The sequence below is a fragment of the Uranotaenia lowii genome, chromosome 2 (genome assembly GCF_029784155.1).
Source record: "Uranotaenia lowii strain MFRU-FL chromosome 2, ASM2978415v1, whole genome shotgun sequence".
NCBI lineage: Eukaryota > Metazoa > Arthropoda > Insecta > Diptera > Culicidae > Uranotaenia > Uranotaenia lowii.
The window spans coordinates 1180819-1399542 of NC_073692.1; the positions used below are offsets into that span (position 1 = coordinate 1180819).

The 218724-nt window shown below is 35.1% G+C and overlaps 9 protein-coding genes and 1 pseudogene across 14 annotated transcripts; 3 read left to right on the plus strand and 7 right to left on the minus strand.

Annotated features, from left to right (window-relative positions):
- Nucleotides 1-26200: 26200 nt before the first annotated feature.
- Nucleotides 26201-29215, minus strand: LOC129748334 (glycine dehydrogenase (decarboxylating), mitochondrial-like). The gene has a single exon (XM_055742898.1). The coding sequence runs from the start codon at nucleotides 29213-29215 to the stop codon at nucleotides 26201-26203; it is 3015 nt and encodes a 1004-aa protein (XP_055598873.1).
- A 952-nt stretch (nucleotides 29216-30167) lies between these two features.
- Nucleotides 30168-47537, minus strand: LOC129748959 (uncharacterized). Its single transcript, XM_055743775.1, has 6 exons — nucleotides 47006-47537; nucleotides 39940-40080; nucleotides 38746-39453; nucleotides 38573-38683; nucleotides 30559-30810; nucleotides 30168-30489 (listed from the first exon to the last, which is right to left on the minus strand). Exons 1-6 carry the CDS (start codon nucleotides 47455-47457, stop codon nucleotides 30393-30395), a joined length of 1761 nt encoding a protein of 586 aa, XP_055599750.1. The 5' UTR covers nucleotides 47458-47537; the 3' UTR covers nucleotides 30168-30392.
- A 20827-nt stretch (nucleotides 47538-68364) lies between these two features.
- Nucleotides 68365-69984, plus strand: LOC129748365 (uncharacterized). The gene has a single exon (XM_055742965.1). It carries the CDS (start codon nucleotides 68365-68367, stop codon nucleotides 69982-69984), a length of 1620 nt encoding a protein of 539 aa, XP_055598940.1.
- Nucleotides 69985-81379: 11395 nt separating this feature from the next.
- On the minus strand, nucleotides 81380-115772 carry LOC129748801 (uncharacterized). Its single transcript, XM_055743554.1, has 3 exons — nucleotides 115108-115772; nucleotides 92738-93011; nucleotides 81380-84151 (listed from the first exon to the last, which is right to left on the minus strand). Exons 2-3 carry the CDS (start codon nucleotides 93007-93009, stop codon nucleotides 82051-82053), a joined length of 2373 nt encoding a protein of 790 aa, XP_055599529.1. The 5' UTR covers nucleotides 93010-93011; nucleotides 115108-115772; the 3' UTR covers nucleotides 81380-82050.
- Nucleotides 115773-122692: 6920 nt separating this feature from the next.
- LOC129750197 (U1 spliceosomal RNA) lies at nucleotides 122693-122819 on the minus strand (annotated as a pseudogene).
- A 1197-nt stretch (nucleotides 122820-124016) lies between these two features.
- Nucleotides 124017-128256, plus strand: LOC129745963 (ketohexokinase-like). Of its 5 annotated transcripts, none has more exons than XM_055739367.1 (5): nucleotides 124017-124263; nucleotides 126642-126760; nucleotides 126825-127149; nucleotides 127207-127439; nucleotides 127505-128256. In XM_055739367.1, the coding sequence occupies exons 2-5, from the start codon at nucleotides 126669-126671 to the stop codon at nucleotides 127758-127760; spliced, it is 906 nt and encodes a 301-aa protein (XP_055595342.1). In that variant the 5' UTR covers nucleotides 124017-124263; nucleotides 126642-126668; the 3' UTR covers nucleotides 127761-128256. The 5 variants fall into 5 exon arrangements, with proteins under 5 accessions (XP_055595342.1, XP_055595340.1, XP_055595338.1 ...); XM_055739365.1 differs by lacking the exons at nucleotides 126642-126760; nucleotides 126825-127149; nucleotides 127207-127439; nucleotides 127505-128256 and adding exons at nucleotides 124699-124741; nucleotides 124882-125082; nucleotides 125216-125542; nucleotides 125605-126279 and having other exon boundaries at nucleotides 124017-124583; XM_055739363.1 differs by lacking the exons at nucleotides 126642-126760; nucleotides 126825-127149; nucleotides 127207-127439; nucleotides 127505-128256 and adding exons at nucleotides 124699-124741; nucleotides 124882-125082; nucleotides 125216-125542; nucleotides 125605-126279.
- LOC129745962 (acyl-CoA:lysophosphatidylglycerol acyltransferase 1-like) lies at nucleotides 127818-164735 on the minus strand. The gene is made up of 8 exons (XM_055739361.1): nucleotides 164329-164735; nucleotides 139499-140284; nucleotides 139146-139357; nucleotides 130250-130464; nucleotides 130044-130180; nucleotides 129684-129976; nucleotides 129439-129620; nucleotides 127818-129251 (listed from the first exon to the last, which is right to left on the minus strand). Exons 2-8 carry the CDS (start codon nucleotides 139519-139521, stop codon nucleotides 128988-128990), a joined length of 1326 nt encoding a protein of 441 aa, XP_055595336.1. The 5' UTR covers nucleotides 139522-140284; nucleotides 164329-164735; the 3' UTR covers nucleotides 127818-128987.
- Nucleotides 164736-167577: 2842 nt separating this feature from the next.
- On the plus strand, nucleotides 167578-170859 carry LOC129744872 (26S proteasome non-ATPase regulatory subunit 2). Its single transcript, XM_055737612.1, has 4 exons — nucleotides 167578-167801; nucleotides 167925-170247; nucleotides 170306-170424; nucleotides 170499-170859. The coding sequence occupies exons 1-4, from the start codon at nucleotides 167721-167723 to the stop codon at nucleotides 170679-170681; spliced, it is 2706 nt and encodes a 901-aa protein (XP_055593587.1). The 5' UTR covers nucleotides 167578-167720; the 3' UTR covers nucleotides 170682-170859.
- LOC129744873 (DNA-binding protein SMUBP-2) lies at nucleotides 170779-171454 on the minus strand. The gene is made up of 2 exons (XM_055737613.1): nucleotides 171406-171454; nucleotides 170779-171353 (listed from the first exon to the last, which is right to left on the minus strand). Exon 2 carries the CDS (start codon nucleotides 171341-171343, stop codon nucleotides 170864-170866), a length of 480 nt encoding a protein of 159 aa, XP_055593588.1. The 5' UTR covers nucleotides 171344-171353; nucleotides 171406-171454; the 3' UTR covers nucleotides 170779-170863.
- Nucleotides 171455-171985: 531 nt separating this feature from the next.
- On the minus strand, nucleotides 171986-174881 carry LOC129745363 (Golgi resident protein GCP60). Of its 2 annotated transcripts, none has more exons than XM_055738390.1 (7): nucleotides 174733-174881; nucleotides 174362-174659; nucleotides 174241-174287; nucleotides 173497-174175; nucleotides 173100-173200; nucleotides 172857-173028; nucleotides 171986-172792 (listed from the first exon to the last, which is right to left on the minus strand). In XM_055738390.1, exons 2-7 carry the CDS (start codon nucleotides 174516-174518, stop codon nucleotides 172545-172547), a joined length of 1404 nt encoding a protein of 467 aa, XP_055594365.1. In that variant the 5' UTR covers nucleotides 174519-174659; nucleotides 174733-174881; the 3' UTR covers nucleotides 171986-172544. The 2 variants fall into 2 exon arrangements, with proteins under 2 accessions (XP_055594365.1, XP_055594364.1); XM_055738389.1 differs by having other exon boundaries at nucleotides 173100-173221.
- Between the last annotated feature and the right edge of the window lie 43843 nt (nucleotides 174882-218724).

Genomic DNA, 218724 nt, shown 5'->3' on the forward strand with positions numbered 1-218724 from the left:
TTTTTGTCATTTTTGTCATTTTTGTCATTTTTGTCATTTCTGTCATTTTTGTCATTTTTGTCATTTTTGTCATTTTTGTCATTTTTGTCATTTTTGTCATTTTTGTCATTTTTGTCATTTTTGTCATTTTTGTCATTTTCGTCATTTTTGTCATTTTTGTCATTTTTGTCGTTTTTGTCGTTTTTGTCATTTTTGTCGTTTTTGTCGTTTTTGTCGTTTTTGTCATTTTTGTCATTTTTGTCGTTTTTGTCGTTTTTGTCGTTTTTAACGTTTTTGTCGTTTTTGTCGTTTTTGTCATTTTTGTCGTTTTTGTCGTTTTTGTCGTTTTTGTCGTTTTTGTCGTTTTTGTCGTTTTTGTCGTTTTTGTCGTTTTTGTCGTTTTTGTCGGTTTTGTCGTTTTTGTCGTTTTTGTCATTTTTGTCGTTTTTGTCGTTTTTGTCATTTTTGTCTTTTTTTTCGTTTTTGTCGTTTATGTCGTTTTGTCGTTTTCGTCGTTTTTGTCGTTTTTGTCGTTTTTGTGGTTTTGTCGTTTTTGTCATTTTTGTCGTTTTTGTAGTTTTTGTCGTTTTTGTCGTTTTTGTCGTTTTTGTCGTTTTTGTTGTTTTTGTCTTTTTTGTCATTTTTGTCGTTTTTTTTTCATTTTTGTCATTTTTGTCATTTTTGTCATTTTTGTCATTTTTGTCATTTTTGTCATTTTTGTCATTTTTGTCATTTTTGTCATTTTTGTCATTTTTGTCATTTTTGTCATTTTTGTCATTTTTGTCATTTTTGTCATTTTTGTCATTTTTGTCATTTTTGTCATTTTTGTCATTTTTGTCATTTTTGTCATTTTTGTCATTTTTGTCATTTTTGTCATTTTGTCAATTTTTGTCATTTTTGTCATTTTTGTCATTTTTGTCATTTTTGTCATTTTTGTCGTTTTTGTCGTTTTGGTCGTTTTTGTCGTTTTTGTTGTTTTTGTCTTTTTTGTCATTTTTGTCGTTTTTTTTCATTTTTGTCATTTTTGTCATTTTTGTCATTTTTGTCATTTTTGTCATTTTTGTCATTTTTGTCATTTTTGTCATTTTTGTCATTTTTGTCATTTTTGTCATTTTTGTCATTTTTGTCATTTTTGTCATTTTTGTCATTTTTGTCATTTTTGTCATTTTTGTCATTTTTGTCATTTTTGTCATTTTTGTCATTTTTGTCATTTTTGTCATTTTTGTCATTTTTGTCATTTTTGTCATTTTTGTCATTTTTGTCATTTTTGTCATTTTTGTCATTTTTGTCATTTTTGTCATTTTTGTCATTTTTGTCATTTTTGTCATTTTTGTCATTTTTGTCATTTTTGTCATTTTTGTCATTTTTGTCATTTTTGTCATTTTTGTCATTTTTGTCATTTTTGTCATTTTTGTCATTTTTGTCATTTTTGTCATTTTTGTCATTTTTGTCATTTTTGTCATTTTTGTCATTTTTGTCATTTTTGTCATTTTTGTCATTTTTGTCATTTTTGTCATTTTTGTCATTTTTGTCATTTTTGTCATTTTTGTCATTTTTGTCATTTTTGTCATTTTTGTCATTTTTGTCATTTTTGTCATTTTTGTCATTTTTGTCATTTTTGTCATTTTTGTCATTTTTGTCATTTTTGTCATTTTTGTCATTTTTGTCATTTTTGTCATTTTTGTCATTTTTGTCATTTTTGTCATTTTTGTCATTTTTGTCATTTTTGTCATTTTTGTCATTTTTGTCATTTTTGTCATTTTTGTCATTTTTGTCATTTTTGTCATTTTTGTCATTTTTGTCATTTTTGTCATTTTTGTCATTTTTGTCATTTTTGTCATTTTTGTCATTTTTGTCATTTTTGTCATTTTTGTCATTTTTGTCATTTTTGTCATTTTTGTCATTTTTGTCATTTTTGTCATTTTTGTCATTTTTGTCATTTTTGTCATTTTTGTCATTTTTGTCATTTTTGTCATTTTTGTCATTTTTGTCATTTTTGTCATTTTTGTCATTTTTGTCATTTTTGTCATTTTTGTCATTTTTGTCATTTTTGTCATTTTTGTCATTTTTGTCATTTTTGTCATTTTTGTCATTTTTGTCATTTTTGTCATTTTTGTCATTTTTGTCATTTTTGTCATTTTTGTCATTTTTGTCATTTTTGTCATTTTTGTCATTTTTGTCATTTTTGTCATTTTTGTCATTTTTGTCATTTTTGTCATTTTTGTCATTTTTGTCATTTTTGTCATTTTTGTCATTTTTGTCATTTTTGTCATTTTTGTCATTTTTGTCATTTTTGTCATTTTTGTCATTTTTGTCATTTTTGTCATTTTTGTCATTTTTGTCATTTTTGTCATTTTTGTCATTTTTGTCATTTTTGTCATTTTTGTCATTTTTGTCATTTTTGTCATTTTTGTCATTTTTGTCATTTTAGTCATTTTTGTCATTTTAGTCATTTTAGTCATTTTTGTCATTTTTGTCATTTTTGTCATTTTTGTCATTTTTGTCATTTTTGTCATTTTTGTCATTTTTGTCATTTTTGTCATTTTTGTCATTTTTGTCATTTTTGTCATTTTTGTCATTTTTGTCATTTTTGTCATTTTTGTCATTTTTGTCATTTTTGTCATTTTTGTCATTTTTGTCATTTTTGTCATTTTTGTCATTTTTGTCATTTTTGTCATTTTTGTCATTTTTGTCATTTTTGTCATTTTTGTCATTTTTGTCATTTTTGTCATTTTTGTCATTTTTGTCATTTTTGTCATTTTTGTCATTTTTGTCATTTTTGTCATTTTTGTCATTTTTGTCATTTTTGTCATTTTTGTCATTTTTGTCATTTTTGTCATTTTTGTCATTTTTGTCATTTTTGTCATTTTTGTCATTTTTGTCATTTTTGTCATTTTTGTCATTTTTGTCATTTTTGTCATTTTTGTCATTTTTGTCATTTTTGTCATTTTTGTCATTTTTGTCATTTTTGTCATTTTTGTCATTTTTGTCATTTTTGTCATTTTTGTCATTTTTGTCATTTTTGTCATTTTTGTCATTTTTGTCATTTTTGTCATTTTTGTCATTTTCGTCATTTTTGTCAATTTTGTCGTGTTTGTCGGTTTTGTCGTTTATGTCGTTTTTGTCGTTTTTGTCGTTTTTGTCGTTTTTGTCGTTTTTGTCGTTTTTGTCGTTTTTGTCGTTTTTGTCATTTTTGTCGTTTTTGTCGTTTTTGTCGTTTTTGTCATTTTTGTCATTTTTGTCATTTTTGTCATTTTTTTTTATCGTTTTTGTCGTTTTTGTCGTTTTTGTCGTTTTTGTCGTTTTTGTCGTTTTTGTCATTTTTGTCGTTTTTGTCGTTTTTGTCGTTTTTGTCGTTTTTGTCGTTTTTGTCGTTTTAGTCGTTTTAGTCGTTTTTGTCGTTTTTGTCGTTTTTGTCGTTTTTGTCGTTTTTGTCGTTTTTGTCGTTTTTGTCGTTTTTGTCGTTTTTGTCGTTTTTGTCATTTTTGTCATTTTTGTCGTTTTTGTCGTTTTTGTCATTTTTGTCATTTCTGTCATTTTTGTCATTTTTGTCATTTTTGTCATTTTTGTCATTTTTGTCATTTTTGTCATTTTTGTCATTTTTGTCATTTTTGTCATTTTTGTCATTTTTGTCATTTTTGTCGTGTTTGTAATTTTTGTCGTTTTTGTCGTTTTTGTCATTTTTGTCATTTTCGTCATTTTCGTTATTTTTGTCATTTTCGTCATTTTCGTCATTTTCGTCATTTTCGTCATTTTTGTCATTTTTGTCGTGTTTGTAATTTTTGTCGTGTTTGTAACATTTGTCGTTTTTGTCGTTTTTGTCGTTTTTGTCATTTTTGTCGTTTTTGTCGTTTTTGTCATTTTTGTCGTTTTTGTCGTTTTTGTCATTTTTGTCGTTTTTGTCGTTTTTGTCGTTTTTGTCGTTTTTGTCATTTTTGTCATTTTTGTCATTTTTGTCATTTTTGTCATTTTTGTCATTTTTGTCATTTTTGTCATTTTTGTCATTTTTGTCATTTTTGTCATTTTTGTCATTTTCGTCATTTTTGTCATTTTTGTCATTTTTGTCGTGTTAGTAATTTTTGTCGTGTTTGTAATTTTTGTCGTTTTTGTCATTTTTGTCATTTTCGTCATTTTCGTCATTTTCGTCATTTTTGTCATTTTTGTCGTGTTTGTAATTTTTGTCGTGTTTGTAACATTTGTCGTTTTTGTCGTTTTTGTCGTTTTTGTCGTTTTTGTCGTTTTTGTCGTTTTTGTCGTTTTTGTCGTTTTTGTCGTTTTTGTCGTTTTTGTCGTTTTTGTCGTTTTTGTCGTTTTGGTCATTTTTGTCGTTTTTGTCGTTTTTGTCGTTTATGTCGTTTTTGTCGTTTTTGTCATTTTTGTCATTTTTGTAATTTTTGTCATTTTTGTCATTTTCGTCATTTTTGTCGTTTTTGTCGTTTTTGTCGTTTTTGTCGTTTTTGTCTTTTTTGTCGTTTTTGTCGTTTTTGTCGTTTTTGTCATTTTTGTCGTTTTTATCGTTTTTGTCGTTTTTGTCGTTTTTGTCGTTTTTGTCATTTTTGTCGTTTTTATCGTTTTTGTCGTTTTTGTCGTTTTTGTCGTTTTTGTCATTTTTGTCGTTTTTGTCGTTTTTGTCGTTTTTGTCGTTTTAGTCGTTTTTGTCATTTTTGTCATTTTCGTCATTTTTGTCATTTTTGTCATTTTTGTCATTTTTGTCATTTTTGTCATTTTTGTCATTTTTGTCATTTTTGTCATTTTTGTCATTTTTGTCATTTTTGTCATTTTTGTCATTTTTGTCATTTTTGTCATTTTTGTCATTTTTGTCATTTTTGTCATTTTTGTCATTTTTGTCATTTTTGTCATTTTTGTCATTTTTGTCATTTTCGTCATTTTCGTCATTTTTGTCATTTTTTCATTTTCGTCATTTTCGTCATTTTCGTCATTTTTGTCATTTTTGTCATTTTCGTCATTTTCGTCATTTTTGTCATTTTTGTCGTGTTTGTAAAATTTGTCGTTTTTGTCGTTTTTGTCGTTTTTGTCATTTTTGTCGTTTTTGTCATTTTTGTCATTTTCGTCATTTTTGTCATTTTCGTCATTTTCGTCATTTTTGTCATTTTTGTCATTTTCGTCATTTTCGTCATTTTCGTCATTTTTGTCATTTTTGTCATTTTCGTCATTTTCGTCATTTTCGTCATTTTTGTCATTTTTGTCATTTTTGTCATTTTCGTCATTTTCGTCATTTTTGTCATTTTTGTCATTTTCGTCATTTTCGTCATTTTTGTCATTTTTGTCGTGTTTGTAATTTTAGTCGTGTTTGTAACATTTGTCGTTTTTGTCGTTTTTGTCGTTTTTGTCATTTTTGTCGTTTTTGTCGTTTTTGTCGTTTTTGTCATTTTTGTCATTTTTGTCATTTTTGTCATTTTTGTCATTTTTGTCATTTTCGTCATTTTCGTCATTTTTGTCATTTTTGTCATTTTCGTCATTTTCGTCATTTTTGTCATTTTTGTCGTGTTTGTAATTTTTGTCGTGTTTGTAATGTTTGTCGTTTTTGTCGTTTTTGTCATTTTTGTCATTTTCGTCATTTTCGTCATTTTTGTCATTTTTGTCATTTTCGTCATTTTCGTCATTTTTGTCATTTTTGTCGTGTTCGTAATTTTTGTCGTGTTTGTAACATTTGTCGTTTTTGTCGTTTTTGTCGTTTTTGTCGATTTTGTCATTTTTGTCGTTTTTATCGTTTTTGTCGTTTTTGTCGTTTTTGTCGTTTTTGTCATTTTTGTCAATTTCGTCATTTTCGTCATTTTTGTCATTTTTGTCATTTTCGTCATTTTTGTCATTTTTGTCGTGTTTGTAATTTTTGTCGTGTTTGTAATTTTTGTCGTTTTTATCGTTTTTGTCATTTTTGTCATTTTCGTCATTTTCGTCATTTTTGTCATTTTTGTCATTTTCGTCATTTTCGTCATTTTTGTCATTTTTGTCGTGTTTGTAATTTTAGTCGTGTTTGTAACATTTGTCGTTTTTGTCGTTTTTGTCGTTTTTGTCATTTTTGTCGTTTTTGTCGTTTTTGTCGTTTTTGTCGTTTTTGTCATTTTTGTCATTTTTGTCATTTTTGTCATTTTTGTCATTTTTGTCATTTTTGTCATTTTCGTCATTTTCGTCATTTTTGTCATTTTTGTCATTTTCGTCATTTTCGTCATTTTTGTCATTTTTGTCGTGTTTGTAATTTTTGTCGAGTTTGTAATTTTTGTCGTTTTTGTCGTTTTTGTCATTTTTGTCATTTTCGTCATTTTCGTCATTTTTGTCATTTTTGTCATTTTCGTCATTTTCGTCATTTTTGTCATTTTTGTCGTGTTCGTAATTTTTGTCGTGTTTGTAACATTTGTCGTTTTTGTCGTTTTTGTCGTTTTTGTCGTTTTTGTCGTTTTTATCGTTTTTGTCGTTTTTGTCGTTTTTGTCGTCTTTGTCGTCTTTGTCATTTTTGTCATTTTTGTCATTTTTGTCGTTTTTGTCGTTTTTGTCGTTTTTGTCGTTTTAGTCGTTTTTGTCATTTTTGTCATTTTCGTCATTTTCGTCATTTTTGTCATTTTTGTCATTTTTGTCATTTTTGTCATTTTTGTCATTTTTGTCATTTTTGTCATTTTTGTCATTTTTGTCATTTTTGTCATTTTTGTCATTTTTGTCATTTTTGTCATTTTTGTCATTTTTGTCATTTTTGTCATTTTTGTCATTTTTGTCATTTTTGTCATTTTTGTCATTTTTGTCATTTTTGTCATTTTTGTCATTTTTGTCATTTTTGTCATTTTTGTCATTTTTGTCATTTTTGTCATTTTTGTCATTTTTGTCATTTTTGTCATTTTTGTCATTTTTGTCATTTTTGTCATTTTTGTCATTTTTGTCATTTTTGTCATTTTTGTCATTTTTGTCATTTTTGTCATTTTTGTCATTTTTGTCATTTTTGTCATTTTTGTCATTTTTGTCATTTTCGTCATTTTCGTCATTTTTGTCATTTTTGTCATTTTCGTCATTTTCGTCATTTTTGTCATTTTTGTCATTTTTGTCATTTTCGTCATTTTCGTCATTTTCGTCATTTTTGTCATTTTTGTCGTGTTTGTATTATTTGCCGTTTTTGTCGTTTTTGTCGTTTTTGTCATTTTTGTCGTTTTTGTCATTTTTGTCATTTTCGTCATTTTTGTCGTTTTTGTTGTTTTTGTCGTTTTTGTCGTTTTTGTCGTTTTTGTCGTTTTTGTCATTTTTGTCGTTTTTGTCATTTTTGTCATTTTCGTCATTTTCGTCATTTTTGTCATTTTTGTCATTTTTGTCATTTTTGTCATTTTTGTCATTTTTGTCATTTTTGTCATTTTTGTCATTTTTGTCATTTTTGTCATTTTTGTCATTTTTGTCATTTTTGTCATTTTTGTCATTTTTGTCATTTTTGTCATTTTCGTCATTTTTGTCATTTTTGTCGTTTTTGTCGTTTTTGTCATTTTTGTCGTTTTTGTCGTTTTTGTCGTTTTTGTCATTTTTGTCATTTTTGTCGTTTTTGTCGTTTTTGTCGTTTTTGTCGTTTTTGTCGTTTTTGTCGTTTTTGTCATTTTTGTCGTTTTTGTCGTTTTTGTCGTTTTTGTCGTTTTTGTCGTTTTTGTCGTTTTTGTCGTTTTTGTCGTTTTTGTCGTTTTTGTCGTTTTTGTCGGTTTTGTCGTTTTTGTCGTTTTTGTCATTTTTGTCGTTTTTGTCGTTTTTGTCATTTTTGTCTTTTTTTTCGTTTTTGTCGTTTATGTCGTTTTGTCGTTTTCGTCGTTTTTGTCGTTTTTGTCGTTTTTGTGGTTTTGTCGTTTTTGTCATTTTTGTCGTTTTTGTAGTTTTTGTCGTTTTTGTCGTTTTGGTCGTTTTTGTCGTTTTTGTCGTTTTTGTTGTTTTTGTCCTTTTTGTCATTTTTGTCGTTTTTTTTTCATTTTTGTCATTTTTGTCATTTTTGTCATTTTTGTCATTTTTGTCATTTTTGTCATTTTTGTCATTTTTGTCATTTTTGTCATTTTTGTCATTTTTGTCATTTTTGTCATTTTTGTCATTTTTGTCATTTTTGTCATTTTTGTCATTTTTGTCATTTTTGTCATTTTTGTCATTTTGTTCATTTTTGTCATTTTTGTCATTTTTGTCATTTTTGTCATTTTTGTCGTTTTTGTCGTTTTGGTCGTTTTTGTCGTTTTTGTTGTTTTTGTCTTTTTTGTCATTTTTGTCGTTTTTTTTCATTTTTGTCATTTTTGTCATTTTTGTCATTTTTGTCATTTTTGTCATTTTTGTCATTTTTGTCATTTTTGTCATTTTTGTCATTTTTGTCATTTTTGTCATTTTTGTCATTTTTGTCATTTTTGTCATTTTTGTCATTTTTGTCATTTTTGTCATTTTTGTCATTTTTGTCATTTTTGTCATTTTTGTCATTTTTGTCATTTTTGTCATTTTTGTCATTTTTGTCATTTTTGTCATTTTTGTCATTTTTGTCATTTTTGTCATTTTTGTCATTTTTGTCATTTTTGTCATTTTTGTCATTTTTGTCATTTTTGTCATTTTTGTCATTTTTGTCATTTTTGTCATTTTTGTCATTTTTGTCATTTTTGTCATTTTTGTCATTTTTGTCATTTTTGTCATTTTTGTCATTTTTGTCATTTTTGTCATTTTTGTCATTTTTGTCATTTTTGTCATTTTTGTCATTTTTGTCATTTTTGTCATTTTTGTCATTTTTGTCATTTTTGTCATTTTTGTCATTTTTGTCATTTTTGTCATTTTTGTCATTTTTGTCATTTTTGTCATTTTTGTCATTTTTGTCATTTTTGTCATTTTTGTCATTTTTGTCATTTTTGTCATTTTTGTCATTTTTGTCATTTTTGTCATTTTTGTCATTTTTGTCATTTTTGTCATTTTTGTCATTTTTGTCATTTTTGTCATTTTTGTCATTTTTGTCATTTTTGTCATTTTTGTCATTTTTGTCATTTTTGTCATTTTTGTCATTTTTGTCATTTTTGTCATTTTTGTCATTTTTGTCATTTTTGTCATTTTTGTCATTTTTGTCATTTTTGTCATTTTTGTCATTTTTGTCATTTTTGTCATTTTTGTCATTTTTGTCATTTTTGTCATTTTTGTCATTTTTGTCATTTTTGTCATTTTTGTCATTTTTGTCATTTTTGTCATTTTTGTCATTTTTGTCATTTTTGTCATTTTTGTCATTTTTGTCATTTTTGTCATTTTTGTCATTTTTGTCATTTTTGTCATTTTTGTCATTTTTGTCATTTTTGTCATTTTTGTCATTTTTGTCATTTTTGTCATTTTTGTCATTTTTGTCATTTTTGTCATTTTTGTCATTTTTGTCATTTTTGTCATTTTTGTCATTTTTGTCATTTTTGTCATTTTTGTCATTTTTGTCATTTTTGTCATTTTTGTCATTTTTGTCATTTTTGTCATTTTTGTCATTTTTGTCATTTTTGTCATTTTTGTCATTTTTGTCATTTTTGTCATTTTTGTCATTTTTGTCATTTTTGTCATTTTTGTCATTTTTGTCATTTTTGTCATTTTTGTCATTTTTGTCATTTTTGTCATTTTTGTCATTTTTGTCATTTTTGTCATTTTTGTCATTTTTGTCATTTTTGTCATTTTTGTCATTTTTGTCATTTTCGTCATTTTTGTCAATTTTGTCGTGTTTGTCGGTTTTGTCGTTTATGTCGTTTTTGTCGTTTTTGTCGTTTTTGTCGTTTTTGTCGTTTTTGTCGTTTTTGTCGTTTTTGTCGTTTTTGTCATTTTTGTCGTTTTTGTCGTTTTTGTCGTTTTTGTCATTTTTGTCATTTTTGTCATTTTTGTCATTTTTTTTCATTTTTGTCATTTTTGTCATTTTTTTCATTTTTGTCATTTTTGTCATGAGCGTCTCGACGTTGAAGTTGCCATTTACCGAAAACGTTTTTAACGTTTTTATCGTTTTTGTCGATTTTGTCGTTTTTGTCATTTTTGTCGTTTTTGTCATTTTTGTCATTTTTGTCATTTTTGTCATTTTTGTCATTTTTGTCATTTTTGTCATTTTCGTCATTTTCGTCATTTTTGTCATTTTTGTCATTTTCGTCATTTTCGTCATTTTTGTCATTTTTGTCGTGTTTGTAATTTTTGTCGAGTTTGTAATTTTTGTCGTTTTTGTCGTTTTTGTCATTTTTGTCATTTTCGTCATTTTCGTCATTTTTGTCATTTTTGTCGTGTTCGTAATTTTTGTCGTGTTTGTAACATTTGTCGTTTTTGTCGTTTTTGTCGTTTTTGTCGTTTTTGTCGTTTTTATCGTTTTTGTCGTTTTTGTCGTTTTTGTCGTCTTTGTCGTCTTTGTCGTTTTTGTCGTTTTTGTCGTTTTTGTCATTTTTGTCGTTTTTGTCGTTTTTGTCGTTTTTGTCGTTTTTGTCGTTTTTGTCGTTTTTGTCGTTTTTGTCGTTTTTGTCGTTTTTGTCGTTTTTGTCGTTTTTGTCGTTTTTGTCGTTTTTGTCGTTTTTGTCGTTTTTGTCATTTTTGTCGTTTTTGTCGTTTTTGTCATTTTTGTCTTTTTTTTCGTTTTTGTCGTTTATGTCGTTTTGTCGTTTTCGTCGTTTTTGTCGTTTTTGTCGTTTTTGTGGTTTTGTCGTTTTTGTCATTTTTGTCGTTTTTGTAGTTTTTGTCGTTTTTGTCGTTTTGGTCGTTTTTGTCGTTTTTGTCGTTTTTGTTGTTTTTGTCCTTTTTGTCATTTTTGTCGTTTTTTTTTCATTTTTGTCATTTTTGTCATTTTTGTCATTTTTGTCGTTTTTGTCGTTTTTGTCGTTTTTGTCGGTTTTGTCGTTTTTGTCGTTTTTGTCATTTTTGTCGTTTTTGTCGTTTTTGTCGTTTTTGTCGTTTTTGTCGTTTTTGTCGTTTTTGTCGTTTTTGTCGTTTTTGTCGTTTTTGTCGTTTTTGTCGTTTTTGTCGTTTTTGTCGGTTTTGTCGTTTTTGTCGTTTTTGTCATTTTTGTCGTTTTTGTCGTTTTTGTCATTTTTGTCTTTTTTTTCGTTTTTGTCGTTTATGTCGTTTTGTCGTTTTCGTCGTTTTTGTCGTTTTTGTCGTTTTTGTGGTTTTGTCGTTTTTGTCATTTTTGTCGTTTTTGTAGTTTTTGTCGTTTTTGTCGTTTTGGTCGTTTTTGTCGTTTTTGTCGTTTTTGTCGTTTTTGTCATTTTTGTCATTTTCGTCATTTTCGTCATTTTTGTCATTTTTGTCGTGTTCGTAATTTTTGTCGTGTTTGTAACATTTGTCGTTTTTGTCGTTTTTGTCGTTTTTGTCGTTTTTGTCGTTTTTGTCATTTTTGTCATTTTTGTCGTTTTTGTCGTTTTTGTCGTTTTTGTCGTTTTTGTCGTTTTTGTCGTTTTTGTCATTTTTGTCGTTTTTGTCGTTTTTGTCGTTTTTGTCGTTTTTGTCGTTTTTGTCGTTTTTGTCGTTTTTGTCGTTTTTGTCGTTTTTGTCGTTTTTGTCGGTTTTGTCGTTTTTGTCGTTTTTGTCATTTTTGTCGTTTTTGTCGTTTTTGTCATTTTTGTCTTTTTTTTCGTTTTTGTCGTTTATGTCGTTTTGTCGTTTTCGTCGTTTTTGTCGTTTTTGTCGTTTTTGTGGTTTTGTCGTTTTTGTCATTTTTGTCGTTTTTGTAGTTTTTGTCGTTTTTGTCGTTTTGGTCGTTTTTGTCGTTTTTGTCGTTTTTGTTGTTTTTGTCCTTTTTGTCATTTTTGTCGTTTTTTTTTCATTTTTGTCATTTTTGTCATTTTTGTCATTTTTGTCATTTTTGTCATTTTTGTCATTTTTGTCATTTTTGTCATTTTTGTCATTTTTGTCATTTTTGTCATTTTTGTCATTTTTGTCATTTTTGTCATTTTTGTCATTTTTGTCATTTTTGTCATTTTTGTCATTTTTGTCATTTTGTCAATTTTTGTCATTTTTGTCATTTTTGTCATTTTTGTCATTTTTGTCATTTTTGTCGTTTTTGTCGTTTTGGTCGTTTTTGTCGTTTTTGTTGTTTTTGTCTTTTTTGTCATTTTTGTCGTTTTTTTTCATTTTTGTCATTTTTGTCATTTTTGTCATTTTTGTCATTTTTGTCATTTTTGTCATTTTTGTCATTTTTGTCATTTTTGTCATTTTTGTCATTTTTGTCATTTTTGTCATTTTTGTCATTTTTGTCATTTTTGTCATTTTTGTCATTTTTGTCATTTTTGTCATTTTTGTCATTTTTGTCATTTTTGTCATTTTTGTCATTTTTGTCATTTTTGTCATTTTTGTCATTTTTGTCATTTTTGTCATTTTTGTCATTTTTGTCATTTTTGTCATTTTTGTCATTTTTGTCATTTTTGTCATTTTTGTCATTTTTGTCATTTTTGTCATTTTTGTCATTTTTGTCATTTTTGTCATTTTTGTCATTTTTGTCATTTTTGTCATTTTTGTCATTTTTGTCATTTTTGTCATTTTTGTCATTTTTGTCATTTTTGTCATTTTTTGTCATTTTTGTCATTTTTGTCATTTTTGTCATTTTTGTCATTTTTGTCATTTTTGTCATTTTTGTCATTTTTGTCATTTTTGTCATTTTTGTCATTTTTGTCATTTTTGTCATTTTTGTCATTTTTGTCATTTTTGTCATTTTTTTTTTGTCATTTTTGTCATTTTTGTCATTTTCGTCATTTTCGTCATTTTTGTCATTTTTTCATTTTCGTCATTTTCGTCATTTTCGTCATTTTTGTCATTTTTGTCATTTTCGTCATTTTCGTCATTTTTGTCATTTTTGTCGTGTTTGTAAAATTTGTCGTTTTTGTCGTTTTTGTCGTTTTTGTCATTTTTGTCGTTTTTGTCATTTTTGTCATTTTCGTCATTTTTGTCATTTTCGTCATTTTCGTCATTTTTGTCATTTTTGTCATTTTCGTCATTTTCGTCATTTTCGTCATTTTTGTCATTTTTGTCATTTTCGTCATTTTCGTCATTTTCGTCATTTTTGTCATTTTTGTCATTTTTGTCATTTTCGTCATTTTCGTCATTTTTGTCATTTTTGTCATTTTCGTCATTTTCGTCATTTTTGTCATTTTTGTCGTGTTTGTAATTTTAGTCGTGTTTGTAACATTTGTCGTTTTTGTCGTTTTTGTCGTTTTTGTCATTTTTGTCGTTTTTGTCGTTTTTGTCGTTTTTGTCATTTTTGTCATTTTTGTCATTTTTGTCATTTTTGTCATTTTTGTCATTTTCGTCATTTTCGTCATTTTTGTCATTTTTGTCATTTTCGTCATTTTCGTCATTTTTGTCATTTTTGTCGTGTTTGTAATTTTTGTCGTGTTTGTAATGTTTGTCGTTTTTGTCGTTTTTGTCATTTTTGTCATTTTCGTCATTTTCGTCATTTTTGTCATTTTTGTCATTTTCGTCATTTTCGTCATTTTTGTCATTTTTGTCGTGTTCGTAATTTTTGTCGTGTTTGTAACATTTGTCGTTTTTGTCGTTTTTGTCGTTTTTGTCGATTTTGTCATTTTTGTCGTTTTTATCGTTTTTGTCGTTTTTGTCGTTTTTGTCGTTTTTGTCATTTTTGTCAATTTCGTCATTTTCGTCATTTTTGTCATTTTTGTCATTTTCGTCATTTTTGTCATTTTTGTCGTGTTTGTAATTTTTGTCGTGTTTGTAATTTTTGTCGTTTTTATCGTTTTTGTCATTTTTGTCATTTTCGTCATTTTCGTCATTTTTGTCATTTTTGTCATTTTCGTCATTTTCGTCATTTTTGTCATTTTTGTCGTGTTTGTAATTTTAGTCGTGTTTGTAACATTTGTCGTTTTTGTCGTTTTTGTCGTTTTTGTCATTTTTGTCGTTTTTGTCGTTTTTGTCGTTTTTGTCGTTTTTGTCATTTTTGTCATTTTTGTCATTTTTGTCATTTTTGTCATTTTTGTCATTTTTGTCATTTTCGTCATTTTCGTCATTTTTGTCATTTTTGTCATTTTCGTCATTTTCGTCATTTTTGTCATTTTTGTCGTGTTTGTAATTTTTGTCGAGTTTGTAATTTTTGTCGTTTTTGTCGTTTTTGTCATTTTTGTCATTTTCGTCATTTTCGTCATTTTTGTCATTTTTGTCATTTTCGTCATTTTCGTCATTTTTGTCATTTTTGTCGTGTTCGTAATTTTTGTCGTGTTTGTAACATTTGTCGTTTTTGTCGTTTTTGTCGTTTTTGTCGTTTTTGTCGTTTTTATCGTTTTTGTCGTTTTTGTCGTTTTTGTCGTCTTTGTCGTCTTTGTCATTTTTGTCATTTTTGTCATTTTTGTCGTTTTTGTCGTTTTTGTCGTTTTTGTCGTTTTAGTCGTTTTTGTCATTTTTGTCATTTTCGTCATTTTCGTCATTTTTGTCATTTTTGTCATTTTTGTCATTTTTGTCATTTTTGTCATTTTTGTCATTTTTGTCATTTTTGTCATTTTTGTCATTTTTGTCATTTTTGTCATTTTTGTCATTTTTGTCATTTTTGTCATTTTTGTCATTTTTGTCATTTTTGTCATTTTTGTCATTTTTGTCATTTTTGTCATTTTTGTCATTTTTGTCATTTTTGTCATTTTTGTCATTTTTGTCATTTTTGTCATTTTTGTCATTTTTGTCATTTTTGTCATTTTTGTCATTTTTGTCATTTTTGTCATTTTTGTCATTTTTGTCATTTTTGTCATTTTTGTCATTTTTGTCATTTTTGTCATTTTTGTCATTTTTGTCATTTTTGTCATTTTTGTCATTTTTGTCATTTTTGTCATTTTCGTCATTTTCGTCATTTTTGTCATTTTTGTCATTTTCGTCATTTTCGTCATTTTTGTCATTTTTGTCATTTTTGTCATTTTCGTCATTTTCGTCATTTTCGTCATTTTTGTCATTTTTGTCGTGTTTGTATTATTTGCCGTTTTTGTCGTTTTTGTCGTTTTTGTCATTTTTGTCGTTTTTGTCATTTTTGTCATTTTCGTCATTTTTGTCGTTTTTGTTGTTTTTGTCGTTTTTGTCGTTTTTGTCGTTTTTGTCGTTTTTGTCATTTTTGTCGTTTTTGTCATTTTTGTCATTTTCGTCATTTTCGTCATTTTTGTCATTTTTGTCATTTTTGTCATTTTTGTCATTTTTGTCATTTTTGTCATTTTTGTCATTTTTGTCATTTTTGTCATTTTTGTCATTTTTGTCATTTTTGTCATTTTTGTCATTTTTGTCATTTTTGTCATTTTTGTCATTTTCGTCATTTTTGTCATTTTTGTCGTTTTTGTCGTTTTTGTCATTTTTGTCGTTTTTGTCGTTTTTGTCGTTTTTGTCATTTTTGTCATTTTTGTCGTTTTTGTCGTTTTTGTCGTTTTTGTCGTTTTTGTCGTTTTTGTCGTTTTTGTCATTTTTGTCGTTTTTGTCGTTTTTGTCGTTTTTGTCGTTTTTGTCGTTTTTGTCGTTTTTGTCGTTTTTGTCGTTTTTGTCGTTTTTGTCGTTTTTGTCGGTTTTGTCGTTTTTGTCGTTTTTGTCATTTTTGTCGTTTTTGTCGTTTTTGTCATTTTTGTCTTTTTTTTCGTTTTTGTCGTTTATGTCGTTTTGTCGTTTTCGTCGTTTTTGTCGTTTTTGTCGTTTTTGTGGTTTTGTCGTTTTTGTCATTTTTGTCGTTTTTGTAGTTTTTGTCGTTTTTGTCGTTTTGGTCGTTTTTGTCGTTTTTGTCGTTTTTGTTGTTTTTGTCCTTTTTGTCATTTTTGTCGTTTTTTTTTCATTTTTGTCATTTTTGTCATTTTTGTCATTTTTGTCATTTTTGTCATTTTTGTCATTTTTGTCATTTTTGTCATTTTTGTCATTTTTGTCATTTTTGTCATTTTTGTCATTTTTGTCATTTTTGTCATTTTTGTCATTTTTGTCATTTTTGTCATTTTTGTCATTTTTGTCATTTTGTCAATTTTTGTCATTTTTGTCATTTTTGTCATTTTTGTCATTTTTGTCATTTTTGTCGTTTTTGTCGTTTTGGTCGTTTTTGTCGTTTTTGTTGTTTTTGTCTTTTTTGTCATTTTTGTCGTTTTTTTTCATTTTTGTCATTTTTGTCATTTTTGTCATTTTTGTCATTTTTGTCATTTTTGTCATTTTTGTCATTTTTGTCATTTTTGTCATTTTTGTCATTTTTGTCATTTTTGTCATTTTTGTCATTTTTGTCATTTTTGTCATTTTTGTCATTTTTGTCATTTTTGTCATTTTTGTCATTTTTGTCATTTTTGTCATTTTTGTCATTTTTGTCATTTTTGTCATTTTTGTCATTTTTGTCATTTTTGTCATTTTTGTCATTTTTGTCATTTTTGTCATTTTTGTCATTTTTGTCATTTTTGTCATTTTTGTCATTTTTGTCATTTTTGTCATTTTTGTCATTTTTGTCATTTTTGTCATTTTTGTCATTTTTGTCATTTTTGTCATTTTTGTCATTTTTGTCATTTTTGTCATTTTTGTCATTTTTGTCATTTTTGTCATTTTTGTCATTTTTGTCATTTTTGTCATTTTTGTCATTTTTGTCATTTTTGTCATTTTTGTCATTTTTGTCATTTTTGTCATTTTTGTCATTTTTGTCATTTTTGTCATTTTTGTCATTTTTGTCATTTTTGTCATTTTTGTCATTTTTGTCATTTTTGTCATTTTTGTCATTTTTGTCATTTTTGTCATTTTTGTCATTTTTGTCATTTTTGTCATTTTTGTCATTTTTGTCATTTTTGTCATTTTTGTCATTTTTGTCATTTTTGTCATTTTTGTCATTTTTGTCATTTTTGTCATTTTTGTCATTTTTGTCATTTTTGTCATTTTTGTCATTTTTGTCATTTTTGTCATTTTTGTCATTTTTGTCATTTTTGTCATTTTTGTCATTTTTGTCATTTTTGTCATTTTTGTCATTTTTGTCATTTTTGTCATTTTTGTCATTTTTGTCATTTTTGTCATTTTTGTCATTTTTGTCATTTTTGTCATTTTTGTCATTTTTGTCATTTTTGTCATTTTTGTCATTTTTGTCATTTTTGTCATTTTTGTCATTTTTGTCATTTTTGTCATTTTTGTCATTTTTGTCATTTTTGTCATTTTTGTCATTTTTGTCATTTTTGTCATTTTTGTCATTTTTGTCATTTTTGTCATTTTTGTCATTTTTGTCATTTTTGTCATTTTTGTCATTTTTGTCATTTTTGTCATTTTTGTCATTTTTGTCATTTTTGTCATTTTTGTCATTTTTGTCATTTTTGTCATTTTTGTCATTTTTGTCATTTTTGTCATTTTTGTCATTTTTGTCATTTTTGTCATTTTTGTCATTTTTGTCATTTTTGTCATTTTTGTCATTTTTGTCATTTTTGTCATTTTTGTCATTTTTGTCATTTTTGTCATTTTTGTCATTTTTGTCATTTTTGTCATTTTTGTCATTTTTGTCATTTTTGTCATTTTTGTCATTTTTGTCATTTTTGTCATTTTCGTCATTTTTGTCAATTTTGTCGTGTTTGTCGGTTTTGTCGTTTATGTCGTTTTTGTCGTTTTTGTCGTTTTTGTCGTTTTTGTCGTTTTTGTCGTTTTTGTCGTTTTTGTCGTTTTTGTCATTTTTGTCGTTTTTGTCGTTTTTGTCGTTTTTGTCATTTTTGTCATTTTTGTCATTTTTGTCATTTTTTTTCATTTTTGTCATTTTTGTCATTTTTTTCATTTTTGTCATTTTTGTCATGAGCGTCTCGACGTTGAAGTTGCCATTTACCGAAAACGTTTTTAACGTTTTTATCGTTTTTGTCGATTTTGTCGTTTTTGTCATTTTTGTCGTTTTTGTCGTTCTTGTATTTTTTTCGTTTTTGTCTTTTTTGTCGTTTTTGTAGTTTTTTTCGTTCTTGTCGTTTTTGTCGTTTTTGTCGTTTTTGTCGTTTTTGTCGTTTATGTCGTTTTTGTCTTTTTTGTCGTTTTTGTCGTTTTGTCGTTTTCGTCGTTTTTGTCGTTTTGTCGTTTTTGTGGTTTTGTCGTTTTTGTCATTTTTGGCGTTTTTGCCGTTTTTGTCGTTTTTGTAGTTTTTGTCGTTTTTGTCGTTTTGGTCGTTTTTGTCGTTTTTGTTGTTTTTGTCATTTTTGTCATTTTTGTCATTTTTGTCGTTTTTGTCTTTTTTTGTCATTTTTTGTCATTTTTGTCATTTTTGTCATTTTTGTCATTTTTGTCATTTTTGTCATTTTTGTCATTTTTGTCATTTTTGTCATTTTTGTCATTTTTGTCATTTTTGTCATTTTTGTCATTTTTGTCATTTTTGTCATTTTTGTCATTTTTGTCATTTTTGTCATTTTTGTCATTTTTGTCATTTTTGTCATTTTTGTCATTTTTGTCATTTTTTTTCATTTTTGTCATTTTTGTCATTTCTTTCATTTTTGTCATTTTTGTCATGAGCGTCTCGACGTTGAAGTTGCCATTTACCGAAAATCACAATCAAAGCACTCTTTTATTTACGCTTTTTCGTCCTGGCACGCAGCACGGCGAAGCTATTTGTTTTTAATAAAAACAACTTTATTTGCGTTTCTATGGTTACATTTTGGACCACAACACTTGACTCCGTGATGGCGTCGCGTTACGTCGCAATCGTTCATAAACAACTGTATCGTTAAAATGAAACGAACTAGCACTAAAAGTCTCCACCTATAGATAAACCACATAGAACTTAAGGAGCTCAGCGTGCTGCAGCTGGCTCAAATTGGTGTAAATATGTCAAATTCCAGAAAGAATTGTTCATGATGTTTCGTACGCTAATCATTCACAGGGAGTTTATTCATTCATAAACTCGATGTTGTACGTGAAAACTACTTTTCTTTTCAAAAATCAACTTCTTCAACTTGTTGTTCTAAAATTTTGTAGCCCAAGTTAATTTTTCGAGGTTTTATTTATTTTTTAAGAGGTCATCTTCCTTCTGTACGAAACTCTCGTGATGAATAATGAAAAAATGTAAATAGTCGGAAATTAATAAAGTCTACTGTATCTACTTTAATCAATTTAAGCTATACTTGATAAGGGATAAAGCTCTGAGGATGATTGACATGGCCACCCGGCAGCTGAGGTGGACCCCGTGTATTTTCCAGCGACTGCAACATAATTGAACCAAACACCGAGCATTAAACAAAATTTTTATAATTTATGGATGCTGGTTGTTTTCCGATTTGGTTTAAGTGCCACTGCCCCTGAACAGAGGGTTCAACGAGAGATGAGCGGATTTGATGGATCAGCCTAAACATCGTCATTTCAACGCTCGTTGCTTGGTTTAGCTGGGATAGAGACCGGTCAGGCGGGTCACATTCCATCGGTTTGTTCCGCATGTAAGTAGGTATCGACCCTAAGCGTACCGGCTAATTTGACTAGCTCGTCACGATGATGAATGAGCCTCTAATGGCAAAATTAATAAGATAATTCAATACCTCACTTACTTAGTTCGTGGTGGACGGTTCGCCATTTTCGGAAATGAAAAACTGCTCTTCTCTTCATTTGAATGAGGCAAACCTAAGCCCAGAGCAACATTGAGGAAGTGAACATCGTTAGGATCAAAAGGCAGCTTTCCACTCGGTGCCGGTGATGTACGCATACTGCTAAATGTCATGTAATTTTTGACATGATCAACTACATACTGAAAGCTCACAAATAATAAGGAAACCAAATAAGAATCAATTAACATATTTCGGACAATTTGGCAAAGATACGTGACTGGCGACAAATTAATAAGCGTTGAATAACGAAAGTTTTCGTCGAATAGGTGTAAATGTTCACATGAATGGCAAGTTGAAAACCAGAAACATCTTTTATCATATTTCAAAAGATTCAAACGATTGGGAGCTACGAACCCGATCGTAAATATATAGCTGCAAATTTCTTGCTTATAGCCCTTCGTATGATTTTCTATTTAAAATGACACGTGTGGACACTCACATATGGTCGAAATCAAGCTCAACCTGCCATGCCAGGTGCCTTTCAATAGTCGGCAATCGTCTGCTGCCCAGAGTTGTATCATCGATTGGTTATTGCACCGCAGCGATGCTAGCAGCATAAGTGAATGTCACTTTCCCAAAACGGCAAAAACGACGAAATAAAAACAAAGCTGGCAATAGTTGGAACAAGTGCCATTTAAACGACAATCTGGTCTAGCTAGCCCCAGCCAAATGGCTCGATAGCCAAACGGGGCCCTATCGGAAAGCTAGGAAACAGGCCCGGCAATCAATTCACCTAAAGGTGTATTTTTTAGAATTAATCAAATTCATGAATGTAGTACATGAAGCTCCTAACAAATTTCGCGTATGATTTCAAGATTTTGTCCAGTTTTATGTAAGATTTGACGTTTTCTAAGAGAATAGTAAAACCAATAAAAGCCTAGGTATTGCACAATTAGCCCGCTTAAGCTTTCTTCCATGGGCCATGAATGGATGGATGCTGTTTTGGATTGAACCGGATGAATCACTGCGTATCACTCTCAAAAGATCGTCACCCGCCATCATTCGCGCATGAATGGCTTAGAAACCAGGTGACCTATGTGCCCTCTGTCATTATTATTTGTTTTTCTTCTGTGAAGAGTCCAAAATTTCTGCCGAGCAAAAAATTATAATCATACAGTTTAACTCTAGCATTTAAATCGTATAACTTTTAAGGTGACTCGAAACTCCAAACGCCACCGCCAAGCCACCTTAAGTCATTCGGTCCCTGAGCCACTCATTTGAGATAAAACCTATATTAAGCGAAAAGGCACGCAGGTGGCATTCGAGTCATTAAATGATTGTCATCTCTTGACGCGATAGACAACTGAACTTATGGCTGCAGCAGCTAGAGTTGGATGAGTTTTTATGAGTGGTTTTAATACAAAAGTGCGTTTTTCTCCGAACAAATAGCTATTAGGGATCAAACGCATGCATGCTTTCTCTCAGTGCCGTGGAGTGACGTCTTGAAGCGCAGCGTTGATGATTATGAGTTTGAATCGTGCTAAATTACACGCAAACTTCAGTTATGTCACCATCATGAGCAGTTAAATTACGGCCGATTATTAAACTATTTTGTTTAATAATAAACGGTAATTGGGGTGGAAACACAATGACCCTTTTATAATTGTCGTTGAAGGAGACACTCGTTTGCCTAATATTAAAAATAAGTGAGGAATACAAAAAAATTTGAAAAAATGTTACTGTAGGATTTTCAATTACTGTTGTTAACTATAATTGAGTTAACTCCTATAAACATTTTGTTTATCTGGCCGGATTCAGTGGAAGCTCCGGCCGAACAAAAAAAAAAAAAAAGATAACAAAACTCCGAGATCTGGAAACATTCAGAACATCATAAAAAAAATGATAGAAAAGCACTTGAAGTAAAAACGACAAAAACGACAAAAACGACAAAAACGACAAAAACGACAAAAACGACAAAAACGACAAAAACGACAAAAACGACAAAAACGACAAAAACGACAAAAACGACAAAAACGACAAAAACGACAAAAACGACAAAAACGACAAAAACGACAAAAACGACAAAACGACAAAAACGACAAAACGACAAAAACGACAAAAATGAAAAAAATTGACAAAAACGGCAAAATTGACAAAAACGACAAAAACGACAAAAACGACAAAAACGACAAAAACGACAAAAACGACAAAAACGACAAAAACGACAAAAACGACAAAAACGACAAAAACGACAAAAACGACAAAAACGACAAAAACGACAAAAACGACAAAAATGACAAAAACGACAATAACGACAAAAACGACAAAAACGACTAAAACGACAAAAATGACAAAAACAACAAAAACGACAAAAATGATAAAATTGGCAAAAATGGCAAAAATGACAAAAATGACAAAAATGACAAAAATGACAAAAATGACAAAAATGACAAAAATGACAAAAATGACAAAAATGACAAAAATGACAAAAATGACAAAAATGACAAAAATGACAAAAATGACAAAAATGACAAAAATGACAAAAATGACAAAAATGACAAAAATGACAAAAATGACAAAAATGACAAAAATGACAAAAATGACAAAAATGACAAAAATGACAAAAATGACAAAAATGACAAAAATGACAAAAATGACAAAAATGACAAAAATGACAAAAATGACAAAAATGACAAAAATGACAAAAATGACAAAAATGACAAAAATGACAAAAATGACAAAAATGACAAAAATGACAAAAATGACAAAAATGACAAAAATGACAAAAATGACAAAAATGACAAAAATGACAAAAATGACAAAAATGACAAAAATGACAAAAATGACAAAAATGACAAAAATGACAAAAATGACAAAAATGACAAAAATGACAAAAATGACAAAAATGACAAAAATGACAAAAATGACAAAAATGACAAAAATGACAAAAATGACAAAAATGACAAAAATGGCAAAAATGACAAAAATGACAAAAATGACAAAAATGACAAAAATGACAAAAATGACAAAAATGACAAAAATGACAAAAATGACAAAAATGACAAAAATGACAAAAATGACAAAAATGACAAAAATGACAAAAATGACAAAAATGACAAAAATGACAAAAATGACAAAAATGACAAAAATGACAAAAATGACAAAAATGACAAAAATGACAAAAATGACAAAAATGACAAAAATGACAAAAATGACAAAAATGACAAAAATGACAAAAATGACAAAAATGACAAAAATGACAAAAATGACAAAAATGACAAAAATGACAAAAATGACAAAAATGACAAAAATGACAAAAATGACAAAAATGACAAAAATGACAAAAATGACAAAAATGACAAAAATGACAAAAATGACAAAAATGACAAAAATGACAAAAATGACAAAAATGACAAAAATGACAAAAATGACAAAAATGACAAAAATGACAAAAATGAAAAAAATGGCAAAAATGACAAAAACGACAAAAACGACAAAAACGACAAAAACGACAAAAACGACAAAAACGACAAAAACGACAAAAATGACAAATATGACAAAAATGTTAGAACGATACATGAACCCATAGATGTTCTAGAAGTATTTTCGTGAGACGAAAAAAAATTGTGATATTTTTGAAGTTAAAAGAGACTTGATCTTCACTAAAGAAAACTTGATCCTTTGTTCAAGGAACCCTAACCCTTGGCAAAAATCAAGCAAAATCCAAAGATAAAAGGTCCGTTGACTATTTTTGGACATATTGTTTTTCATTTCACAGTTTATAGATGTTAGACAAGAAATATTCAAAAATTTTGGTATCTACCCAATTTTCATTGCATACTTAAAGGCGCTTCATTCTAATTTTAAGATGAAAACAGTGTTTTGAATCCTTTTTATCAGGTAATTACAGGATAAATATAATTTTTTGGACAAATATTTATTATTTCGTGCTTAGCAATAATAACGATCATATTCAATCATCTCGTGACACAGTGAGGAGCAGGCCTTGACTAGTAGGCAACAGACGTGTATTGTTTTCGTTCCGTCGCTGAAAATTTTGGTTTCTAATATTCCGTAATTGTAATTGTTTCTAAACCGAATGGACAGATGTGCTTGCGTGATAGTAAGTGATAGTTTAGAGAAATATTGCCTCTCGGTTGAATAAATGGGATCATCGTTACCCCAAAGTGCAGGAACTAAATAACACACCATGAAGAGCAGACTGAAGCAAATTATCCTTCAATTAACAAGGATCACATGAATCGTCTTTTGCTGTGTGAGTTTGTTCCATTACGTTTTCTTTTATTCAAAATTTAAGTAAGATTTTTTTCTTGAAAGCATCTGGAACACTCCAGAATTTCTGCTTCATTTTAGTGCCCTAGCTTCTAGTCGATTTCATGAATGTTTACAATTTTTGATACTCATTTGTTTTTTATTTCATGTGCTCAACAGAAGTTCTATGATTTTTTTTAACTTTACTGTTATATGAAGTAACTGGTCAAGAAGGTTAACGTAGATTGAAACGCATATAAAAATGTTTGTGTAGATTAGTTGTAAAATTTCTATTCCATCAGAAGTTGTCAATTGTTTTTTGTTAGCGCGGGCTGCGTGAACGTGATTGTGGTTACGATTTGGATTGCTGTGATTGTAAGGAAATTTATGTGTGATTAGAGGAAATGCTGTTGAGAGTTTTAAAATGTGAATTTCAAATATTTAAAATTGTTTATATGATTATTTAAATGATTTAAATAAATTTAATATGAAAAATATTCCAAAAGAATAAATATTAGGTCCATGATTGTCAGGAGATTTGAAAGATTTTTTTTTTTTGTGAACACAATTTTCACTAGTTTCAGCATAATTATGAGAAACCTATGAAATATTTACCTTTGAAAACAATACTCAATAACAACAATAATTGCTTTTTAACACTAGAATTCGTGAATACGGTCACTATGATACTTCAATATTTTTTTTTTGAAAGTTTGGCAAGTTAGAATTTAGAAAATATAAAGGTAAGTTTTGCAGGTTTCTGTGATTTTGAAGTATTTAATAAATTTTATGTTACATATTTGTCTTTTTCAATGTTTTAGGATTAATTTATTTATCAGAACATAACACATACACCTAAATATACATTTTTATATATTTTTACTTTTTTCGTTCTTTTCCCCTATGAAACTGGTACGAAAACACGGAGGGTACGACCACGCGTTAATGTGAAGTCAATTCAATAGGTTTCGAATGATACGAAATTTTAATACGAAAAAAAGAAGGAATTTGAAAGGACCGGAAGTGGCAAACAAAGAAACAGCATCGATCCCATCATTTCAAGTTATCCTCAGCTGGTACAAAAATTTGGTGAGCTCTTTCCATTTATTTGTGTATTTATGTTATTTTGAAAATCTTCTGTTCATCAATCCTATCTGCCAAGTAGGATTTCCTATAAACATAAATAACCCTTCCTTTCCCTGAAACAGCATCTTTAAATGTAGGGTCGTATGAGTTCTCTGCACCTGAAAAGTTTATTTAGCTGTTTCAGACCATCCCTACATGATTACATTGACTTGACACGGTGTACATAACGGTACCATACTAATCCTCAATAGCAACACTTGAAATGAGTATTGAATCCAGGTACTCATTTTGGCATCTTGTGTTGGGCTTGACTATTAGTTGTAGCTTGTGTATCAGCCAATTCAAGATGTGTGTAGTCACCCAATGCTATGCTATGCTATGCTATGCTTAGCAATAATAACGATCATAATCACGATGAAACATCTTTTTTTCGGGAAATTAACACCACGGTCATTCTTCCCAACTGGAACAATATATCTTTTTGGACTCTGGGGATCAATTGAATCAATTACATAAATTTAAGAAAACTTTTGCAAAACAAAATTGAGAGTTGACTATTACTTTGAAAATATGGCATTACTCTAACGGTTGAAATATTGGAAGAAATATTTTTGTTGCTTATTTTTTCATGTGATAAACATTTTAAAGTGATAAAAAAATGTCTTCAAGTCACATTTTGTTGAATTTTCTAAACAAAGTTCAATAACTCAAAAATAAAAAAAAAAATAAATTTTATAAATTTGCTCAGATAACAGCTTTATTGTTTTGTTTTATAAGGCACATTATACATTTGATCTTTGTAAGACATTCCGGTTTTGAGATATACCGAAGAAATCAGGTACCCCCTGGATCAAGTATCTTCATTCTCCCCTACAAATTTTATTCTTTGTCGGAGCGAATAAATCCCATGTGGTGATAAAAGAATCATGGACTACTTAGTTTAGTGATCCGATATTATTCATACGGTAAGTGTTTAACATTAATGTGATACTCACTGAAGGTTTAAAAAAAACAGAATATTGCAAAAATATCATCAATCCTTTTTATTTATCCATTTCAAAAGTCTTACGTAACTACAATTCTACTTATGACCAAGGTTGCCGAAAAAATCGGTTTGTTTGCTGGAACAAATTCTGATTTTCTGTGACTTCACTCAAATATTATGTGATGGTTTTCTGTGATGCTTTTCTCACAGATTTCATTAAAATGTCATGAAAAAATGGGTCTTTCTTACATTTCAGTCGAGGAAAATCATTTAGTATTGCCGATGTTATCATATTCTACTGATTCAAAGATAGAAATTTGAATTTCCAATTGAAATTTCGAGCGAAATTTGAAAAATCTGTGAACTCTGCGACTATTTTCGAAATTCAAGTTCGGTGAGACGGATTCTTTATCAAAGAAATTCTTGCTCAAAATTCTATGAAATCACAGATTTTTCTGTGATTTCTGCAACCTCATTCATAATTTTCAACCATCGGTGGACAGGTACACACTAGGTTCCTATCTCCATACTGGTCATCGATCCGGCCAACGGTGGGCCAAACTTTCGTTTCGGGCCGAACGAACGGTGCAGGAAATGCCCCTAGCTCCCTGGGATATGGCCGATTCCACTCCGAGGAGATGGTTTGCTTCTGCGTGTGTGGTGCCATCTTCAGTGGGTTGATGTGAGCATCCATTCGTCCTTCCTGAATGCACCGGATTTCCTCTCTTATCGAGATCATCGAGTTGCAAAATCGATCCAATTCGTCTTTGTCTTCTGACTCGGTTGGTTCTACCATAAGCGTACCCGTTACAGGCCAAGACATGGTGGGTGCATGGAATCCGTAATCCATTAGTCGTTTTGCGATGTCGACTGCCTCGACGTTCGCCGTTTTCTTGAAGTCTCTTACGTCTATGATGAACTCGTGTGCTACCAAGCCGGAGTGTGTATCGACGTAGAGAGTTTTGTAGTGATCCTGCAATCGCTTGGACATATAATTTGCATTTAAGATGGCAACTTGTGTGGCACGCCGCAGTCCTCGCCCACCCATAAGTTTAATATAAGCCCACGAAATCGGAAGTATTGACGAACTGCCATAGGGAGCTGCACTGACCACGCCAAAGCTTCGATTGGCCCGTCCCTCGAATGGATCAACTACCGGATGTGTTGGCAAAAATTCAACAAGATGTGACTTGACACCTATGGGACCCATTCCAGGACCTCCTCCTCCATGTGGTATGCAGAAAGTTTTGTGCAAATTCAAATGCGAAACATCACTGCCAAAGTCACCCGGACGGCAGAGACCAACCTGAGCGTTCATGTTGGCTCCGTCCAGATAAACCTGGCCACCGTGCTTGTGGACCGCATCGCAAACATCCACGACGTTGCTCTCGAAGATACCATTGGTGGAGGGATACGTTAGCATCAGACAGGACAATTTTTTGGAGTGTTGTTCAAGTTTTTCATTGAGATGTGCGACATCTATTGTTCCGCTACTGTTATGCACTTTGATGGCTTCGACTTTCATACCAGCCATTTGGGCTGATGCAGGATTAGTTCCATGAGCACTGATAGGAATCAGGCATATGTTTCGATGGTGTTCGTCACGTGATTCGTGATAACTTCGGATGGCCCGAAGTCCTGCGTACTCACCCTGGGCGCCACTATTCGGCTGAAAAGATATTGCGTCATAACCCGTTATTTCACACAGATCCTTCTCTAGCTCTTGGAATAGCTCTGCGTACCCTCGGGCCTGTTGTTTGGGTGCGAATGGGTGAATTTCGGTAAAATTTCTGAAAGAACATGGAATCATCTCCGTAGTTGAGTTAAGCTTCATAGTGCACGACCCAAGCGGTATCATCGAATGGACTAAAGAAATGTCCTTGTTTTCCAATTGTTTCATGTAGCGTACCATGGAAGACTCACTGTGATGACTGTTAAACACTGGATGAGCTAGGAAGGGAGAAGTTCGTTTGAATTTGGTTTTGTGGATCGACGCCTCTGTAATGGTGGATTCTTCTATCGTTTGTTCAATACCAGAACAGTTGAAAATCCATAGCAAATCAGCAATGTCCGATGCCTTAACCGTTTCGTCCATTGAAATACCAATTGAATCATCTTCTAAATATCGAAGATTGATTTGCTTCAACCCGGCGCGTGATTTTATTTCCGGTATACTCATGCATCGTGGGATCACGTGAAGGGTATCGAAGAATGTTTTGTTCAATTGATCGTGACCAGCTTGTTTCAGTCCAGAATTCAAAGTAAGGGCACACCTATGAATATGATTGGCAATATCCTTCAAACCTTCCGGACCATGGTAAACTGCATACATGGCTGCCATATTGGCCAACAGAGCTTGGGCGGTGCAAATGTTACTTGTAGCTTTGTCGCGCCGGATATGTTGTTCTCTGGTTTGAAGAGCCAATCTGTAAGCTGGCTGTCCATCAGCATCTCTAGTCAAGCCCACCATTCTTCCCGGAATCATACGTGTTAACTTCTGGGTACATGCGAAAAATCCAGCGTGGGGCCCTCCATACCCAAGCGGTACACCAAATCTTTGAGCGGAACCAACAGCAATATCTGCTCCAAATTCCGACGGTGGCTTCAAAATCGTAAGTGCCAGAAGATCCGTAGCAACTGCCACCAACGTTCCATACTTTTTACACTCTTCCGAAATTGCTGAAAAATCCTCAACGCATCCAAGCGTATTCGGGTACTGTAGTAAAACACCGGCTACTTCAGAATCTGACAGATCGATGTCCCTTATCGATCCAACTACAACCGTTACACCGAAAGCTTCCAATCGAGTACGAACACAAGCAATGGTTTGTGGATGCAGTTCACTAGAAACAAATACTTTCTTCCGCTTGGTATACCGATGACACAGACTCAACGCTTCAGCAGCGGCCGTTCCCTCATCTAGCAAAGATGCATTCGCAATATCCAAACCCGTCAGATCCGAAACCATAGTTTGAAAGTTCAGCAAAGATTCCAGACGACCTTGACTGATCTCCGGTTGATACGGCGTGTACTGCGTAGTCCAACCCGGGTTTTCAAAAATATTACGCAAAATTGTATGCGGCACCAGACAGTTGTAGTACCCCATACCAATGTACGAACGCCACACTTGATTTTCTTCCGCGATCTCACGAATCCGGTCAATCAGCTCATGTTCACTCAGTGGGTTTTCAATGTTCAAAAACCGTCTAAATTTGATTGCTTCCGGGATTACCTTTTCCGACAGTTCGTCCAACGACTGGAAGCCAATGAAGTTGAGCATGCTGGTGACATCCGATTTGCGTGGCCCAATGTGCCGTGAAGCAAAGTTGGGCTTGTTCGGGAACAGCTCGTCTACCGTCGCTAGACATTGTTCCAGCCGGAGGTTGTACTGCAGATGAGTCCTCGTTGATATTATGGGGAACGGATTGATTTTTCTCGGCCTGGCAAACGGCCGTTGCAGCACTTTACGGAATAACGTACACTGCATTTTGCACGCTTAACTTAATATTTAGAATATTTAAGAGGTTTTCACAACTTTCACTTTTCGATGCTTTTCAACATATTTTTGGACTTTAAATGTTTAATGAGCGAAGACGAACTAGTCTAAAAACTGGCGACAGGTCGTGTTATTTGCCAGGCAAAACTAATAAATTTACCCAACCTGGGCTTCACCAAGATCGGTAACGTTGAATGGAGTGAATAGGTATTGATTTCGCACAGCATAGCGTAGCATGGGGTAGCACCATACAGCTTGCATTGATACACGAGGTACAACTAATAATCGGAACTAAAACCAGATGCCAAATGAGTATTTGGGTTTTTGAACCATCTCACACCATCTGGGAATATTAAATAACAGCACTTCTTCTAGTAATGATGATGCACACATCCGCCCTTTCTTTGTTATCACCTCAAAATTTATATTTTACTTTTCAACTATAAAAAACTAAATAATGTATTCTTCAAAACATTTACTGTGACATCAAAGCTTTAGCTTTTCTTTTTTTTTAATGCATTCAATACTATTTGGTATGCGCCTACTTAGTTCATAAGTTTAGTAAGTATTCATTTCAAAGATTTAAAAAATATGTTTAATTTTATTCAGTCACAAACATCCGTCTTCTTCTAAAATGTTTGATTGAATTTTGCTGAATTCTATTATAATGTATTAACAACGTTAAAAAATAATTTCAACTTTGATGAGTGATAACTGTTGTTCGGGTTGTAACAAGGTCGTTTGAAAAGCTATAAATGGTTAAACTGGTTAAACTAACAAGTTTGATTAAATCTCCAAATATGTTAAAAAACATCGGCTTTCCTAAAACGAAATCTATTTTGATTTTTTTGTATTTCATTTGTATTTCTTTTGAAAAACAGTCATAAAAAAGTGATAAGAATACAATTTATCGTTTTTATTCATTTTTTATTCCGGCCAAAATAATTCCCGTTCAAGTGATAGAAGCAGATTTTACATTTTGACACTTCTCTTCTAAGGTGTGATTTCGTTCGTAAGAAATTATTACACAACATTGTTTCTGGGTTACAACATTCAAAGCTTACAACAATAGCCTCAACAAAACACATATGATTGCCACACATTACTGATGTGTTCAACAATAACAGTCGATTAAATAATGCAGTCATTGAACAATTTTATCACCGAATCAAGTACCTTCGCACACAAAACTTGCACAGTTATTTTCTCTAATTGCTCGGAACATCTCCTCCAAGCCGCTCTGCCTGGCGCGTTCCTCGGGTGTTCTGCAAAAATGAAAAAGAAAAAAAACAGATTGCAGGAAATCACTTGCAGACAAATGATGAATAGCTTACTCGTTCGCGATTTTCCACAGCATTTTGTACAGTATGTCAGCATCGTGATTCATCCCGAGACGGGTCATCTCGCAGAAGGATTTCTCCTCGCAGCTTCCGCCGGCAGCACCGGACCACGGGGTCATCGATGTCAGAGCGTGCAGAAACCCGTGAAATGCGTTGGTTCCGTCTTCGGAGCGCTGCCGGTTCGGGATCGTGAATGCCGCGCTCGATGTGCTGATAGGCGTCGGGGTCTGCATCTGCACCGGTGGTCTGAGGGTTGAATGATATGAAATCAAGTTTTTTTTTAATAACAAAAAATCCTTACTTATATCAACGTGAATTTGAAACCGACTTGCTTGATTTTGGGTACATTATTGTATTCAAATTTAAATATTTTTGTCAAAAGTCGGCCTCTTTTTGATAATTTTCCATCTCAGCAACCTACATTTTATGCGTTGTGCAACTTTCGGCTGCAAAAAATCGTTTCGAAGCATCGTTTTTTTCCTTCTAATTAGCCTACTGTATGCAGAAGCAGGATTTTGAATAACAGTTTTTTTTCCTCGCGATGCGCTCTGACGACACCGACACGGCGGGAAAATCCGGACCTCGGAAAACGTCATTCCAGCTAACGAAATCTGCGCATCATCAAACAGGTGCGGACCCCATTATGAGGTGCAGTAATCGAATTCGTTACGCGTTGAGTTCATTTTCAATCGGCCTGCACCAACCAAGAAGCATGAGGCAGAAGGCAAAGGAGCGTTTAAAAAGGAGAAAAATTGTGCGCAATGGACGCACCACACCACGCCAAGTCAGATCCAACGAAGACGACAACGGTCCGGTTTACATGGAAAAAGTTTGATAATTTGACGGTTATTTTTTGGCCAGTCGCACACGCGGTCAGTCCGCCAGGAAGCAAAAGCAAGAGTAACATCAGCAAAAGCATGTGCCCCAAAAATAACTCCGGCAGCCAGTGCAGTGCAGCAACATAAAAGTGAAATTACCGCGGCCGGCGCGTGAGAGGAGAAGAGTTAAGCCACACCGACACCGGTACCCATCTAGGTCTTACTCTACGAGCAGCGCAGCAAGTGCTTACGTAACCTTTCGCAATTTTCCTCACGCCGGTCGTGGCGCGGCCGAATTGTTCGCTGGAATTGTTGGCCTCCGGCGGGAGTTCGGCAGCACAGTTTAAGAAAAAAAGGAAAAAAAAACCTTTTTCCACACACCACCCTGATGTGATGGACCACTTTTGAGCACGCGTATGCGTTTCGAATGAACAGGTTATGTTTCATGGTAGCAAAAATTGTTTTCATGATTTCGAATCAATACAAAAAAAGTGATTTAATTCATTTTTACAGGTTTAAGCCTTATAAGTAAACCGTAAGCCATGTAAAAATTCACTATAACTTCCGTTAGTATTCAATATTAGAACAAATTCAACAATCTTACAACGTTCGAGTAATCTTGATGTACGTTCTCAGTAGGCAATGACTTTTGCGCATCGCACGCGTTTTTCTTTGCTCGTGACAATTTACTCACAACAAATATTTTTGCAGTTGAAATTCAAGTGAAACACAGTAAACAAAATATAGCTAAAGGAGTAAAATCACAGAAGGAGCCATCGACATTAAAGGGATTGTAAGAATTTTCTAGTGAAATCTGTCGAAAGTTGTATATATGGATGGAAAAAGGGATCAAGGAGTGTATTCGAATTAGGAGTGTATCGAAAATTAACTATAAACACATTTGGGCCTTCTACTTACTAACGCGTGAACGCGCACAACTGTGCTCACCTGTACGTAGCATCTTGATCTGTCAAGAGTGAACCAGCTCTTTGTTTACGTTTGAAACATTCGTTTCTCCCAAAATGTCACGAATTAAAAAAGAAGTTAAAGTTCGTGTGTTGGACACTTGGATGCGAGAGAAGGGAATCTCGATGAATGAAGTGGTGAAACGTTTCGGCATTCATCCGGCGAGCGTAAAATCCGTCATCCACAAGTTCGGGGAACATTATGCGTTCGATGATTTGCCAGGTAGAGACAGAAAACCAGAACCATCTGACCCAAATCTAGACCGTAAGGTAATCAACCTCATCAACCGAAATCGATCGATCGATACAAGAAGCAGAGAGTGTCCAAACAAACGGCTGAACAAAAAACACGAGCCAAAACCAGAGGCCGGAAGCTGTATCATCGGATTTTGCAGAAGCCAGATGCGTGCATTCTCATGCACAATGAAACTTATGTAAAAGAGGATTCCAGTACTCTTCCGGGACCACAATTCTACACTGCAGCTATTGGAGTCAATTGAGGTGGAAAAATTTGGCCAGAAAGTGCTTGTGTGGCAGGCAATCTGCTCCTGCGGATTGAAGTCGGCGAGTTTCTTCGCAAAAGGAACAAAAAATGCCGATATCTACCAAAAGGAGTGTTTGCAGAAAAGGTTGCTGCCATTATATAAGAAACATACGACTCCACCATTGTTCTGGCCGGATTTGGCGTCAGCCCACTACGCTAAATCCACTCTTAGATGGTTTGAGAACAACGATGTAGATTTCGTTGAGAAAGATATTAACTTGCCCCCAGCTTTGCCCCATAGAACGACATTGGGCTATCGTCAAGTGAGTTTTCATGAAGGATGGTAAGGCCAACAGGACCATGACGATTTCCAAGAAAACTTGGAATGCTGCGGCCAAGAAGTGTGATCAATCAGCTGTACAAAACCTAATGGAACGCGTCGAGTCGAAAGTCCGAGAATATTACCAGTGATTACTTTTTTACTTGTATTTCTTCATAAACTGTAAGAATAAGCTTTTTAAAACACTTCCGAACTGTTTCTTTGTTTTAATCATCAATAAATTCAATACAATGAAAAAAATGTGTTTATAACTTATTTTCGATACACTCTTTAAAATGCAACACTTTGTTTTGTGAAACACTTTTGAATGCATGGATGGAATTTAATGAAATTTTCAGTGAAGCTACCTAGTAAAGTAAGCATCTATATATGCGCTATCTATAAGGTATACTTTGAAATACTTATTTTCAAAATCAAGGCTAAATTTGATGACGTGTTCTGTTTTCTGGAGCTTGACCTCTAAAATTACTCGAAATTTTGAATTTCATCAGAGTTATGACAAATTTATCAAATTGCCATAATGGAATGCGTAATTTCACGATTCCAGATCCAACCAAAATAGGATATCAACGTTGTGGGACCTTTTGGAGGTCGTTATGAATTACTGGTTGATTTGCAACGTTCACAAATCGTCAACCCCTTCAAGAACTAACTAGGCGCTCTCCTTGAATATCTCCGGAACATGCAGGCTAGACTAGTCAATGAAAAGTTTCTGGCTGGAAATCTGCCAAGTGCGGGCTAAAACGTTTGTTGAGCTGTTCATTTGGGTTTTTCTTTTTTTTTTATTCAAAATAACTCACCGCTAGCGGTCTAAATATTTCGCGCACGATTTGACCACCGTATTTTTGCCGGGAGTTTATGGTGATCTATTTTTTCTATAACATTTTAGCACGAAAAATTCATGAATAAAAAATAAAAAATAAAATTAAAAATACTATTTGATTATTCATTTTTAAGATTTTTTTTTACATAAATAGTTTTTCGTGTTGAATAGAAAATTTTGGAAAAACTTCCTAAAATCTTTCAAATGATGATTACGATTTTTATGAAGAATTCTTTAGTAACAAAATAGGAAACTTACTTTCATGACGATTGAAATTTGAAAATTTGCATCAAAATATGGTAAACTTAGCTTAAGATTGCCAGAAGTTTTCCTGCACATATCCGGGTTGAGCAAATCCGGGCTATTTTATTTAAAACCTGGCAAAATAAGAGCATTCTATTTCCAGATTTTCAAACCAAAATCTGGGCAATATCCGGGAAAATTTGACGAAAATCCAGAAATTATTAAAAAATTATTCATTTCATAAATTAAAAAAAAAATCAAGAAAAAAACATTTGATTCATCATTTTTCCATCGAATAACATAACCAGTTCTATTAAGTTCTGGTAAAACCGGGTGAGCTGGCCATAATTTTTGCATATTTGATTTGAACTAACGTTTTTTTTAAGAAGGCCTGAAATTTCGAAAAAAAATATCAAAAAATAAATAAAATTTTCAAATTAAAAAGTATAAGATTAAAATTATAAGGTTCAAATCGGATTTATGCAAAGTCGATTCCGGTTAAACATTTTAGTTTAAAATTGTTTCTTTAAAAACTGGAATATTAATAATGTTGAACAATACGCCAAAAAATACGAAATTCCCTGCAATTTCTTTAACAAAATATAGACATGTTCACCCACAATTCAGCCTCTGTGCCAATGGCGGCATCATTGGTATAAGGCATCATTGTTACAAGAAGATAACGCGACCGGTGCTGATTCGATTTGCTCCCACCGGCATTAACCTCCCAAGTTAACCGAATTGCGTATGTCTGAAAGAAACAAAATAAAAACGGATTCACGTCCCTCCATATCGCATCACAAGACGAAGAAGGATAGAAATATGTAAATACCGGCCAACACCAGGCAGCCAGCGAACCGAGCACTGTGCGTGTGTAGCAAAAGCAACAACAAAAATGTTCCTTCAATTCAATCCGCCGGCAAACAAACACCGGCTAAGCTGCGCATGTGTAGCAAAAGCAACAACAAACATATTTCTTCCACCGGCCAAGCTGCCCAGCAGCCTTGCCAGATCTACGGATTTCTCCGTAGTTCTACGGATTTTCAGCATTTCTACGGAGCTACGGATCGATGATCGAAATCTACGGATTTTCAGCATTTCCTACGGATTTTACACGGATTATCGAAAAAATTCAAGGGATTCTGCGGATAACTGAAAATTCTACCTGACGACCAAAAAAAAAAAGGTCATCAAGTTTTATTTTGCCTAAATCAGTACATTTTCGGATTTTCCTAAAATCTACGGACTTGAGCGGTTTTCAATCTGGCAACGCTGTTGCCCGGCTTTGGCAGCTGTGTATATGTAGCGTGTGTATGTAATAGCAGGCAGTAAGCAAAGCACAGTTCTCATTCAATGGATTTCCCGTTCCTTCACTCCCGTTCCCTTTCCCGTTTCCATCGCAAGACAAAGGAGGCCTTGAAAGGAGGCCAAACGCCGGGAAGCCGCCGTTGTGCGTTTTTTTTTTTGTGATTGATCGGTAACAGAAACCCTATGACAAATATCCCTCTTCCTGCATGAAGCTCGAATAGTACACTGGTTAAAATGTCGGACTGGCAAGACGATATAATTGGTAACTTGAGTTCGATTCTCACTACGGTGCTGTGGTTTTAATTTTTATTTTCTTGTTTCTGGGATGAATTATCCAATAGGAAAGAAATCCCATAAAATGTTTTTCTTGTTTCGCTTGAATGTAGTGGTCATCATTTTGGTTGGGAGCCGAGTCCTTATGCCAGTTACGGTTTTTCAAACATACCGTCTTCGGCATAGTGCACATTTCAGCGCATTATCGGTACAGATATATGCTAAATAGGCATTGGATTTTCGCAACCTCTTCTATGGGTGTTTCTTTATAATCAATTTCATTTTATTAAAAATCAATTCCTTTGGATGTTTTCTAAATAAGTTTTTCACAAGACAAAACTTGCAAAATGAACTCAAATTCTACCTAATTTTTGTCATCGCCATTTTTCATTTTTTTTTTTGTGCAAACCAGCTCATTTTGGTTGAATTTTAAAATCGAACTAACAATCAGAATGCGACCTTTTGCAATTTGAATTACTTACCGAAATAGTCATATTGATATTTTTTTTTTGATTGTGGAACTCATTTACGAGCTGAATCTGAATTTTTAGCATGAATTAAAAATTTGGATTTTGAATCTGTTTCAGAATTTCAAAACGCTTTCTGAAATAAACATTAGAACAATTTCGGAATTTAGAAATATGAGCCAAGAATTGAAATCAGTTTCAGAGCCCTCAATCATGAATCCATAATTATTATTCGGATGTTTTGGGTTTTAATTATTATTCTTTATTTCGATATAATAAAAAAAAAAAAATAAAAAATAAAAAAAAAATAAAAAATCCGACCTGCAACTCTGAATTAAAAATAAAAATTTTGAATGATGAATCAACATTTACATTTTGAATCTGAATATGAAACAAAAACTCAGAATAATTTCTAGGAAGGAATCTAGGAATTCTAGGATAAAAATCCCAGAAAAAGAAAAAAATCAGAATTATTTATAAAATATTAACTAAAAGTAAAAAATTCTTTTGAGTTACGAAAATCATGAATCAAATTTTGAAGGAAATGTAAAACCAAATTTAAAAGACGATTTTAGACACAGCTTTTTCTTTTCATTTTTAATGATGATTCGAACCGAAAATCAAGAATCCTAAACTGGATACATAATCCGAAATGAGAAAACACAAATATAATTTCGATTTTGATTATATGGAACCAGAATCTCTGAAATGAGTATACAGAAATGAATTATGAATCAAGATTGTTACTATCGAATAACCTTACTCCATCATCAAAATGTGATGAGAATACCAAATTTTGAGTGTAGGATAGAATTTCTCGCTTGCTTTTGATGGACCCTCATGGAGGGCGCCCTCCTCCCCCTTCCTACGGCCATGTAGTCTCTACAAGCAGCTTCGAGTCATCAGTACGAGAAATTTCAATAAAAAAAAGTTTTATAATCATAGTTAGACGGAATTTTCTGCGTTCTGTGTTTGTCTGCATTTTCGATAGATCGTATAGCCTTCTTCAAAGCGTTTTTTGTCAAATACATCTTTGAAACTAGGTGGTCATTTTTTTCCTCTTTTTACAAATAGAAGATCTCCCTTGTTAAAATTGTTAAAGGTCGATGTATTAGTTATCGATCCTCCAGCATCGATTTTTTAAATGGTTCGATCTTACGACCGTTCATTCCCATCAATTTTCAAGATATTTTTTTTAAGATTGAACAATCCTAGATCGAACCGGGGTAGATTGATCCATGGTTTGAGAGAAATGTCAGAAAAAAATGAAAAATGAAAACGACATTTAGCACGGTGTATGATGAAACTAAACAAATCTTTTAAATATTCCCCTTCAATTCATTTATATAGAAACATTGGAGCTACCATACATCAAACTTGGTTAAATTGACATCCCAGGCAGAATATGAGGAAGATGTGCAAATCCGGCCTTGCCAGAAAAATTTCAAATATGAATAAAATTACCGTAAGAAGAAATTATGAGAAAAGAATTAACAATGAAAATGTGATGATCACATAGATAAAGCATTACCTACAGAAATGCAAGCATTGATTTGATGAAGAAATGAATTTCAGAAAAAAATGAATGTCGAACTTTTAATATATAGGTATGTAGGTAACTATAGCTTGCAAACACCAATTAAACAACATTCAATTTCCACAAAATATGATGCCAATACTGCCTGGACATTCTTAACAAATTTGCAGGTCATACGAATCCGGAAAATAAACATAGAACAAGACACTTCTAGCAAACTTTAGATTATTATTTTTTATGCCTTTCAAATTAAAAAAAACTGTTTCCTTCTTTTGACAATCTTCAGTATAATTTTAGTCATTTTCGATTGGCATAAGAAAACTTAAAATACATCGCTTCCAATTTCAGCTGATTACGATTGAAAATGTTCACCAAGTCTTCCTCTGTCATGTGTGAAATCACCTTTCCAGTACCTACACCCTCAGTGTCCGGTACCCTCTCTCATCACTCATCAGTTTGTAGCACACCGTGCAAGGGTACGCTCTGCTGAGCCGAATTAGTTCAGTGTTTAGCTGCTGTAATCTGCCAAGATTGATGTTTTATAGCCCTATTTATTATGAAATCGCTCGAAATTTCTCGCTCGCCTCCGATTGGATCAGAAAGTGTACCCCAGCACATCATTCGGAAAGAAAATTTGTTACGAAGGGTGAATTAATTTGCCAACCGACATCGGCTTCGGATAACATTTTGTGCTACACGGAGTTGCGAGGACGAGGCTTTGATATATTATCACTTCAATCACATACTTACATGGTCATGTTGGGGTTCACATAAACAACTTGTGGAGTTAGGGCCGATATGATGAGTCCTATCGGAATGGCGGCCGTCAGCACGTGGACCAACTTCTTCCACGGCGAAACTCTGTGGGTGGATTAAAGTTCCATTAACGAAAAACACCTTTTTTAAATTAACTTTTTCTATACTTTTTAAGAGAGTTTTCGCCTTTTCCACCCATCTTGAGCTTAGATTCATGACCCGTTGAGCCGAAAAAGTAATCGAAGGGACCTGACGATATCACGCCATTAGTGCCTTCGCCGGGTGCCGACGATCCTCCTCCACCACTGAATGGGGTTTCCGTCCCTGATGATCCGGATGATGAGGCAGGAATTCCATCGAATGAGTAAGGATGCCCTTGGAATGAGTGTCCCTGGCCTTTTGAAAAGGTAGTCGACGGCTGACCGAAAGCTAGTTTATTTTCCACATCTGGAACCGATTCCAGATTGCGATCGTCTTGCAGGGTGATGGAACCGTGTTCCTCTTCTTCCGGTACCCATTTCCACTTTCCCTTGGGTTTCGGAGGCGAATGGCTGAAGGGAGTGTCCGATTCATGGGGGTGTCTATCGTTTGGCAACCAAAGTAACTTCCCGTTTTTGTGCTGCTCAAATTTTGAAGGCCAATCGTGATTTGCGACCGGTCTTTCGGCACTTTTAGTCTCATGTTCGAACGATGACGTTGGGAAATGGGGCTGATGAGTCGCAAACCATTTGGAATCGCCGTTAACCGCATTGGCCGGAAAAGGTGCATCCACCTGATGATGGCCATGATTTGGCAACCGGGGCTGAGAATCATCCTGACTGTAGAAATGGACCTCGGGGGAGGGTACAAATTGCTTTTTTTGCTGTTTATCGAAGCTGAAAATAGGAGAATCGTTAGGTTTGATTCAGTATAAGTACAGTAATTGCCAGATTTTGTCACCACTGTGATGTAATAATGGAGCCGGGGGAACCGGGGCAATTGCCCCTCATTTCTTCCTCTTAATCCGGCCTTGAGCATCATGTATTATGGGGTCAATCTAATTTCACATTTCATTCCCCAGATGGCAGATATCACATCGTCAAAAAATCTCAATGGACGAGGAACCAAGCAAATTCCATTCTCTGGCAATAACTTATAACCATTGCGGGACCCAATTATTCGAGGCGGTATGTTGATTGGTGATCCAACAACAAGAAGCCAGCCAAGATGCCAGCATGATCATTGATCAATCAACATATTGGCGTCTCGTAGACATTCCACATTCCTTTCCCCCAAAAAAGGTCGAATGCAAATCATGCCAGTCATCGTGTGTTAAGGTAGGTAGGTATTACGTTTGTATGTAACAACTCTAACCCACTTACCTTCTTTCGTTGGTTTCGTTCTTCCGCACGCGTGGTTGCTGAAATACATTGGTGTTCAATTGACGCTTCTTGTATCCACCGGATAAGTGATTCCGAGTAGTGCCGCCCCGCTGATCGACATCCTGTCCGTTGCCACCCTCCCTGGCGAAAAAAGGAAAAGGAAAGAAGAAGGTATGTACGTGAAAAAAGAGGTGCCGAACGCAAACCAACCATTAACGCATAATTTAAAAACCGATAAAAGTGCACCGGCATCAAAACAAAATAAAAGCCCACCGTGGAATGTTTAGCGCATTTTTTGTTTTATTTTTATCGACGGGCCCCAGATTCGGAATCGGTCGGCGGATCATCGTCGTCATGTAATTGAATTTGACTTTTAATTGCCATCTGCGATAAGAGTGAAAGTGTACCGTAACACGTTTTTCCACCCATAACGCTGAGCAAAGCCAAGCTAAGCCACAATGCAATGCGGTGGTAGACATCGTCAGGCCTATCAGAAGCCTAAGTCCGTTCATGACCACTGCCTGCTGGCTGAGTGGCCGGTGGAATTCCACGACTGTGATCGGACCGTGTGCGCAAACCAGTCCATATCGCTATGCATGCAGAGCGCAGCCACACACACGCAAAAGGATTTGGCCACACTCGGCAATTGGACCACACGGGCGGGCGGCGGGGTCGTTATTAAGCACTGCAGTTTGACCAGCAGCAGCGAGCTTCCGCAATCGGAATTGACCACTCTGACAGCAGTTTTTGTGGTTTAGTTTTTATTTTCCCTTCAATTTTTGTGACCACTTTTTACAAACGGAATTGAAACGCATCGATAAATCGATGTTACTCTTTAGGTAAAACACAAACCGGACAACTCATTTTGTTGCTCGGTCCCGGTGAAATGTTTCTACCTACACATGAAATAGGAATGGTCCTACCTAACAAGTTCCAAGTTCCAAACAAAATACGCACTTTGAGTTGCGTGATAATGGTGCGGAATGTCAATGCACAAAATTTAATTAAGGAACTATCAGAAAAAGGTGGACCCGAAGAAAATCGAAATCAAAAACCATCAAACAGAAATGTGTTTCACATAACTTTTTAAAATATAGGAATCAATCTCTAAACAACCTTGAAAATAAATGTAAATAATTAAATGACAAAAATGACTAAAATGACAAAAATGACAAAAATGACAAAAATGACAAAAATGACAAAAATGACAAAAATGACAAAAATGACAAAAATGACAAAAATGACAAAAATGACAAAAATGACAAAAATGACAAAAATGACAAAAATGACAAAAATGACGAAAATGACAAAAATGACGAAAATGACAAAAATGACAAAAATGACAAAAATGACAAAAATGACAAAAATGACAAAAATGACAAAAATGACAAAAATGACAAAAATGACAAAAATGACAAAAATGACAAAAATGACAAAAATGACAAAAATGACAAAAATGACAAAAATGACAAAAATGACAAAAATGACAAAAATGACAAAAATGACAAAAATGACAAAAATGACAAAAATGACAAAAATGACAAAAATGACAAAAATGACAAAAATGACAAAAATGACAAAAATGACAAAAATGACAAAAATGACAAAAATGACAAAAATGACAAAAATGACAAAAATGACAAAAATGACAAAAATGACAAAAATGACAAAAATGACAAAAATGACAAAAATGACAAAAATGACAAAAATGACAAAAATGACAAAAATGAAAAAAATGAAAAAAATGACAAAAATGACAAAAATGACAAAAATGACAAAAATGACAAAAATGACAAAAATGACAAAAATGACAAAAATGAAAAAAATGACAAAAATAACCAAAGTGAAAAAAATGACAAAAATAACAAAAATGACAAAAATGACAAAAATGACAAAAATGACAAAAATGACAAAAATGACAAAAATGACAAAAATGACAAAAACGACAAAAATGACAAAAATGACAAAAATGACAAAAATGACAAAAATGACAAAAATGACAAAAATGACAAAAATGACAAAAATGACAAAAATGACAAAAATGACAAAAATGACAAAAATGACAAAAATGACAAAAATGACAAAAATGACAAAAATGACAAAAATGACAAAAATGACAAAAATGACAAAATTGACAAAATTGACAAAAATGACAAATATGACAAAAATGACAAAAATGACAAAAATGACAAAAATGACAAAAATGACAAAAATGACAAAAATGACAAAAATGACAAAAATGACAAAAATGACAAAAATGACAAAAATTAAAAAAATGACAAAAATGACAAAAATGACAAAAATGACAAAAATGACAAAAATGACAAAAATGACAAAAATGACAAAAATGACAAAAATGACAAAAATGACAAAAATGACAAAAATGACAAAAATGACAAAAATGACAAAAATGACAAAAATGACAAAAATGACAAAAATGACAAAAATGACAAAAATGACAAAAATGACAAAAATGACAAAAATGACAAAAATGACAAAAATGACAAAAATGACAAAAATGACAAAAATTACAAAAATGACAAAAATGACAACAATGACAAAAATGATAGAAATGACAAAAATGACAAAAATGACAAAAATGACAAAAATGACAAAAATGACAAAAATGACAAAAATTAAAAAAATGACAAAAATGACAAAAATGACAAAAATGACAAAAATGACAAAAATGACAAAAATGACAAAAATGACAAAAATGACAAAAATGACAAAAATGACAAAAATGACAAAAATGACAAAAATGACAAAAATGACAAAAATGACAAAAATGACAAAAATGACAAAAATGACAAAAATGACAAAAATGACAAAAATGACAAAAATGACAAAAATGACAAAAATGACAAAAATGACAAAAATGACAAAAATGACAAAAATGACAAAAATGACAAAAATGACAAAAATGACAAAAATGACAAAAATGACAAAAATGACAAAAATGACAAAAATGACAAAAATGACAAAAATGACGAAAATGACAAAAATGACAAAAATGACAAAAATGACAAAAATGACAAAAATGACAAAAATGACAAAAATGACAAAAATGACAAAAATGACAAAAATGACAAAATGACAAAAATGACAAAAATGACAAAAATGACAAAAATGACAGAAATGACAAAAATGACAAAAATGACAAAAATGACAAAAATGACAAAAATGACAAAAATGACAAAAATGACAAAAATGACAAAAATGACAAAAATGACAAAAATGACAAAAATGACAAAAATGACAAAATTGACAAAAATGACAAAAATGACAACAATGATAACAATGACAAAAATAACAAAAATGACATAAATGACAAAAATGACAAAAATGACAAAAATGACAAAAATTACAAAAATGACAAAAATGACAAAAATGACAGAAATGACAGAAATGACAAAAATGACAAAAATGACAAAAATGACAAAAATGACAAAAATGACAAAAATGACAAAAATGACAAAAATGACAAAAATGACAAAAATGACAAAAATGACAAAAATGACAAAAATGACAAAAATGACAAAAATGACAAAAATGACAAAAATGACAAAAATGACAAAAATGACAAAAATGACAAAAATGACAAAAATGACAAAAATGACAAAAATGACAAAAATGACAAAAATGACAAAAATGACAAAAATGACAAAAATGGCAAAAATGACAAAAATGACAAAAAATGACAAAAATGACAAAAATGACAAAAATTACAAAATTTATAAAAATAAATAATAAATAATAGGGATAATTATTCTGGAATTTCAGAGATCTACGCTGAGTTTTTTGCTTATTTAAATTTAAAATTCTGGTATAAAGGGTGAACACGAAATTATTGCGACACATTCAACAGGGCATAACTTTTTTACCATTGAGTAAAAATCAACCTAATTTTGCACATTTTCTCATTGATGTGTATTGCTTGCATGCTATAAAACTCGAAGTCGTGTTTTTCGATTCAACGAAAATGGAGGTGAACCAATGCAAGCTCTACGAGAAGCAGTGTTGCCACATTCAAATCTGTACCGCTCATCGAAAAAATCTTTTTCATCTGTATCGAAAACTCAAAAATCTGTACCAAAATCTGTACCGAAAAAAAAAACAAAGTTGTGCATTCAATGTGTTGATATGTAAAGATTTTGTTTACTTATTTTTAATCTTTAAAAAGATAGATACTTCATTGCACACATTACAGTTTTTAAGTTAAATTCTTTTTGTGAAACACATTATATCATTTTTATTTTCTGTCTTTCAAAAACTGACATATAAAAATATTTTGAAAATCCGAAAATGAAAATGCGCTCAACCACTGCTGACGAGTGAGGGATTATAATCAGATATTTAATTATTTGTAGCATCTTGTTCCATCTTGTACTTCCCAGAAAGGAACTCCTATCATCAGAATAAAAAAGGCGAACTTTTAACTTATTTTCTATAAAGTTTTCAATAAACTGGATGAAAGCGAATGTGTAATTTTTTTTCAGTTTTTAATAGTCAAAAATCTGTACAAATCTGAACCAAATTTTGAAAATCTGTCATCTGTACGTACATATTCTGTACCAAAAATGAGCTCAAAAATCTGTACCTGTCTAGATAAATCTGTACATGTGGCAACCATGATGAGAAGATACTGACAAAATATTGCTGCTATATGATGGACGACGAAACGTATATAAAAGCCGATTTTCAGCAAATTCCGGGGTTGGAGTTTTTCACTGGCAAGAGCAAGTTCGATGTGGACCACAAATTAAAGAAGAAGAAAATGTCGAAGTTCGCCTCCAAATATCTCGTTTGGCAGGCCATCTGTTCTTGCGGACTGAGGAGAGAGCCTTTCGTGACAAAGGGCACAGTAAACGGTGAGATCTACAAATCTGAGTGCCTCGAGAAGCGCCTTTTTTCGTTCTTGTAGCAGCACGACGAAGCTCCGTTATTTTGACCAGATTTGGCATCATGCCACTATTCTTAAATTGTGCTGGAGTGGTATGAGGCCAATTCTGTCCATTTTGTTTCAAAGGACATGAACCTGTCAAACCATCCGGAACTGTGCCCGGAGGAGCAGTACTGGACAATAATATAGCGGGAACATCGGAAGAGCAAGAAGACATGCAAAGACGAAGAAGAACATTTTAAGAAAATGGAAAAAAAAACTGAAAAACTGGTACCGGATGACACTGTAAAGACTTTGATGGAGGACATCGAGCGAAAATGCGTTCAATTTTGCACTCAAGGCTCCATCGACTAATTTTTCTTTTGATTTTTTAAGTAAATGTATGTATAAAACTACCCTGAAACTTTGGTTTGATTCTAAACATTATGAGGAAATTGGCATGACATTTTCGGTGTCGCAATAATTTCGTCTTCGCCCGTTTTGCCTTGAATTGCCTAATGATCTTCAACCGTAGTTTCCGATCATGGAATTCACTTGGTTTGAAATACTTGGTTTGAATATTGTGAACATTCTTAACAGTGTTTTCATACTTTTTCGCCACTCAAGCATAGTAATTTTCGGAATACACAATGCTTTTATCAGCTCTCGACGTCAAAATGATGGATTTGGAAGAAAACTGTGCACATTTATTTTTGGCTTCTTCTCCTGCATCTTGAATATCTTGGAAATGCGATAGTTTAAATTAAAAAAAAACAATAGTAATTTTTGCAGGCAACACAACGCTGTCAAAATGTTGTATGTCCGTTTACAACGGACTTAGCTATAACCAAATGAAAGTGTCCCATCTCTAAATGAACTAAGCTTCGATCGAAAAAACTCCTTATCCCATATGAACCTTATTTTGTGATTTTATATGGTGGACAACTGTAGTGAGTCTTTGAGGGATGAATCATCCTAAAAGGATGGAAAAAAATGTAGTCAGTCTTTTGGATGGTGACCAATAATTCTCACGATAACAAACTTTTGTTCAATAGAAAAGAAAATGTCCAAATTGCTAGGGGAAAGGTTTCCTAAATGGGCCTATCGGGTTAAATGACCCTACGGCTGTTTGATGAAATGGCTGACTAGACAGCTTATCTGACCAATGCATTTTGAGGGTGATACTCTTAGAACATAAGGCAAGAAAGAATTTTATGAATTTACAAACTCAATAAAATTTAAAAAATCATACAAGGTTTTGATACATTTTGATGTAATATTTCGACTTTTAAAAATTATACGTAAAGAAGCTTAAAACAAAAACTAGGATGGTTTTGGTTTCTCACTCAAATGAACTTTAGAAATTAAACATATTTCAGCTTTTGTGGAGGTTTAATAATGATTATATAGTGGAATAATAGAGTGTTTTTGTATGCCCCCATCATGTTTGTAAAATGCCTCCATCTTAAAATAACAGGTTAAATAGAATAAATAAATGATTTTTATCATTGAACCTTCAAATCTAAGCTCTGAATAACATCTTAAGAGAGAATTGAAGCTCTAAAAACAGATTTGATAAAGTTTTTCTCATGGATGAACTGCCTCCATAGTATGGCAACCCCAAATTTTGTTTTATTCCAGAATATTATAATATACATAGATTTTTATAAAACTTCAGCTTTGTCGTACGGAAATTATTACTTTCTAGCAGTTTCAATGAAATTATACGGAAATATTGCCCAAGAAACAGAAATTTTGTTCAAAACATAAATAGACGCATTTAGCCCGCATGGTTTGAGATTCGCCATTTTAGACAACACTGATAATAAAATCGTTTTCTTGGAAACAGAAGAAAATTTTAACATAAAAATTACTCCAATGTATAGAAAACAGATGCCTGCACACGTGTATATAGTTTTTGTACACATATTTGATGTGATATTTGATTAAATCAGTGTTCTGCTTAATAGGCGCATATAGCCCGCTCCTCCCCTACTTATCCCTAATCATTTAATGAGCTACAACTTGTGTTGTCTGCTACAACCGACGCTCCCGAAACGAGTATTTTTCATCCAACGGACTGACAAATATGAATGGCTCTATATATCATAACCGGCCGAGGCTCATTCCTAATGTGTGTATGCACTTCATAAACATGGTTTGTTAACTATCAAATGGACATACTCTTTAGCCGGCGATCCGGAAGAGGAATCCTCCGTCGTGGATGAAGCAGATGAAGACGATGACGATGTTGCAGCAGTTGCCGTAATCGATAATGGCGCATCTCGATAGGTAGGACTGTGCTGCTTATGATGGTGGTGTTGATGGTGTTGATGATGATGGTTTGGCGACTCGGCCTGGGAACTGGTCGAGTCGGTTGTCACCATCATCGGTACTGGGGGTTGTTTACCGGGTTCATTGGTCCCAGGCACAGTTGCCGACGGTCGGTTGTCATTCCCAGCCAGATTGGCGTTACTGTTGGGCAGCGTACTTTTCAGGGGCTCCGGTGCCAACTCGTTACTCTCCTCATTACTGTCTTCATGCACTTCAATCGAAAAAGTTAGATCACATCGCAAAAGAACACTCAACACTATCACTATTAACAACTTTGGGCACTTCATTTTATTATCAGTCATCGATCACCAACTAATTCAGTACATTCTTCTGATGTTCTAACAACCCAACAAACCCAAACAAATTCCGTCCTTCAGTTTGAACCGTCACAATTCGATTAAAAGCGATGTCCTCGGAATGTAAAGGTTTTATATTTTAAATCTACAGTCAAGCAATGTGTAGTTTAGTCTTTATGTCAACAACCCTTCAATATGCACCAGCTGTTCCACTGCAAAAAAGCTCATCATCGAATGCACAAAAACAATAGGGAGATGCTTGTTCGTTTCAAACCAACAATGGCGCCTGAGCTTTATGTAAACATGATGTCACCAACAACCGTCATCGGTTATGTTCATGCATTATTTCAAGTGTAACATCTGCTGGAGGCTTTCCTATGATGATCTGGGCTATGCTCAAGTGATTCGCGAGCTGTGCTCCAAATTGGATTTTTTTTGGCATTGAACCTAGATTTTAAGATTGCAGTTTTTGTTTTTCAATTACCTTCTACGAGAAATGCCCTCACTGCGATCGAATTAAGTATGGCTGTCATTAGCTGCTTAGTGATTGTTAAGTGATTTTATATGATCAGCTGAGGTTGGGTTGATACAATTCTCCTTTTTAAACTTAAGTTAATCCACAAAACTATCCGGTGGAGTGGAGTGACTTGAATGCACGGGATTGATTGAACCCTTCGGGAACATTTTAAAACAAAACTCGAGGGCTGAGAGATATTTCGACATTCAAAAAGTTTACATTTGAATTATTACATTCCTAAAATTAATATTTTAATATTGCTTCTACTCCTTATTAAAATACAGTACTCGATCGTTAATCGGATAATTTACAATTTACAGTTATTTTATAAAATGGTTTAATTGTTTTCATCAGTCAAGTTAGAATATTTAGACTTATTCCTATGTAACGCGCTTATAATTTGAATTTGAAAGTATGTCTTATGAAAAAAAATTTATATTTATTATGATTTTGATATTTCATAAACACTTAACGAAAGTCATGAAAAGTTGAACATTCTGATGTTGAATTCAAAATCATATTTTTTTATTTATCATATATTTGATATTCAAATGAATGAACTTTCCTGTAGTTTTCCACTTTTGCTAACGCATAAAGCAGCCCTCAGACTGCACCTCACACAAATTTAAAAGATCGATCTTGCAGAGATCGATCATTTTGCATGGATTTTTTGGATGGATCAATCCAAATCAGCTTCTGCTAAATCGATCTTGGGAATCGAACTTTTCCAGAAGATCGAACAATCCTATTCAGAATAACGGTTAAAAGTCCTGTTTTTTCCGGGATTTTCATCCCTTAGGGTGATTCTGCCCTCAAACGTCCTGATCACGCCGATCAATGCACTATAAGCTTAATGTACAATAACTTCATATAAAAGCCGTATGATGCAAAAGTCTGAAATCGTTGAAAGGTTGTATATCACCAAATAGCTTTTCGTCGACAGGACACAACTTTTGCTGATTCGGAAACGTACATCTAAAGTTGGCTGATTCTGTTTTGATTTCGGAACCTACTGCAACCGATGTTTCTGAAACTGATTCGTTCATCCCACATTCTGTAGTTTGCTACAGGACACTTCACAATTTTGTACACCTTTGCGGTTATTTTAAACTGGATACGATACTGGTTTTTCCTTATTTAAACTTTGTTCTTCCTCAGCTAGAACCTAGAATAGAACGACGAGTCAAAGCGAAAATTTTTGACGTCCGCGCGAGCCAACGCCTACTCGAACTCCTCCCAAAAAAAATCATTGGGTATTTTAAAAACATTTACTAAATTAAAATTATTGTCAGACAATAGGTCAACTTTCTAATTCACTTGAGTCTTCCAATGATTATGTTTCTTTGAAACAATACATTAATTCTGAGGAACCGCTTTGAGGGATTTTGCAGTTTTGGCTGAAAACATTGATTCATTGTCTGTCGTCCTAGAACAAATGGGGCACTGTTTTAATGAAATTTGATGGGTTCAATATTTCAAACAAGACTATTTATCCGGAAAGAGGAAAAGACGGTCAAGCTGTCAATTGCATAAAGGCTTTTAACAAGATTGGTTTTTTTTTCTACGCAATCGAGTTATTAAAAAAATATTAATAAAATGCTTTTAAATCCCATTTTTGCATAATTTATGGCATGGCGATTTTTTAACGACACAGGTCATATCGTTTCAGAGTTCCAGGAGGTGACGGTTTCGACGAAAGGCACGTTTCCGTATTATTTCTTCAATCGGCAACGATCTTTCGCGCAATGTTACGGAAATGTGGATGTTCCAAATGTAATTTGTGATGGTGAAGTGAGATACAAATCTGGAATCACATTGTAACAAGTAGCACTTAAAGCGGAGTTAAGGGGCGTTTTCAATCATTTCTTCCGCCGTTGCTCTTTGAAATATTGATGGTGAACCCATTCGTATGAAAATCCATCCTTTGAGCGGCTTAAACGCACGACTAAAACCGTCGACATAATAAGCCATCATGTGAACCACCCCAAACTAATTAACAATTTGCAACCTATTTGTTGTAGCAGGTACCCAATCATCTGATCTGATGAGGAAAAGGCGAATTAACTATTTTCCGCCGAACTTTGAAAGAAAACTGGCGTGGATATCGTGGTGCAGATGTAGAGTGGTGAATAAGAAAAGTATAAGCCTAATAAGCTTTCGTGTGAACAAAACCAGCAACCCAATCTCTCAATCAACTAATTGGGCTCACATTGTTGTGGACGAATCCCGGCACGGAAAAAGAGGTTAAATGTAAGTCAACATTCACCAATATTTTTTTCTGGTCTCAATATCTATCACACAGTCTTGTTGCATTCCAGTTGAAATCGTCTCTTGCGTGTAGCATCGATTTTCCACACCCAAACTAAACCATGCTGGGGGGCGAATTTATGTTTCGATTTCGGTTTCAATGGAGAGGTATTCCCCCCTGCCTCTTCCATCGATCATTCGCCGGTGCACGAGACGAGGGTCGAAGACATCTTGGCGACCCTGTTTCCTCAATGAATCGACAACGACGACGATGACGATGACGACTATTATGGCACCGCGCTATGATCTAATAGCTAACAGTACTGAGACGTCGCGGCGGCGTGCGCGCGAACGCTATTACGACAATTTAATAATTTCCTCTAGCGCGCGCGTTCCTCTTTCTCTGTGGAGCGCTCGATAGCTGCGCCAATTCGATTCCCTCCGTGCCAACCCCGCGTCTTCTTGATCCATTCGATTGTCAGTCTACCTACCTACTAGCAGAAAGAGGAAAAACATCTGGCTTAGGCATTTCATAATATTCGCTCAAGTTCACCACCTATCGGTAGGTTAGGTAGGTGAGCATATGGTCTGGTCATTGTCGTCATCATTCCACGGATTACAACCACCCAGACTGACGACGGAATCGTGACGACGATTGAATAACGGGCTGTGATCCCTTCGAAAGGGTTTCAAGAATCACAGTTCAGAATCCAAGAATCAACACTGTGAAATCCTCAACTCAGAGTGTGAATTGAACGTTTTAAAACATTCTTGGAATCTGGATTGATATAAAATCTGATGAACCAAATTCAGCTGGTCACCCGAAAGCTTCTGGCGTGAGTAAAATATTCAACACTAAACGGTCTGTCTTATTGTTGGTTGATTCGTTTCTGATCTCTGGCCAGTTTTTGAATCAAAGTCTCTTAAACCCCAGGCTAACTTTGCAATGTTCCGGCCCTTTCCTGTCAACTTCTAGCCTGAAAAGTTCCCGCGGCACTAGTCAAATCTTTCTAGCCACCCAATCGTCAGCAAGGAGGTTGGGCCCGCTTAGAAGACTGACCCACCAGATACTTACTACCAAAACCTACCGGCTTCATGGTCTGGTCAGAAAGTGAAAGTTTTTTTCCACACTAGTGCTGATCGATCCGGAAAGGGGACACACGGTAAGTACCTTAGACCGCATGCAAGAAGCCAGCGTCTATGTCTAGCTAACTTGTGTAGGCTATAGGAACTTCGGACGCTGGAGGCTTAGTCTGTCACTTAACTTTACCTCAATGAATGGAAATGAATGAGTTCGTTCGTTCGATCATTCGTGTGTACTGTACGAGGGGCCACTTTACTGCCACAGACACACAATTTGCACACATTCCTCCATGCGAAAACGGCTTAGTTTGTTAGGTTGATGGAAACTGAAAGAGCAAAGCGCATGGGACGGGGGGGTGTCTTGCCTCGAGTATATTTGTCTGGCCCCGAAGATCTCCTCATCACATCTCAGGCTGTTGGTGGTGGCCTGGCCATGGTCTACATCGAGTTGCATCGAGATGCAATGATGCGATATTGCGGAGAAATGTAAAGTAGCAAAACTGGTTGCAATATTATGCGCATAGTTCCGCCAGGAAGTGCTTCGAGCATTGCGAAACCGAAGCCTCTTGTGAACCTGATACACTGGCAAATATCCGTAAGACGTATAGGTAAACCTATGCAGATGATGAAAGATGACATTGTTTTCTAGTTTCCAACTCTATTATCAATGGTTTTACTTTCTTGTTTGAAGAATGGAATATAAATTCAATACTTACACATTCCTAATGAACAAAAAGCTTGTAAGTGAACCAATTCAAAGCTCACTTTAAGATTAATTTTTAGGAATGAATCATCCAACAGGATGAAAATCCCATAAACAAAATTTTGTTTATATTCGTGATTTCTGGAAATTAAAATAAGAATTTAAAATGAAATTTACAGAATTGAGAATCTTCAACAACTAAGAAGCGTAATTTTGAATTCTTACTTTGAATTCAGTATCTTTTCTAAAAATCTGCATGAGGAATGTTCACATAATAAAATTTTTCACACAAGGTTAAACATTTTCAAGTTTATCCAATCTGGCAACATTTTAACTCAAATCCGACACGAGCAGTTCAATGGGAGCTTTAATCGTAGCTTCAAACCATACTTCAAAGCAAGTCGGCGAAAGCAAGCAGTTGATTGCATACCAAAAGGCGGTATTGTATATGGTGGCAAACGCTTAAGACACATTCCACGGTGACGTGAAATCGCTTTTCCAGACTTTTCTGCACTATTATCATTCTAGAAGTCAACAAATTTACTTGAAAATGAAAAAAATTATAGCAAACGGTCGCAAATTGAATTTCCTTCAATATAAATATAATTTTTCTATTAAAAAATTTAAGTTGTTTTTGTTGTGATTGATTACTTTTGTGACGTGAATTCACGCTAGAATTAACCATTTTGGACTTCAGTACATACAACTTTGATTTCCTGTTCTCTCTGTGAAAATAGAATATCGGTGTCTTCGAATGAGTTGTAGAAAAAACAACTGCCTACAATTAGATGTTCATAACTTCTCGATTGAACAACAACGAACGAAGTTGTGACGTGAATTCACTCGATTTAAACAGAACAGGGTAATTGACTGAATTCACGTCACGAAATATAAAGTTATATTGAACCATTCTTCAGAGCCTTCAAATTTTATGTGAACTTCCAAAAACGGTATTTTGTTGTTCCGACTTTTGCAACCGCAAATTTTCTGTATCTTCACCTAACTTTTTCCTTATTTTGATTGGCACTTGAATAGCAACATATTGAGGGATCATACGTTAAAATTACTACTGTTTCTCACAGTCTTCATTTAATGATTCACTAAAAAAAAAATTACTTGTTTTTTCAATCTTTTTGTATTTTTATTTGAAGTAATTAACTCATTAAAAAATCAACTAAATTATGTTCGATTTGTAATAATCCGACCATTTGGAGGGTCAAAACAGCTTTCTGAGCATATTTTCCATAAAAAATTTTACAAAAAATCAAATTTCGTGACGTGAATTCACTCAACTCAGCTAGATTACAATCGATTTCTATAAAATTTAGTGTTTCGGAATCGTCTTATCATTTTCAAAGAAGATCTCATTATTTATGTAAAAAGATGTAAAAGTTTTCTCTTAAAATCAAAAAGTTCCCTTTTTTGTGACGTGAATTCACTCATATGCGGCTATTTTCATTCTTTTTTCAAAACAAACACATTGAATATAAACGAGTTCTTTTTTCTATAAAATGAAACAGTGTTTTTTTAGCTTCAAAACGTATTAAAAAATTTCGAAAACAAATTCATCCATATATTGTAATAAATTATTTTGTAAAAGTTGTCAAAATAACGACTTTTTCCAACAAAAAAATGATTTTCAAAATCATATAAAACATGTGTAAAAAATTTGTTTTCTCTTTTTTCCGTTGGTTTTATGTGATTTGAATTATCAAAGCTATTGACAAGTTTAAGATTTTTTGATACACGAACAGATAAAAATCATTTTTGAGCGGTACAAGCGCGTGGAATGTGTCTTAAGTTAGGGTAGCTTCAGTTTGTGCAGATTTATTGCATACTCAAAGGCGCCCTTGTTTACAGCTGCAAACGCTTGACGAAAATCAAAACAAAGTTACTGTGGAAGATATGCGATAGAAAAGTTTGTTTTAACGTTTATATAGTTTAGAATGTTTTTTTTACGTGTAGAAAACTTGATATTCACCGGTTACGGAAGAAAGAAAGATTTAAAATATTCTATTCTGGTCAATAAAAAGGAGGGAATTGTGGTTTAGAAAAAGTACGGATCAGTACGACTTTTTAGGTGAAGAAAACCGTTAAATCAGCGGCGTACGAAGAGTAGGGTGAATGTTTTCGGATACTCGTAGCAGCTTTTAAAGTTCCAACAAAACTAAATCGAATGGACTACTTCATCATACTTTTTCAATAAGGTAAGTTTTTGTTTTATGTAATTTTTTGTGTTTATATATTAAACTAGCTGACCCGGTAAACTTCATTTTATCTTTCAAATAATAAATCGTTATCTTCATCTACACGTCCTCAATTTCTCTTTTAACTCGTTAATCAATTTTTATGAAAGTCGTATCAAAATTGTTCGATTTGTGATCCATTTCAAGTAGATTTTGTGTCGGGACCTTCTCATGCAAAAAAGTGAGATTCTCGAAACTATTATACAAACCATCTCTGACTAGAAAAACCCTCGGATACCAAATTTCAATTATTCGAACGGTCTGTTTAAACGTGATGGTTTTACAAAGAAAACGCCTTCATTTTTATAAATATATAAGATTGCGTTTTTAGCATACACATTCAAGTTGCCGCTCCTTTTCGCAAAACAATAAACCGCTGAGTATTTTAAAAAAAACAAGTAAAATAGTTTATTGAAATCAGACAATATTTAAAACAACATTCACCAAATCCACGTTATTGGAAAAATTATGAAATTTTGAAAATTTACAGTTTCTGTTGTATTTCCTTAATGTTGCAATTTACAAATTCAAACAAAGGCTGCTCAATTTACAGAATCTGTTCTTGTTATAAAGTTCACCACTTTTTTCGACTTAAAAATTTTGATAAAATATCTTATTACGAAATCATATTTAGTTTAGCGTTTATGGAGCGGTTCAATTGCGACATGTTTGTTTCGATGTTTTTTTTTTTAATATCTGCCATATGATGTCATATCTGGCATCTGTCTAAATATATTCAGACGTTTTCTGAAAATTTCTACCGCACATTGTTGCAATCATAAAAACGAGTCCAGACACATAAAATTTCGTACAGAAATTCATTCAAAATGATACATCGAAGCAATCATCAAAACTAAAATGTATCGAGGCAATTCATGATTTGAACATCAAGCACATGGAGTGAACATTTTATTAGTTCTATGTTAGTCTTAATACAAACCAGATCGAAATAAAGTAATCTCTAAGGCGTAACATTTTTGGCGACGAGGATTCGAACGAATCTATCAAGATAGTCCTTCGAAAAAGGAGGAGAATCCAACCACGGTCAAACCGGTTCAAGTCAACGCCAAGCAGCCAGTTCCAGCCAAGGCCAAGCCGACATCCAGCTGGCAATCCTACAGTGGCTCGAACGTCTGACAAACCAGGAACAGAGTCCGGAACAAATCCTGGAATCCCTTTCGTTAAACATTTCTGAATTCGTTTACGATCAGGAAAACGGATTGACGTTCCAGCGGTGGTTTTCCCGGTATCAAGATCTGTTCGAGAACGACGCACGGCAGTTGGACGATGCAGCGAAGGTCTGATTGCTGCTCCGCAAGTTGAACACTCTATCCCACAGCCGCTATCTCAACTATATTCTGCCTGCACTTCCCAAGGACATCGATTTCCGAGAAACGGTATAAACCTTGAAGAAAATTTTCGGCAGTCAGGTTTCCAAGTTCCGAAAGCGTTTCCAGTGTCTCCAGATTGTCAAAAACAATATGGATGACATCATCGATTACGGCGGAAAGGTGCCAGAATTGTAACCACACCGGCCACAAGGAAGGTAACTGTTCTTGTAATCACAAAAGCACCGCCAACATCACAAGCACAGTCCAACACAACGATGGCAAGAAGCGTTCCAGAAGGAAGAAGCGTTCCAGCGCCGAAACCAGAGGGGTGTTCATTATCAACCAAGTTGAAAATCGTGCAAGCCGCAGGAAATTTGCTTCAGTTCTTGTCAACGGACAGCCAGTGTCACTCCAGATTGATTCTGCCAGTGATATTTCCATCATTTCCTCAAAAGTGTGCCCAAACCCAGCAGGCAAGGTGTTTCGTGACATCGGTTTCCGGTTTGAACCTGATCGGCATTGAATGGCTAGACCTTTTCGATCCATGGTCTATTCCGTTTAAATCGATCTGCAATCAAATCGCAATATTTTCACCGGAAAGAATCGACAAGGAAATCAAACAGATGTTGGTCCAGCACAAGCAACTGTTCAGTGGCAGTCTTGGTCATTTCAATCGCTCTAAAGTTCATCTTTACCTGAAACCAAACCCCAAACCGGTATTCTGTCCTCGACGACCAGTTCTATTCAATTCAATTCCGCTAGTCGACACCGAACTAACCCGTCTGCAGAATCTGAGAATCATCTCACCCATAGAATTCTCGGAGTGGGCAGCGCCGATTTTAGTAGTGAAGAAACCGGACAGCAGAGTACGAATCTGTGCTGACTATTCGACGGGCCTCTACGACGCATTAGAAGCCAACCATTATCCACTGCCAGTACCAGAAGAAATTCAATACATTTCTACGAACGAGTTTGGTTGTGCTGATATGTTGTCTCGACTCATTGACCGCAGCATCCGTCCGGAAGAGGATTACGTCATCGCAGCGATAGCCTTGGAAGAAGACATGGTAAGCATCCTACAAACAACCATTGATGCAGTTCCAGTATCGTTCAAAGCACTCCGTGACGCCTTAAGCAAATGCAACACACTCAAACAGGTGATCCGACACATCAACGAAGGTTGGCCAGCTTCATCACAACTCTTCTGCGAGCCGGTCAAACCGTTCTTCCAACGTCGTGAATCTCTAAGTGTGATCAACGGATGTGTGATGTTCCAGGTAAGAGTGGTCGTTCCGCATACTTACCCCAAACGATTACTCAACCAATTTCATCAAGGACATCCTGATGTGGTCCGAATGAAAGCTGTAGCCCGCAGTTTCGTCTACTGGCCGGGAATCGATGGCGAAATCGAAGACTTCGTTAAACGGTGTACCCATTGCGCCATCGCAGCCAAAGCTCCAACAAAGGTGAAATTGGAATCATGGCCCATTCCGGAGAAGCCCTGGTGTCGAATCCATATCGACTATGCAGGACCAGTTGACGGTGTCTACTTTTTCGTAGCGGTGGATTCCAGTTCCAAGTGGCCAGAGGTGATTGCAACCAATTCGACAACGGCGAGCTCAACCATCAAGCTTCTTAAGCAGATGTTCGCTACATTTAGAATCCCTGAAACGATTGTCAGCGACAACGGAATGCAATTTAAGAGTTTTGAGTTCCAAACATTCTGCCAGCAGTCCGGCATCGAGCACATCCGGACGGCGTCATTCCATCCACAATCAAATGGGTTGGCAGAACGTTTTTTGGACTCTCTCAAGCGTAGCCTGAAGAAGATTCGATCGGGAGGAGAAACTCTCGAGGATGCACTTCGAACGTTCCTGACTGGTTATCGCTCAACACCAACTGAAGATGGACAGTCACCAGCACAGAGGATGATGGGAAGACCGATGCGAACCGTATCATCACTTCTACTTCCTCCGAAGCCAACTCGTGTGCCAATCTCCAAACAGTTCAAGCCCGGTGACACAGTTTACGCGCAAGTACATCACAAGAACTCTTGGTCTTGGAAAGCCGGGGTGGTCATCAAGCGGATTGGCAATGTGAATTACAACGTTCAGCTTCAGGAATCCCAACGTCTCATCAGGTCCCATGCCAATCAGCTCCGCACACGTCCTTCCGAAGAGGTGGAATCCAAAACCGAAGCTCCGTTATCAATTTTCCTGGATGGTTTTAGTCTTGAAATTTCGCAGCCTCCACAAACTGTACCTAAAGCCGATGAATCAGTGCCGGAACCGGAAGATGGTGCAGAACCCCACTTCAATTCATCTCTCCTAACAGACGATGAATCGCTCAAGTCGGATGAAGGTGAAGCCGAAGTTCCGGAAGAGGTTCCTGCGTCTCCTGCGGCTACCATCCAAGCTCGAAGGGCACTGGATGTTTTAGCGGGGGAGAAATGATACATCGAAGCAATCATCAAAACCTAAAATGTATCGAGGCAATCCATGATTTGAACATCAAGCACATGGAGTGAAAATTTTATTAGTTCTATGTTAGTCTTAATACAAACCAGATTGAAATAAAGTAATCTCTAAGACGTAACACAAAACAAAAACCAATTTTGAATCAGATTTTTCATTTGATACCGTTTCAAGTTTTGTTTAGATGTTCCTATTTCGGACATATCACGCTTCAAAGATTTTTAAAAATTCGGTTTAGATATTCAAGATATTATTTTTTTCAACCAATTTGTTGAAGATCGTAAAGCATTTAGTCATTGGAAATAATAAATAAATACATAGTAATATTTTACATTGATTCTCACAAATCTGTCGAAGCGACGCATTTACCCTTCTTATAGACTTCCCCGTAAATCAACAACTTCTTATTATTCCATTCGGATTTACTGTAAGAGACAGAAATTTTAGATTGTGTTCGTGCGGTTTAAACGCTGGACTTGTTTCGTTCCTTTGTTAGTCATTCATTATTTTTCTTATATCATAACGATATCCAAATCGGCCTTGTTTCGCTGTCAAATTTCCGAGGGAAACTGATGTAACCTGTGTAGGATTATGATTTGCTTAACACTTCGTAATCCTGTTTAAAATTAACCTTAATGTTGAAATCAATTTTCCAACCGCAAAACCGCATCAACTTAGCGAAAGAAATGTTCCGTAGAAAGTGAATTATCAAACACAATAGACGAACATCAACAACCATCTGCTGTGGTGTTGAAATAAGTGGAAAAAACCTCCTGACAATATAATTTGTACCTGTACCTATGTAAGAGCAATGGAAGTTAAGTTCCAACAGCAGCCGCTCTCCGCTCGATGTTGGAATGGAAGGCTGGTTCTTAATGGGTAATTCAACTCAATTTGTTTCTTTCAATTGTCACATTTTCCGATTGCGCTCACGTGTTCGCGCCATATTCTTGTACTTATGTAGGTACCAAGGCATGCGCGCGCAGCACTCAACACCGCAGGTTGATAGACGGTGTGCATTTTCATCGGTCCTTCTCCATTCATCAACAAAACAACTTGACTACAAAATACCTTACCTGCCTCTCTACGCCCACTTGGATTCAGCAGGTTTTCATTATTGCACCGGGCGACAATCATCAACCACCCATCACCCACCAACAAATGCTGCTTAATAATCATCACCGTCGAAGTAGGCTTCTGTCTACCTACTTTATTGTGAATTGTGAATAAGACCTAGAGGACTAAAGATACGCGAATTTTCCTCCGCGAAAATGCCGATCCTAGCAACCATAAAGTCAATGACTTGGTTGTTTTGGCAAAAGCGATTGACAGTAAGTTGTACAATTTTTTCTCTATCTCTCTATTCTGCTCATAATTATGATTCGTAGACAGTCACAGATTCATCGTTAATCTACTCGTCGCTTGCAATTAGAAAATAAAGTGCATCATGCAACACAGTGCACAATAAGTGTTGATGCACTCTGGACAGCGAAAGGTATTTATATGGAAAGAAAGTTAAATTCGAACAACAACAACAACACCAATAACGAAAAAAAAACAATGAATTCAATTTTCAGATCAATCTGTCGCGATATGAACCTTTCGCAGCGCCACAATCGATAGAAGTCATGAAAACCACCCCAAGAGACGCCGAAGAACTGACCATCAGCAGTCATCCTTACTCAGCAGTTTCGATTTTTGTGACCTCGTTATCCAGCTCTCGAGGTCACGTCGTGGAGAGAACCCGTTAAAGTGAATCTCTAATTCAACTAACTAGCAGAAAAATACCTACATAGGTAATCCAATTATCTTGGTCCCTCCTAAAAGCCATGTTTTTTTCTTGTCGTATGTCGGTACGCATGATTAAGAATTTCGGCAGTGCCAATTTGCCAAACCATCGACAAAATTTTGGTTCGGATAAAAAAATGTGCTGAGCCTCGTCTTTCCCCTGTCTCATCATTTGTCTTGGAGCATGTCATTCGATGCTTTTAATACAGAGTGTTTGGATTTAATACTATAGTCCATACAAGGGCCTAGAATAAGTTTTACTTTTACTAAATGTTCATAAAATTCGGACAATCGATGAAAGTGCATTTATAAAATTTGTTAGGCTCACGTACGTGGAAGAAGAAAACAATCTGTTGTGTGTTTCATGCTTCTCAACAACAGAAGTATTGTAATCATTGATCACTAATCGTATTTTAACAGCCAGAACTTATGTCTGAATCCCAAAGAATAATAAAAGTGAGTTATTTTCTTCTTGTCTTTGTTCAAGTTTTTGATCATTTTAACACAAAAACGTTAAAATGGTCAAATGATCAGTGGTTGGAGCAGAGAACTCAGAGACATCTAGAACACAGGAACAATCTTCAGCGGCTTGAAATGATTTATTTTGTAGACAGAAATCACAAAACCTTAGAATGAAAGTATTTGAAGAATTGATATAGTAAATGAAAGGATTTTGAAATTATAAGTTTCATGTGTCTTCGTTGAACTGTTTTGGATTTCAGTATTCATCTACCAAGGATAGAGCGCCTTTACGTGCTCTTGAGAATAAAAAAAGAATTGAAAGAAACTCATATTTCCATATGAGTACAACATAAAACCTTCGAGGTCTGTTAAGAGTTCGAAATGCTTTTTTTCATAAATTTCATTTTTATATTATAGGAATTAGCCCTTATATTACCATGGAAATCCGCTCTAAATAATCAGCTTTCAATTTCCAACGTAACTGTATTTCAATTAAATTTTTAACATGAGAACATAATATAAAATGTAATGCTTCTCTGGAACGTAGTGCCTTGAGACTCTCCAAAAACAAAACTCTCTATGAGAGGGATCTTACAGGACACCTAAAAATCCTAAAGATATTTAAAATAAACTCACTTATTGTAAAGAACGATGACTGGATGGAACCCGTTTTCAATCTAGACATATCATACAATGTAACTATCAATGATAGGGACGTGTGGGAGTCAGGTGGACCTGCGGTTACTTCCGAATCAATAAAATTCTTTACTGATGGGTCAAAAATGGATAATAGAACTGGAGCAGGGGTGTTCGGACCTAGACTCTGGATTTCAATTCCTATGGGAAACTGGCCAACAGTGTTCCAAGCAAGTTCAAGCCATTTTAGAATGCACTTTGACCTGTTTGAAAAGAGGATACGGGTACACAATTATGTATTTATTCTCTGATAGTCAGGCCGCTCTTCGAGCACTAAGTACTTTCGTATGTTACTCCAAGCTAGTATGGGAGTGTATTGTTGCACTAAGAAACCTGGCCATACGGAACAGAGTATTTTTATTCTGGGTTCCAGGCCACTGCGGTATCCTAGGGAACGAAGAAGCAGACCAGCTAGCTAGGGAAGGATTTCAGGGCCTGTTAATTGGACCTGAACCTTTCTGTGGAGTATCGAGGAGGGCCTTGAATATGGAACACAAGAACTGCGAAAGCACCACTATTGTTTCCAACTGGAAAACAGCAGAGGGAGCAACTCAGGCTGCGCCCTCCTTAATAGGAGAGAGCGTGCTCTTGAGGCAAAGTTAATAAGCGCACAAGACATATGGTTGCATATCAGCCCTAAGAAGGTTATATCATACATCTTTGATATCATACCCGATTGGGATAAAATGCTTAGTCAGCAATCAACTGTCACTTCAACCCATAGTGCAGGTGAGCCTGATAGCATACAGTAACGCGGGGTAATTACCACAATAGATCAACTACTGGTCGCAGTGGGTTCTCCCCTACAAGGAAGAAGAGAATGCTTTTCTCGTGCATATAAGATATGATTCGAAGAAATATTTAATTATTTGAAGAAGAATGGTAAGACATGATTCGATAAATATGTTGAGGAGTTTTAAAAATTTATAGAATACCCAAGTAACCAAAAGTTCCACAAAATAGGCTCTTAGAAGCTTACTCAGCTTTGTTTGACAATTATTTTTTATTTACATAGTATTCCGTCTTACGACATAACTTGACGAACATAATTCCTAAAATTCACTCGGTTCATAGCAACCGTTCTCCAATTTCTCGGGCACCCCACGTTCGCCAGATCACGCTCCACTTGGTCTAACCACCTCGCTCGTTGCGCCCCCGCTCGTCTTGTTCCTACCGGATTCGTAGCGAACACCTGTTTTGCAGGACAGTCGTCCGGCATTCTCGCAACATGTCCCGCCCAGCGTATCCGGCCAGCCTTCACCACCTTCTGGATACTGGGTTCGCCGTAGAGGCGCGCGAGCTCGTGGTTCATCCTTCGCCTCCACACTCCGTTCTCCTGTACGCCGCCAAAGATGGTTCTTAACACTCGTCGCTCGAATACAAATGTTTGACAAATGAATAGCATTCTACTCAGCCTTAAATTTAAGTTCTTATAGATACTTTCAAAGTCCATAGGTCAAGCTGAGTAGAAGGCTATTCAGCCTCCACATGAAACCTCGAAATAAGGTTATTAAAAAGAATCATGCTTTTTTGCTTTGGATTTTATACCTATTTATGTTAATTTGATGTTGCTTTAACTGTGAATGAGTTTTATAGTTACTTGAAAAATTTGCATGCTTGAAAATTTGAACCTTAACCACTGCAACGAGGTAAGAACTGAACACGCTACCTCTGTACCAAGGTCAATTCTTAGATTGCTGTTATTTTAAACATCAATATGAACTAAACTTGGAATCATCGACTTTTCAAAACAGGCGATATGGAAAAAAGTAAATATTCGTATCTATTCACCAAAGGATGTATTAACTTTTTTCAAAACTAACTAGGAGGGATTGAAATTGAACGTGAGTGTTTTTATGTTTAAAGTTATTTTTTGTGATTAATTCATTTCTATCTGTTTCTTATTTTAGTTTCAAAAATGGAAAGCGCTTCATTGTTCATCCAGGGTTTTCATCAGACCTGTGCGGACAACTATAGAAATGGGATAGAGAAATTTCAAACCCAGCTTATCCTATTGAAGAAAAAATGATAATAAATGCGAGAAACTACCGTCGATACAAGCCCGTAATTGCGTCGCTCTAGGTGCAGGAAGAAAAATAGGATTGTAAACGTAAAGATGTGTTTTGTTGTTCCGGATTGTTAGATATGAATCTTGTTAAAATTGAAAAACAATGTGAAATACATATAAGATTTATGTCATTTTCTCATTTTGATTAAAACAGTTGATTTGTTTGTGGGTTTAATTCGTTGTTCGAATATTCGAAGTTCTGATGCTCTATTATTCACTCTTGTGAAAAATCTTAACGCTAACGATTGCATTGAAGTTCTATAGAAGATCCTAATGGAACCAAAAAGTTCGTAACAAGTTCTGTATTGAACCAAAAAATTCTTAAGAAGTTCGTAACGAAGCACGATAAGCCAAATTGAATTCTGAATTTTTAAAGTTACTTGGAACGCACAAAAATGTTCTATGCTACTTGTTTAGACTTTTTATTTTCGTTCAAAAGTCCAAATCAAGCCCTTATGTTCATTTCTCTCGAGTACCTTTTATTCGGCCAAATGTGAACTTTTAACGCACAGGATTAAGTATCTAAAGCATGGATCACTACAAATCTGGACGCATTAAAACGGGTCTATCTCGGAGCTATGTAAACGAAATAAAAATGTTTTGTACTTGAAATGTACACCCAAAATTCAGTCTCTGTGCCAATGGCGTGTAGTCAATTTCATAGCATCATTGGTACAAGAAGATAACGCGACCGGCACTGATTCGATTTGCGCCCACCGGCATTAACCTCCCAGCGCAACCGAATTGCGTATGTCTGAATGAAACAAAATAAAAACGTTTTCGCGTCCCTCCCCATCGCATCACAAGCCGAAGAAGGATGGAAATAAATACCGGCCAACACCAGGCAGCCAGCGAACCGAGCACTGTGCGTGTGAATGTAGCAAAAGCAACAACAAAAACATCCTTCTAATTCAATCAACCGGCAAACACGGCTAAGCTGTGCGTGTGTATGTAGCAAAAGCAACAACAAAAACATTCCTTCAATTCACAGGCAAACAACACCGTCCAAGCTGCCCGGCTTTAGCAGCTGTGTATATGTAGCGTGTGTATGTAATAGCAGGCAGTAAGCAAAGCACAGTTCTCATTCAATGGGTTTCCCGTTCCCTTTCCCGTTTCCATCTTAAGGCAAAGGAATGCATTGAAAGGAGGCCGAACGCCGGGAAGCCGCTGTTGTACGTTTTTTGTGATTGATCGGTAACAGAAAGCCTATGACAAATATACCTCGTCCTGCATGAAGCTCGAATAGTACACTGGTTAGAATGTCGGACTGGCAAGACGATACAATTGGTGATGTGAGTTCGATTCTCACAACAGCGCTGTGGTTTTTTTTATTTTCTTGTTTCTGGGATGAATTATCCAATAGGAAGGAAATCCCATAAAATGTTTTTCTTGTTTCGCTTGAATGTAGTGGTCATCATTTTGGTTGGGAGCCGAGTCCTTATGCCAGTTACGGTTTTTCAAACATACCGTCTTCGGCACAGTGCACATTTCAGAGCATTATCGGCACAGAGATTTGCTAAAAAGGCATTGGATTTTTGCAACCTCTTCTATGGGTGTAGGGTTTTTATTGCACTTTAAAGGAAAAATAATAAAAAAATTATTCCGATGTTGTTTTGATGAATTTTCGAATCACTCATTATAGTTTGAACACCCTATTCGCTGACCTCCGCGGCCATTTTGTTCCATAATCTCTTCATCTCTGTTGCTTCCCGAGTCGTCCTACCATTCTTCTTCATCTTCTGCTTGACAATTGCCCAAAATTTTTCGATAGGGCGGAATTGAGGGCAGTTGGGTGGGTTGATGTCCTTTTCGACAAAATCCACCCGTTGGCCTAATACCACTGTAGAACCTCCTAGCTGTAGTGGAAGCTTGCCAAATCTGGCGAAAACTTAACTAGTCCTTTGTGAGATCTAATGTACGAAAAAAAAAGTTTTTCAGGAATTCCTCCTTGTAAATTTCGGAGTCCATGGTCTTGTTTTTCACAAAAACCGGAATTTTTCGTCCGCAGCAGCAAATACCTTGCCAGATCAAACACTTTCTTGCACACTTATCAGCAAAAACGAATTTGAAGTTGCCGGGGACATAACCATGACCAGTGCAGTGCACCACTGCAGTGGCTTTACATAATTTTTGGCCAGAAAGCTGCCCAAAATCCATCTTCACGTACGTTTCGTCATCCATGAGGATGCATCCGTCGAACTTCGTTGGAATCTTCTTGTATAACTTGCGGGCACGTCCTTTGGCTACTAAATTCTGCTTCAATGTCCGGTTTGGTTGCTTACTGGTCCGATAGGATCGTATTCCTTCGCGTAGACGAATTCTGCTGACGGTGCACCGGTCGGCGTTGAATTTCTTGGCAATGTCATAGTCCGACTACCCTGTGTTTTCCTTGATCGTTCTCAACACCTTCAAATGCAGTTTCTGATTCTTAGGTCCACTATAACGCTTGGTATCAACCTGCCGATCTATAGTACGCATCTCACGGAAACGTTTGAGAACGCTACACACGGTTGATTTGACAACTGCGTGTTTAAACTTACGGGAAACTTCATCTGCATTTCACTCGGGCACATGCAACATCATTGTAGAGATGAGATGAAGGATATACAGAAAATAAATCAAGTTTAATTAAAATATAATAGAATAATACTTGTATTTGGCAACACTGAAGATATATAAAATAAAATAAATTTCTATGACAACCTTTGTTATTTTGGCTACCTTAGACAAAACAAACGAAACAAAGTCAGTCATTGATCTATCTTTATGAGCGACAGACGTGTCTGAGCGAATCTCTTAATTTAGATTCGTGAGAATCGTTAAATCACGACAATGGCGTGGTTGGTAGAATAAGGACAGAGAGCGCAGATTGTCGAGGCTTCTGCTACGAAAAATTTGTTTCTGGTGCGGCATCCGATAGAAAAAAAGGATAGGCATTGTATCTGATTCGGCCCAAGGAAAAAGACGAATTGGCTCAGGAAGCGCGGATTTTTATGGCAGCTTCTGCTGATTGATTTGATTTGGCCTTCCGGTGGAAAAAGATGAATTGGCTTAGGAAGCGCAGATTTTCAAGGCTGTGGTTATGGATTGATTTTTTTTTTCTCAGAAACAGAAGTATTAATTTTTATGTCGTTCTTGCAGTGTTTTTTTATTTTGTTTTTCTGTTTTGTCATTGGTGAATTTTTTTTAGTTTCTTCAGTTTTTTGTGTGTGTAATTTAATCAGAATGATTAAAATTGACACACACACAAAAAACTGAAAAAATTTTAAAAAAAATCACCAATGACAAAACAGAAAAAAGTTTTAACAATCACACTGCAAGAACGAACAAAAATGTCACGAACTTAAGAAATTAATTAACTTACAAATATGACAAATATTTAAAAATAACATATATTGCATGAGTAACAAAATGGACAAGAAAATACGAAATTGTTCACAATGAACAAAAATACAAATTCAACTAAAACGATAAAGGATGAAATAAAAATAACGAAATAAGTAACAAAGACAACAGATATTGAACAAAGTGATGTAAACCCAAAAAAAAAATACACAAACTGAAAAATGGAAAACAAAATTTAAAAAAAAAATTGTACAAAAAATTTAAAAAAGACTAGCTAAAAAAAATAAACAAAAAAAAATTTCAAACAAAATTGAATAAATTTAAAAAAAAAGGAGAAAATAAAATCAAAAAAAAAATACAAAACATAAAAAATTACAAAAACTACAAAAACCACAAAAATGCTAAAAATGACAAAAAATGTTAAAATTTAGAAAAATTAAAAAAAAACGCAAAAATTTCTAAAAAATGACAAAAATGACAAAATTAACAAAAATTGTCAAACAATGATCAAATTGTCAATGAAACAAATGACAAAACTGACATAATTGAAAAATATGACAAAATTTTTAGAATTCACCATACTGACATAATTAACGAAATCTACATTATTGAAAAATTTGGGAAATTGACAAAACAGACATAATTGACATAATTGACAAAATTGACAAAATTGACAAAATTGACAAAATTGACAAAATTGAAAAAATTGGCAAAATTGACAAAATTGAAAAAATTGGCAACACTTACATGATTGACAAAACTGAAAAAAATGAGAAATAATGGAAAAATTGACAAAATTTAAGAAAAAATGACAAAATTGATAAAACATGTCAAAATTGTCAAAATTGACAAAATAAACAAAAATCACAAAAATTACTAAATTGACAAAATTTACAAAAATGTCAAAAATTACAAAAATGAAATTAAAAGGAAAAAATGACAAAAATTACTAAATGACAGCATTCATAAATTTAACAAGAAACTCAAATGTAACTAATGTTTAAAAATGGCTTAATTTACTAGAATATCAATTTGACATATTGCTTAGTAGTCATAGTTAATGTATGTATTGAAAAAATTGAAAAAAATATTTCCTTTTTTCTAACTATGAAACTTTTTCTTCTTATACGTATGCCATTCTTCCCTTAAAAAATTTAAAATCGACCAAATTTTGAGTTTCAGTAAATTTAAAAAAATTGAAATGTTCAAAAGTGCCTCATTCGATAGCCAACTAAAACTGTTATTGTTATAGAATGTTTTTATATTTGATATAAAAAAAATCAGGAAAGTCGACGAGTCATGAAATAGCTTGAACGATGATGTTAATCCACCACAATTTATTCGCTCTACCACCTCGCTGAAGACGACGACGAGAGACAGCTGTGGAAAATGGGAAGCCATAGTAGCAAAAATAAACCTTGCGCGAACAGAAGAGACCCTCTTGGTTTGGTTTGGGACTCTCGGGCAGGAAAAACGCAAAAACAATGACAGGGAGCGCCGCCGCGCCTTTTCTAAGGGCATGTTCATGTTCATGTTCATGTTCAGCCACCAAACCAATCTATCTATTCATAATTTTTGTCTTATCCACACCGTCATCGTCGCCCGCCACGCGATTCATTCATTGTTGTTGTTTTGCTGATCCGGCGACGGCGTCGAGCCTCCGATCTTCCGATGGGCTCCCCGGTCTTCGTCGTCGCTGTCTGTCAGTACCTACGGAGTTGCGGTTGTTAGGATTGAGCATTCAAAACGAATGGAAGGCGACATTGGCCATCTCAGGCAGCACACCCCGTGGAAAACTATATTAGTAGGTTAGATTGGTCGTATTGGCTCAGTCGTTGGGGAGATGTGGACAGGCGAATAATCCTGCCAAGGTTGAGATATTTTTTATTTCGGAATAGTCACGAGTTGTGCGCTTCGGTCGTCGGGATATTGTGAAAGTGAATTTGAGGAAAAATGAAGAAAATGGAAACGATCCTCCCATTGTGGCTTCTGATTATGGGATTCGTATCGGCAGAAACGATTCATTTCACGAACTCCCTTAAGCATTTGCAAACGACGAAGAATTTTACCACGTACGAGGTAGAGGTTCCTGGATCACGTCCTATTACCATAATCGAAGCGAATCCGGAAGACCCTCCGGAGTTGACTTCGAGACCCCCAGCTGTTGTTGGTCGATATCGGAACAATGCCGCGGTTAGTGTTGAAGATTTGAAAGGATCGCGGAACAAGAATGATGGGGGTGACAATGTGGCTGCAATGGCGGGAGGATCTTTGAAGAAAACTCTCTACTCGCCTGATTTGTTGAACAAATTTCTTCGCGAGTATTCCGAGAAGCTAAAGAATGCTGATTCCAGCACTCGACAGAAGCTAAATGAAATTACGTTGATAAATACGAAAAAACCGTTGACAAACGACAGTGATAAGAAGGTTGAAGACGAACAGGGAAAGGAAGATGAGTTTAACTTTTCCGATGTCGATGAACGGAACAATGGTAATGGAAAGTGGTACGGTGACAATCGCAAAGATCATCCCTGGAATTCCAAGCAAGGGTGGGTTACGATGGAAGCTGTTCCGTGGTCTGCTAGTAAAGTATCAAAATGGCAAAGCAACAATTCGAACAAAAAGGGTGATCAAAATCGGGTTCAAAGCAATTATCACGGAACTCACTGGAACGACAATGACACCGCAGATATGTATGCGCGACCTAAACCATTGCTGGGATCAATTGCTTCTCAATCCAACAGTTATTATGGCCACAGTGAAGACGATGATTACAGTGATACTCCTTATTCTTCCGGAGGGCGTCCAACTTACTCGGATGAAAAACTCTTCAAGCCCTCGCTCGAATCATTTTACAATCGAAGGTATCAGCCAGCAGAAGATTACGATCGTAAATCATACCAACCCCCAACCTCGGAATCTCACGCCGGAGACACGTGGTACGATCACGGTTTCAAAAAGCTGTACGATAATCAACATCACAGGCCTGATATCATAACCGACGGCCGAATGCCACAATTTCCTGCCTACGCACCACCCGTGCTGCGGCCATCCCGTTTTCCCAGCGATCGTAATCACCCACAGTCCTATCCGGAAAACGGAAACGGAGAATGGATCCTCATCTCCACCACCAAAGGTTACCAATACCCCAGAAGGCACGGCCAGCGAGCGATCACATTTTCGCCCAATGCCGTTGCCCACAAATCGGTCAAACTAACGGTGTTACCGATGAAAAATACCCAAGACATGACCACATCTCACAACGGTCTCATCGAGGTCGCATCATCGACCCAAACCGTGGAACAGTCCTACAAAGATCAGCAGAAGAAAACCAAACTTCAACCGGCCACCACTCAGGCACCACCGATCCGGAAACGACGAGTACTTCCCCAAATCTCGCTGATGCGTCAGGATGTTCCGGACAGTTCGGCAGTGCTGGCAGCGGTCGGTGCCGGTATGGTTCCGGCGGCCCTGGCCGTTCTCGCTCCCATGGTGCTGGGCCGACGACGAAGGGAAGCTGACACGGGGGCCGAATTCCGACCACCCCTCGCTGCACCAACCCGCTTACAGTAGTAGTTAATCAGTTCTGTTTTAACCAAAAGGTGGTGCGCGACCATCTGTTGTACAAATTATAAAATAACGCGTACTGTAGCCAAGCGTGCTTATTATTTGCCGTTTGCTTTAAGCCAATTTTAAATAATACCTACCGGATTAGGTCGAGTGACGTCGAACTTGAATGCAACTTGTCGGCTGTCGAAACTGATTGCTGCTAACGGTGTCGCAATTTAGGCGCGAAACGAACGGGAAGATCAAGCCTGTTTTTATGAGTAAAAATATTAGATTGAGTAACTATGAAATTGTTGGTGGTGCAAAAAAGTTATTGACAGTTGTATTTGAAGCTCAGTCGAAAACAAAAATATTTTATTGAACTTGTTACCTAACTTAACAAGTTAAATCTTCGTTAAACAATTTTTTTGAATTCGATTTTGATATTCCACCTACGATACAAAAATATAGGAGGGCGCTTTGAAATGCCTGCACAGGTCATATGCCAGTCTTTACCAACTGAATGCCTTAGAAAGCCAATCATGTTAGTTTTTGGCAAACTAGACTAACATTTTTTGGAAATATGATGCCCAGCAGTTTTCTTTATCATGGATTCCTTAGTTTTATTTCCATTTTCCTCAACCAGTTTTATGTTTGAAAGCGATGATAAAGTTGCGTTTTTCTCTGATTTTCGTTGACTTGATTGAGAACGCTTCCGAACGCAACGTCGGACAGAGGTGACAGTTTAGTAATATATAGGACACGCTGTAGCTTTAGCTATGGATGATAGGGTGATGAATTGCCTGGAATGGAACCTCAAGATTTCGATTTCACCCGAGCCAGTTGTAGAATCTAGCGGAATGTTAGTGGGTTAGAGCACGTGGTAGGAAATCGATGTCGGCGAAAATGTGATTATCTTATGGGTAATGGTATGGCCATTTGCTTTCAAAGCACCATATTCAGTTAAATTTTTTTTTAGTTTGAAAGATTTTTGGATCAGCTGTGAAGATAGTGTCTGGTCGTAGACAAAATACAAAATTTTAATCTTTTTAGTAGTTCAGTAGTACTTTCCTCTAAACAATATACCAACTATGACATCCAAGCCAAGTGCAACTCACCTCTGACGATCCAGAAAAAAAGAGTCACAATGGATCACAGAAAAAAGTTTTTTTTAAAGAGGTGTCGCACCAACCTGTATACTTACTCAGGTGGCGATGGAAATCCCGTGCTAAATGTTAGTAAAAGTTTTTTTTTTGTAAACATTTTAACCATGCCAATTCGTGACGCCAGTGTCAAACAAACAACCATCATCGCTGTACCAGCGAAAACTAGAGAAAAAAAATCATTGCCAACTGCTGTTTACGATTCTCGCCTAGGATACATAAACATCCTGGCAAGTGACGTACGCTTTGTTAACCTGTTTACTTTTTAAATAACGAGTTCTGTAATAGTGTGCGTGTTTGTTCATCACCTTCTTTGTACCACATTGGTGTCGCACCAGCACACAGAGCTGTCAAACATCATGATCAAAGTAGCAGAGAAAACACAGAAAATCAACAAAACATAGCACTTTGTTGCACTGTGGGAAATCCCGCAGACAATAATTGGAAAAAAAAATTCAAATAATTTATTTAAGAAAGGCTCAAATTCCAGAATTCTCTCATTCTTTAGATATTGAAAAATGGAGAAAAATTGCAAAAAAATATATATGTTTGAAAAAAAAAATAACTTTTTTTTTTTTTTTATATGAAAGTTTAATGGCATTGCGGTGAACTTGATACTATGAAAATTCTTGATAGAAGAATTAAAGATTGAAATTAAATGACGGATAGACAAAGCAGATGCTTAATAGAAGAAAATTGAAAGATGTTGAAAATGAGCCAAGAGCATATTTTATGGAAAGCTTCAAAGGTGCGTTCTAGACCCTTTGTCCCACATCAATTGAATGGCTGAGAGAAGTAATAGCGAGAGGCGCAATTACGTTCACCCATACATCCAACCCGATGGATTGGTAAAGCACGTGCTTCCCAATCGGACAAAAAGTCTAGACCGCACGTGGGAAGCACGTGCTTTACCAATCCATCGGGTTGGATGTATGGGTGAACGTAATTGCGCCTCTCGCTATTACTTCTCTCAGCCATTCAATTGATGTGGGACAAAGGGTCTAGAACGCACCTTTGAAGCTTTCCATAAAATATGCTCTTGGCTCATTTTCAACATCTTTCAATTTTCTTCTATTAAGCATCTGCTTTGTCTATCCGTCATTTAATTTCAATCTTTAATTCTTCTATCAAGAATTTTCATAGTATCAAGTTCACCGCAATGCCATTAAACTTTCATAAAAATAATAATCAACGGTGACTATTCGTTAAAAAGAATAAAATCATTTGGCTTTGGGGGGTTTATATAAGGGGTAAATATTTCGAAATACAGTTCAAAAAATTAAATAGTTGGCAAAAGTAGGGACGTTTACGGTACTTGCGTGAAAACAATAAGTAGCGCTGCCGATAAAAACGGAATCCGAAACAACCAATAACACATCGCTTGAACTGGTTCAGCAAAAGGGAAGCTTCACCAGAGCCATGCGGTCTAGACTTTTTGTCCGATTGGGAAGCACGTGCTTTACCAATCCATCGGGTTGGATGTATGGGTGAACGTAATTGCGCCTCTCGCTATTACTTCTCTCAGCCATTCAATTGATGTGGGACAAAGGGTCTAGAACGCACCTTTGAAGCTTTCCATAAAATATGCTCTTGGCTCATTTTCAACATCTTTCAATTTTCTTCTATTAAGCATCTGCTTTGTCTATCCGTCATTTAATTTCAATCTTTAATTCTTCTATCAAGAATTTTCATAGTATCAAGTTCACCGCAATGCCATTAAACTTTCATAAAAATAATAATCAACGGTGACTATTCGTTAAAAAGAAAAAAAAAATAATAACTTAAAAAGCACATTTTCGGTTACTTATAACGAAAAACTTCTACGTTCAATATATTGTTGTAAACATTAATCTCTGTAAAAATACAGTGTTCAGGCTTCAGTGATTAAGCGATGTAAGAGAATTTATCTTAAGATAAAGCATGGGGAATGAAGAAAATAAAAAATGAAATAATCTAAGTTTTCAGACGAAATCATTTAGGTCCGGATGATTTTATTCAAGTTTTACGTGGATATTTTATCAAGAGTTTCTAGAGATTTAGAGCTTTTTTGGTATGGTTAGTATTTTGAACCTACCCTCCATGAAAGGTAAATATAAAACGAGCTTCGACTTTTCAGGTCACCCTATTTAGAAACTAGGCAGCCTGATGGGCTACCTTTATAATTCAAACTTTTTAAATTTTTTTTTTAAATAAGAGCTGGCTAGAAGTGTTTATGAAATGAAAAGGCAGCCACTAAAAGGATAAAGGCCTGAGTTCCGCACAAATACATGTAGAATTTTTCCCCTCCCCCTTTCTTTAAAAAAAAAGCCAATTCCCAAATGTGGTCGTGAAATTTTGACTTATGGTCTTACGATTATAACAAAAAGAAAATGCTGTCGAATTGTTGAAAACATTTTGAAATTATGTTTGCCGCTTGCTTGTATGAAAATCTCAGGAGTTATCTCAGGAATTGTATTACTTTCATAACAAACAAGAATGAGTCCAAAGGATAGGCTTTCAGATTTTATAAGGTCCATATTGAAATCCCTTTTATTCAACAAAATTAAAATTATCTGATCGAGCGTTTCTATATGCGTGCTCGTCTGAGTGAAGCAAGTACGAGTCGTGCCAAAAACGATGTGATTATATACTAAGCTTTCCAGAAATTTTCCTGTAAGTTTTTTTGAAAAACCTGGCAAAATCCAGGCATTAAATTTCAAATATTCAAATACAAGAAACCGGGTAATATCCGGTCAAATCTTGAAAAAATTTATCCATTATTCAAGGAAAATCGAACACAAACACATAAAGGATCTAAATGAAACTTGGTGTTTCCTTGAAGAGATTCCTTATTTCTAAACTCTAAACTACATCTTTCGAGGATATGATGGCTAGCATCTTACACATACTAAAACCACCTAAAACCACCAACCCACAGAAAGTAAACTATGTATGCCGTGATAAGAAGACTTGAAGGCTATCCTCTACGCCACGTGCTGCGGCTAACTCAAGAAAAAGATTGGACAAAATCAATTGAAACTTTTTCGTCGAAGCACATTTAGGTAATTGTGTCCTAATTTTCTAATTAGTTTTTGATAAAAATAATTCCTAAAAATTCGTTTTTGGACCAGAAATTCAAAACTAATCAACTCAATTTCATTTTTTGGGTAAATTTAGTAAATAATGTGAATAAATCCAGGAAAAACCGGACATCCAGGCCGATACGGAGATATTTTCCTTAAATATCCGTACACGCTCGGATAAAACCGAGGAATGCTAATTCTATAAAATTGATTGATAAAAAAATAAATATTATTAAATAATAGTATTTAAAAAAAGACCATTATTTTAAAAAGCTAAATGGCAGTTTTATTACTTGGATTTTTTTTTATATTATATAAATAATCTTTTTCATTCCATTGAAGTAATTCACACGTTTTTTTTATTTAAATTTTGAATCGTATTTTAGATTGTTTTTTTTTTTTGTTTGATTTGCCAAATAAAGTGTTTAAATCCGGGCAAAAACCGGGCATTTTTCAATGAAATCCGGGCAACCAGGCCGAGCCGGACTGTTCTTAAATTTAGTGTTAAATATCCGGGCAAACCCGGATAAAAACGGGCGATCTGGAAACCTTGCCATAACCTCATGTCGCTTCAATACCGTCATCTGTTAAAAATAAAAATATTTTATATAAATAAGACAGATGGCACATTTGTACCTCTCTAGAGGAAAACTACGAAGGAGGTACTTAAATGGATCCATTCGAGTCAAAAGTTTAGGAGATTCTTCGTCGAAGCACTTAGCAAAAACTTATGAGAGCTATGGTTAACCTTTAAACACAGACAAACAGACAGAACACTCCGAAGAAAATTTGCATGATTTTTCGCAAAGCGATTACATTGCCATCTAACGTCGACATTGCCTACCAACCTAATTGATTTTTATAAAATGATCAAGGATGCCCATGATATTGTGATGCATTCGAAAAACGTACATAAAGAAATTTTGAATTTTGCTGAACTTTTCGCTTCAATTTTCAATTTCTTACTGAAGAATATTTAGTTTTGAATGTAAGCAAATATCATGATTCTCTGAGGAACAGCTATTCTAATTCTTTCTGTTTCCCGACTAAGTGCAAAGTGATTATTATAAATATTCACAACATGATGATAGAGAGGTAGTTTAAAGGAGATTTGGTAAAAGGTGAAAAAGCTGCAAACCGGAGAAAAAAAGATAAAATTCGTCAAGCCGGGAAACAGGAAAAAAAACCAGGATTCTAAAATCGTATTAGGTTTCAAATTTTGTGTTCTATTTTCGAGAGTTCATTACAAGTTTATTTCAATATATTATTCTTATTCCAGGGCAAGATATTTGGAAATTTTCGTAAAAATCCGCCGATCAAAGCATTTGTCTATTTTGGAACATTAACTGGGAAATTTCCGATAGTCTTATTTCCAAATGCATCATCCATTGACAATTGACGGAGTTCGCGGTTGAATTATCGTATCCCCACTCAGAAGCTCTTTTAAGGGCAGAAACTCGATAAGGAATAGTAAAATTATTCACACCATCCAGCACATAGTGCTATTTATGTTATGTTATAGCATACCCCATGAAAAGTTGCACTGAAGCCCAGAACTTTTGACAATATATAAATATATAGAAAAAACTGTGTTCTTCTTATGCTGGAGCTAAAGCTTAGTTCTTTTAGAAATGGGACACTTTCATTTGCTAATAGCTCGTTAACTAGTTATTGGATTTTAAAAATTTTAACAACATTTTGTTGCCTGTAAAAAGTACTATTTGACCAATTTTTTCCAAAATTTAAAATTTATGCGTTTTTGAGATATGTACGATGCAAGAGAAAAAGAAAAAAATAATTTTGCACAGTTTCCTTTAAAATTCGTCATTATCAAATTGATAGCTGACAAAACCGTTGATTATTCAAAGAATTACTGAGTTTTTGTGGTGGATAAGTATGCAAACACTGTCAATAATGTCCACAAAGTTCAAATCAAGCAATGGAGTGAAGCAGATGATCGGCAACAACGGTTAAGGATCATCAAGGAATGCAAGTCTCATACCAGCATTTTTAATTTTCAATAAACGAAAAACCAAGGGTAGATCGCTGATATGTCCAAAACAATTTTCTCCGATAAGCTGAAAGTGTTGCCTAGTGATGACTCATTAAAATCCAACCTCAAACAACCATTTTTTGATAGTTCCAAAGCTCTTAAGCTGTAAAACCGGTACCGAAAAAAAAACGTTCAAAAATGTGGTCAAAAATAATCAAATTTGTTCATTTCGAAACAACTGTATCCACTAAAATGCTTCCAGTTTCCAGTTTCCAGAGAAGTATTGGACCAAAAAGTATCAGAAATTGAAGAAGGAAGGTGAAGCCACCTAAAATATAGATTTTACGAAGTGTAAGTTGGAGAAACTGATCAATACCATGACTAAACAAAGTGTGCGCCGGCCAATGAGAGATACCAAGAATAAAGTAGAAATTTCTTTAACAAAAAACGGTAAATATTTTTTTTCAAATTTTTTCATGAAAGATCATAACATTGCCTTCTTTTTCTTCATAGAAAGTATTTCGTTCAAACGAATGGTTTTTGAGATACAGGCATTCGTAACTGTCCCATTTCTAAAAGAACTAAGCTTTAGTGGCTATATTCTACTGGGTCAAACATATCTGTTGAATCTGATCTAAAGGTTTCTCGGAGTCATACTAAGAATTTATTCGCGTGACAGGAGGAGGGCGAAAGTATCTGTTTCCACATGACGGCAGTTTGATTTTTTTTTTCAACGGGAAAATATGTCCTTGTTATCAGCTGGTAATTTTTGAGAATTTATTGAAAATCAACACTGGATCTTCATTTCATGTACTGATAGGCGGGCACTTCGGTTGGAATCGTTCTGGGCTCAGGTTGTTTGGGAAGTTATCTCTTTTTACGTTTCTTTTTCTTCTAATGGCATCGCAGAACACGGCATATCAAATCTCCAGATTGTTCCTGATAAAATATCAAAACTCATCAAAATCTCATGAATGAATTAATAGATTATCCTACTTACGTTTTGTGGTCAGAGAATTGTGCAGGATCGAGCATTATCTAAAACTTCAAATTACGCTCTTTCCGAATGGATTTATTGTGTAATACAATTTTTTGTTGTCACGGAAAGAATAAACAAAAACAACCGGCTACCATGATGCAAATTGATTACTTTTAAAGAGGTAAACTAGCGGTATCTGGTGTCGACATTGCCTAGCTCTCTGGCTAGGGATTTTCAGTTTTGCGAAGAATGAAAATGGAGTGTCCCGTCTGTTTGTCTGTGCTTTAAAGATATGATTGCCAAAAATTGAACACCATCTAAGCACTAATCACACTGACAGGACAATTATAAAATTTGACCATTTTCTGGCTAATTTTTTTGTCAAATTTTGCAGGTTCGCAATACCGACGGTAGGTGGCAAACGTACTATTTTTCCGATACAAATGCTCTGTAGGAAAAATGTACCTGTTCAACCCGATTTTATTGTAGGAATTCCCTATTTTTTGAAAGTTGGGTATCAGTTTCTAACTGGGATAGCATTTCTTCAAATCGGTCGATGAGCACATTGGAATCGATATTGCGGACTGCTAGAAAAATTATCCAATAATCCAAATCGAGTGTCCAGTCAGTATCGTCAGTGATCTAAATGTTGCCATTAGCCTTTTTTCGATGATGTTAAAATATTTTTGGAATTGGAGAAGTAGGCTTATGCCAAACCGCCATCACGCGTTTTTTTCGGCTCCGCAAATTTTAAACAAATTCATAGAAAAATAACAAGTTTTATCAAGCAAATTTAGTGAGAGTGTTAAAAGTTCGCCAAAAAACCGTTTATGTGAAAAATACGAGTTGGAACAAGCAACTTATGAAGAACTTCGTGGTACAGGGAAAGTTAAGAAAAAAGTAAAACCTGGAAAAGGAATTTTGTGAAGGCAATTGTGAATTGAGTTCAGTGAACAAAGTAATTAATATCACTACGGTGATGCTAGAATCAACTAAATTCTGAAATCAGCTGGAAGCAACATATGGTATCAATTAAACAACATAGATATTTGTATCTGCCACAATTTTTTTTTTGTTTCGATTATAGTCGTTTTACCATCTTTATGGCATTCGCGACTTTATCAACGTTGCAGTTGGCGGATCGTTATTGAAAAACTTATCCGGTACAACTGTTTTCGATGTTTACTCTTGGGCTCGAACTCACGGACATCGGCTTAGGAGACAACAGACTTGCCAACTGAGCTATATCTGCGTCAAGCTTTGGTAGTTTCTGGTGAGATTCGTTCTTCCTTTTATCTTTTTAACAACCATATGAAGCGTTTGGCAAGGAACTCCAGATTTCATTCCTCCCCTTGATGCTGTATCTTTTGTGGTTTCATCATAAGGTTGGCCTGGCCGTAGTTGTATCTGGAATGCATTCAATATATAACAGAAACAACGTTGAAAAAATAACGAAGAACGCAAGTTTTTCATTTTCCAGGATGTCCTGTCCGGCGATGAACAACTTCCACCTTATTATAATTCATATGTATAAGAATTCATAGTATTCAATAGAAAATAAAATTTCCTTATTTCAATTAGCTTAGCTTAGCTTAGCTTGATTAACTACTCACATCCACCTTAAATCGTAAAACCCGAAGTGCATGGTTGTAGAAAATGTATGCATTGCTTGTTCCAAAAACATATTATGATAACAATCACTTCACGATCGCTGGCGTGGCTCAGTAGAAAAAGTTCCACATTGCCAATGGTTGCTACTCCGTGATTGACCGAGGCCATCAATTTTGATCAGAGGTCAAATTAATGGTGCTTGGGATTAGCAGCTCATTCACATTGCACAAAACTGATGCTCTCTCTTTTAACGTCAATAACGGCGCCGGCCACGTCCTAGTAGTCAATAGATAGATTGGAAGAAAGAGAAAAGGATGAAAGATCTATTTTGTGCTTTAGGGCCGAGGTTACCTCTGCATCCTAGCAAAACAATTTTGGTTGGGAGAGGGGTTGAAGGAATTGATTGGGAGACACTTTTGACTAGTGTTACGGTGAACCTTAAAAATTATTTTCCTAACTCCTATTAGTTCCTATTGAAAGCTTTCAGTTCATTAAAAGGCTTGTATATGTTAAGTTTAATGGTGACGAAAATTAACTATGAAGGGACTCTTAAAAATTCTTGTTTCTTATTGCTTCTTATTTCTATTGAAAATTTTGATGCATAGTGTTAATATTTAAAAAAGACTTGAAGTATGGTTGAAACTCCACAAAGTTTGTATCTGGATCATAGGGCATTAACAGCTATAATGATATAAAAAAACAACAACCAAAAAAATTATGCAAAATGAAATGTTTGCGTTTATTCCGAAAAAATCCGTTTAAAAAAAACGCGTTAACGAAGACCACAGTATTCAAATATATTAACCGTGCTATCAATATTTCAATTAACATGAAGTACTCACCCTGCACAATTGCTAATTCTTCCATTATTATATTCATTACAAACATCCAACTTTTAGTTTCTTTTTTGTCTGTTATTCTGTATGTCTGATGACTATTCATAGCTTTCACTGTATATGGTACTAAATAAATATTTGAAACTTTTTCTTTGAATACTTAAAAAAAAAATCAAATCTGCGATTTTAAAATTGCATGGGAAATTGACCACACCATCAATCCTGGCGCATGATTCCCGAAAAGCATTAAAAACACCTTTTCCGTTACTTCGGGAGAGCTGTTCAGCTACACAAACCTCACAAACCTTATCCCATTACATTATTACAGTTTTTTACGAACTTCATAAAATTCATTTTCCAACTACTTATCATTCAACAACTCCTTTAACTAATATTACAGTTAAATGATCAAACTGCCATGATAGACACAAAAAAAAATTTAGATCATTTTAAATTTGAAAATCAATAACCCAAACACAATTGATTATGTTCATCACCGAAAATGTGCCTTTTTTGTTTAAAATGCAGCTATAGCTTTGTATTATATTTCGCCCACAACTCTTTTTTGTTTAGTAAGCGATAAGCATCTCAAGCTTTTAGAGACAAAAAAATTAAATTTCCTAATTTCAATTGTTAAGAAAGTAAATAATAACCTAATTGTGGGACAACACATAACAACAAATCTGACGCAAAATACCCTCAACTTCCGGTAAAATCCTTATTAACTGCAATGGAAAATATTTAAATTTTTTACCCCTAAATTTATGCTATGAACAACAGATTACATTCTTTCTGATGCGAAAACAGTTCAACTTCTGAATGCACAAAACAGAAACATATTTGCTGAGCAGCATTTTCGTCCAAAAATTGAAATATGAATGATTTTTTTTCGATAAGACTCAATCTTCGTCGATCCACTCCTCTCTGGAGGGCTTCAGAAACTGCTGTCAACTGCTGTAACATGTCAATATTTAAAAAAACAGATTCTTTGTTTCGATGTTGATTCAAATATCGCGGAAAACATCATCTAATAATAGTGCATATACTGCCCCAAGGAAGGTTCTCATTATTCCCCTACTGTGACTGATTTTCACCTTTCGGCATAAGGATTTAAAAAGGATTTTTGAACGTTTTTATCCACTTTTTCATGTTTCAGCCAGTTAAGAGATAAGCGTTGTGTGTCTAATCACGAAACAATGATGAAACTCACATATAATAGCTGTTTTCTAAGACTTAGTGAGCGTCTTCCTTAAGGTGGCCGCTAAGCCCTTAAAAATGAATTAATGAAAGCACTATTCCAGATTTCCTGATATAAATACAAAATTTGAAGTGATTACATTTTGAAAGCTTAAACTTTCTAAAAAGTGCCAATATATTCAGGTATTTCACTTAGCCTGCTTAAAAAATCGTTAAAACTTGGGAAATTGTATCCAAAGCACCAATGGTGTAGAATTTTCAAGATAAAAAACTATCAAAAACCTTGTTTGATTGAATTAGTCCATTTTTTTATAAAAGGATAATTATAAAATGATAGGGATCATGATTATTTCAAACCATTTCAGTTGCAGCGCTTGATCAAACCTTCGACTTTGATGCCTATTGCAGAGTGTAGTTTCAGACTGAATGTTTTATTTACTCCGTCCTGTTTAATTTATTTATTTATCGATTTTAACTAGACTTAAGTTTAAAACGAATAGAATATCCCTACCCGTGATCTGATTGTTTATTTATACTTAAAATAAAGTTTTAATAAAAGCCAATATGAATTTTGTTTTTTATTTGTTTTATTTCTTCTTTGTCACATATCCAAAGCAAAAACACCAAATAGTCCCTCTCGCTTGGCGTCACTGCTCAGCACGCACCGCACGAGCGAGAGACTTGATCCCGTTTTTTTTTTCTTTTTCGTTCATTTCCCTAAAACAAGGTGCAAAAACTTTATTTATTTTCGTGGTGGGTGTGTAGAAGTAATTCTTCAAAGGGAAGGGTGCATCGAGCTGAAGGGGAAAATGCATAATCACACTCACTGCTGTTGTGGTTGTTTTTTTTTTCGAACCAACTACAGCGACGCTTAGAGACTTAGACCCACAAGAGTATCAAACAGTTTGATTTTTGTTTATTAATTAAGGTGCGTAAGATTATGTGTAGGTATTTGCTAATAAATACTCAGCTGCTGGATCAGGATCGAACTCCGCAAACGATACGAGATCAGGAGAAAATTCTCATTTAGGATTAGAGAGAAAGTTGTCGAAGATTTTTTTTTATCCGAAACAATCGTTTTGCTGAGATATGAATTTGGACCTACGGTGGGTAAAATGTTGGTTTTTTGTCTTTTGTTCATTTACCTTCAACGGAATTTAGCGAGAATTGAATCCTGAAAGTCATATCTGGAACGAAGTGATCCCTCAAAAAAGATAAACCAAAAAAAAAATTAAAACACTGGAACAGAAACTCATTGGTGGACAACAGTACGGTTAAAATGGTCCTCTACACGGGTTTGGACACCGTGCAGATATTTCTGGAACTGCGAGGTCACTCGCTGCAGCAGATCAATACCCATGACCAGCTTCAGTTCGACAGTATTACGCACCAGCTCGGACCAACTCACTGGACGTTCGGTGGTTGTTGTTGTTGTTGTGGTTGGATTGGAATCATTTTTTTCGGAATCCGAAGTTGAACTCTCATTCGAATCTGGACCAACGGTGGTTGGCGAAGCAGAGGTCTCGGAGATGTCGTACTTCAAATAGTCATCGTGGTCGATTTCGTTGGCCGAATCATTTTCCTCACTAACAACACTAATGATCTCACGTTTCCGACGACGAGGACCATGCTCAGGCACCGGTGCCGAAGTGATGATATCGAGCATCGAGTTGTCCGGGTATCCGCCTCCAATAACCGAACTATCCGGGTATACCCCAACAACGTACTGTGCGTGATGTTCTGGACTGTGTTCGGCAGTGTAAGCTGCTGGATTCGGCAGAAGTTCATGTTCGTTTTCCGATATATCTTCCATCATCATACTGGCGGAATCATTCGGTTCAGCACTGGTCAGTGGAGTAGCAGTCGTGGTTGAAGTTGTAAAAACAGTACTTTCCGGAGTTACATAGGATGTAGAGCTTGACTTGGGGAAGAAACTTGGTGGCGTATTGTAGAAGAACTCGTTATGCGACTTCGCTTGGACGTTTCTGTTGACTGCGGTGTACATCTCAGGGTTTCCTCCGTACACTGGTCGATTCCTGTAGTTGATCTGGGGATATTTGTTAGCCGAGTAACTTTGAGCGTGGTAATACTGATGACCTGTGCGAACCGGTTGGCTAATTCGTCGACGGATGTTGTTACGATAGTACGATCGATCGGGCATTCCTGCAATCAGTTTACCGAACACTTCTTCCTCGTTTTGACCATCGGGGCCAGCGTAGTCCTCAAAGTTTGAGTAGTATATGTCGTCCTTCCTGTTCGTTTCATCCGATCGTCTGAGGGCCGCCGTCAGTGGGGTTCCTAGGAAGTAAGAGGCCAATCCAGCCGTTATAACCAACCCAACCAATCCCATTCCAACGGTTGGCATCACTTCTCGCGACAGGTAGTTCATGATTTGAGAACCTGTTCCTGGCTTGTTCTTTGCCGGTGGTTTCTTTTCGTTCGGCTTGATCAATCCACTATCCTTGTCTTCCTTCTTCTTCTTGATGGCAGTCTTCTTCTTAGTAGCACCTGCAGCTCCTGCAACTGGTTTACGCGTCGGCTTCTTCTTTGGTGCTTTCGAGGGAGACCGATCTTGTGGCAGATCAAACATGGCGTCTTTAGGCTCCATGATCAGGAAGGTGGAAGTTTCAATCGCTCCGTCTTCGGGTGTCAGTTCTTCCGAGTTCACGGTCGATTGCTCCACGTCAGTGGAAGGAACCTCCGTAGTGGTGGTCGTGCTAGTCGTTGTTGTTGTCGCAACAGTTGTCAGAGGGAACGGCTTCTTTGCTTTCTTGGGGAAAAGATCAACCTTTTGTTCCTCGGGCTTCGGTTTACTAGCATCCTGAGAGGGAGCAACCTTGATACGAGTCATCAGTTTGTTGATCTTCTCCTTCTTTTCATCGGAAACGACTGGTGTCGGCCGGGTTGTAGCACGTTTCCGTGCAGTTGTAATTGGTTTACGAGCCTGGGTCGTTGCAGGACGTCTCGTGGTGGTAGTCGTGAAAGCACGCTTGGTGGTCGTTTCCAATTCTTTTTTCGGTTCGGTCGAAGTCATCATGTTGCTTCCACTCAACAGGACCCATGTCGATAGACCTTCCGTTGGTGTGGTCGTATGCGGTACACGAACCTGAACCCGTTCCGTGGCTTTGTTTAGCTCCTTGTGCAGCTCTTCCTCGGAAATGGGCTCGGCTACGCCCGTATGTGTCAGGTTTTCCTCGAACGCTGTGGGCCGTTCGTTGGCTTTGCCCTCATTTCCGTGTCCAATTCCCCGATGCAGTCCTGCACTGGTCAAAATCTTGGTACTCGTCGATACCACATATCCAGAGGTACCGATTTTAGTCTTCAGGACATTATCCGGTCGCTTGAACAGTGGGCTGCAATTAAATACACAGTTAAATACGATAATTTTTAGTTTTTCTTAAACAATAAGGCAAGCGAACCATGAGAACAACGGCTTTAAAAGTTTTTTAAGTACCATTCAAACGAAGTGTTTTGAAAATTATTGCTTTTTGTCATTTTTTTTTCTTTGATGTAGATTAAGTTGTATTGTAATTTTTGTTTTTTTCTTGTCATTTTTGACGTTTTTGTCATTTTTTTCCATTGTTTCCGTTGTTTCCATTCCTGTCATTTTTGTCATTTTTGTCATTTTTGTCATTTTTGTCATTTTTGTCATTTTTGTCATTTTTGTCATTTTTGTCATTTTTGTCATTTTTGTCATTTTTGTCATTTTTGTCATTTTTGTCATTTTTGTCATTTTTGTCATTTTTGTCATTTTTGTCATTTTTGTCATTTTTGTCATTTTTGCCAATTTTGTCATTTTTGTCATTTTCATATTATTTATCATTTTTGTCATTTTCATAATTTTTGTCATTTTTGCCAATTTTGTCATTTTTGACATTTTGGTCATTTTTGCCGTTTTTTCCGTTTTTGTCATTTTCTTAATTTTCGTAATTTTCGTCATCTTTATAATTTTTGTCATTTTTGTCATTTCTGTCATTTTTGTCATTTTTGTCATTTCTGTCTTTTTGCCATTTTTTTGTCATTTTTTGTCATTTTTTGTCATTTTTGTCATTTTTGTCATTTTTGTCATTTTTGTCATTTTTGTCATTTTTGTCATTTTTGTCATTTTTGTCATTTTTGTCATTTTTGTCATTTTTGTCATTTTTGTCATTTTTGTCATTTTTGTCATTTTTGTCATTTTTGTCATTTTTGTCATTTTTGTCATTTTTGTCATTTTTGTCATTTTTGTCATTTTTGTCATTTTTGTTATTTTTGTCATTTTTGTCATTTTTGTCATTTTTGTCATTTTTGTCATTTTTGTCATTTTTGTCATTTTTGTCATTTTTGTCATTTTTGTCATTTTTGTCATTTTTGTCATTTTTGTCATTTTTGCCATTTTTGTCATTTTTGTCATTTTCGTCATTTTTGTCATTTTTGTCATTTTTGTCATTTTTGTCATTTTTGTCATTTTTGTCATTTTTGTCATTTTTGTCATTTTTGTCATTTTTGTCATTTTTGTCATTTTTGTCATTTTTGTCATTTTTGTCATTTTTGTCATTTTTGTCATTTTTGTCATTTTTGTCATTTTTGTCATTTTTGTCATTTTTGTCATTTTTGTCATTTTTGTCATTTTTGTCATTTTTGTCATTTTTGTCATTTTTGTCATTTTTGTCATTTTTGTCATTTTTGTCATTTTTGTCATTTTTGTCATTTTTGTCATTTTTGTCATTTTTGTCATTTTTGTCATTTTTGTTATTTTTGGCATTTTTGTTATTTTTGTTATTTTTATATTTTCTGTCATTTTTGTCATTTTTGACATTTTTATTATTTTTGCCTATTTTATCATTTTTGTCAAGTTTGACATTTTTATTTTATCTTTTTTCATCATCGGTTCACTTGTATTATTTCGTTCGTTTTGGTCATTTTTTGCAAAGTTAGTCATTTTGGTAAATTCAGTAATTATTTTCAAATTAGTCTATTTTGGATGGTTATTTTGGTCATTTCGGTTGGCACTTTAATCCAATGTTGAAAATTTCGAACTTTTACGGTTTCTCATGGTTCACAGTGAAGCTTCAAAAAGGTTGTAAAAAATCCTCAAAGACATTGTCAGTAGGTTTCTGTAGCATTAGGTCTTCCTTCGATGGATAGAATGATAGGCAGAATCACCAGGATCATGCAAATAAATAGAGAAGGGAAACATTTGGTAAAAAGGGAATTTGATAGAACAGCAGCACGACACATACTGCGCAGGAGAGGGAAGCGAACATGCAAACTACAACGGTACCTGTGGAAAGAATGGAAATGTTAAATGGGTTTGAAAATGTTTATTTCTAAGTAGGTATCTAAGACTCTCGCGATTGAGACAGGAAATAACAGCCCCTTCGATGGACAGTTAGTAGTTGGAAGCAGATTGATTTATTTCTTTGTTAAAATACTTTACATGCTACAGCTATTTTGTTATTTTATTCTAATACAGCTTAATTTATCGATAATAAGAGAGTAGGAAGATTCTAAGCGATCTTAGTAACCATTGTCTTAACTATAGGTTCTACATGTAGTGAAATCTTTAGAGTTACTTCATATGAATGGCCTCCTATGTTGTGTGTTTTGTTTTTGTTTTTTTATTAATATATATCATTTTAGATGATTGTGTGTGTGGTTTTGTTCATGCGTGTGCGAGTATAAATGTTCGATGAAAGTGTAAGGCCTACTTGATTGGATGAATAAACATGACAATAGGGAGCAGACAGATTCTGTTTGAACAATATTTCATAGATCATCTAACTTTCTATTTTACCACCGCTTTCAAAGTATACCCTTGAGCAGTGTTCATCCCATTTTCCATAATGATTAAAATTATTATTGTAAAAGTTTACCCCGCTTTCGGTCAATAACCGCGCAATAAGTCAGTCAGTTAGTCGGGCGGCTGGCTGTCGGCAAGATCTAGACCTACCCAACTAATTAAAAAGTCTTCACCCGAACAATGGGTAAATAGTGTTAATTCCCACCATATCTTTTTCTGTAGATCCCGGTTGGGTTTACTTTTTATGCAGTGGAACCCGATCTTTAGGCTGCAATTTTCATCTCCGACCATGCGCGGCACGATCAAGTCAAGTAGAGGGAAATTTTCGCGCTTCTTGTGCATTAATAAATAACTCCATATCTGATCTCTATTGTCTATGTTGGCTTAATTCTTTTATGCACGACCATTCTGTATCTCAGCTAAGAGTGTGAGAGAGCTAGAAAATGAGAGAGAGCATTTATATAAAGTAAAAGGAAGTTATGATGATTGGTCCAGATTTGATACGGAATATCTTTCTTTCCTGTGCAGTTTTCTTCTATTCAAACAATGAACTTACGATCTTACTACGATAAAACAACAAATTTTACAGATGAAGAGTTAATAAAGCGCATGCATTTGATGGGACTAATGATTATTAAAAGATAGCACTGCAGCTGAGCTACACTAAGTAGGCGTTGGAAAAGAACAAGAGGTTATTCATTCATTCATTCCGCATTTTCGATGGTACGCTAAAATAAATATGTCTACTTTCTACTACAATTACTACTGCTACCGGAGAAAATCTACCGGGGTCATCATCAGTTCCTGAGTATGTCATTTTACTTCTTATAATTATTTTTTCTTCAGTTCACTTCCATCGTTTCCGTCTGCATTTTTTTTTGTTAGTTTGGATTTTTCTAATCATCTTGCACGCCTAAATTATCATTGGAGTGAGTGCTTCTGCCTGGTCTTGTCGTTTTGCTACTTAAAGACTTGTGGGTCTGTTCATCATAATTGTCTCGTTTTGGGGGTTTTCTATGCGTTAAGCTCATCTTGATTGGCACTTGAAGGTATGTAAAAATAGTTTGGCGAAAGTTTTTCTTCTCATTGCTCGTGGCTGTTTTTTTTGCTGTGCTTCCTCTTGAACAATTAGCCGACTTTTTGGAATGGAATACTTTGCGGTCATTAAACGGTCAGCAGCTGCCGGCCTCTTCAATGGGCTTATCCATAAATCACACGGAAGTCATTATCCATCCGAATTTGGGTGACATGGGCTGTTTTTGGGGTTAATTTTCTGCTTACGAAAATTTGCCCATAACGGAAATGGTTTCAAATCACAATGTTAACTCCATGGAATTTTTGTTCCGCATGGTGATCAAAATAATATATAATTTTTTAATTTATCTGGGCTCACAAGACTGAAAATGATCAAATTAGAAACTTTTTCCTTTATCATTTCTAAGAGCAAGTTCACTGGTTTTGGGAAAAAATGGTAGAAATTTTGTCACTTTTAGCATATTTTGAAAATTTCTCCATGCAAAAACATTTTCAAGATCTGTGGCCTTCAAGTTTTTTAACAACACGTGTTGTAGTTTCGCATGCTGTGATGCAAAAATAGCAATATTTCTATCACAAACGGCTGAAATAGAAACAGTGCTGTAAAAAATACAACGCACAAAGATCTTGAAAACATTTTTGCATGGTAGAATTTTCAAAATGTCAAAATTTCTACCACTTTTTTCCAACACTAGTGAACTTGCTCTAAAGAAGTTGTCAATATTTATGAAGCAACAGAAAAGCATGCTTTGACTTGTTGACGACGGTCGCGTTGAATTTTGAATGCAGTTTGCAGAGAACTTGAAAATGTTTTCCAGAACATAAACAAATTTTCACGAGACACAACGTGAAAATTTGTTTATGTTCTGGAAAACATTTTCAAGTTCTCTGCAAACTGCATTCAAAATTCGTTCAAAAAGTGTTTGTCATAAGATGGAAAAAAATTGAAGTTTAATCAGTCGACGCAATATTCTTCTCTACTCTCTACATACTACATTTGGTTTTTTTTCAGTTTTGTCAAATAGAAAAATGGAGATGAAATTTTTCCGGAGGATCAATTCTATGAGACGTCCTCACTACACTTCCGGCTGGCAATGGTATTTGGTAAGATAATGTCATGTTAACATTTATCCTGAAATACGAAAACTTCGAGCAACAGTTCAGTTTACCAAAAGTGCATTTTGAAATAATGGCAGTTTTGAAGTGATTTTGTGATGGAATTTTGTGATAATAAGCAGGCCTTAAAACCAAAACCGAAACTTTTAAAATCAATTGTTTAAAGATTGTTTGTAAAAAAGCAAAAAGCATGTTGGTGGAAGCAAAAAACAATTACCGCCGCTGAGGGATTTCATGTTCTGTTGGCCTGCGTGTTTTCTTTAAAATCTAACGGGTGTTAAATAAAAAATGAGAATGTTTTCAATACCTTTCAGTAACTCAAATAAAGGGCGTAAAACTTTCTTTCTCCAAGAAAATTGCTCTTTGGGCTCCCTAGAAACAGGCGTATTTGGTTTTGCTAGTTTGAATTTAGTCAAAGCAAAGATGGCGTCGAAACAGCACGTGCTCCGCGAACGCATTGTACGGTTCTACGAAACGCATTTTCAGCAAGGAAAAAAGTTCACGGTGGCACATTTTAAGGAAGAAAATGTAACTGTCAGTACGGTATATCGTATCCTGGGTTCCCTGAACGTAGAGCGGAAGGTCGGAAGTGGTCATCCGGTGACGATAATATCGAAGCAGAGGAAGACATCGTTAAAGAAGCTGTTTGACAACAAGGACGCAACCAGCCTGCGTGACGCCGGTCGGAAATATGGCTGCTCCCACGTATTGATCCATCGTACCCTCAAGATGGAAGGAATCGTCTGCAGGAAAAAGACGAGGTCGCCGGAGTACACGGAGGAGCAGATTGAGACGGTTAAATCACAAGTCGTCTTCCCATTACGCCAAGAAGACGCTGGCGTACCTTGAGGAGAAAAAGATACCGTTCGTGCCGAAAGATCGTAACCCAACAAACTTGCCCCAGTGCCTCACTCAGTGCCCTAGTGTCTAAAAACAATTGGAGGGCCAATGACACGAAGTAACTGACTACAAGAATCCGGAATTGTATCCGGAAAATGGCCGTAAGTGCCGTACAACGTTCTTGTGAGAGCATCGCGACAAAGTTGCGTCGAACATCAGACCACGGCCCTTACTCAACATTCACTGACATTTTTTTGTAGAAAATACATAATGTTATTAATAAAAAATACTGAAATCGATGAAAAAAAATAACAATTTTTTTATATGTGACTGAAGAAATTCTCATTTTTTATTTAAGACCCGTTACTAAAAGAAACAAAAACAGGACAAGTGTCCTTCGATAGAGATGGAATTGTCACAATCATTGTCTGATAAGTTAACATTTATATATTATACGTGCCATGTAGGATTTCCTATATTCACCCTTCCAATTCCCATCTCTAACAGTTTTACTTTAGTTTTCAGCTCCCAATGAGTTCTTGAAAAAAAGACAGTTGACATATATGTGCATTGACTGTAGATTTTCTTTTGGGCATCTCGAGTCGGTTTTGATTATTAGTTGTATCTCGTGTAGCTGCCAATACAAGATGTGGGAAATTTTAACTTCATTTGTGCTCACATGTGTAGTTTTATATCTGTACTAAATCAAGTCCGGAAGCTATCGGAGTGGTCCAAAATTTGTAAATTTGGGGACATCTCGGATGACATTTGAGCCCAGGTCAGGAGCCAAGTTCAATTTGCTGCGCCTGCTGACGTCAGTTTGTCTGAAATTTATGATTCAAGTCTTGGGAATTTTCTGGAATAGTGTTGGAAAATATAATTTAATCCCGAAATTTTAACAAAAAACTGATTTTCTGACTCCGCAATTCAAATATTGATAACTGTCGGATCAATAAGTGTTTATTATAGTGAAACTTGATTATAAGAAAATTCCTAAACACAAGCAACATATGTACTGCTTTGTAGATAATGTTCCTGATCAATAACAGCGCACTGAGCGCATCGTATTGGTATTATAAACATGGTTAAGCTTTTACTGTCCGGAAACGGTCCAGCTCATCAAAGCACTTCCGAAACGCGAACGAAGCGTGTAATTTATATTAGCGATAAGTATCTACTTAATTTATGGTCCATGTATTTAGAGGTTGGTTCAAGCAAATTATGATTTTTTTTATGTTTTTGTCAGAATTTATTTCTGATGCTTCCATTAATGTCTTTCAGCTTTTATTTGATTTAAAATTATTCTAAAATTCACCCATCATATTGTGTCTTTTAAATATGAAAAAAACTCATACTTAAATATTTTCGACATGCGTTAAAAACACGTTAAAATATGTACCATTAAATTAAACAAAAAAAACTGGCCTTCGATTACTTGTTTTTCATTTTAACGAGGAACTCTTTGAACTAAATCCCCCTCGAACAATTCTACCGACTTTGCTGAGTTTTCTTGTGAGCTCGGTATGGATTAAGGTTACTGTGACTTGGCTTACCCTTCGCCAGACTTCGATAATCCTCGTGGAACCCAAGGTTGGACCACATGTTACTGAAATCGAACCAACCGGGATTGTTCTGATGATTCTGGTGGTAGGTCGTCACCGGTGGCCGCTTGACTGGCCTCCGATATCGATGGACAACTACGGGCCGCTTGACCACCACCGGTTGTTTTTTAACAACGAGCGTACTGTAGTTCTTGATAGTGGGAACATACTTAGAATAAGCGTACATCCCAAGACCTAAACTACCGAAGGCCAACGCAAGCACCGGGATTGCTGCCAGTCCAATGAAAATGATCTTCAACGGAGTCATCGCCGTAAAAGCTGCCATCATGCCGATCATGGCATTGGCAGCATCCGGTAACATAGCACTGAGCCCATCAGCACTGTGACTACTGAGTGGCTTGTGCTTGTTGGATGCGCCACCTGGTTTCGATTGCCCCGCCGGACCTGCTATATTGTTCATCAGATTCCCCAATGGGGAAGTGAAGAACGAAGCAATTGGACCGGGAGCAACAGGCGGAATTATAGGCGGTATGGACAAAGGTTCAGCTGGAGCTGCAAAGAGTACACCATCGTTGGCGACAATGGGTGCATCTGCTGCTGAAACTGGCAACACTGGTGGTACCACTGGAGGAACCACCGGAGGAGGAACGGCACTGTTTTTGGTAATTGTATCTGCATCGATTCGATTGATCGTTACCACAACGTCATTACAGGCCTCTTTTCCGTTCACTGTTACTCTTACCGAACAAAGTGGATCAGAATCATCAATAGGAACGTCCTTCAGGGCCCCACTCGGATCCGAGTACGGGTCCTGAGGTTGATCTTCCTCGTACTGATCTGCCTGTGGATTCCATCCGGATGGCTCTAAATTGTCAACTTCACTCCAATAGACAGCATCCGGACGATCTGGATCGTTCTGTTTCTCTGGCTTTTTAACTTGGGTTTTATCTTTCTTATGAACCACTAATTTTGGGGGCTCTGGCTCCTGCTGATAACCATCGTCATAAAGTGGTTCGTCCATTTCGTAAGGATCTTTATCTAGCTCATTCGTCCCGTAAGTTTCCTCGACAGGATCATCAATCTCGTAGGCATCCTTCACTGGCTCAACGGGAGGATAATTGTCACTCAAAATTGGCTGCTGACCACCAAAATTCTCACTGTAAACCGGCTTAGTAGAAACTATAATCACCGGAATAGGAGTGGCTGTAGGTAATGTATAAAAGGTGGACGACCCCAATCCATCTCCTAAACTCGGTCTAAAAATACCACTCTGTTCGCCCAAATCCACATTGAATGCATCCTGAGTTTTGTCCGACCACTTGGTTATAATTTTGTGTATGATCGGTTTCTTTCGCACATTTACATACGGATATTGTTGGCTCAAAACGTCGCCCCCCAATGTTGTGTCCCACTTGGCACTGGCCATCAGCTCCGGTACCGAAGATACTGACCGCAAAGTATTTGGCTCTTCAGCGAGGGAAGAAAAAAAATCAAAACTATTGTCGTTTCCCTGTCTAAAGTTTGCCAAGCTCTTAATGATAAAGTTTTCTATAATATTTTCACTGAAAGAAGGCGAATTTGTCTCTTCGAGTGGTTTTATGTACCTGCTATTGTGATCCTGTGATTTAAGACCTTCAGCGGATGGAGCTGGAGTCGTCACTTGCGTCACCGGCACCGGAACCGACGATGATGATGAGGATGGGACATTCGTCCCACTTGCCGGTTGTTCCTTTTCCGTCGGTATCGCATTAGTAGTCGAGATCAGTTCTTCCGTCACCTCTAGGGGGTTGCGCTGGTAGATCGGTTCCACATTTGGGCGACCCAAACTTGGACCTACCAGCAAGCAGCTCAAAAGCAAAATCACGCCGCGGTTCATTGCTGAAAAAAGGAGAAACGGTAAAACATATTTGAGAGATATTTTTGGTTGAATTTATCGTGATCAGAATAAATAAATAAGTCAAATCCAAAGTTCACATATTCTGTGTAAGGTATCTTTTTCAGATGCCTTTGGTCAACTTGATAAATTCTGGAAATTGTTTCTATTCTTCACTAGCTAAATTCCTCACTTTAACATCTACGAATTTAAATAAAGCGCGTTTGTCGGAAAATTCCATGCCTACTGTTGCATTCGTATGATGTTCAATTGTTTTCGATTTATAAGAAAATGGCTCTCATTTAAAGGATTTTGTGAAAAATAGTAAATGTGACTGTGCAAAAAGAAGGCAATTTGTTTTGCCATCGATTCAAGATCGATCACTGATTAAATATATATAACAGTACTAAGAGCTTTCTCGTTCCACTTGATTGGGTCCGGCATTTAGAAGGCAGCATCTCCAGTCAAGATGCTAAATCGTTTCTGACCCATTTATCAAGCCCGGTTATGCCTGATGAGTGGCTGGTTATTCACACCTCTCGTGTGCGCTCGCATGAATGACGCCGCTTGGCTGCCCACGAAGTGGTGTACATTCATACCTCGTACGATCGTAAACAAACCGTAAATGCTGCAACAGGTCAATCCACATGCTTAGGTACCTATCCATTGTTACTACAGTTGGCCTCTAGGGTCCTACAAGTGTCGGAACTAATTGGGCTTTCTTCTCAGATTAACTTGCCTCATCAGAAGATATACAAATCTCATGAAGAAATGCTTTTTTTACTACTGTCGAAGTAGGTAAGGGAAAAGCCCGCCAGCTGATGGCGAAGTGACCTACATCGGTTCATCTGAACTCGGATCACCATCTCCCAGATGGGGCCACTTAGCCCAGCATAAGTACCAACTAATAAACCCAAACGGTGAGTCACGTTTTTTTTTCCATACCCATAAGAAACAGTTCGAATACCGTCATTTCATCTCACAGACAATTTCAGTTGAAGAAATTATGCTGCGGAATTTATCGATGGAATTTGGATTTCTGATTTCAACAACTTTTAATCGTGAACTTATCGTGAACATGGCGGTGGCACCAATTTTTAAAATGCAAATGCAAGCATAAAGCAAGTCAAGATAATACCAATAATACCTTCTTACTAATAAAGTTGCTGAGATGCTTCTGCAACAATTTTAAGCCTATAAGGGATAAGTAGGCTTTCGTTTTGTTGTTGGAACAATACTTGTGATGGTTTTGACCCTTTAATTTCAATGTTTGGAGAAGCAGGCGCTGACTCAAATAAAAGGCACGTGTTTAGTTTTTCTTGAAAAGTTTGTGAACTTTCCAATTAATCAGTGCGTTTGGGTGAAAAATTTTCAATGCCAAAGTTGATCAAACTGGTGAGAAGACTGCTGCTGATTGGGAATTCAAAGATTCTAAAGTTACAAAAAAAAACTCCATTAAGAAATCGGACTCAAATAAGGTGAATAACTCTGTTCAAAATCGCCTGGCTTTTTTCTTAATTTTGTGTCAAATATCCGGGCAAGTGCGGGTAATACCGGGCAATCTGGCACGATTATCTTAGCATCACCATAACAAACTAAAGCGTTTTTTGAGCACGTTCTAGCGATGTTAAAATTTTCGATTGAAGAAAATATTGTTGCTTTCAAAAGATGAATCCTAGCAAAATACCTTGAATGTAAAACTTAAGGAAAAAGTCAAATTCTGGATAAAATAGAGCAGGACTAACGAGCGAAAAAAAGAATACTATCAGTCAAACAATGAATGAATGGATGAGTTAAAATGAGCAAATTTGGTAGATGATCAAAAACGGCTGTTTAGTAATATAAAAAAATTCTTCAATTTCGGATTTAAAATTACTCTGACTTGATTGAGCTGTGGTCCTATTCTATTGTCCGACACTGTACATATGGTGATTTTTTTTTATTACCTGACGGGTTTGCGCCGGGGGTCTTCAGATTTTCCCCAAAATTGAAAATTTGGTTCATTTTTGCGACTTAAAAACACATGTATTTTTTCAGATTTCTAACATTTTTATTTTTTGAGTTAACTTCGGTTAAATTTTTTTGTAAATAAAAAATAACCATTTTTCAAAGCTACAAAACTCTGTTATTTTGCTACGGAAATTATAAAATAGCACATCAAAATGCATTGAAATTTTATCAGCTTTCCAAATAAAATAGTTAAAAAAAATTAAATAATTACCTTCAACATGAAAAGTTGTAAATAAACTTTAAATGGCGTCTTAAAGTACCGTCTGCACCACCGAATATTTTGCAAAAAAATACTATTGTATAGCTCGATTCATGATGCAACTTTCATCTGAAGACACCAAAGTGGGCCATTAACACCTTGAAGAGCTATGAAAGAAATAATGACAATAAATCTCTTTTTTTGCGACGAGAACAAACAATGGTCGAACAACTGCACTCACGTATGGAGGTAGCGCGCACTTCTAACAACATGGAAACAAAAGAACTTACCAAAGCAGGTCAAATACACTACTTTTTCGTGCTTTGTAGAGTGTTTGCGGCATAACTGGCTTTAAATTTTAACCAAAATTCTTAGTATCGTATTGTTAATGTGATATAACAAATAATGGGAATGTTGCTTTTACAACCTGGTTATATGGTATATAACTTATTTACTTTTCGATCAAAGATCATTGTGAAGCATAATCAATGCCAATAGTAGAAGGTTCAGTCCCTGTGGGATATCTCCATGGCCAACTGGCAGCTGCTTTGGGACAGCTCAGAAAGAGAAAGATGGATCCGTCGTTTGATCCCAAATATCAACCTGAAGCCGTTGAGACGACAAAGAGAGTTGCCGGTAGTTTCAAGCGAAACCCTAACCTCTCTCTCCGAGATGCCGCAAATAAGCTGGGTGTATCGTCTACAACCGTGCATCGAACCAAAAAATCTATCGACTATCGACTTACAAGAAGGTAGTGACTCCAAATCGCGATGATAAACAAAATACGACGGCCAAAGCGCGATCCCGGAGGCTGTACACGACGATGCTGACGAAGTTTGACTGCGTGGGAATGGATGACGAAACCTACGTCAAAGCCGACTACAAGCAGCTTCCGGGACAGGAGTTTTATAGCAAAAGGAAGGGGAAAGGTAGCAGATATTTTCAAGCACATGCAACTGTCAAAGTTCGCGAAGAAATATCTGGTTTGGCAAGCCATCTGTACCTGTGGCTTGAAAAGCAGCATTTTCATGGCTTTCGGGACTGTTGACCAAGAAATTTACGTGAAAGAATATTTGAATAAACGTCTGCTGCCTTTCCTGAAGAAACACGGTTGTTCCGTACTGTTTTGGCCGGATTTGGCATCTTGCCATTACGGTAAAAAGACCATGGAGTGGTACGCCGCCAACAACGTGCAGGTGGTTCCCAAGGACAAGAACCCTCCCAACACGCCAGAGCTCCGCCCAATTAAGAAATACTGGGCTATTGTCAAGCGGAACCTAAAGAAGACTAAAAAAACTCCCGAATACGAAAATATTTTAACAGAACAGTACCTGTTAAAACGATTAGAAACAGGGTAAAAAAACGTTTAGAAAATGATATCTGAAACCATAAAAAACATTGCACTTATCTTGGCGTTAAGTTATGTTACTGTTTAAAACTGTTAAAACTTCTATATGGAGACACTGTTCTGAGAACAGTTGCGATTACGTACCAAAACCACTAAAGAATAACGTATTTTTTGCATCGAACTGTTTTCGTTACAGTTTTTTTTAGTTCTCTTGTATATGAACATTTACAGTAATAGTTATAATACGATCCGATATTACGTTCTTCCAACGTAATGCGTACCCTGAACCGTAAGGGAATGCAGCACGCACACACAAGAGCAAGTTTCCTTTATTTGTGAAAACACTCATTTTTTAATTTTATATATCTTCATTTTATTCAATCCTATGATGTCTATAACAAAAGTTCCTCCACCAGAAGGTATTATTCCGGAAAAAAGGGCGGGACGCTGGCTTAGCCGCTACTCACTGCTGTATCCAAAAGAGTTCGGGAGATTGCTCCTTCCAGCGTGACCTTGCTCCACCAGCTCCTGTTTCTGAAAAAAAGAAAACCTTCGTTTATTTGATTCGAATATTAATCTAATGTTAATCGAATTTACCTGTTACGAACATCGCTAGTGCTCTTCTTCCGGTGTGTCCTGATAATATGTCCGTCCGTCGGACCACAATCGGTGAGAACTTGTTGCTGCTGGTATGCGGGAGTTGGACTTGGGGAACACGAAAATTTGTTTTTTGTTTTATTCTTTTTCTCGGTCAGTTGACAGCACTTGGCAGTGATGCGACTAGACAGATTTTTCAAAAATTGAACCATTATGAAATTAAAGAAGATTTATAGCTAGATAGAAAATAAAGATATAGAGCTCAGAGCAATGCGGTTTTTTTCTTCTCTCAGACAAATTTCGAGGACATAGAATTTAAATCACTGATTATTGAAAACTAATAAAAACGAAAGTAGAAATGATATTTCTCAAAAGTCGATAAGCAGCGTAGTACGCTGAGCGTACACAGATCCAGAAATTTTTAATTTTATCATTTTATTGCTTAACGATGAATAAAATAATACATGAAACGAGCGAAACCGATGTTTTACTTTAGTCGGTGAAAGGATTGAACAATAAATTTGTAAATGTAGTATGATTAATGAACAAAAGACAATTTGGTTAATGAATGCGATATGTTAAACTCAACTTAATGCTCATTGTAGACTGCGTGAGTATAATCAAGAATAGAATTTCAAAATATTATGTATATAGGCATCCTTAAGAAAAACTTTGAATTTTACCTAACATTACAAAATCATCAACTATTGCGCTGCTTGTTACCAACTTAATAATCTTAAATTAATTTAAGTCAATCCTTAATTAATTTTGATTAGTTTTATATACACTGCAGGGGCGCTTTTTTTTGTCGAAATGAGCTGGAGCGCAGCGTGTTTGCTCAGCTGTACTGCACACTTCATTACTTTAAACTATAGAGTCTAGAATTTTAGTCTCTTTAGGCAGATCAGTGCTAATTTTATCATTTAGCGACACACTCACCGCTTTTGTTATACTTTGAACATATAACTGCGACTGCCAAACATTGAACGGAATCCAACTTTCAATACAACAGACAATAGAAGTTATTTTCATAAATAAGTGCTGAGTTTTTCTAAACGTTGCATCTGGCACCTCTGATCCGGTAATTTTGACGTAAGTTTGGCAGAAGACACGGACGCTACGCGTTATGGTTCGAGAACAATTTAACGATAATTGATAAATTTGAAGTAAATCGTAATACCATTCATTAACCTTTTCAAATACCTTCACCTTCTAACATATACGATTATTTATCGTTCCTTACGTTGTCGACGAAAAGTTCAAAATAAGAGCTACGTTTACAAATACAATCACTATTTCTAGAGCCGTAAATGTATCGTATTGACTGTTTGAGATATAGTTTTTTGCTATGCGGGCTGCTAAGGGCGAGCTGCAGTTCAAGACAAACTGGCTTTCTGCGGCGAAGAAGATGGACAAGGTGGCTGTACAAAATCTGATGGCAGGGGTTAAGCGTAAGGCCCGGCAATTCGGATTTGGAAAAGCGGAAGCCTAACTGAATATTTTTCCTGAATTTTATACTAATTAAACTTGAAAAAGAAATTTAATTTGATTTTTTAAATAAACGATTTCACCGATTTACACGCGTTTTCCCTTGACCAAATTTTGACCGTATCACCCTTTATAGTCGATACTTTTGATCCGCCATGCAGTTGGCGGAAATCCATTGATAAATCTATTTGGTACAACCATGTTCGCTCAAAAGGCAAGTTTTCTGCCAATTGCCAAGTCCTTCACAAAAAATGTGGGTATATTTAACTTCTATGGGAAATTCCAGTAACGAGATATGGCTAATTATATATTCTAGAAAATAAGTGTTTTCATTCTCAAATATATATTGGCAACAATGTTGAGCTTTCAAAACAGCACTACTTTTATGAACCAAATTTTTATCAAATTTCAAGTGAGTTAAACTTTGCTAATTGTTGCATTTTACTACACTTAGGTAGCTTTCATAAAATTCGTGAATATTTTGGGAAAGAAAACATCAAATATTTACTTAATTTTTTTGTCATAGATTTCAATATCGCTTCCAACCATCTAAACTCTTGAAAGTATTAGAAGTACATACAAAACATTACAAACAAAAACAGGAAATTTCTCTAGTGTTTCCATTTTTTTTTCATTTTTAAAAAAGTAACTGACTCCTGATTCCAAATTTGCAAGATACTTCGGCTGACTTGAATCCACAATCCATTGTATATCAGTCTTCCGTTCGTTTGTTATCCTGTCTGAAGAAATTTACTTTCCGATCCGATCACAACACGGGGTCACTGCGACCCCAACACATTTTCACACCAAAAACACAGATTTCTAATACTAAGGACCATTTTCGAAACTCACAACCTCCCATTTCCCGGAGAAGCTTGTGAGATTACACTTCAGTTGCGCAAAAAAAAAGAAACAAACCACTTGCTCAAAGTAAATTGGATGAACCAATCCTCCCACAATAAGCCCGTTCAGATCACTTCCCCTGATTTAGTGTTTCACTTGACAACCGGCTACTCGTGGAACATTTTTCATCATAAAATCACTTTTTAAACATTCAATTTAGTAAAATTTTCACATACCCGAAAAAAAAACACGTGCGATGCCATTCAGACAACGCCTACTCCTCTTTCTTAAACAAATTTCATTTATCCATATTTTATTACTATCTATGCACTAGCTGAATTATATTTGGAATTAGTGGAACCGAAATTCAGAGATCACAACCGTTAATAGTGCTTAGGATCAGAAGAATGCCAGTGCTCTAAACTTTTTCAAAAACCACGCGTGACAGTTCTGAAGTTTCGAATATATTTTTCGTTTAAAATTCGGAGAAAAGGTGCGTAAATAATTATTTAATCAACTGTTTAAAGGTGCCAGTGCAAATCTTACTTTCCTATAAGAAGTGTCTTCTAAAAACTGATCATCCCATCAATTGAAAATTTCATCCTTGACTAAGAAATATTGTAGATTTTTACAGAATTTCAAGAATTTTCATATATTTTGTTATGGCTTTTTCCTGCTTAGGAGGAAGGGTGATTCTGGAAAAGAAAAATTAAACAGCTTCTTAATTTTGAACATTCGTTAAATTACAAATCAATATCTCAAAAATTGAATAATGATTCGTAGATCGATAGTTTAACTTTTTAATAACACCAATCGAACAAACTCTAATGATTGTGAAAAAACACCAAGGCCAATTTTTAAAAACATATGAAAATATGAATAAATAACTCGATAAGGTCTCGAATTGAAATTTCCTATCAGTGAACAGAAATTTTCGAAAACTGTTGCCTTTCAGTAAATCGACAATCATGATTTTCCGGCCATTAAGACCAAAACATTCCTCCGTTAAAACTGAAAACAATTAACGAAGCTACATTCCGGAGATTTCCACTCGACTACGATGAGTTATCCACAGTTCCACCAATCAAACAAATCAATTACAACCGTTAAATGCCGTATTGATGCAAAGTTTTCAGCGTCGTTTTCGGAAAACCATTCGATAGCAGCGGTCACTTAAACACGCGCTACAAATCACTCGTAGCATAATAATCCGCGTCTCGCCAGCCGGAGTAATTAAAAGGCAAGAGCGTTCACCTTTCAACTGCTTTCCATTTTTAACATTTTCACGTAATGTTTGTGGAGTGTAATTTCTACATATTCGATCATATAATATCTCCCGTTGAAGGCACCACTCGTAGCTATCAAAAAGTCTCGAAATTCCACCCGCCAAACCAAGCCATTTCGGAAATAAAAGCGAACGTTCTTCGGATTAACGAAAGTTGTTCCCCCTGAATCTAGAAAGGCAGCAAAAAAAGAAATTTTACTTTCAAAAGATTGCTTCGCTGAGTCCTGTTCCGCATAAATATGTCACCTAATGTGAATCACACACGCCCTTTTTTTTGTCTTCCTTTACCTGGCGCTTCTGGCGGATTGGGCCGGAATCGCGAGCAGATTTGCGGTCATCCACCTACAACTCGTGGTGGTAGAGCAGAGCGGAAAAAATGAATAAACAAACAAACATCGCGAGGCACCAGGAGATACAAGAAAAACGGAACCTACGACAGACGACAAACACGTTGTTGTTGGAGCGAGCAGCAAGACCAGTTTCTTCTGGAGTGTGTGCCACTTTTGGCAACCTGTTTTTTTTATGTTTTACCCCCATTCCCCATTTGGCTGGCTGCTCAAGTTCTGTGTTGTGTGTACGTCCAACCAACGATAATAACTCATTTCACCGGGCCGCGAAACAAAGTAAGTACCAATCCAGGTTTAGGTACAGAAATACGAAATCGGTGCGCCAAAATGGTCAGCGAGAGAAATGGGAAATGAGGTTCGTCGCTTGTGCGACTCGCAAATTCTTTGCGCAAACTTGAGTAGTAGGAACACTTAACGTTACTTATGGACATCGACGAGCTTTCATTAAAGTGAGGACACTTCAAATGGCTTCAAGTTAAAGCCACGCCATATCATTCTGCGTTAAATAGATCACGCTTCTTTGGTTTTCAAGATCTGCCCTTAGACGTATGTGAGAGACTTCCGTTTCAAAGATCACCACAACAATGATATTTTCGAATAAAACTTTCCACATTGATAAAATGGAGAAAGATTCCTCGATATCGTAGAGCGCCAAACGGATAATCGCAGCATCGATTATAACAATTACCCACTGCTATTTGCACATACGAGCCGAACCAAAGGCTAATGAAACGGTATAACCATAACACTTAAGTAGGTATCCACAACAGCTTCTAGGGCATTGCCGGTTCAAGTTCCGTAATAAAGTTTGTGAATGGCGGTCGAGTCAGGTGAAGTACGGGAATAATTCATTCGTTCGGTTTAGCCCCCCATTTGCGCACATCCAATTTTGGTTCCCTACTTAGCTACATATTTGATCGGGCTGTTGTGTCACATAAATACCATTGGGTAATGATTCACTTTATTCCTGTATGCCCCATTGGGGGGTCTTGTTTAGAGAAAGTTTTAAATTCCCGTTCCGAAAGCAGCATTGCCTTAAAATTTGCCATACGGGGATGGCAGAGCTCGATGAAATCTGCGCTCTTCATTCTAGGAACCGTTCATCAATCACTTGGCCGTGAAACAAAACAGCAGGAATTTTTAATCAGATATTAAGGCGAGCGTGGGCCGATTTTTTTAAGGGAACATTATTTTTAAATGGCTAGTAATGAGTTAAATCTTGTAGGGTATCTTAAATGAACCTACGTAGATATATGCAAAATAAGTAAACCTAGGGATGAATCATCTAAATCAGTGGTTTTCAAAGCGGTTCCTATCGCCCCCTTGGGGGCGTTGTAATGAAATTTGGGGGTCGTTGGAAAGGCTCAGAAGGGCGGTGGGATCATTTTTAAATTCACGTTTAACAAATTACGAAACAACTTAAAGCAAAAATATTGGATAGCAATGCCTGAAAATCTTTAAAATGTTTTGTCCTAAAAAATGACAACAAAGTCTTTCAAATAGAATCTGTGTTAAAAGGCGTCACAAACTTGATCATAGAGATTTGGAATGAAAAAGAAGAATGCTGCTAACAATCCAATGGAACTTCTTCCTTTGGATTTGATTTGTTGATCTTTAATTTAATCGATAAAAAAGTGGAATTCGGCAATTTTTCATGATTAAACATCAAAAGTTATTCTATTTCACTAAATTGTCGGAATCAAGTTGTTAGAGCCTATGTTAAATTTTAAGACCCGTGAAAGAAACAGAATTCAATTCGTCTTTAATTGTCATAAATAATAGTTTGAATTTTATTTTATCAAGAAATATAACGTTTTATGCTATTTCACCGAATTAACGGTAAATAGGGAAGATGAGGGCATGACGAGCACCCAGGGCATAATAAGCACTCCTTTTTTCTACAAAAGTACGTATTTTCTTAAACAAATTTTGATGAGGATTTGTTTCGTACTACCTATAGTATTAATTTTTCACCAAAACAGAAATATCCTTTTCAATATTAAATAATAACCAGCTAGGTTCTCAAGTGACGAAAATATTATAATTTTTAAGCACCACCAAATAAGCTTTCGTGACCTTTAAATCATCTTGATCTGAAATGTATGCACTGCAACATAATTTACACATTGTTTCTCAATTTTCACCATCACAAAATTTTTGATTTTTCACTTTAATCAATTTTAAAACGCGTTTTTATTTAAATTTGTTGACCTGGGGTGAACAGAGCACTTTTAATCAGGGCACGATGAGCGTTTTCTGCCGTATAATCTAACAGCGAATCCAACTCGATGAAGTCAGCTGAATAATAGAGCTACAGCTTGACTTGTTTCATCTGTTGATTTGGCCTAATGGTAAGGTGTCGGAGAGGCAATCAGTAGACTCGAGTTAGATTCCTGTTCGAGAGGTTTTTTTCACATACCATTCATGATTGATTTTTTTGATTGTTACATTATACGGCTAGTAGCATCTTCCGTCAAACAAAACACCAAAAACATAATGTATGAGCATGTGTTAATTCTTTGAATTCTACAAACAGACCTAGATTATTTTGTTATAGCTTTGTTTGATGAATCTACGCCTCACCGTTTAGTGCAAAATGCATCGATCATGAATGATAAATGAAAAAAAAATCACCTTGACCAGGAATCAAACTCGAGTCTGCTGATTACCTCTCCGACACCTTACCAATAGGCCAAATCGTCAGATGAAACAAGTTTAGCTGTAGCTCTATTATTCAGTTGACTTCATCGAGTCGAATTCGCTGCTAGATTCCCCGGCAGAAAACGCTCATCGTGCCCCGATTAATGGTGCCTATACTGCCCCTACAGTGACTGGTTTTTCTGCTTTCGGCAAATAAATTTAAAATGCATTTTTAAACGTTTTTATCTACTTTTTCAAGTTTCATCTAATTAGGCAATAGACTATTTAAGTGTCTGAATACGAAACAATGATGTAATTCACATCTTATAGCTGTTCCTATGGTTAAATAAGCGTTTTCCTTAAGGTGGCCATTATGCCCTTATCTTCCCTATAAATATTTTGTGAATAAAAAAAGGCAAATTTAATTGGTAAAGAATTCTGTTTACTAAAATTTAGATACGTGGTTTGTTATTAGATATTTTCATTGTTTTAAAGTTTAAGTATTTGCTCTGCAAAATCTATATTTTTTAAATTTCAGTCTTGGGGGCTACAATTGGTGGTTATGCGTTTGCTTTTCGATCTTCTCAAGTCGATTATAACAGTTTTAAATGTGCTAAATTAAAATTTCAAAAACTTATAAACTTGTGATTATGCAACGAAGCCAATTAGCGTTCTTCTAACGGTTTTTCATAAATTCTCTCAGTGGGCTTTTTTTTTTAATTATTCTTCATTTGAAACGGATTAAACAATTAAGTTTTCAGGAGTCAAACTCGCTTTGTTTTTTTATAATCGTTTCATTAGCTCAGCACTTTTTTAGAAGAAAAAAGAAGATAGGAAGGGAATCTTTATACATAAAAATGAATTTCTGTCTGTCTGTTTTCCCTATGGACTCGGAAACTACTGAACCGCATTTTCGTAGGTGATGAAAAGATTTAGAGAAACATGAGGTATCAAAGAACGAAAGAACATAAGCCGTAAATATCATGAATTTTTCGAAAAAAACAACGGTTCACCGGCAAGACTTGAACCTGAAATTTCCGCTTCAGTTCACCACGGTGAACGTGATGAAATCGGCTAACACGAGCAATCGAGCTCCACCGTTCCACTGTTGGACCTTCTATCGAAACACCATGTATATCCCGCATGTAATCTTTCCCACTATTGTGTAACCAGTTGGTTACAAATCGTTTGATTTTTGTTTTAATTTTGTAGTTTTGTTGGTTTAGCTCTAGAAAATTCATGTTCCCTGTCCAGTCTCACAACAAGATAGCACCACAGTAGGCTACATTTTACTGCTGGTTGCTGTCAACTAACAGATGAGGAAAGGAAGAATGTTTGGAAAATGAATTAAAAAAAAACGAAAAGGAGCTTGCTTCCGTATTTCGAGCTCTCTTCTGTACCAGGCGTGTTTGTGAACGTCCACGGAATTCACCCGAATACCGGTGTGTCTTCGGCACGGGTCGGCCCGCAGACTCTTTGTGGTCTCGCGCCTAAAACGTAAAGGATCAGTATCTACGTCCTCAGGTTCTGCGGATCCCTAATTATTAAGGAAGACTTCACTTCTCGGCCTGTCCGGATACGGGGCACTCTCGTGGGCAGGCCGATCAAACACCAACGAAGGAAGACGCCTACAACAACTGAGTCCAGCAACGCCCACTGGCGCCGACATTTTCAGGACCCCATCGATACGCCAATACATCGACGGCCCTCCTGCTTCCGGAACTGGATTTCCGGAACGACGTCGTGCGCAACAGCAACTGCAGCAAACCCACGGTTAGTGAGCTCTGTTACACGCCACATTACAGACAGAACATTGTTTTGTACACACAGTCAACACGCCACATAAAAACATCAATAAAAAAAACATAGAAACATGAAATTTCCGATTTGTTGTATTTTATCCGTAAAGTCCTTGTTTACCCAGTAGTCAGCCGGCCCTGAGGTTCCGTACTCTTAGAGTATCTTGCCTTGGCTGGTCTAGCCGCTGCTTATCGATCCGTAACAATTTCAAGATTGTTTCTCTATCACCACCCACCGACTCGGGATGATCACATGCGGGATATACATGGTGTTTCAATTATGGTCTGAGGCTCCTACAGTCCTACCTCTTTCCAGTGTGGAGATAGAAAAAAGGGACCATACATTTTTCGGCAAAATTCGAGAACTAATCAAGTAAATGGAACCAAATTTGACATGGGTCGTTATTTGGGTACGAGAAATGTTTCTATGATTATTTGGGACTCCACCCTATTCGATTGGGGACATACAAAGGGGGGGGGGAGGTTTCCATACAATTTGATACATAATTCGATAATTAATCATGCAAATGAATCCAAATTTCAGATAGGAAGGCATAAGGCAACGAAACTAGTTTCTACGCTGTTTAAAACCCCTCTGTCCTTTCACTGAGGGGATAAGAAGGGGGAACGGTACGAGAAATGTTTTTTTATGTTTCGAGACCCCTCCATCTCTTCAACTGGAAGAGGGGAAGAAGGACAGGGATTTTTTATGCAATTTTTTTTGGATCACTCGAGAACTTATTATCCAAACAAAATAGCAACGGGTATTTGAGTAATTTTTTTCTCCTATGATTATTTAATGCTTCTTCCTCCTTTCATTGATTCGATAGAAATGGGGAAGGGGAGCTCCCATGCAATTTTTTTTTCAATGAATCGAGTGCTAATCAAGCAGATGGTAACAAATTGGAAAAAAAAATTTAATACACGATATATTTCTAAGATGGTTTGGTACCCCTCGCGGATAGGAAAGAGAAGAAAGGTGCCATACTTTTGTTTTGATTTTAATTTAATGATTCATGGCATTTCGGTGAAGTATACATTCTGATAGGAAGAATATCAAATGAAAGTAATGAAAATAATAGACGGATAAATTAGATTAGGAAGCATGAAAGGTGTTGAAAATGAGCCAAGAGCGGGTTTTGAGAAAAATTCTTGCCGTACAAGACCATTTGTCCAGCATCGTATCATTGTCTATTTAGAAAAAGCAAAGTCGATAGGCTGACTGCATTGATCTATACAATGATACTTAGATGGATCCAAGCACGTGTTTTTCGTACCCCGATCGGAGTAGGTACGAGGAATTTCTACAGAATGACCCGTACTTTTGAAAATACTCACATCTGCCTTATTTCAAATCAAATCGAATCAACTAACCAAGCAACATTCTTTGGAAGCTTGGCTACTCTCCTTAGACCTCCATACAGTTTTTCATTAAGTGGAACATTGATTTGACGATGCTCGCTACCAAAACTTTTTACAGGGTTTTCTTCACCAAGCCAAAACTTTGACAACTGAGACACTGCACTGCCATCAATTGCTCAAGAAGAGCCAGCAGAAGCTCAAAATTTGTATCGGTTTTTTTCATGGAAAATTCCAAACTTGTGTCCCTGGAAGAACCCCTGTGTGGTTTTTTGAGTGTAACTTCAATACCAATACTTCTAACCATTAAGCACTGGATCCTCCGTGACGTACTGAAAGCGAGCACTTTGATCCAGAACTCACAGCTTCAACAGGCTTGGAGCTAGACGAATTCCGCAAAAAAATCGATTAAAAAGGGTTTTTTTCGCTTTTGGGGCTTTGAGGTCAAGAATACTCGCCTGCCAAACTTACAACAGGCTTATACCTAAAGGACCACCCAGTGTTGAACATTTTGTAGGAAAAACTCTCAAGCTTCAAGATGAGGTACAGGAGATGACCCAAAAATGGCACTGAAATAAGTCTGGACTAGAGATGTACCGAATAGTGGTATTCGGCGAACGGCCGAATACCGAATATTGACCTTTTCAACTATTCGGCCAAACGAATATTTGGCCGAATATTCGGTCGAATATTCTATTGAGTTTTTAATGGAAAAAATTTAAGCAATTATTTCAATGCTTTCTATTTCTTCCATGTTAATGCCCCTCATGCTTTTTAGTCGATTATTTTCAACCAGATAAGATATTTTTTAAGTAGGGGTCTTTCTGATTTTTGAAATGTCACCAATAACTGAAAAGATATCAGATGACTAGTCGCTTCTAGGGCGTTTATCATCAAAGAGATTGCGTTCCTGTAAAATCAGGGATAAAACATGTCGAAACAGGTGCCAAGCTATTTGAAATTGCTTCTCTGATATTGAATTAGATGAAGGTCGAGTTTGAGCAAGATATCTTCAAAATAGTTGTTGAAAAGATAGGTAGATCAGCATTCCATACTTTCAACCCCACGGTCAGGCATTCAGGATCATTTTTGAAAAAAAAATTAAAAGGGAAAAATTTATGTTGTTATTGAACACAATATCCAAAAAAATTTAAAGAGGAAATTGAGTTTTTTATTTGATTCAGCAAATAATCTGAATAAACCCGAGCAAATCTTGGAAGTTTTAAACAAAGTCTGGACATCCCGGCCAGATTTGACTTGTCTGGTTTCCTTACTGGATTTGTGGGTAAGCCTGAATATATCCAGAAAATCTGGAAAAAACTATAATCAAAGAATAAAGCAATACCGTTCAGCATTTTCCTGTACAATCTACAGAGAAAAATACGCGGGAACACCTTAGATGTTTTGCTGAAACCATAAGTTTTTAATGATTGTGTAGCTTTTACAACATTTCTTTTGGATATTTTGTAAATTATCCAATATTATTTGAAAAATTTATACGAGTCTGTGGTAGATATTCGGCCTATTCGGCGTATTCGGCCGAATACTTAGCTCAACTATTCGGTGAGCCGAATACTCGGCTTAACGTTTACGAAAAAAGTAACTGCGTGGATCGTGGGAGACTAGTTCGAGCCCAAGAAAGGTAGAGAAAAGGGTATAACATTGCGCTTAACCTCAATCGACAGAGCTGTGTAACGCAAAAATAGTTATGGAATTTCGAACGATATGTATGGGATTTGAAACAAAATTAAAATTTATGGAAAATTGAGGGGTCTCATTGTTCAAATAAGTATACAGTCGCATTCTTTGAAATAACATATGTGTGGTAATCAGTAAAATTTATGTTCAAATGCTTTCAATATTCTGACTACGAGACAGTTTTTCTTTGGAAATTTAGCAGTATTTTTGCAAAATATTCGAATTTCAAAAAGCATGTTTTCAAATTTACTTGTAAAAATATGCTCAAAAATTATGTTTTTCAAACGCATAAGGGCTTAATGAATTGAAAATACTTTGGTTAACATTTTTATATTTTTTGCAGAATTTTAAAATCAGTAGTTTTTCTAGAAAGCTAATATTTAAAAATAAATCTATACCTTTCTTTGGAATTTCTATAACTGATTTTTGGTTGGCCTACTAATACATATGCAAGCAACGGAGTACTATACCTATGGAATCTAGCTATCCTGGTTCAAGCTAACTTTGATTTTTTTTTTGTTTCAGGTTGTTGCCGATGTTTCATGTAATGTTTATAATAACGAGCCTATAGTTTACATAGAGATTTTTTGATTTTCTGTCAGTGTCATTCCAATCGAGCAAAACCAAGTACACTGAACCAAATCGGGCTATAAAATGTATAGGCTCATTACAATAATTGTTATAATTTCATTGCCTGATAAATACTAATGAAAAATTCTATAAAAAACATTACGAAATCCAATACTTTCTACAAGTTCGTCGATATCCGACAGTATCCAGTAAAACATACTAGAAAATCCAATGAATCGTATATACTTGTAGCACTTTTTGAAACGTATAGGAAAATACAGTAGCTTTGTTCGTTATTTAGTTTTCGGTACTTGTTTAGACTTGGAAAGTAAGCCTAGCTGCTGGTAAACTTAAATGCCCAAAAATTAAACGGCTGATGTGTTTTTGAGCCCATTAGTTTGTACATCTGGTTGGTGCGGAATCAAAAAATCATTTGGCAGCGAAGAATCGAACAACAAAGGGTAAAAAAATAAACTCCATTATTTTTTTGGTCAAGTAAGTAAACACAAATTCAAAATTAAATAAAGTTAAATTTTTTAATGTTTTTTCAGCTTTCATCTGATTTAAACGGAAGCATCGTTAATTGAAATTTGCTCGTCTGGTCAGAGTAACTTGCGGGCGCAAGATTTTGATCAGGCGAATATGCTCAAAAGGTTCACCATACAACAACAGAAAGGAGAATAATTAAGCTACAACTTCAGAATGTACGTAGTACGTGATACTTCATTCAACTCCCGGCGAGATTTGGTTCTTCGGATGATATCCTTTCTGTAGAAGAGTGGAGTAACCCGGACCAGAAGAACTTCCAGACCTATACCTTCGCGATTATGGAAAGTCTTAGATAGGTTAGTTTTGAAACATACATACATCTTCAACGAGTAATGATTTTATAATTAATGTTGATTTCAGATGATCACATAAAAACGGAGTACGAGTTGGCGAGGGGAAACACTACAGAATCCTCATCAATAGAACGGCTGAGAACAATAACCGAATCCGGAAAATGCTCCAATCTCCATGGTACAATTGATTTCAACGGAAAATTTTCTTGAATTTCAAAGGCCAGAGATGGATGTATTTTTTAAGACGGGATAAATCCAGTAACAATAAATTTTCAATAATTGATCTCAATAATGTATTTTATTTACGCTCTAGTGAAAAAAAAACTTCAAATTTAAGAACAAATTGAACTAGGACATATTTTATTGAATCTTTACACTATTCATTTTACTTCTTTTCATAATAAATTATATTATCTTGGCGCACTTTAAAATTCATTGAAATTTCCTATAAAATTAATCAACCCTATCTCAACCGTATATTAGTAAAAAGTATTGGATTTTCTTTTAGTGCAAAAACACTAAAATTCCCAATAAACCTTATAGCCCGATTTCGTTCAGTGTAGTCTCAAAGGCGTTGCAAGCTCATTATTTTGAAAGGGATCAGATGGCGCCTCTTAGTTTATTATAGATTCTTTAGTTTAAAGGTAGTTCGATTTGATAGATTAGTTGATAAGCATTATTTAAAAGTATGGGAACTTTATTGTCACCTTGTATGATGCACCAAAGAAAAAAAAACTTTAAAATTTTAATTCAACTTAAAGACCCTTGTTAGAAATACCCATTTCGGTTTTAAAAGGTAAATGACGTAGAATCTGTATCTGATATTAAAAAAATGCCCGATAATACAGCTTTCGGTATTACCAGCATTACCAGTACTACCGTCCCTGACAGTTCAAGACCCTTTCCTTCAATGAAAAGAGGGGCATTCATGCAAGTGATTAAGATAAAAATGACCCCAAAAGGCAAGGTGATGAATTTCAAAGTAGGTTAAGTTCGTTTGCAGATTCCAGTATCGTATTGCCTAAACAGAGACAGCAATCCAAGTCCAACAATTCGCCATAAAAACAGAACATTGGGTCTTCACCAACAATTTTCTCCTTAGGATTTATCTACCCATCATATACATACATATAAATCCTAACAATTATTAACGACCGTACGTGTGCCATGTGTCACACCATATAATTTATCGGATGGAGGTATTTCTTTATTTGCCTTTCTACTTGATGAAGAGTTATGGTTGTGAATTTTCGAGAGTAATTCACCGAAGGCATGCTTGCGGCACACCAGGTGACAAAACATTGTATAGCTTAAGTACCTATGTATTTAAGTGCCGCAAAGCCTTTGGCGCCAAACAGCGGAGAAAATATGGGAAGCAAACTGTTGCTAGCGTTAAGTTTCCGGCTAGGCTAGGACAAAACGATCTGACAGGGGCCGCTGGATTTCGAGCGTGTAAAAGCTCAACCGCAAATTAGAGGGAGGGCAACGACGCGGCAAGCGGCAATCGTTTTCCACACCCAAATAGAAAGATGAATTCTTACCTCCGAAGCTCCAACCTGGTTGGTATTTTCATTCATGGGAGCCAATTTCCACCGCTGTTGCAACTGCTGCTCATCAACAATTATTGCAAGAGCGACAATGCTGTGTTTTCAAAATTTCGATTGTTAGTTCAATGTTTTTCGAGGTTAAACTTTACATACAATACGAAGGGGTGACGACGATAAGGAGAGAGTCATCCATTTGGGGAAAGTTTGCACGAAATCGGTTCCACGACGAGAGAGATTCACCCGGAAGGCAGCGTGCAATTATTATTCAGCTTTTTGACGGCGGCGGGCAGATTTTCAGGTTTAATTCTGTCAGTTCATGGTTAATTTCATGATAAGTTTTTGTTGTAGCGTCCGGCATTCCTCAGGGGTCTCATCTAGGACCTTTTCGTTTCATACTGTTCGGTATTTTGTACCCTAGTAACCGAGATTTGAGAAGGTAGAAACATTTCAAGTGAGATATAGCTCCCTATAGCTCCGAATCACTATCATGGTCGAAGGAACTACAGGTACAGTGCTGAAAAATCGAGTTTTGCAACATAAATTTTTCCAATACCGGGAAATAACCTCGAGAAACAATTTATTACACTTGCAAGTAACGGATTGTAGATTTCTTCGAAATCAAAAAAGTTTCGAAAAGAAGCACTTTTTGATACTGTTTTGAAAACTTTATCGAAATGTAAAAGTATTTTTTTGTCATTTCAAAAACATACTTCGTAACGAACAACAAACAAAACAACCTTAATTTGAAATGCATGCCATTTCGTCAAATATTAACAGATTTCAACCATTCTAAAAAATTTTCAAATTTTTGCCAATAGCACCTAACATTACCAGGTTTCAAATTTCCCATGCAAATTTGTGGCACTCTAGTGTTCATGTTAATGTGAATACCACCAAAATAATAACAAAATTGAGCTTTCCTCGACTAATTTTTTGAGGAATAAAATTGACATCAATCAGGATAATTAGGTATTGTGCAAATTTGGTAATCTGTTCATTTTTCAATTTTGCAAAATTTCTTTGAACTTTTGTTTGGAAATTTTGTTAAGTTTAATATTTCGCATCAATCATAGTAATCCATGCTTTCGTTTGTATCTTGATTATTATTTGTATTCGTTAGATAAAAATACTCATACTTTACTTCTTCTACTGACGGACCGAAATAGCTAAAAGTGGAACTTTTTTAGTAGCGCCTCTGTCTTTCATCTTATCTCTTAAGTGTCTTCAGAATATTTGCTCCTTAGAACATGCTTTATAACCTGAAAGCATCAAATCCAGACAACCATTTGGTGGGTATTTCGAATTTGCAACACAAATAGACGTGCAAATATACGTGTAAACATATCGTATATAATGCAGCAAAACCAGTATATTCGTATCATTTTGGGGGCCATATAGGTACATTAGCACACATATTCTTGATTTGGATTGTATTGTCGGAATAAAATCATGCAATGTATTTAAATACGATAAAGAATATGCATGGGCCGCACATTGTAGGTGCAGATATACGCAAATGAGTTTAAATAACATTCTAAACGATATAATCTGTAAAATAAAATAGCCAAAGTTCACTATAAGAAATAGAAAATTCAAACTTTTTTATTTCAATAGATAGAGCTTTATTTTATACTACAAAGTTGTAAAAAAAGTAAAAATATGAAACTTTTTAGAACACATTAAAACTCTATCTCTTTTCAGAGCAGAGTTATGAAGGTTTTATTTTGAAAGTTATTCAAAAGTTAGTTTTTTATACTTAATTATAGTTATATGAGGATTTAAATGAATAAGTTTCTCCTGAACATATGTTGGGGCATTCAAAATACACATTTTGCACAAGATTTCAACATTCTACGACGTTTTATAGCCAACTTATTGCAATTTTAAGTTTTATTTTTTCTCAACTTCACGAGCGTTTATTGTAAAAACGTGCAGGTGGATTTTTAAAAATAATAAATTATATTAAAGCTTGAACTAAGTGCAACAAATTGGTGTTGGCGCGATTTGTCTTCAGTGGATTCAAGTGGATTTTATTGTAACGTCTACACATTTTTTTCAACAAAGTATCTTTTTTCCGCTTAAAAACTATCATCAATTCAATATGAATGTTTTGCTTTATCTCAGGTCAAATCTTACAGTTTTTTTACATATAAAAGAACCATTGCATTTAAATTTCAGACGAATGATGACCAACGTATTTTGGCGCAAACGATGAAGAACTGTCGCAGGTCGCAGGTCGGTGGTCGCAGCAAGCCGTGCTCAAGAACGGGCGAGTTTTTCCGGCATCGCGTTTTTCTCGATTGTTTTTTTTATGATACAAAAAACGGTGAAATTATTTTTTCATTCATATTTGTCCGAAAAAGCAGTTGATAATTTTTCGAATCGGATATGAGTGTCATAAGTGAAATCACTAATCAGTGAAGTGCATACATAAGTTCTAGTTCCAATTATTTGAAAAAAAAACCTTCCATTTGGTTCATTGTGCAATGTTGATTATTTCGAACCAATCACGGAGTGCAATCATTATGCCATTGGCCAGGTGGGGCCGTAGGTGGACCATTGTTGATAGCAAGCTCAAGCTCAAGCTAAAAAGTGAAGATCTGTCGAATTTAGTTTAAAGTCAACTGCAATGTTTCAAAATTATATAAATTCGGCAAGAAATATGTGTCGAAAGACGTTGAAGTATTTGAATTTTCCCTAGCTTTTTAGATTTTTTTTCATTGCAGATATCAGTACAAATAAAACCGAGAAAAATTAAACCGGAAAACCCGGGATAAATATTTGAATTTTAAAACAAAAAACCGCTATCAACCCTGATTTACACTTGACGGTAACGAAAAAGAATCTGTCAGAATGTTTAAAAATTAATAGAAAAATAACTTTCAGTGTTCCCTTCAGTTTATCTCAATCCAAGAAATTAAGGATATCATGTTTCTGCACTGCCAAGATCGCTCGTAAATCATCGATATCAATACCAGCTGCGGTTTGAACTAATTAAATTTGAAACGGCTAGCGGCGTGACCTGATTTCCTTCCAAACACGCTGCAGCAGCGTCCCGTGATTAGGTTTAGAGAGAGAGGAAAAAGTAACAACCGCGGGATTCCGACAATTATCACGACATCCTCCAATATAGGGTGAATGATTAGCGCCTTTCGTGCAGCAACCTGTTTTGAGTAACCCAGTCTCGACAACATCCCATCACACCGGTAGCTAGCAGTAGGTGCGCCACCATCCCGAGACCCTTCCCCCCTGCGAGTGAATGAACCAAATGAAAGCTTGCTTCTGAATCCGACCACAACCCACTGCATTGATGGGCAGTTGAAGTCGAATTCCTTCACGCGTCTGAATCATCCAGCTGTCGTCACTCGAATGGTAATCAATTCGATGCCATCGTTTTCTCAAACAATTTAAGCAGATGAAGATTTTTGTTCTCAAACAAGTGGAAAATTCAAATCTGAAAATTCTGCTTTTGAACCAACCTATCAGAAATGCACGTCCGCCGACCAGGTGATTCTAGTTCAATTCTTACCGTTATTTTTTTCTTCCTTCTGTGTCGCCGTTCCGCACTTTACGGAATGCTTCTGCGCTATCACGGCTATCTTCTGCTGCTGGTCGAAAGGCAGCAACTGGCCACTTTAACGGTCCAGTCCAATCCAAACCACCACTTGGAAACTCGCTAAACTGCTCTCTTCCTTCAACACTTGATGACGTTGTGCTTTCCAGAGATTCCCGTTTCGATTCAGTTCGAATGCCAACCGAAGACCTCGAAACGATTCGTCCGGGCGGATGTCAACGCCAATTTTTCACTCTTCTGCACTTTTCTCGAACAACAAAAGCGATGTTGGGTCAAGGGCCAAAGGCCGATGGCCTTTCTTCGTCTTAGCTTAGCCCAGTTGGTGTAGAATCAAAGTATTCAAGTTTCCTTGAAGGGAATAAAATTCCACTTTCACATGGATTAGTCTCACGATCTCCTTCTGGATCAAACTTATCCGATTTCGCGTCAAATATAACGGTCAATTATCACGCGTCAACCGGAAGCGCTTAACCAAACCTTTATCCTCGAGCTCCGACCTTTATCAATGCGCGCACTGAATTAGTCGAAAAAATGAACCGCTAAGATCGCTTCCCTTGGGTCCGTATCCGGATTTGCGTCCGTTCGCTTCGAATTTCGTCTTCCGACTGACTGACTCAGGCCAGCCAGCCAGCCGTTGGGACCCGCGCGTTGGAAAAAAAAAAAGTGTTTCGCGCCTTGCCGTTATTGCCGCCTCCGATAATAGCGGTCTCTCGGTCGGTCTTCGGGTTCCACACCGTCATCAGCATCTGGGAAGAAAGGGGTATCTTGGTAAAGGCGAATGTTTGAGTATGCATTACAATTTACTTTTTTCTTCTCATTTCAGTTTTACCACCAAGAGCTGAACGATACGATACCAGCTTTTCCCATAGCCTTCACCTGGGGAGATTCTACTCTCTCTCTCGAATCTGCGACGACCCAGTACCGCTTTATGGGGCTTTGGCATTCTTTCCGGGTTTAAATTGATAATTTAAAAACCCAGCGGTCATTGCCAATTTTAAGATGAACAATGGAAGCCTGTGAAGTGTCAAGAGATCATATAAAGTTGGAAAAATAATCATACATAACTAATTGGATTGAAATTCTGCATGAAATGATAGCAACTTGATCAGCTTCAAAAAACAAACTTAACTGGACGAACTGCTGGTTGCAGATGAAAAGACAGCTCAAATCTAAGATATTTTAACAAAAAAAAAGGAGTGAAAAATGACAAAAATGAAAAGATGACAAAAATGATAGAGATTATAAAAATGAAAAAAAAAATGGCAACTATGACCAGAACGTCAAAAACTAGAAAAATTTAAACAAGTAGATACAAAAATTTTGAAAAAGACAAACCACAGCTCAAATCTACGTTTTGTCGACAAAACAAATAGTAAAAAATGACAAAACATTTCTATAATAATCCAAATGACAAAAATATCGAAAATGGCAAAAATGACAAAAACGACAAAAATGACAAAAATAACCAAAATGACAAAAATTACAAAAATTAAAAAATAACAAAAATTACAAAAATTACAAAAATTACAAAAATTACAAAAATTACAAAAATTACAAAAATGACAAAATTTACAAAAATGACAAAAATGACAAAAATGAAAAAAATGACAAAAATGACAAAAATGACAAAAATGACAAAAATGACAAAAATGACAAAAATGACAAAAATGATAAAAGTGCCAAAAATGACAAAAATCACAAAAATGACAAAAATGACAAAAATGACAAAAATGACAAAAATGACAAAAATGACAAAAATGACAAAAATGACAAAAATGACAAAAATGACAAAAATGACAAAAACGACAAAAATGACAAAAATGACAAAAATGACAAAAATGACAAAAATGACAAAAATGATAAAAATGACAAAAATTACAAAAATGACAAAAATTACAAAATTAACAAAAAAGACAAAAAAGACAAAAATGACAAAAATGACAAAAATGACAAAAATGACAAAAATGAAAAAATTACAAAAATGATAAAAATGACAAAAATTACAAAAATGACAAAAATGACAAAATTGACAAAATTGACAAAATTAACAAAAATGACAAAAATGACAAAAATGACAAAAATAAATGACACAAATGACAAAAATGACAAAAATGGCAATAATGACAAAAATGACAAAAATGACAAAAATTACAAAAATGACAAAAATGACAAAAATGACAAAAATGACAAAAATCACAAAAATGACAATAATTACAAAAATGACAAAAATGACAAAATTGACAAAATTAACAAAAAAGACAAAAATGACAAAAATGACAAAAATGACAAAAATGACAAAAATGACAAAAATGACAAAAATGACAAAAATGACAAAAATGACAAAAAATGACAAAAATGACAAAAATGACAAAAATGACAAAAATGACAAAAATGACAAAAATGACAAAAATGACAAAAAATGACAAAAATGACAAAAATGACAAAAATGACAAAAATGACAAAAATGACAAAAATGACAAAAATGACAAAAATGACAAAAATGACAAAAATGACAAAAATGACAAAAATGACAAAAATGACAAAAATGACAAAAATGACAAAAATGACAAAAATGACAAAAATGACAAAAATGACAAAAATGGCAAAAATGACAAAAAGCTATTCTTCAGCGGAGTGCAAAATTTTGATCTAAGAAATGTTATCCGAGATCGCTATTGGCATTCGCTCGGAAACTTTATTTTTAAACACCAGCATAATTCGACCTTCCTTATTTTTTTAATCACATTCAAACGCTAATTTTCAAACTCATGCTCTCATCTCAATTGTAAGACTGGCTGTTAGCCAATCGGCAGATTTACGATGAACCCCTAACAATCCCTAGGGTCGGCAAGCTTACACAAAACTAAGTTGCAGGGAAATTCGGGAGAGCTAAAGAAAACTCCTCAGATAAAGTTCGGTACCGTTTAATGATGCAGTTTTGATCACCCACCACTTTCTTAACTTAGCTAGCTAACCTTATTCCGTGTACTGATTCCTTCCTTGACGTCGAGCTCGGGTTCGGTGAGGTCGGCTTGGAAGCTGGCTGGCTCTAGCGGGTCGTGTTGCTGAACCCGGTCCCACCTTGGGTGCTGAACCGGGCACTGATGGTCCTTGGACGGTAAGCAAGCGGCGTGGATGCTGAGTACCTGACCCCACCTTGGGTGCTGAATCAGGTACGAGGGTAAGTAGCACCGGCGGTGGTCGGTCGATGTTATCGGTGGCCCACTAGGTCCTTCGACGATGAACGGAGCGCGTGGCGACGTCGTACCTGGCCCCACCTTGGGTGCTGAACCAGGTACGGAATTGAGTAACACCGACGGCGGTCGGTTGAGGTGGTAGAGCGCTGTGGCGCTCTCAGGGCTCGGTTGATTAAAAATCAATCCGAAACAGCGGGGTCCTGGTAAGGTTCAGGATCAGATAAAAAGGGTATTTTTGGGCAGGAGCAAAATGGCGTATGGTTACCTGGAGTTCCAATCAATTTCGGCTTACGACTGGACTTTCCTTTTGTAATTTTATGCTGATGGTAATTGTTGTTTTTAATAACTGACGAAACAAATCACCACAGTTATATTTAAAATATTGATCTTCCAGAATAATTTTGGGATCGGTTTGGTTTGTTCGCGAACTGAAATCAGAGTCAATGGTCGCTTTCTTTTTGACCAGCTTTGACCCCATTGCCGTTCATTGCCCCCGTCCCGCGCTCATTTTCGCTTCGCCCTATCGCTCGTATCGCCTCTTCGCTTGAAGACTACGGCTCACATCTCTGCACTGCGCTCTGGTGGTGGGTTGTTGAACGACCATCTTTCGCCCGGTCGTTCGCCTGGTTAGCGTGGCTTGGTGAACTGCTTCACCAAGGAGAACCCCTTAACCCCCACGAACAACACTGCAACATTTATTCAATTGACAACTACAACAAGATCACCGCGGCCTCCTTCGACTGACTAGCAACGCTTACACAATGGCGACTGCTTTTCAATCAGAGGCACCTCCGTAATTGAATTATTAAACCATTTACACTGAATGTGCAAAAACTCCAGCCACGACACATTTTCTGCAGCTTTCTAGACCCAGAGCTATTTTCAGACCACATAACTTCCGCTTTTCCGGTGGAGCATGTGAGATTAAGCCGTGGTAACGATTCATCGATCGACAACAGCTTTTTAGCAAACTTTTTTAAGTTTTTGGAACAAAACAAATTTATCAGAGGTTCTGTACAGATCACACTAGACACTACTCGTTGAACATTCAAATAAATAAAAACCTTCACAGACACTTGCGATATCACATCAGTTAAACGCCTACTCTTCTTCAAGAAATTATTTGGAGTGAAAAACTACACACGCATAAACGGCATAAACAGTATTGATTAGAGCAAGTTGCACTGGTGTTGGCGAAAAGTGGAAGAAATTTCGACACTTTTAGCACAATTTGAAAATTCCGCCATGCAAAAACGTTTTCAAGATCTGTCGCCTTCAAGTTTTTTTACAACACGTGTTGTATTTCCGCATGATGTGAGGCAAACGGAAGGTGAAATACGGAATATCTCGTATTTGGTGCTCGATAATTTACCAAAATACAATCCTAATTGAATTATCTTGGCTTACCTAAGTATAGCTTGATTGACAACTCATACTCACCTTTACAATTCAATTAAACTATATATTTGGAAATAGAGTGTTATTGCTTTCTGTGTAATACTCCATTTAAACTACTTTTTACAGTTTTCAGTTTCTTCTCTTAATTTGGTTGAGTTTTTTTTTTGTTGAAATAAAATACGTAACAATAATTGTACATTCAACCAGACACTGATTGTCATCTTACAGCGCCTCAAGCCATCGATCGAGCTTCTGAATAACTTATGTTCGTTGCTAGCGATCTTATCGATCTCTAATCGATTTTTATTGAATCCAAAACTTTTCAAGTGCCTGAATTGAACTTGGGTTCGATGCCCTTAGGTGCATACAAATAGTTTTAAAAAGGCTGGACTGTGGTGAAAAATAACTGGATTAAATTGTTGTGATTAGAGTAGAGAACTTGTAATATTACAGACTGATAATTTTTTTATAACTAAAAATATATATATTTTTAGTTTTTGATGATTCCATTCCATTGAAAGTTTTCGAAAAAAAAGCAACTCAATGTTATACTAATTGGACAATTTCACATTTTATTGAAGGGTGTTTCGCCAAACTAGATGGTATAATTTGCAGATATTTCAATGTAAAATCTTCGTTACGTGCGAAAAATCGTTAACTGAAGTCGTTATGTTAAACCGTACTCTTTACAATTTTTCGACGTTCGAGCTGTCTTCAAATAATTAGATGATGTCGTTTATTTGCGGAATTGCAATCGTAGCCCAATTAGCCCAAAGACACTCTAAATTTAAAGGCCTCACAGCTTCAATCATGCCTTGGCGTTGCTCTTTATTTGGTAGTATCCAAAAATCCTAATTTTCCACTCAGTGGCGTTAAAAAAGTCATCGGTCAGTCATGAGGGGAAAACAAGAGACACTTCACCTCTGGCAAAAATGATAATTATCCGAAACTATTCTTATTTTCTCCGGAAAGTTCTCATCTTCGCCAAACGGAAGTTGCTTGATTGTTTTCCATCTTTACCGGTTGCAAAACAACCCCGTCTTCTTTTAAACCACATCTCGCCAAAGACTTCTTCCGTGCATCGATCGAGCCCCGGCGGAAAAGGTGTCACATAAAACAATATGATGGCTACAACTCACACAGCAAGGAGAAAGAAAAGAGAAGCTTAATCCACATCAACAGCATGGGTCGCGCAATTATCATTCTATCCACTCCATCATCCATGGGAAGAAGCGTTTTATGAGGACTCTGGCTGGGGTGACTTGAATGCTTTCGTTTGGATTCATAGCCAGAAACCCGTTTGTTTTTCCACATGCAATATCAACTTGAGAGCGCAACTGGACTGATATGAAAATAGCAGCAGCTTGATTGATACTCGCCTTCTGTTTGTTATGCGATTTTTATCGCTTTTAACGATATTTTGTACTGCACCCAAGTTCGATTACCAAATTTCAATCTAATAACTCAGAATTGTGGAAAATAAATGAATGTTTTCCTTGAACCAACGCCAGAATCTTCACGAATATTAAAAAGGCCAGCAATTTTTTTTCTCCCGCCTTCAGACTGCTACAGAATAAAGAAATCATTAGGATCTTGAATAATGAAATAGAAAAGATTTCAATTTATATCATTTGCTCCAGCCCAACACCCATCCAATATAAAGGTTATAATGTGAACAGTATATTGCATAAGAAAAGGCGATTAATTAACCCACCAATGGCAAAGAACATCGCATATAGCCTGTTTAAACGCCGCGATTTATATAATCAATTGAGATTACAATATTACAAAGACTTATAACTTATGTATATACCAACATTTATATACCACAACACTCATTCAATTTTTATTTCAATATACTGTAATAAAGTTATCATTGAATGATAACAAATTGATGAAGACATAGTTTTTAACATTGTGAAAGAGTTTTTAAATGTTTTTTATTCTGATTAAAATTTTAAAAAATCGAGCAATAAATGTACATTTTTTTGCATTTTTCGATGCTGTAAAAAACTTTACCTCGTATGACAGATTGGCTTAATGATATCATCTACAAACTTTATATTGAGCTGTTTTTGACATTTCTTACGCACACTTGCTGAACGTGTACAGATGAGTCGGGACAATTAACCTCAAAAACTCTCGGTACAAAAAACGGGCAGCCGGTCGATACACATGGTCGTTTTTGAGGTTGATTGTCCCAAAACTGAAAAGTGTTGGTGAAACAACCTGCATAATATTACGAACACTACCAGCGGCAAATAGGACTATTGCTTTCATTATTATATTGGTATAGACCAACTCTGTTGGAGTAAAAATATTTTTCGCACAATCACCAATTTTTATTAAATAAATATTTTTTAATTCACTTACCAGTCTGGGGCAGAAGGCAACAAAATGAAAAACAGAACTAAACCTCATAAATCTCGTTTCTATATGCATGGGATGTGATTATTTTGCATTATGTGTTTGTTAACATTCAAATATCATCCATCCTAAGATTTATTTTCATAATTTAAGCTAATAGAATATTTGTAGCATTTTTTTACCCCTAAATGTATGCAGTAAATTTACACTTTTTCCTTAAAAACATTTTTGATAGAAAAATGTAAAATTTAATTCGAACAAAACAAAAAAATTACTGCAATTGGTGCTTTATGAGTTATGATATCACAAATGTATCAAAAACTATAAGTTTTCAAACGTTTTCATTTGATTTATCATTAATAACAGAGTTTGTTGCAACTTACCCCTTTTTCTTAGTAGGGTGAAAATCGCATGTTTTTGAAAATTTGAAAATAACTGGTAAAACCAATAATTTTTCAGACTACATTAATTTGGTGTCCCATCAACCTTAAAACTTTTTATGTACAAGAGGAATGATTATCTGTAGGCATTAAGATTTTAGAAGCCATTGAAGTTGAAAAATGTTGCATGTTGCCCCAGTTGACGGTACGAGTTATCCACATGAGGGATAATCGCAGGGGTCAACCTAACCGAAGTGCAATAGAAAGGCCTCTCCCTGGGGGAACCGCCTTAATAATCACGGTAACCCCTATGCCAGTTAAGTATCTCACAGATGATATGAATCGATTAGACAAAAACCAAATATTTGTGAAAGCATGTTTGAAATTTTAAAATCTTAAGAATTAAAGATAATTTTCTTTTCATGCATTTTTATCTAAAGAAAACTTCAACTTCAAAGTGTCTTGTAGAAATAAGCTGCACATACTCCTTTGGCTCACTTATTAAGATATTAATTCTTTCAGGCTAAAATTCAGGTTAGGTTTAAATTTTTCTGCATTCCAGGGCATGATAAAAAGAAAAACTGGCATATACATATTATCGTTTTTCCATTATTTTGGATCTTTTCAACAAATGAAAGATACAAACCTTCAATGACAATCGAATAAAACGCGCGTTAAATAAAAAAAAACGTTACAAGTGATTGCCAAAGAAAAGGCTATTCAAGGTATGTTTGCGCTTTCAGTTATATGTATCATCACACAAACTAAACGTTTTATCAGTTGCCCATCCCGAGTATTCACCACGAGAGTGTCGTTTATCCCTACCATCTTGTCAATGAAATTTCGAGCTGAGCAAAAAGTTGCAGATATTTTGTGGTTTAGCGCATTTCATTTAAATCTTTAGAAGACCTTCGTAGAACTGGGTTTGGTTACAGCTTTTTTTTTTTTGTAAGAACAACTAACACCTTCTTTAAGCCAACTCATGTAGGTTGAATGAGAGGAATGGCCAATTTTTATTAGGAATGGGACTTATTAAGCAAACAGTAGCGATATTTATTGTAGGAAACTTTTGGGAATATGCATACATTTTTCTCTGAAATACAAAAAACGTCAATATTTAAAAAAAAACTATTTTTATTAAGCTTTCTATTCCTTCAGATCCAATACACATGATAAAAGTTTTCTTTTTTCTTATATTCTCAAAAGTTGAAATTTGTTCTTATTTGATTTAATTAGGGTTTTTTAATATGAATAATTTTTCCCCAGCAACAAACGGCTTTAAATTAATTTTAATCTAGTTTTCAAGCAAACTTGATCAACCAAGGTTGGATGAATCGCCCGAAAGGATCAAAACCCCGAAATAAAATGGAATTGAAAATATTTTTTCTCGTCGTGCGTTGCTACAGCATTAAAAAACTCCACAATTTATTTCAACGAGTTTAGCGTGTACCAAGTTTAACTGACAGCTGCTGCAGGCTGCCGTTCCCCTTTTTGTTTTGTTCGCTCAGTTCGTAAATCTCCGTCAGCTGCGCTGCATGCAACTCGAACTGGTGCCAGGCGCCACCATCAACATATCCACGCAAAGGTAGCACGAATGCTCTTCTCTTATCAATATAGTCAACATCTGCTAGCTGAAGAGGATATTTCCGGATTGGACTAAACTAAAATAAGTGCTTCAAAGTCCTCTATTTCTGCCAACAATCGATTTGTGTTGTCCAAACATAAGAAGAGGCGTGACCTTGGTTGGAGCGAAGCGAAACCCAAGTAAGGTAAGAATTCCTAATGGTATTTTCAACACAAGACCTTGAACTTTCGTTTCCGATTAGCTGAACTTAGACTAAATTATTTATTTTGTGGGTCTCCTTATCAGTTGGAAATGAAGAAATATTTTATTCCGTGATTCAAATAAGGCACTATAGATTATTGGATTCATTTCACGAATCATATCCAAGTCAAAGGTCGATGAAATGGTCATCAATCGAATGGTGCGGGCTGCCAATCGTGGACTGTGTACAACAATATCGAACCTTAATTAAATTATGTCATACGCGTAACTAGTCGTAATTGTTGGCTAGATATGTATATGTAGGTATGTCGTAAAACTCGAGTGTGACTAGCACGCTTTATGCATTTGTGTTTCTTTTTGTTGATTGAGACAAATTTCGGTTTATTCCTTCCCCAAAAACAACACGCTTTCACTTTAGTTGTTCGTACGACATGTCTGGCCGCCGACAGCTTATGAGGCATGTAAGTAAAAATGAGAAATTCCATCCGTTGAACTCAGGTAAAAGCGGCAAAGGTTAATCCAGAAAACCATTTCTTGTGCATTGAGCACATAAAAAGGCTAATCAAAATAAAGTTGGTTCATTTTTTTAACCCGCTTTTAGGACTCCCAAGCATCGTACATTCCAGATTGGCTCGAGTGCCATCGCACACCGGTATCAATGATCCTTCGGTTGTATTCCAGTTTTATCCTGTTCTGGGACTTTTGCATCATCCTCATCTATTTTGCACTGCAGCTACTGCGGTCTCTTTATCAGCAGGTCAAACTGCCAAAACGAAAATCAGTAGCAGGGGAAATTGTGGCGGTAAGTATGATTGTTTTATCAGATAATGACCCAGCTTATATCCAGTGTCGATGAACCAGATAAGCCAACCGTTATTGAAATATTGCTAGATTTTGATGGTGGCAAAAATATATTCATACTCGCTTACTTTTAGATATTCGGAACGAGCCGCGGTTTGGGCCGTGAAATTGCCATTCAATTAGCAGAACTTGGTGCCAAAGTGGCCTGTGTAGATGTCAATTCAACGGACAACGATGCACTGGTCAAGGCCATTAATTCCAGCGGCTACGTAGCCCATGCCTTCGAGTGTGACGTGACAAACAAAAACGATGTCATTCGGACGACCAGTGCCATCGAGAAGAAATTCGGTCACATATCGATGCTATTCCACTGTTGTGGAGTACCTAGCCCCCGATCACTCGTAACGGATCCCCCTCCAATCCAGACTACTCTCAATCTGAGTGTCATATCACACTTTTGGGTCAGTACCATTTTCTGTTCAATGCTCTTCTTGGTTTCAACGTTTCCATTTAATACTTCCAGCTACTTGAAGCCATCCTGCCAAAAATGAAGCGAAATAATCATGGCCATATTGTATTCCTCACGTCTGTTGCCGGCCTGAGCGGTGTGAAACATCAGACTCCTCTGGCGGTGGCCCAGTTCGCCGTCCAGGGTTTGTTCGAATCAGTTCTGGACGAGCTACGCATCGAAAAGTTTCAACATACCATCCAAACTTCACTCGTGCATTTGTATCCGTTCGTGATAACGGATAAATCTCGTAACGATATAAGGATGCGCATACCGTCAGCGTTTGGAACCATACCGGCCGAGGAAGCCGCAAAGCGCATCATAGACGGTGTTCGTCGGAACGAGTTGGAGATCAGCATCCCCAAGTATCTACTGGTGCTGGGTCATCTTCTGAAGCTATTGCCGCGACGGGCGACTCTTCTTCTAAGAGAGCTGTTCGATACGGGTGTGGATTTTTAATGCCGAGCGCTCGAATTCCAAAATGCCATACGAAACCTAGTGTTCAGATAAGTTTTTGTGTTTTCGTTGATTTTTTACACTGTCGAAACCGTCTCGAGGTTGAGAGTTTCCGTATTTACGACTACTTTTTATCAATACAATACTAACCAAAAGACCTAGAAATAGAAGAGAGTGTTATTGTTTGTTATGCTCATTTATGCCAAATAAAGTAAATCTAAAATACGTTTTTAAGCACCGTATCATTTTATTTGTTCCGAAATTTAGAGAATATCTCGTTGAAAAAAAATAAAAGAAACTTAATTCAGTAGCCCTTAGTTAAATTGATTCAACACTCTTCGCAATCAGACGTTGAGATCAAAGTTAAATTTATTAGACCGATTCTGAAAAATCGTCAGGCGTCCCTTAGGACAGTATCTTGAAACAATATGCTTTCCAATCGATCTGGGACAGATTTTCTTGAAATGCATGGATTTTACAAATATTGATGCCTTATCTGTCTTCAGATATTTTCATTAGGTTCACACAACTTTCAAGTTTCTGACGTTTCTGTACATATTTCTATGCGATAAAAGATTTTTTTCTTTTTCATTCAGATTTTAAATTTGTTGGCCCAAAAAATCATGTTCACAAAGCGGATTCTATGTGTAGGTCTATGCAATCTCGACATCATACAGCTGTGTGAATCATATCCAAAAGAAGATTCCGACCAACGGTAAATGCTCAATATAACGATGTTAACCAACATTTATTTTCATCACATGCTGAATTAATTGTAGCTCCAGTCGAAGCATCTGGCAAAGGGGAGGCAATGCTTCGAATAACTGTACCGTGTTGGCGTTGCTGGGGGCCCCTTGTGAGCTGTTGGCAACATTTGCCGATGGTGAACATTTTCAATACGCTTTGGACGATTTACGCACCCGCAATATAGGAATCGAACATTGTGTTCGTCATCCCGGTTGCGAAGTTCCACTTTCTACTGTGTGGCTTAGTCTTGAAACAGGTTCTCGAACGATTGTTCACTCGAATCCAAACCTTCCGGAGCTGACCCTGGGCGATTTTCAGCGCTGTGACTTGACAAATTACTCGTGGATTCATTTTGAGGTAAGAAGAATATTTTAAAATTGAATCATAGAAACACACTATCAACCATTCTTTCAGGGACGCAGAAGTGCTTCAGTTATCGCTGAAATGATCAAACACGTTAAACATTTCAATGAAACTATCGATGCCACGATTATCGTATCCGTCGATTTGGAAAAACCACGTGATTCAAACCTTCTGTTGATACCGAATGCAGATTATGTATTCCTCGGGAAAGATTTCGCTCAGCACTTGGGCTACACTTCGTCGAAGGATGCTGTTTATGGAATAAAACAATCAAACCCAGGAAGGTACGTCTGAGTCATAGAAAATAAGAATATTAATTCAAAACTGTAAACAAAATTTCTCTTACAAGGTATACCGTGATCTGTCCCTGGGGTGGATCTGATATAAATGCATTGGACGTGGATGGAACATCTTATACATGTAGTGTGTTTCCACCCGAGAAAATTAAAGATAGTCTAGGAGCTGGTGACACGTTCTGTGCTGGATGTATATTCAAGCTTAATCAAGGATCAGCTATACCGGAAGCAATCCAATTTGGATCAAGATTAGCAGGTTCTAAGCTAGCGGAGTTAGGATTCGATCATCTTAAAGTAAATATTGGTTAAATAAGCTAAAATTATCCCGGCTTTCTCTATGATATTTCAGAAATAAGAAAACTCATCTGGGCTTCAAAACATTAGCGCGTTTTATGACTTTATTTCTATTTGTTATCAAGACGCGCAAACTTGAATTTTCAGAAAATGCTACACCTAGGAAGTTACTTCAGAATATAAATAAGATTTTTGTGCTACATTTACACCACAGTTGTGCGAATTTAAAATCCTTCCATTTTGCAGTTTGGAAAACAAATTATTCGCAAAAGACGCTCAGCTCTCTCATATCCGCGCACGCAATATCGCAAATCACTGTTGGTTGAGTTTTATTTGAAACGCTACTCGAAAACAAAAAAAAAACAAGCATTCCTCGTATCGACTTTCGTTCGGTTTCTATCATTTCAAATTTTCTTGAGAATTTATAGTTTTTTTAATCGATCCGATTGTTTTGAGAAGAGAAACGTTTTGAACAATGTAAAAATATATGTACACATTATTAAATTTATGCTTCTGTTGTTTCATTCTTCCTGCTCTTTTGCAAGCATAAGTAAAAGCAAACTATAAACGACAATTCAGTTTCGTTAAGAAAAACCCTGTATGCAAAAATAAAACAGTTTGCTATCAGTACTAACGGTTTAAGTTTGCTGTCTTTTTGGTAAGTCGTTAGGTATAACGTGGTACCTCCTCTAATTGATAGTGACCATTTAATGTTTGTTTTCTCCAGCTCAGCTGCTTACATAGGTATTGTACAATGGAAACTGTGCGTATCAATATTGTTATTATTGACACGATGAATGACACGATCTGCAGCACTTCTAAGAATGAATATTTCTGTTGCACACATATGAACAAATATTTGCAGTTTGTCTTGTTTGTAAAATTCTAGTTGAACAAATGGAACATACATTCATTGTGATTGCATCCAACCAGATAAATAGCGCTAGATTCTGTGTTGTGTATGTGTTTAATGTTTTTGAGCTCTACGCTTTTCTGTGCTTTTTCCTTGCATAAGATTACCTTGTATCGTATGTTGTTGTAGTTGTTTTAAAACAATCTTTGTGCATTCTTTTCTCACATTTTCCGAGCACATTTGCGAAGCAGCAGGGACTGACTGACACGTCGCAGAAGATTTCTCTACTAGACCCTAGAGAATATTAGTCTTGGTAATGATTAGTTTTTATACACCTATTTATACATCTAATTGTTCGTCACTTTACGATTACCAGTCATCAAATCAGCTTAGCTGTTGCTTAACAGATAAACGTACATAACATTCGAGTAGTTGATCAGCATCAGTATAAGCTGATAATGGACGTAAGTGGAGGTGATGAAGAATAGATGGATCAGTAGAAATCGAAGCAAATCCTGCTGCACTACGGCCGGCAGTGTAACCGAATTGTTGCTCGGGAATGCCCCTGTCCGATAGAACTCCTCCAGCATTTTTTCTTTCTCGTAGAACCGCTCGTAAAGCCATTGGGTGAGGGATTCGCTATCCCGAGGGACCTACAAGATATTACATTGTATAATAAAATGAGAATTTATAGAAACTCAGATATGTATGCAACTCTTACAGTTTCTTCCCATTTTTGATTAAATTTTTGCTTTTCAAAAATTGCTTGAGTAACAGTTTCTTCATTTTTTCGTGGTTCATTTCAAACTTAAGGTTGAAAGTAGACTGAAAAATACTTACATCCGCACTTCGGTACAGCCTATAGAATAGATAAGTCTGACACGGATTTCTCATTCCATGCACTATGGTTGGTAAGTCTAGCGGTTTGCCATTGGGATACCCGATGGTAACGTCCAGAATGTATTCCAAGCAGTCGTTCAACTTTCCGTTAAGCTTAGAGAAGTGGGAATCCTTGAAGCTATCTGTAATGGTGCATGATTTTATAAAATACATTTTTTAACAACAATAGAAAAGCTCCTTCTTACCACAATCTTCGGCACCTATTGCTTGGCCACTGACCAAGGTGTTGCGATTGTTTGCAATTTGAAGCTGTTCCATTTCCTGATCCAGCTGTGTATGTTCAAGTAGAACCTGTTCCTCCGGTGAAGTTTTGACTGTTGCTCGATTGTATTCATCTGTCACCGTTGCGACTGGTATCGACGGGCTCGTCCTGCATGGCGATTCCGGAGAGCCAATAACATCAACGATAGCACTCATCGCACCGACACGTGGAACCGTCACGTTGTTTAATACTGGTAAGTTGTTTTTCTCCGCAAATCTGCAGAAAGGCATTTACAGTTGTTATTTCTTTTGCTTTTCTTTACTTAAACAAATTGTGTACTTGCCTTTGGCTTACTTCCTTTCGCTTTCGCAGGAATCCTCCTTCCGGGAAAAGCACAATCCACTTCCGTTTACGTGGAATGTATGATTTTTTCAAATGTTTTTTAAGTTCCTGCAGTGATTGGTCTCGATTTGATTTACCCTGATAAAGAAAAAAACAAACCTTAATTAAAAATTCATTGAGTTTGGCTTACGATTGAGTTTTACTTACTGATGCAATGAAAAAGTCCTGATGGATTAAGCTGACTGCTCCGAAATTGGTGTACTTGAACATTCGATCCATTATCCACATGATGTTCGGCAGCACACCATTTTTGGCATTGAACAAAGCCATCAGCAGGGGAACGTCCGATGTGCTCTGATGGTTCGCTATCACCAGTGTGCGTTGGTCCAGGGCCGGTGTGATGTCGTCCCCCATTTCGACCACTGTGTGAAGAGAAAATATTATTTCAAAAGAAAGTTGCTAAAATCTAAGGTCGGTAATAGATTTATAAAACAAAAAAACTGCATTGACTAAAAGGTTTTTAAATCGATGATATCGAAGAAAGCGCATTATAATAGCCTAATGCAGCTAAATTTATAATCAGATTAAGATGAGCTTCATGAAAATCCCTTGAAACTTAAATCGACAAACCCAGGACTACAAAAGCTGGATATATTTATTATATTTGTGTTGAGTATTGCATAGCTAATGTAATTACACCACTAGAAGAGGTATGAAATTGTCTTTCTGGTGAATATAATTTTTTTTGCAGAAATCATGCGTTAATGGACTTTAGTACATTAACAAAGTGCAAAGTTGAATGTAAGTGCTATAGCTTCTAATTTTTGATTTCTTGAACACTAAGTATTTTTTTAGCATTCCGTAGCCGATCTACAGTCTTTTTTTCGAAGCATCTTTTTCGGAATTTTTTTCTTAAACTTTGAATAACGGAAAACTTAAGTGTTGTAGCTGAATAGTGTCTTAAAAACATATTAGAGTTACGTTACGAGGATTTTAAAATTTTGCAAAAATCCATGCAAATGCAAATCCATGATGCAAAATTAAGGATTTATTGATGGTCTTTGAAGATTTTTTTTATTTGGATGCAACCGAATAAAGTTACAAGCAGCCAAACTTCCAATAGTGTCATATTGACACCCTAGATCGGATTAGGGTCAATACACAAATTTTTCAACCAAGTTTTGAGATCTGGTTTGATTTTGGGTGAAAATTATTGGAAAAAAAACTCGATGTCCAGAACGCAAGCCGATGCCAACTTTTCAAAATTCAGGTGAAACCGTGCACCCGAGGTGTAACATTCAACGTTTCAATACTAAACATGTTTTCAAACTATTACTATAGAGTTAGGATTGTTAGATCTTGGATCGATCTTTGGATCGATTCTTTAGGCAAGTAATAATCGATTAAATCGGTTAATTTCCGATCCGATCCTTCATTCATTTTCATTTCTCAGTGAGCTGGAGATATTTGATCGAATGATGAGTTTAGATTTCATATTAAACAGTGCCATCATCTATTTGGAATTTGGTAAATATCGGTACCCAAAACAAGATTGGCTATTGCGAAATTGACGGAACTTCCGTCTGCTGATTTAGATGTATTGAGTATCTATAGATAAAAGGTTAATTAATACACCTTTGCAGTTTCAAGTTCCTTTTGTTGACTTTTTACAAAAGGAAGCTCCTTCTTGATGAAAATAGATCAGATCGATCTTACAGAGTGTCGTATCCTCAATAAACTCCGGGGATGACGACAGAGATCGATCTATAAGCTCCGGTTTCTTAGGTGGATCGATCATACGGCCGTTCATATGAATCGGTTTTGAAGATCGATCTTTTCCTGTAGATCGAACAATCCTATATAGAGTGAATTTATATTTTTTTTTTAAACTTCACTCATTTCGATAAGTCACGTAAGAATTGAGTGTATTAAATTTTTCAGTAGTTAAAGCGTTGACTAGAACAAATATTTTTACGTTTGAAACAAACAAAATTCTGCGTTTCTGTAAAGTTAAAGTTTCTAGTCTGCATTCAAACCTTATGATTTTCTATCTGTCCCCTATAGACCATGTTAAGGTTAATGATCCCGCGCCGATCCTCCGGTGCATAGGGCCGTGGTAAAAGACCTCCACTGTTGACGATCCGGAGCCAGCGTCTTCACCTGGTCCCAGTCAAGATTCTCGTCGACAGTTCGGATTTCAGCGGCTAGGCTTCGCCGCCACGAATTTCTGGGTCTGCCTCTTCTTCGATGACCTTCTGGATTCCAATCTAGCGCCTCTCTGCAAATCTCGTTTTCATCTCTTCGCAGCGTGTGCCCAATCCATCTCCACTTACGTTCCCGAATCTCAATTTCTAGCGCCTTTTGATGACACCGGCGATGTAGTTCCTCATTCGAGATCCAGTTGCCAGGCCACCAAGCGCGGATGATATTCCGCAGGCAGCGATTTACAAATACTTGCAGTTTTCGCGTCGTTACCGCATATAGACCATTGGTGGCCAACATTTTCAACAGGCGGGCCAAAATTGAGAAATAACATATACGCTATAATAACATTTGCCTAGGTCACATCAAGTAAATATTAAGCTTGTCAGGTTACTCGGTTTTATCCGGGCGTGCCAGGATATTTAATACAAAATTTGGGAGAAGTCCGATTCGGCTCTGTTGCCCCGATTTCATTAAAAAAATCTCCGATTTATTTACCTTTTTTGCCAAACCGAACAAAAAAAAATCAAATTGAATTGTAAAAGTTTTCAATTTATGCATCCAAAACGAGAATTTTCTAGTGAGTTCTTTAAATATAATCATGAAAGGTTTTGTGGAAGCCTAAAATACGATTTAAAATCTGCTGATAACTTTTAATGGACAGTTTTGTGCTATTGATATTGCCTGGAGTTTTGATCGACAATTTTGACAGGTTTTTAGAAGAAATGAGTCCGGATTTTTTCGGCCCGGATACGTGCTGAAAGAATTCTGGCAACCTTATTATAGATTCGTTTAAATTAGTAGTTTTCGTCACTAGCATATTTTTACAAATTTTGCTCCATTTGAAAAATAGTATAAATATTAAGCAATACGAAATTAATTATGCCTCCCAACTTATGTACGTCAATCTTTTCAAGGCATTTAAAATCTCATCAGTTTACAATGAACATTAAGTCAATTTTATGGTCTTCAAATATAAAAAAAATAACTGCCTATTTTCCAAAGTTTTCTAGTTCACCGATTTCCTTCGAAAAATTTGATAGACATATTTAAAAAAAACCGCAGAATGGTTTTGTAGAAAAAAAAAAGCGTTTACAGCGAAGTTGTTGAAATAGAATTCATGTTACGAATGGTTGAAGTTGTCGTAAAAGTATAATTTGAATTATGATGTTGATATGCTTTGGTGATTTTTTACGTTTTTTAAACGAATTTGACATGATTTTACTATCTTTCTGAGGCTATCCCAACTCCTCAATATTAAAACTCCGCTGGAATACTCTTCATACCAATGATATGTAGCCACCAAAACTCAATCGGGAAACATTGAAAAATGTGTGAAAGAACTTCCAGATAATGTGTCAAACACCGTACAATTTTGATAATTTAAAAATTGTATTGTACAGTGACGGTAAATTTTTTTGTAAAATTATATGAGCCCGCAGAGCCAAAGGGGTATAAGTGCAAAATTTTGTGTGAATAATGCCAAACGATTTTCCATGCTGATTTTTTTTAGATTTTTAAATTATATTCGCATACTCGCAAGCAAATGTATTGAAAATGGCCAAACACAACAATTTGAAAGCGTGTTTCCTCGAAATTAGTTTTTATACACTTTTACCCCTTTGACTTATATCACTTCAAATAGATTTCCAGATGTTTGTTTTGAGTTTAGCTCTGCGGGCCACAAAAAGCTGGTCGCGGGCCATGGTTTGGCCACCCATGCTATAGACTCTGAAACTACTGAACCGATTTTCGTGAAACTTGGCAGGTTGGGGTGTTGGAGGTCGAAGAAGGTTCCTATAAAGGTTCCTCACAGGAAGGGGAGAGAAGGCCTCCCAAACATGGGAGAAATGTTTGCAGAACTCGAGAACTGATCAAGCAAATGGTACCAAATTTGGCATTGAAGGTATTTGGGTACGAGAAATATTTCACGATTATTTGAGACCCCTGCCTCTTTCGAGTAGGGACATATAAATGGGGGAAGAGGGGCTCTCTTACATTTTTTTTTACATAAATCGAAAACTATTCAAGCAAATAGAACCAAATTTCGTTTGAGATGGGATTTATTAGGGAACCATAGGGAACCAAATTTAATATGGGATAATTTTTTACGTAACTCGAAGCTTGGTCGTAGGAACGAGGGGGGAATTTTGGAGTTAAACCCCTCCTCCCTATGAGTTTCCAACAATGCCAAGCAAAATGTTCATTCCTTATCTCAAAGGTTTAAAATCTTTATCAAATTTTGAAGAACGTCTAAAGTGAATCAAAAGTAACAATTTCGACACAAATCTAAGGCCAAAACCTCGAAATCTTATCTCAAGTCCACAATTTTATTACAGTTTTTCAAAAAAAAAATTCACTTGCTGATAGATATTTAAGGACTGTATTCGAAAAAATCTATCAAAAGTTACTCACAAAGGAAGTTGGTGCATGAATTTTGGGTACAGTTCTTAGTTCAGAATATTGAATTTTATTCGAATAATAATGATTTCAAAGTAGTCGAAGATTCCTTTGAATTCAGCTACAGTATTTGAAAGACCCAAATACTAGTATTTCACTAGCTACTTGCTAGCATCCTCAGTGGATCGTAGCTAGTAGTAGCAAGTAGCTAGTGAAATACTAGTATTTGGGTCTTTCAAATACTGTAGCTGAATTCAAAGGAATCTTCGACTACTTTGAAATCATAGTTTCATTCAGCTAAGAGGTTCTTCAAACGTCAAACCTTTGATTACATATTAGTCGAATAATAAGATTAGACTCACTAAGGTTGACAGATTGCCCGCATTTTGCCCGAATGTTTTACTTTATTTGCAAAATCAAAGAAAAATTTAAATTGCGTGATCGCTATTATGTATTTTGCGTTCAAAACAGTTTTTTGAGAAAAATCATCCAAATGAACTGGCTGATACGTTTGGATAAAAAAAAAAAAATCGAATTTTTGTCTTCTTGATTTTCATTGGAAAAACTCCAAATTTTTAGATAATATAGCCCGGATTTACCCTGTCCGGGTAAGTGTGGAAAAATATCTGATAAGCTTAGGTTTGAACCATTTTCGATGTTCTGGTTCAAAATTTAAAAAAAATTGTTGCTTGTGATTGAATTGTGGAATTTGTATCCTATATATTATTCTTGATTTTCAGTTCGATTTATCATTGGGATAAAATTTTGATTCGAATCTTGGTTTTGCATTTGAAACTGAAATTGGATTCAAACTTGTAAGAAACTCATCATACCTCAATAGCAAAAGAAAATATTTAAAATTACAGGCTATTTTTAAGATTTGGATTTGAAATTTTTAATCTTAATTCTAATTCAGAATTGAAATATGAGAGTTTCATCAATCAGAATTTTCCTTCAGGTTCGCTAGTAGGATAAATAATCTAATACTAGTCGAATAAATCATTGAAGAGAGAATTCAAATAGAATATCAAAGATTAATAATTCAAATAAGAGATTTCTGGTTAGGAAGCATCCATTTATTACGTAACGCTCCTAGGGGAGGGAGGGAGTAAGCTCGAATCCGAGGCATTTGATTTCGAAATTGACGAAAAAAAATTCGGGCAATATTCGGCCCCCAGAAATTACTCAACATTACTCAGCAAAATCAAGAAAAAAAATGAACATAATTGCTTTCTTCAAATAGTTCTTGCTGCTGCTCTCTACAGGGTTGCTAGCGATTTTTCGTTTTGAAATTCCAAAGTTTTTCCCGGTTTTTCTCCGGTTTTTTCCCGGTTATTAATGATGATTTAATTATTAATTTTATTTGTTTTTAATATAAAATCACGGTGAATAAAAAATTCAATGTAAAGGGCCTCAAATTTCTAACAATTTTATCCCAAAACTTGTTAAACGGTAAGAAATTATAACAAATACTTCGGCGTCTTTTAACACGTAGTCTTTTCGGATCAAATTGACAGGTTTTCATTATTTTTTTATATAGAATCTCATGAAATTGGCATCTATTCGTTGTTTTCTTCTTTTCGACAATATTGCAGAAATAAGTCTGCTTAAATTGATCTTGAATTATAACTTTTCAGCCACTGTGAATTTTTTTTAGAATTAATATAGATTTCTAGAAAAAAATTGTATAGTTTTTATAGAAATGTGTTAAAAAATACATCGAAACATAAGATAAAATCGCCTTGTCAACTTGAATGGAGATTCGTCTTACGAAACTACAAATCATCAGATTGCAGGAAAATATTTAGTTATTTTCTGAATGCAGTTATCTTTTCTTGTACAAATCCAAAGATATGTTTTAGAAAAAAAATATCTTCCAATGTGTATAAGATAATGAATATCTTTAGTATAGCTCTAGTCATTTGAATTTAAGATTTGTGAAAATATAAAAATCGTGTATAAGACAGGGCTGAACTTTAATCGTTTGAATGTAAGATATTATTTTGTATCAGGGTAAAGACCTTAGATTTCGACAGGAGCTATTTTCGATACAATTGTTACATAAGACATAAATATATTCCAGCGTAGGAAACTTTAAGCAAAAACTTAACGTAGGAAGTAATAAAAACTAAACACTTGCGATATAATGCTTCGTTTCTCAGGCCATTTCAAACGAAATCCACAACAACAACAGAAACAACATTGAACAATCGATATCTTTTTCTGGTGAAAAAGAGGTGTAACTCTGCATAAAAACATCTCAAGCTGCTATCTTATTTGCTTTTTGTATGAAATAATTTAATGGAATATTTATATCGAATACTGAAACATTTGACGTCTAAAACTAAAACTGGTACAGTCGAACCACTGATAAACTGATATAACTCTGAACCACATTTCCATCAACCAAAGGTTCGTGTCTTAACTGCTTAGTAAGTGATTTATACACTGTTTGTGATGGGGCGCTAGCATTTAAAAATTACTCCACGTGTTCTAATGACACGTAGAAAAATATATAGAAATTTTATTATCTACCAAGCATTTTTAGCCTGCTTCAATTTTTCTGCGTGCAAAAGTATAAGTTGCTATGGTGTTCAATTTTTGTTATGTTTTCCTCCCAGTGAAAAAAGGTCCCGATTGTTGAAATGTACTAGATTCGTTGAGCTTTGAATTTTAGGAACAAAATTTGAAACGTAACTACATATGAAAAGCAATTCTTCATTTAGAAAAAAAACAATTCCAATTAATTGGATATTAAAATTTGAAAATAATTTCACAATATAATTGAATTAAAGTTTAACAGTTTTTAAGAATTAATTTTTGCAAATGAATAAAAGTTATCGATTTAAAGACTTTGAAAGCGAAAATGTTCTTTATATTATTGAGGAAAAAAGTTGCAGTTCTTTAAAAGAGGATCTTCTGGTTAACGATTTAGTCTTGGCATTTTATTAGAAAATATACTTTTTAGATCATATGAAATTTCTTCAAATTTCCCCTTTGGATAAAATTTTCAAAAAATCATACACTCTTCTTCAATAAGAATGGAATTGATTCGATAAACTGAAACTAAAACTTAAACTATAAACTGAGTTACATAAATCTTCTTAAAAAATATTTTCGAATTGTCAAATGAAAATTGAATGATTTACGAAAAATTCGAAATTTAGCTATTGGTATCATTACATGATCGGGAAACGAAGCTTAGGTAATGATGAGCTAGTTGGCGCCAGGAGCTTTGGGCAATGAATATTTTTCTCCTAAGCAGGGGGAATTATATCAGCTTATCAGTGGTCGAACCTGAGTGAGAAACCTCTATAAGTGAGAGTGTAAAACCTCTATAAGCTAGAGTTATTTCCCTGACTGGACCAAGGGAATTAGAGAAAATACCAGTTTTGTATTGAATATTGGGTACCAAAAGCACAGAGAACAGACGTACAGGCTCGAACAAAAAAATCTTCAGAAAAGTGTGTCAAAATTTAAAAGCTATTATCAGAAAAAATACGTTCAAAATTGACTGGAAACAGTGCCATCTGTTGCGGCGTTTAAAAGTTACAAATCAACTTTTATAGCGCTCAGTTTTCGAAACGGCTTAAATATATATGAATAAAGTGACCAATATCTCAGCAAAACGAACGGCTTAAATTTATTGCTTGATAAATGCAATTAGAGTAACTTTTAACTTGGCACAATTTTACTTTTTTATTTTAGTACTACTGCGGCAGAGAATAATTGAAAAATTTTGGATCAAGCTTTCGCATTTCTTGAACGGTTATCGAAGTCAGAGGAGGCATCGGCTATGTCCAGTCAAATAAGAACATTCTTGACGATCATTTTCATCCAGCAGTACTGATTCTAGGCATCTCAAAGTGAGTTTCATTCACGTTTCTCATTTACATCCCATTGTTTAAAAATTAGTACTTCTTGCAAGTTCTTTGAAGAAAATAGCGGATAAATTTTAGGATGTAAAACATGCTCAAAATATTTCGTTTTGTAGACATAAATTAAAAAAAAAATACAACACAAATTGTTTTTTTTTTGTTTGATTTTCCAAATATAGTGAATAAATCCGGGCAAAATCTAATCTTTTTCAAAGAATTCCGGGCATCCGGGCTTAGTTTCATCTTGCTTCATTGAACAACGACCTGACTAGTTTCGACCAAAGCACTGGTTCATTGAACAACTACCAGTTGAGAGAAACCAATTTCTACTATGATTGAACGAAGTTATTATTGAGTATTAAAAAGCTATCTGGACAGATATTAACTTAATTTATTTTGCTGTACATATGTATTTTGAAAAACATTGAAGAATATTATGTTTAAACTCTTTCTTAACCTACGAACATTAAAATTGAAAAATTTGAGAGGAGTGGAGGTATTTATCATATTCCACTCTCTTCAGGAACCGAATTTGATAGCACGATGTCGTTAATTTAAATTAGGAAATTATCACACAAAACTGCATATGACCAGAAATAAACAATCGAAGAAAATATACTCACAGTCATAGCCGGCAGTCGAAGACCACATGGTCACGTTTGCCAGCAGCCAATGGAACAGGACCCCCTCGATTCGGTAGTAACAGGTTTCGTGGATTTTCTTCAACGGTAGCAGCAAAAACATCCATATCAGATAGGTCGGAACACAATAGATGTTGTTTACAATCACAAACACCGTCCGGAAAAGTGCCCGCGGATATTTGAACACTTCGCTTCTGTTGATAATATTCCGGAGGCATCGGCAGCAATCGAGCAGGAAAAAGGAAGTCAAAATAAACATGCCAATTAAAATCTTATCAAGTGTATTGACCGTAATTCGGTATGCCGAAATTAAAAAAAAAACTGATGATACTTACATTATCCCTCTGGAAGAGGGCATTGCGGTTGTGATTCCGAAATAAAATTGGCGCAAACTTGATAACGATGACTAGTCTTCCGATGTGTGTTCAAAGTCCAGAGGGACCCAAATCAATGAAAGCCAGCTCGCTGCCAATTGGTGGATGGGAGTTCCCACCTTTCGACTTGAAATCGCACTGTGTGCTAGTCTAAAGCACTTATTACTCACTTCTGTTTCGGGTTATCTCGCAGTCGCTAATCAGTATGATCCGATGTTTGCCTTCTTTTCGAGTGAGGACAAAGTATCACTCCTTTTTGTGCGTCTTACTATGTCTAAAAAAAAAATATGACACTTTGCAAATGTCTTACATCCGAGTAGTCGAAACTCATCAACTGGATTCCAAATCCGGCTTTTAGTGACTAGAATGAAGATTGTGTATCATGATTCCTATAGTTGGATGAAAATGGCCCACAGGTTCTGGCCTCCGTATTCCTTCGTCGTGCAACAGCTGGGAGCAATAATGATTGTGCACCAATTTCGTCGTAGTTTGTCTACTGATGATGTTCCTGTTTCTAAAACGCGCGTCGAAAGCTGTGTTGTTCGAGAGGCTGAACAGCATTCTACACACTGGCAAGGATTAGGGGTTGGAATTTCCTGTCGCTCTTCGCTGTCTATTGCTGAGCTGTTCGCTGCAGAAATCAAAGCCCTGTTTGACCTTTGTCACAGAGCTCACGGGGAAAGGTTATCATCAGTGACAACCACACCAGATACGTAGTGGCGGGATTCCAGGTTGTTGAAATCGGTGCTGGTCATGCATAACATGGAAATAAGAGAGCAAAACAAGGAAAAATATAAATCACAGATAGGCCAAAGTGAATAATGAGCGAATGCATTAAATTGTAGGAATCGATTTTTCACCAGCCAGTCAGTAGGTATACTGGGGCTTATCGTCATTACTCAGTGGAGTAGCTGTGTGCAAAAATGTGCACTCTTAATAGCTTCGAAACCGGTCATGTCCAAGATGCGGTAATATGCAAACAAAAAAAAACAATTGAATTTTGGCAGTTAAATTTTTCGTTTTTTTTAGAAATTATATTTTTGTAAAGTCATTGTTCTTTAAATAAAGCTTCGCCCTTGTATTAAGAAGTTTAGTTCTACTAATATGCAAACAAAAAAAAACTAGCGAAAAAACTCTAAATCAGAAAGAAGTTGGAAGAAAGGGTTGGACTTAACCCTTCGTTTCATAAAGTATCAATTTTGCAACAATTAGTGTATGGAAAAAGTGAAAAATCGTATTTTATTTTAATTTTTTTTCTTGATGTACTCATCATTTCCAACTGTAAAAAATGATTTTTAAGGAAAAATATAAAATCATGAAATGAACGGTTAAGATTATTTTCATTTTCTTATGTAAGCAAGCACATATGCAGAAATAAATTTTGCTCGGGATATTTACAAAATCTGTAGCTTTTGAACCTATCAAATGTGCCTCCACGATTACACTATTTTTGTTTATTTTCAAGTTTTCTAATAAATTTGGAAACCACTGATTTACAGGAGCAATATCAGTTTGCCTTCCCAATCATCAACGGATGGAAGAACCAAAATGGAGGTTAAAGGTAACAGAGAGGAGCGAAGAAAAAAATCTCACGCCAATGGATGTGAGGTCAAAGGTTTTATAAATAGCACTTCCTCCCTGCCTTCATTGACTGACTGTGCCGGCCGCTGCTGGCTGATTGCGAAGGAATGCTGGCCTTTTCATATCAACTTCGGCAGTAGGTTTTCTATAGGTGTCTACTGTTTTGCAGGTGCCAAAATTGTTCTGTACCTTTTTCTATCCTGCGCTGTTTGAATAAACGAAAGCACTCACTCGGGATATCATTATCTGACTTCTTCCAGGAGTATTTCCCTTCCTGCGATTGCTACAGTGAGCGAAATAAGAATAGCAACACTATGTGTTTTGCTTGTTAAAATATGAATGATTGAAAATTACGAAAATTTTCTTCCACAGTTTGTTCCGAATTGCTTAACGGATAAATCAAGCATAAGTTTATTTTTTTTGGACCTAGCAACTGTCGTTGATAACCAAAAATGTGAAAAGGGGGTGCGAAATAAGAATAGCACCACTTGAGTTTTTCTACAAAAACAAAAATATTTTTAAAAATTTACTGTGTAAAAATGAATAATAATGCTTCGACGAATTATTTGAATAGATAACTGCATTTTATTAGTTTTCCAGAATTACAAAAGTTTTCAAAGGTATTAAAAGGGGGTTTAACACTAGAAGGACCGTCAAATTGAATATACCTATTCGGACCGTGACCAGTGAAAATGACTGGTAAAGGGGAAAATTTTTATAACATAATATTTTTAACTTTTTTCTATTGAAATTATTTTGTTATTTATTCGATAACATATTTGTTATAAAATGGAAATATTTTTTCACCATGGGTGCACGGAATCACCTCATTTTGGCATAGTTGACGAATGCGTGTATGTCATAAAATGAATATTTCAAATAATTATCAAAAAATTAAAACACATTATCAATCTTAATATAAAATCATGTTATATGGCTATGGGTATTGACCATGGGTGCACGGTTTCACTTCAATTTTGTTTTAGTAAATATTTTCTAGCATCCATCGCTCTAAAAATTTTCAACACGTTACCTATAAATTATACCTGATATTGTAGGTTTTGAAGCATATTTTTTCTATAAGTAGAGCAATTTACCATGGGTGCACGGATTCACCGCCATTCATCCAAAATCACTTTTTTTGCATGCTAAAGGTAAAAAATAAAGGCTTTTGTAGATTCAAATGAAGATTTGTGTTATACACATGGTATTTCTTTATGGGTGCACGGATTCACCGCGTTTTAATCAAATATTGGACTTTTAGCAAATTTTTAAAAAAGCATTTTTTCAAATCTTAACTAAACCAAAGTCGAAACCATGTCTTTCATGTTGAGACTTAATGATTTTAAAAACGATTTTTATTTTAAGTTCCGTTTTTTCATTCCTGGAAAAGAAATATTTCAATTATATCTTGAAATAACCAATTTATTTATTTATTATTAAAAAACAGGTTTTTGCAATCATGTATTCATCTGATAAGATCTGATCAACATCCAAGAAATTGGAAAACGGTTACCATGGACCGAATGAATTTTAGGAATTATATGCATCAAGTTATGTCGTGCGACGAAAAACAGTGAAAATAAAAATAATGAATCAACATTGTCAAATGTATAAGTTGATTTGTTTTTCCATAAAAGTTTTTCGATTGACCAATATTGCATTTCAAATACCTATCATATCTAACTCAAAAATATTTTGTGTTCTGAAGCAAGTTGGAAACTATTTATTTCTATGTAATTTACAATGGCGAATTTACAGCCACTCCGTGCACCCATGTTGAAATATCTTAGCGTCGATGTGGTCTATCAGATAGGCTGGCGCGAGTCTGGTCTAGGTATGCCAGGCGTACTGGGTTCGATTCCCGGTATCGACAAGAAAACTTTTAGGTTCGAACCCCATAAGCTGCTGACAGGTAAGATGTGTTTCCTCTTATAATAAGAATGTTCAATCAGTTGCCAGCTGGCCAGGTATATACACGGGCAACGATGCCGCATTTTTATCGGTATTATCAGTGTATCTTATTCTCACCCATAAAAGTCTCAATAACAGAAAGAGATACACTGATAATACCGATCAAAATGTGGCATCAGTGTACACGGGTACCGGAATACCTGTAAGTGAACTTGCATTGAAAATTTGTCGAACCTAATAATCTAAGAATGCATGTTAAAACATAATTGGGCACAAACTGCGGTGAATCCGTGCACCCACGGTGGATAACCAACATATAAAAATATTCCTTGCACCCATGTTGAAATATCATTTAAAATATTCAGATTCATAGCTGATGTCTTCAAATTTGAATAAATGAGTACACAATTCATAATTATTTTACTCATTCTAGTTTAGTATAAAACATATTTATCATCTAAAACTACTCGATTACTCGAATGGACATGTACTAAATCTAACATAACTTTTGTAAATCTTGATGAAATTTCACCAAATTTTGACAGAAAGTTTGATTATAGTAGAGCAACAAAACAGACCAAAAAAATTGGGACTCAAGTGCTTGAAGCGCCACACAGCGGCCAATCCGAGAACTTTTTCTACAAATCATCATGACTTCGCATCGAAAATCAATAATTTCATAACGAATATCACACTTCTGCCCACCATAAATCAACTAGGGCTCATTGTCTTGAATGTAGATTGCAAATGAAACCAAAAGCAAGCGAAAAAAAATTATCTTGTTTGAGTTATAGGGTTGCCAGTCATTTTGACTGGTCACGGTCCGAGTGTCCATGGCTAAATTTTTCTCGCTTATTAAAAGAGCTAGTGAAATATCAAATACACAGTTTTGTAGAGATTCAAAATTCATGAAAAGTCGTATTTTTTGCGAATTTTTAAAGCGAAGTATTCAAAAGATATTCAACAAACAAAGTGTCCAACCAGTCATTTGGACTGGTGCGGTCTTTCTAGTGTTAAAGAGATGCTCCTCTAGCGTTAGGGAATTTGATATTTGAGCTATAAAACTTTAGCAAACTGCTTGATTTTTCATTAACATTCATAAGTATGATGCAAATTGATGAAACATAGATTTGAGGCTGAGTTTGAGTCCAAAAAGCAGGTTGGAATTCAGAAATACTAATGTATTTTAATAGTCAAACACTATTTCTATAGTTTTAAGTCATAGATGGCAGCACTATCTTGCCATTTAACCAAATTCAGGCCCATTTTCGAATATCCGGGACTAATTAGGGAGTGCTGGATGATTTTGGTCAAGAAATAAATACATGTACCGTGTGAACGCTTTGGAAATTCTAAGATCACTAAATCCAAAAAAAAAATAGAATTGCATCAAGGTCACTAAAAGTGAATTTTTTGGACCGATTATCAGAATAAAGTTATACTTTGCGATGGAGCTTGATGGACCAGACGGCTAGCAGTATTATTGGTATGATTTGCAATTGAATCGGAAGTTTAGATGAGCAGGAATTTTGGCGGTTGTACATTTTTGTGCTGGTGAATCTTTTGCAAATCCGGAAAAGCTTTCTGCAGCGTAAACTTCCACAAAACTGTGATGGGAAAATACCACAAAATGATGAATATGGGCCTAAATAAACCTGGAAAATTAATATTGAGACTAAATTTGGTTTTAACTGCATGATAGTGCTGCCATCTACAACTTTGGTTTACTGAACCAAATCAAAGTTTTTGATTTCCAACCTATTTTTTTCTGATTCAAAATTAATCCCGTATGCATCATTTCACGTCATTTTAATGAAGAAAGTAAGTAGTTTGATAAAGAATAACAGCTCAAATATCAAATTCCTTAATGCTAGAGGAGCATCTCTTTAAACCCCCTTTTAAAACCTTTGTAATTCTGAAAAACTCCTTAAAATGCAGTTATCTATTCAAATAATTCGTTGAAGCATTATTATTCACTTTTACATAGTAAGTTTTTAGAAATTATCTTGTTTTTGTTGAAAAACTCAAGTGGTGCTATTCTTATTTCGCACCACTTTTTCACATTTTTGGTCCTCAACGCTAATTGCTACGTCAAAAAAAAACTTATGCTTGATTTATCCGTTAAGCAATTCGGAACAAACTGTGGAAGAAAATTTTCAATCATTCATATTTTAACAAGCAAAACACATAGTGGTGCTTTTCTTATTTCGCTCACTGTATACTAACTGCTAGCCATTTATTCACAAGAATGCAGCAAGGACCAAAAACATAAAGCATCAGCAGGGGCCTGGCTGTATACCTGTTGTACAAAGATCCAGATCATTCGAAATATAGAATCACTTTTTATGTAATCTACCGTAACAACACATTCATTTTCCTGTACCCTTGACAAAATTACAGATTGATTTAGTATTGGATAAGTCTAGTTGAAATTGCACTAATATCTGTTAAAAAAAAGGTGTAAATCAGAAATAAGTTTTTTTCGATTTTTTTTTACTGACAATGTATTTTATTAATTGTACTTCCTTTCAATAACAGAGTGGCCAACGAATTGCCATTATCAAATTCCCGGTTTTTCCGATTGGGATTTTTTTTCTGGTTTCTATATAGCAATAAAATAGGTTTTAACATAGATTGTGTACTGAGGACTAAGACATTTTATAAATTTTTAATGTAAAAGTGTACGATAACACAATCTGCAACAACCTCCAAAAGGCATGCGAATTCTCAAAAATTACGGTAATTTTACAAAATGAAGTATCAGTAGTAAAGGTAGGGAAAATAGTAAAAATTAATTTCAGAAGCACATTTCAGTATCAATTAAAACTCTATGTATTATTCTAGATTCACAAAAAATTGTTAGAATTAGTATGTTATTATCTCATTCTAAAAAAAGAATTCAAATGGATATTGTTCCAAAAGTTTTTGAGAATATTGAAAAAAAAACAAACAAATATGTTGTTGAGAGCTATACGGTAGAATGACTAGATCGGATGAATGTTACAAACGGAATAACAAATTATTCAAACACCATAAGACTATTGGTACTAACAAAAGGGTGATCTGAGCAGTTTTTCAACATGGCAGTGAATACAAATTTATTCAAAACTTTGTTTTTATTTGTGGAAACTATAAATTTCCTGAGAAAAATAACTGTTAAATCTTGTATGAAAATCATTAATTTACTAATTTCAATGCATTTCGCATTAGTATATATAATTTTACAGGTTTTTTTTCTGACAAAATTTAATTTTGAAATTTTCAAATGAAACCAAAATGAAGCTTTTTTCGGAATAGATCGATACATGCCGAACTCAAGGGGGTGAATGGGTCGGTTTAAACAAAACAGTAGAAAAATATATACTGATAATTTCCATGAAAATTGAAACAAAGTAACATTAAAGAATAATGTATGGCGTTATTTGTAAACGTTAAACTATTTTAGCAAAATATAAAGGATAACTCTTAAACAGTGGATCACATGCCGCTCAGTCGGTCACAAGGCCAGTTTGACATGCCTGCTTTGGACTGTGTTGCTGACTGATTCTGTCCGGCCGATTCGAGAATTTTTTTTTAAATCCCTAGAAAAACAAAACATCCTTTGCCAACGCAGTTCCTAATCGGTTCTATCAGTTCAATCACATTCTTGAGCAATTGTTATCCGAACGAGTTTTAAGTACCTATTTTTTATTCTGAATGACGAAAAAGTTCACTGACTTCTAACCCAGTCATGGTCGCTTTGTTGCGTCGCGGTAAAAAATAGTATTTTACTGTTGAAAAAATGTGTGTTTTTTGCGTAATTTCGTCGGTTTAGTTCCAATAAGTGAACGCGCAATATAGTTTATCCTATCGTTAAGTGTTAAGCTGCTATAGTTACGGCAAACATCGTTTTTGTTTTACGTGATTCCAAAAAATCGGGAGCCATTATGAAGTTCATCGTTTTGGTGTTCCATACGAAATATCTTGTGAGTTTTCACTTGTGGCGAGAAGTGAGCTTTGATGTTCGCTCTAGTAGGTACAAGTAAGGTTTCGATACCACCAATATTTCGAGTGATTGTTTGATCAACAGTTTAAGTTGATTAAATATTTTCATAATCTCAACCCAAATGTGGAAATAGAAAATATATGTAAACATATTTCTTAAGAAAAGCTACATGCCGATACATGAAAAAAAAAATTATTCGTAGGAATTAGCTTTAATGCTTAACGCAAGTCAGTGGGCCGAGCGTCCGTTCAGCTCTCCACAATAACTCACCTTGTGAGTTGTGATCGAGTTTGGAGTCTCTCTCCTTGTGAGATTTAGTAGTGAGGCACTACTATTGTCAACTCGAGGTAAGTGTATGCAAAGTTTTTGCACTGTGTTGCTGTTTTACTCAATCCATTTTGCTACATATTGTTTCTTATATTATAAATAAGAAACCATTTTCAAAAAGTCGCAAGTACAAAAAAGCTTATTATCAATCACCAAATCCTATTTTGAATGATAAACGCTACATGCAATCCTATTCCTTTTTAGTATATTTGATTAACTTTTGAATATATACCATTTTGGAAAGTTTTGCTTCAAATATTGGTTTTCAGACATTATATAAATAACATTCGTGTGAGTGACTTTTTTTAAATAAATAGCTATATATAGCAAACGTTGATGAACTTTTCAAATTCTTGAATTCCATACTTTTGTGCGATTACTGTTTGGGAAAAAAAATAATTCGAGAGCCCAACGTGGCAATGTATATTGCTTTCATTAGTACCTTGATCCTTCTCGAGAAAAGGTGTACATAGTTTTGAAATCTTTAGAAACTTCTAAATGTCTTCAGTTGATCCTAATATGGACACCGTTAGTGAAGACGAACTACTCGCGAGTCCGTGTGAAGAAACAGCCAAACGTCCCGCCAAGTCTCCAGCCGCCAACAGGGACAAGAAAGCGCGTAGAGTAAAGTGGGGCAAGAGTACGCAGGCGGAAAGAGTACGCACTAGGCTTTTACAGTAAACGACAACATTGAAACTAGCAACACTGTACTGGTTTGACAGGTCATCGAGTCAGCTGATCATACGTGTTTTTGTTTGTCGTTTGGTTCGCACACGTCGGAGAAATGAGTTAAGTTCAAATTTTTCCAATTTTTATGTAATTTTATGCGTTTTGGAAACATTATTACGCTTCGTGGAAATTCGCTAATCAAATCTGCATACGTGACAAAGGACACATAACTAACATAGATTAAATCTGTGGAAAACTCATGCCAGGATAAGATCGGTATATTTAGCACTTTAGCTCACTAATGGTCGTAGGGGGCAAGAGTACGCAGGTTTGGTGGGGCAAAAGTACGCGTTGGTTTCCTTCGTCTTTTTGATAGCATTTGGAAAGCTAACCCAAAGAATAATCATGTTTTCAATAATCAGGACGTACAAAAGGAAAACCAGCTGGAAGATTTTCTCTCCGGAGATGCTGGAAAACGCCAGTCCGGTTGAAGGACGGAGAATCGAAGCGCCGGATTGCTGAAAGCCTATTGCCGAAACAGCAGGTCGAACCGAAGCGTTATGAAGCTCCCGATCCACTGCCTTCAACTTCAGGGCGAGTGGAATTCATTGAAACGATCATATGTGATTCCTGCAGTGATTCGACCACTTCCGAAGCGTAAGGACCCTCAACAAAGACGGAAGAAAAGCCAAAAGTCTGAAATCATCACGAGCAAAAAAGATAAAACCTCCGGCGCAACGCAAACTTGCAACTGAGACAGACACTGCAAAAGGAACCAACACGACAATGAAGGAAAAGCCTCCTAAAGGCTCTGAGGCTCCAAAAGGAGCAAAGAGACCACGAAAGGCAAAGCCTGCTTAAAGCTCTTTTACTTCTGTTTTTTTTCTTCGATTTGATATTATAAGAGAATCCTTATGATTTTCAGTTTTTAACCCATGGAATATGAATTCACTGTTTTATTTTAACTATTGTTTGTGAAATAAAGGTTTTGTTTTGTTTAATAAACAATTATAATGATTCAAGACCTCACTTACACCGGATCAGAATAAAATACAATGAGCTAATTTTATGAGTACTCTTGCCCCACCTCATGCGAACTCTTGCCCCACTGGTGGGGTAAGAGTACGCTTTGGTAGTTTTTGAAAAATATGATTTTTTATCAATGTTTACAAACGTTATCAAAACTTTTTGCGTCATACAATCAAGGTAAAGAGCCTTACTTTAATATGGTTTAATTACTATGATCGATACTTTTTTCTTTAAAGAGATACAATAAGAACACAACTAAGTGCGTACTCTTGCCCCACTTTACTCTACGTGTATTTCAATGGAATTGAAATTAACGATAAAGCGCATGGACGGAGCTGTTATCGACCAACGGTACTTCGATCGGGTATCTGCAGAACTCGTTAGATCGATTCAGATGATTGCTGAAACCGATTACCAGCCGAGATTTTACGGATCTGGGTTTCTATCGGGAATCGAATGGTACCATGCGGCCGAAATGGAAAGTCTTACATGGCTAGGGAACACTTTGACCGAACTGAAAAATAATGGGAAAATTCCTGACCTGGTCGTGCTGCTGTTTTCGCCGGTTCCACCGTTACGGCGAGGCAGGACAACGGTGCCAGGTTTTTCCGCTGCTGGAAAAGGAAGGCGAAAAAATCTTTCTCCAAACCATAGCGAAACAAAACCGCTCTTTGGATGTCCGTTTCTGGAAGGTCTACAAAATTACCCGCAGACCAAATAATCGATATTTGGTCATTTTTTCAATAGATGAAAAATCCGTAATGGAGCTAAAGGATCAAAAGTGTAACCCGATCAGGAGAGTATATCAAAATAATAACCCAAGCGTATCTCACCAAGATAATTACATCTGATTTAGTTATAAGTACTCGAGTACTTAAAATTATCGATTTTAAGTTTCTCCAATCTTAATTATATCTTATTCTGATTGACAGACCTGAATGGGGTTGAGCTCATTTTCAATGATACAGATTTTTTTTCGGATTGTCCTAATTAAAATGATTATATCTTATTTTGATATACGTACAACTTTTTATGAAACACGGACATCGAAGTCAACGGCCCAAACCGTACATTAATGAGTTTTGCTCAACAGATCCATAAATTTGAATCCAATTTTTGGGAAACCCCATCAGAAGATAAAAACTAAATTATTTCAAAATGAGATATTTTGATATTCAATATTTTCCTTTCTGGATGAGTAATAATTTAGTACTCGTAGGATGTTAAAATATCTCAAATTATATCAAAAAGTCCATGCAACCATAACTAATTCATATCAGCCGTTGTTTTAATTTAAACATAATAATAACTCATCCAGATAGGATATATAAACTAAAAATCTTATTTGAATTGTATGCAAAAAAGGATGGCGATTAAGAGATGAGAAACGAACTCATCACTTTTCCAATCCCATCCTATCCCATCAGCTGTGTGTCCTTGCTAACTACTTAGTTAAAAGTTTTCAACATATCCTCATATAATTGCATGTAAAAAAGGTTCACCTATCATTACTTTTTTCGGTATATCAATTTAATTCGGAGTGCACTTTTTTCCTTTCTAGAAAACCCCTTTTCAATATTTCCTTTTTTCTAAACCATTTTGAGAAACAAAATGGCTATCATAGACGAATCCTCATTACAATCCTCATCTTAATTTTTTATTTAAAAATTCGTAAAATACAGTTTACAGTTCTTAAACGGTAATGTTATACTGATAAAAATAGTGGAAAATTTAAACTATTTTTTATTAAAATTATTAGTTTTAGAGAGTTACCAGCGTTGATAGAAGATGATAGTTTAAAAAAGTTTATTTGTTATTTGTATAAAAAATCAACGGATCACATGTTGATCCAAATGATAACTTATCATAATTAAAATCCACTCGACACAGTTCTGGACACGTCTAATATTTTCCTTCGGAACACATTTTTCGAAACGTCAAAGTCGAAATGCGCAGAAAAACGCTTAAAAGTTTTTAAGATTCCGACAAAAGCGCTGTTGGTCCCATAGTTGTTCAGACGAATGGGAACGTAGAGCTGCAAATGCTGGTTTCTTAATCCTCGGGGTCGTACACTGAGAGGGACAGCCTCCAGCAGCGTGGGAGAGTCTTTTCTAGATGTCAGCAGGTCAGCCACAACCAGAACTCGAGTAGCGTTCCTACGAACTTGAAGCGTATCCAAGTCTATGAGGCGGCAACGATTTTCGTAGCTTGGCAGACGAAACGGATCGTGCCAATTCAAATGACGTAGGGCATAGCGCAGGAAGCGCCGTTGGATAGCCTCGATTCGTTCAGCTCCGATTTGATAGACGGGGCACCAGACAGCTGATGCGTACTCGAGAATGGAACGAACTACACAGAAAAAATTATTTGCTGTAAAATTACGGTAAATATCATGTAACAAAAAGGAGCAGGACATTTACCGTAATATTACAGGCCGAAATAATTATCAGTGTCATTGATTTTTACGTGATCAAAATTTTTTACAGGCAGAATTAAAATTACAGGTCCTGGATTTAAAGCCGTGCCTCATGCTTGCTTTTATAATTATTGTTAGAAATTATTTACAAAATGAATGGCATTTGAGATGAATATCAATTAAAACACAATCTTTTTAAAATGCTAAAAGAGCAATTATTTTATTATAGGAACTTAATCAAAAAATTCTACCTTATAAAGTTAGTCACTAAAGAATTACGATTTGCTCATTATGAGCTATGAAGCATGCTTGATAGCTTATAATGAGCAAATATAAAAAGTTACAATCGTCTACTAGGGTCGTCCATTTTTGCTTTTTCTTTCTGGGGTACATTTTTGCGTTTCTTCCGGGAGATATAAGAATGGTTGGCATTGCAGAAGCAGCTGTGATACCGACACAATGTGAAAATTAACAGCATTCTTAGATTTTGGTAGGCCAGCACTGTTGGTATCCGCATAATTGTTGAGTCCAACTTATAATCTGTAATAATAAGTCACCTTTAGTTTTCAAAGAAAAAAACAAACGAAATAAGGGCTTGAACATCTCACCTCCCAAAGAATGTTCCTAATTCAGTTTCTTCTTCATCAGGATGGGAGTAGTTTGGCCGGTGTTCCTACTTCTCAAACACGTCATAGGAGAAAATCAAGATTGCGGTGGTCACTGGAAAAAAATCAAATATAATCAATTTGTAACATAAAATATAAATATCTTTTTGATACCCACATTTTTATCGTATTTATTATTATGGGTCATCTGATAAATGTCGTTAAGGTTTTTCTGGCCCCTGTAAAAGAATGTGAATTTAAAAAGCATCATAAAAGCGGTTTAGCTTTGCTTGTTTCGACCATTTGCATCAATTTCGTTGTTTGTAAAATCCAATAATTGATACAAGTTTGAATCACTTGAGCGTATAATTGTTCTTTTTCGAGCCGTCTCTTGTGCACCGATGGATTTCCATTGAGTTGGGGGATCGCAGCTAGAATGGTCGAATATAACATTATACTTCATGCAGTTAGAACTAGAAACTTAAGGCAGAAACACAATACAGCGTCGGTCGTCGCGTCACGTCAGCGGTCAATGCTGTCGATAAGTACTAAAACGCGGACGCGACGCACCCGACGATTTTTGCATCACAATTCAGCGTCATGAAACATCTTAGATGTCTCATGACGCTGAATTGTGATGCAAAAATCGTCGGGTGCGTCGCGTCCGCGTTTCAGTACTTATCGACAGCGTTGATCGCTGACGTGACGCGACGACCGACGCTGTATTGTGTTTCTGCCTTTACCACTAACTTAACCAAAAAATTCTCCTCTTTGCCCGCTACACATTCCTCCGTCTCCTCAGACGACTCGACGTGCCTCGTTCTTTCCAGCAATTCTGCCAGGAATCGTTAACTTCCTGTTGCCGTCGATCATTTTCACCGAGATTGTGGTAGGTAAATCCGATATGACGAGCACAAACAATTTTTCGAACCGCACGTAAACGAAAACATAAACACCGCACGACTTTTGCGATTTGGGAGCGCACTCGTGAACTTTTGACGTTTTACTTTGGTGCGCAACTGGGATGCCAGGAGGACTTTATAATTTCCTTATGCGCAATTGAAAATTATATGACACTGCGTAATTCAAAGAGACGTAATTTTTTTTCGCCTGTAAAATTACGGCAAATGTCATGCTTCTTTATGTTACAGCAAATTTGCCGTAATTTTAAATGAGTTTTTATTTATTTTGAAGGAACTCAATTTGAAATTACGCGATTTTATAAATTACAGGTTATTTTATTTTACAGACAACCGTTTCAATGACACGTAATAGTCATTATTTTTTTCTGTGTATGCAGCAATAAAGGCTTTTAAGGCAGTACACGTCTTTGAAGTCTTTGGCCATGCGAAACAGGAATCCAAGGTTTCTAGAAGCTTTGTCAACAACATAGTTCGTGTGAGTCTGTAACTCCAGCCGGGGAAAATGATATAACCGAGCATTTGCTGCGGTTCAACGGCAGGCAGTTAATGTCGCACCAATGAGCAAACACGGAAAATTGCTGCTGTAAAAAGTCGATGTCGTCTTGGTCGTTTATGGCGTGAAAAAGTTTCAGGTCATCAACATAAGCAAGTTTTGTGCCTTCAAGGAGCGAGAGTGCGTCATTGAAGTAGATTACGAAAATTATCGGTCCTAAATGGCTTCCTTTGGGGTACTCCTGAGGGGGCAGGGGATTGCCTGGAAGAGGATTCACCAGTTCGAACGGATAGTTTCCGTCCCGTTAGATAACTCCGGAACCAATCCAGTAGAGATCAACAGAATCCTAAGCGTCCGAGCTTTGCGATTGCAATATCATGGTTCACCTTGTCGAACGCAGCTGAGAGATCAGTGTAAATGGCGTCAGTTTGGATCTTCCTGGAAAAGCAGTCTTGAATTAAAGATGTGAAGCTCAGTAAATTGGTATTTGTGGATCGTTTAGGCATGAATCCATACTGGTCGTTGGAAATGTGAGATTTTCAAAACGAGAAAACAGGATCCATAACGACCAGTTCAAAGAGTTTGGATATCGCGCATAGAGCTGATATCCCACGGTAGTTGCTAACATCTCTCTTGTCCCCTTTTTTATGGACAGGAAACATATGAGCTTCCTTCCACAGTGAGGGAAAAATTGTTCAGCGATGATTGAAAAATATATTTGATGGGAGTCAGCAATAGTGGCATAAAACGCTTCAAAACGCTTCTTTTTGCTGATTTTTTACGTGCTTCCAATTTTTTTTCGGACTGATCTTGAAGTTTCGCTGGAGCCGATTAAGATAATTCTGGTAGCAGCGCTTACTGGTCTTTTTATAAATCGAGTTCAGTTTGCGGTATTCGTTCTGAGCGTAGAGCGACTTGTGCTTGTTATAGTTACGAAGGGCAGCTTTTTAAGCTGTCTTCAGTTGCCGCAGTTCTTTAGTGACCCACGGAGCCCGTAGATAAGCACCTACGCTACGTTTCGGCACATGGCGATCGATAGTGTAATTAAGGATATTCGTAAATGTCTCTGCAGCTGCGTTGGGATCAGAAAGATCGAGCTCGACTTCCTGTTCGATGGATTCCAGAACGCGCAAGATAGCCTCGGAATCCATATTCTTGAAATCTTTATAGTAAGACGTTTTCTCAATGGGAGAATATAACCCAGCGGCACCGAGTGAGACCACTAGAGCTGGGTGATGTAGGACATCTTTGACGAGTGGAGCGGGAGCTAAATCGATCGTCGGAATCCTGAACCCTTCGTTAACAAAGCAGAGGTCAAGCAGTACAAAGTCAAAGTGTATGACATTTCGAGCGAGTGTTTTTCACTTCATTTGATTCGTCCTTGGTTAAAAAATGAAGCCTTTGTGATGATATGGAGAAAATCGATAATTTGTTTACACACAAATCGTTGTCCGGATTGTTCAGTATAACCTATAATGACACTACCAGTTGCGCTCTTTCTGCTGTTTTCGTGTTTATTTATACGTTCAGTTTTGCCCTAGTGGTGCCCCAGAAAGTGGACGGTAGAACACTGAAAATTCTGTCAGTGTTGCGGATGCGCGTGTGAGTGAGTGAGGTAGCAATACACTGACGACGATTTGTGTTTGTTTTTATCGGGTTAAGTGCAAAACTGAACGAGGGGAGAAAACAAATACGGTATTAGGAGCTTTGGTGTACAATGGCCACATCACTTACCAAGGTGATTTCCATTAATAATTACCTTTTCCCCAAATACTCAGCGTGAGATTTGTGGAGGGATGGCGTACAGCATCTTGGCCGGCGTCGTTGTTGAAAGAAAGAGATCCTCAAAACTGTACAGTGAGATTGCATGGCTCGTTCTTAGCAATCTTTCATTTGGTTCATTGTGCAATATTAATTACCGCGAGCCAATCACGGAGTGCAATCATTATGCCATTGGCCAGGAGGGACCGTAGTTGATAAGCTCAAGCTCATTCTTACATAGAATTCACCTTGGTATGCGCTCTCATTCGACATTAAACGCTCACTCAAAATTCAACACCTGAATTAAATCCCTAAACCTCTCATGTGCAAGTTTTCCTTTAAATTGTTTGTCCTTAAAACTTCTATTTGCAAATTTTCATCTCTCTCAGTCTGATGTATGACAAAGTCAAGATCGTTAAACAGTAAACAAAAACGAAAATTCGGATTCTGAAATTACAAAACCACATTTAATGAAATTCGAAATCGTTAAATTTGTCTGCCTGGCAAGAAGGCATTTAAAATAATTAAAAAAAAAAAATGTAAAATATAAAAAAAAATATTTTTGGTGTTCGTGAAAGTTTCCCTTTTTCAAATTTCAATTCAAAAGGTAAGATTTATCGTAAAATGTAAAAAAAAAAAAGTAAATTGTTGATTCTGTTGAATCATTTTCGATGAATTACCAATTTTTACTACAAGAGTTTTTTTTTATGTTTTCTAGTTTTTATGAAACTTAACCTTAAGACACAACCAACCATAAACACTCATATATTTGGAGAATAAATTGAGTCATGAGCTTAGTAAATACCGAAAATGAGTGGAGTTCACCATCGACACCTACTGATGCAGCTGTAGGTATGTATAATGAATGGTTCGATCCAGTCTGAATCATACCAACGACGAAAGATGATGTCACTCAACAGATAAGCTTATTTGTAACATTTTGAAAGAATTGTTATTTTTTTATGCACGTTATGTTCTTCCTTTTAAATTGATAATTCTCATCAGAGATTCGTTTTTTCATTAACTGATTGACTTCAGAATAATATCATACTCAATAAACTCATGCAGGTTTCAGTTGGTTCAAGAATTTACCTTCTATTCTAAATTCCAAATACTGTTTAGAACAAAATTCAGTCGAATGGAAAAGTAATAATGGAAGAATGTGTCATTAGTTCACCACCAAAACCGAACGATTCCAGTCCAACAGCTATCTTCGGTCAACACACTTTGGCTACCCCATCAGAGCTCAGTACTTTCAACTGGACGCTTGACGACGTCGACACAACAAAACTAGAGCGTTCACTTAAAATAATAAGCAAGCCGTTAACCGTGACCGCGGCACAGTGTTTTCTGTTATAATCTGTACCAATGGCCACCGGTCACCTATATAGGCGGGCTGCACGTTCCTGATACATAAAATCAGAAGCACTACCGGGTAACGCGGATGGATGGAAAAGTTTGAGTCCCAGCTAACTTCCCCCTCCTCTACCTGCCAGTTAGATTAGCGCTCTTCCAAGGTCAAGAAGCACTAGCCAAGTTGACGGCCAAGGACACTTCCTCCATCATCGTATGAGCAACAAATTGCGAGCGCGATTTGATGTTTTATCTACCGATGGGCACAGCACTTAATACCTGAGCTCTACTACAGACAGATTAGATGAGGGCGATAGCTAAAGCAAAGCTCAATCCACAGACAAACAGACTGAACTGTTGACTGAAATACTTTTGGCCACACTGCCAACGTCAGTTGAACACACTCATCACATGCATTGAGGGGGTGTTTGCAATTTTTTTTCTACTAAGTACTTAACGGATTTTAGAGATGGTCCTGTTCAAAAATCAGTAAATCGCACTAACTGAACGCTTCGGAGACACACGGAATCGAGCCTAACCATAAGGCTCTCTAAGTTCTCTACTCACCCACGCCATAACACGGGAAGTAAATGGTATTTGCTGATAGTAGCTGGAGGAAGCGCAGTAACCAAACCTTCGTACCTAGAGCTTGGCTTGGCTTCGTTAGGCGGTGCAAATCGCGTCACCTTTTTCCCCGCACATCCTACCTATCACTCGCTGATTGATTACACAGAGAGCGCGCGCGTTCATTCGGCGGTGTTTTTTTTTGTTTTGAACTTGGTCGGGAAAGGGTGGTGTGTTGTGTTGTTTTATCATCACGCTGCTCCCCTACGAGTGTTTAAACTTGTCGGTGATGTACCTACTGGGTATACGTATAGTACATATGAAGGTGTTTACTAGCGAAAGACTCGCCGCGGCTCTGAAAGGAAGTACATCGCACTATTGAGTCGGATCGAGCAATTTTATTGCCCCCCGTGCTATTTTCGTATGCGTTTGGTTTTCAGTGTTTACAAAATGATCGATCGATCGCCACCACATTATGATTCCACGATCTCCTACAATCGACTTTTTTCCATGCTGAGTGATAACAACCAATTTAAGTTTAGGATTCATTCTTGCCATGTTGTTTTAATTAATTTATTTCCTGGAATTCTGAAGTTAAAAAATGTATGTCAGAATATAACAAGAAAATACAGCATTTACAAAATGATATTACTACGAACTATGCGAGTGTTATTCATAGATTTGTCATTACTAATATTTTTAAGCATAATCAGATAGAAAACATATACCCTGATACAAGCCAAGGAAAAACTGTACTCAGTTAAATTTAAAAAGGTTTTCAAAAAACCTTCGGGAAAAACAATATGTACTAACCAAATTGTCTTTAACGACATTCCTTAAGTCATGAGAGACTCCACAGAACTGATAAGAAACTAAGTACTGTATGCATATGTACTGGACGTGTTTCTGAACAAACAAAAGTGTCACATTTTTGAAGGGTTGGAATGACTACGACGAAACATCTTTTAACACCGGGATGAGTTATTTAAGCATTTGTTCTTTTACAGATATTGTCAAAAAAGTATTGGAGTTTATTTTATACATTTTTCCTTATCTTGTCTATTCCTTTTTTTCTGAACGACTTTTAAATTCGATATGCATAATAGCAAACATATATAATTAGAAGACTACGGATAAGCAAAGGCAAAATTTTATCATTTTAGATGTTTAATTTAATGTTTAATTTTCTCTTTTTGGTTGTGAGCGATTTAAGTTAGTTAGTTGAAATCTTAGCTCTTGACAAAAATAATATTTGTAATTCGTGATACAGTTTCCAAAATTTAATCGAAAAATCATATCAAAAATTGACAAATACAGTCATTTTACTTGAAAAATAAAACAATTCACTTTACTAATGTAATAAAATTTAAAGAACATCCAACTTTTCGAGTGTCTAAGTCGAGCCATTACAACGCATAGCGACCTGTCCTCAATCCACGATAAAGGGTTATTTATTTTATTTACATAGTATTCCGTCTCACGACATAACTTGACGAACATAATTCCTAAAATTCACTCGGTCCATGGCAACCGTTCTCCAATCTCTCGGGCACCCCACGTTCGCCAGATCACGTTCCACTTTGTCTAACCACCACGCTCGTTGCACCCCGCCCCGGACAGTCGTCCAGCATTCTCGCAACATGACATGGGTTCGCCGTAGAGGTTACACTTCGTGCGAGGGCTAAGTTTTCTCGACCGCAGTTGCTGTGGAGTCCATAGTAGGCACGTCTTCTGCTGATATTTCGCCGCCGGATCTCACGGCTAGTGTCATTGTCCGCGGTCACCAGTGAACCGAGATAGACAAAGTCTTCGACTATCTCCAGCTCGTCGCCGTCGATCGTGACCTTGTTATTACTGGACAAGCGGGTTCGATCGGTCTCGGATCCGCAGGCCAGCATGTATTTCGTCTTGGACGTATTAATCATCAACCCAACCCTTCCTGCTTCGCGTTTCAGTTTGCGGTAGATCTCCTCCACCGCCGCAGATGATCTGCCGACTATATCAATGTCATCGGCAAAGCAGATAAGTTGACTGGATCTGTTGAAAATCGTGCCCCGCATTTCGCCCACCGCTCGTCGAATAACACCTTCTAGCGCCACGTTGAACATCATGCAGGATAGACCATCACCTTGTCGAAGCCCCCGTCGCGATTCGAATGAACTCGACAATTCACTCGAAATCCGCACACAGCACTGCGTTCCATCCGTCGTCGCCTTGATAAGTCTGTTCAGCATCCCGGAAAAGCCGTTCTCGTCCATAATTTTCCATAGCTCGCTACGGTCGATCGTGTCGTATGCGGCTTTGAAGTCGATGAATAGATGGTGCGTAGGGACTTGGTGTTCCCGACATTTTTGGAGGATTTTCCGTAGTGTGAAGATCTGGTCCGTCGTTGACCGTCCCTCCGGCCTGATAACTTCCCACGAATCTGTTTACTTGTGGCGTTAGGCGGCGGAGTAGGATTCGGGACAACACTTTGTAGGCGGCATTGAGGACAGTGATCGCTCGGTAGTTCTCACAGTCCAATTTGTCGCCCTTTTTGTAGATGGGGCATATTACCGGTAGCTGTTCTATGTCCCAGATCCGGACTATCAACCGGTGTAGGCAATCGGCCAACTTGTCCGGGCCTATTTTGATGAGTTCAGCTGCGATGCCATCCTTCCCAGCCGATTTGTTTCTATTCAGCTAGCGAATGGCTTCCTTAACTTCACTCATCGTTGGGAGTGGCTCCTCTACGTCGTTGGCTACGCCGGCGATGTACCTTCCCCCCACCGTCTTGATCTCCTACATGTGCGCCGTTCAGGTGTTCATCGAAGTGCTGCTTCCCCCTTTTGATCACCTCACGATTGTCCGTCAGGATGCCCCCGTCCTTATCCCGCCACATTTCGGCTTGCGGCACGAAGCCTTTGCGGGATGCGTTGAGTTTCTGATAGAACTTTCGTGTTTCTTGGGAACGATGTGGCTGCTCCAGCTCCTCGAGCTCCTCCTCCTCCAGGCGGCGCTTTTTCTCCTAGAAAATTCGGAATCGCTGCCTCTTCCGCTGTCGGTGATTTTCCACATTTCGACAGGTGCCTCTTTGCACTACTGCGGCCCGCGCGGCATTCTCTTCGTCCATCACCCTCCTATACTCCTCGTCGAACCAGTCGTTCCGTCGAGTTCGCTCCACATAACCGATGACGTTCTCCGCAGCACTGTTGATGGCTGTCTTGATGGTTTCCCAACAGTCCTCGAGAGGGGCTTCGTCAAGCTCGCCCTCTGCCGGCAGCGCTGCTTCGACCGATTGCGCGTAGTCTGCCGCGACCTCAGGTTGCTTCAGTCGTGCGATATTTAACCGAGGCGGACGCCGGTTTCGTGTGTTGTTCACTACGGAGAGTTTTGGGCGCATCTTCATCATCACCAGATAGTGATCTGACTCGATGTTGGCGCCTCGACTGGATCTGACGTCGATGATGTCCGAGAAGTGCCGGCTGTCAATCAAAACGTGGTCGATCTGTAATTGCGTTTGGTACGGTGATCTCCAGGTGTACTTGTGTGGGAGGCGGTGCTGGAAAAAGGTTGGCCATTCGTTTGGAGGCGGCGAAATCAATAAGTCTGAATCTGAGTTTTAGCGATGGAACAATGCGAGAGATTCTTGTGCTCGTGATGAATGCGCAAGATTTTATCACAGGACTTTAAAACTTGCAGGATGTAAACAATGCACTATGAACTAAATTCACCCAAACTTTCAAAAAATTCTACTCAACGGTTAAAAAGTTAGAGTAATTTCATAGTGTGACAATTTTATCGTGGACACCCTTTATTCTTCAAATCTGCACAAAGTTTCGAGTATCGGAAATCTGAACTGTAACTTAGATTCTTTGACGAAACTGTTGTGCTACCTACAAAATTTAAATTTAATCCTTCATCAGAACCAAACCGTTTCTTACTCATTGATCCACAACATATAAAAAACTTCTTGGTCGTTTAGTCCTCTTCCCCTCTGTCTGTACTCTATCTAATGCTCGTTTCGTCTATTTATTAGAACAAACTTTCATCCGACGGGTCTTACAACACCACAAAGAAGGCTGGCCAGGAAGTCGAAAACCCTGAGGTAGCTATCGAAACCACAGGAAGCCACCACCGGACCCTAACGGAAACTGTTCTTGGAAGTGACCCCAGTTAATCCCCTTTCCTTTCCTATAATAAGTTGAATTAACAGTTGAGTAGCCGCGACGATTACGGCCCCCCTCTTACTAACCCAAAGTTAGGAAAAATACTCCCGGCACATAAAAACTTTATAAGTAAAATGCCTTAATAAAACCTTTTGTAAATTAAAAAAAACAATAAAAAACTTTTTATAAGGATTTCAAAATTGAATTGTTTTTATTTTTATACCATTTTTAGATATATGTAAATAGAATACAGGAAGATTTATTTTTTCCATTCGATTCGTGAACAAATGATTCACATGTAATCCTCATCATGCATTCTGGTTTAGAATCGATTACAAAGCAACTCTTTGGATCGATTTTATTCCAACAAACCGAAAAAGGAAATTCCTTCATCCAATATTCCACACACGCACTCCACAAAAAAAAACTCGTATTTGCTATCAAAAAACACAATATACTCCACTTCCCTCTGTGCCATCAGAATTGGGAAGGAACTTATCCGCACATATCTAATCAAGAATAACACACAGCAATTTACATGAGATGTGACCTACAGCAGATCCGAGGGGATTTAGTAGCGCTCCAAAGAATATTGTCTGTTTCCCCCATATTCTGGCGCTAAATATGTAGTAAACCGACAGGCAGGCAGCATTGTTTCATCATCAGTTAGCGAGCGCTGCTGCAGTTGCCGGGACCGTTATCAGTAAATGTGTCCCCGCGATTTGCTAAATCCGGAGACGCCGTCTAGATTTTGAACCATTAATCATACGGCGGTGCGGATATGCTGTTTATTTCGCACTGGAACGTGTATGTGTCCATTTTATAATTTTATTTTCATTTTTTATTCTAATTCATACTAAACGAGAAAATTTCCTAAGCAGAATAATATGATCTGCAGATGATAACTGCAAAATAAAACCTAACTTTTTCGAGTATTCAGAAATTTTGTTGAAAGGATATGATAGCTTAGTCGTGAATAAAAAAATTAAACAAAATGAATCTTAATTTCATCTGACCTGTATACTCTAGAGAGACTTCCTTGTTATCATGCCCCTGATTGTTAAGAAAAATAAGTATGTACAACTTTCACAGAGATGAAATGTACAAAAAAAAATTGTAAATCGTAACAAGACAATATTTTAAACAGGAAGCGAAAAAATGAAATGTTTCAAAAGAGTAGTAAGTACGAAACAAAATATATAAACACGTCCCAGTCCAAGATTACCATGCATGGATCTGACGAAACAAATGGTCACAGGACAAAAGAGTAAAGACTCCCGAGAATCACGTTGATGTCAGACGCTTTGGATCGACAATCAGGCGACAAATGCGAACGTTTTTTTTTGTTCTTTTGCTTTTTGACTCACTTTGTCTCCCCCCATTACAGTCTACGCTTCAGCGTGTCATGTTAGTAGATATATCCTACATACCCACCTATATATAACAATTATGTGTAGTTTTGAACTAGTTCGAGATTATGTTTGCTAGTATTTTTGATGCTTTTTTGTTTTTTTTTTTTTTTATTTCAGCTTGTTGAGCTCAATCTCATAATTCTATTTAAGAACTACTTTGTTCTTATCAAGATTCTACTTTACTATATTGAATTTATTATTCCAGCCCTTGACATGTTTGTTTGTTTGTATTATAGTCGTTTTACCATCTATATGACATTTGCGATTTCATATCAACGTTGCAGTTGTTGGACAGTTATTTAAGAACTTATCCGGTACAACTGAGGTAGATGTTCACACTTGGGCTCAAACTCGCGGACATCGGATCAGGAGGCATCTGACTTGCCAACTGAGCTATATCACAAGCCCTAGCTCATGATATGTATAGGTTTCGGTTTAAACAACAAAATCAGAAAGTAGTAGTTAAAGATAAAAATAATGTTGTTGATTTTCGAAGAGTGATCTCAAAACTGAGAACAAAACGATTAATTCTAAAAAAAAAATTCCATAAATATGTTTCAACAATGTTGTAACACATTCTGTATTAACTTGTAGCTGAAATGTAACAAAATGTCCTGAACAAGGAGAATAATTTTACGTGCAAATAATAATCAACTGCCTTTTCCCCTTATTATTTGTACTATCGAAGTCTGAAAGCATTAAAAAAACATACCAACATACAATGCTTGTGTGAGCAAATTGATAATCTTCAGAGTGAGTCGAAATAGCCCCCACCCATCGCACGGATAACAAAACTCCATGCAAGAACCTATACCTATGTAGGCGCCATGGGGAAATCCTTACCATTTTTCTAATCTATTGCCATGGTAGCACATTCAGATAAACATACCCGTTTTTTTTTTCATTCGCTGTTCTGTTATTTTCGCTTGGACAATTGTTGAGCGTTACTGAAAGTAGAAATAATCGATAATGCCGCAAAAAATAAGCAATTTCCAGCACTTAAATTGGACGCATTACAACTCTGAAAACCGGGAAACAAATCAATTTTTATGTCTGCTTTGTAGTAAGAGAAAGCGCAAGGATACACACATCAATTTTATTGATTTTTCACAGTCTCTTTCTCTACGTTAAGCAAATCTTGCAGACACTATGGACTTTTTTGTAATGAAATTGACATTATTTGTATAAATGACAGAGCGATACATAATTTGGGGTATTATCTGATTCTTATAGAACTTTTGATTAGTGAAATGTATCATCATTGTTGAAGTACCATTTAGAATGAATTTTCTATATGCTATGCTAGACAACAGAAACATGGTATGAGAAAACGTTCCTTTTCATTGTGGCAAAAGAAACTCAGAAAAAGGCAAACCCTAAATTAATTATTCAACAACCTAGCAGGCTTTTCTTTGGTCTAAGGATGTCATTCTTTGCCGCTCATCTAAGCAACCATCAGGCGCTAATTGAAATCCGATAATAATGACCATTATCATCTGTGATAGATGCCAATCCATGGCTTGCTTATATCCCCCGGCGACCATTTCGCGACCTTGATCTGTGTCAAAGGTTTTACATTGGATAGAAAAATAGAAGAAAAACTCAACTCACATAATTCAAACGGCGCTTTGGCGATTTTCAAACCGGGAAGTCGGTCTACCCTCTACCAGCTATTACTCTGTACAGCAGGAAGCACCAGTAAATTCCACCTCCGTCTTTTGCCGCTGAACAGACGCCCATATAGGCTCACACTTTTCTTCCACTCCCAGCAATCAGCACACCTATTGTACCACTGCTATCGGATATTGTTACCAAAGAAAGTTAACCAAATGCTTCGCGTAGAGTACAGTTAACCTTCTCTTCTTCCCAAATCCGTCACCGAATATCCCATTCAGTTTGCACATGAAATGTTGTAAAAATGCAGCAGCAATGAAAATTATTCACTTCCGAACTATCATTTATACAACGAGGAAACAACTCGAAGAACCCGCACCGATCGACTGACTGAAGAATGTCAAAACGATGGTTTGCGATTTTTCCCGATGCATGTTTTGCACACGTACACAACGAGAGATTTTTTGTTTGAATGCGTGTATGACGAGAAAGCGAGGCAGTGTTTGTGAAATCGATTCGTATTTCCCGGCACTGAAAACATATTACACGGTCAAAAACAACCCCTGTTAAAAATTGATGAAAATTCAGATTTTTGAAGATTTTCTAAAACATAGCATAATCAATCAATAGTTTGTTTTTAAACAAAATCATTTAAAACATGAGTTCAACATGGTTCATTGAATCCCAGATGATTTCACAAATACAAGTTATTCAAAATATCTAACAGGAAAAAATCTGGAAAAGTATATGAAAAAGTTTTAATATATTCAAAACTATTTTGTTATAAACATTAAATTTAAATGTTTATAACAAAATAAGTTGGAAAGCATTGCTTTAATTCAAACTTTATTCGTTATTCCTTCATAAAATCAATTCAATGAACAGTACTTTTATGTCGGCAGCCGACAAGGAATATTTAAATAAGGTAGTGTCGAGAGCCATATCGGATTTTTTTTGTGACGTCACAAAAACGAATGTATCGAAAATTTATATGCGAATGGCAGAAATTTCAAAGAAAAACATGTTTTAGAATGAAAATGAATTCCAATTTCATTTTGATTGTGTTGTAAGACCTCTATTTTACTATTTTTTTTTTTTATTTACAACTAGTTTATTAAAGGCCTTTTACTTTTACAAAGTTTAAATGTGCCGAGGGTCTTTGTATCACTGGTTAGTAGGGAGGGGGGCCGTAATAGTCGCGGCGACTCAACAGTTAAAAAAAAAAAAACAAAATTTTAATAAGGGAAAAGGAAGGGGTTTGTAGGGTTTATTCTTCGATATCAGTGTTCCATTAGGGTCCGGTGGTGGCCTCCTGTAGCTGTGGTTTCGGTAGCTACGGTTTGGTATCGGTTTCCGATCTTCTGGCCAGCCTTCTTCATGAATGTGTCGAACCCGTTGGATGTCTATTTTACTATGTTATGAAATTTTCTGGTCCTTTAAAGATTGCATTATGTTTTATTTCTCGTTTTAACAATGAACGCAATGTCATCTTGAAGCTAAAACGTTCAAAAACAAAGATAAAATCTACTTTAAAAAGGTCTAGCTGGTATTTATTGAGTGTTCAACTGATTGTCATGAATTTTATCCAATCGGTTTACCATATTCAATTCTAATGTAGAACAATTAACATCAATTGATTATTGTTAACTCGATTTACTAAAACGCAAATAAATAATTGTGTTTTTAAAAAAAAGTTTGTTTTTTGATAACTTTTCTGTAATAAGGATCTTAAACTGCACTGACTTGATCATTTTCATGGAAGAATTTGAACTAATTTTAAAGTTTTGCAAATTTGAGTAGGGAAAATCCACCATTTTTTCGAACTTCGATGGTCTATTTCATACAAAAATTACTTGAAAATCCAACTTTTTTCGTACCAAGCTTGAAGAGCAAGAATCCTTCTAGAATAACAGGTATTAAAAGTGGAACATTTCCAGCAAATTCTTCAAATTATCAACGAAAAAGACAAATTTCCTAGTAAATTAACAGATTTTTCGTGATTGTGACGTCGCAGTGCGTACTAATACTAAAGCAGCAGCCGAATTCCGGTACTTGAAGAAAATCTCCGAAAATCTCTTCTAGAAAAGAAATTCTAAAATTGTCGTTCTCTTCATAAAAATGTCTTTTCTTCTTGGCTGATTCCGAAAAAGTAAAGAGAAAGAAAAAAAAAACCAAATGTAAGAGAAGAAAAAAGTATAGTTCACCTATTCACCGCTAGACGTCTTTGACGTTTGTTGTCGGTGAGACTTTTCAAAACGACTTTTTGTTGGCACCGTGTTTCTCCCATGTTTCCCGATATTTAGCATGGTAATTAGAATAAAATTATATTTGTAATACTGAAAACTATTTATAACAGCAATATTCAATATTGTTAGATAAAATTCTTCAAATCTTGCTCATCGTGCATGCAATTAAATATGAAAAAAACATATCGTTGAGTGTTGAAGGCATAATTGGAAGTTTTGAAAAATGAATCTAGAAAGTTACGTGTTTGTAAACAATCGGATGTGTTGATATGATTAAATATGTTATAGTTGTACATTCGAAAGTGTCATCCTTTAATGGGATAGCGTTCAATTGTTGATCCAGTAAGTTAATAAACTTCTTAGCCAAACATTTTGGCATTCGAAAGAGTTTTTCGAAATTTCCATCCGAAATATCAAATGGATAACTAATATCTCTCAAATAACGACGACGCCGAAGTAGTTCGATTTTTTCTAGGCGTTTATACCACTTTTTTTTTACATAGTAATATGATCCAATCATTTGCTCCATTATTTTAAAGTTTTAATAGGTATTAACGTATAATTTAACAAAAATCCTCACTGAAAAGAAATGTCTTTTGAAATTTCCGAAGCAAAAATGCCGAAGAAATTAAAAATCTCGTTTTCTATTTCAAACGTCAAAAATTGTCTTCTTTGAATTGACCGGAATGTCAATCTAAGAAAATTTCGCAACGAAAAAAATCCGAAGAGATTGAAAATTATGTTTTCTTTTTTAAACGTCAGAAAATGTCTTCTTTAAATTCACCGGAATTCCAAGATAAGAAAATTTTGAAAATGTCTTCAATAATTTCTTTTCTTTCACGACATTTTTTGCCCGGAATTCGGCTGCAGGACTGCCTCGACACTAATACCTTCTTTAAATATTCCTTGGGCAGCCGAAGAAAAAAGGGAAAAAAGTCGACAGAAAGAGAAGAAAAAGAAAAATGCCAAATTTGACAGCTTCGCCGTTTCTAACCTCAAAACGGGATCCATATCTGTTTTCACAACTCATCATCGTCGCCGTCTGTAGTTTGGCCGCGGAGCGTAATATCAGACTTTTCCTGTTAAAATCCAGTAAATTCGTTTCATTGGACCGCTCACCACTTTATTGAAACCATAACGAAAATGTCTACCGCCGCGGAAAAGATTGAAGAAACTCCAGTCAAGGGTAAAACCAAAGAAAAGGAGGAGGAAAAGGCTGAGCTGGTGAGTAGGTTTTTTTTTGTTCCATTTGAAGCAAGAGAAAATTTTGCTTGGTCATTACGTTGGATTCCGTCCGGAGATTTTCAAAATGTTAACATTAAATTTTATGTGTTGATTTTGTTCTAGAGTGATGAAGATAAACAGCTGCAGGATGAGTTGAACATGTTGGTAGAAAGGCTGCAGGAACCAGCAGCCGATTTGTACCTTCCGGCGCTGGAGACGATGGCCAAGTTAATCAAGGCTTCGACAACTTCCATGACGTCGGTTCCCAAGCCGCTGAAGTTCATGCGGCAGCATTTCGATACCATGAAGGAAATTCATAAAAATATGACTGCCTCGGTCAAGGATAAGGTTACGGTGAAGCTGTGCGCCGAGATCATCTCCGTGCTGGCCATGACCATGGGAACGGGCAAGGAATGCCTGGTCTATCGTTTGCTCTGTGACGATAGCAATGAAAGTATCGGCGATTGGGGTCACGAGTATGTTCGTCATTTGAGCGGAGAGATTGCCTCCAATTGGCCGGAAACCACCGAAGATTTCCGAAAACGTTTGATTCACCTAATCCATCAAATAATTCCTTACAACATGGCCCACAACGCTGAAGCTGAGGCCTGCGATTTGTTGATGGAAATTGAGCGATTGGATTTGCTGGAGGCTTACGTCGATGAAAGTGCTTACCCGAGGGTGTGTCTGTACTTGCAGAGTTGCGTTCCATATGTTCCAGAACCGGAAAATATCAGCCTGCTGAAGTGTGCACTGAATTTGTCTAGGAAATTCAACATACATACCCAAGCCATGCGATTGGCTTTGATGATCAATGACATGCAGCTGATTCAAGATATTTTTACGTCTTGCAATGATTTGGCCATCCAAAAGCAGTTGGCATTTATGCTGGGAAGACAGCAAATCTTCTTGGAACTGCCCGAGGGCTCCAATGATTATGACGATCTTGTCGAAATTATGTCCAACTCTCATCTAAATAATCATTTCTTGAATTTGGCTCGTGAGTTGGATATCATGGAACCGAAAACCCCGGAGGATGTGTACAAGTCTCACCTGGACAATTCCCGTACTTCATTTGGTTCGTCGCAAATCGATTCGGCGCGTCAAAATTTGGCCGCAAGCTTCGTTAACGGATTTGTTAACGCTGGCTTTGGTCAGGACAAACTTTTGATGGAGGATGGCAACAAATGGCTGTATAAGAATAAGGAACATGGAATGCTGAGTGCCACCGCATCGCTTGGTCTGATCCTTCTGTGGGATGTTGATGGTGGTCTTACGCCCATTGATAAATATCTTTACTCAAACGAAGATTACATCAAATCCGGTGCCCTGTTAGCCTGTGGTATCGTCAATTGTGGAGTTCGCAATGAAGTTGATCCGGCATTGGCTTTGCTTTCGGATTATGTTCTTCATCAAAACAGTACCATGCGTCTTGGAGCTATTCTTGGTCTAGGATTAGCGTACGCTGGCTCCAACAGATCTGTGGTGTTGGAGCTTATTGGTTCTGTGTTTAGCTCCGATCGTCGTACCGGTTCTACGATGGAAGTCATGGGCATTGCAGCTCTCTCCCTGGGCATGATTGCGGTTGGTTCCTGTAACAGCGAAGTCACCGAAGTCCTTTTGCAAACTATTATGGATCGTTCGGAACTGGAACTCAAGGACACTTATGCTCGTTTTCTTCCATTGGGTCTTGGGCTGGTCTACTTAGGCCGCCAGGAAGCAGCCGAAGCTGTAATCGCTGCCCTGGAAATCATTCAAGAACCGTTCCGTTCAATGGCCACAACAATGGTTGAAATTTGTGCTTACGCTGGCACTGGAAATGTTCTTAAAATCCAACAACTGCTTCATCTTTGTTCCGAGCACTACGAACCTGCTTCCTCGGAAACCGAAAGTTCAGCATCTAAGAAGGATGCGGCTGCAACAGCCCAGAAAGAGAAAGAAGACAAGGAGAAGGATCTTTCTACCTGTCAATCGGTGGCTGTCCTCGGAATCGCTCTGATTGCAATGGGAGAAGAAATCGGTTCCGAAATGGCTTTCCGATCCTTCGGAAACCTCCTGCGCTATTGCGAACCGTGCATTAGACGAGCTGTTCCTCTAGCTCTCGGATTGATTTCCGTGTCAAACCCTAAGCTCAACATCCTCGATACCCTGAGCAAATTCTCGCACGACAGTGATGCGGAAGTAGCTCACAATGCTATCTTCGCCATGGGCTTGGTAGGTGCCGGAACCAACAACGCCCGACTAGCGGCCATGTTACGCCAGTTGGCTCAATACCACGCTAAGGATCCGAACAATCTGTTCATGGTTCGCATTGCCCAAGGTTTGACCCATTTGGGCAAGGGTACGTTGACTCTCAGTCCGTATCACAGCGATCGGCAGCTCATGAGCCCGGTAGCCGTGGCTGGTCTCATGGCCACGTTGGTATCTTTCTTGGATGTAAAGAACAGTGAGTATCCTCGCTTCTGAGTCACAGACATTTCATTCAACATATTTTAATCTTCCAGTCATCTTGGGCAAATCACACTACTTGCTGTACACATTGGCAACGGCCATGCAGCCAAGAATGTTGATTACGTTTACCGAAGATTTGAGCCCCTGCCCTGTGCCGGTTCGCGTCGGAATGGTAAGAGCCTTAGTAGAGTGTTAATTCAAAAGCTTATGATGTTAACACGTTTTTTTTCGTTTCTCTACCCACAGGCTGTCGATGTAGTTGGTCAGGCCGGCAAACCGAAAACAATCACCGGTTTCCAGACGCACACAACACCAGTTTTACTGGCCATGGGCGAACGAGCCGAACTGGCCACCGAAGAGTACGTCTCACTCACACCCGTTATGGAAGGTTTCTGTATTCTAAGAAAAAATCCCAACTATGTTCCATAAAGTGGTCATCATTCGATGCTGACGGAATGTTGGAGATTCATTTAAGACTAAGAAACTGAAACAATTTGAATGATTCAATAAAACTACTTATTGCTAATTTAGATTATACAATTATCATATATTTGATGTCTCACAGCAAGTATTTCAATAAAAAAAAATAAATAAAACAGCGATTCAAGGTTTTACGACTTTCCCTTCCGTTTACTGCCTACTCCGGAAGTACCGCCGCCAGAAGGTTTCGCTTTTCTGGACATGTTCATCTGCTTCAGTTTTTGTTCCAGTCGAGTTTGCGCTTTCTTCAAATCTTCCTGAGCCTGTACGGTTTTGGCTGGTAAGGGATGCATGAAAACTTCTCGTTCTTGTCGTTTGACCGCGTCGCCGCAGCCATGGATCTCCGGAAGTCCGTGTTTAAAGCAGAATCGTTGTTTACAAAACTCGCAGTCCGATCCCATCAGGTTGGTCTTTTGTTTGCATCGTTTGAAGTCGCAGGTGTTGTCAACCGTTTTGACTGCATCCAGCACGTTATCCAAATTGCGATCGACAGATTGACTGGGTAGCGGCTCGAGGAGTTCCGTAGCTTTGGTGACAAGCTTAGGATCAGTAACGAGCACAAGCTCATCTGGAGTTTGTTCCTTCTTGGAACTGCCTTGCGTTGCACTCATATTGAAATACCTCGAAATAAAGTATTATTTGAATTACCTATATCAAAAAATATTCTAGTTACTTTTGGCAAATCCACGAACGAACTGTTTATTTGCGCGAGGCGGAAGCGGCGGAAGGTAAGCTTTCAAGAGTCAATGATTACGCCCCCTCCATAATTAAAATATCAATGATTACGCTACATGAAGATGTCTTGCAGCATTTTTATGTCACATAGTCACGTAACATTAATTGGGTGCCTTAAAAATATAACTACATTAACTATTTCTTACCTATTCGTTGTACATGAAATTTTTTAATTTTTATAGTGATGAACGGGGCTTTGAGTAAATTGCCTCACCGGGAATGTCAACTAAAATATTGAGATATAAATAACTTTAATTGATTTCTAAATTTTGATTTTGATTTAAAGCAATTGCTTCACGCTGCGAAGTATAAAGAATTAAATACATTTTTCCTTCAACGAGATTATCCGAAAAAAGAACTTGTCCAAAAGATTTTTCATAGAGCATTGACAGTATATTGTTGTCAATCAATGTTGTCAATGTTGGTTAGCAATTCCTCCATACGCTGTTGAAATAACGACTGACTTAAGGACTTCTTCATAATAAGGTCGATTGATAAAAAAAAACTCCTGCACCTAATACATTGAAACGGATGGTCTTTATTTATTTTCCCTCGAAGTCCGTTTACGGATAAATAGAACACTAACAATTATTTCGTAATCTATCGCTTCTTCATGCTCTACGCTTATACTAGTCAAATGCTTCTTTGCCATTTTTTGTCTGAATAAACAAACATTTTCTGTTAGTTTTTTTAAGATTTGAAAAAAAAAACAAATGAAATACCGACAAAAGATCGGTTGTCACTTCTCTGATTTCTCCACATTTAGTGCAAATTTTATTTAGAAAAAATTAACTGTTTTTCTGAGTAGATGATCTGTGTAGCTAGATATGGTTTTCTATAATCCATGCTAGGTATATTGAACTAATCAACAGTTGCTCGTTTGACAGACAAAAATTTGCTAGACTCTTTTTATTGAGCTCAAAAATTGTGTGCTTTCAAATTGATTGACATTTTCAACATAAATATATTTAAAGTCTGTTCATACACAAATAATGAACAATATTTTAGATTTTGTATTGTTACTTCATCATTTTCATTCGGAAAAAAAGGAACGTTCTACAGTATCTCTAATGTAGATTATCGTGTGTAGAACACTTTGTAGTAGAGCGTTTTCGAACGCCACAAGCTGTAGCTGTTGTCAAATTTTAGTAGATAAGTTCCCTCGCCAGGGTAGCTGTGCGAACCAGCGTACACCTCGGTTTGACATTCGCGCCTATAGATAGGCACGATGATGGATATCGGATTCCTATTGACGAGCGAACTGCTGCTGGTATACTGAGGCTTCGACTGTTGCTGACCTCCGCTCTCCAAATCTTCCACGCAGACTTTACCAAAAAACATATCAAACTTGAGCAAATAATCACAAAAAAATGAGATATTATAACAAACCTTCATCGTCATCCAGCGTGTCGTCGTCCTCATCACTCTCGCTTATGTGCACCGAAACTTCGGTCGATGTTGGCTTTCCCCATTCAAAATATACCCCGAAACCAATGTCATAGCTGTCCGTGGCGAATTCCCAAAACAGGCAGGACCCTCCCTCGTGAGTGGGAACTCTTACCTGAAGGTAAAGAAATAGTTCATTAAACTGCTGCTGTTCGGCAGAGATCATTATAGGAATGTTGGAATTACCGTAACAGTATCTCCGTGGCTGACGCGAATCACACCATCACCTTTTCCGGACGTAACTTCCTGCTTGAACAGTTTGATATCCGGTTTCGTCCACATGTTTGCTGGGCATATGATCGCATATTCTAGTGTTAATACAATAATCAGTTTTTTAAATTTAGCATAAAGCGCAAATATAAATAGAGCAAAACACATTCAACTATTAAGAAAAAAAATTGAAAACATGTTTCTATACTTAGAAAAGCAAAATGTGAAACTCAATTCAGTAACAAAAATATATCATCATCTCTTCTAAAAATTGGTTAGCAGTTTTTTTTTATCTTGATAAAAAAGGCAAGATAGTATTTATGCAAAATTAAGGTTCAGAGCAATCAATTGGTTCTGATAAAAACAAACATACCTCCGGATTCGTCGTCACTTTCGCACTGCTCCTTGAATTCCGTTTGGCTGCATTCTTTGGCACTGGCTTCCTGCTCTTGGTACTCCAATTGACCATCATTCGTATCTTCCAGATTATTATCGGTTGCAGTTTGGTTGTTTTCTACTAAAGAAGTCTTCATCTGCGAATAATTACTAGCGACCTGCGCCTGCAACTGCTGCATATACTGATGGTAGTGCTCATTTTGCAGCTGCCGAATCAACACTGCTTGTTGTTCTGGATTTCCGGGAAACTGTTTCTCAGCGTATTCCTTGAACTGATGGTAGGTCTGCTGGTTCAATGCATCCTGTAGCTGTCTACGTTGGATTTCCTCTCGGTTTTTCTCGTCTTCGATTCGCTTGAGTTCGGCCAATTTTTCCTTTTCCTTTTCAAGCAGCTCACGTTTTCGTGCCTCATCGATCTGAGCCTGGCGAACTTTTTCTTCACGATCTTTTTTAATGGCCTCGACAAATGGTTTGAACAACGGACATAATCGGTCCAGCAAATCTATGAAACCTTCCATTGCCTGTAGTTTCGTGATAGTGCCCAGATGTTGCCATGCCATTCGTCTGTCTTTTCCTATCACATCGAACATGCCAAGTTGCGGTGCTTTTTCTAAATCCAAAGGGCCATGAGCTGCTTGTTGCGTGAACGCAACTAACTGGAATGATAAAATGAAAATAGACCTCTATTCATTTTTTAATCATTCTTCTCCAGAATATTTACCTTCAGGTTATCCTCATAGCTCAAGTGAATAGCTTTACCCGATTTTTCTGCGAAAAAAAATTCAAGAAAAATAAAAACAATTTTTGCTTGTTGAAAAAAACAATCAAACAAAGCAAAATACCTTTGTAAAAACTGCATGCCATCTTGTAAAGTTCCTTCAGTGGTAGATTCCATTTCAAAATTTTACAGTCCTCGCTGTCGGAACCACTTCCGTTACTCTGCCCATCCAGGGAGAGGTGCCTCAGAGCAGCAGGATCAGCACTACTATCAGCTATCATGTTCCGCTAGATTTGTTCTAGTTTCTTCGTTCGCTTTTCTCCACCCACTTAGTCTGAGGAGTAAGGACTATCGAAAATATTGTTTTTCGACTATTGATGGTAAACAAACCAAAATCTTCTTGTTGCACTGTCTGCTGTATGCTGAAAAGTGCAGAAAAAACGTACATTTTAATTAGATAAAACTATCCAAATGAGGATGTGAAAGAAAACTTACACGTAGAATTTTACCAACTTCTACTGTTAGGAAAGAGTGATGAATTTTACGCGACTGCCACCGAAAAGATGAGCTGTCAAAATTTCGAAACGATAGTGCGTTTGTAGTTGTGCACTGTTGGTGTTTTGAGTTTGTTTTGTTGCATCATTATGGATGTATGACACGCGTATCAGCTGGATACCAACTTCGCAACATTCTCATGTTTCATGGAAGATGTAGCGTAGCATGCATATGTTACTTGAAACGCAACATCGCGACCGTAAACAAATCTAGCGTAACAAAATAAAAAGTTATAGGAGGAACTTTTGAAATGGAAAAGTTTTTTTTGCATATGTCGTGTAATATAAACGCAAGGAAATATAAAAAAGAAAATTATTTTTGTATTCATCCAGATAACTAAAGGCAACGCCAAATAAACGTGCGAAGAACCAGTCCAGGCTTCGAAATTCATTTGACACCAGAAAACGAATACGAAATAAAATTTAATAAAACCAGAAATTAATGCTTCGAACGGGAAAATCAGTGCAAGGAAACAGAAGACATAAAATATAACATCAGATTTAAAAAGAAATGAAATCAGAGCTCTAAAATAAATTTCTGATCATGTAAAAAATTATTCATAATTAAAAATTGTTTTGAAAAAAAAAATTATAATAATTTTTAATCAAAACGAAGAAATTTCTTTTCTAAGAGGTTGTTCAAAAAATCCTGCTCTAATATCTTGTATTCGAAAAAAAAAATCACGATACAGTGTGAATTCTCGATTTAAAAAAAAAGTTGTAGCCATTGAGAGAATTTCAACACAACAATTTTATTCCAAGAGAGTCAGTGGTCAAAAAGAGAGATAAAATCATTTGTTATATTCAAATTCATCCAGTTAGCAAAGTAAAAGGCTAAAAAATTAAAAATTCACAATAGCAACTTTGATTATTCATAATACAACAAGTTGAATTCATCATGCATTGAAAGCTCTGTACTGAATAAGTATAGATTTGAAAATTTTACACATGTTTTAGATGATTTTGAAAATCAGTTTTTTTGTTGAAAAAAGTGATGTTGCTTCAAATGCTTCAAATTTCAATTGCAATTCAAAATCAAATATTGAAAAAAAATTTTACACATGTTTTAGATGATTTTGAAAATCAGTTTTTTTTGTTGAAAAAAGTGGTGTTTTTGACAAATTTTACAAAATCTTTAATTTTAATATATGGATGATTTTTTTTTGGAAATATTTTTAGTATGTTAAGAAGCCAAGAAACACGGCTTCATTTTGTAGAAAAAAGAATTTGTTTATATCCAATGTAGTGTCGTGATCGTGCGGAATTTCTTCGTTGATTCCGGACATTCGTCTGCACTTTTCTGCTATCTCCGAAAAACTGCCGTTTCTTTTTTTCGGGGCAACTCGTCAGATCCACCGTTTGTACGAATACCAAAGTGTTAATCGTGTGAGTTTTATGAATAGTCAGAATACGTTAATACAATTAAAGTAACTCATGAGATCTACACACTAATTTTAATTTGTATTTCTAGTATTTCTGATTAAAGTCGCTGGGCAGAAACTACTCAATAATTCTTAAGCCAACAAGAATAATTCGACACGTTGTGTAAAATGCTTAATTTTATTTCAATTGAATTTTACTATTATCATGAATACTACTTACCACAGTAGTTGGTTTGAAAAGCGAACAAAAACAGTCGCAAATGAGTGAATTCACGTCACAAAAATAGGGAAGTTTTTAATTTTACGAGAAAACTTTGACTTTTTTTGAAATAAAAAAAAATGAGATTTTCTTTGAAAATGATAAGACGATTCTAAAACTCTAAAATTTATAGAAATCGGTTGGAATCTAGCTGAGTTACAACGGCGCGAATGCTTGAATTCACGTCACAAAATTTAATTTTTTGTTAAATTTTATATGAAAAATGATCTCTGAAAGCTGTTTTGACCCTCCAGATGGTCGAATTTTTACAAATCGAGCATAATTTAGTTGATTTTTTTTAATAAGTTCATTATTTTCAAATAAAAATACAAAAACATTGAAAAAAAAAAATTTTTTTTGTTGAATCTTTAAATGAAGACAGTAGTAATTTTAACATATGATCCCTCAATATGTTGCTATTCAAGTGCCAATCAAAATAAGGAGAAAGTTAGGTGCAGATACTGAAAATTTATTATTGCAAAAGTCGGAACAACAAAATATTGTTTTTGAAAGTGTACATTAAATTTGAAGGCTCCAAAGAATGGTTCAGTATAACCACAGGTATAACTTTATATTCGTGACGTGAATTCAGTCAACTACCCTGTTCTGTTTGAACTGAATGAATTCACGTCACAACTTCAAATAAGCATAACTTCGTTCGTTGTTGTTCAATCGAGAAGCTACGAACATCAAATTGCGGGTAATGGATTTTTTTACAACTCATTCGAAGACACCGATATTCTATTTCCACAGAGAGAACAGGAAATCAAAGATGTATGTACTAAAGTCCGAAATGGTTAATTCTAGCGTGAATTCACGTCACAAAAGTAATTAAACACAACAAAAACAACTTAAATTTTAAAATTACCAAATTATATTCATTTTGAAGGAAATTCAATTTGCGACCGTTTGCTACAATTTTTTTCATTTTCAAGTAAATTGGTTGCGTTGACTTCTAGAATGATAAAAGTGCAGAAAAGTCCAGAAAAGCGATTTCACGTCACGGTGGAATGTGTCTTACATATTTTCAAGCGCAGATTTTATAGCTTTGAATATTTCAACACCGTAAATTTCAATTTTGAGTCCGGGGAGGGACAAAAGGTACAAAAATGTTTTTCCTAATAAATTTTTTTATTCGAAAACTTTTCAGAAAATTATTTTTCAGAAAACAAAAAAATCAAAAACAAACTTATAAAAAAAATCGATCCCAAGAGCAAACATCGAACATAGTTCTACTGGATAAATTTTTCAATAACTGTCCGCCAACTGCAACGTTGGTATAGGTATAAGTCACAAATGCCATAAAGATGGTAAAACGACTATAATCGAAACAAAAGAAAGAAAGTCTTCGAGATAAAAGGTTTTCATTCATTTATTAACAAATTTTTAGAAGACTGCGAAACGATTTGACTTTTACATTAAGAAATATTTAAAACTCAATTTTTTTTTATAACTTCTTGAAAATTTCGTCGAAATTTCAGTATTTTTTAAAACGAGAAAAAATAAAAAGTAAACTTCAATGATTTTTCTTTCAAAAGTCAAAATTATTATAAGCCTTAAAGGTATGAGCCGTTTCAAATAAAGAACTTACAAAAAAAAAGTCAAAATTACATACGTGCGGTCTCCGTGAAAGTTGATCATTGATTTAAAACCTTTCATTTTCGAAACCTTTGTAATGTTGTACAGTTTTGGCAAGCCTCGTTGGTTTAATTTACGACTTGTGCAGAAAAACTGGTTGCAACTTGTTGCACATAAAATGAATGAAATGAAATGAACTTTTTCTATAATCAATTGTATTCACGGTTGCAGGAGGAAATTGCAGCATCCGCGTTATCAAATTCGAAATATTCCTATCGGTATTTTCCGATGCTCCTAGTGTGACAGCAGGCAGCCTCAAATCAATCAAATTTTCATATCGCAGGCTGCTTGTTAATTGAATAGTCCACAATAACTTATTTCGAGTGCCAGCCAAGAGATAACCGACCATGTCTGACGTACCAATTCATCTCAATCGACTTTGGAAAGTTTTTCAAATTAAATTGAGGCAATTGAACGTAAGACAAAAAAAAGATCCATTCGTTTGGGTAAACGGACGTTTTCAAAATGGAAGAATTATATCAGGTATCAGGTATCAGAATGGGGGTAGGCTTAATAGCGGCACGTTATCCAAACATACGGGAAAATTGTGCTGCACGGAAGTGCAGCGTTTGATAGCAAAAAAAAAGTTTTTTATGCAATTTCCTCATTCTGACTACAAAAGGTTTCGCAGATGGAAGGTTTACGGTGACACGAAAGCTTCATGCAACCATCCATCATTCCCATTGAGATGTACTAATTCCGGACGCAAAATACTCCGAGCCACGTGGCGTGGAGTGGAAATCGACTGAATAGGGTTATGATGACAACAATCAGCATAAAAAAAAGAAGCTGGGCCCCGACGATCGTCGGAAAGTGCTGCACCGTCAATGGATTTCCACTTCTAATTTTTTACCTGGATTTTCTACTGCGTCCATTATATTCGCGTTGATTTCCGTCCGGGCACCTGTCATCATGCCAAAGTCGCCAGAATAGAACGGAGAGCAGAGAGACAGCATCCGAAGGAAATTGTCAACCCTTATCACAATGAGAACATCTTCTCATCTGCGAAAACTTTGACAACAAACACTCGCACGCTATAAAGTCATTTAAGCAAAATCCATCCATTATCGGAGCGCTGCATCGAACGTGTCGTGTCCCACCTGCGCTGCAAATCACGGTGCGGTACGGAATACGTATCGGAATGCCACTTGAACTCTCTAGAGCCAAACTTCGCGCACTCATCTCGTTGTGTTGATACAGGGAAAGATGAATGGAATCTGCCAAATCTGACACTGACGATCAGCTACTATAAATATATGCGACGAATCGACCTCAAACTCTAAATCAACCGGTTTGGTAAAATAAACAAACAATACAAATAATAGCCAATCTTAGATATTCCGGGAATATAACATTCATTTTTAATGTGGCGGCCGACAGTGTATACGATAACCTGGCACAGCTTTTTGTCCCCTCTTGGCCCCCGTCGTTGATCTCGCATGAGGAAGTGAAATCTGTGAAATCAACCATCTCTGCGAAATCGAAGGTCAGAGCCTAGATGCAAAGTGGAAACTGGTTGACAAGTTATATTGTTGCTAAGCCAGTGATTCGTTACATGACTCAGTTCAGGGCATTTAATTTCTAAAAACGAATTTTCACTATAAACTGAATGTGTTGATATTGAGTTTGAGTTTTTAGTTATATGATAATACTTTTCAAACTTTTGAACTTAATTCCAGAATGAACGTGGATTTTGAATTTTTCAGAATCATCTTTAAAAAACGGCGCATTAAATTTTGTTTATAAGGTAAACAAAAATGTTGCTTCTCATTTTTGTGGCAATTATCCGCTAGGATGAAAATTCCAAAAAAAATTCTCATCTTTGTCATTTTAATCCTTTTTTTCCCATTTTTGCAGTTTTTCCCATTGTGGTCATTTTTGTCATTCTTGTCATTCTTGTCATTTTTGTCATTTTTGTCATTTTTGTCATTTTTGTCATTTTTGTCATTTTTGTCATTTTTGTCATTTTTGTCATTTTTGTCATTTTTGTCATTTTTGTCATTTTTGTCATTTTTGTCATTTTTGTCGTTTTTTTTCATTTTTGTCATTTTTGTCATTTTTGTCATTTTTGTCATTTTGGTCATTTTTGTCATTTTTTGTCATTTTTGTCATTTATGTCATATTTGTCATTTTTGTCATTTTTGTCATTTTGGATATTTTTGTCATTTTTGTCATTTTTGTCATTTTTGTCATTTTTGTCATTTTTGTCATTTTTGTCATTTTTGTCATTTTTGTCATTTTTGTCATTTTTGTCATTTTTGTCATTTTTGTCATTTTTGTCATTTTTGTCATTTTTGTCATTTTTGTCATTTTTGTCATTTTTGTCATTTTTGTCATTTTTGTCATTTTTGTCATTTTTGTCATTTTTGTCATTTTTGTCATTTTTGTCATTTTTGTCATTTTTGTCATTTTTGTCATTTTTGTCATTTTTGTCATTTTTGTCATTTTTGTCATTTTTGTCATTTTTGTAATTTTTGTCATTTTTGTCATTTTTGTCATTTTTGTCATTTTTGTCATTTTTGTCATTTTTGTTATTTTTGTAATTTTTGTAATTTTTGTAATTTTTGTAATTTTTGTAATTTTTGTAATTTTTGTAATTTTTGTAATTTTTTTCATTTTTTTCATTTTTGTCATTTTTGTCATTTTTGTCATTTTTGTCATTTTTGTCATTTTTGTCATTTTTGTCATTTTTGTCATTTTTGTCATTTTTGTCATTTTTGTCATTTTTGTCATTTTTGTCATTTTTGTCATTTTTGTCATTTTTGTCATTTTTGTCATTTGTGTCATTTTTGTCATTTTTGTCATTTTTGTCATTTTTGTCATTTTTGTCATTTTTGTCATTTTTGTCATTTTTGTCATTTTTGTCATTTTTGTCATTTTTGTCATTTTTGTAATTTTTGTCATTTTTGTCATTTTTGTCATTTTTGTCATTTTTGTCATTTTTGTCATTTTTGTCATTTTTGTCATTTTTGTCATTTTTGTCATTTTTGTCATTTTTGTCATTTTTGTCATTTTTGTCATTTTTGTCATTTTTGTCATTTTTGTCATTTTTGTCATTTTTGTCATTTTTGTCATTTTTGTCATTTTTGTCATTTTTGTCATTTTTGTCATTTTTGTCATTTTTGTAATTTTTGTCATTTTTGTCATTTTTGTCATTTTTGTCATTTTTGTCATTTTTGTTATTTTTGTAATTTTTGTAATTTTTGTAATTTTTGTAATTTTTGTAATTTTTTTCATTTTTTTCATTTTTGTCATTTTTGTCATTTTTGTCATTTTTGTCATTTTTGTCATTTTTGTCATTTTTGTCATTTTTGTAATTTTTGTCATTTTTGTCATTTTTGTCATTTTTGTCATTTTTGTCATTTTTGTCATTTTTGTCATTTTTGTCATTTTTGTCATTTTTGTCATTTTTGTCATTTTTGTCATTTTTGTCATTTTTGTCATTTTTGTCATTTTTGTCATTTTTGTCATTTTTGTCATTTTTGTCATTTTTGTCATTTTTGTCATTTTTGTCATTTTTGTCATTTTTGTCATTTTTGTCATTTTTGTCATTTTTGTCATTTTTGTCATTTTTGTTATCTTTGTCATTTTTGTTATCTTTGTAATTTTTGTAATTTTTGTAATTTTTGTAATTTTTGTCATTTTTGTCATTTTTGTCATTTTTGTCATTTTTGTCATTTTTGTCATTTTTGTCATTTTTGTCATTTTTGTCATTTTTGTCATTTTTGTCATTTTTGTCATTTTTGTCATTTTTGTCATTTTTGTCATTTTTGTCATTTTTGTCATTTTTGTCATTTTTGTCATTTTTGTCATTTTTGTCATTTTTGTCATTTTTGTCATTTTTGTCATTTTTGTCATTTTTGTCATTTTTGTCATTTTTGTCATTTTTGTCATTTTTGTCATTTTTGTCATTTTTGTCATTTTTGTCATTTTTGTCATTTTTGTCATTTTTGTCATTTTTGTCATTTTTGTCATTTTTGTCATTTTTGTCATTTTTGTCATTTTGGTCATTTTTGTCATGTTTGTCATTTTTGTCATTTTTTTTCGTTTTTGTCATTTTTGTCATTTTTGTCATTTTTGTTATTTTTGTCATTTTTGTCATTTTTGTCATTTTTGTCATTTTTGTCATTTTTGTCATTTTTGTCATTTTTGTCATTTTTGTCATTTTTGTCATTTTTGTCATTTTTGTCATTTTTGTCATTTTTGTCATTTTTGTCATTTTTGTCATTTTTGTCATTTTTGTCATTTTTGTCATTTTTGTCATTTTTGTCATTTTTGTCATTTTTGTCATTTTTGTCATTTTTGTCATTTTTGTCATTTTTGTCATTTTTGTCATTTTTGTCATTTTTGTCATTTTTGTCATTTTTGTCATTTTTGTCATTTTTGTCATTTTTGTCATTTTTGTCATTTTTGTCATTTTTGTCATTTTTGTCATTTTTGTCATTTTTGTCATTTTTGTCATTTTTGTCATTTTTGTCATTTTTGTCATTTTTGTCATTTTTGTCATTTTTGTCATTTTTGTCATTTTTGTCATTTTTGTCATTTTTGTCATTTTTGTCATTTTTGTCATTTTTGTCATTTTTGTCATTTTTGTCATTTTTGTCATTTTTGTAATTTTTGTAATTTTTGTAATTTTTGTCATTTTTGTTATTTTTGTAATTTTTGTAATTTTTGTCATTTTTGTCATTTTTGTCATTTTTTTTCATTTTTTTCATTTTTGTCATTTTTGTCATTTTTGTCATTTTGGTCATTTTTGTCATTTTTTGTCATTTTTGTCATTTATGTCATATTTGTCATTTTGGATATTTTTGTCATTTTTGTCATTTTTGTCATTTTTGTCATTTTTGTCATTTTTGTCATTTTTGTCATTTTTGTCATTTTTGTCATTTTTGTCATTTTTGTCATTTTTGTCATTTTTGTCATTTTTGTCATTTTTGTCATTTTTGTCATTTTTGTAATTTTTGTCATTTTTGTCATTTTTGTCATTTTTGTCATTTTTGTCATTTTTGTCATTTTTGTCATTTTTGTCATTTTTGTCATTTTTGTCATTTTTGTCATTTTTGTCATTTTTGTCATTTTTGTTATTTTTGTAATTTTTGTAATTTTTGTCATTTTTGTCATTTTTGTCATTTTTGTCATTTTTTTTCATTTTTTTCATTTTTGTCATTTTTGTCATTTTTGTCATTTTGGTCATTTTTGTCATTTTTTGTCATTTTTGTCATTTATGTCATATTTGTCATTTTTGTCATTTTTGTCATTTTGGATATTTTTGTCATTTTTGTCATTTTTGTCATTTTTGTCATTTTTGTCATTTTTGTCATTTTTGTCATTTTTGTCATTTTTGTCATTTTTGTCATTTTTGTCATTTTTGTCATTTTTGTCATTTTTGTCATTTTTGTCATTTTTGTCATTTTTGTCATTTTTGTCATTTTTGTCATTTTTGTCATTTTTGTCATTTTTGTAATTTTTGTCATTTTTGTCATTTTTGTCATTTTTGTCATTTTTGTCATTTTTGTCATTTTTGTCATTTTTGTCATTTTTGTCATTTTTGTCATTTTTGTCATTTTTGTCATTTTTGTCATTTTTGTCATTTTTGTCATTTTTGTCATTTTTGTCATTTTTGTCATTTTTGTCATTTTTGTAATTTTTGTCATTTTTGTCATTTTTGTCATTTTTGTCATTTTTGTTATTTTTGTAATTTTTGTAATTTTTGTAATTTTTGTAATTTTTGTAATTTTTTTCATTTTTTTCATTTTTGTCATTTTTGTCATTTTTGTCATTTTTGTCATTTTTGTCATTTTTGTCATTTTTGTCATTTTTGTCATTTTTGTCATTTTTGTCATTTTTGTCATTTTTGTCATTTTTGTCATTTTTGTCATTTTTGTCATTTTTGTCATTTTTGTCATTTTTGTCATTTTTGTCATTTTTGTCATTTTTGTCATTTTTGTCATTTTTGTCATTTTTGTCATTTTTGTCATTTTTGTCATTTTTGTCATTTTTGTCATTTTTGTCATTTTTGTCATTTTTGTCATTTTTGTCATTTTTGTCATTTTTGTCATTTTTGTCATTTTTGTCATTTTTGTCATTTTTGTCATTTTTGTCATTTTTGTCATTTTTGTCATTTTTGTCATTTTTGTCATTTTTGTTATCTTTGTCATTTTTGTCATTTTTGTCATTTTTGTCATTTTTGTCATTTTTGTCATTTTTGTCATTTTTGTCATTTTTGTCATTTTTGTCATTTTTGTCATTTTTGTCATTTTTGTCATTTTTGTCATTTTTGTCATTTTTGTCATTTTTGTCATTTTTGTCATTTTTGTCATTTTTGTCATTTTTGTCATTTTTGTCATTTTTGTCATTTTTGTCATTTTTGTCATTTTTGTCATTTTTGTCATTTTTGTCATTTTTGTCATTTTTGTCATTTTTGTTATCTTTGTCATTTTTGTCATTTTTGTCATTTTTGTCATTTTTGTCATTTTTGTCATTTTTGTCATTTTTGTCATTTTTGTCATTTTTGTCATTTTTGTCATTTTTGTCATTTTTGTCATTTTTGTCATTTTTGTCATTTTTGTCATTTTTGTCATTTTTGTCATTTTTGTCATTTTTGTCATTTTTGTCATTTTTGTCATTTTTGTCATTTTTGTCATTTTTGTCATTTTTGTCATTTTTGTCATTTTTGTCATTTTTGTCATTTTTGTCATTTTTGTCATTTTTGTCATTTTTGTCATTTTTGTCATTTTTGTCATTTTTGTCATTTTTGTCATTTTTGTCATTTTTGTCATTTTTGTCATTTTTGTCATTTTTGTCATTTTTGTCATTTTTGTCATTTTTGTCATTTTTGTCATTTTTGTCATTTTTGTCATTTTTGTCATTTTTGTCATTTTTGTCATTTTTGTCATTTTTGTCATTTTTGTCATTTTTGTCATTTTTGTCATTTTTGTCATTTTTGTCATTTTTGTCATTTTTGTCATTTTTGTCATTTTTGTCATTTTTGTCATTTTTGTCATTTTTGTCATTTTTGTCATTTTTGTCATTTTTGTAATTTTTGTAATTTTTGTAATTTTTGTAATTTTTGTCATTTTTGTTATTTTTGTAATTTTTGTAATTTTTGTCATTTTTGTCATTTTTGTCATTTTTTTTGTCATTTTTTTTGTCATTTTTTTCATTTTTGTCATTTTTGTCATTTTTGTCATTTTGGTCATTTTTGTCATTTTTTGTCATTTTTGTCATTTATGTCATATTTGTCATTTTGGATATTTTTGTCATTTTTGTCATTTTTGTCATTTTTGTCATTTTTGTCATTTTTGTCATTTTTGTCATTTTTGTCATTTTTGTCATTTTTGTCATTTTTGTCATTTTTGTCATTTTTGTCATTTTTGTCATTTTTGTCATTTTTGTCATTTTTGTCATTTTTGTCATTTTTGTCATTTTTGTCATTTTTGTCATTTTTGTCATTTTTGTCATTTTTGTCATTTTTGTCATTTTTGTCATTTTTGTCATTTTTGTCATTTTTGTCATTTTTGTCATTTTTGTTATTTTTGTAATTTTTGTAATTTTTGTCATTTTTGTCATTTTTGTCATTTTTTTTCATTTTTTTCATTTTTGTCATTTTTGTCATTTTTGTCATTTTGGTCATTTTTGTCATTTTTTGTCATTTTTGTCATTTATGTCATATTTGTCATTTTTGTCATTTTTGTCATTTTGGATATTTTTGTCATTTTTGTCATTTTTGTCATTTTTGTCATTTTTGTCATTTTTGTCATTTTTGTCATTTTTGTCATTTGTGTCATTTTTGTCATTTTTGTCATTTTTGTCATTTTTGTCATTTTTGTCATTTTTGTCATTTTTGTCATTTTTGTCATTTTTGTCATTTTTGTCATTTTTGTCATTTTTGTCATTTTTGTCATTTTTGTCATTTTTGTAATTTTTGTCATTTTTGTCATTTTTGTCATTTTTGTCATTTTTGTCATTTTTGTCATTTTTGTCATTTTTGTCATTTTTGTCATTTTTGTCATTTTTGTCATTTTTGTCATTTTTGTCATTTTTGTCATTTTTGTCATTTTTGTCATTTTTGTCATTTTTGTCATTTTTGTCATTTTTGTCATTTTTGTCATTTTTGTCATTTTTGTCATTTTTGTCATTTTTGTCATTTTTGTCATTTTTGTCATTTTTGTCATTTTTGTCATTTTTGTCATTTTTGTCATTTTTGTCATTTTTGTCATTTTTGTCATTTTTGTCATTTTTGTCATTTTTGTCATTTTTGTCATTTTTGTCATTTTTGTCATTTTTGTCATTTTTGTCATTTTTGTCATTTTTGTCATTTTTGTCATTTTTGTCATTTTTGTCATTTTTGTCATTTTTGTCATTTTTGTCATTTTTGTCATTTTTGTCATTTTTGTCATTTTTGTCATTTTTGTCATTTTTGTCATTTTCGTCATTTTTGTCATTTTTGTCATTTTTGTCATTTTTGTCATTTTTGTCATTTTTGTCATTTTTGTCATTTTTGTCATTTTTGTCATTTTTGTCATTTTTGTCATTTTTGTCATTTTTGTCATTTTTGTCATTTTTGTCATTTTTGTCATTTTTGTCATTTTTGTCATTTTTGTCATTTTTGTCATTTTTGTCATTTTTGTCATTTTTGTCATTTTTGTCATTTTTGTCATTTTTGTCATTTTTGTCATTTTTGTCATTTTTGTCATTTTTGTCATTTTTGTCATTTTTGTCATTTTTGTCATTTTTGTCATTTTTGTCATTTTTGTCATTTTTGTCATTTTTGTCATTTTTGTCATTTTTGTCATTTTTGTCATTTTTGTCATTTTTGTAATTTTTGTAATTTTTGTCATTTTTGTCATTTTTGTCATTTTTTTTCATTTTTGTCATTTTTGTCATTTTGGTCATTTTTGTCATTTTTTGTCATTTTTGTCATTTATGTCATTTTTGTCATTTTTGTCATTTTTGTCATTTTGGATATTTTTGTCATTTTTGTCATTTTTGTCATTTTTGTCATTTTTGTCATTTTTGTCATTTTTGTCATTTTTGTCATTTTTGTCATTTTTGTCATTTTTGTCATTTTTGTCATTTTTGTCATTTTTGTCATTTTTGTCATTTTTGTCATTTTTGTCATTTTTGTCATTTTTGTCATTTTTGTCATTTTTGTCATTTTTGTCATTTTTGTCATTTTTGTCATTTTTGTCATTTTTGTCATTTTTGTCATTTTTGTCATTTTTGTCATTTTTGTCATTTTTGTCATTTTTGTCATTTTTGCCATTTTTGTCATTTTTGTCATTTTTGTCATTTTTGTCATTTTTGTCATTTTTGTCATTTTTGTCATTTTTGTCATTTTTGTCATTTTTGTCATTTTTGTCATTTTTGTCATTTTTGTCATTTTTGTCATTTTTGTCATTTTTGTCATTTTTGTCATTTTTGTCATTTTTGTCAATTTTGTTTTTTTTTGTTTTCTTTTGATTTGTTATTTTATTCTTTTAGTAATTTTTTTTTTGAAATGATGTAATTTTTCTTACAGTTTTCTTTTCTACCATTTTTGTTATTTTTGTAGTTTTTGCCTGGTTTGATAAATCAGAACTAAAAACATAATTCAGGTGGTTCCAAAATCAAAATTTAAAATACAGCCACCTTCCTTGATTCGGGCATTGAAAATTTCGTGCAAATCAGATGAAACGTCGTAGAATTCCTGCATCACAAATTTTTAAAATAGAAAACCTTTTTTAAGTTTAAAGTGGAGGCAATAAGAATGATAACGGGTTCTGTTTTTTCCGTTTCTGTTACAATCAAATATTTATAGTTCCGAGAAAGTATTGTTATCCTACCGGAGCTAAAAATATGATAACATTGATCAGCCAGGCAAGCTACTTCTGTTACGAAAACCAAAAGCAAACAAGTCTTCATCATATCATATGTGTAAGGAAGTTCCTTTTTCTTAGCTAGGCGGTGAGGTGAGATGCGATTTCTGTAACGAAATTACCCGTGCGCGGGCATATGGATTTTGAGGCGCTCAACTGAACTTACGTACGTACAAATGTACTTCGGAGGTGTGATTTTAATTTCAAATGCCTAAACAAACTCAACGGGGCAGCTCGTGTGTAAAAAGTAGACGAGTACAAGACTACACCACCGTGATTGTGTCTGTCAGTCTGTTTAAACAGGTTTTAGACTTTTTTGTGCTCCCTCCGCTTCTCAGTGCTCTAGTTCAAATCTTTACCCGTAGATTTACGATTGCATCGAGTGATTTAGCATCCTTTTTCGCCTAACTGAAATAATGAGTCCCATAAATTCATAAATACACTGTATCAAAGGTCACCCGCTAGGTTTGCGTTCGTGGTGACATTCGAACCTTTATTGTGCACTTACCAGTTTTATGTAAAGCGAGCTCGCGAACTGACCAAGAAAGTGCGTGTACACTTGATAATAAGGTTCAATAAATACATGCCTTTGGCTAAAATTGTTCAATTCAGCTCGATGATTTCTTATGCTGGGTCTATTTCGAAATAATAAAAAAAAAAATTGTTTGTCATAGATTTTTCTCACTAAGCAATAAAGACTTTTGCAACAAAACTGTTTTGATTTCTTTTCAAAGGTTATGGCTATTTTTTTTAAAACAAAAATCAACTCTATTCCATGCCCCAACTAAATAAAAAAAAGTCAAACTGAACCCGCCCCAATAGTGTAAGGTAAGGAGACCTTTTAAGCGGGCGTTTCGAGTCGTACGTTTTTTTTTCGCCAAGATCGAACAATTATGCATAATTAAGGAATGCTGTTCGATCAGAGCTGATCGAAGGCAATCGATAGGTAGGTATCAATCTCGAGCTAGAGTACATTACAATTTTGACGCCAACCTGATGGCTACTGACTGGTACTACAAAGGAGGATAAAGGGGCGTTAATATGATCAAATCAAAACCCTTCTCCGTAGCTTGAAGGATGCCTCGGGCGTAGTTGTTACCAGGTAATTTTGAAAATCCATTAAAAATGCAATAGTTTAAACAAATAGTCAAATACAAAACTAGTAATCTTTGTTGAATAATACTCATTTTTAGCGGTAAAGTTACCTTTGAGACTGGAGTTCTTTAGAATCATTTCCAAATTCTTCAAAAACTGATAACAAACCTTTGATTCTGATATATGAGACCTTCAGAGAAAAGGGCATACCTATATGTAACTGTTAAAAAAAAAGTTTATAGCTCGTAATGTCAAACGATACTTTTGTCGAAATCTATAACCAGCGTGATTTTTTTTATAAATTTTATTATAATTTCTTTTTGATTGAACAAAAGAACTCTATAGCTCAGAGGACTTCTTGTAGTATAATTTATGAAAATCGATTAAGGAGTTTTGATATTACAGCCAAATCAGTATTCCGGGTCAATATTACTATATCCGGCTAGTAACACCTCTTACTGATTTGCTCCTGTGATATCTAAAAGAAAATTTGCAAATGGGTATTGGGAGAATCTTATCGAGAAGTGGCATTTTGGATCATAGGGACCTTCCATACCCAAAAAATATAGGAGGATGTTGGATGAAGAAAACGCCATGCGTACAAAGAACAAACAGTACACAGTACAAAGAAGCACCTGTCGAAACGTGGAACATCACCGACAGCGAAGAGGCAGTGAGTATGCATTTTCCAGGAACTGGAGCAGCTGAATTGTTCTCAGAAATTCTATAAGAAGTCCAACGCATCCCGCAAAGGCTTCGTGCAGCAAACCGAAATGTGCCGGGATAAGGACGAAGGCATCCTGACGGACAACCGTGAGGAGATCAAAATGTGGGAGCAGCACTTTTTGAACACCTGAATGGTGCACATGCAGGAGACCAAGACGGTGGGGAAAGATACATCGCCGGCGTAGCAAACGACGAAAAGGAGCCATTCCCAACAATGAGTGAAGTTAAGAAAGCCATTCGCCAGCTGGGAAGGATGGTATCGCAGCTGAACCTTTCAAAATGGGTTACCTACACCGGTTGTCCAATCTACATATTCAACAGAAACAACAGTATCGACCTTAATTAAGGAACTGAAATAATCGTTTACATTAATATGAGGCAAAGAGTTGATTTATGTTGATGGGTTTCCAAAAACGATCTTATTCAATCATCACAATTCACATAACAAATTGATAAAGTAAAATAAACAAAAAAGAAGATTTCTTCTATCATTAACAAAACTTTAATCTTTTATATATATCCAGTGAAGTTTGATAGAAGTATTTTTACCCTGAAAGGTCGTTTTTGAAAATACATCAATGTAGCAGGAATAACAGCTAGGAAAACAAGTTAGCTAAGAAGATTTTAGAATATTTTTTTACTTTACTATTAAACTTCTTATCACTGCCTCAAAGATAGAAATAGGAGATTCCTTAGGAAATATCTAGGAGCATAGGAGGTGTAGGAAAACTCGATCGCACCATTTACCAAAATGGATCCTGATCTCTACCTTTCATTAACTAACACAACTCCTTCCTTGGATACTTGAATATAGATTCGCAGACGTACAGACGGTCTCCATAGTTGGTGATACTAACTTATCTCTGGTTCTGACTATTTCAAAATTATTTTTGGACTATGCAGGAGCCAGAGGTTGCTAGTTGAACCTAAAGAGTATTATACTAAAATTCCTTCCTTTTTCCCCTTATTGACTACTAGGACGTGGCCGGCGCCGTTATTAATCATATAAAAAAGTGAGAGCATCAGTTTTGTACAATGAGAATGGCTGCTAATCCCAAGCACCATTCTTTTGGACTTTGTGCAAAATTGATGGCCTCGATTAATCACGGAGTAGCAACCATTGGCGACGTGGAACTTGTTCTGCTTAGCCACGCCAGCGATCATAGAATTCGAAATGCGTAAGCTGAGTAAAGAACTAGATAAATATGTTATCAGAAGTTTCATTTTGTTATATATATTTTTGATGAATAATCATATCTTCACAGCATTTCAAGTTCAATGATTTAAGGTGGATATGAGTAGTCAACCAAGCTAAGCTAAGCTAAGCTACCTACACCGGTTGTCCAATCTACAAAAAGGGCGACAAATTGGACAGTGAGAACTAACGAGCGATCACTGTCCTCAATGTCGCCCACAAAGTGTTGTCCTGAATCCTACTCCTCCATCTAAAGCCACAAGCAAACAGATTTGTGGGGAGTCATCAGGCCGGCTTCATGGAGGGACGCTGCACGACGGACCAGATCTCACACTACCGCAAACCGTCCAAAAATGCGGTGAACAACAAGTCCATACGCACCATCTATTCATCAACTTCAAAGCCCCATACGACGCGATCGACTGTGACGAGCTATGGAAAATCATGGATGTTCAGGATCGCCCCTGATGGCAAAGTCGATAGCATCAGAATTTCTTTGATTAAATAAAAAACCGCACACATTCTTAAAAACATTACAACGATTTAGTGGACTGCATTACGACTTAGAACTAGTTTACAAATATTCCGACACAAACTATGGTCCCTTTTGGACCTCTGACTATGGCCATGCTGGCCTCTGACTTGGCCGCTCGGGCCTCTGACTATGGTGCCGTGATCCGTCTCCGATGGTGATTGGTTGGAATAAGAGACCGAGTCAAGGATTGACGGTGGCTCGATCCTTCGGAAAAAACCTCTTCGTGTCCGAGGAAAACCGATGATTTTGGCGCGCATTACCGCCTTTAATGCCCGCAGCATCGCCATGTTGCTACTGGGCCTTTTCTAGTGTTAGGGTGGTTCAACGGAGCTCCTTCGTTCCAGAACAATGGACAAGAACGGCTTCTCCGGGAAGACTGCTCAAGGCGACGATGGATGGAATGCAGTGCTGTGTGCGGATTGTGGGAGAATTGTCGAGTTCATTCGAATCGAGCAGGGGACTTCGACAAGGCGATGGTCTATCCTGTATGATGTTCAAAGTTGCGCTTGTCAGGCAATAAAAAGTCACGATCGATGACGACGAGCTGGAGAAAGTCGAAGATTTTGTCTATCTTGGTTCACTGGTGATCACAGACATGGACACCAGCCGTGAGATCCGGCTGGTGATCCGCGGAAGTCATGCCTACTATGAATTTCACAAGCAACTGTAGTCGAGAAGACTTGGCCCTCGCACGAAGTGTAACCTGTTCATGACGGTCATCAGACCGATTGTTCTCTACGGGCACATGGACATGGACATGGATATTACTCGAGAAGGACCTGCGGATCGGAGTATTCGAGCGACGAGTGTTAAGAACCATCTTTGGCGGCGTGCAGAAGAACGGAGTGTGGAGGCGAAGGATCAACCACGAGCTCGTGCGACTCTACGACGAACTCAGTATCCAGAAGGTGGGGAAAACTGGACGGATACGCTGAGCAGGACATTTTTCGAGAATGCTGGAAGACTGTCCTGCAAAACAGGTGTTCGAGCCAAACTCGAAGAATTTGCAACGTCGCAATTGCGCCACCAACGAAAAAAGTCATCACCGATCACCGCCTGCTACTTTTGTGTGTTGTTTGTCCATTCAAGGACATGCATTCATATGTGTACATAGGAAACGCCGGTAAACGCCGGCCGGTGTACAACAACAATTGCATGCTGTTACTTCAGTCAGCGAGCAGTGGAAAGTTCCATTGCGCACACAGATGTTTGCTACCGGCGTGTTCGCCAATCCATTCAGATCCATTCCATCCGTCGACAAGTGAAGACGTCGAATTTAAGTCAAGTCAAGTGTTCCTCCAATCTAGAAGTTGTTTCCTCCATCCATTAAGGTTCCTTCCTACGAGTTTAAGATTATTGCCTACGAGATTCCTTCCTATGAGTTAAGTTGACCCTTCGAGTTAAGTTTTCCTTCCTCCATTAAGTCATGTTTCCTCCTAATAAGTTAAGTAAATGTACATAGTGTAAATATATGTAAATAGAGAACAATAGGTGCCTTTTTACTAGTGAAAATTCCTCCATTCAACATCCGGTAAATTGTGTCTTCGGACTTTTCGAACGGTCCCCAAATTCGAGCAAAATTACAATCCACGGCTCTTACAACAGGTGTTCGTCACGAATCCGGTAGGTAGCGGCACAACGAGCGAGGTGGTTAGACCAAGTGGTGCGTGATCTGGCGAATGTGAGATGCCCGAGATATTAGAGAATGATTTTCATGGACCGACTTATTATGGGAACCGAGTTATTCATGGACCGAGGAATTATGTTCATTAAGTTATGTCGTGAGACGAAAAACTATTCACTTAAACGAACACACACATTATTTATTTATTATTATATTATAAATCAACGGATCACATATTGATCCAAATGAAAAACTATAGTTTAGGACAATGTACATACAAGCGGTAATCTACGTTAAACTTAAAACTCTAAGAATTTTTCTTCGGAATACATCACGCGAAACGTCAAAGTCGAAGTACCCGGAGTAGCGGTTAAATGTTTTTATAACACCGATTAGAGCTGTGTTGGCCCCATAATTGTTCAGCCGGAGAGGGACGAAGAGCTGAAGATCACGACTCCTCAGAACTCGTGGCCGTACGTTGAGTCGAAGTTCCTCTAACAATGCGGGGCAGTCTATTCTCGATGAGAGCAGATCCGCAACGACCGAGGCTCGTGTGGCGGTCCGGCGGGCTTGCAGCGTGTCGATGTCGATTAGACGACAGCGGCTCTCGTAGCTGGCCCACTTAATGATCCCGCTTAATGATCCCGCGTTGATCCTCCGGTGCATAGGGCCGTGGTAAAAGATCTCCACTGTTGACGATCCGGAGCCTCGTCGACAGTTCGGATTTCAGCGGCTTGGCTTCGCAACCACGAGTTTCTGGGTCTGCCTCTTCTTCGATGAAAAACTATGTAAATAAATAAAACCTATAAAATCTATAAGACGGATATCGTAGATACGTCGTTTGTGTAGAATAACTGCTTCAACGGGAAGTTTCCGATGGTTAGTATATCCTACGTCCAAAGACAACCGGATATGCAGAGCAACCACGACAACCTTAGCGATAACATCGAGGCAAGCAAATCTCAAACTCAACGTTGGAAAGGTCAAGTCGATGGAAGTCAACACAGAAATCCTTACTGTTTTGTGATAAAGATGAATGTTACCAGTATCTTGGCAAACAAATAACGATGACATGAAGGCATGAAAATTGGAGAAAAGGATAATTTGCATTTGCGGAACTACATCGCCAGTGTCATCAAAAGGCAGACACTGAGATTCGGAGGAGCATAAATTGAAAGATGAATTAGACACACACTGCAGAAAGATGCAAACAGGATCTGCAGAAAGGTTCTTAACTGGAATCCAGATGGACAGACCCAAAAGTTGGAAGTGAAGCCTACCCGCAGAACTGTAGATGAGGACCTTAAGCGGTATCAAGTGAAGAAGCTGGCTCCAGATCGTCAGTAATGGATATCTTTTATTTTGCCGATATGCGTCGGAAAATCACCGCAAGACCCTTCAATTAGAACAGTGGTGAGCAACCTTTTGAACCAACGGGCCAATTTCAATTTCGAATTCTTGTCAGCGGGCCGCACTTATATATTTTTTTTTCTAATAATGAGCAGAGCTCCACGTCAAATTTTATAACTACAAATTGTTGGCAAAAACAAATCTGAAAAGGGAAAGGTAAAACGAATTCACGTGTTTAAAAACAGAAATTGAACACGACTTTTTAAATATCTGGTACTGAAAACGTACATCACTAAATCTTTGTCATTTTTAAATTCTCAAATTTTCAATAATACTGCTTGGCGAACGTTCGTGCTTACAGCATTCTTTTTAAAACCCATCACTTCAATTTAAAAATCTTCTGGGGCTCACCACAGTAATAACTAATGCCATATTCGTTTTCATCTGGTGGTGCACCAACTGCTGTCATCTTCATATTAAAAAAAACGCTTTGACAGCACTTAGTGCACTACCGGTGCACCACCAAGATGAAAACGAATATGGCATAAGAGTGTGAAGAAGATACACGCAAAGAAATCACCGCCCTCTTAGCGTTGGGCGTTGTATCGCTAATTGCCTTTTTGGGTTTTTTTTCCACAATTAAAACATGTCCTCAGAGCCTGGATTTTTTCTTCCTGCGTAAGGTAAAAGCTCCGTTTTTAAATTGAAGTTCTGCATTGGATCATCGCATTGAGATGTTGAGCAAGGTTGTCGAAATCACAGAAAAATGTTCACTTTCACATATCTTCAAAACTACATTCTTGATCCTAGAATTATAGATTTAAATAATTTTTAATCTTACTTAGATATCATTGGGATAGGATTTCAAAAGCCATATACTTTGGTAATGTGGAATGCGAATTAAAAGTAAAATAAATCAATTTATCAATGTTTGCTATAAATTTTCTATCAAATTTCTGAAAAAAAGCAGCACAGATAAAGTTGAAAGACCTTTTGAATAACAGAATTTCAGATATTAATTTTTTATCAAGAACCATTTTTGAAGGTAACTTTGATGCCGAATTATTGAAGTCGATAAAAAATCTAATATCGTTCACCCAGGCTTTATTATTAAAACTTTCGTAATTTTCGTCAATATTCAGAAATAAAAAATATTTCACAAGGTTTTGGATTGAATATTTTTGCCAGTATTTGAATGCTAAGAGAACAAGCCTATTTGCCGAATTGGATAGAATAATTTAAGAACAATTATCTGCTGAGCATATTTTTAACACACAACTTTATTTCTGCCTGAAACGAAAATGATGACTTTACAAACGAACTTCGAAATTTCTTTGATCATGTGTAGCTTCCGATGTTTGGCTGCTTTTCTGATTCACTTTAATAAATTTTACTTCTCAATGTCGTAGGAGTTAAATATGTAGGAAAAATATATCCTGAATAAATGAAAACTCCAATATTACGTTATGCCAATGTACAAAATTTGCATTTTTGCCTTTTACAGAACATAACACATGCTTAAAATCCCAGGGAAAAAGCTAACAGTCTGAATGATTGTGATACAAATGCAGATAAGTGCATATTTGATCAAGACATATTATTTTTCCCTCCAATGCATTGAAGAAGAAAGTTAAGGCATAAAAGTTTGGAAAAAAGATTCACGGGCCGTACAAAAGGGTCTCGCGGGCCGCGTGTTGCTCACCCCTGAATTAGAAGGTTAAAAGCCGCTAGAATCAGATGCTTACTTCTCAGCAGAGCTTTTCGTAAGAAATGGTTTTTTTGAGTAATTTGAGTGAGATGAAAAATCTGAATAATACAAACTAGTGTTGCTAGTAGACTACTTAACTCCGTCAGCGAGGAGCATCTGTATAGAGGTTTTCGATAATACACATGTCTATCATGGACATGACATAACTTTCGGCATAGTTGATATCGAGGGCACGTCGCTTGCGTGGAAGGATAACTTCAGCTCCGAAGAATATACGAGTAACTATTGTTGATTGAAGCTATGGGGATAAGTTCAAATCTGCTCCACGGTGGGCTCGGTAGAGAAAATAGGCCAACTTTCGTTATCAGTAAAGACGTCTAATTCAGTCGACGGTTTAGGATGAATTCTTAGCGGGTAATAATCCGAGTTGTATGGAGGCCAACCTCGAATTTTTAAGAGGTGAGGTGAGGTTAGACCTTGAATCGTTATGTTATGAGGAAAGTTTATGCTGAAGGTGGATTCGTGTATATAATATACACTGTATAAGTATTTTCGTGGAGCGAATTAACGCAAGGATAACATCGTATTCGCTGTACAGCTTCTTCGCGGTCCTAGCTAATAAGGGGAATGCAGTTACTCGTCCTGTCGTAGAATACCATTCTTAAAAAGCATTTACCACCTATTAGTACAACTGATGAAAATGGTCTAGTAAACTAGCATCGCGTAAACCGATCTGGAATCTGGATACCTACTTAGGTACCCAAACATTCTATGCAGTTCGATCGTTCTAGGTCATAGGTCAGCAACCTGCGGCTCTTTGGATGTATAACTGCGGCTCTTTAGCTCAATGTGTGAACATTTTGAAAATCCTCGAAATTTTCTAGAGTAAACGGACGCAACATAAGTTCCTTAAGTCAAATAATATTTCTCAGGATTCCAAAAGAAACCAAACAACTATTACAGTACAAATTAACAGCATCTTGTCAGTTTGCAACCAAGTAGAGATTTAGAAATCAGTTAACGTTCTTCATAAAAGTCTGATATAGCATTTGGGATCCTGGAGAAGTTTCTGTTCGCTGGTATGGGAAGTTTTCCGCTAAATTTGATTTTCCGATTTAATCGGATAAAAACCGAGCATTTTTTAATCGTCAAATAAAGTCCTCACTGTTAAGATTATGACATTGAAATTGAACATCAGATGAAGATTTTAATAATGCTTTGAATACTGATAATAATTGTTTTGCGCATTAAAATTTCTTTCTTAAAACATTTTGATTTTAAATTTTTCAAATATTGAATTCCATCTCCCAATGTTCCTTTTCAAATCCATGAAAAAAAAAAATAAAGTTCTTCGTTCTAATTTTGAACATGAGTTCAAGTGAACAAAATTTTCAAGTTTGTTCAAAAATGTTTTTGTAAACCGGGAGATGAGTGCTGGTTTAATTTTAGAATTTCATGTATAATATGAATATTTTTAGGTATTTATTCGAAGGAGAAACTTTATTTGGTAAAGAAGCATTTTCTTCCATAAACTTTAATATATCTTCTAACAACTACATCTACATCTTTTTTTAATTCTAAACCAAATTAATAACTCTACAATTATTTTTAAAACGTCGTGGCTGTTCTAAAAGTTGATTTTGGTTTCTAAGTCATTATCAGAATTTTGGTTTTGGCTTGTTCTATGAAGTGATGACCAAAATATCGTCAAAAAACTAAAATTTGAGTACAAAAAATCGATTCGTTGAAAAATGAAATACAGCGAAGTAAAGCCAAAGTTAGATGTCTATTATTATGTAAGATTTATTATTGTTACGGAAGATCCGAGATAGCTATCAAAACTTTCATTGGACCCCAGCATATTTCTGCATCATCGGAAGAGTCTATTCTTGACGATTCCTAAATTTCAAGATACACTGAAATACAGCAAATCTGTCAAGAATTAAAAGTATTTTAAAAATATTTTTTATGACTGTTTGGAATATTTGGAATTGTTTTGTTTTGAAATATTGAAAAATTAAAATAAAATATTCACACAACGAATCTTATATCATTAAAATTGGTTAACATTTTCGTCCAGGAAACCGCCAACAAACTACTATAATATTTAACATTACAAATTCGCAAGTGAAAACTGAGAATTCATTCAACAAATTAAAATATCTGTTTGAAAAAATCAAATAGATTAATTTCCAAATCACTAATTGTATAAAAATTCAAAATTTGTGATTAGAATTCATAGAAACTTTAACAGAAGGATCAATCTGCTTCCATGATATATTTGAGACTCAGAGGATTAGACATTATTTAAGATTTCATTAATATGGAGAAGAAACAACTGGGAAGGGTTACGATTTCGAACAGAATTGAGAATTTCAACTTAAATTTTCGTTATAGAAAAATATAATTTTGTAGAGAAATGAATCCAACTTAGATGAAATTTCAGGGACTAGATAAGAGAAAATCGATGTTGAAAAACATGCGAAAAAAATTCGCCTTGTCTCCCGGTGAGACTTGAACCCACATCTTGCGCCTCTCCGGGGCCCATGTATTAACATTCTACTACAGGAGACCAACCTGGCGTATGAATATTATACTGGTTGAGTGTCGATGTCTATCGGAATGAAGGGAATAGTTCTCCCATGTGATCATAATCATTTTTCTTGGTCTATTTCTATTCCCATCTTTTCATCTTACGGTAGTTGGACTCAAATTTGGATATTTTAGGTACGGCAAGATTTGCATTGCCTTCTCATTCGCTGACTGAATGTTTGAGTCAAGACCCATCTTTGGGTCACAGTTTAAAAAAAGAAAAATATAATTTTACATAGCTTTCTGGTGTTACTTGCGTAGATTTTAAATAAATTTGTTGTAGGTTTTCCATATGTTGTATCCATACAGTGGAAGAACCTTCCTTCTTTAAACGCCATTTTTTATTTTGGTATTGTTTTTCGACTGGATGATTTTTAATTTTTGGAGATTGAAACGGCTTATTCAGTCATTTGTGGAAATAAAAACGAGTTATTTTTATTATTGTCCAAACGTTTCGGCCATTTATTGTGGCCTTCTTCAGTGGGTAACTGTAAATTTATTGTAATTTTGTAACATTGTCTAAATTTGTGTTATGTGAACATATTTTGTACTCACTAATTGTCAGGTTCGTTTTCAGTCTAATTTTTGTGGTAATTAAATATTGTAGTTCGAATTTTGTCTGTGAATACTGTATCAAATATGTTAGTTTGAAAAATTGAACGTTTCCTATTTTTTTTAAACTCACTGCGTCGAAAATTGAACCGCAACGCTTCACCATTAGATAAACTGTGCGGCAGCGCTTTGTTTACTAATGGCTACTCGGATTTTGTGTGTTAGTGTTTTGATCGTGATTGGTTATTGCTATGTTACTAACATTTGTTTTTTGTTTTCGTGTGGTTGTACATTGTAGGATGTTTGCATATGTGGAACTGAGGTTGTTTACGTCGGTTCTAAAGTTTAATGTGTTCGTGTTGGTGTAGATGTGACACATTTCCAGGATTGGGAGAGCGCTTGATCTTCTGGTTCTATCAATGACTCTGGCTTTCTCGAGATCCATCGTGTGGCCTTCATCAATGATATGAGCCAGAAGAGCGGTACAGTTCTCTCTCATGCTCGCTTTCTCGGTGTTCGTTTGTGTGAAATCCCGTGTAGATAGCTGTTCATACTTCTTGATGTTTGACTTGTGTCCAACGAGTCTTGTTTTCAAGTTGTTACGACTCATACCGATGTACTGTTTTGGGCAGCTGCTACACGGGATGGAATAGATGATGTTTGGTGTTTCAGATGAAGCAATCGGGTCTTTGGCTCGTGGCAATAACATTCCAAGCGGCTTTGGAATGCAATTAGCGATGTGAATTTCAGCGTAATCGGTTTTCAGGATTTTGGTGATGTGGCTTGATAGGTTCGGGATGAAAGTGAGCGGAAAATATCGGATTTGCGGAGGATTGATGCTGGATTCTGTTGCTGTTTGCTCGGTTTGGAGATTGCTTTCGGAGTGGTGTTGTGTTTGTTGTTCTACGGCAGTTGATTGGTGAAAAATATAATTTTAGAAACTTTTTTTTAATTTTATCAGGAATCAAAATGAGAACTAGAGCGCTGAATCGGAATGCTTGTACATATTATATTGAAAAAAAAAATTAAAAGAAATTTTAACACCACATTTTATAGACCACAACTCGCGACCGATTGTTAAATTTTGTCAAATTTTGACTAAAATGAGTAATTATGAATTAAAATTTGTTGGTTAATTTATTCTAAGGCCCGGGAAATATTTATCGAATTAAAATGATAGTTTTATGCGTATAACAATCAAATGAACCTCAACGGATTTAACGGATGTTCAAAACCCAAAAAAAATTAAAGCCTTTTGGGGAATTTGAAGAAAAAAAATAATTGTGAGAAACCCTCGTATAGTTTTTTTTAATATTAATTAATATTTTGAAGTATGCATTTTTATGATATAAAATTTTCAATGCTTCTTTTTAATATTTCAACAAAACATCGAAAGTTTATTTTTAATCTGGGAAAAAGTGTTAGGAAAGAATTGCACCAAAGTTTAAAATGATAAATTTTATCAGGTCACAATGGTAAATCGCCAAAATTTCATCATTACTAAGCTGTACCCGTTATGAAAATGTATTGATTCAGAAGAAAGAAAACCGCTTCCGTTTGCCAATAAAACTACGAAAATCTGTGGCGTTGTGAAAAAGGATAGATAATAAAACTGAGTTAACATCAGGATGCAATGTATCTTTGCAATCACCATTATTTGTAGTAAGGATAAAATTAATTGCGGCTCGTCGAAACTTGGACATTTCCTTAATTTGCAATTTTTGGCTCTTCTGTCTCAAAAGGTTGCCGACCGCTGTTCTAGGTGATAAGAAATTCATTATTTATGGTCCAAAATAAATTCAACGTTTTTTGAAATTTCAATGAGAACCTTTAGCAATAAGATGCAGTTGTAGAAAGTGTGACTGTTCGCGAAAATTTTACGAAGTCATGCTATTGCCAACTTGCGGTGCCCGATTATCGTTTAACAAAGTATTATCTGAAATACAGCCTTTAAATTGTAAAATTCTATTTTATTTTATTTAATGAAGCACACTTGTTACTACATTCGTTCTAATAAAAAAAAATTGGTCCAAAATAAGTTCACCACCCTTAGTTGAGGTGGGTAGGTAGATAATATTTGTTCAAATAAAACATACCACAGTGACAGGGATGATACGGCACATCTCGACAATAGGTAGGTACCTACAAGCGATAAAAGATGCTGCTGTTGGCCGAGAGATGGATGGATATCTTGGAAATCTTGCTAATTGGAGCGAGCGCAAGAGTGGTGGCGCCGAGGATTAGAGACAAGATTAGCACAATTAGATACCTTGTTCCATTCGTCTCGACTTGGCATGACGGGGGCAGCACTTGGAAGCCTCTATTTCGCAGCTTATCTCTGCAAACACACGAGATGGGTGATTGTGTTGTCTCTGATTATTCAATCTGAACAGTTGAAAAAAAAAAGATATAAAGAGGATGATGGAAAAAAGGGGGACGAAGAATCGAACCGGAGATGAGCGGATTTTTCCGATACCACACACGGTCAGTCTCAGTAGATAAACGACACTAGAGATCCGTTTTGCGCTCAGTTGAAGAAGATGGACGCTTCAGGAAGGTTAAGAATCATTTAGAACACCTATTCGTTTCCTTGTTATCATGTAAGCGGTTGGTTTAATTAAGCTAGCAAATACGCAAGCTGCCAACCGTAGGAAACAATATTTGGTTGTCGAGATGTGCTCTTTATTGATATATAACTGAGTGTACAACACGCTAAGTGACATTGGTTATCCGTGAGTGAAGTAAGGTTGATAAACACACAAACAGCTTCTCGTTGCGATGTTGCGTTAACATTTTTACCAAGCATCTATTAATTAGCGTGGTTATTAGTCAAACCGAACTACTGATTATAAGTAGTGGAATAATTTTCCAATAATAAATGACTTTATAAACACCTTGCTATTATCACCTCCAGATTTGGATAGCATGGTCATCCGGAGGCAGTTGATCTCGACCCCATTCTCGATCGCCAATATGTTCTCCCCATTCGACCAACTTGATCTTTCCAAAACTCCATTCTAAATTTGCATAGATACGTAGTGAGGCTTAGGGGTGCACGGCACAAAAGACTTAATTGCAAATTTAGCATAATGCCTGTTAAGAAATGTGATGTATTTAGTTTAGAAGCGAAACGTTACATGGTATAATTACCTGGCATTAATAATATTTCATCTTAAGTCAGTTTTTCCCAAAATTGGTAATCAGCTCCAAAACAAATGATTAATGGGATCATGTCAAACTTTTCGAAAGTCAAACAGTCAAATACACAAGATTTCATAAATTTCAAACAAGATTTAATAATGTTCACCTGTTTTTTTTTTTTTAAATTGAATTGAAATTGCATCATTCTCTGGTGTCCCCATTCAAGAACTTAACAAAAACGCTTATAATTCGACAAAAATACTTACTGGAAGAACCGGTCAAAACTGGACCGGACCTACCCTTAGCCATGCGCTTGCAAAAGTAGGTACCTCCTACCTCATCGCCGTCGTGCGTCGTCGTCCGGTGTTTGCATGCTGAACAAGTATGTATTCCGTAGCCAGCTGATGGCCCCACGCATTCGCGATCCTTTAGGTACTCACTCACGCAGCTCTCTCTAATCTGGGGACGCGTGGAGAACCTCCTGAACCCAGGCAGGCAGGACTGCGACATTCGATCAGATGCGACAAATCCCCGACCTGCACTACTAAGTAAGCGAAACGCCGCAGCCACACTTAGAGTTTCCCAATGTCAAAACAATGTCGAACAAAAACCACAACAAGCAGCGTAAATTGGCCGATCGCGAAGGTTGACAGGATCAGCAGAGGCAAGTTTTCGTACAGTTGCCGGGGTGCCAACGATCGAATCGGACCCCTTTTGCTGCTAGAGACACACCTAGCATAAGTACTAGTAAGTAGTAGCACGCAGTTACGCAGAGATTAGAGCGGGTCGATATTTTACAATAAATGTTCAATTTTAGACGATTTTTTTTTGTAATTTTTGTAATTTTTGTCATTTTGGTCATTTTGGTCATTTTGGTCATTTTGGTCATTTTGGTGATTTTGATCATTTTGATCATTTTGGTCATTTCGGTCATTTTGGTCATTTTGGTTATTTTTGTCATTTTTGTCATTTTTGTCATTTTTGTCATTTTTGTCATTTTTGTCATTTTTGTCATTTTTGTCATTTTTGTCATTTTTGTCATTTTTGTCATTTTTGTCATTTTTGTCATTTTTGTCATTTTTGTCATTTTTGTCATTTTTGTCATTTTTGTCATTTTTGTCATTTTTGTCATTTTTGTCATTTTTGTCATTTTTGTCATTTTTGTCATTTTTGTCATTTTTGTCATTTTTGTCATTTTTGTCATTTTTGTCATTTTTGTCATTTTTGTCATTTTTGTCATTTTTGTCATTTTTGTCATTTTTGTCATTTTTGTCATTTTTGTCATTTTTGTCATTTTTGTCATTTTTGTCATTTTTGTCATTTTTGTCATTTTTGTCATTTTTGTCATTTTTGTCATTTTTGTCATTTTTGTCATTTTTGTCATTTTTGTCATTTTTGTCATTTTTGTCATTTTTGTCATTTTTTCATTTTTGTCATTTTTGTCATTTTTATCATTTTTGTAATTTTTATCATTTTTGTCATTCCTGTCATTCCTGTCATTTTTGTCATTTTTGTCATTTTTGTCATTTTTGTCATTTTTGTCATTTTTGTCATTTTTGTCATTTTTGTCATTTTTGTCATTTTTGTCATTTTTGTCATTTTTGTCATTTTTGTCATTTTTGTCATTTTTGTCATTTTTGTCATTTTTGTCATTTTTGTCATTTTTGTCATTTTTGTCATTTTTGTCATTTTTGTCATTTTTGTCATTTTTGTCATTTTTGTCATTTTTGTCATTTTTGTCATTTTTGTCATTTTTGTCATTTTTGTCATTTTTGTCATTTTTGTCATTTTTGTCATTTTTGTCATTTTTGTCATTTTTGTCGTTTTTGTCATTTTTGTCATTTTTGTCATTTTTGTCATTTTTGTCATTTTTGTCATTTTTGTCATTTTTGTCATTTTTGTCATTTTTGTCATTTTTGTCATTTTTGTCATTTTTGTCATTTTTGTCATTTTTGTCATTTTTGTCATTTTTGTCATTTTTGTCATTTTTGTCATTTTTGTCATTTTTGTCATTTTTGTCATTTTTGTCATTTTTGTCATTTTTGTCATTTTTGTCATTTTTGTCATTTTTGTCATTTTTGTCATTTTTGTCATTTTTGTCATTTTTGTCATTTTTGTCATTTTTGTCATTTTTGTCATTTTTGTCATTTTTGTCATTTTTGTCATTTTTGTCATTTTTGTCATTTTTGTCATTTTTGTCATTTTTGTCATTTTTGTCATTTTTGTCATTTTTGTCATTTTTGTCATTTTTGTCATTTTTGTCATTTTTGTCATTTTTGTCATTTTTGTCATTTTTGTCATTTTTGTCATTTTTGTCATTTTTGTCATTTTTGTCATTTTTGTCATTTTTGTCATTTTTGTCATTTTTGTCATTTTTGTCATTTTTGTCATTTTTGTCATTTTTGTCATTTTTGTCATTTTTGTCATTTTTGTCATTTTTGTCATTTTTGTCATTTTTGTCATTTTTGTCATTTTTGTCATTTTTATCATTTTTGTCATTTTTATCATTTTTGTCATTCCTGTCATTCCTGTCATTTTTGTCATTTTTGTCATTTTTGTCATTTTTGTCATTTTTGTCATTTTTGTCATTTTTGTCATTTTTGTCATTTTTGTCATTTTTGTCATTTTTGTCATTTTTGTCATTTTTGTCATTTTTGTCATTTTTGTCATTTTTGTCATTTTTGTCATTTTTGTCATTTTTGTCATTTTTGTCATTTTTGTCATTTTTGTCATTTTTGTCATTTTTGTCATTTTTGTCATTTTTGTCATTTTTGTCATTTTTGTCATTTTTGTCATTTTTGTCATTTTTGTCATTTTTGTCATTTTTGTCATTTTTGTCATTTTTGTCATTTTTGTCATTTTTGTCATTTTTGTCATTTTTGTCATTTTTGTCATTTTTGTCATTTTTGTCATTTTTGTCATTTTTGTCATTTTTGTCATTTTTGTCATTTTTGTCATTTTTGTCATTTTTGTCATTTTTGTCATTTTTGTCATTTTTGTCATTTTTGTCATTTTTGTCATTTTTGTCATTTTTGTCATTTTTGTCATTTTTGTCATTTTTGTCATTTTTGTCATTTTTGTCATTTTTGTCATTTTTGTCATTTTTGTCATTTTTGTCATTTTTGTCATTTTTGTCATTTTTGTCATTTTTGTCATTTTTGTCATTTTTGTCATTTTTGTCATTTTTGTCATTTTTGTCATTTTTGTCATTTTTGTCATTTTTGTCATTTTTGTCATTTTTGTCATTTTTGTCATTTTTGTCATTTTTGTCATTTTTGTCATTTTTGTCATTTTTGTCATTTTTGTCATTTTTGTCATTTTTGTCATTTTTGTCATTTTTGTCATTTTTGTCATTTTTGTCATTTTTGTCATTTTTGTCATTTTTGTCATTTTTGTCATTTTTGTCATTTTTGTCATTTTTGTCATTTTTGTCATTTTTGTCATTTTTGTCATTTTTGTCATTTTTGTCATTTTTGTCATTTTTGTCATTTTTGTCATTTTTGTCATTTTTGTCATTTTTGTCATTTTTGTCATTTTTGTCATTTTTGTCATTTTTGTCATTTTTGTCATTTTTGTCATTTTTGTCATTTTTGTCATTTTTGTCATTTTTGTCATTTTTGTCATTTTTGTCATTTTTGTCATTTTTGTCATTTTTGTCATTTTTGTCATTTTTGTCATTTTTGTCATTTTTGTCATTTTTGTCATTTTTGTCATTTTTGTCATTTTTGTCATTTTTGTCATTTTTGTCATTTTTGTCATTTTTGTCATTTTTGTCATTTTTGTCATTTTTGTCATTTTTGTCATTTTTGTCATTTTTGTCATTTTTGTCATTTTTGTCATTTTTGTCATTTTTGTCATTTTTGTCATTTTTGTCATTTTTGTCATTTTTGTCATTTTTGTCATTTTTGTCATTTTTGTCATTTTTGTCATTTTTGTCATTTTTGTCATTTTTGTCATTTTTGTCATTTTTGTCATTTTTGTCATTTTTGTCATTTTTGTCATTTTTGTCATTTTTGTCATTTTTGTCATTTTTGTCATTTTTGTCATTTTTGTCATTTTTGTCATTTTTGTCATTTTTGTCATTTTTGTCATTTTTGTCATTTTTGTCATTTTTATCATTTTTGTCATTTTTATCATTTTTGTCATTCCTGTCATTTTTGTCATTTTTGTCATTTTTGTCATTTTTGTCATTTTTGTCATTTTTGTCATTTTTGTCATTTTTGTCATTTTTGTCATTTTTGTCATTTTTGTCATTTTTGTCATTTTTGTCATTTTTGTCATTTTTGTCATTTTTGTCATTTTTGTCATTTTTGTCATTTTTGTCATTTTTGTCATTTTTGTCATTTTTGTCATTTTTGTCATTTTTGTCATTTTTGTCATTTTTGTCATTTTTGTCATTTTTGTCATTTTTGTCATTTTTGTCATTTTTGTCATTTTTGTCATTTTTGTCATTTTTGTCATTTTTGTCATTTTTGTCATTTTTGTCATTTTTGTCATTTTTGTCATTTTTGTCATTTTTGTCATTTTTGTCATTTTTGTCATTTTTGTCATTTTTGTCATTTTTGTCATTTTTGTCATTTTTGTCATTTTTGTCATTTTTGTCATTTTTGTCATTTTTGTCATTTTTGTCATTTTTGTCATTTTTGTCATTTTTGTCATTTTTGTCATTTTTGTCATTTTTGTCATTTTTGTCATTTTTGTCATTTTTGTCATTTTTGTCATTTTTGTCATTTTTGTCATTTTTGTCATTTTTGTCATTTTTATCATTTTTGTCATTTTTATCATTTTTGTCATTCCTGTCATTTTTGTCATTTTTGTCATTTTTGTCATTTTTGTCATTTTTGTCATTTTTGTCATTTTTGTCATTTTTGTCATTTTTGTCATTTTTGTCATTTTTGTCATTTTTGTCATTTTTGTCATTTTTGTCATTTTTGTCATTTTTGTCATTTTTGTCATTTTTGTCATTTTTGTCATTTTTATCATTTTTGTCATTTTTGTCATTTTTGTCATTTTTGTCATTTTTGTCATTTTTGTCATTTTTGTCATTTTTGTCATTTTTGTCATTTTTGTCATTTTTGTCATTTTTGTCATTTTTGTCATTTTTGTCATTTTTGTCATTTTTGTCATTTTTGTCATTTTTGTCATTTTTGTCATTTTTGTCATTTTTGTCATTTTTGTCATTTTTGTCATTTTTGTCATTTTTGTCATTTTTGTCATTTTTGTCATTTTTGTCATTTTTGTCATTTTTGTCATTTTTGTCATTTTTGTCATTTTTGTCATTTTTATCATTTTTGTCATTCCTGTCATTTTTGTCATTTTTGTCATTTTTGTCATTTTTGTCATTTTTGTCATTTTTGTCATTTTTGTCATTTTTGTCATTTTTGTCATTTTTGTCATTTTTGTCATTTTTGTCATTTTTGTCATTTTTGTCATTTTTGTCATTTTTGTCATTTTTGTCATTTTTGTCATTTTTGTCATTTTTTTCATTTTTTTCATTTTTGTCATTTTTGTCATTTTTGTCATTTTTGTCATTTTTGTCATTTTTGTCATTTTTGTCATTTTTGTCATTTTTGTCATTTTTGTCATTTTTGTCATTTTTGTCATTTTTGTCATTTTTGTCATTTTTGTCATTTTTGTCATTTATGTCATTTTTGTCATTTTTGTCATTTTTGTCATTTTTGTCATTTTTGTCATTTTTGTCATTTTTGTCATTTTTGTCATTTTTGTCATTTTTGTCATTTTTGTCATTTTTGTCATTTTTGTCATTTTTGTCATTTTTGTCATTTTTGTCATTTTTGTCATTTTTGTCATTTTTGTCATTTTTGTCATTTTTGTCATTTTTGTCATTTTTGTCATTTTTGTCATTTTTGTCATTTTTGTCATTTTTGTCATTTTTGTCATTTTTGTCATTTTTGTCATTTTTGTCATTTTTGTCATTTTTGTCATTTTTGTCATTTTTGTCATTTTTGTCATTTTTGTCATTTTTGTAATTTTTGTCATTTTTGTCATTTTTGTCATTTTTGTCATTTTTGTCATTTTTGTCATTTTTGTCATTTTTGTCATTTTTGTCATTTTTGTCATTTTTGTCATTTTTGTCATTTTTGTCATTTTTGTCATTTTTGTCATTTTTGTCATTTTTGTCATTTTTGTCATTTTTGTCATTTTTGTCATTTTTGTCAGTTTTGTCATTCTTGTAATTTTTGTCGTTTTTGTCGTTTCTGTCGTTTTTGTCATTTTTGTCATTTTTGTCATTTTTGTCATTTTTGTCATTTTTGTCATTTTTGTCATTTTTGTCATTTTTGTCATTTTTGTCATTTTTGTCATTTTTGTCATTTTTGTCATTTTTGTCATTTTTGTCATTTTTGTCATTTTTGTCATTTTTGTCATTTTTGTCATTTTTGTCATTTTTGTCATTTTTGTCATTTTTGTCATTTTTGTCATTTTTGTCATTTTTGTCATTTTTGTCATTTTTGTCATTTTTGTCATTTTTGTCATTTTTGTCATTTTTGTCATTTTTGTCATTTTTGTCAATTTTGTCATTTTTGTCATTTTTGTCATTTTGGTCATTTTTGTCATTTTTGTCATTTTTGTCATTTTTGTCATTTTTGTCATTTTGGTTATTTTTGTCATTTTTGTCATTTTTGTCATTTTGGTCATTTTGGTCATTTTTGTCATTTTTGTCATTTTTGTCATTTTTGTCATTTTTGTCATTTTTGTCATTTTTGTCATTTTTGTCATTTTTGTCATTTTTGTCATTTTTGTCATTTTTGTCATTTTTGTCATTTTTGTCATTTTTGTCATTTTTGTCATTTTTGTCATTTTTGTCATTTTTGTCATTTTTGTCATTTTTGTCATTTTTGTCATTTTTGTCATTTTTGTCATTTTGGTTATTTTGGTCATTTTAGTCATTTTTGTCATTTTTGTCATTTTTGTCATTTTTGTCATTTTTGTCATTTTTGTCATTATGGTCATTTTGGTCATTTCGGTCATTTTGGTCATTTCGGTCATTTCGGTCATTTTGGTCATTTTGGTCATTTTGGTAATTTTGGTCATTTTGATCATTTTGGTCATTTTGGTCATTTTTGTCATTTTTGTCATTTTTGTCATTTTTGTCATTTTTGTCATTTTTGTCATTTTTGTCATTTTTGTCATTTTTGTCATTTTTGTCATTTTTGTCATTTTTGTCATTTTTGTCATTTTTGTCATTTTTGTCATTTTTGTCATTTTTGTCATTTTTGTCATTTTTGTCATTTTTGTCATTTTTGTCATTTTTGTCATTTTTGTCATTTTTGTCATTTTTGTCATTTTTGTCATTTTTGTCATTTTTGTCATTTTTGTCATTTTTGTCATTTTTGTCATTTTTGTCATTTTTGTCATTTTTGTCATTTTTGTCATTTTTGTCATTTTTGTCATTTTTGTCATTTTTGTCATTTTTGTCATTTTTGTCATTTTTGTCATTTTTGTCATTTTTGTCATTTTTGTCATTTTTGTCATTTTTGTCATTTTTGTCATTTTTGTCATTTTTGTCATTTTTGTCATTTTTGTCATTTTTGTCATTTTTGTCATTTTTGTCATTTTTGTCATTTTTGTCATTTTTGTCATTTTTGTCATTTTTGTCATTTTTGTCATTTTTGTCATTTTTGTCATTTTTGTCATTTTTGTCATTTTTGTCATTTTTGTCATTTTTGTCATTTTTGTCATTTTGGTTATTTTGGTCATTTTAGTCATTTTTGTCATTTTTGTCATTTTTGTCATTTTTGTCATTTTTGTCATTTTTGTCATTTTTGTCATTTTTGTCATTTTTGTCATTATGGTCATTTTGGTCATTTCGGTCATTTTGGTCATTTCGGTCATTTCGGTCATTTTGGTCATTTTGGTCATTTTGGTAATTTTGGTCATTTTGATCATTTTTGTCATTTTGGTCATTTTTGTCATTTTTGTCATTTTTGTCATTTTTGTCATTTTTGTCATTTTTGTCATTTTTGTCATTTTTGTCATTTTTGTCATTTTTGTCATTTTTGTCATTTTTGTCATTTTTGTCATTTTTGTCATTTTTGTCATTTTTGTCATTTTTGTCATTTTTGTCATTTTTGTCATTTTTGTCATTTTTGTCATTTTTGTCATTTTTGTCATTTTTGTCATTTTTGTCATTTTTGTCATTTTTGTCATTTTTGTCATTTTTGTCATTTTTGTCATTTTTGTCATTTTTGTCATTTTTGTCATTTTTGTCATTTTTGTCATTTTTGTCATGTTTGTCATTTTTGTCATTTTTTTTCGTTTTTGTCATTTCTGTCATTTTTGTCATTTATGTCATTTTTGTCATTTTTGTCATTTTTGTCATTTTTGTCATTTTTGTCATTTTTGTCATTTTTGTCATTTTTGTCATTTTTTGTCATTTTTGTCATTTTTGTCATTTTTGTCATTTTTGTCATTTTTGTCATTTTTGTCATTTTTGTCATTTTTGTCATTTTTGTCATTTTTGTCATTTTTGTCATTTTTTGTCATTTTTGTCATTTTTGTTATTTTTGTATGTTTTGTCATTTTTGTCATTTTGATGATTTTTGTCATTTTTGCAAATATTTTAATTTTTTTTTTGTCATTTTGGTCATTTTTGGTTTTTTTTTGTCATTTTAGTTTTTTTAGTCATTTTTGTCATTTTTGTCATTTATGTCATTTCTGTCTTATCTGTCGTTTTTGTCATTTTTGTCATTTTTGTAATTTTTTTTTTCATTTTTGTCATTTTTGTCATTTAATTGAATAAAATTTAAAAAAAACTGGAAAATTCACCAAATAAAGTTTAAAGTATGAAGAATTGTTTAGAACTATAAACTCAAAATCGATTAGTTTTGCACTTATACTCCTTTTGCTCAGTTATCAATAAAATTAAAACGAAACATCAATCTCGTTTTACTGAATTATTAAAAGGATTGATTAACGCTTATTATTCAATACAAACATTGCAGTACTAAGTGAGCCTCTGTTCTTTCTCATCTCGTACACCAACAATCAGGATCTTACCCTGGAGCATCGTAATTTTGCGAGTTTTTGTCCACCCATAACTCATTTAACTGATGCGAAACTCTGGCGTGGCTGATGTAACTCGATTCCAACATTAAAGGTAGTCTTTTGGGCGCTACTGAAATTTACTATGGATACTCGTGCGTAGTTTGGTATAGGTCGAGCGCGATCAGGTCGCTCCTTCGATCGTTCGTCAGAGTGTAGGCACCAGATTTGGTGTCTGGCTGGTCGTTGGTGGTGCCTTCGAACTCGAACTCGAACCAGACCGATATCTGTAAGATTGTTTCCCTTATTTTTCTCATTACAAAGGGTGACCTTTTTGGCGTGTGTGCGTGTGATTAATAAATGATGAGGTGACCGCGCCATTCCGAAATGAGATCATGCAATGCCGTTGATTTTATCATGTCATGGATAAATAAGTTGTAACTTATCTGTCGAGGCTAACCGTGGAATGTTAAGCATTTTTTTGTGTGTTAAATGCAAAGAGCGCTGATTGGAAACGTTTCACTAGGGATTCGAGTCAATAAGAATATGTCTTTCATCAACGGCCCTTCCAATTGATGACCTTCTGTTTAGATTGGTCCTTTTGATCGTTAGTTCGGCGTGGAGTCGTGGAGTTAATCATCATCTTCTCGAAGGGTGTCTCAAGAATTGATTGAGATATCGTGCAGCACCTCAAAAGGGACGGGTTGACAAAATTTTATAAATATAAGCTTCCAGCTAGTTCAATTGACAACTAATAACAACCTCAAATTATTGAACTCGAAACGCTTTACTAATGGATCTGTTTTTTTGCCATTTTTTTTTAAATTAATATGCGTAATAGTATTTCAAATTTTTCATTTTCTTTCCAACGATCGCTGGCGTGGCTAAGTAGAACAAGCTGCTCATGATTGACCATCAATTTTGTGCAAAGGGAACAAGAAATTCTCTTTTTTGCGTTTGGTAATATTTTTGCACGAAAAACTTTTACTATCTTCGGACATCTAAAAAAAAAGTTTCCCAAGAAACCTTATTTTCATTCTTGCTTGCAAGTTTAACTGAGGTCCTATTAATCTCAGGTCGACTATCCTAAAATTTCGAATTTTAGTAGTATTTGGTGCTTATGACCTGAGAATTCTACATCTTAATATAGGCTTACCAGATACTTTCAGAAAAAAGCGGGACATTTTGGAAACTCTTTTAAACCTAATTTGTATGACCATTCCCATAAAATGTAAATGTTTCTACAGCTAAAATAGTTCATACACAGAAAAAATTTTTGACTATTACGTGTCCCTGAAAACTGCAAACTTTAAAATAAATCACCTGTAATTAACAAACCTGTAATTTTAAATTGTTTTCCTTGAAAATCAACGAAGATTTATCCCATACGAACTTCGTTTCGCTTTAAATCATTGGTACGTCAAAATGAGTTTAGAAAATGAATTCGAAACATTCGTTCGACAATTTTGGGGAAAAAATTCAACAGTGTTTAAAGTCGCTACTATTACTACTACTTGAAATTCAAATTAAACGGTTGATTGGCTTTTTATTAAAATTTATGTGAGAGTGTTTTCTTCTCGATCGGTTGCAAAATCTAGAAATTATGGCAGAAACATGTACTATTTGTTTGTGTGCACGACTCTTTTGCTTGACCTTCACACTTAAATTGGTATAAATTAACTGCCTCCAACAAAATTATTACACAAAATACTGAACTTTCAATAGAACCCTCTTTTTCTGTCCCATGGCCCGAAATTCGATAATTGAAACCAATTTTACGTTCCTCAAAACTCCCTTGTGCCATTTTTTCTTTTCAAATTATATGTAAAATAACGTCAGGAACTTGAAAACAGTGATCAGTGAATATAGACGCCCCTTTCGCCGACCCTTGACACGGAACATGCTACCTGGAGTCAATTGCTCATAGTTTATAACCCTCATCTGAACATTTTCATCTCAATCCGATGCATGATCACGACAATATCGCGAAAACAGTGAGCAACTAACATGGACGGCCTTTTTTTGACCACGATTCAAAACTTGACACCTGAAATCAATTATCTTTTCTGTTAAACTCCCATGAGCCAATTTTCATTACAATTCTATGCTCAATCAAGAGAATATCGTAAAAACAATGAACAGATAATAACCCCTTTTGCCGACCCCTGAGTCAAGATTTGAAACCCGAAAGCAAAAAAGCGTCCCTCAAAACTCCTATGCGGAAATTTTCATCTCAATCCAATGTAGAATAACGTAAAAATCGCAAAAAAATTAAAGTTGGATATGGACGACTCCTTCAGCCGACTTCTGATCCGCAATTCGAAACTTGAAATCGATTGCTCGTCTTTCAAAACACTTATGTGCAAATTTTCATCACAATCCGGTGTATAAAAACACCAATATCGCAAAAACATTAATCAGTGAATATGGCCCTGAATATGACCCCTTTGGCCGACCCCTGACCCTAAATTTGATAACTGTAATCGATTGTTCGTCTCTCAAAACACTCATGTGCAAATTTTCATAACAATCCGATGTATAATAACGCCAATATCGCAAAAACATAAATCAGTGGATATGGACGACCCCTTTTGCTGACCCCTATCTCTAAATTTGATAACTGTGATCGATTGCTCGTCTCTCAAAACACTCATGTGCAAATTTTCATCACAATCCGACGGAAAATAACGTCAATAATGTGAAAACAATATTTGCCTTGTATGGACGACCCCCTTCAGAAGGAGTCGTCCAAAAATCTAAAAACATTTTTCATCATTCCTGGTCCTAATGAGCATCCATGCCAAATTTCAGATCTCTAGCTCTTAAGACGGCTGAGTCTATAGAGGACAAACAAACAAACATACAGAAATTGCTTTTTATATATATACTAGCTAATCCCGTACGAACTTCGTTTCGCTTTAAATCATTGGTACGTCAAAATGAGTTTAGAAAATGAATTCGAAACATTCGTTCGACAATTTTGGGGAAAAAATTCAACAGTGTTTAAAGTCGCTACTATTACTACTACTTGAAATTCAAATTAAACGGTTGATTGGCTTTTTATTAAAATTTATGTGAGAGTGTTTTCTTCTCGATCGGTTGCAAAATCTAGAAATTATGGCAGAAACATGTACTATTTGTTTGTGTGCACGACTCTTTTGCTTGACCTTCACACTTAAATTGGTATCAATTTACTGCCTCCAACAAAATTATTGCACAAAACACTGAACTTTCAATAAAACCCTCTTTTTCTGTCCCATGGCCCGAAATTCGATAATTGAAACCAATTTTACGTTCTTCAAAACTCCCTTGTGCATTTTTTTCTATTCAAATTAAATGTATATTAACGTCAGGAACTTGAAAACAGTGATCAGTGAATATAGACGCCCCTTTCGCCGACCCTTGACACGGAACATGCTACCTGGAGTCAATTGCTCATAGTTTATAACCCTCATCTGAACATTTTCATCTCAATCCGATGCATGATCACGACAATATCGCGAAAACAGCGAGCAACTAACATGGACGGCCTTTTTTTACCACGATTTAAAACTTGACACCTGAAATCAATTATCTTTTCTTGTCAACTCCCATGTGCCAATTTTCATTACAATTCTATGCTCAATCAAAACAGTGAACAGATAATAACCCCTTTTGCCGACCCCTGAGTCAAGATTTGAAACCTGAAAGCAAAAGAGCGTCCCTCAAAACTCCTATGCGGAAATTTTCATCTCAATCCAATGTAGAATAACGTCAAATTCGCAAAAACATTAAAGTTGGGTATGGACGACTCCTTCAGCCGACTTCTGATCCGCAATTCGAAACTTGAAATCGATTGCTCGTCTTTCAAAACACTCATGTGCAAATTTTCATCACAATCCGGTGTACAATAACACCAATATCGCAAAAACATTAATCAGTGAATATGAACGACCCCTTTGGCCGTCCCCTGACCCTAAATTTGATAACTATAATCGATTGCTCGTCTCTCAAAATACTCATGTGCAAATTTTCATCACAATCCAATTTAAAATAAAGCCAATATCGCAAAAACATTATTCAGTGGATATGGACGACCCCTTTTGCCGACCTCAAACCCTAAATTTGATAACTGTAATCGATTGTTCGTCTCTCAAAACACTCATGTGCAAATTTTCATCACAATCCGATGTATAATAACGCCAATATCGCAAAAACATAAATCAGTGGATATGGACGACCCCTTTTGCCGACCCCTATTCCTAAATTTGATAACTGTAATCGATTGTTCGTCTCTCAAAACACTCCTGTGCAAATTTTTATCACAATCCGGTGTATAATAACGCCAATATCGCAAAAACATTAATCAGTTGATATGGACGACCCCTTTTGCCGACCTCAAACCCTAAATTTGATAACTGTAATCGATTGCTCGTCTCTCAAAACACTCATGTGCAAATTTTCATCACAATCCGACGGAAAATAACGTCAATAACGTGAAAACAATATTTGTCTTGTATGGACGACCCCCTTCAGAAGGGGTCGTCCAAAAATCTAAAAACATTTTTCATCATTCCTGGTCCTAATGAGCATCCATGCCAAATTTCAGATCTCTAGCTCTTAAGACGGCTGAGTCTATAGAGGACAAACAAACAAACAAACAAACAAACAAACAAACAAACAAACATACAGATAATTGCTTTTTATATATATAGATAAATTACAGCAAATGTCCTGTAAAAAATAGAATACTGAAAATTAAATGTCACGTAATCATGTTTTCGACTTGTAAAATTACGGTAAATGACCTGCTCCTTTTTGTTACAGGACATTTGCGTAATTTTACAGGAAATAGTTTTTGCTGTGTAGATCGTAATAAAATATAGATAAATGATTTTTTTAGTCAAAAATGTTGTCGTTTAGAATAATTTAAAAATCCCAAATTTGAAAACAGTTTTTAACAGCGGTTTTTGATGATCTACTAAGTTAATCAATTTAACTCGACCATTCATAAATTGTTTTAAAATTGTAAATAGATTTTTTTCGCTCAGTAGTCCTGTTCAATTTTATCCGGAATCCGACTTTTTCCTTAAGCTTTACATTCAAGAGATTCTGCTAGGATTCCGGAGAAAAACCCTGAGCCATCATCATTTGAAAGCAACTAAAAGAAATTTTATTTTCAATAGAAAAATGTTAACGTCGCTAGAACGAGCTCAAAGAACGCCTAACTGAACCCAAATGTTATGGCGATGCTAAGATGAGCTTGCCAGATTGCCCAGTCTTACGTAGACACAAATTTAGGAAAAGTTTGGTCCGGCCCGGTTGCCCGGGTTTCGTAGTAAAAGGCTTCGATTTTGCACAGATTTATTCACTTTCACTTAAATTTAGTTATTATAACTTTTCATTTTTGCATCCAAAAACAATACTTTTTCGTTCAGGTTTAATCTAAAGAATCATGAACAGATTTTCGGAAGCCTAAACTACGATTCAAAATCTGCTGATAAGTTCTGATACAAATATATATTTTCATGTGCATTCTTAATTTTTTTTTATTGAATAATTCCGTGGTTTTGACCAAATTGGCTCCTATATTGCCCGGATTTTGAGTTGAAAATTTTGAAATCAGATACCCGGGTTTTGCCTGGTGTTAAGAAAAAATTGCCTGCATTCGCCCGAATCGTTGGCACTCAACATCTCTGGAAATTATTCTGGCAACCTTAAATGCTAAGAACTACACGAGTTGTTTAATCTTGTTTTACATAAACTTTGAAAAATGCAACTAATTTTGAGAAAAAAAAAACATATTTGAAAATGATTTTGTGTGTTGAACAAATGAATTTTAACAGTGAATCGATAAAAAATAAGATTCCAGAAAGGAGTAAGCCATGACTTTTGGGAGATGCACGTGTTTTATTATCGTCCATCAAAAATTTTAATCAAATTTAAGTAAAACTAATAATTTTATATCTTAACAGTGGAAAACATTTGAATTAGTGTCCGGCGGGAGTTCCCAGAGTGGTTTGTGCTTTGTTTAAGAATGCTGAAACCTGCTAGGGGGAGTGTAGATGGAATCAAGACGACAGCCGGCCGGACTAGAAGAAGAAGTTTCTAGTAGAAAACAGCGAAAGCTTTTTTGGTAAGATCCAACCTTTTCTACTATTTTCAAACGATTATATTGCACAATTTTCCAAATACCTACACAATGTAATGAGATTAGTGCAGCGATTTTCAAATTATGTTGTAGGTATATAAGTAAGCCATATATATGAAGCGTTAGGCAGTGAACTCCACGCTTTATTCCTCCCTTTGTTCCAGAATCTGGATGGCCTAGCCGTAGTTATTCCTACAATGCATGTTTTATGTAACAGAAATTACGAAAAATGAAAGACGCAAGTTCTTTCATTTTCCTGGATGCTTATTTTTTGGCTATGTTGGTAAAAGAAGAAGAAGAAGAATCAATTTAAAAAAATAAAATTCGTAGGCCAAAGATCGAATTTTCGATCAAAGACTGCTCATTAGCGCACAGACTGATCTGCTATGATTTTGGGTACTTTTTCCTGTCTTCAGGATTTGAGTACAATATGGCGGATTCATCTCCTTCGGTACAATCTGGACGTTGTTGGATTTATCCTGGTACAAATCGTGTCCTTTGAGTAGTGAACTTATGGAAAATCAGCGGGCGGCAGGCGACGGTTCAGGCACTCTCGGACGAATACAGCTGTATTCATTGTGTCAGTCGTCACGAACGGTTCGTAAAGCATGCCATACTTATAAATGGCTTGCTCAACAATTGCCTTTTCCCGAACATCGCGTAATAATGGACACCCGGACGCGTTATATAATCAAACTTGCAATAGGATTCGTCTTGGATGACAACGCACACCGGTTTTCCACACAGCAGTTGATCATATAATTGAAGAGCTCTTGGTTTGACGGAAGAAGCTTGTTTTTGAATAGGCTTCGGCTTCTTCTGCTTCTTATGTGTTTTTAGACCCAATCTTACCTTGGTACGATGGACATTGCCTATATTCAAATCTGGTCGGAAGTCTGACGTTCGAAATTATCGCGGAATAGCCATTATCTCTTGCATTCCCAAGCTTTTTGAAGCTATTATAAACGAAAAATTATTTTCTCAAATTAAGAACCGAATAACTGACAGGCAACATGGCTTTTTCAAAGGTCGTTCAACCTCGACTAATTTAATTGAACTTATAGACTTTTCATTGAATGCAATGGATAACGGCAACCATGTGGAAGCTCTTTATACAGACTTTAGTAAGGCATTTGATCGCATAGA

Coding starts and splice junctions, on each gene's coding strand:
- LOC129748334 (XM_055742898.1), bottom strand. CDS start 29,215: ATGCAGTGTACGTTATTCCGTAAAGTGCTGCAACGGCCGTTTGCCAGG.
- LOC129748959 (XM_055743775.1), bottom strand. CDS start 47,457: ATGACTGATAATAAAATGAAGTGCCCAAAGTTGTTAATAGTGATAGTG. Junction 38,684..38,745: donor GGCGAAAACTCTCTTAAAAA/GTATAGAAAAAG, acceptor ATCCACCCACAG/AGTTTCGCCGTGGAAGAAGT. Junction 30,490..30,558: donor CTGTGGAAAATCGCGAACGA/GTAAGCTATTCA, acceptor TCATTTTTGCAG/AACACCCGAGGAACGCGCCA.
- LOC129748365 (XM_055742965.1), top strand. CDS start 68,365: ATGAAGAAAATGGAAACGATCCTCCCATTGTGGCTTCTGATTATGGGA.
- LOC129748801 (XM_055743554.1), bottom strand. CDS start 93,009: ATGAACCGCGGCGTGATTTTGCTTTTGAGCTGCTTGCTGGTAGGTCCA. Junction 84,152..92,737: donor TCACAGGATCACAATAGCAG/GTACATAAAACC, acceptor ATTTAATTGCAG/CCCACTGTTCAAGCGACCGG.
- LOC129745963 (XM_055739362.1), top strand. CDS start 124,712: ATGTCTGGCCGCCGACAGCTTATGAGGCAT. Junction 124,742..124,881: donor GCCGACAGCTTATGAGGCAT/GTAAGTAAAAAT, acceptor ACCCGCTTTTAG/GACTCCCAAGCATCGTACAT. Junction 125,083..125,215: donor TAGCAGGGGAAATTGTGGCG/GTAAGTATGATT, acceptor GCTTACTTTTAG/ATATTCGGAACGAGCCGCGG.
- LOC129745962 (XM_055739361.1), bottom strand. CDS start 139,521: ATGCCCTCTTCCAGAGGGATAAT. Junction 129,977..130,043: donor CGAAAGGAAGTAAGCCAAAG/GCAAGTACACAA, acceptor GCCTTTCTGCAG/ATTTGCGGAGAAAAACAACT. Junction 129,621..129,683: donor AATAGGTGCCGAAGATTGTG/GTAAGAAGGAGC, acceptor GCACCATTACAG/ATAGCTTCAAGGATTCCCAC.
- LOC129744872 (XM_055737612.1), top strand. CDS start 167,721: ATGTCTACCGCCGCGGAAAAGATTGAAGAAACTCCAGTCAAGGGTAAA. Junction 167,802..167,924: donor AGGAGGAAAAGGCTGAGCTG/GTGAGTAGGTTT, acceptor ATTTTGTTCTAG/AGTGATGAAGATAAACAGCT. Junction 170,425..170,498: donor TGCCGGTTCGCGTCGGAATG/GTAAGAGCCTTA, acceptor CTCTACCCACAG/GCTGTCGATGTAGTTGGTCA.
- LOC129744873 (XM_055737613.1), bottom strand. CDS start 171,343: ATGAGTGCAACGCAAGGCAGTTCCAAGAAGGAACAAACTCCAGATGAG.
- LOC129745363 (XM_055738389.1), bottom strand. CDS start 174,518: ATGATAGCTGATAGTAGTGCTGATCCTGCTGCTCTGAGGCACCTCTCC. Junction 174,288..174,361: donor GGCATGCAGTTTTTACAAAG/GTATTTTGCTTT, acceptor TTTTTTTCGCAG/AAAAATCGGGTAAAGCTATT. Junction 172,793..172,856: donor CACGCTGGATGACGATGAAG/GTTTGTTATAAT, acceptor TTTTTGGTAAAG/TCTGCGTGGAAGATTTGGAG.